Source organism: Impatiens glandulifera, chromosome 2 (genome assembly GCF_907164915.1).
Source record: "Impatiens glandulifera chromosome 2, dImpGla2.1, whole genome shotgun sequence".
NCBI classification, from domain to species: domain Eukaryota; kingdom Viridiplantae; phylum Streptophyta; class Magnoliopsida; order Ericales; family Balsaminaceae; genus Impatiens; species Impatiens glandulifera.
Window position 1 is genome coordinate 61,009,585 of NC_061863.1, and position 278,485 is coordinate 61,288,069.

Sequence of the window (278,485 nt, forward strand, 5' to 3'; positions counted from 1 at the left end):
CAAAATGATAAGTCATCGCATATTTATATAGCGTCAGTTGAAGTTCTTTTTTAGTATCAAATAACGTACCGACTTCCAATACGGTTTCACTAGTTAACGCCAATGCAAATGAAGGGTCTGTCGGTGATACGTCTGTAGGGTCTGTCGATGGTGTACCCATTGACGCTCTTGCACTAGATGGTGTACCCATTGACGCTCTTGCACTAGATGGTGTACCCATTGACGCTCTTGCACTAGATGGTGTACCCATTGCTCTTGCACTAGATGGTGTACCCATTGGTGTAGGTATTGACCGGTGCGGCGTGCGTGCAACTGCTGATGCAGGACTAGTAGTAGCTTGGAAATCACTAACCCGTTCATAATTAAAGTCAATAACGCGTTCATGATTAATCAGTTCATGATGAGCCCGTTCATCTTCTTCTCCTCCTCCTTCATTATCACTTTCAAATAAAATCTGTTGAGAAACAACTCGAGAAACAACGCCGGGTATACTTTTTTGAGTAATGATTGGTAGTGTAGTATCTTGACTTGGGTACTTCTCTACTAATGAGACACAAAGTGGTGACGAAGACGACGAACTTCGACCCGATATCAACCATGATAAATACATGCCCACATCTTTATCTCCCTCAATAACAACAGGGGGAAGTTTTGCAGAAGGATCATACATGACTTTAATCACTAAATCATATGCAGACTTTTGCACGTTAATCGTCTCATAGATTGTATCAACTAATTGAGCAAATGTAGTACATTGAGGTATATCCATGGTTTTGCATGATTGTGCAGAGAAAGACCTGGTACCATTGGCTGCAATTTGTCACTCTCCATTGTACACAACAAATACGTCAGCAAATACTTCAGCTGCAATTGAAAAAATTATAGTATCAATCGAGAGACACCGTAACAATGAAATGCAAGTAATAGTTATAAATGGTCTGGGGTGCGTTACGCATCTGCGTTACGCAATTACGTGACGCAACTGCGTTACGCAACTACGTGACGCAACTGCGTTACGCACCCGGTTTCCGTCGCGACGGTGGCATTCCACCTACTCATTCCCTAATCACTACACCCTAACAAACAAAGCAATCCAAGAGATAAATGAAGAAGGAGAAGAATACCTGTAGCAGCAGAAAGAGACATGGTGAAGGAAGAGAGGATTCCGCCGTCGTCTTCGTCGGTCGGTGGTTGGGTTTTTTAGAGAGAAGGAGGAGAAGGGAAGTGAAGAAAGAGAAGAAGAAAGAAAGAATGAAAAGAACTGATATTTTTTTTCTTATATAGTAAGGGCATTGTGGACTTTTCACAATGCCCTCAGGTGCGTCACGCAACGGGAGGGTGCGTGACGCAACGGGGGTATTTTCGGCAGAAAAATGTTTGGGGGTCACCAGCGCTATAAAAATCATGGGCCCGCACCATCGGCTATTAGGCCTTATTTTGGGGTCATTTCCTCAAATTTCCCCTTTTAGAGAGATGCATTATAATATAAAATTAAAATAAGAATATTTTAATAAATAAAATGAGCAATTTGATGATGTAATTGAGATAGAATTTTTAAATAACTGTGTAAAATCCCCAAAAATTCATATCAAAATAGCTATAGTTGAATGCGATCTTCTTAAAGAAAGATACATGCAATAGACAGACAGCTTATGTTTTTGCCAAATATCATGGAGTTTTATCCCAAATAGATGATAATGTACTATTTACATTTTAAGTTGCATATAAAAGGAAGAAGACAATTTTCGACAAGTTGCTAAACGTTTTCTGATTGAAGGGAATCAACATCAGAAGGTTTCACGAGCGGCTCAACCTTGCTTTCAGGGGTAAAGTGAGGGGACGAGGAATCAGTTTTTTTTGCCGGATAAAGCACATAATGTTGAAAGATGAAGACCAGATCAAAGAAAATTGAGACCTGCAACATTTACATAAAATTTCATCACAACCACAATCATCTCATTTTACTATTACCAATTCAACTATGCTCATCAAATGACTTATGACCCGACCTCATTTTATGGGTCTAGATCCAAGTCTAGATGAAAACTGTCGATACATTTTTTGTGTGTGTGTGTGTCTAGTATCACATCTGAATGTGGATTGAATGAAATAAAGTTTGAAACAAAGCTAATTCTGTGAGACATGTATTCAGACTTTATTAATGGTTCTAGATCCGGGCCAAAATCCAGAAAGTGTTTCTAAATGGACCTCTAGGTATTAGATTTTTGTCACATTCTAAAAATCCAAAAAATATTCATTGGCTGAAAATGTGTGATCTAAAAGAACGAATAGCTCTTATCTTAAGCCAGCCGGATAGAAGTTTAAAGATGAATAAAGAGAGGCTGGGTGACATCTATAGCAAAATCTAAAATTTCTTCAGCTTTTCACACATTTTACATTAAAAAAGTTCAATTACACTTTCTATACCAAATGCAAACAAAATCACTTTCACTTTTAACAGTTTTCAAAAATAATTTGACAAAATACCATTATCAAAAAAGGCCCAAAGAAACATACCAGAGACAGCAACGTCTTTCCTATATTTCCATAGAAGTTCACCCAAGAATCTGAGGACAATGAGTTCACATACACCAACCATGTCAGTTAGGTTAGGAGGCATTAACGCTCTCAGAATCAAATAGAGTTTGTATAAAGAAGAGGAATAAGAAGAACAGAATATACTCTGATCAATAGATTGCACACTCATTTGTCCATAGTTTGTTAATCCTCCCACTAAATCAAGCAAGATGTTGCCAATACTGAATCCAATTGTACTCTTACGTCGGAAATTCATAACAGCCTACATACAACAGTTGTTACAAGTGAAAAACACCATCTTAGGGTAAGTATTGCTAGCAATAGATACAAATAAGAAGAATCAATAACTGTATATTCTTGCAATCCACAACCATACAGATGAGAAAATCAAAGTAGGTTTAGATTTCTTGCTAAATTTGCTAGAATTCAAACAAAGAAGAATAAGAAGACACAGTCAATTCAAACCTGAGGGATGTACTTGATGACTGTCATAGTAACCTGCAATGTGCTGAAAAAAGGCAATTGTAACCAAACATCAGCTCCATTCACAAGTACAATCATTTCACATCCAGATGAAAATAAAAGTAAAAGTTAAAATAAAAATAGTACTTGAAGCAGGACACTAGCCAAAGCCATGAATGACTTGGCAAAGCTACTAAGCAGCAAACAGCAGCTGCAAACCATGCAACGAAAACAATGGCATAACTAATCTTTGACACCTTCTGGTTTCCACGCTGTTAAAATACAAAACATAAGTTGAAGTTTGCACATAAGGAGGACTGGAAAAGTGTTTAATTACGAAGTCAAACTACAAAACCTCATAAATTGCAATCTGGAACAGGGTAAAGGCAGTAATTAGAACAGCATGTATTGAAAAAGCCACATCATTTGCCGCCACAGGTATCATCTACATTCATGATGCATGAAACCGTAAAAATTCAATTCAAATCAAGGTATGTTTAATTTAGACTAATATTGTTATGTTTAATTTAAAGACTAATAGTGTTATGTTTACCTCTTTGAAGCCATATTTCTCATGGTATTGTCTCTGAACAGCGGAGCTAAAGAAGACGGATGCGTTGTAAATGAGATAAGATGAGTGCTTTGTCAAATTGAGCACCACGAAATCGAAGTTCAGTCCGACCACACTGAGTTTTTGATAAGATCAAAGAAACGATTGGTTTTAAAAGGGAAAACATACAGAGAATACATATGAATAGAGAAAGAGAGGAGGATATATTGACCTTTTCCTTCGGAAATTCAATATGACCTGAGGATAGAAACTGATCGACCAAGCAAAGAAAGCAGTCCATCCTAATACGTTGGACAGAACTTCAAGATGAAAAGAGTTCCAAGCAGATGTCATCTCACTACCGATGGATGGATGGATGGATCGTACTTCTGGAATTCTTCAGTTGTCACTAGATTCAGGGGAAAAAAATCGAATCTTTTGTATGGGCGAAACTGAGAACAAAAATTGGTTGTTTATTTATCAAACGATTATAACAGCGTCTGGCCAAGTTCCTGTAAAATGAACCTAGACCCAACTTAAGGCGACGTTCAACGATGGGAAGGAGGAAGGTTCGGATATGGATTCATACATTTTACAAGTGGAAAAAAATGTAAAACCAATCAAATTGGAAATATTCAAATTGGTAGTTTATGTATTAAAATTTTAGGGTTAATGGAACTAAATATTATAAAATTAAAATTATTATATTTTATATGGATATATTAAAACTATTAATTATGGTTATATGGAATATATATATATATATATATATATATGCAATTAAGAAATTGTGAGGATATTTTTGGATGGATATTTTTCGATGACTAATGAATTGGTTCTTAAATAATTTAAAACTGAATTTTTCTACTGAGATGAAGAACATGGCTAGTTTCTAGAACTTACCAATTGTTTTGCGGGCGACATGAACGAAGTGAGATTTTCGTCTGAAAAAAGGGGTCAATAGGCCTAATAGTCTAATACGCGAGTTCTCAAATACAGTTGAAAAAACTTGAACTTATCGATTTTTCATTAGAGGGTCACATTCATTCTCGTATCGACAAATTTCTAATTAACGAATCAATCTTTCAAAGATTTTCTAATATATTTCAAAAGGTCCTTCCATTCATTGAAATTGTTCAAATCACTGATCGATCTTGATGCCGAAAGATGAGAAGAATATGTTGACCATTTAGATTCGAAATAAATAGTTGATTAAAGAAGACTTTATACCGCGTGTTCAATCATGGTGGGTGAATCAGTCATCGGTTGATTATCTGTTGAGTAATCTCTTTGTGAATTTAAGAACCATGCGTAAACTTCTCAAAAGTTGATTTGTGGGAGATCGTGTTTTATTTTGTGTTAAAATCAATGACTTGTGTAATTAAATTAATGGCATTGACGAGAATCGGGAGATTTGTGAACTCTCCGCTGGGGAGGTTAGTTCTCGGATTTACATTGTTAGCAAGTTACTCGATATGTGTAAGGAAGAAAAAACTAGGGCACGCCAGCGAAGTAAAACTACATGATTAAGAGTCAAAGATAGAAACACCAAGTTTTTTCATGAAATTTCTAACGCGCAAACAAAACATAATGTGATAAAATTTTATCTCGATCGAGGGAAAAGTTTATGATAGTGAACCTGAAATCTCTATGAGTATTTGTCAAATTCTATAAGGGTTTGTTAAAAGAGCCATTTAAGGTTAGGCTTAAATTGAATAGTAATTTTTTATTCAATTAGTAATCCCCTCTTTTATTCTATCGACAATAAAAGTGGATACTAACCCTAAGTTCTTAGGTTTGAGCTCGTCAGGCGGCAAGTTCTGTCTGGTTAAGTGTGTTTGCGGGTTACATATTTAATTCGTTGTCTCATTTATTTTCCCCCCAAAAATTGAATAGTAATTTTTTATTCAATTAATACAACGCAAAAAGATATGTTGGAGACTCTTTTTACGTTGGAGGAGGTTAAAGAGGCCATTAAGGGGTGTGGAAGTGATAAAACGCTAAGATGCGATGAATTTACTTCTTTTTTTAACAAGGCGTGGCCTTTCCTTAGAACTGGAATTATGGAATCAATTAATCATTTTTTTTATCGATTTTCTTAATTTGATAAAAATTGAAACTCTAAATTCACAGTTTCAATTATATAAATTCACCGTCTCAATATTCTAAATTGTGGAAGCAATTTTTTCTTGAGTATTGCAATCCTCTAAATTCATAATTTCATCCATTGTAAGTTTACGGAGAAAATGAAACCTAACATTTATGTGTTTGCTTCGTCAATGCATCACATAATTTTTGATAGTTTGATTGTTGAATTATTGTCACATAATACAATGGTAACACCAACATGAACATGTTTTACTTTCTCAAAAAATATTCTTAGTCTTATAGCTTGACAAACACATGATGCAACTGCAATGAATTTACCTTTAGTGGAGGACAATGATACTACTGACTGTTTCTCTAAAGACCAAGATACTACTCAAGAACAAAACATAAACGCATATCTAGAAGTACTTTTCCTATCACTTAGGTCCCCTGCATAATCACTATTAGTATATACAATTAAATTTTGATGTCCTCTTGACTTGTAAAAAATACCAAAGTCTACTGTTCTTTTTAAATACTGAGTACTCACTTTGCTGTAGTAAAATGTGATTTAGTAGGACAATCCATGAATTTAGTAAGAAGACTTATCACAAACATAATATTTGGTCTAATAGCTGTTAAATACATCATACTTCCCGGTTCCCACTATCTGTCTATAAGTAATATTATCTACCTTATTTTATTCTTCTGTTTTTCCAAGTTTACAACCTGGAACAATAGGATTTAGAACTATTGGATTACTTTGATCCATATTGAATCTCTCCAAACTCTCGTGTGTATTTCTTCTACCCAATAAAAATGTAATATTGCCTCTGTAATACCTCAATTCTAAGAAAGAATCTCATGTTTCATTGATTTTTTAAAATCAATAAACATACATTCATTGTTTCCAATAAATATAAGATTATTCACATAAACACATACAATTAACAACATACATTTGTCTCGAGTCTTGATGAAAATAGTGTGTTCATATTGACATCTCTTAAAACCTTTGTTTGTTGAAATAAGTTATTAATGAGGCAGGCTAAAATATTTAAAGGTAAAAAATTATTTATTTCACGCTATTAATAGCACGCTATTAGAAACCATTCTAAATACCGTTCTGCATCTATTGGTTCAAATCATCTAGCAATTGTCGAAATTCTTTCTTTTATTAACCCCTAATACTTTTTGGATCGAAGGAAGTTCTCCATTAACATACATCAATGCTCATAGTGATCATTCAACTTCGATATTGAAGCTTGAACAAAATTATTTTCGGTTGACATGGATGACTTCACTTTTTTTCTTCGTTGCATCGTAGAAGTCCTTGCTCTAATACCAATTGTCAAATTAAATAAAAAAAATTATAGAAGATAAATGACCAAATTTATTGAAGGAATAAAAGATTATATATAGCCATCATTTTACATTAAAAAAAATAAAATAAACAGCCATAAACTAACTAATAACTACGATAAGAACAACTACTCACCGCTAACTAACTAGATAAGAACAAGGATTTATGCATCTTTCTTTTTCAACATATTTTTTTTTTTTCAGATGACAAAACTTAACAAAGCACAAACAATTGTAGAATAAAAAGTTGAATCACCAATATATGAATTATTATTCCCAAAACCTATCAACTAGTCATTAAAAGTTATAAACAATATCAAGTGAAAGTAAAAGTAAAAGATGAACCGATGTGGATGGCACAAAAAAAGATAATTTATTTTACCCTATAAATGATGTTCCAAAAGCAAATGGGGACATTAAATAATGTCATGAAAGTTGACCATATCAAGAGTCTGGTAATAACAATTAGATGCCTTGTTGAAATAATCCTTGGCTTGGTTTTGATCGGGGATTAAAAAAGCATGGGCAGTGTAAGCATTCCCCAGGCACCATAACGCATTGTGCTTGTTCGGGTCAACCACCAACGCCTCTTTCAGCTTAGAAACAGCTTCTGCATTAATTCATTATTAATTATACCCATTATTATTATTAATGGAATAAAAAGAATCTTTGAGATTGATTGATTTGTGTACCCTCAATAATTTTAATTGCTTCGAAAGTATTATCATTATGAAATTGGGATAGCTCAAGCAGGGCGTTTCCCCACTTGGTTAGATTCTGAAATAAGATGCATGCATGGTTGTTCATATCATAATCAGAAACAATTAATAATATATAGCTAAATCATGCTCTAGATCGATGATAAAACAAACATACATCTGCATCGAGAGGATTCTCTGCGTAAGCAACTTCGGAGGTCTTACGAGCGTCTTCTAAAAAGAGGAGACGATCAAAGGTGTTACGAGGTTCTTCCAAGAAGAGGAGACGATCAAAATCACTTTGTTTATCCATGAAAAGGTTCTTAGGGTTTCAAGAGGTAGTAGGAGAAAAGTGGGTTTTGTTGCCCAACCCAATTACCAAATAATATTCAAAAAGATTTTGGACTTTATTTCAAAATATTTCTCTTCTAGAATCACTATAAAAATGGTGTAATATTTTATTTTTCTAACATTTACCATAAATATATATATTAAGTATCTCAGTTACAATTAAATTTGTCAAATTAAAAAAATTCATTTAATAAATTTAATACATAATTTAAAAAATTGAATTATTAGTTCTCGATTAAACTCGATTTTAGTTGTGGTGTGCTGGTTTTTATAAATATATTAAGGAAAACCATATTTTGAATTCATTTTACAAAAAACTATATTTATCCTCTAATGCATCTAATAATTTTAGTATTAGGTATTTGTCTGGTTTAAGAACAAATGAGACTTAAGTGACCATGAACATTTTTAATTTTAATATCAATTTATTCGTAAAAATAAAATAAAATTACAAATTAAATAATTTTATAATAAGTAATATTATTTTCAAATTATTCTAGTTTATAAAATAAATTATATGTAATTAATAAAACTTATAATAATTATAAAAATAATACAAATTCAACAACAAAAAAAAAATTAAGTATAAAATTAATATTAATTTGAAAAAAAAAGTATAAATAAAAATATATTCATTTTAAACAAAAACAAAATATAATAACAATGTAGAAAAGTGTGAAAAACCTATTTCTAAAATTTAAAATCCACATGAAAAAAGAGAAATCATTATTTTGAAGGTTATATTTCAATGTTCTTAATCTTTACCCATCAAAGTCTCAATTTTTCACCAACTAAATGAGTCATATTTTTTCTACACCTTAACTGAGTTCACTCCACAAATTTATTCTCCCTTTTATCCCTCTTTCGTTGAATATAATATTTGCATATATGATTTTTTATTCAGAAATAAGAAAGAAAATAAATATTCACTCTTTCAAATACACGTAAGGATTTAAAAAAAAAAAAAAAAAAAAAAAACTACAATGAATCTATATTAATTGATGCAACAACTTATTGATAAACTTAAAAAAGTTTTTCTCTGTCCAAAATAAATATAGAAAAATGTATCTATGTTTATTGGTTTGATCAAGAATTAAAATTTATTACACCAAGTGCCCTATTAAACTATTATTTTGAAAGTTTATATATGTTTATAAATAAAAAGCAACATTTAAGGGTGATCAGGTATATCTCATTATTTATATATTTTTATTTAACTTAATTTAAATTTATAATATAATTAGTTTTATATATAATAATTTGCACTTTCTCAATCTACTATTTCAAATAGACAATAGATAAGGATTTACAAATAATGAATTTATATTAATGGATGCAACAACTTATTGATAAACTTAATTATGGTTTTATTCTCCTAACTAAATAAACATAGAAAAAAGTGGATCTATATTTATTGGTTTGACAAGGAATTAAAATTTATTCAGTAAGTGTTAGATTATAATCAACATTTAAGTTGATATTTTGATAAAATAAATGAAGAATTATGATTCATGTGCATATCAACAAAAGTTTAATTCGGGAATGAGGATGTGCTAAAGTTTACTATATATACAATATAAAGACTTTTGTGTATCAATGACATAAGACTTTTGTGTATCAAAGACATTTGTGTAATATTAATTTAATTTTCTAAGATTAAACTATTTTATTATATTCTAACAAAAAGTTATGATAATTTGTGATTTAGGTTATCAAGTACAATAAATACTAAATAGAAAGACACGGAAGAAACATATTTCGGTTAAAGCATTTGTCTCTACTGGTTCATAAAAGTTGGCTAAACAAGTGATGTGACTAAATTATAGCTAGACTAAATTATAGCTATTGAAATTTATAAGTTTGCAAAATGAATTGCACATATAAAATTCTTTGTATTTCCTATAAAACCCTCTTTTCAAGAAATCAAAAATAAAATATTTTTAAATAATTAGATAAATTAATATTTTTAATAAAATAATTTATTATTTTTAATAATTAATTAAAATATTTAAATTTATAAAATTAATAATTTAAAATATTATTATTAGATTATTTGGTTGTAGCGTTATTTATAGTAAATGATATGTTATATTATGTCTAGTCGTATGAATCACGAATAGATTGAATGAAATTATTTGCTCGAGTCTTCGAGTAGTTGTAAAGAAGTTTAGATTGATGTGCCTAATATGTCAGACCTACATATTTGAGTTACATCCCAATTATTTTTTGGTTGATTATCTGATTGAGAAATAAATCTTTGAATATTTAATGATTCTCGTGTTCAATATGTATCATTTGTAATACTATTATTATTAAGTACTTTTTCTTCTTATTTTCGTCATTTAATGTCTAAACGGTTTTTTTTCTATTTTTAATATAAATAACTTTAAAAAAATAAAATTTATTATTATTTATAATATATTAATTATAACCATTTTAATAAATATATATATTGATTTGAATTAATATATATCATTTTTATATTTTTAATATTATAATATATAATAGTTTAATTTTATAATTATAAGTAATTAGTATATTAATAAGTTTTTATTATTTTATTTTTTAATTAAGATCTAATTTTTGTTTAAATGGTGAAAAATGTTTTTTAAGTAAAATATTAATTTCAAAAAATTATTTAAAAAGTTTTACTTTTAATAATTTAATTTGAAAATTTAACTTTATTTTATTAAATTATCAAAATATAACATGAAAATAAATTGAAATTTTATAATCACACAAGTTAAATAAAAAAATAAAAAATAAAAAATTTCCTAAATCATTAGATAAATTAATATATTTTTATCATAAAATGTTTTAATAAAATAATTTATTATTTTAACTAATTAATTAAATATTTAAATATATAAAATGAATAATTTAAAATCTTATTATTTATAATATATTATTACCAACCATTTTAATAAATTTATATTTTATTTGAATTTATATATATATACTAATTTTTTATATTTTATTCTTATAATATATAATAATTTAATTTTATAATTATAAGTTATTAATATATTAATAAGTTATTATTATTTTTATATTTATTTAAAAAATCTAAAAAAAAAATAATTGTAGAAAAATGTTTTAAGTAAAATATTAATTTAGAAATTTTATTTAAAAAGTTTTAATTTAATTTGAAATTTTAACATTTTTTTAATTATTCAAATATATGTAAATATAACATAATTTTTAAAAATATTATTATTTTCTATATTAAGAATTTATAAATTAAAATTTTATTTATAATATATTATTAAAATTATTGATGATTATTTTTTAATATTATGAAAATTATTTTATTTACAATATATTATTAAAATTATTGATGATTATTTTTTAATATTATGAAAATTATAATTTTTAAATTAATTATAATAAGTTAATAATATTAAACAAGACTATATCTTTTAATAATATATTATAAATAATATATATTTTAGAATTATTAATAATATATTTTAAAATAAATTTATTTTTATTAGATATTTATTTAATTAATATTTTATATATTTTTATTTTTAATGATTGATTTATCATGATAAAATTTATATACTTAAAAATTAATTTTAATTTATAATAATTAGTAATAATATTATTTACACTATATAATTCATCGGATCTATGCAAGTATCAACAATAATATATATTTTAATAATATTATTATTTTATAATAATATAATTATATTTAAATCTTATTTATAATTACATAATTAATAATATATTTTTCAAATATATAATATAAGGTTTAATATTTACACATATAACATTTTTTGTTTTTAAATATATGATAATAATAAAATTTATAAATATAAATATCATAAATAATTTGTATCTAATAATAAATTTATAAATATATATATTTATTATAAAAATTGTGAATAATATATCATAAATATTAGTATTTTTAATTATTTATTTTATAAATTTAAATATATTATTTAAGAAAGATTATATTTTAAATAATTATTTAAAAAATATTTATTTTTTTTAAAACTATATTATTTTGTTATTATTATTATATTAAGTCTATTATATATATATATATATATATATATATATATTTAATATATATTGGTTAAGTTATTACTTTTATTTATAAATAAAATAAATTAAAAATTTATTATTTATTTTTCTGTATTAATATTTTATTATTATTATTTGAATGATATTTTTTAATAATATTGTGGATAATGTTTTAAAAACCAATTATTAATTAAATATATATATATATATATATATATATATATATATATATATATATATATATATATATATATGAAAAAATAAATGATTTAGTAATAAAATATTATATATTTTTAGAGGAGTGATAGAGGGAGGGAATTCGGTGAGGGAATTTGGTGAGGGAATGACTTGGCATCACCTTCATTGGTTGAAAAATGTAAAAGTGGGAGGAAAGAGAAAAATAGAGAAATTATTTGATTTTTTCAGCGAATAAAATTATGCCACGTCATTCCCTTACCAAATTCCCTCACAAAATTCCCTCACCTAATCATTTCTCATATTTTTATTATATAAAAAATAAAGTAAAAATATATTTGATATTAAATATAAATTGTAAAGTTATAAATAATAAAATAATATTAATTTAATATTCTGATTTTTTTTATACTTATAACAACTATTTATTATTAGTTTTTTTTAATAAAATCAAATTTATAATATATTTATTTTTTAAAATATAATTTTAAAATTTCAAAATAATAATTTTTTTTATATTTTGAAAATAAATATAATATTTAGAATTTATACTTTTGTTATATAATTTAAAATTATTGGAATTTGAATTGGAGAGAACGGATAAAAAGAAAAATATAGAATATACTATTATATATGTATAAAATTGAGACAATATAATTATTATTTTTTTTTTATCGCAAATACAACTTTATAATTTTTAATATAAAATCAGATTTTCTTAAGGTTAGGGTTTTATTCTAATAAATATATATAGGGAGCCATTTATATATTTGTTCTGTATAAAAAAAAATTTGAAGTTCACGAAATAAATTTATGTACTTCTTTTTCCTTTATATATAAATTCACCGACTGAGAAATAGCCGATATGGAGCCGGAGGGATCTGATCGACTCATCGTAGAGAGTCAAGTTTCTACTAGGAACAGCAAACTCGACGAGATTCAGTCTCTTCTCCGTTGAGCCGGACGATTATGGCGAGACCACTGAAGGGTTTTTCTTCTACATCATCATCAACTTCTTCCTTAACCAAGAGACCTGTCCTCTTCCCTCTTCTCTGTGCTGCTGCCATTTTCTCGCTCCTCGTTTTGGCCATCCAATACTCTCTCTTCACCGGTCTGTTTCCATTTCTTCTTCGTCATCTTTCTACCCTTAACACATTCATTTCAGTTCTGACATTTAAAATTTTCAGGCTCCAAGAAGCTCGATCCAAACGCAGATGAAATCCGCGTCTTGTTAGATTTTCAGTCCGGCGTTCAGCAGTGCGTGGTTAGCTTCAATTTTTCTTTACAAACTCTGCAAAGATCATATTTATTTATGGAGATAATGCTATGTTTCATGATAAATCGAATTGAATGATACTTTTTACATCGTCTATGTTTGAGAAATCTAGTTGGTTTGATTTGATTTGACAAACTCTGTCATACAGAAAGAAAGAATAAAACAGTTCAGTGCAAGATCTGCTATTGTAGAGAGGGTATTTCCTTAACAGAAAGACTTTTTATGCAGGCAAACAGGGGCTTTGGACTAACTGCTACTGTGATTGATCACTGCAATTTAATTCTCAAGTTTCCTAAAGATACTAATAGTTCTTGGGTACACTCTCTTTCACACATTCCGACCTACAAAAAGAGTTGGACCTGATTTAGTACCAGTTTGCTTACAAAGTGACAATGGTTTTTCTTTGCAGTATAATGAGCAGTTTAAAACCTATGAACCTCTGGAGTACAAGTATGATGTTTGCGAGGCTATTCTCTTATGGGAACAGGTTAATTAGTTACTATGTTATTAGCTTCGCTGTGGTCGTTGTGTTGCAACTTATGCTAAATCACTGTCTGACTGTAATCCAGTATCGGAACATGACGACTGTCTTGACTAGAGAATACCTAGATGCTCGACCTGATGGTTGGATAGATTATGCAGCAAAGAGGATAGCCCAATTGTATGTTCATTTCTTCACCCATCTTGACATTTTATGTAACACTTTTCTTTTTGCTGTTTGGCTATGTCATTTTATGGCTAACAGTTTCTTTTTCTTTTTTTACACTTTAGAGGTTCTGACAAATGCTACAATCGTTCTCTTTGTGAGGAGCATCTTAATTTAATTTTACCTGCCAAACCACCCTTCCATCCGAGACAGTTTAGGACATGTGCGGTTGTTGGAAATTCAGGGGATCTTCTAAAAACCGAGTTTGGAAAAGAAATTGATAGCCATGATGCAGTTATAAGAGACAATGAAGCCCCAGTGATAGAGGTGAAGAAGTTGATATTAGTCTTCTTCTGTTCTCAAGCATTTGAATGAATTTTAACCAATGATGGACCACCCTTAGCAATTTTAGTGTACTTTCTCGGTTCCATTGAAAAAATAACTGGAGCTTCTTGTGAAAAAATTACTGGAATACTCATTACAATTTCTGCATTCCTTAAACAGAAATATGCCAAACATGTTGGCTTGAAGAGGGATTTTCGTTTAGTAGTTAGAGGTGCTGCTCGGAACATGGTTGCTATTCTTAATGGTTCAGGCAAGTACTTATTTTTGCACAATGTTTCCATTTGGAAAACACTTATTGTTTATGTTTCTGTATCTAGACACGTTTCCACATACAGAAATGTTTGGAAACTATTTTTTGTCGGTGCCAGATTAAAAAGAAATACACTGTTTCTGTATTTGGAGATGGAGCCAGAGACAAATTCAGTAAGTCTGGAAACGGTTCCATATACAAAAACATAAACAATAAGTGGTTCCAAATGGTGCATCAAAATGTACCTCTTCTATCGCTCACACTGTAATGAACTAGACATTTCCTTGTGCTTAATTTTCTTTGTTGCAGATGATGAGGTGCTAATTATTAAGAGCTTGACCCACAAAGATTTCAATGCTATGATTAAGGTATATTTAGTATATTCGATTCATCATATATTTAAGATTGGTTTTCTAACATCTTGTTTGCCTGTTACCAGACTCTTCCAAATCCTATCTATCTCTTTCAAGGTATTGTCCTACGAAGAGGGGCCAAGGGAACTGGGATGAAATCTATAGAGTTGGCTCTTTCTATGTGTGATATTGTTGATATATATGGATTCACGGTTGACCCTGGCTACACTGAATGGTTATTTCTGTTCTCAACACTCTTAGAGCTTATTTGATGAAGTTTTATTTTAAATAATCCTTTCTTATAAAAATGATAACCCTTGTTTGATGCAGAAGTGAACAATTTAGGTACTAAAATATCCTTTGTATTATATTTTAAAATGATAAAATTCTAGGCTATTTAGTATTTTAGTTTATGATTTGATTCTGATTGATGATGGGATAAGAGATTATCTATATATTATTTGATGTGGGTTATTTGAGATTAATTTCAAGTAACCTACTATCCAATCAACAATTACTCATCAGCCATTAGAGAACTTATATTTTCATTACATATTTATATAGCTAATGTCTTTTTACCTTAAATAACCTGTTTTTCAGTAACCTACCAAACAAGGTTATTCAAAAATAACCACTTGGTCATATTCAAATAACCCTAGATCAAGCAATGCCTTAGTGCACAAGTGAAGCTGTTTCACTTAGATTATATGATATTTTAATTAATTCTTTCAAGTCTTGATGTTTCCATTTGGTTTCATGTTCTGCATAGGACCCGATACTTCTCTGCCCCAAGAAAAGGGCACAACCCACTTCAAGGAAGAGCATACTACCAGCTTCTCGAGTGCCTTGGTGTATGTAGAATTTCATTCACATTTGTATACAATAGTAAATAATCACTTTTTTTTAACAGTGCCAACTTTTCATTAAAAAGAACGTAAGTCGCGTATAATAGCTCAAGTTATATTTTGATGATGAATAAATCATCGCAATATACCAAACTTGGCTAGCTCAAGTTGTACATAGTGCTTAACTAAGAGGCTGAGACCATAGATCAATTCTCATTAAGAACGATCTGAATGAAATGGGGTCACGACAGTTGGGATGTTGTGTGAGCTCCCTTCCATAGAAAAATCATGATCTAAAAAGTTGTAGTATCAGTTTTAAGTTAACATGCTTAATGGCAACATCCAGGTAATCAGGATCCACTCACCAATGCGAGCAGAGCGAAAGGAAGACTGGTCAGATGTGCCGACTAGAGAAATGATAAGCAGAGCTCAAGCAGCAGCCTTGCAATTGAAGCGGAGTCGAACTGGTCAAGGCGGAGGTATTGGGCAATTTGGTAACTGTAAGGTATGGGGTAAAGTGGGTCCCGATGATGTTGGGCCGATTTCTGGGTCTCCCGACATGACTGGTGCAAGAAAGTACTCGAATTATAGCAAATGGGAAACCATGCCTTTCGAGAGTCTAAGGAAGGAAACTCGGGATCATTATAACCAGATGGAAGATGTGTCGCTTTACAAAATGGATGGAAACAAGTTGGATGATTTGGTTTGTGTCAAACACACCCTTAGATCGGAAGAAAAGTAAAATTTTATTGTTGCATTGATTCAAGATTTCTAGACATTTTGAGGGTATATGAGAATGAAACTACACATTTTGTATGAGCAAGCCCGTTGTATTAAAACAGTTGTAAAGAAAGAAATGGTCAATTATGTAATTTCATTGTAATATTTTATGCCATATGTTATTCAAGTATACAAGTGTAGAAACAGGAGATGAAATAATTTGTATACTAAATAAAATATAATAAAATTAATAATAAAAAATCAGAAATAAATTTGAGTTTGTCAATTTTCAAATGATTGAAATAAGAAAATATCAGTTTAAAACAGGCTCATAGATTGATTCCAAATAAGGAAAGTAGAGGCACCAATGTCCTCCAATTACCATCCAATCAAACATGATCTAATAAAGAGTAGAAATCAATCTAAGTTTCAAAAAGGAAACAATCTATTGTTACACAAAAAAGGTGGCAGTCTTAGAGGGGGCAAAACAAATCAACGGCCATTTGATGACACTAGGGTGGAGCCATTCTCGAGAGATTCACATTGTAAAACCAGCTCCGGCTGGTCATTCTCGAAGAAGGCCAAGTGAAGAGCTCTTACACATTGTTCTGCTTCACTGTCATTTACTATCATCGAAATGTTTACCTGCAATGGAATCCGGTAATAGTGTCCCAATAAGCTTTTAAGTATTTTTTCGACAATAGTGTTAAATTTTGTCAAACCAAAGTACTTAAAATTTGTATATTTTCAATATTTATTTTGGAGAGTCGTGAACACTATTAATATACTGCCTAACTCAAAGACGTATGCATGTTTCATTACCTTAGATGCTCCTTGAGAGATCATCTGAACATTGACTCCATTGGTTCGGAGAACACGGAAAGCCTGTAAAAAATTGCAGTCATAGGAAAATTACATCATCACTCCTTCATTCAAATCATCAATTGAAATACTAAAATATCTTCACTTTTACATTAAACAATAACTTTTTGGAAAAATAATTGCAAGAAATTTTACATCAAGCAAGCTCCAATAGAAAATGTTACCTTCTCCAGTATCAATGAAGATCTTTGGACATTGCCTATAAGAGATATGATTGATCGGTGTTGAAGAAGATTTACAACTGCAATTTTTTCAAGTTCCTCCACAACATGATCAAGTTCCTGTTAAGAGAATAATCTTATTATTAGCCACTCCCGATGTGTTTGGGATCGTGTAGCCTACTAAATTAAACAGATACCGTACTCTTGCCTGTTGTATCAATTCTCTGCTCCAGAGTTTTGATGGATCCAAGGTCAACGAAATACTGACTTCGCTAGTCGCTACAACATCAACAGATATACCCAAATCCTCAAAGATGGAGAACACCTGCACATATTGAGATATAATCATCGATAAAAAACTGAACCGAGAAGAAAATGAGTCAATTAGTTACTCCATCAGCCTTTCTTTACCTTGGCAAGAAAACCATACTGGCCGAGCATGCGAGTACTTGCAATATCCAACATGGTAACATTCCGTTTCAACACAATGCTGGTTAGTACTGCCTGTAATTATTTTTGAAGGATGAAAAAAGAATATGAGAGCTCTGAAATCATTTTTATTTTACTGCCCACTATAGAACAAGGATAATAAGGGTTAAGAAACCTTGCTCATATCTCTTTTCTTGGTGATAAGTGTTCCTGGAGCCTTTGGGTTATAAGAATTTTTAACTCTCACAGGGATATCACCTTCTCTTGCCGGTCTCATGGATTGTGGATGCAGGACCTGCAAAAAGTACATTAAGAATCACTAAAAGAAAATTTGTGATAAACCCAAGAGAATGGAAATATGAGCTAAAAGAAAAAAAACAAGAGAGGACATTTATTTATTTTATTAAAAAAGATAAAAGTATTATTTACGTAAAAAGATTCAAGAGCACAAAATACATGTCCAGATAGGATGAACTTAGTCTAACTCAATGAGAAATTTAACCGCGGTTTCTTATCTTGATCTAAAAGTGTTACCAAATAGGGTCATTTCACCCACCCAAGGTAGCTCAAATGGTAAGAACCTTAAGAGATTGAGGTATCGGGTTCGATTCCACTGACGACATCTTGATTGAAGTGGGAGGTCAAAACAAAATTTTGCTCTATAAAAAATAATAATATTAATAGGGTCATCCCTTTCTTATCCAATCGAAATACTCATTCAAAATTCACTCCATTTTCACACACCCTACCACACTCTAGATTTCTACTACTATCAAAATGCTACCATCATCCTAACCAACAACTATATGTCAAAGAATTTCACAAAGAAATGAGGAATTTGGCAAAAGATATCAATTTAAGCATAAGCTAATGAATAATAGTGGCTAAACAATAATGTAGAACAAGATACATATAAGATTTAGATACCTGTGCACCAAAATAGGCAAGTTCTGCTGCCTCGTCAAATGTAAGGTATGGGACAGGTTGCGAGGATGAGTATATGTTAGGATCACATGTTAAGACGCCGTCAACATCCTTCCACACCTGCAAATGAATAGAAGTGAGATTTATCTACAAACATTTCACTGATAAATATTAATATAGAGTTATGCACTAACCTGAATCTCACGCAAACCCAAGGCTTTACCAATGGTTGTGGCAGTCAGATCACTACCACCCCTTCCCAATGTAGTAACGGCACCAGATTTCCATCCCTAATATTATTATAGTTTTGCATAGTAAAAAACTATTGTTAATAACTAAAACAGTTATTTCTAAGAGGTAACTTCACTGAAAGACAGACCTTTCCAAGAAAACCAGTTACGATAGGTAATGCAGGATTAGCAGTCCAATCACCATGTAACCTCTTTGCAACAGCAGGATAAGTTGCCTCCAAAATGTCAGCATTGGCGAAGTCATCAGTTGTTATGAAACCAATTTCAAAAGCATCATACTGTTACATGGAATGACCGTTTGTTATTAGCAAAAAGAATCATCAGGCATATATACACTTGGGCGAAGATTGTAACAACATACTTGGCGAGCTTTGATGCCAATTTTGTTTAAATATGCAGAAAAGATTCTTGTTGACATGCATTCGCCAAACGAGACTAGATAGTCTTTGGTACGAAGAGTCAACTCTTTCACTTGAGCAATTCCCTTCAATAACTGCTCCAGTTCCTCAAGGAGTGCTGTGAAATTTACATAACAAAACTTGACAATAAAAACATGCCCAAGAATTTTAAAAAAAAAGAATAGTTCTATTGAGCACAAGTCTCTATTACTTGAAACTGTAGAAATGTCAATTCCGAGCTCATCCATTGTTCTAAATGTCACAACACAGTAAAAGAAGACTTATTAGTGTTATTTAAGAGACATAGAATAGAAAGAAAAGTAGTAAAGGCCTTCACCACCCACCTAAAATGCAGATCTTTAACAAACGCCAATTCATCAAGATAGGAAACATTGGAAATGCCACAAGTGACTGATTTCTCCCCAGCCTGATCGATATACATTACATATTCAAGTCATTTCATTCTAGAAATGAAAACAAAAGTACTACTGTAAGTTTATATGTTTACCAGTAAGAGCTTGTTGGTGGTCTTGCCCATTGCAGACAGAACAACAACAGGTCTTTCTTGAGGGAAGCTGAGAATAAGATCGGCAATTTCTCTCATCCTTTCGGCCGAAGCAACTGAGGAACCACCGAATTTCATTACGCATGTCAACTCATTTGGAACCCCATCAAGATTCTGAATTGCAGGTTTACTCATTTCATGGCCATCAAGATTACTCTTTTGATAACAAGTGACTCCGGAAACTCTCTTCTTATTGGAACGCTCGTAGGTTGTGCAGAGAGAGGGCGCCGACTTAGGATTACAGAGCCGCTCACGCGCCGCCGCCTTGAGAAGTTTCTGATAGTTCACAGATTTCCTCTCAGGAGAAAGGTGAAAAGGTTTAACTCCAAAAACTTGCAGTTCAGCCGCCATTCTTGTTAAAAAAATGTTCAGCAGGAGAGATTTGCAGCAGAAATTTCAAGAGCAAAAAGAGAAAGAGGTGGTATCAGAAACTAATGAATCCAGAATCCCGTTGCTGCTGCTGCTGCTAATAAGTGTTATTGATTGTGCTCTCAGAGGCCGAATCAAAGAAGAATCAATGGAATGCAGCTCTTGTTCCGATTCTGATGTGGGTTTTGAAGCTGAGAAAGTTGATTCTTCCTTGGCGGCGGCGCGCGAGCTTATAGAAATGGAGCTGCTGCTGCTGGTGTCTATTGCAAAAGAACAAGGATACTGGAGTAATATAGTCTCGTTTGGACATCGTGGCTGTCTACTACTGGTTAGGTCGATTTTTCTTATTAAAATTATATTATCTATAAACTAAACCGGTCCAGTCCATTTGTTTGAATGTTATTTTGGATTTTTTTTATAATTATTCAAAATTCAATAAAATTGTAAAAAATATTAATTTCTATGCAACATCTAAAATTGGAATTCCTCCATAATTATATTAAACTAGCATTTAGCCCGTGCATTTGCACGATTAATAATATAAATCTAGCGTTTTTAATTTTATTTTTAACCGTTTTAAATTTAAAGGCGGGTCAACCCACAATCCGACCCAAGTATCCAAATTAACCACAGCTCTCGACCAGGCAATCCGGACACTTTAAAAATTAAGCATCATTATATATATATAGATTAGTTAGTTAAAAAGTTGAACTTATATTAATATTAAAATGTCCCGCGTTTATAAAATTTGGTATTGAATTTAAAATATAAAGTCTTTGTAGCTTAGTTGGTTAAAGAGTTGTACTTGTTTTGTTAGGTTGCAAGTTCGAAACATACCTCTAACATTTTTAATTTTATTTTTAACCGTTTTAAATTTAAAGGCGGGTCAACCCACAATCCGACCCAAGTATCCAAATTAACCACAGCTCTCGACCAGGCAATCCGGACACTTTAAAAATTAAGCATCATTATATATATAGAGATTAGTTAGTTAAAAAGTTGAACTTATATTAATATTAAAATGTCCCGCGTTTATAAAATTTGGTATTGAATTTAAAATATAAAGTCTTTGTAGCTTAGTTGGTTAAAGAGTTGTACTTGTTTTGTTAGGTTGCAAGTTCAAAACATACCTCTAACATTTTTAATTTTATTTTTAACCGTTTTAAATTTAAAGGCGGGTCAACTCACAATCCGACCCAAGTATCCAAATTAACCACAGCTCTCGACCCGGCAATCCGGACACTTTAAAAATTAAGCATCATTATATATATATAGATTAGTTAGTTAAAAAGTTGAACTTATATTAATATTAAAACGTCCCACGTTTATCAAATTTGGTGTTGAATTTAAAATATAAAGTCTTTGTAGCCTAGTTTGTTAAAGAGTTGTACTTGTTTTGTTAGGTTGCAAGTTCGAAACACACCTCTAGCATTTTTAATTTTATTTTTAACCGTTTTAAATTTAAAGGCGGGTCAACCCACAATCCGACCCAAGTATCCAAATTAACCACAGCTCTCGACCCGGCAATCCGGACACTTTAAAAATTAAGCATCATTATATATATATAGATTACAATTTCATTTTTATATTTATATTTAAAAATATTATAAAAATTTAATTTAATTATAATTTTTATATTTAAAAAAATAAATAATAAAAATTATTTAAATATATATTATTTATATTATTAAGATATTAATTTGACCCAACATATTAAAATAATTAATGTGTTCAAAACTTTGTCTAAAAGTCGATTCTTATTAATTAATTTACAAAAAAAAATATATTAATTCGGTAAGTTTAATTTTTAAAATTCAAAAAATATATATCTTAATTTTAAAAAAATTATATTAATTCAAAATATTAAATTACTAAATTTTTAAATAATGTATATATTATATTTAAATTTTATAAATTCAAAAAAATATGTTTTATAAATAATAAATAATAAAAAAATAATTATTTAGAAACACAGAAAAATAAACTCTCATATTTCAATTCCATAGTTCAAATATACCACTAAGTGAATTATGAAAATAAATTCAATAAAAAGTTCAAACGAAAAAAAATTATAATATTAAAAAAATGTTAATAAATATTAAAAATAAATTAGAGTAAAATATTATAAAAATAAATAATTATAATTTTAAAAAATAAGTATACAAATAAAATGAGTAAATAATTAACATTAAAATAAAATATAATGATTTTAAAACATTTTCACCAATTAAATATGTTTTTATATTGTATATTAATTAAAAATAAGTATACCACATGCAAATTGGTTTGTTTTGCTTATATGTTTAAATTATGCTCTTCAATATCATCATCATCATCATATTTGAGCATCTTATATGTTTCCTGTGACTAAAGATATACATATCTTTTAACATCATCCATCATATTAAAAATGCTGTAAAGAAAACTACAAAGTCCATAACTTTGCACCCAGTGACCATGTTTCAGTTAAATAGAGGTTGTATCTGTTTACACTTGAACCATATATGCCTGGTGAAACATGCTCAGCAGATTGATCGCCGCTCTCTTCATTGTGCAAATCATTCTCGAGGAAGCTTTTGCCAGCAATCACAATTTTTGACCCATCATGCTAATCCTTCCTGTGGATGAAATGGGAACTACGTCAATTATGTATATGAATCCAGATCGGGATGAGAAACCTCCAAATTTCAGTTTTCAAACGTAATCTATATCTATATACAAGAAATATGACCCAAAAACGAATGATATCATCTGGATCCATACAGAAAAAATAAAAAAAAAAGTATTTCCAAATCTAAATGGTTCACAAAAAGATGATAAAAGGGTTAGGCATGTATGTACCTACTAAAAGATGAAGACAATTCAAGTATTTGCAACATCTTCACCACTCCATAGTTTCTTTCTTGCTATTAGAACTCTCTCCTCATTAAGAGATAGGGAATCAATCCTTGGTTCAACCTCCAATGACCATCCATCCCATTTCAGGATAGGCAAGTATTTTCTTATTACACTCACAATGGAGGGCCTATCCCTTATTATGACAAACCCATTAGGCCTGAGCAAGCGGTCCATCTCAATCAACAAATCCTCCAAACTACATCCGCGTGCCTCAATTTCTGAGAAAACTGTCCATGCATGAAGAAGATCATATGTGCGTGGATATGTAGAGAACGATTCACACCTGCATGATTTCAACAACTCAATATAAAAAAAAAAAAACAATAAGTTTTTGAATCTAGGTCAGTTCAGGCATACCAGTCATGAACAGTGCCAATCAACCCACGGTCATAAACAATCTTTAATCTGGATGAAGAATTGACTGGAGCAACATTCATCACCCAAACATCTTCGTCTTTGAGGGCAGCAGCAAACCCACCTAGATTCGAATTCATATCCATAACATTTCTAAAGGAAGCATTAATCATAACAGGTCTAATCTGCTTCCAGTAGTCAGTTATTCTATAATGCCATATATTCTGCAAAAATTAAGACTGCTTCAGAAACTTGGACAATTTACCCCAAGGTTACATGAAATAAATAAGAACTTACAGTGTCCTCTTCAAATTCATTAGGACTAACATGAATCTCTTCAAGCCGTGGAGGTGGCACTGTAAGCCTCCTAGGCCATGGTGCAAGTCCACTCCCTTTTTCTCTGTGCATTTCTGGTTATTACAGAGAATGACCAGAATCAAGACATAAATAAATTAAGCCTTGTTTGATGAAGGGTCACATCAATCCCACATCATGTCATTATCAACTAAAATATTAAATAATTAAAATAATCTTACTTTATTTTTTACAATATTTTAAAATATTATATACAAAAGGATATTTTAGTCACTTAACCCTAAATAATCTACTTTTTCAACAAACAAGATTTGTTTTCTTTTATATAACCCTACATCAAACCAACTCTTAAGAGTGGTGAAATAATTAACCATTTGTTATCACATTTTATAATCCTATCATATCTAAAACAAATCTTGACAACAATCACAATAATCTAGAAAATTATATGGATAATGATACAAAAAAAATCACACTAGAATCTAACAACAAACGGAAAAAATGATATATCAGTCCCCAAATAGGTTCAATGTTTCTGAAAGAAGGCGACTTACTTGTTGAGTAGGCAGTGATACATGGCTTCATAAGCATATTCCAGCTAGCATCCGGATCATCACTAGAACTACACAATAGAGGGTGGATTCCTGAATTTCTTTTCAAGTAACAGCTATTGCTGAGTGGCTTAGCCCATATAACAGTCTGCTCTTTCCTAGAGACAACTCTCCAGCACATTCTTCTCAAAAGATCATACATAGCATTCCAAATCCTTCTGTTCTCGGGATCATGTGCATATGCTTCAGGAGAGGAGTACACGAAATATCCTCCTGGTCTCAAAAGCCTATCTAGTTCCAACAAGAGAATTCCATCCCTTTGAAGCCAGTCAATCCGACACCGAGAACAATGAGCAAGTTCAAATGATCTGCTTGGAAACGGGAGCCTTTTTGTACTCAAGACACCAAGGGTGGATGGAATCCCCCTCTCTAATGCAAACTGTATTTGGTTTTGGTGAACATCGTTAGGAGCAAGAGACATGGATATAATGTCTAGAGAAAGAAGATAAGCCCCGAAACTTGCAACTCCACAACCCACATCAAGCACATTCCGAATATTTCCTCTGTTATTGAGATTGTCAGCTGGGAACTTTAGCATCTGTTCAGGGCAGGCATAATAATAATGATGATTTAAGTGAAATGAACAAGCAAAATTGTTGATTAGAGCATCTAGGGTTTGGGAGAAATGAGAAAAGTACCCCAGCAATAGAACTTATGTACTTGTCCGCTCCGTAATGAAAATGTGTTCCTCCGCCGGGGAATTTGATTTTATCTCCGTTTACAACCATCCAATTCTGATCAGATTTCTCTTGAGCTAGATGCGTGTGTGGTATATTTGATTTCCATACCTCATCTCTGCTAGCCGGCCATCTAATAGGGATCTGGAATTCTAAAATTCATACTATTGTGACTAGGAATCAACCGAAACTCTTTACATGTGAAAATGGAAAGCAATGAACATACTCCACTGACCTTGTAACCGGTTGGAGGAGGAATAAGACAATTGTAACGCCTTTCAGATGGGGGACAATGCCTTTCGTAGTGCTCCATTAGCGTCAGATTGAGCTTCAATTTTAGCTGATATATCAGATTTCTATCCAAGCAAGGGATTAATTCTGAGTGCTTCATATCGCATATCTGTGAATGAACAAGAAGAAGAAAGAAGCACATTCTCAAACAATTGAAAATCATTAGTAAAACACAGTTCATCACATACGGGAATACTCTTGGAGATTTGGAAGTTATGAATCTTGTCTGGCAACGCTTCGTAGGCGAGGTCTTCTTGTCCCGAAGCAAATCTCCTGATAACGGGATCGGTCCCCTCGTTGGCAGCGGCGGCGTAGTCGTCCACCAGTGAGCCAGGAGTGAAAAAGGAATTGTAGTGTAGACAAATGAGTCCCAAGAACACGATCAATCCGAAAAGAGTGTATTTGAGCTTCTTGGGATTGACAATAATCTCACTAGTCTGCTTCATCTTTGTGTGGGCGCCCCCTAGTCAAAACACTAGTCTCAATATTTTCTTGCGAATGAAAGAGAGAAAGAGAGATTGAACGGGTTTCCTAACTCCAATCAATCTAGTCGTAGGATCTGGATTAGGTTCCTGTAAAAGCTCTATCTGGATTACAATTCAAAACTCAAATGTACTCTAGAGAGAGACGACGACGGCGTTGGGGCATGGTTCTTGTGCTGGAGTGTGGAGAGAGACAGAGTTCTTTCTTTCTTCTGCCATTACTGTAATCCAAAATACAGTGTTTTTCTCCTTGCGTAACGCTAGCTGTTAAGTCTCTAATTTATTTAATTAATATTTAATTAATTCATTAAATCTCGAAATCTATGTCCCTGATTATAGTAATTATTCACCGCTCAAAATTGAATTGATGTTATGTTTCTTCAACACTTCATTCTATTTATTCAGATTAAATTTGTCTTCTCGAATTTTTATAATTCGAATAATACTATCAATATTATCAATATTTGGTGGATTGTACGATACTTATATTCTCCAATCGTGTTTATGAGTTTATTGTTATTTTGACTATATTCCAAAAATAATCAATTATTATTTGGTAAAAAATTTTTTAGAGTTACTTATCCACCCTCTAACACAGACAAATTTCACTTTTCAAAATTTTATTGTAGAAATTCGTCCAACGTCAGGTTAGTGTCTTCGGAATCACCTTAAAAAAATTGTATTATTGTTGAATAATTAGAATTTTAGTTTTGAACCTCCATTATATTTTAATATTTGCAAATTAATGTTCTATTTTTTCTGCAGAAAAAAAAGCTATAATGTTGAAAATGCACGGATGCGATTCTTAATAGTTCACTATTGGCGGAAGCCAACATCCCGGGTTCCGGGGACTCATTCGGACTGAAACAAGGGACGGGTCTTTACTAACTTTTTAATATTCTATTTTTGGGAGCAAAAAAAGACAAACGCCTCTATAGATAGAGCTTTATTTCAAACTCTTTTTAAGACTATATATATATATATTTGCGCTCAAGCAAGCGAAAAAAAAAAAAAAAAAAGCAAGAAAGACCTTTTACTAATCTTATTATAATAGAAGGTAAGGCTGGCTTGAGAGTTATAGCTTTAAGACTCTCAAAACTCTCAAAGCCAACCTTTAGATAGTTCATTATTTGTATAAGTTTTTATAGGTGGGCGCATTTTCCCTTCTTATGAGTATGGTTTTCAAAAAGTGTCGATTAAGGCAAAACTAGAGTGTAATGGTGGGCAGTGACTTTACTAATAAGATATCCTTTTCTCACTTGTTAGAAAAGTTTGTTATAACTCTTATTTGATTTAATTATAATTAATTTTTATCAAAAAAAAAAAAAATCATTAAAACTGACCTTGTTTGGAATAAAAATACACATAAATACTCACTTTTAAGTTTTAACGTTTCAATCTCTACTTCTATGAATTTGATAATCTTGCAAATTTATTAACTCTTGACTCTAATGTCTCAAAGGTTCAATTTAAAGGTATCACATTTGATCAAAATCAGATGATAATTTCAACAATTAATATGTCTACTACTACTACTCTATCTTATAAAAAGTTGCATTAATTTTTCTTTCAAAACAACAAAACTCCAACAATTTATGATTTTATGTATTGTTTTATCATTCATCTATCACGATTCATTCTAAGCAAGAATCCCCCGATGGAAAAGTATTTATTGTCTTAAATCTGAAATAGAAATATAGAATGAATGATGATAATGGTCATTTCAGCAATCTGAAAGAGCAATAAGTTGATCAACCACACTAGGATCTGAAAGTGTGCTTATATCTCCCAGCTCATCCAATTCCCTTGAAGCAATTTTTCTCAAAATTCTCCTCATTATCTTTCCACTCCTTGTCTTCGGAAGACCAGGCGCCCAATGAATTTTATCAGGGGCCGCAAATGCTCCAATCTGAAGAAAAATAATAACATTTGTTTATAAAAAAAGAACACAGAGAACAAACAGGATGAAGATTATCTAAGAAAAATGCACCTGGTTTCTCACAGTAAGTATGAGGCTCTTTCGAAGTTCTTCACTAAAGGCAATCCCATCAACCAAGGTAACAAAGGCATAAATGCCCTGCCCTTTCACCTTAAGGACAAACAAAAATAGTTTAAATTGAAATGCAACTATTTTACCAAAATGAGCATTAATTATTAAGTTCTAAATCTACCTCATGCTCATAACCAACAACTGCAGCTTCAGCACACTGAGGATGCGAAACTAACGCAGATTCCACTTCAGCAGTACCAATTCTATGTCCACTTCATGTATTTGAAACAAAAACTAAACAATTGGAAAAACCCTTCAAAAACTTTGACAAAACATCTGATAGATTTGAGATTTACCTGACATTAATGACGTCGTCAACTCTTCCTGTAAGCCAGTAATACCCATCCTTGTCCCTTTGTTGAAAATTTCAAAAACCCATGTTAAAAAGAAGATGTTAACCTTTTTTGTATGAAAGAGATAAAATAAAAAATACCTGCTGCAACCATCACCGCTAAAATAATATCCAGGAAATGGCTTGAAATAAGTAGTTTCATATCTCTCATGATCACCATAAAGGGACCTGAATGCCCCAGGCCATGATCCTTTCACACACAAGTACCCGTTGCATTCACCTTTAATCTCAACACCTTTATCGTCTACTATAACAGTCTGAATCCATATAACAAAGAAGTTCTTAACCAGAAAAAGAGTAAAGGAAAAACAAATTTATACTGCATAAGTTTGCAACAAATATGACCTGAACTCCAAAGAAAGGGAAAGTAGCAGAACCAGGCTTCAATGGCCATGCACCTGGTAAAGGAGTAATCTGTTTGCAACAAAAATCATTATATATCATTCATACCGAACATAACGGAATGAAGTCATATTTACCAAAAAGCCACCAGTCTCTGTTTGCCACCAAGTGTCAGATATAGGACATCTCGTATCTCCTACTACATTGTAAAACCACCTAATGACACAATTAGCAATAAATTTAAGAAATCAACGTCTGAAATTTCTAGTAAAAGTAATCTGTACTAGAGATAAACCTCCATGATTTTGGATTTATAGGCTCGCCAACACTTCCAAGTACTCTCAACGATTTCCTTGAATATCGTCTAACATACTGCACAATTAACAAAATTAAATGGAAAACTAAATTCTACAAATCTAAGGAATGACTGAAATTCTTACCTCATCTCCAGCACGCATGAGAGACCGCACCAGAGTGGGAGCAGTGTAGAATATTGTTACCTTGTACTTATCAACAATGTCCCAACATCTTCCAGAATCTGGATAATTTGGAGCCTGTCATGAAAACAAAATTAGACATGTCATCAAGTTGCCTGGTTATAATGTTAGTTATAAGTGGTTAAAAATAGTTATGTTAGCAGTTACTAGTTAACTAGGTAGTTATTTTCAGTTACAATTAAGTAGTATAAATAAGTAATTGTAATGTGTAATGGTAATATCAAATTGTTATTCAATGAACTTAAAATAGTTCGGTTTCTCTACCCCTTCATATATAACAACTGTTGCTCCATTAAGAAGAGGACCATAAGTAACATAACTGTGACCAGTAATCCACCCACAATCTGCTGTACACCTAAAATAACAGAAAAAATAAGTTAATAAATAATCCTAGATGATCCAAAATATGCATTCGATAATTAATCAGATGTTTTCTTTACCAGTATATATCCGATTCCCTATAGTCAAACGCATATTTGAAGGTTGTCGCAGTATAGACCATATAGCCCCCGGTTGTATGAAGAACACCTTTAGGATTCCCAGTGCTTCCACTAGTATAAAGCAAAAACAATGGATCCTCGGCTTCCACCCATTCAACATTACACGATGTAGGGAACGTGTCTACGACATCCTGTAAGGAAAAAAGAACATCCATCAAGAAAATAGCAACCTTATTAGTTCGCTTATTATAGTAATAGAGAACCTGCCACCAGATATCTTTTCCCATATTCCACTTTGTATCTTCCCTTTTCATAGCTGATTGATTTTCAAATACCAAACAAGTATCAACTGTAATTCCATTTTGAGCCAATTCAATAACCGCAGTATCAACTATGTCTTTTAAATGGATAACTTTGGATCCTCTCATAACAGCATTGCAGGTTATTAAAACTCGAGGTTTGCAATCCATTATTCTTTGGGAGAGAGATTCCGAAGAAAATCCAGCAAACACGACCTTTAAGTGACAGAAATATGATTTTACAAACAGAAACAAGAAGACTGGTCGATAAATCAATAATGGGGTTTTATAGTACCGAGTGGACAGCGCCAATTCGAGAGCAAGCAAGCATTGCAATTGGAAGTTCCATGAGCATCGGTAAATAGATGACAACAGCATCTCCTTTTTTAACACCAATATGTTTTAAGTAATTTGCAAGCTGAACAAAAGACGAGACAATAAAAAATAATCAAACCTAACAAAGTCTTCCATCCTGACAATCTTTAAGAAAGAATCAAACCTGACAAACTCTCTCAAGGAGCTGTTTATATGTTAAGTTGCTATCTTTCCCAATCTCATTTCCTTCCCAATAAAGAGCGATTTTGTCGCCATTGCCTGATTCGATGTTTCTGTCCAAACAGTTGAAGCAAATATTGGTCACCCCACCCTTAAACCACTGATCAAATAAGACAAAAAGGACAATGATAATGTTATATGATCATATACAGATTCAAAAACATTGGAGAAAACAAGGTTTAGGTAATGACCTCAATCTTAACATCCCCTTTTCTGATATCCAGATTCTCGGAGTATACGTCTTGCCCCCATTTCCTTTTCCAAAAGAACTCCGACGCAATATCAGACCAGAATCCGGCAGGATCCTCTATTGATCTTCTGTACATCTCTAGATACTGATAGTGTAACTAACTCTCAGTGATAAAACGATACTCAAAATCTAAAGAAGGAAGTGTTACTTAATAAAACAGACCTTCTGGATAGAAGAAACAGTCGCCTGTTGAGAAAATCCATTGCTTGGCAAGATGAGATCATCTTCCTCAGAAGCAAGCGACTCTCCTAGAACAATGGCATTGTTCAACAAGTGATTCGTTGTTGCCTGAGTACCCTCCATTTCCAACACCAGCTCATTTCGGCCAGCACCGGCACCAATCCGTGATGATGGAGACTTTACCTTTCCGGTGACATGAATAGAAGAAGAAAATGGACGGGAATTTCTATGATCCAATGTGGTGGATAGCCTATTGTTTGAAACAGGGGATGATGATGTAGGGGATGAAGGGTGATCAGATCTTACAAGCAATGAAGAAGAAGGAGCAATAGCAGTTCCATGAAGAAGAAGACAATCCTTCTTCGTAGTAGTAAACCAGAAGGAAGGAAGGGCCACCATCTTCATCCAGTTTGACCATTTCTTAATCATTATTACTCACTCCATATATAATAATAATAATAATGGGATCATGATTACATGATTGAGAAGCATTCGCATTCCATAGTCAACACACCTATGCATGAGACCAGATATATATATCCATTGGGAACCGGAAGAATACAATATTTTTTTTAAGGCTTTATTTATTTTTTTATTTATTGCACGTGCTAATATATAATTCTTTTAATCCTAAAAATTATTTTTTAATAAACTTACTTCATTTTTAAATAGATTAATTAATAAAAAAAAATTAATAAAGACATCTTGAATCTCTTGCTACATTGTAAAACCAACTAGAGCTGTACTAGTTTTTTTTTTTTTTTTTTACAAAAATCCACTTTATCACATATTATTTCCTTTTCATTTAATCACTTAATATCAACCAAAATACTAAATACCCCTATATTATCCTTCAATATTAAATACAAAATGACATTATAGTAACTCAATTCATTAATAACCCAAATAACCTACTTTTTCATCAAAACAATATTTTTCTAAAAAAACCCAATTAAAACCCCCAATAACCCAACAACAAACAAGCTCTTATTGACACAATAAGCACAAAATTTAAGAAATCAATGTCTGAAATTTCTAGTAAATGTAATCTGTACAGAACCTCCAAGATTTTAGATTTATAAGCTCGCCAACACTTCCAAGTACTTTGACTAACATACTGCACAATTAACAGATTTAAACGAAAAGTAAATTCTACGAATCTAAAGGTAAACAGGAAGACTGAAACTCTGCCCATGAAAACAAGATTAGATCTGTCATCAAGTTGTCTGGGATAATAAGCTGTTTAAAGTAATTAGAGGTAGTTATGTTAATAATTACTTGTTAATTAGTTAGTTATTTTCAGTTATTATTAGCACGCTAGTAGTATAAATAAGTAACTGTACTATGTGTAATGTAAATGTTGAATTATTATTGAATGAACTATTTACCCCTTCATATATAACAACTGTTGCTCCATTAAGCAGAGCCTGTAAGTCGCATAACTGTGACCAGTAATCCACCCACAATCTGCAGTACACCTAAAATAACAGAAAAAAAAAGTTAATAATCCTAGACGGTCCAAATATGCATTCGAGAAACAATCAGATGTTTTCTTTACCACTATATATTATTCAAGCGCATATTTGAAAGTTGTCACAAACTATAGACCATAAAGCCCTCAGTTGTATGAAGAACACACTTAGGCTTACCAGTGCTTCCACTAGTATAAAGCAAGAATAGTGAATCCTCGTAATCAACCCATTCGACATTACACAATGTAGGGAAAGAACATATATCAAGCAAATAACCAAACACAACCTTAATAGTTCGCTATTATTGTAATGGAGAACCTGCCACCAAATACCTTTTCATAGCTGAATGGTTTTTCAAGTGCCAAACAAGTATCAACTGTAATTCCATTTTGAGTCGATTCATTAATCGCAGTATCAACTATGTCTTTGAGATTAATAACTTTGGATTCATTCTTCATAACAGCATTGCACCTGACCAGAACTTGAGGTTTGCAGTCCATTATTCTTTGAGAAATCCAGCAAACACAACCTGAAGTAACAGAAAAGAAAAACCAGAATCATATTATATGATATACAAACAGAAACAAGAAGATTGATCGCACCAATTCGAGCACAAGCAAGCATTGCAATTGGAAGTTCCATCAACAATGGTATTGAATTATTATTTATTTTTCTCTTTGGTTGAGATTTAAACTTCTAATAACACAGTCCTGAAATTGAATGAATTAAGCACTTCTGTTATAGCAAAACTTACAAAAGTAGGTGTGAATGTATTATCTTATAATTATTCTTATAACAATCAATAGCACTGGTTATTTGGTTTGTGTACAAAACGCAATAAACAAGCCCTATTTCCTGAATTGATCATAAAATAATAATCTAATGGGAAGATTTAGCGAGCCAAAATTGCACCCAACCACCATTAACTCAAACCCGGTTAACTCATCAGAAGAAGAATAGACCGCTAACAAATATGACTTTCAATGCATTTCCATCATTATGTGCCGTCGCAGGAGCAGGACCAAACGTGTATTTTGGGTCCCTCTAAGGCTTTCAATGTCAGTCAATTCCTTGTGAAAGAATCAAATTACAACTTGGTTAACCTATCTATCTCTCCAAGCAGGGGCGGTTTCAGTAGTAGCATTAGGAAGAAGCCCATCTCTTGCCATTTGAGTTAGAGTATCCAACACAGCAGACATGTTCCCTTCTTTATGATTTACTCTAACCAACTCTTTCGCCACCTCAGCATCATGAACCTTACAGTTACACAGTGTATTCTCTACAACCCGACTCGTCTCCTCCGCTCTCCCCTGTTTGTACAGTTCTTTAATCAAAGCAATGACAGTAACCGCATGTGGCATGAATCCTAAACCAATCATTTCATAGTATAAACCACAAGCCCTGTCTAAATTGCCCTTCACTGAATGCCCGTGTATCATAATATTGTAAACCGCTTCGCTTGGTTTGCAGCTTCTTTCGATCATGGCTTCCAACACCTTGTCCGCTTCATTCATCAATCCTTTCATACAAAATCCTTTTATTAGAGCTGCAGCGTTCTTAAAGTCCGAGCTGCTGCAACCATCCATCAGCCTCTTGTAAGACATCAAATCTTCAAATGGAATAGATAACTTGAAAAGGGCTTGTTTGGCCTCCTTTTCTCGTGCTTCCTTGTTTAGACCGTTTATTAGCACGCTGTAGGTCACGACATCTGGAAGCAAGCCTTCCCGGATCATCTGATCATGCAAATGAAGGGCGCCCTCGATTTCACCTTCTGTACAGTAACCATTTATGAGCGTTGTGTATGTACATTCATCGGGTTGCAATCCCATTCTCCACATCTCCTGCAGAAAGTGGAAAGCGTCTGGCAATCTTCCCTCCAGACATAAGCCACGAATCAGTGTTGAATATGTAACAGCATCGGGTATGATTCCTCGGTTCATCATCTCTTGTTTCATCTGAAAAGCTAAGCCTATCTCCATTTTCCTACAATACCCGGATATAATCGTGCTGTAACTTACCACATCTGGAGATAATCCCTTTCCCATCATGTCCTTCATGATACCCAAAGCGTCTTCCATCTTTCCCACAAGGCAATATCCATTTATTAGAGTATTGTGCGTTATAATTGAAGGGTGGAATCCAGATTCAACCATTTTGCTCAGGATTTCTTGAGCTTTATCCAACAATCCCCGTTGTGAGAAGCCGTCGATCAGTGTTGTGTATGTTCTCTCATTTGGAAAGAGACCTCTAACATGCATTTCATCAAACAGCTGGAGTGCGCGATTCAAGTTGCCTGCTTTACACATGCTATTGATCAGAGATGTGTATGTGACAACATTGGGAGAGAGACCATTACCAACCATTTCCTTGTGCAAGACAAGTGCTTGGTGGAAATCACCGGTTTTGCAGTACCCATTGACGAGGGTATTGTATGTCACCTCATCTGGGAGGTAACTCATCCATTTCATCTTCTCAAGAACTTCACATGTTTCCTTCATCCTACCCTCCCTACACAAACCATTGATTATCACATTAAACGTGATCAAGTTCGGGTCCAAGCCTTTCTCTTGCATTGAATTCATTAAACCAAAGGCATCGTCAATCCTCCTTAACTTACAGTAACCATCTATTAAGGTGTTACAGGTGACAACATTGGGCAAACACCCATTCTTTTGCATCTCATTGAAAAGCCATAAGCCCCTATCCAATTCCTTAATACGACAGAGACCCCAAATCAGTATATTATAAGTGAAAACATTTGGGGAAACGCGATTTCGTAGCATATTATCGTACATTTCTTCAGCCAATTCAACAGACCCGTGAGTTCTGACAATCGCATCGATGACTGCATTGTAAGACAGAACAGTGGGCATGAGACCACTTTTTTTAGCCAAACTAATGATGTTAATAGCTTTTTGAATCATTCTAACGCGAGAGAAACCCTTTACCACAAGATCAACAACTGCTGAACTCGAATTGCAAAGATGGTAAGACTCCTCGAGGCAACGGAATACCATCTCCCCGGACTCATCCTCCGCGGCAGCAGCGTCATTGACTGCAAAATCCTCCACGAGGGATTGTGCGACCTTGTACTGCCTAAACCTGGTTAGAATGTGAACGGCCTGACATTTACATTGGAGGTCCAAGAAAGGGCGATTCTTGGCCCAGTTGACAAAATGAAGGATGAGATTCTGGTTGTTCTGGGAATGGAGGAGTAAATAGGAAGCGGACAAGGGAGTGAACTGGGAAGAAAGAGAATCGAGAAGGGATATAGAATTGCTCTTGAGGAAGGAGATAGCCCTATCGACGAGAATAGTATCGGGGACGGAAGAGGAGGAGAGTGTCCGAAGAGTGAGGTTGTGGAGAGCGGCGGTCGGTCGTCGGGGTTTAACGATGAACATATCGTCGAGATTGATAATTGGTGGGTACTAACTATCGAACGACGCAGAGAATTGGTGGGATATTGCAGACTCCGGCGCCGGCAACATTGAACTGAACTGAGACCGCTCTTGCATACTACTGATGGATGGCGGCGTCATTTCAAATTCTTCTCTAAATATATTATAAAATAAGTTAAACCTGTTTGTTTAAATACGCGTTTTATTTATATAATAACTATTTTAATTTTTTATTGGTATAATAAACTAATTAAAATTTAAATAAATAAATAAGGGGATGAATATATAGGTTTAAATACAATTATATTAAAAAAAATAGAAAGGAATGAAAAAAAAAAGTAAAAAAAATTATAAAGAGTAAAAAAATGAATAAAGAAAAAAAAAATAAAAATGATAAGAGATAAGCAAATGTTAGGACTCACGCATAATTTTGTCACCACAATATCTGGAAGATTAGAAAGAAAGTTTTAAATGATTTATGACAAATAAACTTTAATATTCACGCATAATTAAGTGAAAATTTGAAATTCCTTGGATTCAACTTTTCAGCCTTTCTTACAAGTCCTAAGAAAGTCCAAAGATATGTGACCGTTAGCTGCATTGTGGACATTTAAAGGAATTCATGTTTTCTATGATAATGAACAGCAGTAAAAGCAAGTTTTCAGAAAAACTCTCAAATTGCTTCTACCTTCCAGGCAAAGACTTGGTTCCTTTTGGGATGAAAGTATGCACAAAAGGCAGGAATACTTGGTCAAATAGTTTCAAACTTTCTCAACCAAAGTTAGGTTTAGTTCATTACAATTGCAGTCTCTGTCAAATAGAGATATCACCAGTTTCAGGGTGCATATCTACTACATTAGGCTTTCATCTCCCTTTCCTTCTCCATTCCATGTATGATTTGAGAGTAAGAAAAGTCATTTAAAGAGTTGAGATACTGCAAACACAAATTTACAAGTCAAACAAATTCATAAACCATACAATTGCATCATATTTTCACTCATTCAGAAATCCCATGAACATTGTAAGGTAGAGTTATTTGAACTATTGGATTCTATAGAATGAACTACCCTAGTGGACATATGCATTGTTATCATGGGTTGAACCTCCTAAAATCTGATATTCATTGTTTTATTGTATTCTCAATTGTTTCATGGAAATGATGCACAAAACATTAAGCCTCACTTTGAATCACTTCAGATTTTCCTCAAAGTTTCATCATTGTGGGGGAGGGGAATCAATTGTCCATAAGATTTGGCATCAAACAATCCTACAATCAGTTTATTATCCAACAGCAGTATAAAATCTGCAAATTCAAAGATCTTTTACAATAGAACTACTCTGAATTTCATTCCAGGTGAAAACGAAAAAACTGAACTCAAAATCAGTATCACTGAAGTTCCTTTGTAACACAAACACCGATTACTTCTTAAGAGGAGACAAATGAAAGAACCCTTTACCTTGTTATCTTCTCAAAGAAAAAGAAAACTTTTTCCGGAAGTGATGACAATAATCTCTGTCTACATTACTCCCTCCTCGAAAGCTTTTCACCTTGAACCACCCAAATGAAGAACCCGCAGCAATGACATACTTAATATTATTACAATTACTTATTCCCACATCGGAAGATACAAGAATTGGTTTGTAATGCACCACAATATAAAATGATGGGCCTGGGTACTGAATAACATACTTACCTGGACGGGGTCTTTGGGCGATCAAGAAGGCCCATGGCCTAGGTCAGTGACTTTCATTGCACATAGAAAGGGTGCTTACTTAAGATCAGCCCATTGTGGTTGAATCTACGTCATAATTTGTTGCTGAGGGGGCCTGCGTTCGCGCGGCCCCTACCTATTCTTTAAGTCAAAAGATTACTTTATTTTGTTTGTGTTAATCTTATGTTTATTACTATAAATTTATATATTTTATGAATCAAAAATAATTTTAATATTTTAAATTTGTCCCTTCTAATAAGACCTATTAATATGTAGGATTTTCTTTTTAAAATAATTAATAAGTAGGATTTAGAACTATGGTCTATAATTTGGTAAAAAAAACATTTCAATTACACCAATTGGCTCTTCATTTTTTTTATATAAGAAACAAATGATATTTACAATGTGATCAATTGAATTGTTTAAAAATTAATTGATTTGTTTTTGTTAATTTTATGCTTATTTTCATCATCCAGAGCTATTTAAATTCGTATTGCAATTAAAACGAAATTGTTAGATTTTATGACAGAAAGAAAAGGTAGAGATAGGAGAATAAAAAAATAAACAAGAATATAAATAGAGTTAACAGAAAATTTATTCTCTTAGACAACTATAGCAGCTATTTGTCTAATAATAATAATCACAAATAAAGGTCTTGTAATAAAATGTCTTCCTTTCTGTCTTGTGACTAAAGAAAGATACACAACTCAAGCTTTTGTCATATTGTCTAAAGCTTGTGACTTTAACTTTCTCCTCCTCTTCTTGCTCACTAAACATCTTTGAGCAACCAATTCATTTTTATTCTTTTCGCAAGTCATCATTGTTACAAAATATTTTCAGTACTATCTTTGAAACAAAAATAAACAGATTCTTTTAGGGTTTGCGGCTGTTTCTCAGTGGAATAAGGGCAGTACACCCCACTGATGAAGAAAACCCTCCCCGGTGGTGACTTCCAAGACCAAAAGGACAACAACTGCCAACATTGCCGCTCTACCATTCCATGTCTCTGCACTTTTAGTCCATCCCCATTCCCAAAACGTCACTGGTGTTGGAAGCTCTCTCCGTTGGGAGTCGTATGCTGCCAATAGCTCCTCTATACTTCCAAGTGGCACCAGAGACTGCATATAAAAACTTTTCGCTGTCACCAAAGCATACCATAAAAGCTAAATTGAAAACTTTTATCAACATTTAATCCCCTGTTCTTGTTCCAAAAAGAAATCATAATTCCTGCAGAGTTAGTTAGAATCAGACCTGTCGAGCTTCCAGATTTGAAACCGCCATTGCTCCAACATATGGGAGACTTTCAATCACAGCATCAGCTAGATCAGATATGAAGGTGGGTTCACAACCTAGAGCAGGAACACGACCCCAGTTCTCAATACCAGATTCTAAAGCCAATTCTTTGTACTCAACATCAATTTCCTCTAGTGTTTCAATATGCTCGCTCACAAAACTGACAGCAAAAAATAAATGCCTCAAATTTTACCCCAGGTAATCGATTGTGAAATATTAATTTTATGCTAGAATAATATGATCAACAGCGAAGAATCAATCTCAAACACATTATTATTTTGATGAAACAGACACAGTAATACCTAATGGGGACTGCTAAAAGACTTTTTACACCTTTCTTCCCAAGCTCAACGATAGTGTCATCAGTGTACGGCTTCAACCATTCCACTGGTCCAACTCTACTCTGTACCATGGTCAATAGGAATGTCAAAACTAAACCTTTTTTAACAATAACAACTATCCAAGGAATAAAACACAACCAAAAGCAAATAATTAGACAAGTGGGGGAAAGAACATCCAATTATTTTAGAATATAAATTCTCTTCAGAATAAAATAATTATGGGATTAATTGATAGACAAGCTATACACATAATCCCTCTAGTTCGGTAGAAAACTCTCCTAGAATTTTACAGGTATTTACACATTATATTATGCTCTATACAAGGAAATAAATCAATGATACCGGATGTTACTATTGATTACTGAGATGTTACCAGATGTTGATATTCCAAATATATAATTAGTTCACTTTCCATGAATGATTACAAAAACAACCACTGTTACCTAAAAAATATTGACAAAACAACTCAACCTTCTTCCAATTACATTCAAACAGCTATGTGAGCCCTAACTCCATCGTCGCAAAAGAAACAACAGGTCTTTAACAACTAAGGACAAAAAATTTCATGCATAAAACAGGCCCTTTGTCAAGATTGTTACCTTGTAAAATAAAAGGCATTAAGAGCATAAAAGCAAACATCACACAGAAGAAAAGAAAGAGATCAGAGATAGTTGTATAATCTATTTCCAGAAACTCTAAAAAATAAACAACATTGAAACATAAATCTAGAAATTTGATAACAACATTACGAATATACAAAATAATTGTCGGGGATGTAGCTCAAATGGTAGAGCGCTCGCTTTGCATGCGAGAGGCACGGGGTTCGATCCCCCGCATCTCCACTTAATCTATTTAATTTTTTTGCTAATAAAGGATTAGGCAATCTGGGTCGAGATGATTTAAAGAATATCATTAGGACATTATGGAGAAACATAGAAGTGTGGAACACTTTAGGAGAATAGGAACATAATGCTCAATGAAAAGATACTTAACAACAAAAAAGATGCCCAATGGATGGCAACAGAGGTGATGGGAAGTGGTATTTAGCGACAGTGAAGTGAGAAGCGAATGAAAAATTACAATGGAAAGTTGGTGAAATATTTCCATAGAAACAGAAAGGAAAATTAGAGATGGTTGGCAACTCTAATCAATGGAGATAGTGGTGGTTTGCAACAGTAGACTATAGAGACTTAGCAGCTTTCATTAATTACCCCCTAAACAGAACCAAGATTATTCTACTTCTGCTGGGCAAATGATTCAACAATCAAACAACATACGTAACCAGCCAGCCAGTCAACTCCATAGCACACTGTTAAACTAACTTGATTAGGTTAACACTAGAGTGACTACCACAAGATAGTGACTACTTTAACATGGGCAAAGGCTTGATATTGCTGAAGTCATCATTGCATATTACATCAGTTATTGGTGATTTTATCCAATTCTAAACCACATCAACATAAGGACTTCATATATTGCACTCCATTTGAGAGATACGTAATATAGGGAGTATATAGTCATACAGAAATGTAGAAAGAGAAACCTGATAAGCAAGCGTGTATGCATTATTTAATTTTCTCTTTTCAAGCTCTTCCATGATCAAATCAACACATTCCTCCATCTCAGCCTTATACGGATCACCAGCTTCCTCCACATATGCAAGAGGCACCCCATGAGCACTATAAAAAATCATCACCTACAATAAAACCAAAGAGTAAGATTAAATGCGTGCATTTAAGTTGAATAATATATTAAATAAATGAGTAAGATGTACTTATTTCATGACTAAAACTGTAACACATGCATTTAAAGATGAATAATATTACAAGGTCAGTCAATACCTTATCTGGAATGTCAAACTTTAGCAACTCCTTTTCAATAAGGTCTGCCATCGCCTTTATATATCCTTCGCGTTGGTACCATGAAGGTATGACAGTGTGTTGCATGTTCACAAGGTATTCATCCTCCCTGAGAACTCAGTCTGTTTTACCATCACTAATGCTGGATGCAACTTGACATTCATAAGAAGAAGACAAGAGATTTCTCACCGGAATATACTTTCTAACAATCTAAGGCTTGAACCACTTGTGGATATGGAAAACTGTGGATATAGAGGAAGCACAACCAGCTTTGTAATTCCGTCTTTTTTTATCTACACAAGAAATCGATCAAACAAAAAACTTATATATAAGTGTTCATATCCTTGTATGCATCTTCTTCACGCATGTCTCTTTTTCCCCGTGAAAACAGGTGATTATTAGTATACTATGCAAACAAAGAAATAAATCTACTAGACAGGTTTCTTCACTATAAATCAATCAATAACAACATGAAAGTTTAACTGGGGAGATTCTTCTACCTGTTCAATAGCTTCCTCAGTAAAAGGATGCCAATAACGCATGCCAACATAAACCTCAGCGGGCACATTTTTAGAACAAAGGGACTTCCTCAACTCTTCTGCCTACACAAAGCAGAGTCAACAAAGAGATCACAACGTAGGCTCCCAATAAAAGGAGGGTGCTTATAATGCTGGCTAGCTCTTTTATAACACGCAAAACAAAAACTTTAGATAAAAACTCCACTACAGCTTGAGAAAGACTAATCATATTGCAAGAAAGATTCTTATCAAGTTCACTATAGTATTATTGACAAAACTAACTTAGATATTGCTAACTTTTTCCATCTGCACTTAAGCCAGGATCTTTTTGATAATCCCCCAGAATGGACAGCAGAGAAAAGAAGCATATTATCTGCCTGCCTACTTCAAAAAGCCTTCTGTAGGAATAATATAAGTAAACAGGCTTCCATAAACTATAGCTTCACCTAGTGCTATGACCAGTGAGGTATGTTGTGCAGAAGACATAAATGAGAAAAGGACCTTGAAGATAGGTTATCATGTTAAAGACCACTTCAACAAGTCAGCTACCAGGAAATATAAAAACAAAAGTGATTGTGATGCGACTTCTTTTTGTCAATCAAAGCTTTTATTTTTAAACAAAAAAACTATTATATCAAAGCTGAAGTACAGTCTCTTATTTGTGTGCTCATGTTATACAAACAAAACAATAGAATAATATATATTCAGTTCCTAAGCACAATATAAGGCTAGTCTCTGACAAAAGCTCGGCCCAAGGGACCAAACATTAGGATTTTGGAGATAATTAACATGTTCATAATAATAGACAGAACTAGCCTGACATCAGAAGCTTACTTTATCTTTATCCTTCATAATTCGCCTAATTTGGGAACACCTACAGGCTTACTTTAGCCTCTGCTACACACTGCCCTCATGACATATGATGATTTCCATATATAGTCTAGTTCTAGATTTTGGATATAAATCCCTCCACTTTTCCTTGAAATCTACTCCATATTCATTGTCAAGGTTATTAAAAGTATAATATCCATCACATCTATGCATTCAAAGTTTTAGCAAACTTCTGTTTAACCAAGCATTATCCTACCAAAGGAGTCTTAATGAGTTTTTGAGTACACCACAGGGACTGCAGGAATTAATGAACTCTTTTTCAATAAGCAAAGAAGAAACTTCAAACAGAACAAAACTGCAGAACATATCATTCTTCGTCCTCAAGATGCAAGTCATATAACACAGCTTACAACCACAATAACAGATTTATTACACAGATAATCAAAATGGTAAATAAGGAATTTATAAAGCAACATTTTAATGAACATTCAAAACATCACACGGAAAACAAACTTCAATTGATATTCAGAATCATGCCTGTGAATCAGTTATCTGCCGAAGGGGTGAGCCACCACCAATTGAAGCATAACCCTCTTTGCTCTTCGGTGCCCTTAGAACAGATATGAATTGTGCTAATGGCTTTTGAAGAAATCGAAACAATTTTGGCAGTCGAATGATATCCTGTTTAATTGTTAAAGTGAGAAAGATCATAAGGTAAAGACATGAAGAATTAATATTCATAAACCATGCCGCCTCACTACTTTACTAGGTCTTAAATTAAATAAGCATTCCTCAACTACACCAGGAAAATCAAAATCTTGTATATCAACTGGATGATGTCCATACATGCAATCTTTGCTTGCTGCTTTTAATACACACACTTCAGGTTTAAGGAATCGTATTAGTTCCAGAATAAACTACATACTTTCAAATGATGTCATGACGGCAATGATACTTGAATAAAAGATAATGTGAGTGAATGAAAATTACCGGGTCAGCAAAAAGATTAAACAAGAAAGGTTGCACATCATCCAGAGTTTCTGGACCACCCAGGTTCAGCAACAAGACTCCTATCTTATCATCACCGGTAAGAGATGAAGTGGATTTATCCTGAGTGGTAGATGTCAGCAATGCTCCCATAGACATTGAATGTCTGCTGAGTGAACCCTTTGGTAGTGACGGCACAGTTTCCGACCACCATCCTGAAGAACCAGCAAAAAGTTTTGGAAGGTATGAATAACTGTTGTTACTACTACTCCAAGCCTCCTTTTGCAATCCAGAGCAACAGTATGACCTTCGACGAGTATATATTACATTTTGCAACCTGTAGAAACACCAAAATTGTATAATTGATTCAATCCAAGATGAAGAATGCAAGCAAAGAGAGTGAAGAAATAAGACCGACCCAGCAAGGTTAACTGGAGACGATAATAGGGACTCCATCCTTGGTACAACAGACAGACAGACAGACAGTAATCTAGTACGTGCAGTCGAGTCTCTTATTGAATCCCAAAGTGACGATGCTCCTTCAATGGTGGTCTTCCGACCCTTACCATTAAAGCTCTACTTGTTTATCTCCGTCCGTCCAGTTTACTCTCCACAAAAACTCGCCACCACTCGTGCGAAAACAACCCTTGTTGTGTGGATCATTTCTTGCACACCTTACACCATAAACCCAAAATGAGTGAAAGTGTAAATTTTAGGGTCAACATCTTCTACTATATTCATCTGCACCGTTGAATTCATAGATCATATCTAAATGTAAATTTTCAGTCAATAAACCTATCTTCTAGGGTTACAGTTGAAAAGTTCATTCCAACTAGTTTTCCAAAAACTTCAACAGTTAGTTGGCGAAGAATGGTCAACTGTGATTTAGATTCATTCAAATATGGATTATGAGTAAGTTTTAATCATCTCATAACTTAATTAGTTTAAATATTCAATTTTCTAAGTTAATTAAAATAATTGACAATTTATCTTTTTATTTTAAATAAAAACTATATCCTATAAGATCTTGATTATTTGAGTATTTATTTATTTTTAATTGGGTGTGTTTTTGGCTAGAAAAAATTTATTTATTAAAGAAAATAAATTATTTGAGTTTTTAATTAATTAATTATTAAAATAATTTTTTATTTAAAATTTAAATTTATTAAAAATAAAATATTAATATTTTAATTGATGACATAAATTATTTAATAGCTGGAATAATATTAATATAATATAGAGATATTTTTTTAAAAATTGAATAAAATATATTCAAATTATAAATTATTTATCATTTTTATATAAAAAGATAATTGAACTATATTTTTCTTTGTTTGTGAGAAATATAAAAGATATATCTTAAAAGACAATTGAACTAGTTGTTTTCCTTAAGTTTATACAATATGTTAAAAAAAATACTATAAAATTTTAATTTTAATATAATATAAAGAGGATAATATATTATAAATTTATATTAACTCTTATAAAATATATAAAAATAAATAAATCATATATTTAATTGTGTTTATTTTTTAATTTTGATCCAACAAATATAATTGACTAACTATATCTTTACCAACAACATTGCGGAAACCAATTTTCTTCTTAATGTAAATAAATAAAGAAATATAAGAGTTCAAAAAGAAAAATTAGGATACAATCTAACCAAAGAAGTCTCAAAGAAAATTGGTACGAGATGTAAGTTTTTCGAATTTATTGACATTTAACATTCTCCGGTTGTAGTTTATTATTTTTTTATTTTTTTCCTTTGTTAAAACATTAACATTTAAAAAAAATATTTATTTAATTGTATTTATTAGTATTCAGAGCTAAGTAATTGGAGACACAAATATCATCTCTACTTCATTTCGATCAACTATCAATCAAACAAGAAGAAGAAAAAAAAGGTCATAAACGGAATAATTCAAATTAAATTGGAATGAATTATAAATTGTCATTTTATCCTAAATTTAAACATAGAAGTTAATTTAATTAACTTCTTTCTCTCCTTTAATAGAAGCATAATATTTCACTTCTTTCTCTCCTTCTCTAATCAAAACATGAAATTCCATATTAGTTTATTTGACACTTTAAATCACATTTGTAAATAAATATAGTATATCATTTCAATTTTAATGACTCATAGTTCATAATTTTATAGGACAATACGGTTAAGTACACCATTCAAATTAATATATACATATATAAATATCAATCCAAAGTATTTCACAGTTAAATTGACATTTTTCTGATTGTTTAATTCATAATAAGAGGTTATGCATTTTATCAATCTTTTATTTACACTATTTATATACCAGTGTAACGTTTGAGAAAGAAAATTAATATGACTATTATTAATCTATTGATTTCGTATACACAATGAACTATTTTTTATACTTTTTTCCTTTTGAATTATAATTCACAAATATATTTATTATATTTACTAAAATTCACAATAATTAAAAAAAAATTAAGAATAATTTAGACAAATGTTTTTTTTTATTAAATAGAACAAAAGTGTAACAAAATTATTCAAAAAATATTATTTGCATCAATATGAAAAATTCATTCTATAATCTGGATCATTATTCATAACAAATCTTATTCTAAACTAAAAGAATACTTATAAATTTTAACTTTAAAGATTTTAAATGAGATCAACCATAATATAATATTTTTTAAATTACAAATATAAATTTTATAATTTTTTAAGTTGAAAAGTTACTAACTTTAATACTTAATTAAGTCTTAAGTTAATATTAGTATAAGCATAAGGGGGAAAATGTATAAGCATAAAGACTATTTAGAACTCAATTTTTTTCCAAGGTAATTCTTTTGATTTCGTATACCCAATCTGTTGTTTTTTTTATACATTTTGTTTCTTTTGAATTAATTCCCAAAAAATATATTTGTTAAAATTTACAATAGTTTAAAATTAAATTTTAATAGTGATTTAGAAAGAAAGAAATTTATTAAATAAAATAATAAATTTACACAATAATACATATAATTATTATTTGTATCAAATAAAATAGATTTTTCAACGAGATCTTATTAATAATTACTAGCATATATCCTATGCATTTGTACAAGTACTAATATAAAAAATTGTGAAAAAAATATTATGGTAAAAATGTGGTAACATCTTTAATTTTATTTTTAACCATTTTAAGTTTATGGGCGAGGCAACCCACAATCCGACTCAAGTATCCATTTATTATCACATTGCAGAACGATCTCTAAAACAATTGATACAGTTTGATTCTTCAACTCATTTAGTTTGACCTCTAAAGTCCACTTCTTCCCTATATTACGAGTTTAAGGAAAAATGTAAAGACTACCATTAAAGTAGCATAGACGAGACTTACTATATACATATTAATTATGTTCCCTATCTCTATAAATATGACGGAATTCTTTTATTATTGCTCACTAATAATAGTGAAATCTATAGTACGGAGTCAAAAAAGAATTATCATCGATTAAAAACTATTGATGAACCACCGCGTTCATCAAATTTGGTGTTGAATTTAAAATATAAAGTGTTATTAGCCTGGTTAAAGGGTTGACTTATTTTGTTATGTTGTAACTTTAAACCATACCTATAGCATTTTTAATTTTATTTTTAACCGTTTTAAATTTATGGGCGGTGTGAACCCAAAATCCAACCCAAGTATTTAATTACTCTCACATATATATCCAAATTAACCACAGCTCTCGACCCGGCAATCCGGACACTTTAAAAATAAACATCATTATATATATAGAGATTAGTTAGTTAAAAAGTTGAACTTTTATTGTTAAAATGTCCCCGCATTCATCAAATTTGATGTTAAATTTAAAATATAATGTGTTATTAGCCTAGTTGGTTAAAAATTTGTACTTGTTTTTGTTAAGTTGCAAGTTTGAACCATACAAATAATATTTTTAATTTTATTTTTAACCGTTTTAAGTTTATGGGACAGTCAAACCACAATCCAACCCAAATATTTATTTACTCTCACATATATATCAAAATTAACCACGGCTCTCGACCCGACAATCCGGACACTTTAAAGTTTAAGCATCATTTTATATATATATATATATATATATATATATATATATATATATAAATAAATTTTTTTGATAAAATAATAGTTTTTAATTAAAAGTATAAGTTTGAAAAAAAAATATAAAGTTAAAAATTAACTTTAATACTTAATTAGGTCTTAAATTAATATAATTAGTATACTTTAAAATCTCAATCTTTCCAAGGTAAATCTTCTATGAGATTCATGAGTTATTTTTTCACATGATGGTGAAGAGTCAAGACCTCTTCAACAATTGTGGATAGTTTGTTTTCAAATTCCTTAAATTTTTGTTGATTGCTGGTTAAATAACTTTTATATTCAATCATAATAGTCTATTATAATATATTAATATCTAATATTAAATGAAGTGCTATCAAATATTTGGTAAGTTTTATATATATTTTTTCAAATATAATATTTTATATAAATATGTTTAAAATATAAAAAGTAATTATTTTGGGTAATAAATGAAAAATTAACTAAAAGTGGTTGTTAATATTGAATTTGACTTTTTTAGGACTAAAATGAGTGGGACCAGGCAAAACGCCAGTTAGGCGTGTACACATCAAATTTCCATTTTTTCCCTCCCTTCTCTCTCTATAATCGTAACCGTAATAAATAAAGAAACTCACAATAATCCTCACTTATACACGCTTTCGTATACCTTCGTCTTCATCGCTCTCTCTCTCTCTCTCTGCAAATGCAGCAATTCCATGTCGAAATCCTCATTATTCTTTCACCGATCTATTAGCAACGAAGCTGACAGGAAGAAGAATTCATGAAACTCCTTTCTTTGCGAATCATTTCATCTTTTCTTCCCCTTGTAAGCCGATCGATTTCCTTATCAAGAATGCTGAGGCGCCACCCTGCTTCTAGGGTTTACTTCTTCTTGTTTCTAACGCTACAGATTTTACTATTATTATCATCATGCATTCGAGTTACTTGTCAGTCCAGTGCGAGTGATGCCGATGTAATGCAGGACCTGAAAACCAGCCTCGGCTTGTCAGGATCGCTTACATGGACCGACTCAGACCCATGCAAATGGGCTCTAGTCAGTTGTTCCAATGATAAACGAGTTATCAGCATCCAAATTGGTAAACGAGAACTCAAAGGCTCTCTCCCTTCCAGTCTTTCTAAACTCACCGCATTGCAGCGATTCGAAGTCAGGGACAACGAGCTCACCGGTCCTCTACCGAGTCTCGCCGGACTTTCATCGCTTCAGAATCTTTTACTCAACAACAACAATTTCTCCTCCATTCCGTCAGACTTCTTCTCTGGAATGTCTTCGCTACAATTTGTATACCTCGACTATAATCCCTTCTCTGCGTGGCAAATTCCAGAAAGCCTCAGCGTTGCTTCATCTTTAAAGCTTTTCTCTGCAATCTCTGCAAACATTGTAGGAAATATTCCCGATTTTTTTGGCGGAGTCACATTCCCGGTCCTCACGGACCTTCGGTTGTCCTTCAACAGTCTATCCGGCGAACTACCAAGAAATTTCTCCCATTCTTACATTCAGAACCTGTGGTTGAATAGTCAACGAGGAAGTTCTCCACTAAATGGCTCCCTCTCTGTGCTGCAGAACATGACTCAACTGACTCAGGTTTGGTTGCATGGTAATTCATTCTCAGGTCCATTGCCAGATTTTTCTCAGTTAAATAGTTTGCAGGATCTCAGTCTTAGGGACAATAGATTAACAGGTCTGGTTCCTGATTCTCTGGTAAATCTTCAATCGCTCAAGGTTGTGAACTTGACCAATAATATGTTACAAGGTCCAAGGCCAATGTTCAATCCCAAAGTTGCTCTTGATTTGGTAAAGAACACCAATAGTTTCTGTTTGGATGATCTTGAATCTTCTTGCGATCCAATTGTAGATACATTGCTTTCAATTGCAAAATCTGTAGGCTATCCAGTTGTATTTGCGTCGAGCTGGAAGGGAAATGATCCTTGTAAGTCCTGGGCAGGACTTACATGCTTAAATGTTAATATCACCGTCGTCAATTTTCAGAAAATGGGTCTTATTGGTACCATATCTTCAAATTTCTCATTGATTCATTCCTTGCAGAGATTGATTCTTTCCAATAATAATCTCAGCGGTACCATTCCAGTTGAGCTCGCTACTTTGCCTAACCTAAAATACTTGGATCTTTCCAACAATAACTTGCATGGCCTTGTTCCACCTTTTAGAAGCAACGTTGTTGTTAAACGGGATGGTAATCCTGATATAGGGAATGATGCAAGTCCTACCCCAAGTGGGAAACCACCCTCCAGTAGTGATGCAACAAGCAAGACTTCTTTGGTCTGGTTAGTTGTCGGATTAGTAATTGCTGTTTTATTATTGATTGTTGCTGGAGTGTTCTGTGTATACAAGTCTAAACAGAAACGGTCCAATAGAGTTCAGAGTCCAAATGATAATGGTATGGAGATTACTCTCGCGAACAGTGGACCGAGTAAGATTCACATTGACATTGGAACCATGTCAATTGGCGAATTAAGAAGAATGACAAACAATTTCAGCCAGGAAAATATACTAGGGAGAGGTGGGTTTGGAACTGTTTACAAAGGGGTACTTAATGATGGGACAAATATTGCAGTCAAAAGGATGGAATCTGGAGTTATGGGGGAGAAGGGGTTCGACGAGTTCAAATCTGAGATTGCTGTTCTTACCAAGGTCAGGCACAGACACTTGGTTAGTCTTCTAGGATATTGTTTGGAAGGAAATGAGAGGCTGCTTGTTTACGAATACATGGATAAGGGGCCCCTTAGCAAGTACCTTTTCAACTGGAAAGAGGAAGGGGTGGAACCTCTTGGGTGGTCAAGACGACTGATCATTGCTCTCGATGTGGCCAGAGGCGTTGAATATCTGCACGGCCTAGCTCGACAGAGCTTCATTCATAGAGATCTTAAACCGTCAAACATTCTCTTAGGGGTTGATATGAGAGCCAAAGTTTCTGATTTTGGCCTTGTTCGAAATGCTCCAGATAAAATGGCTTCTCTTGCTACTAAACTCGCTGGAACTTTTGGATACCTTGCACCAGAATATGCAGGTAGAGCTTATTTGATCTTGTTTTTTCTCTTTAATAATCTCTGTTGAATATTTAAAATGTTTGATCTTGGGTTATTTCAAGATAATCTGTTATTTGGTTAAAAAGACATTAGTTTTGATGTTGCGTTTTTGTTCACTTGTGATTACACAACAGCAACTGGAAGAATAACAACGAAAGTAGATGTATACAGCTTTGGAGTGATTCTGATGGAACTTATAATGGGGCAGATGGCATTGGACAATACAAGGCATGAGGCACAACTAGTCCACTGGTTTGATAAACTGTTAGCAAACAAGGACACCTTCGTGAAGGCTATAGACCCAACAATTGATCTTAACCAGGATGATGAGACACTTTCCAACATCAGCATTGTGGCCGAGCTAGCAGGGCACTGCTCTTCAAGGGATCCCTACCGAAGGCCAGAAATGAGTCACGTAGTCAATGTGCTTTCGTCTCTTGCAGAGCAGTGGAAACCAACAATAAATAATGATCAAAACGACAATTTTGGTATCAATTTTGGTGGCAGGTCATTGTCTGAGGAATTATTGAATTGGCAAGCGTATGAAGGAATGCCGAGCGCTGAGCTTTCGCGACTCCTTCATGGTTATGATAATACCCAAACCAACATAATACATACTAGAGCAGCATCATCATCATCTGGGCTTTGAGATTTTGACATTATTAAGAGCTATTGTTGCACCAGATTAGTAGTTTGGAGACCTTATTATGGTCATTTGATTGATTTGGTTTGTTGAAATTCATTTTATTTCCTATCCTAATTAGGAGTTACTTACTGCTAATACTTGATGGCCTTTATGATGATTTTCATAGTAAAAAAGGAATTAAGAGATTGCTTGTCCTGCCATTAATCATCACTTCCTACTAAATTTCTCTTTAATTTCAACATTTTAAAATATAAAAATTATTTGGGTCATTTTATCTAATTAGTATGTCAATTTTGTAATTTATCTTTTTATTCCATAGATAATAAATTTATTAGAATTATTTTTTTCTTTTATAAAATTAATTACTCAATCCCATTTAACTATTCTTATATTTTTTCAATCCAAAAAAATAAATCAAAACTATTATTTTTAAGAATTTTGACTGCCCTTTGTGAAATTATGCTGGGATGGTCTAGCTAAAAACATCTGATGTAAATGTCTAAATGATTGAAATTACAATTTGATCTTGCCACTAAATTTGTGACTAAGATATTCATATTTTTGTAAACATAAATTTTACTTTTATTAATTTATTTTGAAGATTATATAATTGATATTTTTATTAAGATTATTTTTTGCAAATAAAAATATTATTTATGACGTTGATATAACAAATATCTAATATTTGGTTTTCTATCTATTATAATTTATTTTTGAAGAAAATAAATTAGTATTGTTCAAAATTCATTATTTCTACTTCAATTTAAATTGTTTTAACACAATATTACCTCTGATATTTAATTGTTTAGATATAAACCATTCACTTGAGTTCGATTTTTTTATAATATTATTTGATAAAATAAAATGTTTAAACAAACCAATATTATATAAGTCTATTTGAAATTTTAATAATTATTATGTTTGTATAGGGAATTAATAAAATCAAGTGAATAATAATTTAAAAATAAAAAATAATGATTGAGAAATGAATATAAAAATCAAATAATTATGAAATGAATCTAAAAATTACATATAAATTATGATTAAAAAATAACATTTATATCAAATAAATCTAAAAATTACACATTTTAAATTATAATTAAAAAACTAAATACCCAATTAATTTAAAACCATTTTCAACAAGATCATGATGATTATTGTGAAAAAACCCCTCCATATTGAAATTAGAAACTCAAATTGATTTAAAATGGCAATGTTTAAAAGACAACCTTTGTTTCATTTCTGAAAGACGCTAACTCTGAAGCTCCACAAGCAGCGGGGTTTGAAGCTCGCCGGAGACCAAGCAAGCCCCTCCGCTCCCGCTAAAATTCCAACGTGGACTTCAGTCCTTGTAAGAAACCCTAATAAACACTTGCAACTGATTTCATCAAAATTACTTGCAAATCAGTCCTATTTCTTCACCAAAATTCAGTAATGGCTCCCGGTATCCGAGGGCGGAAGCTATCATTCGAAATTCTCAGCACCAATACCTCCGGTCTCGATGAAGAAACCATTTTCCACAGATCCAATTCCGATCCTTCCATTCAGGTAAATGTCGACTCACTGGCGTCTGAATCCAAGCCCACTCAACGAAAACGCAAGAACAAATATTCGAGGAACAAGAAGAAGAAGAATTTCTTTGATTCTGCGATTTCAGAGGATTCAATAGACCAAACTAGCTTAGATTTGAGTCACTCTGTTCAACAGAAACTCGCTGCCTTGGAGAACGGCAACTGTACAGGACTGGAAGAGAGTTGGAGAAATTGCAGGGTCTCCACAGTTGTCTGCGATCAAATTTGTATACCAGAGGAGAACGGTTCTTCTTCATCACTGCATTCACTTGGAGAAGTATCAGGGCATCAGAATTTGCAAAATTCTGATGGCTACATGGTTGCGGAGCTGAGGCAGAGGAATGTGTCTGCAATTTGGAACGGCGAGGTTTTAGGAACACAGGATGATGATCAGAATGTGCCTCTGTCACAAGAGAGCGGCACTGGTGCTGAGGAAGACCAAGACAATCTTTTATCAAGTAAACTTCAATCTGAACACAATGGTCCAACTAGGAAGTTAGATACTTCAGAATCACTTGATTGGAAGAAACTGCTGGAACAAGATGCAAACTGTGAGTCAATCAAATTATTATTGCTTTTAAATTTTATCACCTGTTTTTATTGGTTTACTCTATCTATCTATCTATCTATCTATTGTGTACCTCAAGATGTCTAAAATATTTCCTGGAGAAAAAAAAAGTGTTATTATTAGGTAAGATTGAAATGAGGACAAACAAAAACAAGACAAATTGGACAAAAGAAGAAAAAAATTATCAAAACATCTAGTGTGGCTGTTTCTTTGATGTGTATTGTTCTTATTACAGTTAATTTTGCTTTCAGATTCACCATTAGTGGAGAAATCACCACTGAAGTACTTCATGGAAGAAATGTCTGGTGGAAATTCATTAAGGAGCACAACAACTTCTGGCAATGATAAAGAACGAGAAAGAGTATATGATACAATGTTTCGGTTGCCATGGCGATGTGAACTGGTAATATTTGTGGAGAGTTTAAAGTGTTCTTACCAAGAGAAAATCATAGTAATATAAGTCAGTCAACCATTTGTTAGCTTATGTGCTTATGGCATGTTTTTTTTGGGGAATAGTAGTGGTAGTGGGCGAATTATTCCGCGGAAAATATGATTTGAGCTACAATTGTGGCAGCTCAGCAACTACTAGTGCTAGGTCTGTTTGGTGAGTGCATAGCAGATTGGTCTAATAGAAAATTGATTTGAAGTGATTGATGTGAAATTGATATGATACAAAATCATTTGAAATTATTGAAATATAATATATTTGTTACAAAGAAGAATCATAATTTCCCTTTGTTTAGCCCATTAACTGGGTGTCAAATCTATCATTAAATTCAAAATCTTGCTCTCCTCTACCTAGGTAGGCGCATTAAAATGTGTTCTTCAAAGAAAATTATGGTGGCAACTAAACAAAGCGAAAACCTTAGCATGGGCTATTTTAATTATTTGATTCTATATCATGATCCATCTTATTTGTACCAGCCTTAGTTTGGGGGGAGCTACATTTGACTTTCATGATGATAAATGTGCATGACCCGACACATGTTTTGTGAAAACGTGGTATTGCAGTATTGCAGTATTAGGGTTTAGGGGATTGAGTATTTACCTATTGCACCATTACTAATCCATTGTTACATTCTTAACTTGGTAATGTTTTGCAGCTTATAGATTTTGGCTTCCTTGTCTGCTTGGATTCTTTTTTGTCTTTGTTGACAATCATGCCTATAAGGATGCTTGTGAGCTTCTGGAGATTTTTTAAATTAAGGTTTGATCTGTTGTTTCTCTGGCGAACTTTTTTTAAAAATATGACACAGTTTTACATTACATGAAGCTTGTGAACCTTGTTGTCTTTGCTTGTTAACATTGTAGTGTCCTACATCAGTGGAGAAGTTATTTAAGTAGTTTATAAGTGTATGATTTTAGAGTTTTCTCTCTTAGGTATGGGTGTTGAATTATATTATTCAAATTAAGGTTTGATCTGTTGTTTTTCTGGCACTTTTTTTTCAAGTATGACACAGTTTTACCTTACATGTAGCTTGTCAACCTTGTTGGCTTTGCTTGTTAACATTGCAGTGTCCTACATCAGTGGGAGAAGTGATTTATGAAGTATTAAGTGCTTTTTTTATATGTGATTATGGGCTTTGAATACCTTGATGGATTTCACTTTGGGGATTGGTTTTTAATGGCTCAGTTGGTTACAGGAAGTTCGAGAGGCCTTCTGTGGCAGAGCTATCAGATTTTGGTTGTTTTATTGCACTTGTTTGTGGAGTTGGTCTTTTACAGCAGACAGGTATGGAAATGCTAGCATCATTATCCCTGATTTTTTATACTTTCCTTATCAAACTAGCTTTTTTTTTGTTGATATTCTTTCCTCAGATATCAGCCTGATATATCACATGATCCGTGGTCAAGGAACAGTCAAACTTTATGTTGTTTACAATATTTTAGAGGTGAGATAATATAGTCAGACTGAAATAGTTGGAAAGTCTTATGACAAATATTCAGCCTGCAAATCTCCCAAAATTTATCACAGTAAGATGGGTTACATCACATGGCGTGAAAATGATTTGTGTTTGGTTAATAATGAGGACGAACCTCCCTTTTATTTGATCAGTCAACTGACTCAGTTGACTCACATGCCCGAGATTCGCGCTGTAATGCTTTAATTAGTGTCCATGGTGCTCCATTGGTTAATGCTTCTATACTGAAATAAGGTATATCTCTTTCTTCTTTTTCTGACAGATTTTTGATAAATTATGTCAAAGTTTTGGGGGAGAGGTTCTGCAAACATTGTTTAATTCTGCGGAAGGACTGGCAAACTGCCCTTCAGAAAACATGGGCTACTGGACATGGAGATTCATCCTCGATGAGACACTAACTTTGCTCTCTTCTAATATCCTTATCCATTGCTAAATTATTCTTCCTTAATGCACTCTTAGCTCTTATTGCATTTTGGTTCCTTAACTATTTGTACTTGTTCATTCTTTTATTTTATTAGCTCAGGCCATTACATTGTCAACCTGTATTGTAGCTCACAATAATGCCTTGCTAGCTTTGCTGGTGTCCAACAATTTTGCTGAGATAAAAAGTAATGTGTTTAAACGTTTTAGCAAGGATAATATTCAGAGCATGGTCTATTATGGTGAGTGATTTTATTATCAAGTGGGTTGTAGTTGTCAATCTTATCCAACTGTTCAATTTTGAAGTTTATATCACTAGCAATTGTCAAAGTAATTAGATATGAATTTGGACTACTCTAGTTTATGATAGTTTTGATGTTACCACAGTTGTATGCTTTATTTTCTGGAAAAACAACTGCATCTGTTGGACCATGCCTTAGTTTTGGTTTTGTTTTATCTTGTCTCCTTTCCTTTGATATATTTTCAGTTGTTTGCTTTATTCTACTTGTCGTACAATGTATTTATGTCAATTTAACTACTTGTGATTGCTTTGAATGGCCAAAATTGCCCCTGAAAGTTTGATTGTTCTTTATTTCAGATTCAGTGGAGAGGTTCCACATTTTGGCATTTTTGTTATTTGTGTTGGCTCAGAATATCCTGGAAGCTGAGGGCCCCTGGTTTGAAACTTTCGTTTCTGTAAGTGTCATCAAAATATCCTGAAACTGGAATGTTAAACATAATACCTGGAATAGAAGAAGGAAACTGATTGGCTTTATATGTGTCCCAAGTCCCATTTTGTTTTTTCTCTATAACTTCAAACTTATATTTGCTGCTAATTAGACAGCACAAAATCAGAAACTACCCATGAGTTGAATCATGATAGTTTTATCTTACGATGCTTCATTTGCTTAAATAATTCTAAACACTTATAGATTATCACTTTTTTCCCCTGCCAAAGGCAATTACATTTTCTTATTCCAATAATCAAACCACACATGATAGGACACATTAAATGGAATGGAAGGAGTAAGTAACTGTTAATTGTCCTCTCTTTAATTGTAAGTTTGAATTTTGCAGAATGCTCTAACGGTTTATTTCTGTGAGGTGATTATTGATATAATAAAACATTCTTTTATTGCTAAATTCAATGATATCAAGCCCATTACATATTCGGAGTTTCTTGAAGATCTATGTAAACAGGTACATCCTGACACCTTTTGTCCTTGTAGTCAACAGACAAGTATAACTTCTTAGCACCAGCTACTTACATTTCATTAAGAAATGTTAATTTATGTGTTTCCCTTCCAAACATGGCATTAGTAAAAGTGAAATTGTTTATGAGAAATTAAGAAGTGGAATAACTTATTTGTGTAGGAATAATTTGTAACAGTGTAGGGTTAGGGTGAAATAAAAGCCATTGACACTAAGCTCACGAGCATTGCAACATTTGGAAAATCTGAAGCAGATGAGTGAAGGAGAGGAGAATTTACAATATCAGTGATTTTACAGATTCTAGCCAACACAATCATTAAGTAGTGATTCTTCAGTGGTAAACCGAATACTTTTTCTTTTGAATGTTGGAAGTTAGCTTGACCCCCCACAGTCATGACTTCCACTTCAACTTAAGGCGTTGCAAGTAGGAATTGAACCCGTGACATTTGGTCTCTTAGGCACCGACTCTTGCCACTTGAGCTTCCCTTGTGGGTTTGTGGTAAGCCGAATATTGTAGGAAGGTTTCTCCTTTTGTGTGTGTGTGTGAAAACGGCAGGTTTCTCCTAATTGGAACATGGTTTTATGGAAGCAAATTATGGTTTATAGCAATCCTATTGCTTCCTTTTACCATTTTTTCTAATGCAGCCTTTCATTTAACAATAATATTCATAATCAAATCCATGAACATGTTATATTAACTCATTAGTCCGGGAATGTAGTTCTGTCTATCCATGCTTTACATGCAAAATGGGCTTAGTCGTTAGTATTCACAAAAATTGAGGACCTATTTCAATTTTCTTTTAGGAGTTAAGTGAATCACAATTTATCATTCTTGGTAGCATATCTTCCTTGGAAGTTTAGTTCCCAACTATATTATTTGAAATGAATTTCTATTTTTGTCTTTATCTTTGACAGACTCTAAACATTCCAGCGGAAAATGAGAAGAGAAGTCTCACCTTTATACCACTGGCACCCGCTTGCGTGGTAAGAAAAAGTGCTACTCATTTCCTGGCATATTATTGGTTTTATTTACATATCCTAATTATGTTGGAAAATCTTGTACAATTCTTAAGATGCAAATATCACAGCTGAATTACGATAAGTTGCTGGTTTTCCTGAGATTTCATGTTGTTTTGAACATCGACATCTCTTACCCAAAAATAAAATTATATCATTAGTACCATATTAATTCTGTCACCCTGCGGTATCTAATACATACATGTGAATAATACTTTGTTTTCTTCAAAAAATGCACTAAGAAAATTTAGTGTCTTGGAGCAAAATTTATTTATATTTTGAACATGTGAGACTAATCTTAATCCTATTGAATATGTGAGAACTTAATATTGCACATCATTGTTCTTATTTTTCCAATGAGTACTTGTTGGGTTAGCTATTGGTCTCGTCTTCTTCTTTTTTGTAAAGGAGGTAAATTTTAATTGATAAGATTTTTGAATGCTAAGTGCCTTTGTTTTACAGTCAAAGGAAAGACAAAAAAAAGTAGAAAGACATAAACAATAAAAGGAAAAGTTAGATTCCCATCAACTAAAAAATTCACATCCTGTGCAAATTCCTCCTTTCTGGATTGAAGCGAACTTGTGTAGGAAGAAGCCCTTGATCCTCTCTATTCATAGTAAAACTAGATAAGTAATCTGGCTAAAAAACTCACAGATTAAATAGATAATTTCAGTGATTGATGGTGTGCAATTTGGAAATAAGGTAAAATTGTCTAAGATCATAATAAAAGATGGACATGGATCTAATATTTTTTTTGTTGCTGAATATGTAATTTATGGATCAAATTCCAAACTTCAGTACATCTCTACAAATTTGTAGAGAAGACAGGATTATTATTTATTTTTAAAATGATCATAAAGTCTTGAACCCTTGACCTTGTGGCCATTTTAGTCACGAGTTCTACCACTGATCTAAACAAGCCCTGATCTAAACAAGTCTTCAGAAGACAAGATTATTCTATATGCACCTATATACTTGTAGATGTTCTTTTATGATTTCCAATATGATGCAATCTCTTTTCTTTGTATATCTAGATGCTCATTTGTTTGTGCTACTAGAAATAATGGAAACTGCTTCTTGACTGTTGTTACGTTTATCAGTCCCAATAGTTTTTTCATCTGTTGCGGGAATTTCTCAATGATTTTTTATGTTATTTTTTGTGGATAGGTGATCAGAGTGGTAAGTCCTGTATATGCTGCTCACCTTCCTTATGGTCCGTTTGCATGGAGGGTATTTTGGATGTTGATTTTATCTGGCATGACTTTTGTGATGCTTGTGACACTTAAAATAATGATTGGCATGGGCCTTGAGAGACATGCCAGATGGTACATAAAGAGGTGCCAGAAGAGAAAACTTCACTCAGACTGACTGACGACTAAGCGCTGCCCCGCCCCCAAATCACATTTTTAATTTTATCTGCACAAGATCGGTTGGCTTGAACTGGAGAAGCTAAAGTCGGTTGTGCTCATGAAAATGTCACACCCAAAGTAAATAGGAAAAACCTTGATTCATTACTTACTTGGTGAAAACTCATTTTTGACTCTTCCCATATATATTTTTTTCGATTATCAGAACAACCAACAATCATGTGTCCTGTGTCATTTCTCTTATTAGTGTACCTTCTTTTTCATACTAGTACAATTGGAAGAATCTTATTGGAGAAACTTAGGATTAAAAAGTTAGGGTTTTCTTACAAGGTTCATTTTGTTGACACTGGAGTGGAACTTGCTTCAAGAGGAGAACAAAGAGAACCAAATGGGAGGATCTCCTTTCAATTTTTGGCTCAAATGGAAAATGGAAAGATACCACCTAAGGCTCCAGCTCAATGTTTAATTCTCAAAACAGATATTAAATTTAATTGAATTCTTTTAGTTATTTTACTGTTGTTTTTATTAATAACAGGGTATTATTTTCCAACAATAATTATTGTTTTGCAAAAGTTGTGTTCAAAAGATAAATATCACTAATTCGATTCTCACTAAAAAGGGCACATCTTTTATGAATAAGTATAACTAAAAACAAAATTCTCTAAAATCTTGTATATCATCTCTATCTCATCTTCAATGATCCATGAGTGTAGCATTCAATTTTTTGTTTTTTCATACATTGATTTTACTGTTTCTGATTTATTCTTGTCCTCACCCTGATTCTACATAGACTGTTTTAATTATTAGAACGGTTTACAAGTCAGTCTTTGTCATAAAATGTTTCTCACCGGAATAAGTTTATTGTTTTTCTCTATGCTACGTTATTCAAGCTCGATAAACACATAATTCATCAACTACTTAAAGATGAGTTTTAGGTATGTCTTGATTATGCCTGATGAGTTTCCACATTATTTGTTACCATTAAAAATGTTGATCTCAATTTAATTATCCTAATCAAAGTTTATATATTTGTTTCTGACTTTTTTTAGTTTTGCTTTAAATAAACTAAAATGAATCATCTTAAACAAGTTTAAATTCAATATAAGTTTTTAGGACTTAAATTTCTCAATCAATATAATATATAATATGTTCAAAGCTTGGAAAGACATTTTTTCTTGGCCTCTCTAATGGTTTTTTAGCATTGGAAAGTGTCCTGTTTTTCTTTCCAGCACTTACATTTGAGTTAATGTTGTATTTTGTTCGATGCGGCATCTTATTTTTAACCAGATCAAATTTTTATTCGGGATTTTTGTGATCCGACTATTTCTTCCAATTTTCAGTGAATCGATTGCTGCTTATATATTCCGATTGTGTTTGTGATATTTTATGTCCTTGTCCGTCCTCTTTTTAGCAGTAAAAGAGATGATAAAATCGGATTTGGAGTTCTTTTTCTTTTTTCTAATAAAGAGTCAATGAATAAGATCTTTCACTCGGACTCTCATTATTTTTACGGGTTTCTCACTTTTTTGACCATATATATAGATGGTCAGTTATCACTTGGCATGACATTTTTCGGCGTTGTTTACCAACACTCGGTTAAGGACGAAATTCATTGTCAATCGAATATTTTGTAGAGATTCTTCCGACACCGTTTAATTAATTTGTTCGACTTGCTTTATTTCATCACTCATCATTATAGATCTTTGGAGTCACCATTAAGAAATTATAAGATTGTTCGATTTTCATCATTAAAATTTTAATTATTGTAAATATGTCATATTAATTAACACATAAATTTTTATTTAATTGTTTTGATTTTATTGACATTATTCTGTAATTTAATTTTTAATATTTAACTCTTTATTTGAATTAATAAAAATAATTTTTTTTAAAAGACTAAAAAAAGCGATGAAGTTCATTTCTTTTTATAAATGTATGTATGAATATATAATTTATATAACTAAATTATATATATATATATATATATTATTAGAAATGGACAAACGTTTATCAATTTTAAGTTGATTTTAAAATATAAGGTGGTATTTTGCCTAGTTGGCTAAAATGTTAAATTTATATTTTAAAATTGCAGGTTCAAAACTTGTGTATATCACACTTTTTATTTATCTTTTCAAGTCTATAGGTGGGCGGGTCAACCTACAACCCAATCCAATTATCCATTACTCTCACATATAGGGATGACAATGGGCGGTTCAGGACGGGGAATGCAATTACCATTCCCGCCCCATTTTAATTTCGGCGATTTTTTTAATACCATCCCCGCCTCGTTCGGTTTTTTTCGGTTTCAGGGAATCCCGCGGGTCACCGTTAATAATTTTAAAAAAAGTAAATAAAAATTATACAATAAAATTATATAAACGAATTTCTTAATATAATATATATTGTAATATATTAAAATTTTATATAAAGAAATAATTTTAATACTCTTATAAAATATAGTAAATAAATAAACATATTGGTGATTTAATATATTTAATTATATTTATGGTATTCGGGGCAGAATCGGGGTGAAATCGGGGCGGGGGACACAAATACCATCTCCGTCCCATCCTTGTTCGGTTTCGGGGAAAAACCGTCTCAAACGGGGCAATTCGGTTCGGTTTTCGCGGGGCGGTTTCAAATTGTCATCCTTACTCACATACATATCCAAATTAACCAAAATATTTCGATCGATAATTTGGATACTTTAAAAATTAAGCATTATTATATATATATATATATATATATATATATATTAAATTAATTTTGTTGTGATTAAATAACTTTTATTTCTCATTATATGAATCGTTTCAGGAAAAAATAATTTTGGCTTAAAAATATATATTCATATTATATTAAAAATTAATTAGTGTAAAAAAAAATAATGTTAGAAATTAGCATTATCCTTACATTCATTATTTTTATTTTTTTAATTAAAATAAAACTAGGATAACACCCCACAGTAATGATCCCTGCTTAAACTTAAAGCGCTTATATATAGAATTGAAGTCGTAAATTTTTGGTCTCTTAACCTGACTTTTACTACTGTGCTATCTTGGTGGAGTTCACATTTTTACCTTAATTTCAATTTAAAGCGTTATACTTGTTCTCAAATGTATTATTTATTGTAAAAATGAAAAATAACAATGATGTTTTATTTGTACATTCCATCTCATTTAGAAACACTTTGGACTCTTGTTTGGTAATGAGTTATTTAAATAATTTAAAATTATTTGAAAATGTATAATTGGTGATAATTTTGAAAAAAAATATTTTGATAAAAGAAAATTAAAGAGTATTAATATATAATAATAAATAAAATTAAAATAAAATGTATTTTAATATTATGGTGAATGAATTGAATAATATCATGAACACATGTTTAATTAAGTTAGAATTATTTAAAACATAGTTTTAAAGCACGGTCATCAATCCAGTGAAGAGACTGGGTCATATAATAATAAAATAATATAAAATAGAAAAATATTATCAATTTGTTTATACAATATTGGTCAAAGTAGTGATGAAAATTCAAAATATTGTTTCGCAATTACAATATATTCATTATTTCTATTAGAGACAACACAATTAAAATAAACACAAATTCTTAAATAATGAATTAACATGATTAAAATAAATATCAACTACTAATTAACACAACTATTAGCTTGTCATTCTCAGTATTAAAATAAATATCAACTACTAATTTGTCATTCTCCATATCTAGAACTATAAATCGGTAATTAACCCATATGGAACTAGAAATAAGTAAACACAATAGGAAAAAAAAAAAAGAGGAACTAAGAGAGTGATAAATGAGAAAGAAAGTGACTTTTTTTTTATAAATATGATAAACCTGTTAGTTTAATCCGGACTGATGGATTTCCGGTCCAACCGGCGGGTTAACCGAGTTTAATTGAGTTGATTGTATTTCCAATTTTTTTATCAATCAAATTCACCGGGTTTGCCGATTCAACCGACAAGCCAAGCCGAGTTTCATAACTATGATTTAAATAGCCATGTCTGTCCTATCTGAAATACTAAATCATTTTTAATATGTTTTTAAAGATCTTTAATATAAAAAATTACAATTAAATCAAATAAGTTTGAAATAATTGTTGGAATTTAAAAACAATTTTGTAAGGTATATACAATCATTTACAAGAATAAATTAAGTCGAACAATTCTCGAAGGTGAGATGGTGAGTCTAAGTTTGGATTATATATATATATATATATATATATATATATATATATATATATATATATTTAGAAGGTTAGGGAGGACAATGAAGAAGACTTGTCAAACTCACGGACATATAGCCTATAAACTCACTCAACCAAAACCAATGTAAGAAGACTTGTCAAACTAGGGAGGACAATTGATATATACATGTATATCCGATATATGTGAGTACCCGATGATCGGGTTCGAATTTAAGGATGAAGAGGATACAAAACCCAAACCTCATACCAACTATATTATTTTTTGTTAAGACTTAGGGTGACTTTTTACATGTCACGTCATTACCATAAATGTATATTATTTATTTTTATTTGTATCCACACTTCACGTCAATATCATTTTTCTAATTACTCAATTGTTATTTAAGCTCACACTTGTATTTTTTTCATCATATAAGGCTCGGGCTTTAAATTGTGCCTAAGGAGCTTGAACTTTTTAAAGTAAAATATTTACGCATTTTAATTTGTTAAACTTGGTTTGGGTGACTAAAAATTTGTATAATTTATGAAAAAAATTAATTTTTTTGAATAAAGATAGATTTTTATTTATTTTTTAAAAATTTATAAAGACATAACTTTGTGTATAGTTTATCAATCTGAATGTATTTGTGTTTTAAATTAAATTTATTTTTTGAAATATACACATTTAAAAATGGTGAATAAGGTTTGAATGTCTTACAAAAATGTGTAACATGTAAGAATAATTAAAAAAAAAATACTCTTATTTTTATCGATGTAATAAATTAATTTAAAAAATAAAAATACTTTGTTAAAATAAGAGTAGGGTGTTTGAAAAGTGGTAAATAATTAAAATTGGTTTAATCAAGAGGTGGGCACTTTATTAATAAAAATAATATTATTTCTCTACTCTTCGTCTTCTCTTATTTTAATATTTATGTCTTCTCACTCATCTTCATCTTCAAAACGTTACTTCTTAATTTCTTTGTTCAAGCTTTATTCTCACTAACTTTTTATTCAACAAGAATTAAATATAATAGACAAAGTATATTACAGCTTAAATACCATAATATAAGAGAGCTTAAGGTATTTATTTTTTGCTTTAGTATTAAAAAATTTATTTTATACTTGAGATATCCGTACATTGATATGTAAAATAAAAATTAGGTTTGGGATAAGTATTTTACTGGTCACTAGGGCTATGTAAAAAAAATCGAAAAACTAAAATCGAACAGATAGCCTACCGATTTTATTTTACCGATTTATCGGTTAACTGGTTTTAAAGCTTCCGTTTACTAGCTGATAATAATTTAATTATATATTTTATAATTTATATTATTTTTTTAAATATTAAATATATTATAAATAATATTTAATAATCTATATATATATATATATTAATTTTTGTAAAATTTTAAATTATAATTAGTATAGAATTATTTTTTAAAAATAATTATAATTTATATATATATATATATATATATTAATAGAGACTCTTAACATATATTATATTATTATAATAATAATATAATATATTATATAATAATAATATATATATATATTATTAATAATAATATAAAAAAGAAAAATATAGAATAGCTAGCATAATATATGGGAGAAATAATAATTTTGAAATATAGTAATTTAATAAATTTAATATTTAATTTAAGAAATTAAATTATTAATTTTTAGTTAACTGCACGAAACGGGTAAAACCGATAAAAAAAAAAATAGTCATTAACTGATTTGTAAAATAGAAGTTTACCGATACCAAAAACAGTCAATATTAAACAGTCTATTAACTAATTTGTATAATAGAAGGTAAAACTGAACCAATTGACCGGTGGGTTGAACACCCTAGGCCTTAGGATATCCAACTAACTGAATAGTATGATATAGCTAGCAGACGTCAAACTTGACTATTCAACATGTGACATGTGTGATGTGTATAGTAATTAATAACGAATTGTTTCATATAAAGTATAATTGATTAAATAATTATACATATTGATTAATTAGTGTTTGCATCATCGTGGGATGGAATATGGATGGTGTGAAAAGAAGTAGGCTAGCTAGCTAGCTAGCGGGTCATCTCAGATTCAACTTGAGGAGGAGGAGGAAGAGGAAGAGGGGGTTTGGAATTGGAATTGGATCCAGTACTAGTGTTGTTGGCGGTCATGGCCAGTCCCTCGTCTCTGTCGACATTGTCCTGCCATCCTAGGGGCAGGTCGAATCCCCTGTTTTGAAGCTCGCGATACTCCTGGCAGAGGGCGCAATGTTCACAGAAGCAGTGGACGCAGCAATCGCAGCAGGGGCTTTCCTTTAGCATGTACTGCTGTCTCATCTTCGCCCTGTAGAAGCACGAGTACAAGCACCAACAACCTGTTACGCATCCTATCACCGTATATACCGCTCCACTCGTACCACAAGCTGTACCCAATTTCAGATTCAGATTCAGATTCATTCATTCATCAATCAATTAATCAACATCAAATAATTAAGTACTCTTACGTACAAGTAGATCCTTTGTCAATTATCTCAGCCACCTGTCCGAATGTTATACAGGGACACCAGCACGTTATGCAACCTGCAGCAGCAAACAAATCAATACTATCAAACTAAACAACACCCAGCAGCTAGCTTTATTATTATTTATTTACAATTGGAGACGTCATCGAAACAATCAAACAGCCCAGTTGACCAAGGGTCACGAGTCTTTATCAGCCTCCGAATCGGCGGCTCTGCCGAACCTTCCCCGCTACCGCTCGGCCACAGTTCTGAAGTCACGTCCACGGACTTATTATCTTGCTCCGGATCTTCCGCGTTACCGTTTGGCGATGCCTCTGCAGTGAAGCTAACGGACTTACCTTGCGGTTGCGGCGGCTCAGAAGGAAGCGGCGATGGCGGAGCCGGCGAGCCTGAGAATCTCTGGTATTCGGTTGAGTTATTAGATGTGGAGGAATACATTATTACTATTATTATGATTGATGCGAAAGAGTTGAAGACCATAAAACACTAATAAATAATAATAATAATAATAATGAACCACGAGCCAGTTGACTCGTTGATGGCTTGACTTTTGAGAATTATTATTATTTGCTAATATTTTATGGGTAAAGCCATCAGAAATGTTAAAGTTGGATTTTTTTTTTTTAAATTAGAAATGTTTTGGTTATGATTACAAACAAATATATTTTTGTTTAAACAGGATTAATATATATAAATAAAATATTTGTTTTTAAAGAAATATAAGATATTTGCTAAAGAATTGATTAATGTAATCGAGAATAAAGAATAAATGAAATTATGTTTGATTTGTATATTTTTAAAAACTCAACTAATATTAATTTATAATGATAATTTTTTTTAAATATAGAATATTTTAATTAATGAATAATATGATTAAATAAAATAAATATTTAATTATTGAAAAAAAATAACTGATCAAGACTTAAAAAGTTTTCTAAGTCAATTTGCCCCTCAAATCACGGATTCATTAGTCATTACTATATATCCTATCAAGAAATAGGTAGATAAATTTAAATTTAAAAAAAAAAATTATTGACGAGGATGGTAAACAAAATCTGATAAAATGATTTAAAATAATAATATATAATGATAAATAACATTTATTTAAAAATAATAATTAATCAATTGAGTAATATAATTAATAATATAAAGAGTAAAATAATATTTTATTATAATAAAATTATTTTAAAATTTTAGTATTAATAAAAAAAATTGAGTTGTATTACAATTACATATTAAAAAAAAAATCCAAACAGCCTACTATGATGGCATGAGTTATTTACTTTTAACTAAATACCTTCAAAACATATAATCAAATTCTAAATAATTCCAATCATATATAACCCAAAATATTATAATAAATAACCAAAAAATATCTCAACTACCCAAAACCAACACACCATCAATGCTTTAACACCAGTCCTATTGATATTATTTGAAATATCTAAAATGCATAAAGGAATTGTGACAAATAACATAAAATCCGAGTACAACAAAATATCAATAATCTCTGCCAAAAAGAAACATCTCCAAAATTGCATGATGCATATCATGCAATTGTGTCTTGTCCTGTCCTGTTCACTAGCATTCATTAGCCATCAAGATAACATCAATAATACCAAATACAACATAGATAGAAACCCGAAAGCTCTGTAGATGCAAATCATATATGTCCTCCAAAGTTAGGTTTCTTAGAGCCTGCCTTAATGTTGCTGCTGCTCGTATATCTGCATGTAAGTTTCTGACAAAGCAACCATCTGAGGAAGAGTTTCAGATACATGCAAATCTTGTATCTCATACCTGAGACAAACAAAATCAACATCAACAAAGTACACAAACCCATTTTAAGTTTGACCAATATGTCTTTCATAGTTAGCTTAAAGGGGTAATAACAACAAATTACCATAGTTCTTCAGACTTCCGCTGAACAAAAACTCTGTAAGAACCTTCGCCTGGTTTACCATCATGAACAATATTCGCAATCAAATCATACTTTGTGCATATCTTTTCCTTCTCTTTAGGGGTAGGTAATGGAATATAATCCTTCAGCTCCAAATTCTTCACAGGAAAGTTGACTACACATGGAATTATTAATAATAAGAACCGTAACACTCCATACATCTCATCTTTTAATAGAACTGGATTCAGCCAAGGCAATTTTTATAACATAACTTGTTTAAATAATTAAATGCTTATTTGAATTAAGTTCATTTGATAACACTATTATCTAAAATTACTTAATTATTTTTATATGCAACTAAAATTAAGCTAAATAACTTAAAAGCAAAAATATTTAGTTTAATTGGGTAAGATAACTCAACTGAGCAGTCTAGTAAAAGCATACAAAAGACAACTTTAACCCATGTAAATGAATCAAATTGTTTTTTTAAGGGTAAAACAGTCTTTCAAAACTTTCTCGACGTTAGTTCAAAATTTTATCAAATTAACTTGCATATCAAAAACTTAAAATTCAGATATTTTTATTTGTTTTGTCCAACTTTTTTTTTTCAAACACTTAATTTTTTTCAGTTTTATCCAACACACCTAATTACCCTAAAGCTTATATCAATGTTGATATGTCTCAAATTGTAGATGAAATCAATGGTAATTAATACTCACCAAGGGTTGGGTTTTTTTCTACAAAGAAATTGTTCTTTGTGAATCTTCGCATGTGGATAATCATATAACGAGGCAGTTTAGTGACCCTGTATCTCATCCTTGCAATATGAGGACGCACGACCTCAGTCACATATTCACCGTCAAACTTCTTCAATATGTTGAACAAGGGAACCTATTTGCCAAGCAAGAGAAACAAAACATGGTCAAAGAGCAATTACATGTCTCATTGTACACCTGAAATTACATTCTTTTTAGACCTACCAGAGTTCTTTTATGTCTAGGTTTCCTGGGCTAAAATTATTAAAAAGACTAGTACAAACTGACACTCAATCTGAATAGGAGTATTAAACTGGCCAAAATATGTGTAAATCAATACTCACTCAACTTGAGTATAAATCTTCCCAACACTCACATTTGGATAATGCAGTATTGTTCCATGACACGCAAATAATGGAAAAAGTAAATGCAAACAGTGTTCAGATGATTTTCCTTTTTAGATTCTAGTGATGCTTACAAACATGCAACTAGTATAATACCTCTTAGGCTCTTACAGATGAATTATTAATCAAACAAACTTCAGATAACTTTAACAGACCTGTGGGATAATATTTTTCTCCATAACATCTTTAAACAAAGGCGGTGGAGGTAAATCAAGTCCAAGCATCAAGAATGGCATCCTGCTTGTTTCTGTGACAACACCATCGATTTCTTTTCGATCTACATTGCCATTGTTCAGTTCTTCCCCGCCTTCTTTCTTTTCTGAGAATCGTTTTCCATGTATCTCTTTCACAACCTCCAGTTCTCCCTGTAGAACAAAACAAATATGCCATGAAACTAAACTTCCAAACTATTCAAGCTAATATGAGAAGGAAACAATATTGCTGGGTGGATGAGTGAAGAAATATGTGCGCAGAAAAGATGGAGAGCTGTTACCCAAACCCACAGGACCATAGCCCATCTCAGAGATACCCAAGAAAGTGACCATAAGTTCATAAACCATAATAACACTTATAAGCCGTTAATCATTCTCAATGTGAGATAATACAAGCCCATTCACACAAAAACAAGTCACCAACCTGAAAACATTGGTGAATAATACTGCGACCTTTCTTTGAGTGTTTAAGATCTTCGTGAAGGGTATTAAGAAGCCAAGAGATAAATTCAACTGGATCTGACTGCACACCTATTCGAAATCGCTTCTTACTTGACTTCATAACAGCCTGAAGAAACTCATGAGGGCTAACCTGCATGGCAATAAGAAACTTAGAAATACAACAAATATTTGACACTAGGGCAACATAAAAAGTCGCAAGAAGCAACCTGCCCTTTGAAGTTCCTAGCATGCCAAATCTTTCTTGTCAGCTCTCCATAGCGAAGAACAAGGGGAGATTTGCAGTTTTCATAGTTCTCAGGGATGAGAAAGAAATTTCTAAGTGGGGTTACTCTCATCAGAGATTGAATTGTGACATTGACAAAATCTGTCTCCTTAATGTTATTCAAGCCAACCTACAAAATTACCAGACCAGTGATAAAAATGAACACTATAACGACTGCACATGAAAGAGAGATGAACTATGGAAAGAGAAGGTCACCATTCCAGGAAGGTAATCAGAGCCATCAAGGGCCCTAGACCATTGCTTATTCCTATCAATCTCTGCAACTTGTTCTCTCGCGAACCTGTTAAGATACAACAAGAATAACAATTACTAATAAACAATAAATGTTGCTGGCAGTAAATACTAATAATTAAGGATACACAGGTCAAACACAAGATATGTAAATAAAGGCATAAAATGTTAAGCCAAATAAATGAAAATTAAAAAACTCAGCTACCTTGGATTTAAAACATGCCGAATGTCCTCCAGTGATGGATCGTTAATTTCATATCCATCAGGAAGGCAATAAACTTTCTCTGTCCGAAGATTGATGTAAACATGGTGATCTTCTTCAAGGCTGTGTGTGTAGGCATGAGACTTTTGCCCTCTTCCTTGATAATATTTCCCACAGACCAAACATGCATACACATTCAAGTTTGACAAAGAGACTGAACAAAATCTCTCAAAATCAAAGTCAAGTACCTGAAAATGTAGATAATCAACTAATCATTTAGCCATCAACAAAACAACTAAAGAAAATTATTCTAAATTCCAGGACTATGTCCACATAATTCATGGCTGCCTAGATACTCCTTCAAGTAACTAAATTCAACACTTTCATCTCTTCAAACAAGTATTGAGAACTGTAGATTCAACTCAATGACCATCCAAACAACATTATATCCGGAAGAAGCATCAAAATGGTTGGTTTTACTGATGTTATAATCAATAAAAATCGGAAACCAGCATATAGACAAAAATAATATAGAGAAACAGTTAATGGAAATGTGTAGATGAAAGAAATGGGTAAACCAATATGTCTCACCAAAATTCACAACATAGAGGTGCATAAGATAAAACAAAATTAGCAATGAAACAACACATTTTGTCTCTATTTTCAACCACCACACTTATTGAGAATGGTAATAATTTTCCTGGAAACCTAACTATCAGACTAGTTTATGCAGGCACAAATCAAAATCCTAGCAATGAAATATTCAACCATATAAAATAGAACAATTAAAAAAGAAGACTAAGAGAGATTAATACCTGCCGATTCACTGTATCAAGGTAAGGACAGTCCTTCCTTAGTTCAATTACCCTATTGCTCTTCCTCTGACCTTGTGCCTCACTCAAGGTATCTTCTTCATCATAATCATCATAAGAAGTTGTGTTATTTTTCCCATTTTGGTCTATGTTCCTGTCACTGTCTTTGCCTATACCATCAATTCCTCTGTCATCCTCATCTTCTTCGTCATCATAAGATGCAAGTGGAAGAAGTGAATTTCCAGATTCAAGTTGCGGCGGCAAAGAAGACAACGTAGAAGATTGTTCAAAGACTCTCTGCCTCTTTACTCGTTCCTCATGCTCTGTATCCTCGTCTTCTCTTGTCATCTTCACCCTTTTATCGTACAATTATTATTTGACTGCTCAACATGAAAATCCGTTAAAAGTAATCATGGAAGCAGCATAAACATATATCCAGCTACAGTAACTTGAATTAGAAAATCTAACAGTCAATCCTATAAGGCCAATCATGGATATGGAACTCAAAATACTCATCAACATTCATTCAGAAATACTTCAACAAATGTTGCTACAAAGTTAAACATAAAACAACTCATAATCTCCTGTATTTGCAGCAAAACTAATCAAAGATAACATCCTCCACCCACACCCCAAACAAACAAATAAGCAAAAGTTCTCCCAATGGAAGACAATATGACAGACAACAAAGTATCATACACACGCTTGACTTAGATTCAGATAGGGGAAAATACACTCCACTATAAGAAGTTAGAGTTACTACACAGAACTTATCCGTCTTGTATACGCGCAGAAGCTCAGGTAGATTTCTAGACCTAAATATGAACATTTAGTGATATATATATATAGAGAGAGAGAGAGACCTGCTGAAATGAGATCGATGAATTGACCACGACCGGCGAGGTGGAAGTGGCAGAGTTCTCACCGGCGGCGAGTGAACGGGGATGCAATGCAATTCTTCCTGTCACCGACTTCCTAGCCCTGATTTGGGACAGATGTTTTCACTATATTTTTTCTGTTTAAACTTTAAAGTGATGGAAGAGAAAAAAAAAAATTAAGATTATAAATGATTTTTTTAATCATAATTTATTTTATTTGTTTAAAGAAGCGTACAATACTAACATTTTCTTTAATTATTATGATCTCTTATTTAAATTAAAATTAGAGGGTGTTTGATAGCCCTGGAATTGGCATTGGAATTGGAATTGGAAGGTCCAATTCCAATTCTTATGTTTGTTAGACACTTTAATATTAAGAATTGGAATTGGAATTAGAATTCCAATGGAATTCAATACAGTGTAATTTGATAGTTCTCAATTCCTATCTTTTTAGGTCGGAATTGTAATTCCAAATTAACACGTTTTTTATGTTTTTGAAATGTTTAACACGTTTTTCACACATTAAACACGTTTTACACGTTTTTAACACGTTTAACATATTTTCATAATTTGACACGTTTAACACGTTTTTGGCACGTTTAATACGTTTTTGGCACGTTTAACACGTTTTTGACACATTTAACACGTTTTTCACGTTCTTGACACGTCTAACACGTTTAACATGATTTTCACGTTTTTAACACGTTTAACACGTTTTTGGCACGTTTAACACGTTTTTGTCACGTTTAACACGTTTTGACACATTTAACACGTTTTTCACGTCCTTGACATGTTTAACACGTTTTTGACACATTTAACACGTTTTTCACGTCTTTGACACGTTTAACACGTTTTTGACACGTTTAACATGATTTTCACGTTTTTAACACGTTTTTGACACGTTTGACACGTTTTTTGTGTTTTGGCACATTTTGCACGTTTTGGCACGTTTAACAAGTTTTTCACATATTTAACACGTTTTTGACGCGTTTAACACGTTTTTACGTTTTTGACACATGTAACACGTTTTTTTACGTTTTTGACATGTTTAACGCATTTTCACATTTTTGACACATTTAACACGTTTTTTTACGTTTTTGACACGTTTACTACATTTTTGACACGTTTTACACGTTTTTTACGTTTTGGCACGTTTAACAAGTTTTTCACATATTTAACACGTTTAACACGTTTTCACGTTTTTGACACATTTAACACATTTTTTTACGTTTTTGACACGTTTACCACATTTTTGACACGTTTAACACGTTTTGGCACATTTAACAAGTTTTTCACATGTTTAACACGTTTTGACGCGTTTAACACGTTTTCACGTTTTTGACACATTTAACACATTTTTTACGTTTTTGACACATTTAACATGTTTTCACGTTTTTAACACATTTAACATTTTTTTACGTTTTTGACACGCTTACCACATTTTTGACACGTTTAACACGTTTTTCACGTTTTGGCATGTTTAACACGTTTTTCACATGTTTGGAACGTTTAACACGTTTTTGACACGTTTTCATGTTTTTAACACGTTTAAAATATTTTTAACACGTTGTTGACACGTTTCACATGTTTTTTACGTTTTTGACACGTTTGACACATTTTTAACACATTTAACACGTTTAACATGTTTTAACACGTTTAACACGTGAAAAACGTGTTAAAACGTGTGAAAAACGTGAAAACGTGAAAAACGTGTGAATATGTGTGAAAAACGTGAAAAACGTGTGAAGAACGTGAAAAACGTGTTAAAACGTGTAAAAAACGTGAAAATGTTTGAAAACGTGAAAACGTGTTAAAACGTGTGAAAAACATGAAAAACGTGAAAAACATGAAAAACGTGAAAAAAGTGAAAAACGTGTAAAACGTGAAAAACGTGTAAAACGTGAAAAAAGTGTTAAAACGTGTGAAAAACGTGAAAATGTGAAAAACGTGTGAATAATGTGTGAAAAACGTGAAAAACGTGTTGTAATATGTGAAAAACGTGAAAACGTATTAAAACGTGTAAAAAACGTGAAAACGTGTGAAAACGTGTAAAAAACGTGTGAAAACGTGAAAAATGTGTTAAAACGTGTGAAAAACGTGAAAACGTGAAAAACGTGTGAAAAACGTGAAAAACATGTGAAAAACGTGAAAAACGTTTAAAAAAACGTAAAAATCGTGTGAAAAACGTGAAAATGTGTGGAAAATGTGAAAAACGTGTGAAAAACGTGAAAAACGTGTGAAAATGTGAAAAAATGTCAAAAACGTATTAAACGTGCCAAAACGTCAAAACATATTTTAAAAGTTAACATTTTGAACCGATATTTTATTTTTTACAAACATTGGAATTATAATTGAATTACAATTTTATCATTTTCCCAAACATAGGAATTGGAATTAAATTACAATTCTATCATTTTTCCAAACATAGGAATTGAATTGTAATTCAATGCCAATTCTCATAATTCTCATGGAATTGGAATTAGAATTCCAATGCCAATTCCAATTCCAATTCCCCATCATCAAACACACCCTTAAAGAATTTGCTTAAGTTAATTCGATAGGTTAAAAATGTATTACAAACGAATTTAAAGGGATATAAAATTTGAAACATTTATTAGTAGATTTATGGTTCCCATTTAAAAACTCTTCATTTTTTATTATTATATAAAAATATAAATAAATTTTGAGGATAATACTGTTTTGATCCACCTTGGGGTAAAGTAAATATATACATATTATTTGAGGATAATACTGTTTTGATGTGGAGTAATTTGCTTCATTTGAAAAGTATCAATGTTTGTAAACGTTTCCAAATGAACCAGCCACAATTAACAAAATATAGATAATATAGATACAGTGGTGAAATATTGGGTATATAAATGTTGCTTGATCTTTCACATTAACTATTTGATAAAAAAAAAATCAACATTTGAAAAGGGGATAATTAAATTATTTTATCAATAAACAGTTTAATTGGTTTAATATAAACAAAATAAAAAATATTGATATATTAAAAATATATGTATATCGTATTTATTATTATAATAGAAAAATAATATTCACACTTATAATAATATATATATACGAGGAGTGATAGAGAGAGAATTTAGTGAGGGAATGACTTGACATCACCTTTCATTTGTTGATTGAAAAATGTAAAAATGAGAGAAAAAAGAGAAATTATTTGATTTTTTCAACGAATAAGATCATTCCCTCACCAAATTTACTCCCCTAATCATTTATATATATATATATATATATATATATAAATATTATAAATTTTAGAATTCTTCATAACAATGACATCAATTTTAATTTAAAACCTATAAATCAAATCTTTCTTTTTTTTATATACCCTGTGGGTTTTATAATATATTAATTAATATAATATATATATATAATAAATTTAAGAAATAGTATTTTGAAATATTAAAGATTGTAAATTTTATTTTTGCTTAATAGTTGAATATTAATTGGTTATTATTATTATAATAATTTATTATTTTAAATTTGAAAAGAAATATGTATATGAATAAAAAAAATTGTTATCGAGTTGTTGAATGTTTTATTATTACATGGATCATATAATTTTAATTAATTATTTTGTGTACTTTTGTTTTTTAACTATTTTTTTCTTTTTTATTTATTGATAAATATATTTTTTAAATAATTATTATTTATTACTGTTAATTATACTTGTTTTTTATGTTTTTATTACAAATTTGTTTGAAATTGTATTATATTACATTTTTTTATTGTTTTGATATAATTCATTATCATAAAATTTAAAAAAATAGTAAATATAATTATTAGATGAATATGATAGATATTTAAAAAAATATCCAAACTGACTATATATTCAATTTGCAAGATATATGTTCAGTTTATAGGATAACTATTTATAAGAGCTGATAAAATTATAAAAAATGAAAAATAAACTCAAAAGAATATATAAGGAATTTGATAAAATATTTAATTATTTGTATAACATCAAACAAATCAAACATGATTAGCCCCGAAAACTATCGAGATTTTGGGTTCTATCCAAATTTAAATTTTTGGGCCTCTAAAATAATATTTTTTTTAATTTTAATTAATAAAATAAAATATAAATAATTAATATATTATAATACGAGACTTTTAAAAAAATTATTTTTATAATATATATTTAATATTAAAAGAGAAAAAAAGAAGAAAAAATAATATTAATAATATAATATTATTAAATATAAAAAAATAAAAACCTATTGCCTTATCCTAGGATTGGCCTGAACATGGAACAGAATTCCTGTTCTATCCTTCTTTTAAACAACTTTTCCCAAACTACCCACCTTTTCATTCACTTTCCCAAACTACCCACATTTCTCTCTCTAAATCATTAATTATCTTTTTAATTACATATCTTCCACATTAATCCATTAATTACTATATTTTATAAATATATATAATTAAAATTAATAATACATATATTAAATAAATTATATTACATTAATATTAAAATAATATATATATATATATATATTATTTTTACTTATTTATAAATATAATATATAATTAAAAATAATACATAGTATTTGATTTTATAAATATAATATATATAATTAAAATTAAATATATTAAATTAAATAATTAAAATAAATATTATAAACTAAAATAGAATATATAACATAAACCTAAAATAAAAGAAATTAAATTAACTAAACTTTAAAATATTTATAAAAGTAATCAATTTAAAAAATCTTAAAATAAAATAAATTATATAAATTTTAAAATATTTACAATATTTTACACATTTGTAAAATATAAGTCTTATTTTAATATTTATGTAATATATGTATTATTTTAATATTTATATAATATAATATATTTATTTTAATATATAATATTAAAATTTTATATAATGTATTTTATTTAGTATATAATATTTTATTTTAGTTTATAATATTTATTTGAATTATTTAATTTATAATGTTTAATATTAATTATATATATTATATTTATAAAATTAAGTAAAAATAAAATAGGTGTGTTATTTTAATATTTATGTAATATATGTGTTATTTTAATATATAATATTAGAAGTTTATGTAATATATTTTATTTTAGTGTATAATATTTATTTAAATTATTTAATTTATAATTTATAATTTTAATTATATGTTATATTTATATATATATATATATATATGTGTTATTTTAATATTAATGTAATATATTTTATTTAATAAATGTATTATTAATTTAATTATATATATTTATATTTATAAAATAGAGTAATGAGTGGATTAGTGTGGAAGATGTGTAACTAAAAGAATAATTAATGATTTAGAGAGAGAAAGGTAGGTAGTTTGGGAAAGTGAATGAAAATGTAGGTAATTTGGAAAAAATTGTTTAAAAAGTGGGTAAGACAGGAATTGGTTACCTGAACATAAACTTAAATAATCATCCATTCTCCGCCATCTACGGCGACAATTGGTGATATTGGATCAGGCACGGGTCCAATACATTCTTAAAATGATTGAGGCTTTTTGACTAAATTAAACATAAAGTTGCAGCTTGTTTGGTTTGAGATTTTATTTTTCTTTACAAATAATTAGAATTTGTATAAAATAACCTATGTCACACTCTAGAATATGGAATTAATAAACTGGCTCTGCCTGAATATCACAAAAAAAAAAGAACTTTGCATAAAATGAATTATAATAAACAAAACAAATAAATAAATCTTACAAAATAATTTAACAAGGCCTATTTTTTATTTATTTATTTATTTATTTCTAATTTTATTGTGGAAAAAATGAGAAGAGAAAAAAGAGAAAGAAAAAAAAGAAAAAGGAATTTGGGATAAAAATGATAGAAAAAGGACTTAACATTAGCTCATTGGTTAAAAAAATAAAAAGTATGAAAAAATAAGTGACACTTATACACAAAAGTTAAGCATCATTTCTATCATTGGTTGATTTTGTTTTCTTTGTACATGTGGCGTTTTCTTAGTGGATACATGCACTATATGTACGGTTAGCATGGAACGAGATAAGATAGATAAATTATTTGATTTTTTCAGCTAATCAGATTATGCCATTTTATTCCCTCTATTATTCTTTGCCCAAATTCCCATCTCAGATTTGCTGTTCCAAGTTTGATGTTCTACCCTGCACCATCTTCACAAAATATGTTACTTTTTATTCTCTCTCCTCATTAGTTTTGATTTATTCTATAAACTAACCAATTTTTGTGAAGGTTAGGTAGGGTAAAACACCAAATCTATAACAGCATTTGATTTACCTATTATTTCTAAAAAAATAAAATAAAAAAAATCTCAGTTTCAAATATTTTTATTATTTATTCCTTTTGAATTTTATAACCCCACATTAATGTCCCACTTAAATATTTTTCCTAAATAATCAAATTTCATATTGGTCATTTTATCATCTCAATTTTCAAAAATATTTAGGATATGTATGTTCTTAGAGTTCCTAATACCAGTCTATAGTTAGGTTATGTATTTTTCTCAATTTAATTTTTTTTTTTTAATAAAAAGCTCATAAAGTGAATGCCAAATGTCTTTGACTAGTCTGGTGGCTGGTGGTGGGCACGCGTTACATTTAAAATCTTATATCTTATGTTGATTGATTATTTAAATAATTTAGTGGAATGAAAATGATTGTATAATATAACAAATAAAAAAGAAATGACATATAAGGCAATCCAAACAAGGATTGAGTAATTTACAATGGCGAGTCTCAAAAGACGAGACACTCCAATTATTCATATGCTTCGGATTCGAAATTGGAAATGATATCGACGTGCTTTCCTTCTTCATGATGAATGATCATGGCCTCCTTTTCTTCTTCTTCTCCTTCCTGTCTCGATCAGTATTTGTATTTGTGCCAGTCTTCTTCCCTCTCCGTCAAGCAAAACGAATCGGCGTATTTAAGTCGAATTCCGAGTGGTCCAGCAGCAATCTATCTTGCTTCAGAGTTACCACTGCCACTGCGCACCTTTATCATCTCAACAGAACGAAAGAAGAATAAAAACAGGTTCGAAGATGGAAGGTTTTCAAATGATATGCTTTTGGTGCTTTTAAGGAATGAAAATTAATGCAACATTGATTTTCGTGATATTTCTTCCAGTCGTATTGTTGAAGATTGAGACATAATGACTCTTTCTTGATAAACGAGCCTGCATTCTTATCGCTTTAAACTGTTGAAGTACCAATGCTCATTGGACGTTTAGGATTTCTATGATTCTCCTTTCAGTTCCGATATTCTTGCCAAAAAGGCGTTTGAAGAAGATCTAATTGTCTGTCTTAAATCTTAATTTCCAATCTGAACTTTGGATGAACAGATAGCTTTGATTATGATGATGATGATGATGGAACCAGCAAATTATGATGAAATCTCTATGCGGCAGAGCATTCGTTTTTCTGACAGTTTGAAGGTAGGTTATAGGTTGTAGAAATCAAATAATTAAGTGTCATTTTGATTTTCATGAGTTTCTTTTCATATCATCCCTATTGTTGTATACTGGTTCAATTGTTACAGGACTTGAAGAATTTGAGAGCACAACTGTACTCAGCTGCAGACTACTTTGAAACATCATACAAAAATGATAACCAAAAACAGATGTAAGTTTTTTTCTTCCTTAGTTAACATTAATTGTTGGTTTAATAGGAGATCTTTGTTTTTGCTAAATTTGTCTCTGAAAAATTTCAGAGTATTAAACGCAGTAAAAGATTATGCAACCAAAGCTGTGGTGAGCACGGTTGATCATTTAGGTTCCATGACATTCAGAGTTAACGATATCTTAAACAACAAGATTGATGAATTATCAGGAACAGATCTCCGAATATCTTGTATTCAACAGGTATGCCGATAATTAGTTCTGTTTAAAGACTTTATAGAAAGACAAGTGTGATCCTCCTTCAACTGTGTTTGTGTTATAGAGAGTTGAGAATTGCCAGAAGTTCATTGATGATGAGGGACTTTTTCAGCAATCGTTTCAAATGTCTGCCCCGAAATACCATAAACGCTACATTCTTCCAGGTAAAACTCGAATAAACCTACTGTTTTTGTTTGTTTTGATTATGATTTATGTCTGATATGGAGTGATTGCAGTTGGGGAGAGGATTGATGTTGGTATAAGGTTCAAATCAAAGTATGAAGGATGTAGCTTGGATGATGAAGACGATTGGCATCAACTAAGGAATGGTAATTGCTATTAAAAACTTACTATTCTGAATTCTGATTGGTTCGATGTTTGTTCAAATCGTTTCCTTTTTCGTGTCCTCAAAGCTGTTCGAGCTTCAATTGCTGAAACTCAGCAGCCTTCTTCTGTCAGGTACAAATACAATTCAAAAAAACAAAAACTCATGCTGCAGCATTTTGAAAAAGATCTGAACTCAATATTTTTTGTTGTATGATAGAATGGTGCCATCATCATTACCATTACCATCACCTTCGAGGTCTATTCGCCAACCTGGAATGTTTACTTTCATGGGGAGTGTTTCAAGTAGAGAGCTCGGTCTGTAAACATTTCAAACTCTCTATATATATGTTTGAATAAATAATATTCATGTTTTGGTTTAAAATTCAGAAAAAAGGGCTGTTTCACCACAATACCGGTTTCCACTACTTCGTCATGGATCTCTCTCGAGCCGCTCAACAACTCCGAATTCAAGTAGGCCGACGACTCCAAATCCAAGTAGACCTATAACTCCAAATTCAAGAAAGCCACGGGTTAGTTAGTTACTTAAGGTGTTAGTTGAAATGAATTGTGATTGTCATTGATTGATCTGTTGTGGTCCATGCATGCAGGGTCCATCTGAGCCGTTAAAATCTGTGTCGATGAGGCTCAATCCTGAAATGGATGGTTCGTATGAACAAATACCAAGCAAGAGCAAGCGTTTACTCAAAGCTCTGCTTAGCCGTCGCAAATCAAAGAAGGATGACACGTTGTATGCTTATCTGGACGAGTACTCATAGGAATTTTGGAGAGGAATTTAATTATTATTATTATTACTAGTTTAATTTTTGGAGAGTCTAATAAAACTTATGATTGTTAGTAACCTCTAATCAAATTAAAGTGTTATGTGTGATTATTGAATGTGAGAACTCGGTCTTTTATATCATATTATAATTATGTTTCATATTAGTGAAATTATAATTATGTTTCAATTATTCAAAATCTAAATTATAAAGAAATTTCTGTAATTTATATTGTAATAAATTTGAACTTGAATATGTTCTTGAAGATTAATCCTAAACATACAGATATTTTAAAAAGAATGCAATAACAAGATATGAATATGAGACAATGATATATATCAACATAATATTTATTTTTTTAATTATATTATTTGTTAATTTTAATATAAGAATATTAATTATATATTTTTAAACCTAAAAAAAAATAAAAACAAATTTTTTACATCCCTAAACCATGTCATGACCATGGACTCGTAGTTTATGATATTTTTTACATCCATAAACTTAATTATAATCTGATTTATTTGTTATAAAATCTAATAATTCCTTTTTTTTACTTTTTTTTTTAGTTCATATTTTGTGTTATATTATTATTATATTAGTGTGCCTTTGATTTTATTTATTTTTATTAATTTTTATTTATTTATTTTTATTTTTTTAAGAGATGAGATATGCGAATCTGAATTTTTTTTTTCTTATCATTTTTTTTCATCTGAAATCTTTTACGTGTATCTTCTAATGACTTTTTTTTACGAGTTTTTGGTTATTTTGACTATATTTATAGATAGTTAGTTATCATTTGACATATTTTTTATCAACATTGTTTATCAACCCTCAGACAAATATAAATTTCATTGCTTCGCATCGTTTTGGATAAAAAAAATTCCGTTTGTTCGGTTTTTATTTCTTTTAAATGTTCATGTATATTAAAAATGAAAAAATTTCGTTTAAACGCAACGACAAAACATGAAATAAAATTTAAAAAATAAGAAAAAACGATACTTAATAAGTTATCGAGCTCGTAAATTCTCGAGAAAAACGATTAATTATCCGACAGACTCTACTGACTTTCCTAAACGAATCTCAGAAATCATCATAATAATAGTATTGTGAATGATACGCATCGGACGACTACGATCATTGAAAGTTCGACGATTTCTCTCTGACCAGATAGTCCATCAAAAAATAATTGGGATGGTAACCCAAATATGTAGGTCTGACATAACAGCCGCATCAATACAAACTTCCCAACAACTACCTACAGACTCGGGCATCACTCAATGAATCTCAGTAAATACTCCACAAAAGGTTTCAAGTACTAGTCACCCCTCGATAATGTAAAAGTAAGTGAGTTGGTGATTCAACATTTTTTTGGCACACACGACAATGATTAACTATAATACAATATTTTTTGATGCACATCTGAATCGTTTGTTCAGTTTACTTTTCTTCTATCGCTCATTGTTATTGAATCTATGAAGTTATCTTAAAAAAAAAAAAATGTAATTGATAAATTAGTTCAATTATAATTTCAATCTTTTATTAGTAATCAAAAACTTTATTTAGTTCATTTGATTTTTTTAATTTTTAATAAAAAAAATATTTTTTTTCCTCGGACATATAGCCATTAAGTGAATGAATCCAGCAGTTTCTTAGGTGGCATAATCATGGCGATATATATGAAGTGAAAGTGATACCTCGTTTCGATTGGTGGGTTTTACACTTAATTCTTTCAAAACCCACCCTAGCTAGCTTGAAGTTGGGACCGCCACGAGACTCATAAAAGTTGCGTCGATCACTCTCCCTTTCCCTTTCTAGTATTACTACTAATTGCTTTTAGTTGCAAGTTCACTTGACGAATCCAAGATGGGTTTGAGATCAAATTGGATCCATGAAATTGAATCAGCACCCGTTTTTCATTTCTCTCATGCATCGTTTGTGTACTTCTCTTCTCTTCTAGCTACGATTGATTACGGAATTCGTAAGACCTAGTTCTGGATTCGGTGAATTTGTAAGACCTTCTTGATCGGGCGGAGCGGAACTGTATTTCTCATCTATAATTTGGTGACCCCATAAGAGTCACCCTCTTGTGTTTAATTAGTGAAAATGACAGTGATCATCGTGGTCCTCGTGAGTAAGTAGCAAGCAGTAAAGGGTTAATTGCTTAAATCATGTAAATGAAGAAAAGTAGCGCTTGATTTTTTTTCTTTAGGTGGGTTTCCACCATATGCATTTGTAGCCACTCAAGACAGGCTTTCTTGCTCGATTTAGAATAAAACTCTTCATTTTTGTTTAGAATTCATTTCATCTCTCTTCTCTTATATGGTTAGCTTTTGCTTATATATATACATAACAGCGGTATAGACTTTGCTAAAAGCATCAAGTGGGTCATCCTTTCTCTGAAAACCAGGGAATGAATTTATCTTTCCTTAAGTTACTGTTATGAGCCTTTTTAGCTCTTCTTTTATTTTCATTTTTCTGATGGGTTATGTCAGCTAATGTACACAAAACTCTCATCTACTGCATGTTTTCTGTACTTTTTGTTGGAAATTCCTCTGAAATTCCAGATCTCTGACTCTCTCCCTCCTTTAAACCTTTCATTCTTGTAAGTTCTGTCATCGTATTTGATAGGTTTTGAGTTGGATAATGAATTAGGATTAGCAGTGAATCCATAATTGGAATGATGATGGATGATGAAAAGAGTGGTTTGGGATCATCTGTGATTGCTTTTGAAGAGAAAAATGATAGCTTATCTGCAATGTTATTTGGAGCTTCTTGTGCTTTTTTCGCTTTAAGGATCATAATGAATCCTGAAATTGATGATGACAAATGGTCGATAGTAAAGGACAGGCTACATCAAGGATGTACTTATCTATTGGGTTTACTTGTTTGGAGAGTTCAAAAAGAAAGGTTGAATCTTGAAGATGCAGAAATAGAGATTGAAGAGTTGAAGAGGAGAAGAAGAGAAGACGGGAAGGCTAACGAGAAGGTAATGGGCATAATATCTACTCGAGAACAGAGGTGGTTGTCTGAGAAGAAGAAGTTTCGTAGGAAAATTGGAGATCTCTTGCACGAATTGAGGGTTGTTCATAAGAAAAGTGGTGAAGCTATATCTGAACTGCAGTTGTTGAAGGATGAAGAGCAGAAGAGGATTGAATTGGAAGCTAAATTGAAGGCAGCTGAAGCCATGGTTGAGGAATTAAGAGAGGCATCCAACCGTAAAGATCAAGATCATTGTACAGAGATTTGGAAACACAAAACGGCTTTCTTTGAGGTTGTTTCCAATCAGAGACAGCTTGAGGCAGAGATGGGCCGGGCTTTAAGACAAGCCAAAGCTTCAAAGCAAGAGCTTGACTCTGTTTCAATGCAAAAAGAGGAATCCATCTTAATGGTTCAGAAGCTTTCAATGGAATTGATGAAAATACGCAAGGATTTAGAACAAAAGGACAACATTTTGTCAGTTATGCTAAGGAAATCAAAACTGGACACAACTGAAAAACAACTTCTCTTGAATGAAGTGAAGCTGTCAAAGTCCAAACCGAAGCAAGCCGAGCTAGAGACTGAACTGTTTTCCCCAGTGTGTTTTCCCGAAGGAAAAGAGGAACTGTGTAAGTTTATCCAATGTCCATTCTCCTTAATGTGTATTATTAAGAATTTAAAATCCTATTAACTAGACTAATCCATCACTCTCGAATCTGGATTGCGAAGTTTTTGCAGCTGACATTAAGCAACTTGAAGGATGGGTTTGCTCTCAGGCTAAGAAATACATCGATGTGGTTGAACGACAGCATCAGTTAGAAATAGATGCTTTTGCAGAACAAATGAGACTTAAAGACGAGAAACTCGAAGCCTGTCGATGGCGTTTAATGAGCATGGATCTAGAATCAAAGAGATTACATGCCCATATCGAAGGACTTGACTACGATCTATCCCAGCTTCGTCAAGACAATATGAAACTAGAAGCTTCCTTGTTAGATCGAGAATCATTACTAAGATCCTTTAAGAAACAGATGGGATTGGGTTTGTGTTTGGAATTCCCAAATACAAAAGAAGTTGCTATTACAACCGTTCAATCTCCAGAGAGCTTTTATCCTGTCCACGAGGTGAAACCCGACAATTCCAATTCCAATTCTTCATCATCTTCTTCGCCCAGCACTTATAATGCAAAGGGTGTTACTGGTTCATGGAAGATGGATCTTCATGCTCTTGGAGTTTCTTACAAGATCAAGAGACTAAAGCATCAAATGAACATGCTAGAAATGTTAACCCGGAAGCAATTAGAATGTCCCGGGATGCTTGAACTTCACACCCTTATGTCATTATTGAACAAACAAGTGAATCGTTACGAGTCTCTTCAGGCAAAGGTTGATGATCTTTGCAAGCGTATGGTAAGTAATTCCAACATCTTTTAATGAGATTACGTTTGAACACAACTTAATAAGTTTATTGACGGTATCTGATTTGGAAATGCAGAATGAGAAAAATATGTGCATGATGAGAAAAGGAGAATGGAACATAACAAAGACAAAAGAGGAAACAAAGAGTTTGGAGCAGTTGTTGGAGGAAACGTTTCAGCTGCAGAGATACATTGTTTCGACAGGACAAAGGTTGATTGAAATACAATCGAAGATTGGGTCTGAATTTGTTGTTAAGAATACATGGGAGGTCGGTGCTAGTGGCTTCGACGCCAAGAGGTTTGCTGAAAACTTAAGAAGCCTTTTTCTCGAAGTTCAAAGGGGTATTGAAGTTAGGATTTCTCAAGTTATCGGTGATTTAGAAGGCACCCTTGCTCGAGATGGGATGATGCGGCTCACTTTAAAATAAAATAAAAAATATTCCTATCTAGCTAGAGATATTAAACCATGATCTATATGTATATTTTGATCCTCCTCAAGTTGAGGAGAAACCTTAGAAATATTTTAATGTTTGACTATGATGATAAGACAATTGTATTAGTTACTATATATATATATATAGTAAGTTTCTAAGTCAGAATGAACACTCTGTTCAGAATTAGTTAGTCAAAAAATATTTAGTTGGTTGAAATTTAATAATTAAATTAATGATATTAATATTTATTTATTTATAAATGACTTATAAATAATAAATTAACTGCATTTAAAATTATCTCAACCTAATTTTATATAATTTTAATAAGAAAAACTTAAATTATGATTTTTGAAAAAAAAAATCTAAATCTCATTTTATTCCTAATAATGAACCTTCAATTTATCCATTAATATAAATATATAAAAAAATTGCAAACTAAAACAACCCATTCTCACTCTTTTTCTAACTTTTAAAACTCTATAATATCAATCAATTAATTTCTACCAAACGAATAGACCTAAAGTGAAAATAATTATAGTTAATATATTAGTAAATTTGACAAATAAAATCAAATTTTATATGAAAGTGTGTTCTTTATTAAATATTATTTTCAAGCAACCAAAGTGTTTGTTCTTTAGCGACGGTTGGCAGAAAAGTCGGTTTCGATTGGTAGGAAGGTTTAGAAGATAGGTCCCACAAGTTCAACTATTACTTGTACCAGCAATTTCCAGAGAGGAAGATTCGTGGTTCACATATTGGGCATATTCTCTCTCTCAAAAAAAAAAAGTATCATCTTGCTTCTCTCTGTTTCATTCCAAATCTTCTTCTTCATCACTTCATTGTAGTAACTAAAGTAATACACTTCAAAGGATTAAACCCCTTTTCTACTTCAAATTTACACACACGTTCATGCCTGTTTGTGTCCATCCGGCAGCTTCTCTTCTTAGCTAAGCATATGCATCGATGATACTCCTCCAGGTTATCTTTCCATGGGCGATCATTCATATTAATTACTAGATAATCTGGATTTTATTGCTGACCCTTTACAGTATGTTATAATATGTCAGATTAGATGTTAATTTTTGTAAATCAATTGCAAACTTACTTTTTATATTGATTGGTACATGGATGTTATGAAGCTTAAATGGTTTCTAATTGTGAAATTTTATACATATTCAGTATTAGGGTTTCATCCTACTTTGGATTCACAAAAAGTTCTTACAGACAGGCAGTCATTAAGTCAATGACTGCCAAAGAACTTATGAGTCTCAAAAGGTCATCAAACTCAGCTAGAACCCTAGAGGGTGTGAATGGGGTGCATCTAGCAGCTCATTCACCTTTTCAATTGGAGGAGATCAACTTACATGGTGATTCTAATCAGTCGACTATTCAAAGTTTATCCGTTAGAGCTACCCAACATCTTATGGTCAAGTGAGTAGAAACAAATTAAGGATAGTTTTAATTATCATAAACTTCTCTGGTAATTATATATATATCTGTAAATTACCTTACAGGAGGGTATGGGAGCAAAGACCAGCATTCCTGAGGCCAATTCACTGTAACTGTAATGGTACTGAATATTTTTTCACTAATTTGAAGATGGTTTTATCTGTACAAACGTGTCTTTGACTCAATTCTGTTTTATTTTAGGTGATAAGAACCTTGCTGAAACAGTTGCAAATGTGGTCACTTCAATTCCTTTTGTTGCTCTCGGAATCCAAGCACCAAAGTATGGCATCTCGGTTCATTTTCTCTTAATGTGTGTAGTTATTGTTCACTTCGAGTCTGATTCTTTCTTCCCCGTGATGAATCAGGAAAAATCTGAACTGCCGACTCTATGCGAGCTCATTGATTGGCGTAGGAATAGCATCAAGTTTGTACCATTCATCGAGAGGAAAATGGAGGAAATATCTGAGATGGGCAGACTATATTATGATTGCCACCTCAACAGTGGTATCTATCATATGAGCAATATTAATAAACATAAGGTAATGAAATATTGTTAGGCTTTTAATGGTGAATTGTGATCATGCAGTGTTTGTCAATGGCACTAAGGTCTGAGAATCCAAAGTTGTTAATGGCGGCGTCTGCTGTGTTTCTTCCGGTTCAGCCACTAATGGTTTCAGCTGTTCATACTGGAATGATGGAGGTACATACATATATATATTGACTATGGATCGTATGATCATGTTTAATGATTCTATAGAAAATATCCTAAAAAAAATTAAAGAGAATTGATACAAGTTGGTAACTTGGTGCAGGTAGCATTTGCGAAACGAGCAGTTGAAGATCCAAATCTAAGAGTGGCTCATAATGTGCACAAGATGTCATCGCTACTTGGAGGTGCACTTTTCATTGCAGATGAAGTATATCCACAAGCCCCGTTTGTTCACGCTGCTTGGCATCTCGCTGCTGCTGTTGGAGTAGGAACATGTAACAAGCTTCTTGAGCCCTAATAGTGTGTCAAGGTTAGTGGCTAGCTCTCATTCTGTTGTAACCTATTCTTTGTAGGCAAATCTCATGACATTGCCATAGCTAGATGCACCAATTGATCAAAAGAAAAGACCTAATGTTTCATGAATATTGATCATATTATTGTTAAACAAGTGATTCGGTAACTAGTGAATCATTTGGCCATTTGAATCTTACTTATTGAATATACATATATTTGTGTATAAAAAGACATCCAGAGAGAAACTTGTATGTTATTAGCACAATTAGTAACAATGTGTCAAGATTCTAACTCATAAATATATCAAAGAATGAAATTTGTTGTTAATTAAGGACATATGATATAATCATCATTAGGGGGAGGAGGAGGAGGAAGAAGATCAGGATAATTAGCTTGATCATCATTAATATGAAAAGGTCTGAGCTTGTTATGGCAAAGGGATGGCCCTGAAGGAGGAACAGGTCCTCTCATGAACTTGTTACCAAACAACTGAGCCCAATTCTTCTTCCTCACCACTATTTCTTCTTCTTCTTCTAGTTCTCTTTTGCTGCAACAAGCCAATATGCAAGCCATTAGAATCACCAAAACAATAACAGCTGATGAAGACGAACCCATCCACACACCAAAGAAGAAGATGAAGAAGATTCCCCTTAATTTGTTTTGGCTTGCAGCTAGGTATATATTTGTTTGTTTGTTTGTATATATATATATATATTGGATGAGATGGGTATGAAGAAGACATCATAGATCACTAGTAGTTGAATGAAGAATGCAACAGCAGCCATTTTAGAAATTCGGTCTCCATTATAGATGTGGCGGTGAATGTGGGACCGGAAAACCCACAAATCAACTCACTTTGATTATTTGCCGGTCAGCCTTTAGACTTTCATTAACAGCACTGTTCCAAATGAAGAATCACTCAAATGTCTTACATGACTGACTGACACTTGTATTCAAAATCATTATATTTTATTAAGATATTATGGGATATTAAATATCTATAACATGATGTCCACACTTGGATAGTTTGAACTAGTTTTGTTAACAAAATCGAAAAATTAGAAGAACTAAATCATTATAAACGTTTAGATAATAAAAAACTGATAGTTTAATTGACCACATATATACTTATTTTAATTTATTTATGGGTATGATTAAGGGTAGGAATTTTTCTTTTTTAATCTTATTTTTAATTTAGTTAATATAACTTATCTTCTTTTAAGTTAAATAATTATTTTATTACATAATTTATTAGAATTTTATTTATAAGAATGTTTCTCAATTAAAATTTTCTTTCTTTAATTTAATTTATTATATTATATATATTTATTAATTCTTCAACGGTTAAGCTGATAAATCGACAAAATCAAACTTTTAACCATCGACAAGATTTTGAAAAATCAACGCCTACAATTTTTCGATCGAAAAAACAATATTTTTTGGGGAGAAATAAAAGAAAACTAGCATTACACCCCACACAATGACACTTAAGCTCAAAGTACTCCTAGATTGAATCGAACTCGTGACTTTTTGGTATTTTAAATCGACTCTTACCACTAGAGTAACAAAGGTATTTAAAAAAAATGTTAGAATTTAAAAACTTGTGTTCACATGCTAAGGGTTTGATTTTTTCCAAAAGAAAAGTTGTAACTTAATTAAGAATGTTTTTGCTGGTCTACAAATGAAATATGAATATCAATTTATATAAAAATCTATAAGTTAGTTGGAGTGGTTTTAACCAAATATCACAAGTTTAATTCTTCCTTAAATTATAAACTAACTAATTAGATCAATGAATTAATGTTGTAAGCAAAAAGAGATTAAAGTAATTATTTACAAAAAGCTGAAATGAAGTCTTTAAAAAAGTTAGCATTATTGTTATAACCTCATTTTAATTTTAATTTTAATTTTATATATATATATATATATATATATATATATATATATATATATATATATATATATATATATATATATATATATATATATATATATATATATATATATATATATATATATATATTAGTGAGAAAAAAAGTATACTTTTAGAAAACAATTTTTTTAGTTATTTTTTAATTTATAAGGCCTAAAAGTCACAACCATGCCTTCAATTTGATGTATTTCAATTTTATTTTATAACTTTTAATTTTTGATTTTCTTAAGCAACAAAAGTTGTATAGCACCTAACAATAATATTTAAAAGTAAAGCAGCAGGTTTCTTTTTCAATCAACAAAAGTTGAATATTGAAAAATATTTTCTTGTTATGGATTAAATAAATTATTTCTTTATAATGGTATGAACACTTAACATAGAAAAGATGCTGATTATTTTTTATTATTTTTATCAATTTTACACACACGTAGTCTTATTAGAGATACCCATGAAATATTTTCAAGCATTCACAAGGCTAATATTGAGAATCTTAATAAATAAATAAATGAAAAATATTGTATTTATCAACAAATAAGAATTAATATATAGTTAACACTTATTTTTTTTTAGAGTATCACTATATTTCATAAAAGATTTAGAATTAATTGTATTTCATACACTATTTTGGTTGGAGTGTATTTCACAATGTAATTTGTTTGGTTTTAATAAACATTTGTATTCACTCTCTTGATATTTCTATCTTAATATATCTATATTTTCATTCTCATTTCCAAACAATTCAATAATAAAATAATTTAAAATTTTCGCTTAGAATTCGAATTGAAATAAATAGTTAAAAAAGTGATAATTTGAAAAAGATTGTATTTTGTAATGTTTGAAGACGATCGTTATTAATATTTTTTTGGGGGGAAATAGGACAATGGATTAAATATGTAATCCGCAAACACATTTAATCATTTAATTATGCACAAACTTGTCGCATTACGGACTCAAACTCAAGAACTTATGGTTAATATTCACCTCTTATTGTCATTAGGCTAAAAGAGGAAATCGTTATTAATATTGAATGTATAGTAATATATTTTATTTTTATAATTATTTAGGTGGTGTAGTCGGTTATCACGCTAGTCTCACACAATGAGTTCAAACATTTTAATATACACGTACCATTTAAAAGAAAAAATTATTCAAGCCAAGTGTTGGACCTCATATTTTATATAGCTTGCAAAGTTAAAAACAAATTGTCATAACACTACCACATTAATAATTATAACAAAAAAATCAATCACATTTAGTCAAGGTATTGCATTTGTCAAAACTCATTCCAAAAATCTTTTGCAACCATCTTTGTCTATAACTATTTTTTAAAATCATACTCCATTTGTTCATCTTTTCGATCATCATACTTACCCTGTTTTCATCGTCGCCTTCCACGGTCTCCATTCCTTTCTTTTAATCAGAAAAGAGCTCCTAGCTCACGCTTAATTTGACTTGAGTTCGAACTTAAGTTTGAAAATTTAATTTTAATTCAAACTTTTCGAGGAAGCTTAAATTTATAAATTCATTGGAACTCGAGTTTAAATAAGTCAATAAAAATTTAAAAATTGAATTGAGCCGAACTTGAAATCGACTTGGATCATTTGATGCCTAAATATAACACAAAATGGATCACTAAAAGACCACCCTTTACTTAATTACTAATTCATAATGAAATTAAGATTTGAAAGATTATATATATATATATATATATATATGAACTCTTCTTATTGTTGAGTTGAGTGGGCCGTGCACATTAATCATTTTATACACGTGGGCGCTTATAAGTGCTTTAACAGAACTTTTTTTTAAAATTTTAATTATAATTTTTAATTTAATAATAACCTTGTTAGATTTTGTTTTGAAACTATTGAGGTTAGAAATCATAGTCTCGGATTTGATTTCCATTACTAACCACTTAAATTGAACATAGAACAAATCATAGTTAAGTAGGACCAGAGTCGGCCCTGAGGTTTGGGTTGTCTTAGCCTCGGTAAAAAAAATTGAATATATTTTTTTTGTTGCCCTAAATCTAGTTTACAAAATTGATAAAAAAAATTTGTTTTTTTTTTAGATTTGAACCCATGACCACATTAAAACTTAAACCACTGAGCTACTAACATGTATGTTTAAAATTTCAATAAATATATCTAAATATTTTGATATTTTTAACAAATGGGCTGCTTGGGGAGTGGGCTGCCCTAGTCCGAGGGTTTGCCGGGCTTACCCCAGGGTCGACACCGGGTAGGACCAGGCCAAATACGGTCATGAATGTTTATAATGGTTTAGCTTGGTACCATCATATGATTTAAAAATGTATTAGTCCTATTTTTTTATAAAATTCTTAGAATGACAAATACTGGTGCTGTGATATAGTTTGTAACATATATATAAATCTTCAGGATGAAAAATTAAAAAATAAACATGATATATGTATATATATAGTGTAGGGAAAAGAAGAATTTTCAAAAACACGTTGTTAAGAAAATTCTTTATTTACATGAATTAATTAATCCTTCCATCGGACATGCCTAGAATTCCCGCCGTCCACCACCACCTTTTCCGGCGATCCCCTAATAACTCTCTTATTTTCCATGTACAATCCAGCAATCTTCTCCGCCGCCTCCGCCTCATTTTCACTTTCCCTCATCAATTTCTCCACCTCAGCCTTCGGTAGCCACACCTTCACCCTCATCCCCGCTGCCGCCGGCCCACCTTCCGTCGTCTCCGGCACCACCACTTCTCTATGATGGCGCGTCACCATAAGATCCGAAGAAGATCTTCTCGAAAGCATTAATGTCTCTAACCGATCCTTAGCACTCATATGAATTACCGATCGAACCCTCCTCGTTTCCGGCCGAACCGAGTTCTCTGCCGCCACCGTCGCCGGCGGCAACTCGACTAGGAAATAAAGCTTCTTGGGTTTTAACTCTTGCCACGGGTCCAACGGTCTGGCACGAATCCCCAAATTCTTAACGGATTCAGCATCCAAAACAACGTAACTGTCTGGATAGTCTTTAAGTACTTTTCCGGCTTGTACCGGAGTTCTGTATTTGGTTATCTCGCCGTTAAGTTTCATAACCTTGGCACTTCTCTTACGAATTATTAAGCTGTTGCCCATTTCGATATTAATAAACTAATTAATATTTGTGAAGGAGGAAGAAGATGAATTGGATTTGGTCGTATATATATGGAGAAGAGATCGGGTGTGATCGGAGTTTGATACCGTTGGTAGGGTCAAGTAAGAGAGAGTTGTTGAATGGATGAAAGTTTCAAATAAAGAGGATAAGTACTGTTTGTTTGACAAATTAAATTATGAAACAATTATATATGGGGCCAACTTTCAAGAAACTACCAGATCTATCGACCCCATGCAATTTGTTTGAATATTAATTTATTGTCGTGAAAAAAATGATTGAGAGGTTAATATTAATATATTATCCATGCAAGTTTTAATTTCGTGATTGAATGAAAAGATAATGATGATATTATATAAGTGGGGTTCAATTGTTTAATTGTAGTAAGGAAAGTGATGGGATGAAGGTGTAAATCCAAGAATTTTTGAAATGATTCTGTCGACAGGATAACCTTTGACTTGGCATCCATTGTCCAAATATATCAACATTTTTTTTTTGTCAATTCAATTTATTTGACAATTAATCTCAGCTGCATATGCTAAAATTGAACATATTTTAAAGTTATGTATCAATTGGGTAAGGAGATGTTTGATTGCTATATTTGTCTTGCCAATATATATATGTAAATTTTTTTTTTGAGTTGCCCATATTAGGGGTGACCCTATCCAAGGGCCAACCTTTGTGTGGGGGAAGGGCTGCTACGGAACCTAAAGGCATACCATGTTGATGTTGGTGGGTTCAAAAGAGGAAGTTAAAGAATGTGTGACATAAAATCTTCAAAGTTATGAGATTGAGTTTTCACCCTCATTTAAAATTAAAAAAAAATGTGACATGTATGTACAAGAAAGGTCCCCCGCATACATTTAGAGGCTTGTTACCAAAATAGAAATCCCAATGGAAAATTGGAAACATGTGGTCAATTCCGACATACAATGAAATTTATAGTTTCGGTGGTGTAATTAAATATGTTAACATTTTGCCCGTAAAAGACGCTTATGTCTTAGTAGTTAGGTAGCCGACCCTCACTCCTATGGATCAGGAATGGGTAGTGGAGAAGTACCTATTGAGTTTGGGGTTGGATATGGAGTATACAAAACCCAAATCAAACCAGATACCTAATATATATATATATATATTTATTTTTTTGTTTCCTCATTATATAATCATAATAATTTCATCATTTGAATTTATTCATTCAGACTTCATTTTTATCTACAATTTACACAATTTCTTTTTCTAATACAAAAATATTATTTATTTTTCATAATATTCTAGTTGAAGATGATATATATTTTATCACTCTTCTTCCATATCTATACAAGTAATGTTTTTATTTTAACTAGTATGAAACCCTACGTTGTACGGTAAAAATATAAACGAAATTTTTATAAAATATTTAATTTAATAAAAGAGAATATATTTATACGAAGAGAAAATATATAATATATATATATATATATAATTAGAGAAAAAAATAGAAAAAATAATTATTATTAATTGTTTCATAATATAAGTAAATTGTATAAAAATAAATAATAAACAAATAATATATAAATAATTGTGGAAAAATTATGTAAGGAAAAATATATTTATATAAAATTAATTATGAAATATATACCTGATGTGAGAAAAAAAAATGATTGATTAAAACTGAAAATAATAATAATACAATACAAACCAAAAGGCTTGATTTAATTTAAACTATTGAAAGCAAAATAAAAATTTAAGTTAACACAATATTAAACAACCATTCATAAAAAAAAATGTATAACTCTAGTATAATTTAAGATATCCTATATTATAATAATAGTTAATAATGTATACTAATAAAAAAACAACTTCCATAAAATGAAATTAAAAAATTGTAAAATAAAAAATAAAAACTAAATTTTTTGTCTTTTTTGTCTTATCTCTTCAACAACTTTGTTTGTTGCTCCTCCCTAATATATATATATATTAGTTAGTTAAAAAGTTGAACTTATATTAATATTAAAACGTCCCGCGTTTATCAAATTTGGTGTTGAATTTAAAATATAAAGTCTTTGTAGCATAGTTGGTTAAAGAGTTGTACTTGTTTTGTTAGGTTGCAAGTTCGAAACATACCTCTAGCATTTTTAATTTTATTTTTAACCGTTTTAAATTTAAAAACGGGTAAACCTACAATCCGACCCAAGTATCCAAATTAACCACAGCTCTCGACCCGACAATCCGGACACTTTAAAAATTAAGCATCATTATATATATATAGATTAGTTAGTTAAAAAGTTGAACTTATATTAATGTTAAAACGTCCCGCGTTTATCAAATTTGGTGTTGAATTTAAAATATAAAGTCTTTGTAGCCTAGTTGGTTAAAGAGTTGTACTTGTTTTGTTATGTTACAAGTTCGAAACATACCTCTAGCATTTTTTATTTTATTTTTAACCGTTTTAAATTTAAAAACGGGTAAACCCACAATCCGACCCAAGTATCCAAATTAACCACAACTCTCGACCCGGCAATCCGGACACTTTAAAAATTAAGCATCATTATATATATATATATATATATATATATATATATATATATATATATATATATATATATATATATATATATATATATATATATATATATATATATTAGTTAGTTAAAAAATTGAACTTATATTAATGTTAAAACGTCCCGCGTTTATCAAATTTGGTGCTGAATTTAAAATATAAAGTCTTTGTAGCTTAGTTGGTTAAAGAGTTGTATTTGTTTTGTTAGGTTGCAAGTTCGAAACATACCTCTAGCATTTTTAATTTTATTTTTAACCGTTTTAAATTTAAAAACGGGTAAACCCACAATCTGACCCAAGTATCCAAATTAACCACAGCTCTCGACCCGGCAATCCGGACACTTTAAAAATTAAGCATCATTATATATATATAGATTCAAGTTAAAAAGTTGAACTTATATTAATGTTAAAACGTCCCGCGTTTATCAAATTTGGTGTTGAATTTAAAATATAAAGTCTTTGTAGCATAGTTGGTTAAAGAGTTGTACTTGTTTTGTTAGGTTGCAAGTTCGAAACATACCTCTAGCATTTTTAATTTTATTTTTAACCGTTTTAAATTTAAAAACGGGTAAACCGACAATCCGACCCAAGTATCCAAATTAACCACAGCTCTCGACCCGGCAATCCGGACACTTTAAAAATTAAGCATCATTATATATATATAGATTAGTTAGTTAAAAAGTTGAACTTATATTAATGTTAAAACGTCCCGCGTTTATCAAATTTGGTGTTGAATTTAAAATATAAAGTCTTTGTAGCCTAGTTGGTTAAAGAGTTGTACTTGTTTTATTAGGTTGCAAGTTCGAAACATACCTCTAGCATTTTTAATTTTATTTTTAACCGTTTTAAATTTAAAAACGGGTAAACCCACAATCCGACCCAAGTATCCAAATTAACCACAGCTCTCGACCCGGCAATCCGGACACTTTAAAAATTAAGCATCATTATATATATATCTATAGATTAGTTAGTTAAAAAGTTGAACTTATATTAATGTTAAAACGTCCCGCGTTTATCAAATTTGGTGCTGAATTTAAAAAATAAAGTCTTTGTAGCCTAGTTGGTTAAAAAGTTGTACTTGTTTTGTTAGGTTGCAAGTTCGAAACATACCTCTAGCATTTTTAATTTTATTTTTAACCGTTTTAAATTTAAAAACGGGTAAACCCACAATCCGACCCAAGTATCCAAATTAACCACAGCTCTCGACCCGGCAATCCGGACACTTTAAAAATTAAGCATCATTATATATATATAGATTAGTTAGTTAAAAAGTTGAACTTATATTAATGTTAAAACGTCCCGCGTTTATCAAATTTGGTGTTGAATTAAAAATATTAAGTCTTTGTAGCCTAGTTGGTTAAAGAGTTGTACTTGTTTTGTTAGGTTGCAAGTTCGAAACATACCTCTAGCATTTTTAATTTTATTTTTAACCGTTTTAAATTTAAAAACGGGTAAACCCACAATCCGACCCAAGTATCCAAATTAACCACAGCTCTGGACCCGACAATCCGGACACTTTAAAAATTAAGCATCATTATATATATATAGATTATGAAGGACTAACATTATATTTATAGTCATGATCCTTCACTTTTATTGAAAACGAAATTTCATTATATTTGTTTTATTTTTTTATTTTTAATATTTCTAGTTATAAAGTATTTATTATTTAGTTATTCTTAGATCTTTACTTTTTAACTGTTTTTTAATAAATATATAAATTCACATTTTAATTTTGTAATAGGTGACGACAGTGATAAACATAGATATCCATAAATTTGAATAGTAAAATAAAAATTGAGTTCAATGATTATTATTTTACTACCTGACAAATAAAAATAAAAGTCGGATTCAATGATGGGTATTTTATTAACCGTTGTTATGCTGCTTTGTATCCCGTTGCAGTATAAACTAATCATAAATTAAATATTGTTCTTTATCATGCAAACAATAGTGCAAAATATAATGCCATCTTAATTGATGAGCAATTATTATAAGGAAGCAACGTCATAATAAAAAGGAAAATCAAGGTAGGCTTGACTTTTAACTAATTTTGCACCGAAAAAACATGTTATAGTGTCAACTTGTCATAGACAACATTGAAAAAAAATTGGCAAAAATATAAGGTGATTGTTAATTGTAATTGTCAAAAATCAATCCACCTACTGTATTTATTTCTTAAAAAATTACCACATTTAAAGCATTAAACACAAGAAAGAAAGAAAATATTCAAAGATAAAAATCTTATTTAACTCCACCTTCTTCGATCTTCTTCCTCATCTACTGGAGTATACCAAGAAGGTCGTAGTTTCGAGTTACTGAGTCTGTAATTGAGAAGCACTTCCTCTCCACAAAGTTTCCTCGTTGCCACAAGTACAATACTCTTAAGACTCGGAGGAGGAGGAGCATCCGAACCACCACCACCCCAAGACTTAAACCAGAAAGTACCATACTTCTTCATTTTTACTTCTTCTCTGCCGCCACCAAACGCTACATTTGGTATATAAGGCCTCATCTTCACCTCACTTAACGGGAAATCATAAGAACAAACCATTACATTTGGGCTCATATCTTTTCCAGGGTGGTTCGCAAAGTGAGCAAATGCAAGAGGATTTCGAAGCTCCAGAATATCACCAGCACCTGTTGTTCGTGTCGGGTCCAGAGGCTTACTGAGCATCTTCCATATTCGGTCAGACCCTTTCATATCATTGTTGTCTTTTGATACTGGAAACGAGCTGGTTGACCAATCCCATAGCTCACGAGATTCACCACCAACCCCCCATGGCTGGGCATTAATCACATTTCCATCGTAGCGTGTGATAAGGTAAGAATTGTTTGCATTAACTCTTGGATATCCAGGAATATAACGGTAATAAGCTGGAGAGTAAACTAGACCAGGGTAAAATGCTATTACATCTCCCACGTCAGCTTCACCATCTACAAATAAACCTAGGCCGGCTTCCTTATGTGGAATTTCAGATGGCTTTATCACAACATTGTAGCCTACCAAATCCTTTAATCTCTTTGACAGTTCCTCACGTTTCAGAGGCTTTGTATCAGCTACAGCTGTGCTGGAAATTCACTATAATTAGACTAGGAAATGTTAGTGAGTTTCACCAAAAAAAACAAAACTACGCATTTCTCACAAATTCTGCAAATCGAGAGATTATTTCTACTGATCAAAAGTTATTCTGCATGTAAATAAGGCACATACTTACTAGGTCTATGACCTGGCGCAATGCTTGGATGTCTGCCAACAGCAAGACTAAGACCACTACGAATCGGAGCAGTATTTGTCTGTGAATCAAGAGGAGCGTTCTTGCCCTTGTGATCAGGAAGAAGAATGTCATCCATTCGCGTACAAAACGCGTTAACCTGAGAATGAATATTTTCCTGAACTTGCTTCTGTTGATCAGTGAAAGGTGCCTTCTTAGTCATATCTATGATCTCATCTATGTCTGCTTCACTAGCATCTCTTCCTAGCCGATTGTAACTGGAAAATGGAGCATTTTTACAATTTAATAGTTCGACATGTTAACCAATATGTTGTTAAACTCGCAAACCTCTCTTAGTTTATGAGTTGATTTATATATAAAACGAGTCATCGAGCAAACTCAGAAATAATTAGAACGGAAATGTAAATAGGAAGACATTCTATAGTATAAAGGAAGAAGATACTCAGCAATAGTATAAACATATTATTAAATTTCATCATTTAATAAATAAGACACATTTCTAGGTCTTTAATTTTTATATTGGTATAATTCTATCCATTTTACCTTACCTTATTTAGTTGATTAGATTGATATACATCTATATGTAGCTCTTATAATCATGAGTAACTCACATACATCTATAGAGAATCCTTTAACCTTTTCTATCATTTAGTTGCATAACTAAAGAGCATGCCGTTTCTTTCTTTTATGCATATCATATATTTCAAGAACTTGAGATGAAGAGATTATTGGTAAGGGTCTTGAATCAAATGGCCTATAAGTATTGGATACAACCCTAATGTCCAATTGAGTGTGGAAATGCCATGTCTTCAATCGAACTCCATTATCTTTGGCATTTTTAGGGATGTTGAAATTATCATATCCAGGTTTATGAGGTAGGGATTCTTCTGCGAAAGGAGCAATGCAAGTTTCATGTGATAACCAAGTCACCATCCATATCACATTCAATCTTGTATTCCATGAGCACAGAAAACATATTGAAGTAGACTGTCATTTCATTCAAGACAACTTAAGAAGACATCACTTCTATAAAATATGCAATCTTGAGTGATCAACTTGCTAGTATTATCAGAAACCAAAAAAAAAAGACATTTATAGCAAGTTGGAAATGATTGAATATTTTATCCAACTTAAGGGCCGGGGAGGAGGATAAAGGAATTAGAATATCAACTTAAGGAACTGAAAATCAAGATAGAAGGAATCAAAGATTGTAGATATTCTTCCCATTTCACGTTACTTTATTTAGCTCTACATACATGTACATCTATATATAACTGTTAGCAATTGATATACAAACTCTTACGAAAGGATTTATCTCTTATGTTCTGCGTCTGTTATACACCCTAAGGTGCTTCTAAATGGATTTCGTTCTGTAATGTCATTTATGTTTTCTCTAGTTACTCATCTACAACAGATGCATGTACTTAAAAACTAACCACCTTGACTGTATATGAAAAGGGATTCTGACCTGGTATACAGAAAAAGCCTATTTATATCTGCTTCAAATTGAAGGTGCCTTGGATCCCTAGAAATTGAACGATTCTTTGCAAGAGCTTTTACTGCCTGAAACATTGATCAAAAGTAAAACACAAATTAGAACCTAACCATAACACATAAATAAAGACAGATTCGTATCAGTTTTATAACCTGAAGTCTATCCAATTCTGTCCGAATGATAGGACACTAGAGTTGGATGTACTCTACAGGGAATAAGATTAAGCATAGAAAAATGAGTTACAGGTAGTTGGTGGTCTTTTCTTTTGCTTCATAAACAGAAACTCTCTTCTTAAGCGAATAAGTGGAATAACTGTCTCATTTTCTCCCAAGTTTCAGCAATAAAAATTGAATCAGGCCACAATGGTTGAAGCACTTAGAAGCTTCAATATAGGATGAATCAACCAAATATTTCATATCTAAGATGACAAGATGTTCCATTAATTTTCTATAACTTTTCTAAGTCTTTCTCATTTTATTGTGTTGGGGGAATTCTTTCGATTATGGGAATTTGTTGCGTGAACCCTAATGTTGAGCCTTAATGATTGTTAAATTCTTTAGAGAATGGAAGTTCAGACTACAAAAGCGTAAAAAAAAAGTAGTGTATTGGAAATGGAACATGGTTGAATGATAGTCAGATGCTGTGACTTATCAACTCACCCAGGAAGATCCACCCACAGTGATGCAGATTATCTCCCTTGACAAATTGTGAATGAAGACGAAGACGGTCTTGTTGTGTGAAATTGGCATAAGAACTCATTTGTTTTCCTTTATTAGGCTCTAATAAACCAACTGAGAGCCAACGAAGACCGAAACCCACCCAAGAGCAACCTTATATTAAACCTTTCTATCTGGTAATAATAGTCCAAAGATGATTCTTGGGTAGTAGAGAACTACTAATACTACATCCTTTTAGTAAAAATACAACCTTTTTTGGTTGCAACTCTCTACCTAAAGTCATTTAAGAACACCACACTCTCAGTAGTTCTAGAGAAACTAGGTGTAGTTCAAATAAGAAAGATCGGGAAAACCTGCAATAAAGAATACTAATGTGGTCGGAAGAATGGGAGAATCAGAGAAAGTACCTCCTGAAATTTCCGAAAAAGGAAAGCCATGGTGAAGCAGCCTAAATCAGCTTCTCCCTGCTCGAGATATGTCTCTCTCGTCCGGTGAAGCAACCCCCGACACAACACAAGGGTTTAGAACTCTGACCTAGGTGGGTGCCGGATCTTTTTGACCCGATCCGTGACAGTCAGATCATGCAAACCGCAAACCGGTGTTAATTTGTGTTTAAACTCCAAACTAGCAACTCTCAATTCACCATATCTCCTTTCAAGCAGACTTTTTATTTTTCAATGCATTGGATAATAGTAGATAGTTAATTAAATAATTTTTTATTATATTTAAAATTTCAATTTAATTATTTTATTATATACAAAAAATATATATATAAATAAATTGTAAAATCATATAAATTATTAAAAAAATTAATTAATTAAATCTAAATAAATAATGAAAAAACATATTCAAACTCGTCATGTGATATGCATAGTTTAGAATTTACAAATGTCTAAAGTCATTCTTTCTAGCAATTTTCATCAACTAACTCCAAATCATTCTTCAAAAATGATTTTTCATTGTTTTCCATTGATAACAACTATTAGAGAATAAATTCTTAATTTTTGTTTTGATGGCAGAAACAAATTGATTTTTCAGAGTCACGTCAATAATAGACTTTGTAATATTTGTAGCACTTTCATATTTAACTTTATATTCAGTGAATTTCATGTAAAAGGTTTGAAAAAATTACTATTTTGTTTTTGTTTTTTTAAATGGATAAATATAACATATTTTATGAATAAATGTAATATTTTTGGTAAATAAGCATATTGGACAGTTTTAATCAAATTCATGAGTAAATATGATATTCTTCTGATTTTGTAACTAGTCCAACAAATAAAAATAAAAATTAAGCACCTAATCCGTGTTAGACAAGAATTTGAAAAAAAAAATAATAATTTATTTGTAGACATAATTTTTTATATGCATTTTAGTCGAATATTGATTTAGATAAGATAATATTATTTTAATATATATAATAATAAATATTTTTGTCACGAAACGCAACGTCTGAGACATTGGTTTAAAACTCTGACCCAAATTGGTGTTGACCTTTTTTACCCTACCAAATCCGTGACAGTCGATAATGCAAACAATAAAACTAGATGTGGTTTCTTAAAGTAAAAACAAAAATATTGAACCTAAACATGGATTCTGTAACTAAGCCAACGAATTTAAAAAAAAACTTTGTTTATAAAGACTAGTACCATTTGAAAAAAATTATATAAATTTATTTGAAAACATTAATTATTGATAAGTATCCTATTTCAATATTAGTTTAAATGAGATAATATTATACAATATTATATAATATATCATAATTAAATATATTAAAATTTTTAATATATATATATAGAGAGAGAGAGATTGTTTAATCTAATTCATTTTGAAGATATTGAGAATACTAATGTAGGCCATTAGAACTCTGACCTAGGTGGGTGTAGACCTTTTTTAATTCTTTAAGTACAACGCAAGAAATTAAAATTAAAAAAAAATATATTTGTAAACAACCAATCTAAATTTCATTTTTTTTTTTTATAAATTTATTTGAATTTTACTTTTTTAAATATAGTATAATATATTATAATTATATATATTAACAATTAATAAAACTTGTTAACAAAAATAAACTTATAATTTTTAATATATTTTTAAACAAGACTCTTTACACTTAAAATACAAGTCAGATAAATTACTTTTGTTATAATTTTCATTTATGCAAATCATAAAAAATAAAAATAAAAATAAAAACTTGAAATGTAACTAGGGTGGGGAGAAGCTATTAGTGAAAATATAATAAGAGCACTATGAAGGAAGAATACTTGTTCAATTGTTGGATTTAGTTTGAATTCAAATCAAAGAATGACTTCCTCGTCCAATGACATTTGGACCATTCAATAGTCTTCTTCTAAAGTGTAAACAAAAGGTACAAGTTCTGGGATTTCTCCCATCCAACTGCTAGCAGCCCAGTCCAGGCCAGGCCACACCTTGACGACTGTAACATACAGATTGAGCTCAATCAGGCGAACTCTCCCAAATCCGTGCATAACCCAAAAACAATATCGTGAAGAAGGCTAACATGTTACATCACTTGCATTGATTCGACTGCGAACTCCAGTCATCAAGAAGTCCTGTTATGGAATCCTGAAACTTCTTAGACTGAGGACCCGGTTTCAATACATTCACATCACCCCACTGTGAGCAAGGATCTACCCACCAGCTATTTCTCCCGCCGCACCAAGCACCCCGGGCAACCCTGTTTCGGCCACGTTTCAGGATCTTCTCATCAACCATGTCCAAAACTGGATCGTCTTTTTGGAATTGTCTGGCAAACGCTGCTCCACTCTGAACCATTTGATTATAATCGGACGCTACTAGAAAATGAGGCTCCATCTTTGGCGGATTGTCCCACATCATGTATCGTAGATCACTGTTGACTGTCGTGTTCTTAAACTCTGGGGAATTGCAAATGACTGTATGAAAATATACTTCTTGAGGCAAAATTGCGTTGTTGAAGTACATTAAGAGAGTTCGAGGGAGATTATCCCAACCCACAACACAGTATTCCAAGAATGACCGACTTAAAACCACCCATGGAGAACCTGAAATTTCAAAGGGGATTACCATTTTACAGTAATAATTCTTGAAAAGCCCATAACAGCTGGAGCTTGTTTGATGTAGGATTTATTTGAAATAATCAGATTAATTGTTTTTTATTTTAATAAAAGGTAAAGCAAGGATATTTTAATTGATTATTTAAATACTGATGGGATAAGGCCCATAAAGGGTTATTGGATTAAATCCAAATAACCCTTTTCATCAAACAAGGCCAAAGAGATTGAAGGATTTTACCCGTGAAAACTTTGAAAGCGTCTGGAGTTGGCCTCTTTTCTGTCGCACGAAAGATCTGGGTTCTCCTGGCTAAGTAAATCCCAGGATCAACCACAATTGGCTGGATCCTTTGGTCCCTGCAGCAACAACACATTGACAGGTCAATGCAACTCAAAAAATAATATTCAATTCATTGGCCAGCTAGAGATATGCTTACTCTTTCCATCCAAGATCACTGGTGTGATCAATGAAGTTGACACCTCTCTGGACAGAGGAGAACACATGGGCCAAGTCTGCCATTATAAATAATTAACAAAAAAATTATCAGAAGTGAAACAATGATCAACGTGAAAAAACCCAACTCTAAATACAAAAGAAAGAGAAGACGCAAAACATTATTGTATAAAAAACACTTTATATTCTCAATGAACAGTCATTTCTTACTGCATTTCATGTGATCAGTAACCAGATTCAGCCTTTCAGAGCTCTTAGAACTAAGTGTAGATCATAATAATACACAGAGTAGCAAAAAATCACTTAGTTGCAGCATGAGTGAGGATAGAACACAGATCTAATGATAGCCAGCAAGAGGGGAAATTCATCATAGTGCACTGATGCCACAAATATCATAATAAGCCTATTTGAAAACTGTTATTTTGTTACAATGTCTCATGATTCCACTGGCCAATTGTCGAAGTTAAAATTGAAAGCTTTTTTTTTTTCATTTCCGGCTTCATTTGGTAAAGAAAATCTTCTAGATCATGATTCAGATAATTTGCGACGCTTGGCTTCATTTCATATGGAAATTTTTATGTTCTAGATCATGATCCATACTATTTCTACATCACAATCCATATAATAATCTCATTAATTGTGACATAACAAATGCTTGGTAGTTTTAACAAAGTTATCTTTTTAAAAAGGGAAAAAGATTTGTGTAAGAAATATCATACTATTTCACATCAAGGATCTTGATCCAACTAGATAACAATTGACAGCTATCACTATCACCATAGAGGCACATGTACCATTATCTTAAACTGTGGAAAGCACATGTTCCACTATCTTGAACTATCAAAAAAAATATTCCATTCAGCACATTGTTCAGGTATACACCCTCCATTCTCTATAGGATGCTTGGTTTCCCCTTTTTATGTAGCAAGAGAAAAATGGAATATCAAAGCATTTCAAATCTTAACTAAAAAGGGAAATCATTAACAAAGTGAATTGTATAGAATTTTTACATTTCTCAACAAAAAAAATCAATGGGCTTATATGTTATCACATTTTATGACCATGATCAGGAAACTACATTTATTAAATTTAAAAAAAAAAATAACAGTGATCAAGAAAATAGTAACCAATAAACCTCATAATTAAGATGTTTGCAAGGCATCTACACATTATAGGTTCAACCTCAAGCCCATATTACTACAATTAGTAGCATATAGTCCATGACAAGTTAATAGAAAAGAGTATTATTTCAGAACATATCCATGATTGGTCTCAACCTGAGAAGCTATCAATTAGGTAAATATTCAAAATAAAATCTCTTCCAAGCTCTTTATTTCTGGTTTCTAATTATCATACAGTCCAACAATTATATCCCTAAGTTGCAGGAATTTCTCTAAAGATCAATTTTCTTAACTTAATTAAAGCAGAAACTGAAAGAAAAATCAGTAAATCCAAAATTAACAGAAAGCAGAGATACCAAAGAGGCAAGACAAGGAGTTACATACCATCTTGAGTAAGCAAAGGATAATCGGCTGCATTCAAAGTAATGAACCAATCCCAACCAGTATCAACCTTCAACAGTATAGCTGCAGCGTGCAATGGAGCAACAATATTAGTTGCACCCATGTAAGTAACCGGATCAGGGTTCCCCACAATATCCACATTCCCAAAAGACTGAATTGCAGGCACAGACTTAACCAAAATTGCCAACCTTCGTCTCTCATTATCCGATCCATCTTTCCCTATGTGAAGCAGATAACGGTTACGCGGGTGATACACTGCAAGCAACAAGCGGAATAAGCGGTCAACATCGCCGCTTCCGCCGGAAATATAGTAGGCAAAGGCAGGAGGGTAGGCACGGCCGCGGCTGATAGTAGAGGCAAAGGGGCGATTGGGACTATAAGAATAGTAGGAGGCGCTAAACCCAGAGATCGATGAGAGAAAGAGCATGACAGAAACGAATGCGGCGGAGAAGAGAGCAAAGATCCATTTTTTATCAGCTCCCATGGCGACACACAGTGTAGTGATGAAGCATGGAGTAAGCGGAAATTTAGAGAGTGAGATTCGGGTAAGAATTGAGAATAGAGGATCGGATCTAGTAAGGAAGATGGAAGTTGGGATTTCAATAGAGATTTAGCAGGTCGACCGGTAATATCATTTGAAGAGAAGAGAGTAGTGGCTGACTTTGTTATTTGAACGGAGAGGAGAAGAGAGGGGAACTTACTTAGGGTTGTGTTTTGCAAAAATGATCAGAGAAGGAGAATCTCAAACATGATGATGATGATGATGAGAAGAGGGCGGTTAGCGGTGGCGATGACGGTGGCGGTGGACGTATATGTGTGTGGGACTTCTCGGTCTCATTTCGATACCCCACCTAACACACTATGGCTGCCTGCTTATTCATTTTCACTATTGTACTTGTAAACTTCAACAAAGTGTGTTTGATCCAAATTCAAATAATAAATGGTTGGATTTAAATATTTCATCCAAAATCTTGTTTTTATAGAACGATATTCATGTTAAAAATATTATGGATAATACGTAGGTTAAAAAATGTTGTATTATAGTTAGCGAGGGATGACTAGTATATTATTAAATTTTTTGTTAGAGTATTATTGTGATTAATTAATTGATGCTCGAGTCTTTGGTTAGTTGCTAAGAAGTTTGGATTGATATACCTCATATGACATACTACATATTTGAGTTAGCATCCCAATTAATTTTTGGTGAACTATCTGATTTGAGAGGAATCGTCGAACTTTTAATTATCGTAGTCGTCCGATGCGTATTATTTATAATGTTATTATTATAACACTTTCTGAGTTTCTGAAAAATCGGAACTTAGGAGTTCGATAACTTATTGAATAACGTTTTTTTTTTTTCATGTCATATTTTATCGTTGTGATTAAACGATTTTTATCATTTTAATATACATAGATAGTTTTCAGTTTTCGTAAAAATCTCATATCAAACCAGCCCTTAACATTCTACTACATACAAAAGACTCGAGATTGACTATTATGTGTAAACAGATTTAGAAATTTTATTTTTTATATTTTTGATTGTTTTTGTTATCAAAATCAGGTTACTTTTTAACGTTTATATATTTAAAGGGTTATTTTTGAATTTATTTGTATGAGAAATAAATAAGTTTTACTATTACAGTTGGCTTATTCTCTAAATTGGAAGTGTACGTTACTTTAAATACTTTTATTTTTTTACTTCTTTAGGGTTTGTCTCTGGTCCAAATAAATCATTATATATTTATTTCTATTGAATAACTCAAATCTAGTCAATTCAAATCTTGAGAATTAAAATGGAGACTCTTAATTTAGTAAACATAAAATTGAAAAATAAATTAAGGAAGAGTAAGGATGAAAACTCAAATTTGTGGTTTTATGCTGTATTGATTCCTTCTTCATTTCATTCATAGGATTCTCAGGTCATTTATAAGCTTCCTAAAGTAATAATAATTGGGCTTAGTTCAAACATTTAATTCCAATTAATTTAATATTGTACAATAATAATAATTCAAATTCTTCAACTGCAAGGGTCAATCAAAGTCGTGGAGATTTGAGAACCACATAATATTTAATATATATAATTAGGATGTAAATAAATAGTTGAATAAATTTGACAATTTCCTTAATAACAAAGTTTCTAAAAGCCAACCCTAAAATGGATGTGAATATGGGATATTGGAATTAATTTAATTTTTTTATATATTTATATATAGTTAGAATTTATGTAAGTAGTTGAATAAATTTGACAAATTCCTTAAAAACAAAGTTTCTACGAACCAACCTTGAAATAGATGTGAATATGGGATAATTAATTTAATATATTGTTTCTTTATCATAATAAAATTTAAACCTTTTTCAAAGGTAAAGTTAAAAGCTTAATTAGACATTTATATTTTGTGCGGGTATAATTAGATATATTTACTATTTCATTAATGGAATAAATAGTAAATAATAAATAAGTATATTAGTATTAATTTTATATAGATAGCTTATGTATTAAGTAAATCTCATCTTACGAAATATATAAGAACAGTAAAGAAGTTATCAATAGAAATTTGAAATATTTAATTTTCACGTTAACGATATCAATCGATTCATTAGAGATTTAGAAATAGAATATTCTATACCAATTTGAGATTCAACTAACATTTTCATTAGTCTTCTTTATTATGCTTGTATGATTCAACAATTTAAAATGATTTCATATATTTATGCAATTTTTTTCTAACAGTTAAATTATTGTAGAAAATATAACATTAATACATATTATTGGTAAGTGTACAATCGATAAATTAGACTCCTCCCTGTATAGTAAACCAGATGAACTCAGGATTCGGTGGTGGGTGGACTTAAATAAATAATGAGAAAATTTTAGATAAAACGAATAATTAAATGTAAGTTTTACTATTTTTTTAATGATTAAATAAATAAAATAATAAATTATATTAAAAAAAATTAAAAATTAGAGGATACCATCACATCTTAATCTTAACGGTAAAAAAAATTAGAATGGACGAAGTACTTATATAGATTTTTCTCTGATAATAAGAGTACATATTATGATATTAATTAGTTACTAATAATAACAATTTAATGGTTATAAGTGTCAATATTTTATTTTTAATAGTTGTTTACTATAACTTTTAACATCAAACAAACAAATCCTAAGCTTTAGGTCATGTTTTGTTTTGGTGGTCTTTTTTTTCTCCAAAAGTTAAAGATAATACTCATGACTCATCATATTATTTAACAAATAATCTTTTTCAATTATTTGTGGGTACCAGTAATAAAAATTAGTTAATAATATAAATCATATAACTAACACATGACATATGATAAACTTAATTATTAAAAATGTGAGTTATTCCTAAATCTAATTTTGTAATATATGATGGGAGGAATGGCCTAGAAAATGGTTATGTAGTTTAAATATATGTTTTTATAAGAGAATATAATGTTATGGTAGATTTCAGTCTTAATTTAAGAAACGTATACGTTACTTATAAAAGTGATTAAGATTTCCTGTATTAGATTAAATCATTATTCTAAACTTGGGGCAATTTGAGGATCCTTTGTTTTTTCCATGAAAAGGCTTGCAAATAAATAAATATTTAAAAACAAAATTTAGTAAAAAACAAAAGCATCAATTTATTTATGTTATAATTTTTGTTAATAAAACATCAAACTTCATTCATAACATATTATTTAAACCTGCCAGAAAAATAAAATAATTTAAACTATTACATAAAAGAAACAAAAACTAGAAAGTATAAAACATATTGTTACAAATATGTTAATTAAACAATAAATATACAACCACACAAGTATCGGGGTCATGTAATAGATGTGAAACCGCAGTCATCAGATCTGACCGATAAACAAACAAACAAGACAGTCTCACTCCACTTTGATCTGGATAAAACATTCTACTGGAAAAATCTTTAATCTGTTAGTAGATAGATCTGATCCTCTTGAGAAGAATGAAAAAACCTAAATAAAGAAAAACAAATAGATCTCAAAATAAAGAGAATCGAAGAAAAAAGAAATAAGCCTAATACAGTTCTTTAATGTTAACGGAATTAGATAAACATTATATAGATTTCGTCACATGATAAAATTTTATTTTTAATAGGACGCAAACAAATGTCACAGTCTGAAGTCTGAACAAGATGTTATATGTTGACATTATATTGATAGTTTTCATATGAGACATTGATACAAGTTGTTCATTAAGATGATTCAATATAATTTTTGTTAAAATAATTTTGAGAGTCAAAAATTTCATTCAAGATCTCGTTATTTGAATATAACGTGTTATTCATGGTGAAATTATAACTAGTTATATGCGCATGAAAAATGCATTTACTTTTGAATTGTCGAGAGATGACTAGTATTTGGAGTCTTTTGTGGAGTATTATTGTTATTCATTGGGTAATAATGCCCAAGTCTTTAGGCAGTTACTGATAAGTTTGAATTGATACAGCTGATATGATATGACATACCTACATAGTTGAGTTATCATCTTATTTATTTTTTGATTTTTGATGGACTATCTAGCTGAAGAAAAATCGTCAAATTTTCAATGATCGTAGTCCTCTAATGCGTATCATTCATAATACTATTATTATGACGTTTTTTGAGATTTGTTCAGGAAAATTAGTAGAGTCTATCTAGGAGTTAATCGTCTTTCTCGAGTAATTTTTTTTTTTTTAAATTATGTCATACTTTGTCGTAAAACTTAAATGATTTTTTTTTTAATTTTAATATATGAATTTAAAAAAAAAACAATTTACTTAATGATTAAGTTGTAATAAATAAATTATTATTTTGTTTCATAAATAAAAGTAAAAAAGTAGCGGAAATTTTGGAGACAGTAAAATGCATAAGTTTAGGCTTTTGGTTCTTCTTCGGAGAGACACTATAATTATATACAATTCATTCATTCACATTTCACTCACTAAGGTCGGTCCAGTCGAGTCCAGTCAGTCAAGTCGTTCACACAACTTTTATTCGCTCATCGTCATCTTCCTCCTCCATGTGAATTCTGATCTCTCTCGCGGTGTTGATTTACATGTGAAGATACATACATACATACGCTCCTTAATTAAACAGAGGATCCCGAGATGGTTACAGACTTCAGGATATCATCCCCTGCTGCTGCTTCACTGTCTCAAAGTCAATAAATGCGACCCCCCCTTCCACACTAGAACGGATCAGAATCTGGGTTTCATTCCATCCCCCCCTCCTTCCTTCCTAACTTCATTATTACTCCTTCTTCTTCTTCTTCGCACTTGACATGTTTACAAACTCAGGCCGGAGATGAAAATTCTTATCCTCGAGTCTCGCTTTCTTCTCCTCCTCCTTTTCTTTACTCTCTTTTCTTCCTCCTATGTCCAATCAAAAGACCCCATCAAGTCCATTTTAGGTCTCTTCTTTATATTTCATTTTCTTCTTCTTCTTGTCTCCTTTCTTGGTGCATTTTTTTGATTTCTTGATTGTTTCTTTCTTTCAACTGTTATTTCAGGTGATGAGAATTTTGGTACTGGGAGAAATGACATCTTCAATGGAGTTGCAGAGGCGCCAGGTCCTGCAAGCAATGGGTGGAATACCCTTGTTCTAGCAGCAAACAGAACTAAGAGACCCGATATTCTTCGTCATCTTAAGCCATATAGAGCTGGATGGGACATTGCCAATAAACACTACTGGGCTGTAAGCATTACTTTTACTCCTCCTCCTCCTTTTACTAAATTAGGATGCAAGATCTTGACTCAACAGCTGGCTAAGATCTGCTGTTTTCTGTACTTTAAATAAATTATAATTCATAAGATTTCGAAACTGGGAAATGCTTTAACAGCTGTTGCATATGAATCTAATTCAATGGGAAAAAAAATATAGTAAATTTCTCTTCTTTTTTTTATCTGTAGTCTGTAGGATTTACAGGTTCTTTCGGTTTCATTCTTGCTGCTCTGTGGTTTGTCTCCTTCGGTTTGGCTCTCGTTCTACATCACTGCTGTGAATGGAGAATAAAGTTCAAAGGAAAAGGGTCAAGTTTCTTGCGAAGGATCTCCCTACTTTTGCTCATCATCTTCACGTGTTCTGCAGCGTAATAGATTTAATTTTGCACTTCTTTTCAGTTTTCAGTTGTCCTCTTTGGCTGACATGTTGTATATTCCTTTTATCGTTCCTCAGAATTGGGAGTCTTCTTCTTTCGATTGGACAGAATAAGTTTCACGGTGAAGCAATGCATACCCTTGATTATGTTGTGAACCAATCGAGCTACACTGTTGAGACTTTGAGAAATGTAACTGAGTACCTATCACTTGCAAAGACTATTAACATCGCCCAGGTGTTCCTTCCTTCCGATGTAAAAGATAACATAGACAAGTTGAATGTTGATTTAAAAACTGCAGCAGACACTCTCGGCCAAAAAACCAGTGAAAATTCAACAAAGATTCAGAGAGTTTTCAGTTTGGTGTATGTGCTCTTAACCTTGGTGTTGTGTGTGATCAGTTTTTCTTTCGTTTATTCAGAAGTTTGAACACTAATTGCAGGAGGTTGTCGTTGATTCTTATCGCTGCACTGATGCTTGTTCTGTCACTTCTTGGTCTTTGTGAGTTCTTCTGCTTCATAATGCTTTTTCCATCTTTGTTTCCGGTCTGTTCTTTAATTCTTGTATCGTTTTGCAGTCCTATCGCTTCTGGGACACAAGCATGCCATTCACTTGTGAGATTTTGCTCCCATTTCTTTTGAATTTACCAATTTTCAAGGTCTCGATTTAATATTTGATTCAACTCATAATGCTTCTGCAGATTCATTGTTAGTGGATGGTTTCTCGTGGCGATCACTTTCACTCTTTGGGGAGTTTTTGTTATACTCAACAAGTAAGACCTTGTTTGATACTCTTTTTCGGGTTATTTTGGTTAAATGGTTGAATTGATAGTAGTGGGTTATTCAAAATTAATTCCATACAACCCACATCAAACAAGGCATATGGCATTTTGCAGCATTCTAATTGAAGAAGAAATGTCACAAATATCATTTGCAGTACAATTTCAGATACCTGCATGGCTATGGGTGAATGGGTCGATAATCCCCATGCAGCAACTGCCCTTAGCGACATTCTTCCCTGTGTCGATCAGAGAACCACAAACCAGACATTGGTTCAGAGTAAGCAGGTCGTAACCGACATTGTAAATATCGTCAACCAATTTGTATACACTGTTGCGAACTCGAATCTTTCTTCCAATAATCCCAGTTTCTACAACCAATCTGGGCCACCAATGCCCCCTCTTTGTTACCCATTTGACGATAGGTTGCAAGATCGACAGTGTACCATGCAAGAAGTTTCTATGCAGAATGCTTCTCTGGTTCGGTTTAAATCCTTTTCCTTTTTTTTTTGGAAAAAATCTTGTTCCATGAAAAAGTGGATTCTAGAATTCTGAGTTTGTTTGTTATACAGGTTTGGGGGGAGTTGATTTGTAGGGTATCAGAATCGGGATTATGCATAAGCTCGGGAAGGATAAAACCGGAAATGTACATACAGTTGGTGGATGCAGTCAACATAAGCCTGGCTCTACAACTTTACGCCCCTCCATTACTTAGCTTCCAAGATTGCAACTTTGTTCGTGCAACATTCTGGAATATAACAGTAGCTCATTGCCCGCCTTTGAGGCATCATCTGCGGTTGGTCAATGCAGGTCTTGCTCTCATTTCTGTCGGAGTCATGCTTTGCCTTGTTGTCTGGTTACTCTATGCAAACCGCCCCCAAAGGGAGGAAGTGTTTGCAAAACTTTCATCAATAATAAGAAGTAGCTACAAAAAAGGTTGCCTCAAGAAGGATGTTTCTTCTGGAAGAGTTCCTTCAGTTTAATGTCTAGATAGAACATATTATATTGAATAAATAACCAAGATGGAGCAAAGCACCATCTTTTTTTTTACCAATTTTCCTGCTTATGGTATATGATTCAAAGAAAATTACTATTTCTTAACAACAATAGAAGTCTGAACAATTTAATCCATAAGCCAGGAAGAGTTCAAAGATGAGGATGCTACACAACAGAATTCAGATGCAATTACATGTTACTAGTAGATTTATACACATCCTAAACAACAATTCACAGCCTACTACTTCACGAGTTTGCTTGCAGGTTACAAATATACCAACGGAAAACAGTGATCTACAAACTGAAGCTTGGAGTCGAACGGGGGCTTTGTTTGTATTGAGCTACACTGTACAAAAAAACCCATCTCTCCCAAAAGTTCATATGTCCATATCATTGAAAATCTCTTCATCGTCATCCTCATCATCGTTAGAATATCCATCTGTGATGAAACCCAAATTGCTGCAAAAAGGATAGCTGGTTGTAAGAAGTCAAAGCCATGCAGGGTTTAACAGGAAGAGAATACAAGAAAAATGATATAGAACCAATTCCTCATCATGAGCTGTTTAAATATCATAATACTACTAAAAGGGTACCAAGGCTAATTTTCTAAAGACTAGTTATTGTTAACCAGTTATAGAAAGATCACCTCAAACAGCTGAAACGGAAGGTAACAATTCGTTTGAGCTTCCTGTTGTAGAAGAAAAAAGTGAAAGACCATCTGAAAAAGGATAGATCACTTGTCATCATCACAAAGATCTGGCCCCATGTAACAGTCATGAGGCTATTTGGAAACTTGTATTTTGTTGTGTAGAAATATTTATTTTTACACCTTGTCATCATCACAAAGACTAATTATTGTTAGTGTTTTCATAATAACTTACATAGCTCCTCTTTCCAGAAAAGGGCCAGTATCTGAGTCTGGATTGTAGCTGTAAATTTCACATTCAGATAGATTGACAACCTGCATTTGTTGTCATCAATTAGTTGCCAAGATATATATGCTGCTAAACCGAAGGAAATGCCAAAAGGTACTTTCTTGGCACACATACCTCATCTAAAGCCTTGTACAATGTAGCAAGTAAAGGATTGCCTTCATTTGTCCCCATCCATTCCTGAAATTTGGAGAAAATATTGAAAGTAGACAGAAATATATCAGACAGAAAACCAAAATAAGCACATCATTACAATCTTTAAAGAATCACTCAATACAGCCATATGAACTGCAAAGTGCTATTAACGATTCACAGAATCCCCGGTTAGGTTAGCAAACAAAATAGAGAAGATAGAAAATACCTTTGAGGCTTCAAACATGTAGGTATCAAAAATCTGCTTAAAACTGTCCCAGCTTTCATCTGTGAAAAACTCATGGGCTCTCACTGCACTGGTAAATTGAGAAAGGATGGGTAATATGCACCGTTTGGGGAAATTGGATCCATGACAAGAAGAGACCATCAACATACCAGATATTGGGATATTTGGATCATAAAATGAAAACCAAAATATGGATGAAATAATTATGAGAAAACTGTTTTGACTTTGGGATGGAGAGACTTGAACTCTCAGCTCCATTAGGAGCGACAGTCCGAAACTGTCTGTCAAACCTTCTGACAACACCCCCAAATTTGTTTGAAGAGGATTATACATTGGGTTGTCACGTCGCCCAAAAAGCTGACAGTGCCATTACCCATAACCCTCTTTTTCAGCTCAGTTTAACCCATGCATTTTAAAACACAAAAGACACTGTTTACCTGAAGTCATAATCGGGATACATGTGATAGAGAGTGAGGACCAAGTAAATCAATGTTTTCCGGCTGAAAAAAAAAGAATGGTTAAAAAATAATGAAAGCCTGTTCTCAGATGAACAAATGGGAGCACGCCAATGCTTTATAACCTGGACCGGCTACACAAACTATCAACTGGTGAAGAAGAGTCTGTATCAGATGACTTTCCAATGTAATCAAGGATCTGTTGAATGGAAAAATAGATGCATCGAGAAAACACATATTCAGATATAATATACTTCAATGACGAGCTGTGTATAAATAGCATCAAGAAGCTATTAGAAGTGACTTTTAGCTAGAATCCTGTTATAAATCTCAGATTTCCAAATTCACAAGGTCATTGTAAATATGGAAAATCCAAAAAAATAAGCACTTCTAACCTTGATCCTGCTAGTTAGATTGAAAGTGCAAACAAATAACTCAATCAAAACTACAACAATATTCAATTTCAAGAACAAAAACAAAAACTCATCCTAGATAACAACTTTAAGCCATTCTTCACAAATTTCCACTCTTTTTCACAACATTTTCCAAATTCTCCATTTTCTTACTTTTGCTCTGTGACTATTGAGAAACTCATGCGACAAAGAAGAGATATATCTTGCCTGGTAAGATAACCGATAGCAAAAGGCTAGACTATAGACAAAACTGAATATGCACAGGTATAAAACAAGAGTTCTGCCTACCTCATGCTCCAAACTGAAAGACAACCTCTTATCAGGTCCAGTATGTTTACCTAGAAAGAAGAAAAAAGTGAACAAGGTACAAGTCAACATGAAATCATGGGAAACACTTGCTGAATCATGTGTTGTCATACATGAGTAAGCTTCTAGGCATCCCTTGATCATACGCTCTCCAAGATTGACATGGCATAAGAAATTGTTTAACCTGAGAAACATGTATCATAAGTGATCCAAAAGCAAGAAAACTCAAAACTAAAATGCAAAAGATTTTAAAGCTTCAATATTTCTGAGAGGAAAATATTTCTGTTAACTGATCAAGATCAATATGTACCTATCAAGAGGAGTGTACTCCAAATATTTCATGGTAGAAGACCAAAAGGGTAATCACAACAATGTTGATGCTTTACAGAAGAAACTACTTCCTTAAATCCTGCATTAAAGCAAAACATATCGACCATAAGAGATAATCTACCAGATCCATCTCGAATAATAAGATTAAACACATCACCAAACACCTTATCACCAATAAAAAAACACCCATATCGCAACCAGACAACAACGACTAATGTTAAGTTACTAGATCTGTTGATATATACTTAGTAGAATTGTTATATAAACATTTTTTTGTGCTGAACAAACCACCGTATGCTCCATATAGGATTTAAACATCAAGAAGATAGATAGTATAAGGGGGAACTCAGACAAACCACTGACCTGTGAATTCTGACCAGTGAAATTGAAAGAGGAGGAGACAGACGTCGATGCGTAGGCACCGTATATTATTATTATCCAAGGAATGAAATGAATCGAGGCGATCTGCAACTATTTGTTGTATTTTGGAATGCCTGAACGGGAGAACATTTGGAACCCTAAATTCGCATATTCGGCTGTCTATCTACTATACCCACAAATCGGTATTTATTTATTTATTTATTTATTTATTTGAGGCGTGTCAAAACTACACTACTACATTAATAATAAAATAAAACTAATTAATACACAATAAACGCACGCTAAACTTATTATAAAACTCGCATAAACATTAATAAATTAATTTATTTTTTTATTAATCGTATTTATTTTTTTAATCATTGTAATTAAAATATATATATATATTATTTGGAAAAAAAAATGATGTTTATTAATAAAATGTTTTCAAACTTTTGTTAGATGAACAGATCCTACGTATAATGTGTACAGGAGTAGTTTCTGATATAAAAAAATAAGGAATAATTGTCTATGGGGGTAAGTTTTGTTTAACTAGTCAATTCAAAACATATCGCGGATTTTATGTTAGGAAACTATACTTCATATTTGTAATCTACATTTTTTAACTATATTTGACCACCACTTATCTCACTCTTTATTTATATATTAAAGATAATAAAAAGGTTACAATATAAACGCACAATATTTAAATATGGAGTACACGAATGAACAACCACCTCGTGGTCGTTATAATCTCTCTGAAAATGGAACAACACAAATTCATTATTTTAGTTTGAAAATTAAATTAAAAAAGTTATTAGAATAAAAAGTTAAATGTTTACATAAATATGATTTTAAAAAATGATATATGATATAATTAGAGAAATGAAGGTTTATATAAGTTAAACACAAATTAACAATTTTATAACCTTTTAAATGATTTAAATATTTAAAAATGTAAATTTAAACAAAAATAAATAAATTTATAAGATTCAATTTTAAATAAGAATAAATGTATAAAGAATAATTTAGAATTAATTAAATATTCTCAATCCCAATAATTTACCTAACTCGATACTATTATTCTACACTACATTTACACACGCAATGAAAGATAGGATTTAGACTATTCAATAATTGTATCCAACGTAGGCTTTTTTGATCTACAGATGAATATTCCCGCACCATGATGAGATCTCTCAATCCCGTCTAAACTCAATCTTGGTTCTTGGACCGCGCATTCGATTTCTGGCGACACTTTGGTCGTATTATTCTTAAGCCTAGACGAAGAGGACATAAAACGGATTGCAACATCGGCGGCAGTAACTAGGGAGTGAACCCTCTTCATAGGGAAAAAGACATAAATGTTTGGGGGTTCCAAGTATTGGTCGGCGGTTAGAGGTTGGAATCTCTTGCCAATGTTAATGGAACGAAGGTTGACCAAGAAGAAATTGGGAAAGTCAAGCATGAGCTCGGCGGCATTTATGGGTTCCCTGTATTGCTCGATTTCGCCGCCGGGGAAGATCACTCTAGCAGCAGCAGCTGACTTTGATGATTTGGTCATCTTCATGGTTAAGTTGTAAGTGCAAGAGGATGCATAGTTGCCCATTCTTCTTATTTCTTAGAGTTAATTGAGATGCGATTCTTATTTGAAAATGAATGAAATAGGGATTTTGCTTTTTATACACATTTTCTTAGAATCAAAACACGCAAAAATTGGTCAATTAAGATAAGAGTTAAGGGACTGACTGACTGCCAGTGTACGCGTGTGTGCGTGTGTTTCCACTACCACTACCACTGACTTTCATTTATTTAATATCTATTTATTTTTAATACTATTATTTATTACTCAAAAATTAAAATCAAAACCAAAATCAAAATACGCGCTTCACAAAGTTGACTACCCTTCCACAGTTCCACTCTTGCCGCCCCACTTTATTTATTTATTTATTTTCATCAGAATCGTCATCATCGTTGTCATCATATTTGGAAGTTAGGATCTGCTTTATGCTCGTTATACAAATACCTAATTTCCATTTCAGCCAATGAATAACGACCATTTATATATATATATATATATATATATATAGTATATATTTAAATATTAAATTAAAATAATTAATAATATTATAATTTTTATATTTATAATATTATATAGTATATATATAAAATGTTATATATATATATATATATTAATTAATTTTAAATATAATAAATAATTTAAATTAAAAATAATATATTTGAAAATAAAATATATTAATATATTCATTTTATAAATTTTAGTTAATATATAATTTTAAATATTAATAAATGGATAAATTAAAAAATAATATATTTTAAAATAAATGATATGAATAAATTATTTTTAATTTAAATAAGTTGATCATAGTTAATAAATAAAATTAATTTATTATTATATGTTTGATTCATCTCAGTTCTAATAAATATTTTAAATAATTATTAAGTTTAGTTTAATTTTTAAAATTATAATTATAAATTAAAAAAATAACAATACTTTAGATTTTTGCTTAATTATTTTATATATTAAGATACATATTTTTATATATTAAGATACATAATACTATATATTATAATATAAATAAACAAAAATATTAAATGTATATTTTATTATTATAATAATAGGAAATTTTCATAAGATATAAGCAGATAAAAATAAAAACAAAATAAATTAAAAAAATTATAATAATATTTATTCAATGTTTAAAATTATTAAAATAAACAATATAACGCTCTCATTTCACATTTTATTCACTTCGATAAAACAACTTATTTTTTCACATGTTTCACCACATATTTCTTATGAATGAATCTCTTATCTCGTGACTTTACACTTTCACTTTGTCAACCAAATATTTGATTCACATATTTTAATAATTAACATCGTGATCTTACACTTTGGTTAATCAAATATTTGATTCATATTTGTTTAACCACTTTCAAATGATACTAGTCTATTATCCATCGGCAAACCACATCTCAATCACACTTGGTTAAATGTAGTACTTGTTTTGTTATGTTATAAGTTCGAAACACACAAATAACATTTTTAATTTTATTTTTAACCGTTTTAAATTTATGGGCGGGTCAACCCACAATCCGACCCAAGTATCAATTTACTCTCAAATAAACAACCAAATTAACCATAACTCTCGACCTGAAAATCCGGACACTTTAAAAATTAAGCATCATTATATATATATATATATAAATTAGTTAGTTAAAAATTTAAACTTTTATTGTTAAAATGTCTCGCGTTTTCAAAATTAGTATTAAATTTTAAATACAAATTGTTGTTAGCCTAATTGGTTAAATAGTTGTATTTGTTTTTGTTAGGTTGTAAGTTCGAAACATATAAATAACATTTTTTATTTTATTTTTAACCGTTTTAAGTTTATGAGCGGATCAACGCACAATCCGACCCAAATATCCATTTACTCTCACATAAATATCCAAATTAATCATATCTCTCGACCCGACAATTCGGACACTTTAAAAATTAAGCATCATTATATATATATATTTTATATAAATATATAAAAGTATTAAAAATAGATAGAATAAATGAGAGAAAATGAATAAAAATGATTAAAAATAGATTAAATAAATGAAAAAATAAATAAAATAATTAAATATGAATGAAATATGAAAGTGATATTATAAGTTTAAAAAGTTGAATAGGGAAATAGAGAGAAAAAATAAATTTAATCTCAAGGTGTTTCACTATAATTTTTTTTTTCTTCAAATGAGTGTATTAAGCAAACCGCAAACACTTTATATATAATTTTTTAAACAAACCGTTGACACTCAATTCATGATTTTGAAATTTGGAAACGAGATAAAAAAAATATATTTCTATTTAAGCTATTTTAACAAACATTTTTTATAAAATATTTAAAATAATGAATTAAAGTGATATGATCGATAAAATAATGTTTAATTAGGTTGAAATTATTTAACTTTTTCTTATTTATCTTTTTAAAAAATTTAAAATAATTAAACATTATCTCACTTGTCTTATCTTCATATCATTACTCAATTCATTAACTAAAATATTGTATATTATTTTTAAAATTGATTTATCATTATATATTAATATCCTTTAATTATTTTTATTAAAAAAATACATTCTTCAAAATTACAATACTTCAACATATTTTAAATAATTCATAATTGTTTAATTAAATTAGGCCTAGTTTGAATTTTAAATTAAATTATTAACATAATTATTGAAGAAATTGAATTAATATTATTGATATCGCATTCATAAATTATTACTATTACTTTTCTGTATTAGTTCCGAAAACGTAAAATTAATCGAAAAAATAGTTTTTCTCGAAGACCTAAAACTCGATAAATTATTGAATATTTATTTTTTTATGTCATGATTTCTTAATATACATTGTTTTTTAAAAATAATGTGATTATTTATCAAACAAAATAATTCTAAATATACATAGATCAAATATGATTAATTATCAAACAAAATAATTCTACATATACATGGGCCAAATATGATAATTTATCAAACAAAATAATTATAGAGAGACAATTTAATTTGAATTAATCGAAATACCAAATCAAACCGCTAAATTAAACGACCTTCTAAGAAAAAAATCAAAAAAATAAACGACCTTTAATGTCCCCAAGAAGGTGACGTAATTGGACTCTCTATTACCGGCAGTTACTTTTTCCGGTCAACGCATAATAGCGTTGATAAGGAGCAGACTTTGCTGTAGAAGAAACTACAAACCCTACCTTCTCGCATTCTGGTTTCTAGCAAAGAGTAGACACACTCTCCATTCTCCACCAAGCTACAATGGCTTCTCGGAGGCTGTTGTCGTCTCTGCTCCGGTCATCCAATCTCCGCCCGCCGGCGAGATCCGCTCTTAGATCTCCTTCTCCATGTCCTTCACACAGGTCTTCTCCCAAGGGCTTCATCCTCAATCGCGTAATGGATTATGCTACCTCCGCCGCCGCTCCGTCGCAGCCGACGCCTCCTCCACCTAACTCCACCGTTCCATCTGGAAAGATTACCGACGATTTCACAGGCGCTGGATCGATCGGAAAGGTCTGTCAGGTAATTGGAGCTGTCGTCGACGTCAGGTTTGACGAGGGATTACCTCCGATTCTAACGGCATTGGAGGTGATGAACCACTCGATCAGACTGGTGCTTGAGGTTGCTCAGCATTTGGGAGAGAATATGGTCAGGACTATCGCTATGGACGGAACTGAAGGGCTCGTCAGAGGACAAGGAGTGCTCAACACTGGCTCTCCCATCACTGTAAGTCCTTAAATTTATACTTGAATTAGATCTATGTATCTATCTGTTTGATATCGTTCAATTGTAGGTACCTGTTGGAAGGTCCACCCTTGGTCGTATCATCAATGTTATTGGAGAACCTATTGATGAAAGAGGGGATATCAGTAAGCAATACTATTGATTGATTTTACATTCTCATATCACCATTCTGTATCGACACTGATTGACATGTTTCACTTGAATTTTGCTTCAGGTACTGATCATTATTTGCCCATTCATCGAGAAGCTCCATCATTTGTTGATCAAGCTACTGAACAAGAGATTCTGGTTACTGGAATAAAAGTAATCGAGTTGTCAAACATTTTCATTTAGATGCTCCCTTTCTCATATTGTTATTGATAGAGAACTTTGATTGCCCCGTCTATCCCTTTCTTAAGGTTGTTGATCTTCTTGCACCATATCAAAGAGGTGGAAAAATTGGTCTTTTTGGTGGTGCTGGTGTTGGAAAAACTGTGCTCATTATGGAACTCATTAACAATGTTGCTAAGGCCCATGGTTTGTCTTGATCATACGATCTTTACCATATACCTAAGAACTGCCATTCTTACTGCTTACCATTATTTTTCCTTGAACAGGTGGTTTCTCTGTGTTTGCTGGTGTTGGCGAGCGTACTCGTGAGGGAAATGACTTGTACAGGGAAATGATTGAAAGTGGTGTTATTAAGCTTGGTGATAAACAGGTTAATGCAAAATTTGTTTGCTTTGTTGTTTCGTAACTTTATTTTCAAGTCTGTTAGTTATATGAAAAGTCCTATTAATCAGGCTGAGAGCAAGTGTGCTTTGGTTTATGGACAAATGAATGAGCCCCCTGGTGCTCGTGCCCGTGTTGGACTCACTGGATTAACTGTGGCAGAGCACTTCCGAGATGCAGAAGGGCAAGACGTGTTGCTCTTCATTGACAACATCTTCCGTTTCACCCAGGTTAGTATGCAACTAGTATGTCTGTTGGTTAATACTTGATATTGTTGTCTGTTTCCATTCATATAAATATATATACACACAAACATTACATTTCAAATTATGTCATTGTGTTCTGTTGATGCCAACAGGCCAACTCAGAGGTGTCTGCTTTGCTTGGCCGTATTCCATCTGCTGTGGGTTACCAACCAACTTTAGCTACCGATCTTGGAGGTCTTCAAGAGCGTATCACTACCACCAAGAAGGGTTCAATTACCTCTGTCCAAGCCATTTATGTGCCTGCTGATGACTTGACGGATCCTGCCCCTGCAACCACCTTTGCTCACTTGGATGCAACAACTGTGCTATCACGGCAGGTATGTTTTTTTCTTTTCTTTTCTTATCTCTGCTTTTAGATGAGCTTATTGTTTGGGCTTTGCTTGATCTAGGGTTAACTAAGTGGTTATTTCCTAATAACTCTGTTTGATGTGAGTTATTGAAAATAAAGTTATTTGGGTAGAAAGACATTATTAAGAATACAAATATACAAATATATATATATATATATATATATATTAATTATTTAAATATGGGTGTTTTAGTTGATGATTTGAACGATGTGATTAATGATGGGGCAGTGTTATTTGAAATTAAGGCCAGTATATCTCAAGTTGATGAGTCTTTAAGGCCAGTGCATCTCAAGTTGACGAGTCTTGGTAACCTTGATTAAAGTTTGGAGTCATGGAGGGATATTGTTGTGCTAGCCTCGTCCAATAATGAATAACAAAAGAGAGTTCTTGAATGAATGATGCAGTTACTTGTCACTTCAATCTTTTTTTTTCTTTTTATTATGATAACAGATATCAGAACTTGGTATCTATCCGGCTGTTGATCCTCTTGACTCAACATCTCGTATGCTTTCACCTCACATACTGGGAGAGGAACACTACACTACTGCTCGTGATGTGCAGAAGGTTCTACAAAACTACAAGAATCTTCAAGATATTATTGCTATTCTAGGAATGGATGAGCTAAGTGAAGATGACAAGTTGACAGTTGCCCGGGCTCGTAAAATTCAAAGGTTCCTTAGCCAGCCGTTCCACGTAGCAGAAGTTTTCACAGGTGCTCCTGGTAAATACGTGGAGCTCAAAGAGAGCATTGCCAGTTTCCAGGTAATTATGCTTCGGAATTCTATCAACTTTTAAATTATTCCATTGTGAAAAGCCTGATTGAATTGCTTATGTTTGATATCATCATCAGGGAGTGTTGGATGGAAAATACGACGACCTTTCTGAGCAGGCGTTTTACATGGTTGGAGGGATCGAGGAAGTGATTGCAAAGGCAGAGAAGATTGCTAAGGAATCTGCATAGTAATAATAATAATAATCACAAGTTCTTTCGTCGGTTCATTCATTCAATCCAACCATCCTGAAAATAATCTTGAGTCATTTCTGAGACAAGTATATTTTGAATCAGAGAGTTTTGTATTGAATAATAATATTTTCATGTAAGTTTGCAGAGGGCAATATCTCAAACCCCTGCATGTTTTATGTTGAAAATAATGGGGAAGTGTATTATACACATCTATCTCATCCTTAGTTATTACTCTTTCTTTTAGACTTAATCATTTTATTTCGCTTAAACCCTAATCCCAAATCTGACCTAGAAATAGAAACAAACAAATGATCAGCAACATGAAGAAGAAGAAGCAACCATTACCCAACAAATTGCATAATACTATTGGAGGAAAGTTAAAATTTAAATCAATTCAACATGTTTAGTTAGGCATAGTATACCCTTTCAAATAAATGTATCATGTTTATAAATTAGCAAATTTAAAACCATAACTTTATATATATAATCAGCACAATTAGCACAAATATGATCATAATAAAAGCTACACTATCTATTTATGATGAAGAAGAGTTGGATTGATTCGGTATCTTTTTCAAAATTATTATTTGATGAAAAATAATTAATTATATTAATAATTAATATATATATATATATATATTTAAAACATTATAAATAAAAATACATAAAAGTGGCATATTAATGGAGAACAATTTATAATTGAAACTGGTCTATAATTTGAGTCATAAACACATGGGCATTTGGTCTAGTGGTATGATTCTTGCTTAGGGTGCAAGAGGTCCCGAGTTCAATTCTCGGAATGCCCCCAATTTTTGTTTATATGGTATCTTGTAACATTTGTTTTATTGAATGATTTTTTGGCTTTAAAATGAAGAATACAATTATATATTTGAATGTCATTGAAAAAGCCTGCAAAATTGATCACTAGCAATTGTTTTTACAAACAATATAGCATTCTATTAATGACTTGAAGATATTGAATGTAATATTTGTAATTCATTTCCCATAAGATTAAAATGATTGAAGAAGAGTAATAAATACATTGTTTCTAGTACATATCTTGATTATATACATATTTGAATTATGTTTGTAAGTATTATTCTGATTTTAAAGATAAATGAAAAAGAAGTATTTGAAAGGTATAAGAGTCTCTAAGATATATTAAATCTCACTAAAATAAATGTTTTAAAATTTTAATATAAAATATGATTGTGTGATATTTGTAAGCCATGCCATGTCCATGTTCATTATTGTTTGTTAAGGTGGTTACTAGTTATGCGACATCAGGTGAATGATGTGACTGTGAGGTAATGTTAGGTTTTACGAATTATTTATATCTTACTTTTCCTCTTTTTGTCTTCCTTTTAATCGCTTTATTTTATAACTTTTTAAAAGTGAGATGATTATAATATTATTATTAGGAAATATTGAAGATATTTTTTAGTTTAAATTATTTAAATAATTTTAACTTAACTTAAATATTATTTTATTTTTATTTTATTTAAATGACTTAATTTTTTTAACTAAAATAATATATATTTAAAAAAAATAGTTTAGCATTATAAAACCAAACTTAAACGTAGGATATCAAACACTAATTCATTTCTAATCCAAAAATTTATTTCCAAATTCGAATATTTATTTTTTACACTAATTTTTTAACTTTATTAATATTATCTATATATTTATCAACTTTATATATTTAATCCCAATATTTTTTCATTTATATAATAAAATTAAGATAAAATTAATTATATATCAATAATTCATACACAACAAAATAAACATTACTAACAATAAATTATATAAACAAGATTAAAATATAAATAAATTATATAAAAAAAAAACAAATTAAACCTATAACTTTAAACTCAATTTATAAATATTAAAAAAAAGTAAAGACTGAAATATATATAAAATTATCTTTTGCAATAAAAATAGATATATATATATATATAATAAAATTAAGATAAAATTAATTATATAACAATAATTCATACACAACAAAATAAACATTACTAACAATAAATTATATAAACAAGATTAAAATATAAATAAATTATATAAAAAAAAACAAATTAAACCTATAACTTTAAACTCAATTTATAAATATTAAAAAAAATTAAAGACTGAAATATATATAAAATTATCTTTTGCAATAAAAATAGATATATACGTTTTCGGAGAGAAAAATAAATCAAATATCGTTATGCAGATGAATTTGATTTGATGTTGAGTTGGAGACCGTCCAAGTTTTTAAATAAAAAATCTTGCATCCTCAAAAATCAACATCAACCCTAACTTTTTAAATATCCCATAACTATTTAAATAACACACTACCCAACAAAGCCTTATCTTGTTTCTTTCAACTTTCATCATATAGCTTTGAAGATGTGTTTGTTCTATTTTATTTAATACATTTTTATAAATATCTCAAAATTAACTACTATTGTAATATTTTCGATTAACTTCTTGCATTTCAAGGAGAAAAAGATTGTGTATAATAATTCAAAAACTTATAATAACTAACCAAAGATTGATATTAAAAAATAATTTGGAGAAATTTTAAATGGAATTAAATTTAAAAAGCTAACCCAACTAGGAATGATCGTAGCAATAAATGCATCTATCATTTTAGTTTCAGTAATTGTTGTGGAACACTTTATATCATATTAAAACAAAGTTATTATTATTTTTTTTTATAAAATTATATAAATATATTTTTGTAATATTATTATATATTACAAATTTATATTATTATAACATATTTAATTGTATTTATTAAGCTAATATCAGAAAGAGTCGAGATGAAACACAAATACATCCTCGTTCTTCATCAAACCGGAGTATAAACGACCTAACATAACTATTTCAGATTAAAAACTGCGGGTTTGTAATTTTATTATTCTATTGTTATTTGTATGTATAAAATGGGATTAGTTTAACCTTGGGATGGGGTCAAACAATCCTTTTGGTCTTATAATAATCGGCGGTCCGGCAGGGATTGGAAAAGCACTCTGCGACTCACGTAGTTGTATTTTTCATTCATTCTTTCTCTCTCAAGAAACCATAACAGAGAATCATCATTCAAGAAACGAAAATGGAAGAGTTGTTGTTAAAACAGAGAAAGGAGGAAGAGACAGACAAAGTACGTGGAGTCTTAACATGGGGTGTTTTCGGTCAGGAAATGAACCGACTTGGCCGATTGGCTGCACCATTGGTAGCCGTGACTCTATCACAGTTCCTCTTGCAAGTGATATCCCTAATGATGGTTGGACATCTAGGTTCTCTATCTCTTTCTAGCACCGCCATAGCCACCTCCCTCGCCAGCGTCACTGGTTTCAGCCTCCTCGTAAGTGTATCTGTTTCAAAAACTCATCTTCATGCACTTCTGTTCTTTTACTATATACTCTATTGGTGTTTGTTAATCAGATCAATATCAAGCTGAACTAGAATTCAGCTAGCACATTTTTTTTTGGAATTTAAGTTCCTTTTGATTATTCTTGTTGTAGTATGAATCGACCTTACAAGCTGCTTAATACAATTTTGAACATATCTTATTCTTTCTGCTGTTTTCTTCTGAACCCTACAGCTTAAATTAGTTGTAAGTACATTGTGATGTTGTTTCTTCCCATTCAAAGCATATAGATAAGTAGTGATTCTCATTTTATTTTCTCAATTGTGTGAGAAACAAAGATATCCCAGTTGACAAGTTTCATAAATGCTCAAACTGTTTGAAAACCTCGATTCTCGAGGATTGATTGCGCGAATATCCTTGGTTTATGATGTGTGATGTGAGCTATTGATATTGAGTTGGTGATTTCATTGAATTCGTGATTTTAGTTGATTCCTATTATTGTATTTCTCGACTACGAGAGATTATGATTTTATTTACACAAGTTCTTAATATCTCAAACTAAAAATGCCCAAACTGGTCTGAGGCTAATGATGACCTAAAGCAGAGTTCAATACAAATATCTTGGTGAACAAGTTAAATCATGGAAGCATTATAGATCATAGTCTTGATGAAGAATATTAAAATAGTTCCAAGTGGTTGTTCATTTTGTCTTTTGATTGGAATTTTCTATGGGAAGTCACCTTTCTCGTGGAAAGATCTCAAAATTTATTTATTACTATTGTCACAGTGATTGTGACTACAGGATTACTTAATTATTTTGATCAATAAAGCTAGCTGCCATTGTGGACTAAAATTCATTTGTGATGGATGTAGTAAGTGACATGAAATGTATCATTTGAGAAGATGCTGTTCTCTATTCATCCTTGTCTTTTTCTTTCTAAACTTTTCAGATGACTAATTAAAAAAATCAATTTTGTTTTGACGATTTGAATCCAAATAAACCTTTAATAATAAACTTTTTCATCTAACAAGGATTTTTACCTAAAAAAAAATAACACATCTAACAAGCTCTTAGTTTCCCAATATTGTTGCGGTCGACACATATCATATTTTTTCAAGATAATAATGTAGAAACTAGATTTTGAAAGTTGTTTACTGTCTACAATACTTTGTTAGAAGGGAAACAATCCATCTTTATTAGTCTGATTTTTATTTGTATGCATCCAATCAGTTAGGTCTGGCTAGTGCACTGGAAACACTTTGTGGGCAGGCTTATGGAGCAAAGCAATACTACAAACTCGGAACTCAAACCTACACAGCCATATTCTGCCTCATCATTGCTTGTATCCCTCTTTCTTTATTGTGGCTATATATGGGAGATTTACTCATTTTTATTGGCCAAGACAGATTGATTTCTCAGGAGGCTGGCAAATTTATAACATGGCTTATTCCATCCCTCTTTGCTAGTTCTATACTTCAACCACTTTTCCGATATTTTCAAATGCAAAGCTTGACAATACCCATGTTCTTAAGCACATGTTTTACTCTTCTTCTCCACATTCCCCTCTGCTGGTTGTTAGTATTTAAATCTGGACTGCATAATCTGGGAGCTGCACTAGCAATGGACATTTCCTATTGGTTGAATGCCATCTTCCTTTTAGTGTACATGAGGTTTTCTTCTGCTTGTGCCAAAACGCGTGTCCCCTTATCCATGGATGTTTTACGTGGAGTTGGAGAATTCTTTCGCTTTGCGATTCCTTCCTCCATTATGATCTGGTATGATTGTTCATTTTATTTTAAATTTGGACGGAAAAAAAACTTTGTCCTTGTCATGACGTTGCTTGATGTTGATGGACTCTGCAGTTTGGAGTGGTGGTCATTTGAACTAGTTATACTGCTGTCTGGGCTTTTGCCAAATCCCCAGCTCGAAACTTCAGTTCTTTCTGTTTGGTATGATCATCCCTTTACCTCAAATTTCATTGTTTTAAGCTGGACATCTCTTGATTTTTATGCCTGTCTGTCAACAGTCTCAATACCATTTCAACGCTCTATTCTATACCCTATGGGCTTGGTTCTGCTGCCAGGTATGTGTTTCTATCTAAAACAAGAACTTGTGAGGCTAAGGTTTCATGTTTGATTCCCACTGAGAACACCATGATTGAATTGGGGGTCACGGTGGTTTGATGTTGTGTTAGCCTCCTTTAAGGGAAAAAATGGTCTCAAAAAGAAAAGGAAAACTCTTCATTATTACTGATTTTTATTATTTCAGCACTAGGGTTTCAAATGAATTAGGAGCGGGGAACCCGCAAGGAGCTCGAACAGCTGTATTTGCAGTGGTTCTCTTCGCAATAGGGGAGGCTAGCATAGCATCTGCAGTGCTCTTCAGCACTCGATACGTTTTTGGCTACATGTTTAGCAATGAGAAAGAAGTGGTGTCTTATGTTACATCTATGGCTCCTCTGATTTGCTTATCTGTTGTAATAGACAGCATACAAGGAGTTCTTTCAGGTCAAGAATCTATGAAGACAGTACTTTTGTCTCTGTTAAATTGCATTATGGCTAAGGATAACTGAATTAACCGAATTAACTGAATCAGGTGTCGCTAGAGGATGCGGATGGCAGCACATTGGGGCTTATGTAAACTTGGGAGCATTTTACCTTTTGGGGATTCCTTTAGCTGCTACATTGGGTTTCTGGGGGCAAATGAGAGGAAGGGGGCTATGGATTGGCATACAAGCTGGAGCTTTTGCACAGTCGGTTATGTTTTTTACAATAACTAGTTGCACAAACTGGGAAAGACAGGTTAATCATTTTCAATCAAAATCTTAGATTTTTTATTTTTTTATCTTTAGTGATAAATAAATTCAGGTTTAGAGAAATGAATGCGTATCTTGTTTGTTGTTCTTTTGGATGATGTTTGCAGGCAACAAAAGCGAGAGAGAGGGTACTTGGTGGAATATCACCAGAAGAAGAGAATGGAATTGTTGTATAAATGCCATATGTCCAAGCCAACGTGAAATCTTCATTTGATGGAGTATTCTTGTTTTCGCGCTTCTTCGATATTGAGCAATTTTGGGATATTATTTAGATTTTCTCTTCTAAGGTTCCAATCAAGTTTCTATCTGATAAATAGAGGAAATGTATTTGTAACTGTGTTTGTACTCTATGTTCAAATATCTAATGACTAATTTTTGGTTTATCAAGATAATTTGTTGAAAATTTTGAACTATTGCAGAGATCTCTTCTAAACTATATAATAAAACGCTCTATTACCAGTAATAATATTTTTATTGTTATCTTCATCTCATTTTTACTGTTCTCATCAGGTTATCCTGGGATTTTAGAACACTTCATTTCAGCCATCATAGTTTCTTTAAAGTACATGAATTCAAATAAGTAACTTTCTCCTGAATTTTCAAACTTCCACAGACCACCTGAAATTGCAATCGGAATTCCCTAGCATCTCAACCACAGGCCTCGCGTAGTTTTTATTCCGAAAATGTGTTAATGTTTTCCTTTCAATCTAGATTTCTAAGACTCTTTATGTAACACTATCTGTCAACAAAAACCATGTTTTTCTAGCAATAGGAAAAAAACTTAAAGATTGTTCTGGTTAGAATCTAACCTATTTTATTTCATGTATCAGTTATGTTCTTTTCTTCATTTCCCTCCTTAGGAAGGTTTGTCAGTTAACAAAAAAAGAAAAGAAAAAATAGTGATTTAGATTGGGTAATAATTTGCGAGCTGTTAAGAAAATATTAGTACATTCTTATTTTACAAGATAAGAAAAAAAATGATTTTCCTACACAAAGGCTACTCACAAACAACTTTTTGATCAAATTCAAGATTGGACATTCGAGTATCTATATCTTTTCTCTTCATTTCCCTCTAACTGAAGAGTCTGCTTACTGATGGCAGTCTTGATGAACTAACTATACTTCTTGGAAGAAGGTACAATACTTACTAAAGCAAAAGATTCAAGAGCGAATGGAATCACCTGCCTGTAAACTTGACCACCCAAGCGCCCCCAAAGTAAAGACCAAGAAGGGGTGCCGCTAGAAGCACCTGAGTTAAGGGATCTGTCGATGGAGTAACCACCGCAGCTGCAACCACCGCACCAACCACCACATATCTCCAAATCGACAACATTTGATCGCCCGTTACTAAACCTACTTGACCAAGCAGAATCTGTATAACTGGAACCTACATACACACACAAACACAGACAAGTAAAAAACACAAAATTCATTTGAAATCTATCTGATTCTGATTATTACCTGGAAAGACAGCCCAGTGCTGAACATGAGCACAAGAACAAACTCAAAGTATTGATCAATAGACCACAGAGATTCTACAACCCCTTCTGCATATGTTACAAAGAAATTCAAGGCTGCCGGAGTCAGAACCATGTACGAGAATATTATTCCAGCATAGAAAAGGACCGATGAACCTAAAACTATCGGACCCAGAAATCTTCTTTCTGCCTTGGTTAAACCTGGAAGAACAAACGCTATGATCTCATAAAGAATAATAGGGCTACCCACCAGAAGCCCACAATAACCTGACACCTGCATCATCCAAATTTCAATTCTCAAATTTCTTACAGATTGAACACTAATGTATAATGTTTAGAGAGAAAAAAAACTAACTAACCTTCAAAGTTGTAAAGAAAAATTCACCAGGAGCAAGTTGCAGAAAGCGAACGCCCTGTGTTTTGACAGGAGCTTCAAGGACCCTTATTAAGTCCTTTGAGAATACAAAGCATCCAAGGATAGCAGCTCCAACTGCCAAAACTGACACGAAAATCCTCTGCCGTAGCTCTTCTAGATGGTCAAATAAACTCATTTCTGTATCATCTGGAAGCAGTTCTTTACTAGGGTATAGGAAATTGTAGAGAGGGCCTTGTCCATCAGATGTATTCTCCAGTGAAGTATCATCATATTCACCTATTTGTATCCCACAAATAAAAATATACTATCAGTTGATTCTCTACTACATATATTGTTTAGTTTAGAGATCCAACAAGAAAAAGCAAAAGAGGAGATGATTTAGAGCTTAAGGGTTAATCCATTCAATTGACCTTGATTATCTACGAAAGAATCTATCAATTTAGAAAGTGTTAATCAGAAAAGAGATGTACTTGCTGCAGGCCTATCTTCAAGAGCTGAACCAACGGAACTGCCACCGCTCAATTCCAGCTTCTCCGTAACATCATCTCCTTCAAGAGCAAAACGGGTAAATCTGTCCCTTCTCCTTATGGATAGTTGAACATGGGATTTCCTTGGGCCGAACTGAAGAGAAGTTGGTTCATTTCTGATAGAACTGAAGCATCTGAAGAAGTTGGTGTTACGAAGCTGTAGATGAGATGCGAGAGCGTTGGCGCTTACCATCTCCTCTTGAATCCTGTGACCCAAAAGCCTTCTTCGCTCCTCGAAAAATCTTCCTCAAATCATATCAATGAACGAGCGAGAATCATAAGTGGGTCCGTTTGATAAGAAAAGATCATTTCTTTCGTTTGGAGTGAAATTAAATCTCTTAAAATTCTTATCATCTTCAATTTATTTTAAATATAAATACATTCTATTCAATAACTATGAAAATTCAATCAAATTGATTTATAATTAAAAATCTTACTCTACCGTTAAAACTTTTTTAGATCAAAATTTATTCTTTAAATAAACACACATTCACTCACTCTAACAAAAATTTTGGTTTATCTTGTCACCGTATATAACAAAATTAACCATTAAGAACAAAATTAAAACAAAAATCAAAATGACGACTAACTAACAAAAAAAAAATAATAAAAAAAAAAAATAACATAAAATCAATCTATAATGAGTTAAGAGATTCTAGAAAAAAATTAATCCGCCTACATCAATTTTTTTCAAAAGAACATCAGCATTATAGAGTAAATGCATCGGTCGACCGCAATCAATGAACGTCCACCAGAAAATAATCGTGATGAAACACATAGACTCAATCCGATCGAACTCGCGATTCCTGTCTAGACATCCCAACAATCGATGATTGATTCAGACACCGCTCATTCAATGTCAATCATATTTCAAAATAAACTCTAAATTACCGTCACTCTTTTGCAATGTACAAGTGAAGTTTCGTCTCCACATTTTCACAACACATTTTATAACGACTCACCATAATCATTATTTTTTATTCATTTATCGTCCGTCAAGATCCTTTAATGCATGACATCCCATAAAAAAACGAATTTAAAAAAAATAAAAAAAATCACAAACTTCTCTTAGGGTGAATTTTTATTCAAATAGAAGATCATAGATCCGTAAAAATACTAAATCAAAAAGCAATCATTTATATTAAATATTGATCATTTGTAAACTATAATTTACTTACAATTATAAGAGTTTATTTTGAGAAAAAGATTAATTATATATTAATATTATTATTTAGATTAATTTTAGATATAAATAATAATAATAAACCAATTTTAATTAAAAAAAATGATAGTTACCCAATCAATTAATAATCACTTATTTATTGATCAATTAATTATATTATTTTAATTTCTAAAAATAAAATTATTTTATTTTTATAAAATCATATGATCTAAATAATCTATAAAATTGTAAAATATTAAGATGTAGATTTAAAATAGTAAAAGACAACTAGTTTATTTATTTTTAAACAAAAATCATTGTGAAAACTTACCATTTATTTAAAAATAAATTTGTATTGGCTTGTACTCTACCATTTATTATTAATAAAAATATGTAATTTTATTTTTATTTTATCACATCCTCTATAAAAATAAAAATAAAAATAGATTGACACAAACCACTTACCTAATAAAAAATAGACTGTTTCCCAATAAACATTAATAGCAACACTAATCATGTTTTCCTTTAAAAAATTAAAATGATCAAATTAAAATACAACAAAACATAAACATTGATATAAAGAATGAAAAGAAGTTGAAGGACTTAATTATATATTTTGTCCTGAATGAAAAAGCAAACTGGGTCGGACCGGGTTGTAGTAATCCGACGCTCCTTCCTCTTCCTTCCTTGTTGTTCAGCACCGGTTCTACCTTAATAGAGAGAGCTGCGGCTCTGCGCATCCTTCCTTCGTCGATCCTACAACCCGGTCCCTCTTCAGCCGCGCCGGAATCTCACTTCGACGGGAACCACCTCTTCACTCCTCTGTCGATCGGCCGGCGGCTACACCTTTACCGTCGGGAAGTTTTGCTTTCAGCACCTTGCTGCTGCTGCTATGTTCTCTCTAAGGTTTGCTTATTGCCAATTATAGTTTCTTATCGAAATATACTTGATTCATAATGATGTAGCGCACTTGACCGCTGTCACGAATCACCATTAAGGTAGACATAAAAAAATCCCTTAACTAGTCTAGCTGAATCATTGTTCGTCTCGCACATGAGTTTTGCTCCTCCATTTCTTGCATCAATCAATGATCCTCTATGCTGCGAGAGCTTCCAAATCCATAGCCTTCTATTGTAGTCGCAGAAGCAAAACAAGTTTCAATTCGCTTAAGATACGCCTCATATTCTTTTCAGCCTACTTTCACTGTGACTGTCCATCCAAAGGCATCAGCCACGAAGAAAACAATATTACTATTGGAACAGATCCGATTTCCCTTTCGGAAGCTCAGCTTGGTAACCTTATATTGACAACTATTGAAGAAAAGCCTCTGGCATTTTCATATAAAACTTGGATATGTTCTGATCAATTAAGAGCTGTAGTTCATGATCCAGTATTGTTTGTCCGTGTCCTTCATTCAATTCGTAGGCGTCCAAGAGTAGCCCTTCGATTTTTCAGATGGGCCAAGGATCAGCCAGGGTTTTACCATTCAGAATTTGCATTTTGCACAATACTTGATATTCTTATCCAAGGTAATTTGATACACTCAGCTTATTCAGTGATGGAATGTGTTGTAAGTCTGAATATGCACGGGATTGTTGACGTTCTGATTAACGAGCATTCGGATTTGGATGTTTCAATTAAGCTACTAAACATTTTGCTGTGGCTCTACACTAAAAAATCAATGGTAGATCAATGTTTGCTGGTATTTGACAAAATGGTTAGAGGTGGTTTCTTGCCCGATGTCAAGAACTGCAATCGAATTCTAAGAATGCTTCGAGATAGGGATTTAGTTAGCAAAGCAAAGGAAATGTACAGAACGATGGGTGAAAATGGAATTATCCCGAGCACTGTGACTTACAACACGTTGTTGGATGCATATTGTAAAGGAGATGAAGTTCATCAAGCACTGCATCTTTTTCTTGAGATGCAGAAAAGAGCTTGTTCGCCCAATGATGTTACCTACAATGTGTTGATAAATGGTTTTGCAAAAAAAGGTGAGTTTGATCAGGCAAGGGGATTTCTTAAAGAAATGTTGAGTTTAGGTCTTGAAGTTACTGCCTATACATTCAATCCTTTAATATCTGGTTATTGTAAAAAGGGAATGATCGTCGAGGCACAGAAAGTTGGCGAAGAGATGTCTACTAGAGGGGTAACTCCTACTGTATCTACGTATAATATATTCATGTCAGCCTTTTGCAAGATGAGGAAAATGGACGAGGCTAGGAAAAGATTCACCGAAATGTTAGGAAATAATTTAATTCCCGATATAGTCTCCTATAATACATTGATACACGGCTATTGCCAATTGGGCGATCTAAAACAAGCCTCTATGTTGTTTCACGAGCTGACGAATAGGGAGCAATCCCCTACAGTGGTCACCTACAATATCATGATGGACGGGCATTGCAAACATGGCGATTTGGAAGACGCATTACGACTTAAAGAAGAAATGATCAATCGCGGAATTCTTCCCGACGTCTATACGTTCACAATTCTAGTTACAGGCTGCTTCAGAGTGGGAAACTTGCGACTGGCTAAACAGTTGTTCGACGAAATGTCAGTTAGAGGTTTGGAGCTCGATCGTTTCGCTTACACGGCGCTGATAGTCGGAGAATTGAGGCTTGGCGATATAAATAAAGCAATGAATCTTCAGGAAGAAATGATAACGAAAGGTTTCCCGCCCGACTTAATTACTTACAATATTTTCGTGGACGGGCTATCCAAACTGGGGAATTTGAAAGATGCTTGCGAATTATTACGCATGATGGAGGATTTAGGTTTCATGCCAGACCACATAACGTATACAAGCATCATTCACGCTCATTTGGTGATCGGGCAGTTGAAGGGAGCGAGAGAAGTGTTGTTTGAAATGCGAAGCAAAGGGCTATCTCCCTCTGTGGTGACATACACGGTATTGATTCACGCACATGCGGAGAAAGGTAAGCTTGAAATGGCGTTGATGTATTTTTCAGAGATGCAAGAGAAGGGCATCATGCCGAATGTAATAACATATAATGCTCTGATAAATGGTCTTTGCAAAATGAGAAGAATGAATCAGGCTTGCAGATATTTCTCTGATATGGAAATTGAAGGAATAGCTCCTAATAAGTATACATATACAATACTAATCAACGAGCATGGTAACTCGGGTAATTGGTGCGAAGCTTTGAGATTGTATAAGGAGATGCTCGATAAAGATATTCGGCCTGATCATTGTACACACAGTGCTTTGCTAAAGCATCTAGATAAAGACCATCGGTTGCATGCCATCGAGTGCCTTGATCACATATTAGAAGACGACGAAAGATGAGATGCGATGCCTCACACAATTTTTTATTTTTATTTTTCGAGAATGAGTTGTTGGGTAGTACACGACTACTACGTCTGAGGGGTAAGAAAGCCCTCTTCTTATTTTTTAAAGTTATTATTATTTGTTCCTTTCCTTTGTAAGCCTAATTCTTTGTTTTTCATAGGAATTCAAGTTAAGGTTGACTTAGGGATATTGTAGTCTGTGGCAGCTGCTCATATAACAGGTATTATACATTAGAATAGTATGGGGGTAGGAATGATGAAATTTGAAAAAAAAAATCTAACCTGACCTGCTAATTATGTTGTATTTGTTTCATAATTCAATTTTCTATCTTCTTTATTGAGGAGGTTGGACTGGTAATTTGTTTCATTATTCTTCCTTAATAATAATAATAAACAACCCTTTTGAACATCATATCTATATATAATTGGCAATTGAGACCATATGAGATATATAAAGCATCAAATGGAAAAGGGCAATTTTCTTTTGCCCTAAAATCATTTATTGGGGTTTATGGTGTAAAGTACGATGATGATTGATGTATATGCTGTAAAGAGAACATACAATACATGTGTTGTTGTAAACTCCATTTATCTTTGTCTTCTTGCATGTAGAGACATGTACTATTTATTTTTAATGTTCCTTGATATTGTTGTAATAAGCCTTTTGTTGTAATTTGATATTATTATCTTTGCTTCTCCTTCAAAATGGTATAGACCTGGTATTTGACAATGTCAATAACTATTTGGAAACAGGAATCTGGAATTGGATGTTATTGAGAAACCACCAATTAATTTCGGAATCTAAGCCAGACTAAATTTAGATACACCCCCCTTATATAAATGGGATTACATCTAGATTCACACCTGGTTGCTTTACTCGAAGAGCCCGAGTGTTTTCAAATGAAGTCATAACTGCTGATTGAACCAATATGTAGATACTGGTAATTTGAACCCTTTATCATCTCTTCTATTGGAAATGTGATAAGTTGAGACTCCTACATTTTCATTGTGTAATTTAATGAAAGTTACAAAAGAGTTAATTAAATCAAATTTATCCAAAACTGACTGGGAAATGAGGTAAATCATGGAACATCATCATGGTCCAAAATGCAATATAATCAATAATAAAAGAAAGTAACTTTGGGGCTAAAAAATAGTTTATCAAAACTGAATAAACCATTGTAATGAATCTTTTTTATTATTATTTTAGTCTAGTTCTCCGATGATGAGGGAATGGTTTTTTTTAACCAATGAAAAACAGAAAACTAGGGAGGAGTACTAAAACAATGATATAATTTCCTAGTTAGAACCATACATGAAGAATTCCACCGAAGCAATTTAGCTAATGGACAAATCCTAAGACAACATCAAGACAATCACCACAAAACTAGGCCTAGGTTCTTTTGTTTTTCTTTACAAAATTATTGTTAATTTCTTTCATCATCGTATATTTTCTTTATACAAAATTTTAGGATTAGAGACAAATTCTAAAATACATAAATCAAAATATAATTTAACTTGTTAGATCATATTGCGGTATGGAAAGCTTAGAGAGCACATTGCAAGACCTATTCAATTTAAAAGAAATGAGAATTTATGTTTTTTTTTTTAATTATTTTACTTAAAAGAGACTATAGTTGTGTTACAAAACTAGTATTTCTAAATGGGAGGTGTTTTTCCCATCCCCTCCCATATTCCCACCTCATACTCCCACTCTTCAATTAATTCCAAAATTACTTATTTATCCCTATCATTTTTATATATTTATCTTTTTTATTTTATTTATTTTATTTTATTATTAAGTTTTTTTTATTAAATATAATTAATTAATTAATTTTTAATATGTTTTTTTAACTTTATTTATTTAATTAAAAATACAAAATATTATTATTTTTATATTATAATTATTTAAAATATATTAAATATTGAAATGTGTACTAATTTAATAAAATATAATATTATTAATTAAAATAATAATGATTAGACTAATTATTAATTATTATTTAATAAATAATTTTATTTATAAAAAAAAATTGAATCATTAAACTATTATTTTTATAAATATTTTAATATATATATATATATATAATTAATATAATAAAATATTTAAAATCAAGATACACTTTAATATTTTATATATTTTAAACCATTATAATATAAAATAAATAATATTTTGTATTTTTAATTAAATAAATAAAATATTAAAAATATTAAAAAATAAATAATTAACTATATTTAATAATAAAAAATTTAATAATTAAATAAAATAAGTAAAATAAATAAGATAAAAAAGATAAATATTTAAAAAATAAAAAGAGATAAATAAGTAATTTTTGAATTAATTAAAGAGTGGGGCGGGATAGAATATAGGAGGGGGTGTGAAAAACAATTTGCTTTCTAAATTAGTTATAAATTCCATTTTCATAACTTCTTGATTTTTTTTATCAGTTTCATAGGAAATCTCCTTAATAACTTGATAACATAGGGATCATACTAACTTTATAAAAATCACATAATTCATTAATGGAGTTTACCAAAAAAAAAAATTGACAACAAAACTAATTTAATTCATTTATTAAAGTTCAAAAAGCATAACAAACTTTTAATGCAAATTTAAGATTAACATACTTTGGCTATTTAAATCCTTAACCGAGAATAAGCATTTGAGTGTTTTTCTCTTCTCTAAATTGTGTTTGGTCTTCACAGTTCAGATTCATTAAACTAACCTTTTCTTGATTCATCGTTCACTCCTAGGATATCAATTAGCAGCACAGAAACTTCTAAAACACTAATACTGCCCATTCTAATAATCCAAAAATTATGCTTTCTTTTTGTCATCCAAAATCCAATTTCTTTCCATTGATCTCTCCGTCCAATGATTCCCATAAAAGGCAACCCAATGCCCAAACCATTATTTCAGACTTTTAATTAGACAGAACAAGGGTCTCACTCTCATCACAAGAAGAAGAAGAAACAAAGAGATGGTTTCTTCTCTATTCTATCCACATTGCAACATCCGAAAAACAATGCCAATGAGTTGTTTGGGCAGAGACAGGGATTCTAACAAACAAAATATTCCCATCATAAAAGTGAATGGCCATCATTCAACCATGTCCAAGAAGCTAGAAGTAGCCACCCAACAGATTGAACCAGTACCAGCAGCAGCAGCAGAGGCAGCAGTTCATGGCTACTTCTCTGAAGAGCAGATTCGTCAGAACATACCGAAAAAGAAGCAATCAGTTGATCCATATCGCCAAGGGCTTATCACAGAGGGTGGCGTTGGTTACAGACAGACTGTTGTAATCCGTTCTTACGAAGTTGGACCTGACAAAACAGCAACTATTGAAAGCATACTTAATCTTCTTCAGGTAATAAGAGGACATGCCAGGCTGCCCAATTTTTTTTTTTAAATATCTTTGAATTAATAATAAAGTGATCGCGAGTGCGTGCAGGAAACTGCGTTGAATCATGTGTGGATGTCGGGATTACTTGGCGATGGATTTGGTGCTACACATGGAATGATGAGGAACAATCTCATATGGGTTGTATCAAGAATGCAGCTTGAAGTGGATCATTATCCCATTTGGTAACAAACAAAATTCTACAATTTGATGAATCAATTTTGCAATTAAAGTAAATTGTGTTTGAATCGCTGTTCGCATTCGTTAGGGGGGAAGTAATGGAAATTGATACTTGGGTTGGAGCATCAGGTAAAAATGGGATGAGAAGAGATTGGCTTCTAAAAAGTCATACATCTGGCCTAGTTTTCGCTCGTGCAACCAGGTACTAATCTCGGAAATTCTCCTAAATTTTTATAAGTTCTCTATTTTTTTTTACGAAATGCTGAAAAGGAAAACACAATGCAGCACCTGGGTTATGATGAACCAAAAAACAAGGCGTCTTTCAAAGATGCCAGATGAAGTTAGGTCTGAGATTTCACCATGGTTTGTTGAAAAGCAAGCAATTGAAGATGATGCAAACGAGAAAATATACAAGTTGGATGAGAAAGCTAAATACATCAATTCTGATCTAAAGGTAAAAACAACCAACCAATTCAAAATCCTAACTAATAATTCTAACAAATTAATGATTCCAGACTAAAAGAAGTGACCTGGACATGAACCACCATGTGAACAATGTGAAGTATTTAAGATGGATGCTTGAGGTAAATTTTAAAAAAAGCCACCATATTTTACAAATAACTTCCTCATCTTCAACTAAACTTTATTTGGAAATTATTTATCAGACGTTACCTGATGAGTTCATGGAGGATAATCAACTCTCGAGCATCGTACTGGAGTACAGAAGAGAATGTGGCAGTTCAGATGTAGTACAATCCCTCTGTCAACCTGAAGAAGAAGAAATGCATCACAATATAAATGGTATTCAAAAAAATGGATTTTCAGTGGGATCACCAGCAGCAGGTATCACTACTGATGGAATTCTTCCAATCTCTCTTTATATGGAGGAAAAGAAACCACTAAAGTACACACATCTACTCCAAGTTGAAGGAGCAACTAAAAATGAAGAAATACTTAGAGGAAGAACTTCCTGGAGAAGAAAGAGCTCCCCCATTCCATTTTAAATGTAGAAAACCACTTCACAACATCATTCAACAAGCATAAGGAGGTGAGCGATTTGGTTTACCCGTCCAACGATCAAGAAAATTGAAAGCAAAATAAGGATTGCATGAAACAGAGGCGGAAAAAAAACTAAATTGCAACAGGAAGATCCATGCATGGAAGCCATTTACTAGAAAGTAATGTTATAAAACTATAAAGTTTGTAAACCAAAAAAAATAATAAATAGAAGAGAAATACATATACCTTGAAAACTTTGTAATCTATTGACCTAATAAATTAGCATTTACAACTTCAGAAGGAGAAAATCAAAATCAATTTACATTGGGATGAGAATTATAAGAACTAAAAACAGGGAACCTATTGTCTCTTTCTCCTCAGAGCTTGATGCAGCTGCCACCTCCATATTGACAAAAATGCCACAAGAGCTACCCAAATTGACGACCAGAAAATAACTAACCATTCAGGCATTGGTTTAGGAAAGAGCCCTGGAGAGAACCACAGAAGTTGTCAGATAACTGTGAAGAGTTAAAAGAAATAAAACTGACTAACTCACCATGACCAAACTTGATACAAATCAAGAGTTCAACAATGCAGATGGCAAGAGAGAGCCAACAAAAGGCACCGACTTTCTTCACTGGTTTTCTAGATATCAATCATGAAATAAGAGTTCAAGTTCAAATGCATAAAGAATAAGTTGATTTCAGGTAGCTTACCGGTTCTGCAAATATGAATTGTACTCGCGGATAGTTGGTATAGCGATCAACCACCATAAGATCAATCTATACACTATGAGTGGATTTTGGGGAGGAATCCAAAGGCAAAACTTAAGGAAGAATGTATTGAGCTCCACAGTCAAGAACACAATGCATAGACACAAAACTTGGAGGAAACGCCAAGGACCGAGTAGGGGTTGCCACTCATCTTTATCCCACATTGCTGGTGTAAATTGGCCTAGAGTTCGTTTTACCTGAAGCAGAAACAATCATTTTAGCTCTCACAAATTAATTTAAAGGTTTAAATGTTAACATACCAACCTAGAAATCTAATTTCCAAAATTGAAAGATAAGCAGTATTAGAAAATCCATACTTTCCCCATAATGTTTGGCTGCCTGCTTATACCAACCCACTCATATGTCCTTCCATCAAAGTGTCGGACAGTACGCATTCCAGCCCAGATACCTGAATAAATTACATTAGACAAGATAACATATTACCAAGTCAGCCATAAGAAGATGGGACCTAGATTAATACATTAGTTCCAGAAACCATAACCCTCTAATGAAATTTTTAATGGGCTGCTTGATCTGACTTTGTTTTAAAGAACTTTTTAAATAATACCCTTATTATTAAATATTATATAAAGAATAAAGTAAGGGTATTTTAGTTAATGATTTGAATGAAAAAGAAATTGATGATGAAATGTTGGTTTATTTGGACTTAATACAAATAATTCACATTAAACAAGACCTAAGACATGCATAAGCTATACAATATGCCTATTTGAAACCACTTTCTTTTTATGGAACTTAAAGCATGATCATGCATATGAAATCCATGAAAGGCATAAGAATCCTCACCAAACCAGTTGCACACAAAAATATCGAGGATAATGCTATCCCACCAGCACTCATTGAAGTTTGGCAACATGTGACGGAAGGTGAACTGAAAATGTTGTTTTAAGCATACGGTTCAGGTCAGGTCAGGTCAGTCAGCATTTGAAACACCAAATCATTGCAAAGAAAAGAACAGGCTTGTGTCACACTAACCTCCATCATCTCAAACCCAATTGAAAGAACCCAAAGAAGGGGCTGATTACGAATCATTATTGCTTTACCCCACCAACCAAGAATATGAGCCAGAACAAATTCATCAAATAGAGTATCCTATTGTTATAAGAGCCATCAATGACAGAAATCGGAAGAAATATAAGAAAAGGAAGGAAACGGGCTATATACAATTTCTCCAACAGAATAATAGTGGAAGAAGAAATCATACATAAGCATTCTTAAACCTGTTTGTGGAATTTTCAGGCAAGTATATTCTGCAATCAACACCGTATGATCTTTCAGGAAGTTCTGTACCAAAAAAAAGGAAAACAGTAGAAACATAATCAACATTATACAGATATTGAAGATGACAAATATTGAAGAATTCTTACAAAATATTTGTTGCAATGGATTTATGTTTCAGTGTCATTGTAAATCAAACAGAAGTTTTTACAATAACAGGTAAATTACCAATACCAAGCTTAGGATGGAGAAATTTCATAAACTCGCGAGCATCATCAAGATTCTGAGAAAATAAGAGTCAGAATATAAATTCCAGTAACCAAGCTTGGATTCAGAAGGGGTATATAAAAAAAATGCAACTTTACTGAAAAAAAAAGACCTGAAACAGCAAGAATGTGAGAGCCACCAGGTAAATAACAGCCATGCCATGAACTAGTCGCCAAATTGCTGGATGTGGTCTAATAAGAACTCTTCAAGGCCATTAGAGACATGTCCCCATTATTGAAGTGAATCGAAAAAAGACAGAAATTGAAAACGAGAACAGTTAATGTGTTGTAACATACGTCGATGGGGCTTGTAGCAACGAGTAAGCAAGATAGACTGCAATCATCGCCCAAATTCCCCTGTGAATAAACAAAAATCACATATGGAGAGTTCAACATGCACCAATTAGCTATTAAGAGAGAAAGACCTTTTCACAGAAGTAACAACATCTAAGGATGAACTGTTCCCTGGATTAAGAACTCCACTTGCCCAACTGGTAAAGAAGTAGAAAAATTATTATTATTATTATTATTACTACTCAGGACAGGATATAGAAGAGACTCTGGTTAATGGAAAAGGGATGCAGGAAGAAGAAGAAGAGATACTTAACACAAGAAAACATGCACCAATTAGCAACAATGTTACTGTGCGTGGTTTGTAAGCCCACGCTGTCCATGGATCAAATTCATCATCATCATCTTCCACACTCAATGATCTACTACCATAACCATTTTCCCAAACACACTGTTTCTTTTTCCTATCAGATTCCATTCTTCTGAAAGAAGCTTTGATCATCATATAAGAAAGATAGCGACTTTAATTACAAGGATTGAATTCGTTAGCATCATGCAATTGTAGAAATGAAAAGGCGGAGAAAGTTTTAACGCCCTAAATCGCTACATGCAAGAATGACAACAAAAAGACAAAAGAAGGCAGCTTGGATTCTCTTTACCAATAGACAAGCATTGAAAGAAGCAAGCAACCAAAGTTTAATAAAATGTCAGGCGAAGAAGATGGTGGTCGGGCGGAAAGAGTAGTAAACGGTGGCACGAAAGAGAGGGTTAGTCTGTTCTTCTTCCGTCCGTGGCTGGCTGAAGGATGAGTGAATGAAAGATTTGGAGAAGATGGTGATGAGGACTCTCAGCTCAATCTATGGTTGGTTTTCTAATTCTTATACATCAATCACTTGGTAAACTGCTTGTTTAATTAGATTATTCAAAAATACTAAATTTTTATGACTCCCTCTGCCTGAATTGTGGTGGCCGTTTAAAGTATCTGCAAAAGCAGCAGAGAAATGGCGTTAATCTGATGTGTGTGTGTGTGTGTGAGAGAGAGAGAATAACACATGAAGAAGGAGGAATGGAGACAGAGATAGGAAAATAGTACGATGGTCAAAGGATGTTTATTGTTTTTCAATTTATTTATATTTTCTAATCAAAACTCTATGGATATGAGTATTTTTTTTTTATTTTATATCCCTTCAACAGAACATAGAACATAGGTGAGTGAGGTGATTGAAAGAATTCCGACACCATTAAAGGCAGAATATTTCAGAAAATTGATTCGGATTTAGTAACCCGTTAATTAGAAACATGATTCTTGAATTATTATTTTTTTGGTGGTATAGAGAAAGAATTAGAATGTAATAATATAGTTTCATAAAGAAAAAAAAGGGTTCTTAGCATTACATCCACATTATTAAATTTATTATCATCTTAGAGTTATAACTATACTTTAATTTAAAATATTTTTAGTAAACTGAATTTGTAATTTTTAAATTTTTAGACAACTATTTTTGGCATTTTAATTATCTTAATGAATTGTTTTTATTATTATGGTATGAACTTATTGAATAAAAAAAAGTATTTTAGATTTGAAATATTTTAACAATTTAATAAAAAAAAATTACAGGATAACCAAACTAACAAATATTGAGAACTTTCCCATCTCTCTATATATTAATTATGATCAAATTTTGATCATAATTTACTATTTATTAGATCAAACTTCAATAGAAGAAAAAAAAGTTATTAAATTTATTAATATATACATAATTAAATTATATTTTATTTAAATTAAATTGATATTTAAATAAAATATTGAAAAATAAAATTTTTTAAATTAATTTTTTCACCAAACTCAAATCCAATTCTGCTTTTCAAATTGGGCCAAAATGTGTTGATTTTTTTTTTCATAGCACAATATTTTGTTACTATAAGTACAAGATTTCTTAAGCTAGTTGATCTTTTTCTGGTTTTTAAAGTTTTGTTTGAGACAAACACTTTTGGTATCACATCAATATCATTTAATTCCTAATTTAGATTATCAATTAAAATATTATTATTTTATTTATTAAATTTTAAATAATTCATTTTTTTATTAAACCTCCAAAAAAAATTTAAGAAATAAATATATAAAATTTAAGGGTTTGTTTGAGGAAATAATTTTTTGAGTTTTATCTCAGTTTAGTTTTCAGAAGAAAACTTTTGTTTGATAAAAAATAGGAAAAGTTAGTTTTTAAAATTTAAAAACTAATTTATCCTTTGATTCTAAAGGATATGATTTAGATGAGAGAATGATAATTTAGAAAAAAGATAAAATTAAAGAGAAATTTTAATATTTAAATGAATAAAAATATTAATTAAATTATTGATATAATTTTTGAATTTTGAGGTAAAAACTTAATTTTATCCCAAATAATCAAACAATAAACAAATCCAACTAAACTAAGTTTGGACCGAGCTCATCAAAATTGTTTTTCCTTTAAAGTTTCTAATCAAAGGAAAAGTCCAAGTAAACTAATTAATTGAGAGTCTGAGATCATCAAAATTGTTTTTTCTTTAAATGTTCCTAATCAAAGTAGAAGTCTCCCAAAGATAAAATGTTGATATTAGTCCTTTTCAAATATAGGATTTTTGATAAATAAGTTATGGTTATTTTCTATCTCCCATTCTACCATTCAAGTGGGACTAGTTGAAAAGCAATTAAACCTAACTTACAAGTACAGTTAGGCGTTGTTATCTTAGGATGACATTTTTTTTTCTTTCATTTGTAGATATATCAATTAATTCAATAATTAAAATTAAAATAATTTTATTATTATATATTAATTCATTTTAAGTTTTTTATAATACAAAATATACTTCTCAAAATCACCCCTAATTAACAATTTTTTTTAAATAATCCAAAATTTATTTACAAAAATCTCTATCCAAACAAACCCTGTGGAAAATTCAGTACCTGTCTATTTTTGTTGATTAATTAAAAGAGTCTTAGTAGGACTAGGATGAGTTGAACCCATTTTAATACTTGTTTTTGCACCATGTACATAACATGAAAATGACCCTTTTCGAATGTAACTTATTTATGAAAATTTGGTTTATACTTTTATATTCCATCTCAAGCTAACCAAACTGTTACCTTTCTTGGTTTTCGATTTTAGAATTTATGTAACAAAAATAAATTTGATATATAATTATGTAGCTTTATATTGCATGTGCATTAAACTTCCTATATCTATGTTGAATAATTATTAATTTGACTTTTGGCCTTTTGAAGAAACAAGTAGCCCAAACCAAACCATGATTCCCTATTTTCCGGGTAATATATTTATTATAATAATAAAATAAATCCATTAAACAATTCGAAACTTGATGGTCACAAGTAGACACGTGGCTGTTGTTGAGGGTGCCAACAATACAAATTGCTTTCCTCCAGACCCTTCTTGTAGTTTCTATTTTTTTAATATTTTAATTCCATTGTCCCAAGATAAAAAACAAATAAACATTACCCAATTAAAAATCACCACGCTTCCAAACAGATCCCACAAATCTAGAAAATATTATTATCCAACTTAAACATATTTTAATTAATTAATTAATTATTGCCGTTATAAACCTGGGCAGCATTTTCATTTTGTGTAGTACAACAAACAAAAGAAAAAAAAAATGGGATTACAAAGCCAACTGAGCGATTGTTCTACGGAATCGATACCGATCTTGGCGGTGGCGATAATCGCGAGTTTCGTTGGTTATCTTCGGTCGCTGGCATTGAAGATGTTTGACTCGATGGGACTGTCGGCCAACTGCTTTGAACCGGAAGAGGAGGGTTTGACTGAACTGGCCGAGCAGCTTCAAGTGAACCGGATCTATTCGCGGCGATACGGTGGTGAACCGGGTCAGGGTGGGGATTGCGTTTTCTGCTTGTCGAGTATAAGAAGAGGGGAAGTGGTGCGCACGTTAGCCTGCCGGCACGTGTTCCACAAGCGGTGCTTGGATGGGTGGCTGGAAAGTTTTAAGTTCAGCTGTCCGCTTTGTCGGTCGGCGGTTAACACACAAGGGGGGCGCGTGGAATGAGATTTCGCCGTGTTTTTTTACATGCGGTCGTCTTTCTCGTCAACAGCTACCAACTCTTTTTCTTTTCTTTTTTCTTTTTCTTTTTTTTTTTTTTTTTATTTATTTAGCTGTTGATCCAGTTTATTATATAAATATATGACTCACACTCCTTTGTTTTTGGAGTATAGGGAACATATATAACTCTTTCTTAACTTTTTATTTTTATTTTTTTTTAAATGAACCCTTAAAAGAAAATTAAAAATTGATTATTAAACAATCTTTCAGAAGAAATTTCGTTGCAAGGTTAAACGTATAGTTCGACCAATTCAGAAAATAATCGGGATAAGGATAAAAAAACATCTTAAAAGTAATTTATAGTAAAAAAAATGAATTTGGTAGAAAGAATGACGTAAATTTAGGAGAAAGAACGACGTGTAAATACATCATCAACGAGAATCACCTTAAAATGTATTTTATTATTGGGAGCAATGCAACAAATATGTGTTTTGGATCCAATTATGGAAACAGCACAGGGATGAGAATCGAGAAAGTTTGTATTTTGTACAAAGCATAAATGGTTACAATGCCTTATGAAGCTTTTAAATACAACACCACTTACCATATGGCTTGGCTCCAGCACAACTCGAGGCAGATGCTATACAGATTCAACAGATTTGGTTAAATTCAAATTCGCATCCAGAATGCTTTTGGCAGTGGAATAAGGAAGAAGAAGAGACGATAATGAAGCCTTCAATAACTTTGTGTTGTTACTTCAACACCTTCACCGTTGAATTCTTCTCCTTTTACAAACCTCCTTTTGACTTTACGCATAACTGCTGCCCCAGCTTCATGGGGGTCGTTGTACCTGAAAAGTTTGAGGGTCAAATCCAATGTCCAATTGTTATCAAGATAAAGATTCGAAAAGGCAATTTCCGTAGGATCAAAACTGACCTGCGATCTATTTTCTTCTGTTTGTTCTTCATTAACACATGATCAATGTCTTTGGTTTCAGTTTGGTGCATCCCTTGAACAGCAGCAGCAATGGCAGGTGATGACAAGGAGCTATCAGAGCAATCAGCAGTAGCATTACTTTTAGTGGTACAGAACCTTGAAATCGAAAATGACATCTTCCCATGAGATGTTGGCCTGATCGCACGAGAATGCCCCTTTGACAATATTAAAATGAAACAGGTTTCACCATGTCAACTCATATATAAGAACAAAAAGTCATAAAATCAATTAAGTAATGTTGAATAAACCAATTGAAAATATTATAATTTTAAAGATTAACATCTAAGTTGATTTGATAGTATGTTAAAGTTGTGTTTTTTGTGTGAAAAAAGTTATCTTGTTAGGATTTAAATTGAGGGTTAGATTCCTATCCAATCAAATCAACTTAATTCAAATAAGCACTTTTGAAGGAAGGGCTGTAAAAAATAGACTCGCAAACCATTGTTTCATGATCTTTAGCGGTTGCAGAGCGTGTGATATCCTTGTTATCAACCAATGAATCGTCGGTTAAATCATGGCTTCCTCCTCCTCCTCCAAAGAGTTCCTCAAAGTTTCGGAATGTTAAATCAACATCAGGCATATTAAGATCATCTATGCATCCTACTTCTTCACATATTCCTAGATCTTGCATATTTTGAGACCAAAGCTGCAACAAGAATGAATAATGATGAGGCATGTTAAAATATTTTGTGAAAATGTTTTGGATTGAACCTGGAATTTCTGAGTTGGACTTTTGCATTGCCAAAATGAAGAATCCGGGTTGCCAGAATTTGATGTCAACTGGTCTAATTGAGGAAAAGATGAAAGAAGAAAAGGATCTGGATTCAACTCCTGTTGAGAACTGTCCGGTTGTTGATCAAGATCAAAGGAGGATGACGTTTCATGTGAATGTTTACTATCAATATTGTTGTTCTCCAGTTCCCAAGACGCGTCATAGTTCCCGAAAGATAAGTCCTTTCCACGTATAACTGATGAATTTTGGCACCCATCATCACTCAGCTGAAGCTTCTCCAAATCCAGAATCTGCTGAATGATATTGTTTTTCTTTAACTTATTACGATCAGATGAAGCTTCTCCAAAAAAAGTCCTTGATTGCACATTGTTCCCAGAGAGACAAGATGTTGAAATGAACTTATCTTGAAGAGAATCTAAACCAAATTCATCCAAATTGAAACCCCATAGCTTAGCCAAATCCTTAGCAGAAGGACAACCCAAGTAACAACAACTAATCACATGTTTCTGATGATGAGACGACAAATCCTTGTGCATACTATGATCACAGCTGTGGCAGAGAAGCAAACAGTGATTTGGACAACGAATATTAACCAATCCAGAACCACAAAACTCACAGACAAGAGCCCGTGGATGTCTCCCTGAAAGTGCATTAGCCGAATGAACTTTGGCATCGCATGAAAGACATAGATAAGCTGCATCCGCCTTGCAGTACACAACCGGTCTCAATGCCTTGCAGAAATCGCATACTCTCTCCATCTATGTATGTATCTATCTATATACTTGTTTAATTATTAGCCAAATCCTGAACATCATGATTACTAGTTTAAATAAATAGTCAATTTCATGATTGTATAGTATATGCATGTAAGATGACTTACGAGATTTCGCCAAGGATTTGATGATCTCTGTTGTTTATTATATGAATCTGATCCACAGTAGTGTATTCTTACTTCTTCTTCTTCTTCGATGAGCAAACATATACCTTTACTCTCTTCTTCTTTGGGGGTGGGGAATGACCGACGTGTGATCTTCTTTTTGCGTCAGCGGATCACGTGCCCACGTGTAGGACCCACAAACGTTATCCATGTTCCTCCCTGTGAAGTAGTTCCATTTCATCCAAAAAGTTTGGTTGCCTCCTCCAATAGTATTTTGACACGCCTCTCTAACAACCTCCATATTCATTATACCCTTACCCTTTTTTCTTGTCCTCATTCTGGAATTAGATTTCCACCCACTATTAACATATCAATAGAATCTTTCTTTATTTCTTTTATTTAAATAAATAATATGGTAACACATAAATCAATAAACTGAAGTTAATGTAAGTTTTATTAAACAATCTTAGATAGAATAGAATGAACAAATACATGATTCTATATATTTGTTATGGGCCCTTTAAACCAGTGGCGGGCACTAATGATCCAATATGAAACTACTATTATAAGTAAACCTCCAACTGCAACCGGAGTATAGTTTAACGTCTCCTCTGTAATTGGGTACGCCACTGGCAAAGAGAAAAGAATCGAAATTGTCGCCACCCAAACAACCGCTACCCATCCGATAAAGACACCGTATCTTCCCAAGTTGAAAGGCCCCGGAACAAAAGACTTTCGAGCTAGAGTTACCCGAAAGAAAATTGGCATTGCGTATGCGATGTAGAGTCCGATTGTCGCTATTGATACCATTGCTTGGAATGCCACCAAGCTTCCAAGGGACTGCCAAACCAAAATGTAACCTTTTACTTATCTAGAGAATGGGATAATAATAATAATCATAATACTTTGTTACATATATACTTACCGTCAAGGCCATGCAAAATGCGATTAAAGCAGAGAGCCATACTGCATTTATAGGAACCTCTTGGCCGTTCACCTTATGCCAAACAGGTGACAAAGGCATGGCTCCGTCTCTTGAGAAAGCGTAAGCCATCCTCGAGTTGCTTGTCATAGAGCTCATACCGCAAAAGAATATAGCAACTGCAACTATCCCCAAGCAAATGATGCCTCCCACACCAGTACCGTATCTGTCTTTAAAACTAAGATAAAATACCTCGGCAATTGCATAACCGCCGGCATCGTTTTCCGAGCTCAACAAGTAAGGGATGTCGGTAACTGCAAACGTGATACCGAGTAGGTAACCCCATCCAACAATGATAGATACTCCGATGGAAGTAATAATCCCTTTTGGTCCATTCTCATCTGCATTTTTCGTTTCCTCAGACTGAAGCACAGCAAGAGGTTTGTAATTGTCAAAACATCAGCAAGATATATATAAAACAAGTCATTTTTTAGCTTACCATATGAGCAGAGGCATCATAACCAGTTAGAGTATACTGGCTCATCAGAAGTCCAAGAAGAAATATGTAGGGTTTGCTAGTGATCCCATCGCCATTGTCAGCATTAAAGTGAGTGAAAACAAATTTCGCACTTGCCTTCTCTTTCGCAACAGCTGGGACGAGAATCATAAGAACGAATACACCTAAAATAACAACTCTCATGTAAGAAAACAAACAAATTAGGCACGTATGGATCGCAGACTGGCAGTGTTTGTTCATTACCGAGGAGATTCCATGCAGCCGCGAGCTGTCCGAACATGGATAACAGAGTGATTGGAAGACTGTTTATTATGGCATGAAGAAGCAAAATTACACCATGGATGCCAATAACAACATATTTTGAACCCACATAACCGCCTCCATTTCTTCCTCCTGTACTCAAGAGGATAATGACTTGAATCAGCTGTGCAAGTGAGAAATCTACACTGGTAGTCACAGCCCATTGACCAACAATATTGAACCTGTGAATATGAAGAAAACTGAGCATTACTAATCAGATTTGATTTCACACATGATATCCCGTGTAATGTTTTAGATAAATTCCTTTAGCACAGAATTGATTGAAACCGAATATAGTAAACAGAAGAATTTCAGAAAAAGGAAAGCAACTATTTAAACTGGGAATCAGACATTTAAGGATAATCAATCGAAATAAAGGAACTAATGTACAAGATCAATCAGTAAACAGTAATCAGTAAGAAGTGAAGTTTAATAGACTAATAGTACCAGCCAGTGATCCACGAGGCGAAAGGTGCCCAATAGTGGCCAGCAAGTTTGGCACTCCAGTAATAGAGCCCACCAGAAGTTGGGTAGGAAGAACAGATTTCAGCCATGGATAATCCAACAAACATGGTGAAGGTACCGGCAATAAGCCAGCCATAAACCAAAACAACCGGGCCTCCATAATTAAGACCCGTATTGTACAAAGTGGTTATACCAGTCAATACAGATATGATTGAGAATGAAAATGCGAAATTAGACAAAACCCTGAAGAAAAAAGGCAGATTAGAAAAGTGGGTATTGATTTGATTGATAAATCATGAGAAAGGAAAGGAATGGAAATGAAGGACGATGTGTTTACGAGAGATCTCGCTTGAGTTCTTGCTTGTAACCGAGCTCGTTTAGACGGGCATGGCCGGAATCGAGAGAGCCGTTGTTCTGATTCTGAATATGAGATGGGAGCGTCATGGTTTCATCTTCTCCCCGATCCCAGCCCATCTCCAAATACTCCGCAGAGAGTTGAGTAGTTGACTTTACAGTTGATTCTCTTTGTATAAATAAAATGTGGAACGAATCTCTTTCGATTCCTTTTTATTATAATATAGATTCTTTGACTCCTCACCGCAAACGTGTTCTACTTCTCCGCCCACGTATAAACTGCGAGTCGTCGTCTTCGTCGGCTGTCCAAAGCTTACTTAGGGCAGCGTTCAGACTTCAGACTCTTGTCATTCTCTACTATACTCTTTTCCAACAGGCCATTTATTTCAAAATGATTTTAGAAATCAAATTATTTATTTGTTTAAATTTTACAAAATAAAATTATTAATTAAATTTAAGTGAAAAAAAAATAGATAAAGAGCTTGGTAAACAGTTCTGATTTGTTTATTATTTTTTTATTTAGAGAGAAAAAAAATAATGATTATAATATGTGATGTGAGAAAAAAAAAAAAAAAAAAAAGTAAAATAATGTTTAATTATTTAGAATTATTTAAATAACTATAAACTGATTTTAATTAATTAATATTTTTTTTTGGAATTTGTGACTATAAAAAAAACAAAAAGATTGTGCAACTTTTCAAATTTGTTAGTTGGCTTTCTAAAAGTAGAAATTTTGTATACTAGACGTCACAATTATATAAACTTTTAATTTTTTTATTAGTATATATTATTTTATTCTTATTGAATAGTCTTAATAATTAAATTTAAATAATTAATTATATTAATTTAATATATTATCATTTCATATATATATATATATATATATATAATGTATGAATAATTTAATATAAGTTTTATTTTTAATGTATCTTCATTAATATAAGTGTACTTTCCCTAAGCCACACATAAGAAAATAAATAAAACATAAAGAAATAAGACTTATTATTCCAAACATATTATGGAGGCTATTTGAATTGTTATTTTTTTTTAATTCAATCATTATTTCATATACCCTTTTATAATTAGTTAATTACTTTATATTAGATTAATCAATTTATTAATTAAAATATTAAAATATCTTTTAAATTTTAAAATATTTATAATACTTTTATATATTTTTAACAAAATAAATAAATCCTCAAAATAATCCCTACTAACACTTTTTAAGTAAATCAATATTTATTTAAATAATATTCTGAGTTTAATTATATAATGTACCATATTTCTTGGGATAATTCCGTAGATAACGGATCCCACATGTAAGGAATATTATGACAACAAGTTTTTCCAATCACTCACCTAACTATTTTTTAATGTTAAAATTTATTTTAATAAAGTTGTTATCAAGTAAATTTAAGAATATAAATATTTGTATAAAAACTATATTATTTCATTTATTTTTATAATATTTTAAAATTTTATATATCATGGGTAATTTGGTAAATAATTCAAACATTTAAAAAAAAATACATTAAACTAATTTATTTTAGCCATAAACTAGTTTTTTTTTGCTGGCCATGAGTATGGGAGGTACAATGAATCCTAAATTTTTTATATTAAAATAAAAAAATATATAAAAGAGAAATGATTTATGAAATAAATTTGGAATAAAAATAGAGCAAAAAATAATAAAATTTATCTTTCTACTCTCTATACTTATATATATTTTTTTTTAACCAATAACCTAATGATACATTTTCCCTCAATTACTCCCCAATTTTCAATTTTTTTTCCATAACTCTCCTCATATAAAAGTAGGTTTTAAGGGTTGCGAAAGAGTACATTTATGCCTTCTATGTGAGGGGGAACAAATCTGAGTATCTGGTAGCAGAAGACCTCAATCCACTAAGAGCCTAAGAGGGATATAATATACTAAGCAAGAGATGGATGATAAAATTAATATTATAATTAATAATATATATTAATTAATTAATCCATTAAAAATATTATATATAAACTACTATAGTAGGTTCTTTAATGAAAAATAAAAATATAAACAATATATTATTTTTTTGAACAAAAGTTTTGTCTTTTGAATAAAAATAAATATAAAAAAATAGGAAGAAATCAAATCAAATCAAATCGATTTATATATATATATATATTTGCAATTAGTCATGATAACATCAGTTTCTACTTTATATTATTGTCGAATCCGTGCAATGAACCTATATTTAAAAATGATTCAGTTTATTCTCACAAATAAGTTGAGTTTATAAAATTTGTTAACCAAAATGTGTTTAATTATAAGTGATTAGTTATGCAAAATTGCATAAACAGCGGCATTTTGAGAAAGGAAGGAAGAAGAAAAGTTACCAGCCAGTGAACCAAGAAGCAATTGGACCCCATCGATTACCACAGAGCTTGGCGCTCCAGAAATAGAGACCAGCAGCGGTTGGATAGGCGGAACATATTTCCGCCATTGATAAACCAACTATCATAGTGAACAAACCTACGATTGGCCATCCCCATATCATTGTCACAGGCCCGCCAAATGTAAGTCCGGTGCCGTACATCGTCGTTATTCCAGTCAGCACCGATATTATTGAAAATGTCACCGAGAAGTTCGAAATCGCCCTACATATATACAACACACATCTGATTATTATTCACTCATTACTACCTAAAAAATGCAGATCAATTCCATCCATGGATAAACGAAACTGAAGAAGAAGAAGAAGAAGCAGCTTCTAGATCAGATGCAGATGCAGATGCAGGTCGCGCAGGCGAGAGATATATAATAGAGATAGATCGTAGAACTTACGATAGACTACGACGGAGTTCCTGCTTGTAGCCAAGCTGATTTAACCTAGAATCATCTGCGGCCCTATCGGAATTGATTTCGCAAGCATCGGCGGGAAGACGGAGATAGTGCCCATCGGCTTCTCTATTCTCCAACTCCATTCCTTTTTCTCAACTCTCAATTGATTGGTTTAGACGTTTCACATATATATATATATATATATATATTATAATTATGTTGCTTTATGATTATTATGTTTTTTTTTATTTTATTTTTTTACTATTAATAATGCTTTATGAGCATTTCTTTGATTTTTTATTTTATTTATTATTTTTTTTAGAAGACTGATTTTTTCTTTAAAATGTGATTAACTCGAAAATATATTTAACTATTTAATCAGACACACTTGACACTTAACAGGCTGGAACTCAGGATCTCAAGACTAGAGATATTTACTACTAAACTAGAAAAGAGGATAGGTATATCTTTGATTTGCAATAAATAATATATTAATAACATACAAATTTATTTATTTTTAAATTAAAGAACTAACACAATATTTATTTAACAGGACTGTGTGGTTTATACAATTTTGACTTAATATATATTATAGTGAACTCAGAATATTGTGCAACACATTTGTATCAATTATTTTAAGGCAACTAGTTTCTCTACTAATAAAATAACATTAATCAAACGTATAATATCTTTAGCAAGTGAACATTAAACTGGCATGGTCGGTTAATAATGTTCATTGCATCCACTATCCTTGTATTATTCGATTAAAAACACAACCCTTTTTAAATAATTGATGACGACTTTCTAAATAAAATGTTTTTCTTTAAAGTTGTAACGTTTTCGTTATTTCATAATAGTGTTACAAATTGTATAATCATGTTAATAGAATTGAATAAAACAGATACACTATTATTATTATTATAAATTAGCATAAATTAATAAGAATCATCAACTAAACATAAAAGGAAACTCATCACTAAAATAGAAAACCTCAAAAGCTTGGTCTATTGGAGTTTGTAACCTAAGCTTTCATGTTATAACTTACAGTAATAATAATTACAGTAATAATAATAAAATGGTGATTTTTTATATTTTTTATTCAGTTCAATTTATTTATATAAATTATTAATTTTTATCTGTTTTATCATCAATCACATTATTAAATTTATTAATCAAAATTTTAAAAAATATATATAAAAAAAACTCAATATTTTAAATTTTGTATCAAACAATTATAAAAAAAAAATGCATTAAAATGGTATCAATCGTAGCCTTCCTCATTTTCAAAATAGCAACAAATTTACCATTATTATGGTAAGAAAAACTATTATAGTGAATCAGAAGTCACATGTCTAATAATAGAAGTTGATTCCAACCCTTCTCCCACCATTTTTTGTTTTTGTTATGTACGGTTAATTTATCTTACTTTTTATTTTTTGTTTTTGTCGCATTTTATCATATAGTCTTAATATATATAACATTTTATAATATATATATATATATATATATATATATATAATTTTAGATTGTTTAGATTAGCAGACTTTGGATTTTTATGTTACACAAAAAATGAATTAAATATAATAGTAAATTAATGAGTATGAAAATAAGTTATACAAAATGTTTTTTTTTATTATATATATTTAAAAAATTAATCAATACATATTATTTACGAATGTCAAAATTAAAATTAAGTCTTTCCTTTTAAATTTCCTTTTATATTTTTTTAATAAATAATTATATATATATATATATATATATATATATATATATATATATATATATATAACAAGCTACACACAAATTAATTTATAATAGCGTTACAATTTGTATAATCCTGTTAAAAGAATTGAATCAAACAGATACTTATTATTATTATTATCATTATTTATAAATTATCATAAATTAATAAAAATCATCAACCAAACATAAAAGGAAACTCATCACTAAATTAGAAAACCTTAAGCTAGACTGTCTATTGGAGAAGCTTGGTCTATTAGAGTTTGTAACCAATCTCTCATGTTATAACTTAATAATAATAAAGTGGTAATTTTTTTATTCAGTTCAATTTATTTATTTAATTAAATTATTTCTTGTTTATCTATTTTATCATCATTCACATTATTAAATTCATTTTAATTTACATTAATACATTTTTTAAGTATTTTTTTTTGTAAATCTTTGCCAAACAAAATTATTTAGATAAAAAAACATTTGAAAATAATACAAACTTACAACACTAAAGATGGCATCAATATTCAATTATAGCCTTCCTCATTTTCAAAGTATAAGCAAATTAACCTTCTTATTAAGTGAATCAAAAACTAAGTTAAAATGGATATAATATATTTGGGTCATGCCAGCGCATTCTTTGTTAAAATAAAATAAAAGCTACATCCTAATAATGGAGACTGATTTCAACCCATCACCCACTATTTTATTTATCTATTTATGTATGGTCAACTTATCTTTAGTGGTAACACTTTGTCATAATTTCACATTTTATAATTTCTATTAACAATTAAAGATTTTTTTTGTCCAATAACCACGGCATGAATAGTTTGATTGACATTCTTGTACATGCTCACAAAAAATCAAAGATTAAAACATGAACATTATCATTTAACCAAATTTATTGTAACAAATCTTGTAGACCAATGATTCAATAACTTAAGGTTCAAACCAAACGCCTTTCCCCAAGTTCCATTCCATCCAATATAGGACTCGTGGAGCTCGTATCGATCTCTAATGACGACGATTCAGGCCTCACTATAAATCCATTTGAGTTCGATGAATAAGAATAATGTGCCTTCCCGTTTATCGACTCCCCTACCATCTTCGCATACGGGATCCAACCTGAAACAAGAGAAGCTAACTCAAATAGCAGTTATTTGCTTTTAATCTGCTATATAATAACTTAACCAAATTCAATAATACAATTTTACAGATACATTTCAGTCCAATCTTTTTTCAGGTATTTTTTCACACAAGAATTAAGATCATACCTTCTTTGTTATATGGAGGTGGGAAAAATTGCAAATAACAAAATAATGCAACCGTTAATCCTGCAGAATTAAGTAACCAAACAAACTACATTAGACAATGACAACAAGAACATCATTAAAAAAAATGAAATGAGTTCATCAATCAATCAATCCATCGTTCACAACACACCCAATAGACCGCCAACCAATACATCTTGCCAATGATGCCAATAATCATCGACTCGAGAAACAGCAACCAGAGCAGCAACAAGTAAAGGCAGGAAAACTAAGCATAGCTTTGCAATATGACCCCTTTGATCGAAAGCTTGGATTTTTCCAGATAAGTACAAAGAAAGGAACCCCAACCCAGCAAAAGACCCTACATTTATTTATGTTACATCATTCAACCAAAACTGTCTACAATATATACAATAAGAACACCATTGCTTACTACTTACAAGAGGTATGGCCACTTGGGAAGCTTTTATGTCCTTCTTTGATCTCACTTTTCAATCCAGTACACATAACATCCTTTGTGACAGGATCAAACACCTTGACAAATATTTTCTTTTTATTGATTTGTAACAAAGAAGAAAAAACTCGAGGATTCAAAAAACTAACCGACCCCTATTCCATCAGGAAAACAACGCCAGAAGAAATCCGGGCGAGGCCTTCCAACAGCATCTTTGATTGCATCAGTTAATACTGCAGCTAAGATTACGGAGAACAGAAGTCCTGCAATACAAAAATACCATCAAAGACAAAGAACAGAAGTCTACTGCTGATGATGATTAGAATATAAATATAATTAGTGTTGTAACCCAATATTGCATGGTGGAGATCATAGACATTCTTTCTGATGAAATAGTAGGCCAGGATGACCATCAAAGGAAGCAGCACTGCAACAACCTAGTTAACAAAAGGCAAGAAATTAGCTGCATCCAGAAAAGAATTGAGAATCACATTATTTAATGGAAATTAAAACATACTGGAACACCCCAAATTGGAACAGTGTTTTTCTTTAGAGGATATTTAAGATCTGTCATCATATCCTCTCCAACAAAACGATAAAATGGTTGTATAACATTCAAAACGACGTCTACGAGAACAAGAAGTAACAGGATTAGCCAGTCATGCATGTGCACTCTTGCTACATGAGCTCCATGGGATCTTATGGTGTGGGAATCGAGCTGTTCATGAATCTCTGGCATCTTTGTTTAGATATTGTTACAAATTGACATGGGAGTGACTTACACACCTGGTTCAATTAACAAAAGTAATATGAGACAATCAGCAAGCAAAAGACCAATCAAGTTTACAGTCTTATAAGAGAGTATAAACAGTAGAGTAATTTCAGTAAGATGGGTATGATATTGAATGTTGAATGATCCTTTAATGGGATTAGGTAGGACTAATTAAGTTCCTCAGTCAGTTCAAACCAATGTAGCTTATAATTAAGTTAAAGGGATGAGCTTGAAGAATATCTGCATTGTGTTGTTGAACAAACATCACGAGTGCTAGCTAGTAATTACCCAATTCATCAAAAATCCAAATTCCCAAATCCCATTGGCAATGTATTGATACCCACAAACAATTAATAAAGAGAAAACGAAAGTTGAGAACTAGGAAGCAATTCATGAAGAAAGAACAACTAATTAATTAATCATCTCAAACTGGGAATGGTTTAGTATAGTCTATTGAGATTGAACAAATACATTGTAAAAGAAGCACAGAAGATAGAGAGATCTTACAACTTACAAGCAAAAGAGATAGACAACAGGGGTGATGGTTTCTTAATCGGAACTAGCTAGGGAAGATGAAGATGATGATCGAGTTTCAGGTGGAAACATATACTATGTATGAAAGAAAAGCTAACCTCTTTCTTACCTAAAGGAAACGACTCCTTTTAGCTCCCTTTGTCCGCAATAGTGCTTGCTTGCTTGCTTGCTTCCTATTTTTCCGGTAATCGGTTTATGTTTTTCAATATTTTCAAAAAAACTTGAAGTTTCTATCTATTACACGTTTTTCCATTAAAGAGAAATTTTGTTTAACCAAGCATCCATTTTCATTTAATCTCTTAATATATATATATATATAAATGTATAATAACTGTCAATTTCAGAGAATCTCTCCTGGATTTCTCAAACATATTACACCTTACTTTAAATAATTCTCTTGTAAGATTTTGTTTGATGTGGTATCGCGGATGAAATATATGATTTTTATCTTAAAAAAATCATAATCTCATTAGTAAATCACTACTTCTTTTACTAAATTATTCAATAAATAACACAATTCAAATAATTAAATAAAATACTAACTTTTGTGAAATTTTGTATATTATTTAAGAATTATTTATTAGTTGTTATTATAATAAAAAAAATAATTTCATTCAAAGTTATCTTATAATTTTTAAGTCTTATTTAGATATTTATAATAAATATAATATATATTTATAAAAATAAAAAATTATTATTTTATTGATAAATCGAATATTAAAAAAATAAATTAGAAATAAATCTTATGTCCATATACATAAGATATGTATTACATTAATCTCATTAAATTAAGGTTAACATTTTGTTCATTCACCATATAGAAGATCTAATCCCACATAAGAGAATATAAAGAGATCTACTTGGATCCAAATTCAGAAATGGAAGACACTTCATCAAGTATTTAGCGGATAGATTTTGCAATTCAAAATATTATTTCAATATATGAAATTATTGCTATAATCGGTAAAAATAAACAAAGAGTAATAAATCTAATAAATATTTTCTACTTAACTCTTTTTTATATATAAATATACTCACAATATTATATATACAGGGTCGGCCTTGGTAAATCCGGAAAGCCCATAGGCAGGGAAGTAATAAAAACAATTAAGTTTTTAAATAAATTTATTTAAATATTATAATATAAAAGTGTGTAGTTTGTTGGATTGTGATGAAAATTTCTAATTTTATTTGGTTATGGTTTTAATTTCACTAAAAATAATTTTTTTTCAAGTTTTACTTCCTGGATAGACAGCCCAATTATCAGGAGCCGACGCACTCCTCTATATATAAGATTGATGTTTGTATTTTGTGCATTATAATGTCAAGTTTCATATATATGGATCGAAGTCTCTTATGATTATTTTAATTAAGCATTCAATAAGTTTTTATAATGCAGAGATTAGGCTTAAAGCATTTCCATACATGACTTAATTTATACAACAATTTTAAATAACTTCAAAGGAAAAGAGAATGAAATACTACACAACTAGCTGTTACCTAATTCATAGTATTTCCCTTATTTCCCCTAGAAGTTCCATTGCTGCCCCGAGCTATCATAATTGTTGCATTCTTAACCTTAAACTTTGAGCATTTGGAAAAATAAATTTTATAAAATTTTAAAAATTAAAATTAATTTGACTATATTTTTATATAAAAAGTATTATTGAACTTTTTAAATATAAAATATATAAAAGGTTGTAAGATAATTAAAGTGTGCTATAGAAATTTGTTTGATTACATTTTTTTTCTAAATATATTTCAATTTAAAAAAGAAATAATAAAATAAAAAAGTAAGTTTGTCTAATTAGTTGATTGTTTGAAACGGTGAAATATATATATATATATAATGATGCTTAATTTTTAAAGTGTCCGGATTACCGGGTCGAAAACTGTGGTTAATTTGAATATATGTGATAGTAAATTGATACTTGGATCGAATTGTGGGTTGACCCGCCCATAAACTTAAAAGGGTTAAAAATAAAATTAAAAATGCTGCAGGTATGGTTTGAATTTGCAACCAAACAAAACAAATACAATCAACCATTTAACCAACTAAGCTAATAACACTTTATATTTTAAATTCAACACCAAATTTGATGAACGCGAGACATTTTAACAATATAAATTCAATTTTTTAACTAATTAATCTATATATATATATAATGATGCTTAATTTTTAAAGTGTTCGAATTGTGGGTCGAGAGAGATTGATAGTTCATTTGTCGAGGGATGAAAGACCGGTAATAAAGGATTGGTACTATTGAGATAATTAGGTGTAAAAATGAGATTACGAGATTAGTAATATGAGATGTCTATTATGTAAAAAATGATAATTTTGGTTGACCGAAAAATTAAGGTAAAATCAGTGAACTAATGAGAAAAAGTTAAATGAATGTCTACTTAATAAATTTTTTATTTTGTGTTATATATTTTAATAATTAAATAAAAAAAAATATTGAATTAAATTATAAAGTCACATTTTTTATGTATTTTTTTTTTGATTTTTTATAATTACTCGTGAAAATAGACAGATAAATGCTAGTTCATTTAATTAGCCCATCTAATTATTTAAAAAGAATGTGAAAAAAAAAGAACAATAATAAGTTACGAGATATATATCATAAAAATATTTAAAATAAACAAACTTAATTAACCTAATAAAAGAAACATTGAGATAACATCAAATTGAAAAAAAAGAATGAGACATCACTTTCAATGTTCATACCTCAAAAATCTAATGCAGTCTTGAAGATCTAAGAGTACAGAACCGTCTTTTATTTGTCTTGAATTATTGTTATAACACACTATACACGGTTATGTTCTGATGATTTATATAAGGGTGTGTTTGATAACATTGGAGTTGGCATTAACATTGGAATTGGAGGGTCCGATTCCGATTCTTATGTTTATGTTTGTTAGACACTTTAATATTAAGAATTGAAATTGGAATTAAAATTCCAATGGAATTCAATATAGTTTAATTTGATAGTTCTCAATTCCAATCTTTTTAGGTCGGAATTGTAATTTCAAATTAACACGTTTTTTATATTTTTGAAATTTTTAACACGTTTTTCACACATTAAACACGTTTAACACGTTTTTACATGTTTAATATATTTTCATATTTTGGCACGTTTAACACGTTTTTGATACATTTAATACATTTTTTTACGTCATTGACACGTTTAACACGTTTTTGACACGTTTAACATGATTTTCACATTTTTAACACGTTTAACACGTTTTTGACACGTTTAACACGTTTTTGGCACGTTTAACACGCTTAACACGTTTTGACACATTTAACACGTTTTTCACGTCCTTGACACGTTTAACACGTTTTTGACACATTTAACACGTTTTTCACATCATAAACACATTTAACATGATTTTCACGTTTAACACGTTTTTGGCACGTTTAACACATTTTTGACATGTTTAACACGTTTAACACGTTTTGACACATTTAACACATTTTTGACATGTTTGACACGTTTAACACGTTTTTGACACATTTAACACGTTTTTCACGTCCTTGACACGTTTAACACGTTTTTGACACGTTTAACATGATTTTTACGTTTTTGACACGTTTAACACGTTTTTGACACGTTTAACACGTTTTTGACACGTTTAACACGTTTTTGGCACGTTTAACACGTTTTTTGTACGATCTTGATACATTTACCTCATTTTGACACGTTTAACACGTTTTCATGTTTTTGACCATTAAACATGTTTTTTTTATGTTTTTAACACGTTTAACACGTTTAACACGTTTTCACGTTTTTGACACCTTTAACACATTTTTTTACGTTTTTGACATATTTACCTCATTTTTGACACGTTTAACACGTTTTTCACGTTTTGACACGTTTAACAAGTTTTCACATGTTTGGAAGGTTTAACACATTTTGACACATTTTCATGTTTTTAACACGTTTAAAATGTTTTTAACACGTTTAAAACGTTTTTAACACATTAAACACCTTTAACACGTTGTTGACATGTTTCACATATTTTTTACGTTTGTAAACGTTTGACATATTTTTAACACATTTTTAACACGTTTTTCACTTATTTGGTACGTTTAATACATTTTTGATAAGTTTAACACGTATAAACATTTTTGACATGTTTAAAATGTTTTAAACCTATCAAAACGTGTGAAAAATATGTTAAACGTATTTAAAATGTCAAAAACGTGTTACATGTGCCAAAAACGTGAAAAACGTGATAAATGTGTGAAAACGTGTTAAAACGTGTGAAAAACGTGAAAAACATGTGAAAAAGTGTGAAAACATGTGAAAAACGTGTTAAACTTGCCAAAACGTGAAAAACATGTTAAACGTGTCAAAAATGTGTAAAACGTGTTAGACATGCCAAAAATGTGTTTAACGTGCCAAAAACGTGAAAAACATGTTAAACGTGTGAAAAACGTGTTAAATGTGAAAAACGTGTGAAAACGTGTTTAACGTGTTAAACGTGTTACATGTGCCAAAACATGAAAAAACGTGTTAAACATGTCAAAATTGTGTAAAACATGTCAAAATTGTGTAAAACGTGTTAGACATGCCAAAAACGTATTGAATGTATGAAAAACGTGAAAAACATGTTAAACATGCGAAAAACGTATTAAACATGTTAAAAACGTATCAAAAACGTGTTAAACTTGTTAAAGTGTGAAAACCGTGAAAAACGTGAAAAACGTGTGAAAACGTGTTAAACTTGTTAAAACGTGTGAAAATGTGTGAAAAACGTGTTAAACTTATTAAAACGTGTGAAAACGTGAAAAACGTGTTAAAACGTGTGTAAAACGTGAAAAAAAACGTGTGAAAAACGTGAAAAATGTGTTATAATGTGTGAAAAACGTGAAAAACGTGTGAAAAACGTGAAAAACATGTTTATCGTGTAAAAAATGTGTTAAACGTGTAAAAATGTGTTAAATGTGCCAAAACGTGAAAAAACGTGTTAAACGTGTCAAAATTGTGTAAAATGTGTTAGACATGCCAAAAACGTGTTAAATATGTGAAAACGTGAAAAACATGTTAAACGTGTGAAAAACGTATTAAACACGTTAAAAACGTGTCAAAAACGTAAAAAGTGTGTTAAACTTATTAAAACGTGTAAAAAACATGTTAAACGTATTAAAATGTCAAAAACGTGTTAAGAATACCAAAAGCGTGAAAAACATGTTAAACATGTGAAAATGTGTTTTAAGTGTGAAAATGTGTTAAACATGTCAAAAACGTGTTTGAACGTGCCAAAAACGTGTTAAACATGTCAAAAACATGTTAAACATGTCAAAAACATGTTAAAATATCAAAAACATATTAAACGTGCCAAAAACGTGAAAACATATTTAAAAAGTTAATATTTTGAACCGATATTTTATTTTACAAACATAGGAATTAGAATTGAATTACAATTCTATCATTTTCCCAAACATAGGAATTAGAATTGAATTACAATTCTATCATTTTTTCAAACATAGGAATTGAATTGTAATTCAATGCCAATTCTCATGGAATTGGAATTAGAATTCCAATGTCAATTCCAATTCCAATTCTTCCTCATCAAACAGACCCTAAGTGATCAGAATTTCAATGTCAATTCCAATTCCTCCTCATCAAACAGACCCTAAGTGAATTTTGAATAGTTTATTAAAGAAGATGAGACATTGTACCTTGAAATGTTAAAAGACTGTATTTGTTATTTTTAGTTTTTACTCATTAATTATTTAAATGATTTGAACTTAAAATCTCAAATTTATGATTATTATAACATTTGTTATTGTCCTCTGTCACTTAATTATTATATAAAATTATTATATTAATTGGTAAAACTAATCAAATAATATATATTTTATATTCATAATATATTAAATCATTATTATTATTTTTTAAAATTAGTTTAGATGAGAATAATCGTTATATAAGAAATCAAATGTTAGTTTAATTTATAATTATAGATAAATGAGAGTTGATGAATTGAATAATTATAAAATGAAATCCAAAGAAAGATTAAACAATGTATTTAAGCTACATAAACAGAGAAAATGTTGCAATTTGGACAAGTTTAACATAAAACATATAAATCAAAGTTTAGTGTAAAGAACGCGCAATCTAATTGATGATAATTGAAGGTAATATAATATCTAAATATATATTATTCCCAATAAATAAAGGTGTCATGATTATGGGTATGGGTAATTGGATATGGCAGGACGCGTGAATATTATTTGATTTCTTGAAAAATATACTACTATATATTACGTACTTAATTATATTTCCCACTCATTATTAAATCCAATATTTGTTCCTAATATACCCTCTTTCATATATCCCATCTAAAATAATAATAATTAGCAGAAAAAAAAAATTGTAATATATAATTGAAGAAAAATTATTGGAAGAGAGAATTTGGAAGGAAAATGAAAAAAAATATGACACTGAAAACGAAAGAAAAAAATTAGCTTTCTTTAATCCTTCCTCATAATTTAAAAGTTCTTAATTTTTAAGGTTATCTTAAATTTAAATATTTAAAAATGAAAGTCATGACTGAAACACCTTAAACAAATTAAGATGTGACATCCTCATAATGTTGAAAGGAATGATTAGCCCACATTTTAAAACTCAATTTCTTAACTAAACGATGAATTACACTTTACTTAATTCATTAAAGATATAATTTTCTTTATAATAATTTGTTAACATATTGATAACAAATATTGATACATAATAGATGGATTTGATACGTCAACAAAAATTAGTAACGAATTCAATATTAACTAACAAAATTTTCGTGTCGATGTACACGGATAAAAATAAAAAAAAATAAATTAAAAAAATTATAATAATATTTATTCAATATTTAAAATTATTAATAAATCACGAATAATATATTAAAATAAAAAATAAAACGCTCTAATTTCACATTTTATTCATTTCGGTAAAATAACTTATTTTTTCACATATTTTTTTTTGAATGAATATTTCATCTCGTAACTTTACACTTTCATTTTGCCAATCAGACATTTGATTCATATTTTTTAATAATTAGCATCATGACCTCACACTTTGGTCAATCAAATATTTGATTCATATTTGTTTAACCACTTTCAAATGATACCAGTCTATTATCCCTCGACAAACCACATCTCAATCACACTTGGTAAAATATTGTAATTGTTTTGTTAGGTTGCAAGTTCGAAACATACAAATAACATTTTTAATTTTATGTTTAACCGTTTTAAGTTTATGAGTTGGTCAACCCACAATCCGACCCAAATATCCATTTACTCTCACATATATATCCAAACTAACCACAGTTCTCGACCCGGTAATCCGGACACTTTAAAAATTAAGCATCATTATATATATAGAGAGAGAGAGATTAGTTAGTTAAAAATTTGAACTTTTATTGTTAAAATGTCTCGCGTTCATTAAATTTGATGTTGAATCTTAAATATAAAGTGTTGTTAGCCTAGTTGATTAAAGGGTTGTACTTGTTTTGTTAGGTTACAAGTTCGAAACATACAAATAACATTTTTAATTTTATTTTTAACCGTTTTAAGTTTATGGGCGGGTCAACCCACAATTCGACCCAAATATCCATTTATTCTCACATATATATCCAAATTAACCACAGCTCTCGACGCGGCAATCCGGACAATTTAAAAATTAAGCATCATTATATATATATATATATTCAAAAAGTAGCTAATATGTCAATTGTCACAAAGTAAAAGAATTAATATTCTCTGAAATCTCAACCTTAGAATTAAAATGGTTCCAAAATTGATAAAACTAATTATATCATATTATAACATATTCATCGACTCAACGAGTACAAAATCGGAAAAATTCGAGCTAAAATGTCGGAATAGAAATATGGACACTATTGAGGTCATTAACGAGCAGTCGAAAAAAGATGACGGGGAAAAGTAAAAGAAGCCCGTGACCAACCCCGAACAAGAGAATGTCAAGGTGGTCAAGAAATCCTATATCGAAATCCTTAAAAAAATGAAAGCCATAATGAACACATTAACGAGAACCAAACCGATCCCGATCTCGATCCCACCAAACCTAAAACTGAGGCCCTTTTCCCACTAATTAGGTTCGAAAGCCCGACGTCGACGTAATGATAGCGAAAGCCAAAGCATCTCAAAAACATGAGCTCTGAAACCATAGAAAGCTGCAACGTTATCAAAAACCACCTTAAGGGAAACAACTCATACGTTCAACTCCAAACTCAAGCCCAAAAGGAAAAAAGTGACAAAAGAAGTTAGCGAAGACAAAGAAGCCAGAACTCTATCCGGAAATATATCCTAAAAAGACTTAAGGGTGGCAAGAAAGAATGAGAGAAAGAACAAGGGCAAAGACAAGAGAGACGAGTCCGAGGAAATCAACCCCTATGGTCTTGTTTTAGTTGATTGATTGTTAATTTCATTCTTTATTCACTTTTATATATTTGGTTTTATGTACGTGTGTGTTTCTTAGGCTAACTGTGGATTTCTAATGACCATCGTGGGTTAACTTTAACCAAATTATTATAAACTCAATTTCAGCTTTGGTAATCATTTTACCCTTTTCGAATTTTTTAATTAATGGCGTAAGTCATTTCTAAAAAAAAAACTATGAATAATAAGACCTTAATACAAAATTAGATCAAGATTACTGAAATTAAAAACATAAAGTATATATTCTTAAGTTATGGTTAGGGCTGGCTTCGGACTGACCCTAGTTATAGTGGTAAGTTTTTATATTGTCAAATATCTTTAGATTTAATTAATTGACTAAGATTATTAAGTATAAATATATATATATATATATATGAAATAGTTATAGTCAACTATATATATAATTAAAAAAATAAATGAATGGGTAAGTACATGGAATGGAACAGAAAAGATGTAGGTGATCCCACCACTACTACGAGAGCACTAATATTATTAGTTGTACAATTTGGAAATTTGGAAGTTTGAAGCATCCCCAACTTCAGGATAATGTTGTTCAATTTTTCAATCGATGACACCTCGACATAGACGTCCTCCCAACTTAATATATTATTTATTTGTTTGTTTATCTTAATTAATCTATTTTTCTTATCTTATCATTCATACCAAACCTATATGTACAATTCTATCATTATTGAGAAAATGATATATTTTACAAAGATTAACTAATTTTAATGTTTTTTCAGTTCTAGTTAATTAATAATTAAGCGGTATGTTACTTAAAATTATTAAGGTAGTTGAAATGGTAATTTCGAAGCGTCTTAAATACAATTAAGACCACATGAGGTTATGTTATTTATTTGATTATCTTGGATTAAAGTCCTCAACATAGGAGAGTTTATTTAAAATAATTAAATATTTATAAAATAAAAATTCTATTTAAAATTACTTAAAATAATAATAATATATTATTATTTTAGATATAATTAATTTAAAAATAATATTAAACAAGTGATAGTTTGATATCAATTACATATTATTTATTAGAATAATTAGTCATTTTTAATTATAAATAAAAATTCACTTTGTTTTTTTATTGTAAAATCGAAATAATCTATAAACCCATCCAACTATAGAATTTGATGAGAGAACAAATTTAAAATGTTAAGAGTTTAAATAAATCAAATTAGTACTTTAAAATCATAAATTTGAAGAATAAATTCAAATTTTATTTTATTTTTAAAATTAAATTATTAAGAGGCAAACACAAACATATACCGTCACAATAATATAAAATAAATAGTCACATCATCTGAAATATTTATAGTTGTTATATTCATTTTAATGTATTGTCCAACTTTGTAATAGATATTCAAATAGAGCATTCAAATTTTGATGACTGGAAAATCAACTAGTTAGAAAAAAATAAATAAATTAAGAAGTCAATCTAAATAAAGAGTAGTTGAGAAATGTTATTATTATGCAATACTTTTCTACTTATCGTGAGAAGTTAATTTGTATTTTCTATAACAAATTTCAAAACATCCAACACATGAAAACTGTCTAGTATAAGTTCATCCTCACAGGAGAACTGTCATAGGCCACACAAACAAACTGGTCGAAATGCAACACAAATAAATGTCCATAATCTTGCCAAAACTTTTAATGTATCCAACCGATAATAGAGTATTATTCCTACAAATCTCAACTAAAGTAGTACCTTAAGAATTGATAATTATTTAAACTTGTTACTACAAAATTAAATGTTAATTTGGGCTGAACAAAACACCAATTTCAATGTTTGTCTTTGCTAGACTGGGAAGCTCCATCTGTTAAGGAAGTAGCAGAAATTGGTATCATGAATACTAAAATCAGACAAACTCACAATAATTAGATGTCGAGGAATCGGGATGCATCGACTTCCTCGACAAATTGTGTTCACGAAAATGTTGATATTGTAAAAAAAAAAATTTTAAGAAAAACAAGGGTTTTACGCTTTTGTCTGATTAGGGCTTTGAAATAAATTGTGATGATTGTGTTAATTTATTTGAAACTATTTTTATCTAGATCGATGTTTATGGTCTGTTAGAAATTTATGTTTGTTTTTATGTCATAAAAAAATTTATTCATCACTTTTTTTTTGTATACATTTTATTTATGGATTGATGAAAAAAAATCTCATTTTTAAAAAACAAATAATTTACTTACTATATAAGATATTTAAGTACAATTATAAATATTATAATACTATTGTGAAATTATTTGACAATCCAAGAAGACCGTAGAAATATCAATAAACAGGTGCATTCAATTTTATCATTCTGTGTGTGTGGGGTGTGGGGTAGGGACATGTATGATTGATTATATAAGAGAATAGTTAAAGACACAATAAAAAAAGAAATATCTACCTGATTTGTCCCTTAAATGGGAAAACATCTTATTCTCTCTCACTTTCTAATCAATATTAATATTACTACTAATCTATTATCTACTGTCAAAGAATAAAAATAATCTACTTTTGAAATTTTTATTATTTTGTATACCAAATAATTACTAATTTAAAAAAAAATGATGAAATATAGTAAAAGAAGGGCACGGGCACCCAACCAATGGGATGCCTACCTCTCTGTCAAACCACGTGGAACAACTTACATTTTCAAATTGCCCAAGTTGTCCTACACAACGGCCTGGCTTAACCCTGTTTATTTGAAAATATTAAATAATAAATAAAATGATCAATTTAATTAAACAATTTGGTTTTACATGATAAACAAGATTGTCCCACTTTGAATAACTCAATAAGAAACAAGGCTTTAACATTCTTTTAGTAACATTTCATACTATTATAAATAATCAAATAGGGATTAAGGTGGTACTAGTAAATAAAGCAAACTTGTTCTAAATTGAAAACGAGATAGGATAGAGGCGGTTAAGAACGGACAGTGAAAGACAACGAATCCGATATGGCATGCTACGTTGGATGAAAGAGAAAAAAAATCAATGAAAGAGCGATGCGCTTCAAACGAATGTGACAATCGTTTTTTTAGAACGCTGGGTTCGGTTAGAGTGCGACTAATCTCCGCGAGTTAAACATATAACTCATAAACACACATAACTAATTAAACAGGCGAACGGAACTTGTCGTCTGACGGGTTCGAACCAGGTCTTTTAAAGAGGCAAAAAATATCATCTTTAGGTTAGAAGAGGGGATAAACAATCGTTTAAATGAAACATTGAATCACTTTGTATGGCCCAGTCAAACGATTTACATAAAAATTTGTTCTTTAAATTTAAATGTTCAAACATTAAAAATCGTATATGCAAAAAATTTAAATGTTTATAACTTTTGACCTAAAATAAATCATTCACAATTTGTGAAATATTTTACCTTAAATTGAAAATTGCTTTACGTGAAGCAGTAATTTGTTTTACTAGCCAAGTTAAGTGATTTATATTAAAATTTATTGTATTTTTTTTAATTTTCTCTTGCCTCAATCATTTTCCATTATAGGAATTTGATGCTTACAAATCAATTTGTTTTTTTTTTTTTTATAGCTTGAACGTTTCTTTACCACACCACAACGTTTATTATAACTATTAACACGAACGTTTCTTTACCACAATGTTTATTTTTTATTTTTAGTAATGATTGACAATAAATAGAAAGATAATCTCTAGGAAAATAGTTGACATAAGAGATCAAAATGTCACGGACTTAATTTTTACTTGAAGTGGAAGCGGGAAGCGGGGATTATGGTCGGGGTGTTTTTATAATTTAAAAAAATAAAAGTAAATTAATAAAAAAAATAAAAGTTAATTTTGTTAAGTGTATAAGTATTTTGAGGGTGGAAATGGACTTTATTGTTAATAATTAGACTAGTTCGTATATTGAATAAAATAATTAAAAAAAATAATGCCAATAAAGAGCCAGCTGTCTTTGCCAAGTATAAGAGCATCCAACTCCATACTTTCTGACCCCTTTTTCTCTCTCTTAAAACGACTTCGGACCCCCGAAGAGCACACAGACGAGGATCCACCTCCATGGAACCTCCACCGCCGCCTTCCGCCGCCGCCGTGCCCGTGCTCCCAGCGGCGGCGCATGCCAATTGTCATGAATCTATCGATTCCTCGCCGCGATCCCGACACACCGAATCCTCGGAGGAGAATCATGCGCCGCAGATCCCTAGCGGCGGCGGCAAGTTGCGACTCATGTGTAGCTATGGAGGTCATATAATGCCCCGTCCACACGATAAATCTCTCCGATACGTAGGCGGAGAGACGCGGATGGTCGTCGCTGATCGTAACTCATCTCTTTCCGAACTCACCAACCGCCTCTCCAAAACCCTCCTTTCTGGAAAATCCTTTACTCTCAAGTACCAACTCCCAAATGAAGACCTTGATTCACTCATATCTGTTACCACCGATGAAGATTTAGAGAATATGATCGAGGAGTATGAGCGAATTTCCGCCTCCTCTGCCGGTTCGCTCTCCCAAAAATCCTCTCGTCTCCGTCTTTTTCTCTTTCCATCCAAACCGGATTCTTCTTCCTCATTTGGCTCTCTCCTCGAGAATTCCGTCAAATCGGAGGGTTGGTTTCTCGATGCCCTTAACGGTACTACCAGACCCTTCTCGGAGTCTGCATCGGTTGACTGTCTGCTGGGTCTCGATGAAGATATCGCCGCAATCGCCGGCAATAATGACTGTTCCTCCGCTAAAGAAGCCGAGTCGCAGCTGAAGGGAGTCGGCGGGAATAGCAGCAAGCTCGGCGCTCAGGATATTCAATCGGTACCCGATTCGCCGATGCTTGAGACAACCTCGTCGTTTGGATCGGCTTCCTCGTCACCTTTGCTGGCTAATCTGCCCCCAATTCGTATTCGTCCGGAGGAACATAAACCGCAGGTGAGTGGAATTGAGGACCAGTTCTTGCAGATGAATGTTGCTGGGGCTCCTCCTATGCAGAAGCAAGAGGATGGGGGTAGTAGTAACTTTATGATTCCTTCTTCGACGACGCCTACTGTACTGACGACCCCTGCCGTGATAGCATTGGCTCCGTCGCCTTCTGCCCCGTTGGCAACTTTTGGGGCTTCGGGTGATTACTTAAATAGGGTTTTCTCCGATGATGAGAGATCTGATCAGGGAGCCCGTAAGCCATCGCAATTGCAGTCTCAGCCGCCTCCGCCATCATTTGTACAGCCAAAACCTACTTCCTCTGGTGTTGATTTGGCTTCTCCAGATTCAGTTTCAAGGTACTTGTTGCTAACTATATTCAATTGACTACACTTAAAGTTGTTAGATCGGATTTTAATTTGTTGATTTTGACAGTGAGAATAGTTCAACCAATCCATTGTCTCGCCAAAGAACCATGCTCTACCAAGATCCTGGTGTTCAATTTCAAAACTCTTCTTTGAACAACAGGGTTCCTGTTAATCATGTTGATCAAACACTGTCCGATCTGAATTCTACATATTTACTGCCTACACAATTCGATCATCAGCAGCAGCAGCAACATCAGCAAATAAATCTACAGCAGCAACAACAACAACCTTCACAGCAGTTCATTCAGGCTGGGACACATTACATTCACCAGCAACCAATATCTCCTTATTATTCATTATACCCTACCCAGCACCAAGCACTCCATCATCCTCACCAAGTTATTTACGTTCAAGCTAGACCACCACCAGCCTACAACATGCCAGTTCACCCATCAAACTACAGTGATGGTTCTGCTTCTGCTGCTGCTGCGACTGGTACTGTCCCTTCAAGTCAAGCCATGATTGCCGGTAAACAGGAAATGGCTTCGGCCATGTATAGGACTGGTGCAGCAGGAGCAGGAGGAGGATCAGGACCTCAGCAGTTGGTTCAAGTGGGTTCTAGTCAACATCAACCACAATACATTGGATACTCTCAGATTCATCATCCTTCTCATTCCATGACTGCTGCAGCACCTACTTCTGGTGCAAATAATAATGGGAATTATGGATATGAATATGTTGAACACCACCCGACACACGGGCAGATATTTTACACCACCCAGCAGTTGCCCCCGCAACAAATGATGACTGGTCAGTATCAAAACATCATCTCATCAGCTCCTCCTCCCATGGCTACTGCTATGTCAGAAGCTGCTGGTGGTTCCTCTCAGCTCCCAGGAGAAAGCATGAAGCAGCAGATGAGGACTTCACAACCATTGTAGGTGAGAAGAAACAATTTTGCAGGTTGGTTGTGGCTATACAGAGGAGGAGGGTACTTACTCTAGTGTCTTTATTGATATTATTATTTGATATTCATATTATTATTAATATTGGTTTGTGGTTGTGTTTATGATAAGGATTCTTCAAAACAAAATTCTTGATACATTTTATGATGATGTTGATATATTATGTTTGATTCACTCGCAATATCATATATATGGGTGTGTAAAGATATGAGTCTTCTTATAGTGGTATTTTTTTATCTGTTGTGTTTTGGGATTATACATGCCAAGGAAATCCAAGTTTCAAGCCATCTTTGTTGTTGGTTACCTCTTATCTGTAATTTGTTCAGTTGGTTGTTGTTGAATCTGATACAGATTGGATATGAGTTTCGGTTTCTTCTTCTTCTTGCGGGTTGAAGAGGCTATTTAGGGTTTTGCTTGTTTTCTCATGTCGAATTGGTTTTAGGACTCAGGAATGAATCACAGTGAAGATCTCTTCTTCTTAGCTATAGATATGTTGGGAGTTGGAATCTTTGTGTTTTTATTTTATTCATACAAAGTCTTAACTTCTTAAAATCAAAATTACACAAGATTACTAACAGGACTAATTTCCTTAATCTCACAGCAACCCTAGATGATCCCTGTCAAGATGATCCACTTCGTACCTAAGGAGGAACCATGGTGAGTAACCTAGATTTTTATAAAATAACCCACCCTACATCAAACAAGCTCTTGTATAAATGAAATCAATCAAGTCAATCTTAAAAAGTCACCTGATTGATATCAACATAAACAACAACAATCAAATAACAAATCTTACTACTATTAATAATATACAAGAATGAAGCATCCTATTACTACTAAAAATCCTGTCTGTTCATCGTTCCAGTGCTTCCAACACATGCCTCATCGAAGGTCTCCTCTCCGGGCAGCCCTCTTCTATGCACGACATCGCAATCTTTACAACTCCCATAACTTCCTCCTCTTTCTCATTCTCCGCTATATCCTCAACCAACCGCGAATCCAATACATCACACAGTGGCTTCTTCTCTTCTATCCACAACTTCATCAACTCAATAGCATCCATTCTTCCCATTATCATCTCAATCAGTATTACTCCAAACGAATAAACATCCCACTTTTGCGATGCTTTCAGACTTTTCCCTGCCTCCGGGGCTTGATAATACCACCCCGACTTCAATCCTCCACTTTCGGTTTTCTTCATCCCACTAGTTCCAACCGCCCTTGGGGACCCTCCAGCTATATTAGCCAGCCTCCCAAGTCCAAAGTCACAAATTTTCGGATCCATATTTTCATCCAACAGTATATTGCTCGGTTTCAAATCACCATGTACATATCTTTTTGGGCTGTATTCGTGTAGATAAACAAGACCTTTTGCAATTCCCTTCATAATCTTCAGTCTAATATCCCATGAAAATGCGTCCTTCCCTGTCAAATCCACAAGAACAAGAAAATTATTTCAGGTTTATCACTACTAAACTAAAAACTATACAAAAGAGATTAATTTACCATGAATAGCAGTTGAAAGGTTTCCGTTTGGGATGTAATCATAGATTAGAAGCTTCTCATCAACAGACCAGTAATAGGCTCTGAGTGTTACAACGTTTGGATGTCTAAGTTTTCCAATAGCTTCAACTTCAGTCTGAAATTCTTTCAATCTCTGTGAACCGCCTTCTCCCAATCTTCTAACTGCCAAAGTAACCCCATCTTCAAGAACAACTTTGTAAACAATCCCTATCCCGCTCTTCCCCAACACAAAAGCCGAAGCCTTCAGCAACTCGTCTAGATCAATTTCGAGCTGACCGTCCAAAGGAACCAGATCAAGATGTTCCACATTTTCAGACAAGGTTTCAGATTCATCCTTTTTTCTAAAGCACAACAAACACTCTTTCTTCCACATTCGTCTCCCTTTTGTATAGCAGTACGAGAACAGCAGCCCGATAAGGCATATGCCAATAACATCGCTGACAAGAATCGCAACAAGAACGGTTTTACTGAGCTCCCCGGTTCGGTTTCTAGAACCATCCGGAGCTTTTTGAGGCGGGTAATCAATAGGTATGAATGGGTACGATGAATTCAAACTAGGTTTATCCCATGAACAAGGATTTCTCAAAGGAGGGCCACAAAGACCGGGATTTCCAATGAAAGCTGTCGGTCCTCTGTTCACAAGAGCGCCATTCTGCGGTATCGACCCGCTTAAATTGTTGTAAGTTAGATCAATATAAACCTTTTCAGGTAGATCACCAAGACTGGTCGGGATTGAACCATTGAAAAGATTATGAGACAAATCAACAGTTCCTTGTAAATTGGTCAAATTACCCAAATCGGAAGGAACTGGACCAGCAAATCTGTTGAACGAGAGGTCGAGTTTCTCCAGCAATACCAAATTAGATCCGAATCCAGTTGGGAGATAACCGGTAAAATTGTTCTGGCTTAAATCAAGGATTCTCAATCTCTTGCAATCGATTAAGGACAAAGGCAATGACCCATTGAAGAAATTTTGTGACAGAACTAAAGCCTGAACATATTTGAGCTCCCCAATACCAGGATGAATAGACCCAGAAAGAGAGTTTCCGTAAAGAACCAAACTTTGAAGCCCTACGACTTTGAAGAGGTCAGTCGGTAACGTCCCAGAGAAGTTATTGTTTCTTAAGTTAAGATGCCTGAGCTGAGACAGAGATCCTAGAGAAGGGGAGATAAATCCGGAGAGGTTCTTCTTTGGCAGGGTAATGGATATAACATTGTATTGTTTGCAGGTAATACCATTCCAAGAACAAGGGTTTTCATGGGAATAGTTCCAGTTGTTGAGTGTTCCTTGTGGGTCGTTAGTAATAGAATGTTTAAAGGACAGGAGAGCATAACCTTCAGTGTTTAAACCGTTCACCTGAAGTATTATTACTAAATGGAAGCTGGAAAGTAGATACAGAAATGGAAAGAAAGCGAACATCTCCAGAAAAGTGGCGGTTGGAAACGGAAATATCAAAGACCTTAATTACTTACCTTTCTTGGACAGTGGACGAGCAAGTCAAGTGAAGTGAAGCGAAGCAGAGAGCAATGCGGATAGAAAGAACTGTTGAGAGAAAAGAGAGAGGGAGGAGGAGAAATGGCTAAGACTGACATCTGACAACTGTTAATGAAGAAAGGTAAAGTAAGATTCTTTATTTTATTTTAGTTTTGTAAGTAAAGGTAAAGTTGGATTCTTTATTTGCAAGTTCTTCTATAGACAATTTAGAAAGCATATTCAAATGGAGCTTGGCTCGGCATGCCTTGATCTGGTTCGTGGGGACCTATGCTCTGTAAAATAATGTGATATTATTATTATTATCTATGTTTCTTTTAGTGTGTTTTGGATGAGATCTATATATGTTGTCGGGAATCATTCGGGTTTGATTTTATGTCTTTCCCTTTTACCTAAGCTAGGCTGGAGGAGACCTGGGGTCATCTTCTTTAATTGACTGGTTTTGATCTTCAAATTAGCTGTCTTTCCCTTTTTATTACTATTTTGAATTAGCAAATTCTGTACCAATCACCTTTCATACAATTTTTTCTAAACTACCTACTTTTTCATATATATTTCTAAATTATCTATTTTTTTCTCTCTAAATCATTAATTAACCTTTTAATTACCTATTTATCACAATAAATCCAATAATTACTTTATTTTATAATTATATATAATTAAAATTAATAATACATATATTAAATAAAATATATTATATAAATATTAAAATAACACATATATTTTATTTTTACTTAATTTTATAAATATAATTGTTAGATAAAATTAGACCGGTTAATAGAACTTAACATAAATAAACCTCCTATGCAGGAACAGACAAAGAACCGGACCGGACAAACCAATGAACCGGTTAAGAAGCTCAACCGGTCAAACACTTAAACTGACCAGAAAATGACCGCACAAAAAAGGCAAGATCGGTCAAAACTAAACTCCTGATTAAACACCAGACAACCGGTCAGTTAGAAGCCAAAGGAATAACCGGAAGCCATCTGGTTAAACCGACCAGACCGGAAGCCATCCGGTGAAGATAAATAACCGACCAGCATAAGAAGATACTTCGGGTATCTGTTGAGAATGATACCAAAGGAACAGACTGAACATTTCCATATTCATACAAGTCTGAGGACAGTCTGCAGGCGGCAGAAAACTGTCCTACAAGATCTTTCCACTTCAGGATAAATCAGAAAGGCAATCTTCCAAGTATAGACAATTGTCCAACCGACCGTTACCACATTGAGTAAAAGACAAACCGAGCCGGTTTGTCCTACATACTGGAAGAACAGATAGCCAGGCCTGAAATGTTGACCGCCAGGTCTGAATCACTGAACCTCTACTCAACCAATCAAATTCAAAAAATTAAATATGACCGTTGACATATTTCACCTATAAAAGGAGCAGCTGAAGAGGAGTAAATGTGGGACAAAGTGGACAATTAATTTACAAGTGATAAGATTGTGTTCTATCTCTAGAAAAGCTTAAGTGCTAAATTGAAGTGTGTATTTATAATTTCGGTGTAAATTGTACGGGTGTTATCGAGCAGGAAATAAGTCTCGATCGGATTGTATTTGTATTCCTTAGTGAATATCCTTCTCGCGGTTTCGAGAGGAAGGGGTGACGTAAGAGTTTTATCTCCGAACATCCATAAAAACTTGTCTTGTTATTTACTTTCTGCCGGTTCTACATTCTAACCGATCTGTACTAACCTACCTACACCGCCTTGACCGACTCTACACTACCTAAACCGAATCACCGAGTTACAAAACCGACCTAGCAAACTTCCAAACTTGTCTCACTAAAAATCGGTTCTGTCTATCCTGTAAGTGTGCTGCTTCAACCTGAAACAAACCTCTTCCGCGCTTGAACCTGGTTCAAGGGTTTGTGACAGTTTGTGTAGTATTGAAACCCCGGTGTTAATTTCTAACCGGATTAATCACCACATTTTGAGTGAGACGCGCTAACCGGCCCAACCCCGGTCCCCCAGTCGCGACCTAGATCCTAACAATAATATATATAATTAATTATTACACATTTTAAATTAAATAATTTAAATAAATATTACAAACTAAAATAAAATATTATACACTAAAATAAAATAAAATACATAAAATTTTAATAACATTATTAAAATAAAATATATAATTATATTATATAAATATTAAAATAATATATATATATATTACATAAATATTAACATATATTTTATGTAAATGCGTAAAATATTATAAATATTTTAAAATTTATGTAATATATTTTATTTTAAGGTTTTTTAAATTGATACTTTTATAAATATTTGAAGGTTTATGTAATTTATTTTAAGGTTTAGTTTAATTTAGTTTATTTAAGGTTTATGTTATATATTTTATTTTAGTTTATAATATTTATTTTAATTATTTAATTTGTTGTTGCTTAGTTTTAATTATATATATTATATTTATAAAATTAAGTAGAAACAAAATATATGTGTTAATTTAATATTTATGTAATATATGTTATTTTAATATTAATATAATATAATATATTTTATTTTAATTTATAATATTTAAATGAATTATTTAATTTATAATGTTTAATTTTAATTATATATATTATATTTATAAAAATAAATAAAAATAATATATATATATATATATATTAATTTTTATTATATAAAATTATAAAATAAAGTAATTATTATATTTAATGTGGAAAATGAGGAATTAAAATGTTAATTAATGATTTAGAGAGAGAATGGTGGGTAGTTTGAGAATGTGAATAAAAATGTGGGTAGTTTGAGAATGTGAATAAAAATGTGGGTAGTATGAGAATGTGAATAAAAAAGTGGATAGTTTGAAAAAATTGTTTGAAATGTGGGTGAGACAATAATTAATTGTTAATAAGGGTAGAACATAGAATCAATTTCTGTCTTACCCACCTCTCAAACAATTTTTCTAAAATACCCACATTTTTTTCCACATTTCCAAACTATCCACATTTCTCTCTAAATTATTAATTAACATGTTAATTACACCTATTCCACATTAAATCCACTAATTACCTTATTTTATAAATATATATAATTAAAATTAATTATATATAATTAAAATTAATAATACATATATATTTTATTTTTACTTAATTTTATAAATATAATATATATAATTAAAATTAAATATTATATTAAATATTATAAATTAAACTAAAATATATTATATTATATAAATATTAAAATAACACATATATTAAATAAATATTAAATTAACACATATATTTTTTACTTAATTTTATAAATATAATATATATAATTAAAACTAAATAATAATAAATTAAATAATTAAAATAAAATATATAACATAAATCTTAAATAGAATAAATTAAATTAAATCTTAAATTAAATTACATAACCTTAAAATATTTATAAAAATATAATTTAAAAAACCTTAAAATAAAATAAATTACATAAACTTTAACATATTTATAATATTTTACGCATAAAATATACTTGTTAGGTTAATATTTATGTAATATATATTTTATTCTAGTATATAATATATTTTACGTATAAAGTATACATGTATGTTAGGTTAATATTTCTGTAATATATATATTATTTTAATATTTATGTAATATATATATTATTTTAATATTTATATAATATAATATATTTTATTTTAGTATATAATATTTAATTTAGTTTTTAATATTTATTTAAATTATTTAATTTAGAATGTTTAATTTTAATTATATATATATTTTCTTTATCAAATTAACTAAAAATAAAATATATGTGTTATTTTAATATTTATGTAATATATTTTTGTTTAACATATGTATTATTAGTTTTGATTATATATATTTAAAAAAGGATAATTAAAAGGATTATTAATAATTTAGAAAGAGAATTGTGAGTAGTTTAGAAATATGAATGAAAATGTGGATATTTGAGAAAAATTATTTAAAATGTGGGTAAGACAAGGATTGGTCAGTAAAACATATTCATAATTATAGAATTCAGCATATTTTTTTAGACAGACAGACACTTTTGAAACATCCCGGGTCTAATGAAGAAGGACCCTATTTATCCAACTCATGTAACTAACTAGCTAGCTAGCTAGCTATATTGAATCATATATTAAAGTGTTTGGTTTTCAACATTAATATCAAAAGTTAAAAGCACATCGAGACCAAATCTGACACTCACAAAAGTCATAACTTTCAGACGGTTTGCAGCCCTAGGATCAGTTGGCCGGCTGCTGGTATGTATACTGCATATTTTGCTTCAACGTAAATATTATTTACAACTTTTGGTTCAATAGTTGCTATTCAATCTCCAATCCTATTACTTTTACCAAAGAAAGAACAAATAGGTTAATTATGGAATGGAGACAGACAACTTGTGTCAGTTTTTCTGTATTATTTCGAAAAATAAAACGAGTTATGTAACTCAAAAATATAGGTCCCTAAGAAATTAAAATCGTTAATGGGTCACGCTACTCTCCTAAATATAAAGAAAACTATAAATGTATAAATTTACCTCATCATTTATTTTTTATTATTATTATTTTAGAAAGTTACCACAGTTTTTTTAATAATAATCTCACTTTAGTTTATAACCTTTTTAGTGTGAATGTTATTTGAGACCCTTAATCCTAAAATATGTTATAATTAAAAATTGATCATATCATAACGTGGTTTACAGTAAAATAAGATAGACCTGAATTTAAATAGGCTAATTATTATTTTTAATTAAATGAAAACTAGCATGATACCACGGCCATATTCCCGCTTAAATTCAAAGCGCAAACGCTTTCCGTGACCCTTTAGTCTCTAAAAATGTGGTCATACTTAAGTAAGTTAAACATATAGCCCGTAAATACACTTAAGCATTTAACCAGACACAAAACTTGTCGACCCGTCGGGATTCAAACTTAGGAGATCAATCATTTCACTTATTTCAATATTCTTATTAGGTTGTAAATAAGTAAATATTATATATAGAGTTTTGATTGTATAAATTTATTTGATTCTACTCTACAATGCATTATATATTTCTTGTACAGGCTAAGCTAGTTTAATTCAAAAGGTTAAATAGTAACCCAAAAAAAAAACTGAAATATGACACACTGAACTATTATTTATGCCAAACTGATTAACAACAAATTAGAATAAATAATAAACAAGAATCTACCCCCTTTCCCCCCTTGGGAGTAAGGAAAGAATAAACAAAAAAACTCACAAAAACAAATAGCTTAATTGTCCACAAATTTCTAAAAAAAATATTATGGAGATATTCAAATTAATCTGCAAAACTGAATGGCCGTTGGATAATTCATTCAGTAATCTGCAAAAATGCTTCCTTCCTCTGTCTCCTCATTTCATCATAGAAGCTCTGGATAAACTTCTCAGCCCTTTCATCAACAGACAACCAGTCATCTTCTTCTTCTTCCTCTTCTTCTTCTTCGTCTTCTCCCCCATCACTTTCTGTAAACTCCACCATTTTTGTTTCTTCCATTGAATTACCAAAGCTTTCAATTCTCATCAGCTCACTACTCTGTATTTTCTTCTCATCCTCCAACATGCACACACAATTAAGGAAATACAACAGGGAATGATGAAGTTTATTGAATAATTTTCTATTCTTGAATGTGGGTCTCCTCCCGTATTGAATGAGAGGAGATCGGGTGCTTGAAGGGGGTGAGTATTGATATTCTTGATCTTGGATGTATCCATAGCCATAGGAGCTGTAATGCCGAACAAGTTCCAATTTCCTCCATTTCTTCAGAATAACGAGCTTCCTGATTATGGGTTTTCTCACTTTGGCTATCAAGATTGAAACTTTCTTCAAATTGAACACCTTTTGGAAAATGGGTAATCTCTTTCTCTGCATTATGTTAGCAAACAAGATGAATATTCAAAGGATTCGTTTGGGAATTCTCTTGGGTCTGGACGGTTTTAAATGGTGTTGGAAAGAGAAAAAAGAGGAACGTGAAACTGTGGGGCCGCCGAGCTGTAAAATGGTGGTGCCTGGTCGGTGTTCCACATTGGATTATTTTTATTTGTTGGTATCCGCGGATATAGCCGTTTGAACTTTGAACATCTTAAGTAAGTAGGGTTCATCTTCAATTCTCATATATTTTAACCAAATTAATGAATGTATTAAATTTAAAAACTGTTTTTATGAAAGAAAAAAAAATATAACTAAAGGGTTTAATTAAGGTTAACTTCTATTAATCTACTTAATCATCATTAAAGTTTATTTTAAAATTGTTTTTGACAAATGTGTAAAATGATATTAGTTATTAAAAAGATTTAAGTTATTTTTTAATTAAACAATATATTAATAGTTTTTAATGAATGAAAAATAAAGAGAGTCGAGAATGCGTTATTTAAAGAATTGTTTGAAAACTTAGAAAAGATATTTGATTTTGTTTGTCTTGAGTTATTATTATTATTATTATTATTATATTTATATATATATATATATTAATTAGCTATTTTTATAAATACATACTAAATCTTACTCATATAATTCAAAAATATATCTGTAAAAAAGTTAAATAATAATCCTTAAAATAACCCTACCTTACTTTTATTGCAATATGACTTTTACTAAGGCCTAATTCGTTCTTGTAAAATTTTTTTATTTAATTTAATATCAAATCAGTTTTTCAATTAATCATTTTTCACCAATCACATTGCTCATTTTATTAACCAAAATATTAAAATACCTTCTATTTTAAATTATTATTTTTTTTATTTTATTTATATATATCAATAATCTTTAAGTTTTTTATCAAAAATAATCATTATCATTTCAAAATCATCAACCATTATTATTTTTCTCTCTCTTTATTCAAATTTAAACTTGAAAACAATAGACTCTTTTGGTATATATATAATACACTACACATACATAGCTTTCTTAGCAAAGAAAAATTAAATTAGTTTTTCTTCCAAAAGTTATTTTTGGGAAATTTGGATGTAGGTAAACAAACCAACATTATAATAATCTGAATTATTTCATCAAAATATTAACTAGTTGTACATTTGTTATGATGCAGTATGTTTTTCCGGGCTTAGGGTTAAACAAAATAACCGCCAACCATCCTCTTCTTTCTAACTAATTATATTATATTATTTTTCATCATCAATTTTAGATAAATACATTTTATATTTTTTATTATACATTTTTCTCTAATTTTTTGGTTAAAATTAATTAATTAATAATAAATATTAAATACAAAATATATACATACACAAAATAATAAAATTATTTCAATAATCTCAAATGGTATAGTGATTAAAAGATTCACATTTCATGTTTAAGACCAGAGTTCAAATATCAAAACATACAAATTTAAATTTTCAAGAATAATTTTTTGATTAGAATATATGGTGGCACAACTTTTAAATAAAGGAAACAAGGCATCTGAAAGCGGGATGTCGGAATTAGTGGTTGGTTTGACGATCATTTGAAAGTGTGAGGTCACGAGATAAAGGTTAAGTTGTGGGTGGTTTGTGGAGTGTGATGTCGAAATTAGTGTTGATTTGACAATCATTTTAAAGTATGAGGTCACGAGATAGAGGTATAATGGTAGGTGGTTTATCGAGTGTGAGGTCGAAATTAATGGTTAGTTTGACGAGCATTTGAAAATAAGAAGTCACGAGATGGAGGTCGGGTGGTGGGTGGTTTGTCGGCGGAGGGGATAAAGAGGCATATGAAAACGTGTGATTCACAAGATGATTGTCTATTGAGAGTTAATGGTTGGTTTGACGTTGGATAAGAAGTCTGTGATCAATTGGGATTTATAGTTGATTTGTTCAAGTGACAGTAAAATAGATGTCAACTAAGATTGGTGAGTCACAAAATTATGGTCAGTAGATGGTTTGTCGATGAGATAAAGAGGCATATGAAAAAATGTGAGTCACAAGATTATGGTCAGTGGATGGTTTATCGAATGAATAAAGAGACATATAAGGGGATAAAGAGACATGAAAAAGTGTGAGTCACAAGATGAGGGTTAGTTGGGGGTTAGTGATTGGGTTTTAACGATGGATAAGAGGTGTGTGATCAATTGAGATTGGTTGTTGATTTGTTGAATTGAAAGTAAAAGAGAAGTCGATTAAGATTGGTGAGTGATTTGTCAAGAGATAAAGAGACATATGAAAAAATGCGAGTCACAAAATTAGGGTTTGTGGGGTGGTTTGCCGAGTGGATAAAGAGTCATATGAAAAAGTGTGAGTCACAAGAGTATGATCAGTGGTGGTTTTCCGAGAAGATAAAAATACATATAAAAAGTGTGAGTCATAGGATGAGAGTGAATTGAGGGTTAAGCGAGTGACGATAAGTCAAAATATATGTTAACATTAAGTTTAATCTAAACTTAATTTTTATAAACTAAAATTTTAATTTAAAATTAATTAAATTTGAATAATATTAATTTTATCTAAAATATTTATAAATAAATTATATTTTTTTATCTGTGCAAAATTAATGCTAGTTGTGTAAAATGATATTAAAAAGATTTATGTTATTTTTTTAATTAAACAATATATTAATAGTGTTAATCATTAGTTTGAAAAGAATAAATAAAGAGAATTTAGAGCGCAGTATTATTTAAAGAATCGTTTGACAACGTAAATTTATTTGAGTTGGTTTACGTCTATATATTAAATGGCAATTTTTAATAAATACATACTAAAATTATCTCACCCATATAATTCAAAATAATCTTTAAATATGACCAACGGCCTACCTAATTTTAATGCCAGCCTGATGGGCCTAAAAACGGGCTTTAAAGTTTAGGCCCAGATTTATCGTTTTTTTGGTTCTGTGATATGGATTTGACGTTAAAACTGCCTCTCCGTCCCTATTGCGGTGTATATACTATATACATACATACATACATAGCTTTCTTTCTTCTTCCAAAAGTTCCCATTAATTTGAGCATTAAATAAGTTTGCTCTGATCGGCCGGCCGGAAAATGATGACAATTTATCAAAATCAACAGAAAGAACCAGAGGGAGAGGTGCGGATGGCTCCGGCGAGATCGAAGCTTCACAATATGATGCTTCCGCCGAGTTTGACTTGGGGTAATTCGAGGCCTGTTTGGTCGTTCAACCAGAGGGGGAAACCTATCGCTAAAATACAATCCATCGTCGTTGATCGGGGGAGAGAATCAGAATCGGCATCGACATCTACGACGAAATATTTTGAGAAGGCGCCGTCGCTGTTGCCGGCGGCGGTTGGATCAGGTGATTCCGGTTTGAGATCCAGCGGCGGAATTGATGGAGACGGAGGTATCGGTGCGGAGAGGGAGAAAATAATATCGGATTTGAAGTTTGCTACGAATGAGATGCATTTAGCGTTTATGAAGGAATGTTCGAAGCCGCCGCCGCCGGTGGTGGTGCAGTTAGATGCGAGTTCATCGCGGCTGCCGTGGAATTTGCGGTCGAAGAAAGTAGATGTGTGCAAGTCTCAAGTTGATGAAAAAAAGGTAATCAAAGATGAGAAGAAACAGAAAGGAAAGAAGAGATTCTCAATTTGTTTATCACATAGTGAGATTGAAGAAGATTTCATGGCGATCGTTGGTCATCGGCCTCCCAAAAGGCCGAAGAAACGAAGCAAGATTGTGCAGAAGGAATTGGATGTAAGTAGTAAAATCAATCAATTAAACTTGATCACTTGTTGTATGATCATTGATCTAAATCTAATTACTCCATTGTTCATTCGTTCATTGATTCATGCAGGATCTTTTTCCGGGACTAGGGTTAGCACAAGTAACAGCCGGCAAATACAAAGTTTCCGGTCCTCGTAACTTCTGATTATGATTAAAGCCCTAAGATGACTCAATGTAGTTTTTTTTTTTTCATTAATTCAGATTATATTCATTATACTATTGTGATTATATTAATAAAATAACTTGTAATTCATTGTCTAATTATATTTTATTTATTTTATTTTAATATAGGAATACCCCACAATTTTGAAAAAATCAAAAACATGTAATGTTGGATATTTTAGTCACTTCAATTACTTTATTAATTGAATACATATTTTAATTAGTGTCTCATACAACTTAATAAATTATATTTTCTTATCATCTCAAATTTTGTTTGTAAAATTCAACTACAATTTTATACTAATTAAAATTGGAAAATAATGAGAAGTCAGACAAACAAAATATTACTCATTTGTAATTCAAATTAAAATAAAATATATTAATAAATATAAATTTAATTGAAATATAACCATTTTTTTAAATCATATAAGAAACTATGGTAATATAATATTAATATAACATAAATTACATACAAATAATGAAAATATAAGATTATCACGAGTTTATATAGTATTTGGTCCTTGAAACCTTAATTGATATATATTTGAGATTAAAAACTATTCTTTCAAAATAAAGACTCCAACTTTATAAAATGCTCAAATAAACCTTTGATATGTCTCAACTAAATAACATAAATATACTGTCAATGTCAAAATATTTTTATAGTTGTATAACCTAACAAAATATTATATTTTATTTTATGTTAATTTTTTTTTTATCAATATTATATACTAAAATATATAAAAAAAATAATTCAATATTATTTTATTTTTACTAAACAATTCAAAGTTATATAACACAAACACTAAAAGAAGATTTTTTTGTGTAGTAAAATAATATGTGACTGGAATATTTTTGTTTGGCTTAAGATATTAAAAGTGAATTTGAATAAAAAATATATAAAGGTATAAATATATAATAAAATATACTTTTAGTTGATCATTTAAATGATATATTAAATGGTAAAATTAAGATTGAATAGTGAGTTTTTTAAATTTATTTGCAAATAAAATCCAACCCGACTAACCAGTTCTTAAATACTGCTCTATTTACAATATATCTTTTGTTATCTGCATATTGTCCTATGCTGTCATAGTCTTTCCAGATTTTTTTATGTAAAATTATTATGGAATGTGTAATTTGGGAATTATTCAACCAAATTTGTGCTGACGTGTTTGTCAATTTTTATGAGCTAACCAGACTTATAACTTTGATATTTAGCCGACTATTTTTTAGTCAAATTTGTATCAAGTCACCCAAAATTTGTTCATCAAATTTTAAAAATGGTTCGTGACTCATCCATAAAGTGATAGCTTAGACCACAGCTATCTTTAGAAAAATAAATAAAAAATTTAATTGATTTTTATTGTAATTGGGTTGGGAACAAAGAGATCTCTTGTATTGTTTTATGATTATGTTATTAATGAAATATAAATTGGTTGAGATTATTATTATTATTATTTTGCATATTGCCACTTAACTAAATTGAATTTAAAAATATTTTTATATTTAAAATAAGATTTGATATGAAATATGAATTCAAATAAGTTTTCAGTGACATTGTTATGTTATATATTGTTCACGCATATTTATACAAATATTAAAAATAATTGAGAATGAATTTGGAAAGGAATAGAATAATTTTTTTTTCAACCAATTATAATTTCACGTTATTTCTTCTCTCATCTATATATATATAATGATGCTTAATTTTTAAAGTGTCCGGATTGGCGGGTCGAGAGCTGTGGTTAATTTGGATACTTGGGTCGGATTGTGGGTTGACCGGTTTTTAAATTTAAAACGGTTAAAATTAAAAATGCTAGAGGTATGTTTCGAACTTGCAACCTAACAAAACAAGTACAACTCTTTAACCAACTAGGCTACAAAGACTTTATATGTTAAATTCAACACCAAATTTGATAAACGCGGGACGTTTTAATATTAATATAAGTTCAACTTTTTAACTAAGTAATCTATATATATATATATTGATGCCTAATTTTTAAAGTGTCCGGATTGGCGGGTCGAGAGCTGTGGTTAATTTAGATACTTGGGTCGGATTGTGGGTTGACCCGTTTTTAAATTTAAAACGGTTAAAAATAAAATTAAAAATGCTAGAGGTATGTTTCGAACTTGCAACCTAACAAAACAAGTACAACTCTTTAACCAACTAGGCTACAAAGACTTTATATTTTAAATTCAACACCAAATTTGATAAACGCGGGACGTTTTAATATTAATATAAGTTCAACTTTTTAACTAACTAATCTATATATATATAATGATGCTTAATTTTTAAAGTGTCCGGATTGGCGGGTCGAGAGCTGTGGTTAATTTGGATACTTGGGTCGGATTGTGGGTTGACCCGTTTTTAAATTTAAAACGATTAAAAATAAAATTAAAAATGCTAGAGGTATGTTTCGAACTTGCAACCTAACAAAACAAGTACAACTCTTTAACCAACTAGGCTACAAAGACTTTATATTTTAAATTCAACACCAAATTTGATAAACGCGGGACGTTTTAATATTAATATAAGTTCAACTTTTTAACTAACTAATCTATATATATATATATAATGATGCTTAATTTTTAAAGTGTCCGGATTGGCGGGTCGAGAGCTGTGGTTAATTTGGATACTTGGGTCGGATTGTGGGTTGACCCGTTTTTAAATTTAAAACGGTTAAAAATAAAATTAAAAATGCTAGAGGTATGTTTCGAACTTGCAACCTAACAAAACAAGTACAACTCTTTAACCAACTAAGCTACAAAGACTTTATATTTTAAATTCAACACCAAATTTGATAAACGCGGGACGTTTTAATATTAATATAAGTTCAACTTTTTAACTAACTAATCTATATATATATAATGATGCTTAATTTTTAAAGTGTCCGGATTGGCGGGTCGAGAGCTGTGGTTAATTTGGATACTTGGGTCGGATTGTGGGTTGACCCGTTTTTAAATTTAAAACGGTTAAAAATAAAATTAAAAATGCTAGAAGTATGTTTCGAACTTACAACCTAACAAAACATGTACAACTCTTTAACCAACTAGGCTACAAAGACTTTATATTTTAAATTCAACACCAAATTTGATAAACGCGGGGCGTTTTAATATTAATATAAGTTCAACTTTTTAACTAACTAATCTATATATATATAATGATGCTTAATTTTTAAAATGTCCGGATTGGCGGGTCGAGAGCTGTGGTTAATTTGGATACTTGGGTCGGATTGTGGGTTGACCCATTTTTAAATTTAAAACGGTTAAAAATAAAATTAAAAATGCTAGAGGTATGTTTCGAATTGCAACCTAACAAAACGGTTAAAACTCTTTAACCAACTAGGCTACAAAGACTTTATATTTTAAATTCAACACCAAATTTGATAAACGCGGGACGTTTTAATATTAATATAAATTCAACTTTTTAACTAACTAATCTATATAGGTGTTGAGTAAATGGATACTTGGGTCGGATTGTGGGTTGACCCACCCATAAACTTAAAACGGTTAAAAATAAAATAAAAAATGTTATCCGTAATTTTTTTTCACGATTTTTATATTAATACTCGTGCAAATGCACGGAAAAATGCTAGTTCTTTTTTATCCTCCTTCATTATTTGATAATAAAAATATATACTAACGTTTCAATACTTTATTTTTCTTAAAATGAATAAAACAGGGCTGTGGAGGGAGATAGAAATAACGGTAGAAGAACATCGGCAAAGAGGTTTGAACTTGTTCATAAGAATCGGCTAGGACGAGCGAATCAGCGCAATACCTTTTGTAGACGACGTCGTCACTCCATTGCGCACTGCCAAGTTCATCGAATCTTGATCTTGAGTTGCTGAGGGCCCTAGTATTGTGCATTTATCCATCCTTTCTCGTCTTCTTTCAAAAGATAAAGATACATTTTGCATGTATCGGCTGACAAATCATGTCCATAATGCTCGATTGAGTCTTCTTCCACTCTTGGCGGCTATCCAGCAAACACGTTGTCCTATTTTCCAGCGGATGACGTAAATTCTTAAAATGTTAGTGCTCTTTACTTGAAATGCTTTCTTCGTTCTCGAATTTTAATATTATTTATTTATTTATTATTTGCTAGTCTATTTAATCATTTCACTACACTTTCAATTCCATTTTACTTAATCTTAATCAAATTGAAGGAGAGGTCCTGATTGTTGCTTTTGACTTGTATTCTATAGAGATGCAAATAGTTGTAGACTGTAGCTGTAATCTTGATTTTAGGGTTCTGCAGTAATCTTATTCGTAAATGAAACTCTTCCTGAGAGTAGGATCTTAGTTAATGATGTGTCAATCAATTAAGTTACTAGTATGTGGTTATTTCTTCTATATGGTGAATTGGTGATTGATGTTGATTTTTCTAAAGTAATTAGCATTGTATTAATAATGATTCATCATATTATTTATATTTGTGAAATACAAGTCAATAGCTGCAGAAAAATATTGATTGAGTCATGGGTAAAGATCTTTGAAGATAAGAAGAAGACAGTACTAGAACATTGTTATGGTTTAAACAGGAATATTTATTTTTTCATGTTTTTCAACTGCTGTTGAAGATTTCTTGAACAAATGAAGTGCTAACTTATCTTTGAACTAAGGTGCAAATTAAAAGAAAAAATGCATTTTTTTTGCAAGAAAGGGCTATTGTTGGGTAATTGCATCCACATGTCTTAAGTTCTACTTACAATTTATTCGATTCTACAATCTCTACATTGGAAGTTGGTAACTTCTATATTGTTTCTTAAATGTTGCACACTTCAGACATGCCTTGCACACAATATGCAGTATGATGACGTGGATTGGCCTTCCTCATTTTTCTTTGCATGTTTATTAATGAAGATGAAGTATTAATCAGTTGCATCCAAATCCATAATTGAGAGATGTGATTTCTATGATGTTCGTGCCACAGGTTGTGGAATGAGGATAACCAGTTACCAAAAAAAATTGTATTATGAGACTCTGGACAGAACTTCCAAACGAATGTTGTATACTAACTATTTTCGTTGATTTTTTGCATGATTGTTATTTCAAATATGCTATTCCACCATTAGTGTATTTACTGAACTCATGCAACAGGAATGTGTACTGGAAGCGAAGGGCAACAACTAAAGTCCACCATCTTATTAAAAATGGAAGTCCTAGTTTTGTGCATGGAAAGTTGGAAGTTATATTGAAAACATGTCTTGGATCTGATTTATGCTTGATATCAAGTCCATAAGCATTTAAAATACAAATGTATTTTATTGCTTCTACTCCTTACATGTTACATCACATAGAAACTTAGAAAGTTCAACTATCTAGGATAAGCTAGCTGATGTGACTTTATGGCAGAATATGTTCTGGTCATTATAAATATATAGTTGAGTTCCACTTTATTTTTTTTAATGCATTCATTTGATTCTTCTGATTTTCTTGGGGGGGTTTTAGGGAGGCGACACTTGTCTACTGTCTCAATTATGATATTTGATGCTCGCAAAAGGATGAATAAAATGAAGATTGATTATTGCTAAAAACATGTTGCACTTATCTGCTTTAGTGCATGGAATCAATCATATGCTATACTCCTAGTCCCTATCTAGTCCTCTGATTATGGAGCAAACTTGGTAATCATATCAAAATGATTAATGTGGCTAGTGGACAACACATTATCAGATAGTCCTTTTCATCACATCAAATAAAGTAGAGATAATTATAGTTGTTATAGATGGCTAGGAAGTTGTGCCTTTCATCCTTCCTAATAGTGAAGCTTTTCCTCATGTGTGAAATGGTTCTCTTCACATTAACTTCAAGATCTATTAATAGCTTAAGTATTTTTTCCTTTTCTTTTTTTTATTGATCAGATTCTCTGATGTTTCTATCAGGAATTAAGACAACAGGGAAAGAAAATGAAGAAGAACTACTCACAGAAGAAATATTATTGTCGCTAATTGATAATATGCGACTTACAAAGATGGATCGACAAAGATACAAAATATTATGTCTCCCTACTCAAATCAACGACAAAGTTCCTTTTGGTTGATAGATAGGTTCAAAATCTTCCAACTAATTATCAGCAACTATAGTTGACAGAATCTGATGTTCACTGAGCCAACTTTCAGAAATCCCACTGATTAATTCCTGAATTGCCACAGTTCATCCACACCCCATGATGCACCAACCATGTCATCGCCCACCCAACTTGTGTCTGACACTTGGTGGTTGTTCAACAATGAAAACTCCCAAGGCCCTACAATTGATGTGGCACCTATGTCAAGTACCTCCATGTCATAGCTGCTTATGTCTACTTGTAAACATTCTTCTGGTAGTAAATTGCCGCAGTCAATTTTGCTGCCATATTCAAAAGCTGAACTTCCTGGTTGCTCACAGATTTCAGGCATAGTTTGAAAAGAGCACACAGTATGGCTTCTATCCATCGGGATTAAGTTGGTGTCTCCACATTCATGTGCAGGTAAGAATGCCAAAGGAGGAGTCTGCTTATTTGGCATCAAAGAGGCATGTAGGGAAATTTGCTGCATTCCCATGGCGTTCGGTGGTGTAGAGATGGTGGATGGAGGGGAAGTTGAAGATGTTTGTACCATTTTCTCAAGCAATCTGGGCATCCAAACACACTGAACAGTATCCATAAAAATCTTGCTGTTTGACTCCATCTTAAGTTGGCGTGCTTGTTTTTGCACCCTTGTTCTCCAATAATTCTTTATCTCATTATCCGTCCTCCCTGGCAATTGTTGTGCAATCTTCGACCATCTGAAATCCAGATAAGGCAAAAGAAGTGAAATTTTGAAGTCTCGCCCATCTCTTAATTAATAGTACAATATTGTGCTTACCTGTTGCCCAGCTTGGAGTGTTGGTCAAGAATCAAAAGTTGTTCCTTCGGAGTGAGATTTCCACGCTTAATGTCTGGCTTTAAATAATTCAACCATCTTAACCTACAACTCTTACCAGTTCTTTTCAACCCTAAAGAAGTTGAAGGGAAAAAGAGTTTATAAAAAGAAAAATAGAAACAGATTTAAACTCAAAGCTACTAAAGTATTTTGTTTTGTTTCGATGAGAACCTGCAGATTTTGCTAGCAGATTCCAACGGCCTTCACCATGGCAAGCTATGAAATGGGTGAGAAGAGTGTCTTCCTCAAGAGTCCATGGCCCCCTTCTCAGTTCGAACTCTTCCCATTTTGGATCAGAAACAATTGTCATAACGTTTTCTATTGTATTAGCACTGAAGTTATTATTCTTAAATGTTTTACAGGGGAGAAGAAGCAATGAAAATGAAACAAAAGCCAAGTGGAGATTTATAGGCAACCCTTCTTCCAAGTAAGACTAGTTTTTTGTTTTTTTATGTTAAGGGGGTCTTGAAGTAAAAAAGTATAATTCAAAGGTAGAAAAAGGAATAAAAGAAATTTCCGAGATGGAAGTTTATGATTTTTGTTCATAGTTATGAAGGATTGAATTTTCCTTTATATGTTTTTGTCACACTGTACAATGTATTTAGATCTTGGGTTATTGGAAATCTAGTAAAGTGCCTTTCTATAGGCATATTCTTTGGGGTTGCAAAATTTATGTGGGGAGGGCCCCTACTTCTTTTGGAGCACTATATAGATGCTTACCCACTAATTAACCCCTTGTTCCTGGAAAACAAACCAATTAGTTTACTAATTTATTTATTTCATAAGTCACTTAAGAAGACCCACATATAATTCAATAACATGTTAGAAATCACCACGTAATTTGGTTATATATAAAATTAAATCTCTCACAAATAAATAAAAGGGTAAAATTGACTTGTGGTTTATTTTTTATTATGCTTAAAGTTAGCATCTTATTGTTGAAGCTGAGATGTCATATTCACACAAGCTATTATGAGTGTTAGATAGCATTATGAAATGAAACGGGTTATTGCTGGTTGGTCCCATAAAAAGGTTTTTGGTCATCCTAGATTGGCAAATCATTAAAGCAATTAAGATGACAATCACAGAGTTGGGATGACATCATCATAGATTGAAAGGAAGGAAACAACTAAGAATGATCCAGGGAGGGGAAGAAAGGAGTTAAAAGTAATGCTAGTTGTTATTCCTTCCAGTATTACTTTTTTCATAGATTCCTCATTTTATATGCCACGTGTTCCATGACCGCTACTCTTATTCTTTTTTCCATTCACAAGCACCGGTCATCCCTTCTCACTTTGGAATCACATGCAATACATATAATTTATATTAATAATATTGGTGTTTGTACGTAGTTAATATTGTTGCAAATTGAATGCATTTAATTTATTTGAAAGCAAGTTTTAAAAGTTGTTTTTGTAGTAAAATTTTGAGCAAAAAATACTGAGTTGATTGAAGTAAAAAGCCTTATCATATATTTTATTTTCTCTCATAATGCTATATTATAGCTGAAATGTCTCAGCATTCACAAGGAGAGAGAAGAATTTCAAAGGTATTATTTCTAGAACTCTTGGTTTTGTATCGAGTTTTAGATCTTAATTGTTTTGGATAGATGTAGTTTCTTTTACTAATCTGGGGAAATGTATTTGATTGGAGAGAATATATTCTGGATTGAGTTATCTAAATTGTATTAGAATAAGTGTTGAATATTAACAGCCAAAACTGTCTCTATAAAAAAATAAGTATGCTAAAGCTTGAAGAAGTGAGAAACAGTGGGTGATGATATCCCCCCTATAGGCTATAGGGTTTGGGGAAAAGGGTACTTTGAGAAAGAGGCAAATGCAAAATGAGAGAGAATAAGAATCTTAGTTATTGGGAAGAGGAGTATAGTGGCTGTGCTTTGTAGATAAGGCCATTCCTTTCACTGTTACAAGATTCAGGGAGGGGGGCTGGCTTCCCTTATCGATCGATCGATCATCCAGGACAGGGACAGGACTGGCAACCCCTCCATTAGTGGTGCTTTGGTGCAACTCCATGCCGTTTTTGCATCTTCTTTTATCTATGAAATTAGGATATGTGGTGGAGATAAACATTAGATGTATGTTGATTTCATTGAAAAAAAGTGAAATGAATAGGCCTAGCTAGGCACAGGTAGTTCACTAGACTTGATTGATGAGAAATGCAGAAAGCAAAGGAATTCCTTTATTCCCTTTTGATAGTGCTTCTCCTGAGGATTATCCTCATTCATGTGGAGGTGGGGTCATTTTACACATCTCTTCAGAGACTATCCAAAGTGTAGATAATGATCCGGGCTTAGGAGAAGAAACATCAACTTCTTGTGATTGATGTGAAATGGCTTTAGTTTGTACTTTCATGAATTCCCTTTCACTGCCAATCAATAGGTTCACATCTACCCCTCTTATATGATGGCACACATTCCCACTGAGGTGAACATCACGCCATATGTGGGTAAATTAACTAGCTTATTTAGAAAGAAAAAAATGTACTTAATTGTTTTTTTTGTTGAAGTTAGATGTTGATATATGTGAGAGTTAGAATGACTGCAAATATAGTAAATGACATTGACGAAGAAAGAGCACTTGCCAATGATACTTGTTAAATTTTTTTCAGAACACAGGAGATTGGTGCTTGGGAACCTCCTTTTTCTATGAGGATGAGGTATAAGTAATAACTAGCTACTAATGCATGTGTTAATGAAGAAGATTCTATGGACAATTGTTGAGGATTTTTCATCCAATTAGCATGATATAAGATCATTGCTATACTTTCATGTGTTATTTCAGAGCATCTTTGTCAGATGGAGGCAAATATTTGATGCTGCTCCAATACTCAAAAATGAATTATTGAATTCCATGTTGAAAGAGGGAATGATATGTGTTTTTATAAAAGCTCACATTAAATTATGTGTAATTTACAATGGGGAGTGATGATTATCTAGATCATAGAGACCTGAGGTTAGGATATTCTAAGCAAAAAATAATTTTATTTTTTTGTTTCCCTTGTATATTTTAAGATGAATTGAAGAAATATAATAATTTTGTATCATAAGTTAATAAAAGTTATATAATTTAGTTGATTAAATATCATGTTAGTAATCCCTTATAATTGTGGTAGGGAATGAAAGAGGCTCACACAAATGAAATGAATGATTTATGGGCTTAAGAAACTAGGGATAAATGTCATCATCTCACACAATCTCATGCTATCTATTCATTGACAGTTGTATCAAAATGAGAACTCTCCCAATAAAATAATAATAAATCTTTGATGTGCTTGAATGAAGTCAGCCCAAAAAAGAAACCGCCCAACCAAGAAAGTGCTGAAGAAGGGTAGGTTTGTAACTAATTTTGGGCAATTGAAGAAGAAGAATGGAATGGGTACATTGAGAATTGAATAAGCAAGCCATAAATGGCAATGTATTGTCCAAGAAATTCAACACTATCAAATATATATTCATATTCCTCAAAACTCCAAAGCACCCATCAAAACAAAATTAGGTAGCCGCCCTCCCATACACAGTTGCCTCATGTTGGTCCAACTATTAATATAAGAAGAGGTGAGAAAATGGGGGAAGTTTGAATTATAAACTGATCATCAAACTTATATTAGGATAGATTGAGTGATAGAATTAATGATCATCGATCTAAAGAGGAAATGGAGACAAATAAGATACTAATGAAAGTAGAAATAAAAATTAGCTAGGGAGGGATCTCTGATTAATTCACAACTGACTTTTGTCCACCTAATTAAAGTTACCTCAAATATGTACCTACCCTCTTCAATTCAATTTTATGTGCAATGGGGGAAAAGGAAGCCTATCTATCTAGCTATCTAGCTATCTAGCCTGTTTCTCATTTATGAGATGAAATTAAATTAAACTCCAAGAATTTCAACTCAGCTATTAATGATGAAACAAACAACTGATCATTTCTCTACTTATATATCATCATGATCAACTTTGCTTTCATCTTCATATATGCATCTTTAACTTCTCTGATGGATGAAGTGATCATTACAAGAGATGATGAGATGATGATCAGCTGTCCTCCTCCAAACATGGAACTTTTAATTGGAAACCTCCAAGGTTTCAACTCAAATTATATTCATGATGATCATCACCAGCCTTTGGCGGCTAATTTCCATCTGGACTCTTATAATTTCCACATGATCAACGGATCTTTCTACGATCCAGTAGTACTCGCTCCTCATGATGATCATCCTTCCTTTCCTAATATTGGAACCGAAGCAATTCCCATAGTCAACAAGTCTAATTATAAGACACCAAAATATGTAATTTATTCATTAATGTAGATTAGGCAGGCATGCATGCATGCATTATGTACATACCCAATATTAATTAAGATGATGTATGTAACTGCAGGTGCAGACTGCGGGCATTGGTGGGAATAAGAGAAAGAGGGGTTGCGAGAATGATGAGAAACCTAAAGAAGTTGTTCATGTGAGGGCAAAGAGAGGTCAAGCTACAGACAGTCACAGTTTGGCCGAAAGGGTAAATTCATTATATATATATATATATATGTTATGGGACTAATATATATGTGATGATCAAATTAATTAACTAATTTGTTTTGATTAATTAATTATTGTTGAGATTAGCAAAGAAGGGAGAAGATAAACGAAAAGTTGAGGTCACTACAAGATCTTGTTCCAGGATGTTATAAGGTATATATATAATTAATTATAATTGGGAGGATATATATAATATTGATAATGAATCTATATATGTACAGACAATGGGGATGGCAGTGATGTTGGATGTGATTATCAATTATGTTCGTTCACTACAGAATCAAATTGAGGTAATTCCATTCATTATATATTCTTCATGCATGCATATGCATGCAGCAAATATATAATTAATGTTTCTCTGGATGGATCAGTTCCTTTCTATGAAGCTATCAGCGGCAAGTATGCTGTTGGACTTCAACTCACCAGAAATGGACACTTTAGCAAGCATGCAGCAGCAGCAGCAGCAGGTATATATGACATATATAACATTGCTTGCGGGACACTTTGTCTTAATAAGAAATTGTTATTAATTTGACATTATATTTATAATGTTGCAGGGAACAATTAACAACAGCATTATAGGAGGAGAATGGTCTTCATGTGGAGGGATACCGCCTCCTCCTCCTCCTCCTAATGATCTTATCTATCCATCTGCACCATGGCCTGGCTACCCTCTTTGAGTTGCAAGGAATGATCCACCTTTCATGTTTTCATGACCTAATTAATTGCATTCATCTCTTTAATTTGTGCTACTTTCTTTTTTGTATTCAGTGTGAGATCAACAGAGTTTGCATGTATGTAGTTAAGTAATCCATTAATCAACTACATATATGCTTTTACCCCACTTACTTAATTACTAATGAGAAATATAAATTTGTCAAACTAGTTTTTGGTTTTATCTTTTAAAACAGAAGGTACCATTTCATTCACTTCACTTCATTTAAGCCAACAATTAATATACATGTATTTTAATTAATTGAGGTTGATTTCTCAAAATCTTATTCAGCATGTAGAGAAACTTACATGTAAAAGAAAAGAAAAAAAAAAAGAGAGAGAGAGAGAAAAGGGAAGACTAGACATCCCGAATTAATACAGAGATGGGAAAATCGATCTAAATAATAGGATGCAATTAGGTACAAGAAGAAGAAGAAGACATCATCATGATTGATGATACAATCGGGGAGAGGGTTTTTGGTTAAGAAGCATTAATGGAGAAAGCAGTGACAGCAGCAGTAGGAGGTCCTGTGGCAGCAAAATTTGATCTCTTGACAAATCGGCCCTTCATCCGAGGCCTCTTCTCTGCGTTCAACTTCCTTACCTCGTACCTTATTTTCTTCGAAAACAACCGTGTCCGTCTCTTCTCTCTATACCTCGACACTCTTGCTTCTCTCCCTTCGTCAGCCGCAATACCATTCCTTCCTCCTCCTCCGCCCATCATTCCACTATGATGATGATATGGGTACTGATGCTGATGAACCATTCCACATCTTCCCTGTTATACAAGAACAACAAACAAACATGAATCATTTCTCAATTCCATTTCATTTGTCTTTAATTTTACTACTTACCATGCAATCCGGCCAACATTCGGTGCTGCTGTTCAATTCCGGCCGCCCACCAGAAGTCCACGGCGACTTTTTATCATCCCACGCCTTAATAACTTCTTCGTAATCAAGCCTCAAAAGTACCTTCTGCATACTATTCTTCTTCATCTTCTTCATCTCTTTACTCATTTCTTCTTCCTCTAATTTCACCTCCATCTTTGTATCGCCGCCGCCTTCGTGATCATCAAAAATCGCCGGTGGCGACGTATCATCGTAGTCAAAACTAATCTCCAAATCATCTAAATCTTGTTCTTCATCAAAAAGAACAATCTTTCCATTGTCCTCGTCGTCTTCATAATTATCATCTTCAACTTTCACTAATAGTGATGAATCTTTCTCTTTATAAGTCAAAATGCCTAAAGCCTCCATATCAAAGGGCTCATCTTCAAGCCCATTCCCAAGCAGGGTCTCAACATCCGCAGCAAATTCTGCCAATTCCATCTCCGATGGAAGAAACCCAACATGCTGCATAGTATTATCACCGAGGAATTCACTCTTCGACACCTCCTCCATTGACGTGCAAATCTCTGAATCGAATTCCGGGACCCGATAAAGCATCTGCTCCTCCTCCTCATTGTTACCTTCGTCGAACGAATTCGTCTCCTCTGTTTCCGGCACGAGAGGAAGTTGCTGCCAATACTTCTTTCCATTATAACGTCTTGGTGTACGAGGTTTCTTGGTCATCCCTCTTTGCCACGCGGGTATAAACAAGTTGTTATTCAGTGGAGGCGGCGGCCGTACTAGTAGCTGTTGATCAGTGGATTTGATTGAAGATGAAACTTGAAGACGAACCCTTTCGTGTCGACGTGCTAAGGGATTGGCAGAGTGAACAGAGGAATCGCATGATTGACATAGGAAAGCGTCGTCGGCAGCGCAATACCATCTGGCTCGTTTTCTTATGCAGCTGTCGCAGGCCCTGGCACTCTTCCCACCCATGGCGTTTGCCATGAGTTGCTGATTAGAAACCATATTAGATGAAGAAGATGAGGTACGGCTTAATTTACTACTACTGCTGCTGCTGCTTCTAACTGAGAGTTCCTTAATTATATTAAAGGTGGGGTGGGGGCAGGGGAAATGCGCTTTTACAGTTTTTGACAGTTTGCGATGCTTCTTTGGTTAGCACTTTATGGGCTGAATCCAAAACCGAGAAAAGATATTGCACTTTTTGTGTCCGGGGCCTTATCCTTGCTACCATTGGTTGAATCTTGAGAGACATCTTCATCTCTGTTTTCTGATTGGTTGGTTGTTCAAACTGTGGGATTCTATTGGGGTCCATTTTGATGAGGATGAGAATGGAGCTTTTTCATCCATTATCCGTTTTCTCTTTCTTGGAGTTTCTTTGTTCGGTCTGTTGTGTGTTGGGTCGGTGGGCCGTGGCTGAAATATAGAAAGAGACCTGGCGTTTGGTTGGATTTGTACGTGACAGAGAAAAAGATGGAGCTTTGAGGTCCCCTCATGTCCCATGTTTTAATGACCCATGCATTCATGACCAATACCGTCTCTACACGTCAAGTAAATGTCAAAAGGTGCCATAATTCTTAATGGCGATTGGCCATGGATGGGACGATCGATCGATGGAACTATCTTCACTATTCTTCTTGTTCATAAAATATCTTCACAAAAAGGAAACAGAATTGTATGTCTGTCATCTTCTTACTTAATATTGTCTTCAAATCTTTAATTAATAATTAATTACTCGAACAATGTTATTTTGATTTCAATAAGTTTGATCCAAAAAGGGTAGAGAATTGAATGGTCGGCATTAAATTTCTTGATAGATTATTAATTAAAAAGAAATGTGAAAAATTAAAGATAAAAAAAGTATTTTAGTAATAATAAATGGATAAACATGGAGACGTGGAAACCTGATCTGAGTCAGTCCGTCCGTCCGTCCTCTGGCAAGAAAGAAGAATATTAGGTTAGAAAGCAATGTGTATATATATATATATATTCGAATATGACACTAGTGCCCATAATTTATTTGACATTTACTTACTATACCATACAATCATTTTCAATTCTTACTACCCTTGTCGTCGTTTAATAACAAAATAGAATGATGCCTATTTTTTTTCACAATAAAAAGCAATGTGACTCAATTTGCACCATTTGGAATAATATGGATTTTTAGATCTTCAATTACTTTAAAGAGAAATGTTTTGGACTTTTTAAAAGAAAATACACTTCTCATATGTTCTTATTTCTTCTAAATGTTTTGTTTCAACCTTGTGTGATGTTTACTATCTCACCATTTATAAATATAAAATATATTAGCTTAAAAAATGTTATCATGTTTATGCACTCAAATTTTAAATTTATAAAAACTATTATTTTATAGAGGAGTGACAGGGGAGGGAATTTGAGTGAGAGAATGAGAGAGCTCTTTTATTCTCTCACCCAAATTCCTTCTCTCAATCATTTCTCTATTTTATAGAGGAGTGATAGAGGAGGGAATTTGAGGAATCATTTTTTTGTCCTACCCACCTTTCAAACAATTTTTCTCAAACTACCCACCTTTTCATTCAAATTCTCAAACTATCCACTTTTCTCTCTCTAAATCATTAATCAACCCATTAATTAACTTACTCTTTATCTTAACCCACTAATTAACTCCTCTCTCTAAACCCATTAATTAACTCCTCTCTCTCTCTTTCAACTATTAATTAATATCCTCACTTTTAAACTATTAATTAATTCAATTAAAATATATTATATAAATATTAAAATAAAATAACACATATGTTTTATTTTTATTTAAATCTATAAACATAATATATATAGTTCAAATTAAATACACTAAATTAAATACACTAAATTAAATAATTTAAATAGCTATTATAAATTAAAATAAAATAGAATACATTACATAAACGAGAACTTGAAATAAAATATATTACATAAACATTAAAATAAAATACATTACATCACAATAAAATACATAACATAAACATTACAATAAAATAAAATACATAATAAATATTAATCATGTTCAATATACAATAAAATGCATATTTTATCTTTATCTAAAATACATAACATAAACATTACAATAAAATAAACAATATACCTTTATTGTTTAAAAGGTGGATAGGACAGGAAATGGTTCGAATTTGAGGGAGGGAATAAAAGAGGGAATGACTTGAAATGACCTCATTGGTTGAAAAAATGGAAAAGGAGAGAAAAATGAGAAGAGAGACAAAAATATAGTAAACTTGAAATTATATATATTTATATATCTAAAATTTAAACCGAATTTATGAGAAAATATAATATAATATGTGTTTTGGGGGTCCTTTAATTTGTTACATTCAATATTCATGAATAATTTTTCGAATCCACCCATTTCATTTCTTATCAGTAAAATGTGAATAAGTTGTTGAGTCTAAATTATTTTTAATTTATATAATAAAGAGTTTTTGAAATTGATGTGATGTTCTTGAACGAATATGGTCAATTTGTATAAATTTTCCTAGTATTTTGGTCATATATATATAGAGCTCTTTATTCCATTTTTAGTTTGATTTACTCTATTTCATATTAAACTCAAAATTAAATTTAAATATTTAAATAATTTTGTTTTTAAAGTCACCGTAAATAATTATATCAGTGTTAAATGTTATTTTATTGAAATTTTAATTCTTATAAATTTATAATATTATTTAAAATCTAAATTTTCTCATTCATATTCTATAATATATATATATATAGTAACTTATTATTTAAATAAATGAAATTAATTCACAATAAAATAATAATAATAATAACTTACAAAATTTCTTTATTATTAGTTTGGCCTATACTATTAATTTATTAGAAAACGACAATGCCTCAAAAAAAAAAAACTAGGTCCACGGCTCCAATCTTAATCAATATTTTATCTATACTAAAATAATATTTAACTATAGCTATTTATAATAAAAATAAACTAAAAGGTTAAATATTCATGGCCATTATAATGCATCTATTCTAACATATAAATACAAAATATTATTAAAAAAATAAAGTAATATAAGGACAATTATTATATATTATTAGTAAGATGATATAATTTTTTAGTGTATCGAGCACATGCAATGTGGACCATATCAATACGAAATTAAACTAGAAAAAACCCAATGTCAAATCTAGATAATGATAATAATGTATGGTCAAATAGATAGAGATATTATATTTATAATTCTAATGTTTAGAATATTATAAATTATTGTGAAACATACTTCCTACATCATGAGTGTGTGACATAGTATTATAACAAAGTTTATGTTTTTTAAATCTTCTTCATTTCACCCTCCAGTTCAACACAGAATCAATGTAAAAGAAAACTTCAAAACAAAATAACAATAATTTCTGTTTAATTTTTGACTCAATCATAATTCATAACTTTATCGGGTCATAACCCTCTCATACTTAAGTATTGTTTTCTTGATTAATCAGCTCAAGTTTATCTTCTTCTCAAGATTCAACAACAACCCATCATCAATTCACAGATGTTTGCTACTCTCCATAAACTTTTCAAAAATAGTTCTAGATACTTTATAATATTGACAAAATTTTCTCTAACACAAGAGTCATACCGAAAGAGAGGACAGGAGGAGATTTAAGATGTAGGAGGAGGTTTCGGTTTTACAACATTAGAAATGGTTTGGATAGTGCAAGGCGTTGTTCGACAACAACCACCAATGAGTTTTGCTCCTGCATCACGCCATTTGGTGGCGAAAATCTCAAATTTGTCATCATCAAAACACTTTGAAGGCTGTTCAACAAAACAAAACACAGTAAATAATTCCCCCCTGATCTTCTTCTTACTTATGTAAAGTTGGAATGAAAAAAGGATGATACTTACAAGCCATTTCTTAGCCTTTCCATCCCAAACTTCTCCGCTGTTTGGGTACACGACTATGATCTTTTCAGTCAACTGGAACAAACAAAAAGCATAATTAAAAACCAACCAAACAAACAAACCTAGTCAAGCATGCATATGGATTTGAACAGAAATTTTCTAACCACTTTAAATTTCTTGACAAGATCCTGAATGAATTGAGGCGGTGCACAATTAATTCCTACAGCAGATATCTTTCCACTCTGATTTAATATATCAAGAATCTCCTTGAAGCTCTCTCCTGATGGTGCATTCTCACCATCCATGGAACTGAAACATATCCAACATGGAATCTGCACATTTTCTTCCTCCACCAACTCCATGCATGCCTGAAAATTAACTGGTATTTGATATCACAGCTTATCACTTAATCTATACAATTAAGTGTTCATTATTTGATACTGTTATTTAGATTCAACTCAAGTTGAGCTAAAAAAACTGACTTATTTGATAAGTTATGAATGACTTAAATCAACAATTTGAATCCTTGTTGTAAGTTCAGTTCAGCAAATTGCGTATAAGTAATTTCCCAATATTAGTTCACATTTTAACGAATCAAGTACTTAATCCACCCCCTATTATATCTTTACAGTAATACCTGAGCTTCCATCTTATTGGGGATTGTCTCAAAAGCCAGTATATCCGAACCTGCTTCAACAACAACTTGCAATCTCCGGCGATGAAAATCTTTCAGCTTTTCCAAATTAACATCAGGTCCATATGATCCACTGGATAGAAAAATAAAGCAAATTCAAAAGAAACCAATATCGCATTATAAAATGATCACAGGTGCACCAAAAGATTGTTTTCCAACCTGTATTCAGACCCATTCGCAAGATAAGCCCCATAGCTTCCAATTGAAGCTGCTACCAAAGCTCTGTTATAACCATGTCCTGCAACTCTTCCCTTAACATCATCCCAGAAATCATCTCGTGCTTCCGCAGCTATTCTGACGCTTTTCCTCAGCAACTCCTCCCCTTCTTCAACCGAAAGTCCTTTAGATACAAACCCAGGAATGGTTGCCTGTTTTCATTGAAAAGAGACAGTAATGTCACGTCTCTGATGGTAAATTACAGAGAACAGAGATGAACAAACCTGATAAGAAGAGGTCACGAGTATATCTGCACCAGCTTCAAGATACTCGAGATGGACCTGTAAAGGATACGATCAAAACTAATTTCTAGATACATAGATAGATATATTACCCAGCTCGGAAGATTAACCCTTTATTCATTCTAATTTGGACCAAATAGAAAAACCTAAGGAAATGTGTGTATATATATTAAATGTAAACATACCCGTTTAATGAGATCAGGGTCTTTGATTAAGCAAAGAGCGCTCCAGAGAGGGTCGTTAAAGACGGCACCGTGGTTCTCCAGTTGGGTCGCGAAACCTCCGTCGACGACGGCGCAGCCGCCAGCCTTATGTATCAGATCTTCAAGCGACGATGTCTCATTCTTAGTCCCCATTCTACTCCTCTCTACCAACTCTTCTTTTTCAATGAGGAATGAGAAGAACACGTCGTGGCGTGTTGGGACGGATGGGGGTTTATATATATTATTATTATTATTATATATGCTGTACAAATGTATTGGAGAAGATGAAAATGTGAACAGAGACTATTTAAATACACAGATTCATTTATTGGGTCACCTATACCCCCATCTTGGCTCGTTACTTTGCTTTAAATTCATTCTATTGAGGGGAAATTTGATGAAATCACACTAAATAGACAGCTAAAAGTGCAGGCGCATATAAAAATAAATAAATAAAGAACGTTGGTTGGTGACACTTTTATTTTATTTTATTTTTTTTTTGACGAAAATGCCCCTCTTGCGAGACGCAACCGACATTCGTGTGACGATTTTTTTTTTTTAAAAAAAAAAAACGTCTCAGCACCCGGCATTCGCGAGACGCACCCGATATTCGCGAGACGCACCCGACATTCGCGAGATGAAATTTAAAAAAAAATTAAAAAAAAAATATCGTTTCGCAAATGCTGGTAGCGTCTCGCGACTGTGGACGTCTCGCGACATGGGCAAAATCATCCGAAAAAAATTAAAATTGCCACCAACGCATTTTATTTATTTATTTATTTTGTTAATGCGGTGACACTTTTAACAATTAGGGCATCTCTAATGCCATTTCATCAAATTTCTCCTTTCAAGAAATCAACACCCTACCCAACTTCCTCTAACATATTTCTCACTGTTTGCCATGATCAAAATAAAAACTTTCAATAGATTTTTTTTCCATCTAGGGCCCTCTCTTTCCGATTTAGATTATCCTTTGTTTTCGATCTGAAATGTCTCGTTATGACTGGTAGTTAATTGGGGATGAGACAAAATGATATTTGTGTCTCCGCCTCGATTCCGTCTAATTCTAAACCAAACACTAATACATTTATTTATTCTTCGAATATTATATAAGAATATTATAAGAGTTTTAAGTTTATTTCTTTATAATAATATAAAATTTTAATATATTATAATATAATATTAAAATAATGTTTATATAATTTTATTTAAAAAAATTAATTATTATTATAGAATATAATATAAAGGTGCCCCGCAGGAATTTTTCGAAACCAAACAGGACGGAAATAATAGTAAAAAAAATATTTGAAGTAGAATGAGACAGGATGATAAATGTAATCTTCGGCTCGATCCGTCTCATTGTCATCCCTAGTCTCATCTCTATCAGTTGAGATCCTCTATTACGGGATACATCTATGTTCCCTTTCACAGGGAGGGGCAAAATTGTAATAATATTTTTTAAATATTACAATTTCGTCCCTCCTTGTGAGAGGAAACATGAGAACAATAGAATTTTTTGCAAAACCGAATAAGGCGGGAATGATAGTAAAAAAAATCTTCGAAGTATAATGAAACGAGATGATAAATGTAATCTTCGACTCGATCTGTCTCATTGTCATCCCTATCCGTTGAGGTCCTCTGTTACAGGATCCTCCATGTTTCCTCTCACATGAAGGGGCAAAATGATAATAATAATTTTTAAATATTACTATTTCATTTCTCCCCGTAAGAGGGAACATGAGAATAAGGATGATTCCTTAATAGAGAACCTTAACTCCATCTTTATCCATGTTTTTTTTAATAATTAAAAAATTACTTTTAGAATTGAATTTAAATTTTGTTCTGAGTATATACTGAAGAAGAAACATAACATAGTTAAAACTAATTATACTATTTTTTACATTAGAAAAACAAATTTATTTTCTAAAATATTGTCTTATCAAATCATTCTTAAGAGATTATAGTCTACACTCCTGAAGTTTAAAGAAATGACATTGAATCTAGGCATAGAAAGTCTGAAGTAATTGAAGAAATAAAAAAGATTATGGTCTCCAATTTAACCTAAGTTTGTTTTAAACGAGGAAGAAAGTGGTTAATCATTATAAAAATAAATAAAGATCCCTATTAAAATATTTATTGACTATACATAAATAATGTTTAGGTTAACTTCTGATTCTCCATATCATAAATTCATAATGAACCGGGATCCTCACGTCATTATACTATTATTTATTTATTTATTTATTTGTACAATCTAATGGACTGGTTGTCTTTGTTAATTATGAGCAGAAGTTTATATATAATTAATAATATTTCTGCTGCTTTCACCCAGCAAATTAATAATATTTATGCTGACTGGGACTTCTTGAAAGTGTGTATTTTGTATTAATTTACTTATTTGTTTCTCATTGTCTCTTACTTCATAATATAATTGTCACATTCATAAAATTAAATCATCAATTTGCTAGCTATTAAACAACATTACATTGATAGTACTAAATACTAATAAACTAATAATGATTTGAGATATGCATCTATGCATATTTTCATGAATATCTTTTATAAATAAATAAAAATTAAAAGGACACTATCACTGTTTTTCATCCTTTTTTATTAATCAAAGCACCGTTCTAAATAAATAAAATTATATATGTGATATAATGATATGTTTTTATATCAAATGAAACTAAAATAACACTATAATTTAAATCATAAAAAATAAAATAGTTAATTCTAACTGTCTGTCTAGCTACTTGACATAAAGTATGATAAAATAAAAAATTCAAATAAGCTAAAATTACGCATAAACTGAATTTACTTTGTAATATAACTTTAACCCCTAGCTACTAATGCAAATATAAAATAATGATTTTCATCGTTCCAAAAAGGCTTGAAAAACTAATATGATACCTAAAGTGTAATTGTTCCGGTTGGAGGCAGGAAGCATGAGAAATCGACTAGGTAAATAGGTGGTGAGGGTTTTGAGATTACATAGAATATCAATCAGTAGAATGGAGATGAAGATATCTTCGGTCTGTCCGGTTGGTGTTCAGTCTATGAGTTAGGAATGTTGATGCTTTCTTTCATTGAGTTTATTGCTTATGAGAAGTATTTTCGTAACGGGTTGGCTAAGGTTTCATTTCCTTTTACTCGAGTTGACTTGTCTTTTGAGTATTCCATTTTTTAATCGGTCGACTCAATTACATCGACCGGTCCACTCCGAAATTATAATTGTGACATTATCCTCTATTCTTTTGTTTTTTTTTATTTACCGTCAAAATGTAACATTAACTCCTATTTTTTTTTATAAAAAAGTTAATATAATTCATGATCTTATTTATAATAATTATTAAAAATGATAAAACTTATAATTATTTATTAAAAAATTTATTTAAGTTTACCTTAAATTTTTACTTCTAAATCTAAATCTTGAGTTTGTCCCATCTTTGGTGAAGATGAAGAATGGGTAGAATTGTTTGCCGACCGAAGAGGAAGATGAAGTCCGACATGATTATTAAAGTTATTGAAGAGATATAATCATTTAAAAAATATTGACATTATTAAATTGTTTTATCCATAATTTTTATTTATTTTATTATTATTTTTTTAAATCTGACATAATTTATTTATTTTTTTACCCAAACTCTTAATAGATTTGCCATCCTTATAATTTATTATATATATATATATTTCGAATTTTAGAAAGCACTACATAATGAGACAAAAACATTTCATAAATATGAACAAAACTGTCTAACACCGTTAATTGACAAAACCTAAAGAAGCTGCGAATATTTCAGTTTATGGAGCTCTAACTCTAACGCTAACGCTAACGCTAACGCTAACGCTAACGCTAACGCTAACGCTAACGCTAACGCTAACGCTAACGCTAACGCTCATTTTGCTTTCTTCTTTCCTGAACTCAAACTTGATTCTCTTCTTACACAAACAAACAAACAGTTATAAAGTTCGAAAGTGAAAGGGGTTACCAATGGCGGCAGCAATCGGATGGTACGGACCTTTAATCAATCTATCTGCCGCCGCTTCTCACTTGGGCGACTACGTCCAGTTACTCGTCTTCGTTCACCGCTCTACTCCCATTCAGGCAGGTCTCTTCATTGGATTCTTCGGTTTCCAATAAAATAAACTATTCATTATTCATTCTCAAATTTCTCAACACAGTATAAGTTGCCCAAAGGAGGTGAAGTTATTAGAACCGACATTCAGGTTGGAGATGATACCCGACCCATTTTCCCTGTCTCCATATGGAGAAAGCAAATGGCACATACTGTACAATCGGGCTCTATCATTTTGTTGGAAAGTAAGATTCAAGATTTGTTGTTTTAGCTAACCTACTGTGAGATTATATGATGTTTATTATTGAATTGTTCAGATCTTAGGATTACAAAATTTGGAGATACTATTGAAGCCAGGACAGTTCAATACTCATCTCTAAGATGTTTATTCTCCAATATCGAATCTTTTGGAAGTAAAGGTATATATATGTATTTATATCCCATATCCCCTCTTACCATTTAACATATACTAATTGAATGAAGCCATCCACTTTATAACTGTTTAGGTGTTGATGATATGGTAAAGGATTGTCGAGTAGGGCTATGCACAAAAGAAAAGCTTAAGAAAGTAGTCGAATGGGTTCAGCGAAAAGGCTATACACTAATTCGATCTGTAAAATCTTACACCCACAAAGTATGCATTAAATCCTGCTGCATACTTTATTTCATTTTGCTATTAAATGGCTGCATATAGAAGAATTAGATGGTTGATAAACAATGTCTTCATTTTGGGAAAACTCTTTCAGTCTAGTCTCGCAACCGGGTATGAATTCAAATAGGGTGTAATCTCAACTTAGTTCGGCCATATACAGATACATATCACAACTCTTATACCAAACATATCTGGATCTGTATCCATAAATTCATTAGCAGTTTCTCATCTAGATCTAATTTTACACTAGCAGTAGCAGTTCCAGTTCCATGTCTAGATCCAGATACAGAAGTGTTTCCAAATAAGTAATCATGATTATAATTAACAAAATATTACTACCAACTCTAAGATTTTTTATGCATACTTCTTCTGAAGGAGGGCATACAACAACCAGCAAACTGGAAAGTGCTTGAAGAAAGAGAATCCCAAGACTTCTTATCACTTCTTGAAGTGTCTCTTCTAACTAATTCCTGTGAAGCTAAATTTTATGCATCTGTTGGAGACATATTTTTGCCTCTTACCTCAAAAAATAGTTGTGAATTTGAGGATGACAGGATGTTCATCAGAAGGAGATTATTTACATGTAAAGTTGAAGAATTAGCCGAAGATCTCATTTGCACTGGTTGTAAACTTTGTGGGTTTCCTTTGAACTGTGAGATGGGGTATGGATCAAACTAAAATCTTATTGTGCACCATTGTACTTCCTTTCTGCTTCACATTTCTTTTTTGGTAATTCAACATCATTGTATTTGCAGGTCTATGCTTCTTGAACTAAACACCATCCCTCTTTATTGTCCCAAAAGCTCCAATCATGTTCACCAAATAAGTTCAATATATAGACCTTTTGTGGTATGCTATTCTCTTGGAATCAGTGTCTTGACTTCTTGGTTTGTGTTTGAAAAAAGTGTTGTTTATTCTGTGCTGCAGTTATATGTATGGGATGATTCGAGCTATATACCACTTCTTGTGAGAAACAAGGCTGCTCAATTTCTATTTGGAAATATCGAGGCTGAGGCAGTCAAGTCATCTTGTAGGAGTCAACAATGTATTCATACAGACAATCCGAAGTGTAAGCTCATTAACAATGATTCAGACAATTACACTAGAAACAGTACCCGGCTGGAAGTTGGTGAAAAAAGGCTAAAAGGAAAGGGACTGCTATCAATTTGGTTAATACTCCTGAAAGTGCTGTTGGAACAAGAGAAGGGGAAGAATAGTCCTATAAGGTTTAAAGTTGCTATTGATGTCGAAAAGGATCACACAAAGGGGAGATTTGAGCTGACCGACATTAGTTTGAGGTGTGGAAAACAGTGAACTTTGTTTTTACAATATTTGGCACATAATTTGTTCAAGTTCTCGCTATATGTTTCTTTTTTATTGAATATGTGACAATTCTAATCATATTTTACCATTTTTTTTAACATCAATCAAGCTTCTCGATATATTAGAAGGCATGCACAATGCTGCCTTTACAAAATAAAGCTGATGCCAAGTCAAGTTTACATTTTAGTTCTCCATATTAAAAAAATAATAATCTTGTGTTAATGTCTCTTAAATTATTTTGTTAATGAACTTGTACAAAATAGTTGTCATTATTTTATGAGTTTAAAATATAAGGTTAAATAAAAAGTAATTAATTATTTAAAAATGAAGAGTTATTCATAAAGGGCTCTAGCTGACGAGGAAAGAAACCTAATTGGAGTAAGCATCGATAGGTTTGGAAAGCGAAGGGAGCATCCTGAAACAAAAGCAGCATCGGGGGGTCTGAATTCTCATGTCCATGTTAATAGCAGGTCAATGTATCTGGACACCCGCCCAAGAAATGCTTATGCCATCATCGACTGCCATCCGTCTTTCCTTGTTCAGATCTTCCTCCTTAAATACCATCTTCTCTAATCATCATCTCTCCAAATTCCCACTTTGCAGAACAATCCCCACATACCCATCTGTTTTCGCTGCTATGTCGACCGTTCCCACTACCCATGAAGAACCCGTTAAGCTCGAATCGGCTCGCCCTGTTCAGGTAATAAACCCCTATCGTCACGCATCCGTACATTCTCTCGATTCCAGGTTTAGGGTTATTTTCTCCTTTAATTGTTCTGATTTATGAGCATACAAACTCTAGTTGTTCTTGTTTTACGGTTATCATCGATTGGATTTCTAGATGAGCACATTAAGAGCAATGTTAAGAATGCTCTCGCCCCAAATTTGAACAAACTGATCTGGGTTAGGGTTATTTTCTTTCCTTCAATCTGTTGGGAGTTTAGCTCGACGGGTTAATCATGTTTCATGTTTTATCTTGTTCTATGAAAGTTGCAGCAACCTGTATGAATTGAAGTTCGTCTTAGTTAGAGTTAACCTATGAATGATTGGGCAAACGAAAAAACCATGATGTGGCTTGAGAAATTGCTCAACTATAGTAGACCTGACATGTTTTTAAAGAGGTTTGTGTTTGTTTCCATTCCAATGAGAATCAAATGCAATCAAGAACATCTGCAACCCATTTATAATCTTTTGTTTTCCTCAGGTATTGTCCTTTGGTGGTTTTGTCTCTTTATTAAGATGTTGCGAATCTTTTCAATTCGATTGATTTCAATTTTAATCCTTCCCCATTTAATTTGTTGTTGACGAGTTTCAGGTTGCAAAGCGGTTGGAGAAATTCAAGACAACGATCTTCACTCAAATGAGTTCGCTCGCCATTAAACACGGCGCAATTAACCTAGGACAAGGATTTCCGAACTTTGACGGCCCGGATTTCATCAAAGAAGCCGCCATCGAAGCCATTAAAAGCGGCAAGAACCAATACGCCCGCGGATACGGAGTTCCCGACCTCAACTCCGCTATATCAGAGCGTTTTGAAAAGGATTCCGGTCTGAAAGTCGACCCCGAGAAGGAAGTAACCGTCACCTCGGGCTGCACGGAAGCGATCGCGGCCACAATTTTGGGTTTGATAAACCCGGGAGACGAGGTCATACTCTTCGCCCCATTCTACGACTCCTACGAAGCCACTCTGTCAATGGCGGGCGCTAATATCAAATGCATAACCCTTAAGCCTCCCGGTTTCGATCTCCCTATCGAAGAACTCAAATCCAAGATATCGAAGAACACAAAAGCCATTCTTCTCAACACTCCACATAACCCAACGGGTAAGATGTTCACAAAGGAAGAACTCGAAACGATCGCATCTCTTTCGATCGAAAATGACGTGTTGGTCTTCTCCGACGAAGTCTACGACAAGCTGTCTTTCGAGATGGACCACATTTCCATCGCTTCTCTTCCAGGAATGTACGAGCGAACTGTTACGCTTAATTCCTTGGGAAAGACCTTTTCACTTACCGGATGGAAGATAGGTTGGGCAATTGCGCCTCCCCATCTGACATGGGGAGTTCGTCAGGCTCACTCGTATCTCACGTTTGCGACTAGTACTCCTATGCAGCACGCCGCAGCCGTGGCTCTAAGAGCGCCGGAATCTTACTACGAGGAGCTAAAGAGGGATTACTTGGCTAAGAAGGAAATCTTGGTGGAAGGTTTGAATGCTGTTGGATTTAAAGTGTACCCGTCTAGTGGAACCTATTTCGTGGTTGTGGATCATACTCCTTTCGGGTTGGAAAACGACGTCGCGTTTTGCGAGTACCTGATAGAGGAAGTAGGTGTGGTTGCAATTCCGACAAGTGTGTTTTACCTGAATCCGGAAGAAGGGAAGAATTTGGTCAGGTTTACGTTTTGTAAGGACGAGGGGACTCTCAGAAGCGCGGTTGAAAGAATGAAAGAAAAATTATCGACGAAACCATAATCGCTATGATCGAATAAACAAGTCAAATTGAGAAGTAGTAGTGTTTTTCTTCGCAGACTAACTGCATAAAATTTCCATCTTTGAGTTTCATTGTTATTCAACTTGGTCTGTAGTTATTACTATTTTATTGGCACTGTTTCCATCCTTTAAAACAAGTACTATTTAAGCTAGATGAAGTTGATTAAGCTCTATTTATCCAAATAAATAAAAATTGCAAACTAACCTGTAATTATTTTGTGTGGTTAAGAAATATTTTCTTTTCTTTTTTACCATAACTTCATTTTTATTTTAATGCTTTGAGCAACCTATGGTCCTACACCTCTTTTAAGTATTTTAAATTTGTAAATTTAATTTATAAATTTAAAATATTTAAAATTTTAAAATGGTTAATTGTGTTTGAGTTATGTATTTAACCCGGTATTTTTTTTTTTTGCGGGCTATATGTTTAACCCGTTATCTCAATTTTACCATATCAAGATAGTCCAGTAGTAAGAGTCGGGATAAGAGATCAAAATGTTACGAGTTTAATTTTATCTAAAAACATTTTGAGTTTAAGTGGATGGTGATAACTGTATAGTGTCATTTTAATTCTCTTTTCTTTCTAAAAAAATATAATTATAAATATAATCTCAAAAATTAAACATTAACAAACAGTCCATCCCAGATTTGGACTCTATATTCAAGGGATTTTAGTTTTTAACTTTATAAGATTATTTTCTCTATTGCATTTCTATTAAGTTATCATAGTTTATTGCAACCATAACCCGTTAAGCAGTACTAATAAATGGCCCAATTCAAACAAAAGTTTTATGGCCAAAAGATTAAAATATATATACTAATTATAAACTAATAAAATATATAAGGAGGGATAAGTAGCGATAGAGAGAGGGAATTTGAGTGAGGGAATGAGATAATGACTTGGCATCACCTCATTTGTTGGAAAATGGTAAAATAGAGGAAAAAGAGAAGAGAGATAAATTATTTGATTTTTTTAGCCAATCATATTGCCGCCACGTCATTCCCTCTCTTATTTCCTCACCAAATTTTCTCATCCAATCATTTTCAAAATATATATATATATATATATATATATATATATATAATTTAAATATATAATTGTAGTATTTATAACTGAGAGAAAAATATAATAATTAATTTATAATATATATTAATTAATTAATAATAAAAATTTGGGTCCATCTATGCAAATGCATAGTATGTAGTGACTTACAAGGCCTAAAAATATATCTCCACTCAAACTGTTTTCAAATCATCTTAGATAAAATAATGTTCTAATTAATGATGACTACACTTGGATACACTAATGATTTTAAAATATTTGATTTTCAATTTCTTATTTTTAACACATCAACAAAACCTAGTTATGCATTATGGTTTGTTCATTATTGTTTACAAAAACAATTGTAATTTTATTTGTTTTGGGTCTTAATTAGATCAATTATAATGCTTCTTCCGGTTTTTAATCTTAATTGTCCTCAATGTTTTTTTTTTTCTAGTTACCAGATGTGGATATTACATCATCGTTATTATCATGATTCCACCTTTAACAGTAATAAATTTAATTAAATATATAAAATTAATAATATATTTATTTATCATTTAATTTTATAAAAAATGTAATTATTTTTTATTAATAATAAGAATTTTCCATATGTTAAAATATATATATTATACAAAACATCATTTTATATAATTTTATTTAGAATTTATTATAGATAATAATTAATAACCAGTATCTCACGAAAATTCTCCAAAAACATCTATAGATTCTAAAAAAAACGTCTATAGAATGTATGTTAAATGCACTTCTAACCTAAATCACTCTACACAAAGTAGAGTCACTCTAGAAAGTTAATAATATTAATAATATGCGGACTAAGAGGAGACATGTTTATTTGAAAATGAAGATAACTTAGACAAGTCTTGTGGTCCATATTTATTATTTATCAGATCCTTAAATATATTATTCTATGAATACTAACCATACAATATCTATATTTTTTTCTTGTATTAGTTAATCAAATTGATTTCTCTTCGTCAAAAGTACACACCATCCGTGATATATGTCCTAATTAAATGTCAATTTATTTATTTATTATTATTATTATTATTCAGCCACTTGATCAATACCAGTCACCTTCTTCATATGTTTTTATGCCGCCATTCACTGTTTATTTAGGTTATGCCTTGTTTGAACTTGTTTTATTTGAAAAAATAAATTTTATTTAAAATGATTTAAACATCTGTACAATTTCAGCTATACATATATACTGGCCAATTTATTTTTATTTTAAAAAAATGAAAATATTGTTATAGATTGTTTTTAATGATATTTGTTTTATAAAATATGTAATTTTTATTTAAAATATTTGCAATTTAAAAAAGTTGGATTAAGATGGATGGGATAATGCTTTATATGAAGAAAAAAAAATTCAAATATCATCACATCACACAAACTCCAAACAAGGTCTTAATAATTAGGAATTAATAATGAAAGACAAATATGGTTTTTGTCAATATCTAAATTTTCTTATTGATGGTTTGGTGTTATATGGTTTAAAATGTTTGAGTGTTTTGATTGAAGTGTTTTAATTATTAGTAATATTCATTATTATTAGTTGTATGTCATACTTGATTTTTTTCGAATTTTTTTATCATTTATGTCTTTCTTATTTTTCTTTTAATTTGTTTATATTATAAGAGTTGTCTAGGTATATATAGCAGCAGTTCACAACATTTTATTTATCAATGACGTTAAGTATTTGATTATGACGTTTTGGATTGTATAATGAAATCAAGAAAGAGGATAACTGTACATGTATATTATCTATATATATATATAATGATGCTTAATTTTTAAAATGTCCGGATTGCCGGGTCGAGAGCTGTGGTTAATTTGGATACTTGGGTCGGATTGTGGGTTGACCCGTTTTTAAATTTAAAACGGTTAAAAATAAAATTAAAAATGCTAGATGTATGTTTCGAACTTGCAACCTAACAAAATAAGTACAACTCTTTAACCAACTAAGCTACAAAGACTTTAAATTTTAAATTCAACACCAAATTTGATAAACGCGGGATGTTTTAATATTAATATAAGTTCAACTTTTTAACTAACTAATCTATATATATATAATGATGCTTAATTTTTAAAGTGTCCGGATTGCCGGGTCGAGAGCTGTGGTTAATTTGGATACTTGGGTCGGATTGTGGATTGACCCGTTTTTAAATTTAAAACGGTTAAAAATAAAATTAAAAATGCTAGAGGTATGTTTCGAACTTGCAACCTAACAAAACAAGTACAACTCTTTAACCAACTAGGCTACAAAGACTTTAAATTTTAAATTCAACACCAAATTTGATAAACGCGGGATGTTTTAATATTAATATAAGTTCAACTTTTTAACTAACTAATCTATATATATATAATGATGCTTAATTTTTAAAGTGTCCGGATTGCCGGGTCGAGAGCTGTGGTTAATTTGGATAATTGGGTCGGATTGTGGATTGACCCGTTTTTAAATTTAAAACGGTTAAAAATAAAATTAAAAATGCTAGAGGTATGTTTCGAACTTGCAACCTAACAAAACAAGTACAACTCTTTAACCAACTAGGCTACAAAGACTTTAAATTTTAAATTCAACACCAAATTTGATAAACGCGGGATGTTTTAATATTAATATAAGTTCAACTTTTTAACTAACTAATCTATATATATATAATGATGCTTAATTTTTAAAGTGTCCGGATTGCCGGGTCGAGAGCTGTGGTTAATTTGGATACTTGGGTCGGATTGTGGATTGACCCGTTTTTAAATTTAAAACGGTTAAAAATAAAATTAAAAATGCTAGAGGTATGTTTCGAACTTGCAACCTAACAAAACAAGTACAACTCTTTAACCAACTAGGCTACAAAGACTTTAAATTTTAAATTCAACACCAAATTTGATAAACGCGGGATGTTTTAATATTAATATAAGTTCAACTTTTTAACTAACTAATCTATATATATATATATAATGATGCTTAATTTTTAAAGTGTCCGGATTGCCGGGTCGAGAGCTGTGGTTAATTTGGATACTTGGGTCGGATTGTGGGTTGACCCGTTTTTAAATTTAAAACGGTTAAAAATAAAATTAAAAATGCTAGAGGTATGTTTCGAACTTGCAACCTAACAAAACAAGTACAACTCTTTAACCAACTAGGCTACAAAGACTTTATATTTTAAATTCAACACCAAATTTGATAAACGCGGGACGTTTTAATATTAATATAAGTTCAACTTTTTAACAAACTAATATATAATGATGTTGAGTAAATGGATACTTGGGTCGGATTATGGGTTGACTCACCCATAAACTTAAAACGGTTAAAAAATGTCAAAAAATGTTATCCGTAATTTTTTTTCACGATTTTTATATTATTACTCGTGCAAATGCACGGGCTAAATGCTAGTTTTTAAGTGTGTAGGGAGATAGTTTCAAGGTTATCGAGAATGTTAAATAATGTGACATCTGTTAGATTATACACATTAATTAAGTTTTAATTAAGTTTGTACTGTATTTCTTGAATTTGTAATCACATTTTAACCATAAGATTAAGCTATATATATTCGTTCGCTTTAAACATATATACCGCAAACACATTTAATTAATTAATCGGAAAAAAACTCAAACACATTTAATTAATTAATCGGGAAAAAACTCAGCACCTCATGAATGGATATTTCCATCTCTTTTTGCGGATAAACTAAACCGGATGAATTATTAATTAAGTGTTGCTGGTACATAAGATGGGCTATTTTAAAATAAAAATAAAAAATAGTTTTGAATACCTCTTATCTTCTATTGAAGGTTATCTTATAGATCTTATCCAACCAAGAAAGCTGAAACACAGTATGAAGAAAGCCCATCCATACAAGTTTTAAATACAATATAATAACATCAAAATTATAACCCACCAAATATCTCAATACTGTATTGAAACAACAACTTCATTGCAGATAATAAAAGAAACATAAACCCAAAAAAGCTCAGATCTCTCTTAAACAAGCAAACAATCAAAACACACTCAGCCTACAAAACTTAGTTTATAATTTATTATCACAAAACTTCATCTATATATAATATATATATATATATAGATTTTCTATTACTGCAAAACTTATAGCCATAATAATAATAATTAATACTATCTTTTTATAAAGATTCTTCAATCAAAGAAGAAGATGTTGGTGCTGCTGCTGCTGCAAAACTTTATTGGCATGCTATGTTTAAGGATTCTTCAATCCATGAAATTTCTTCTTTATCCAGCGCCATATCGTCAAAATCAGGAAGAAGATCAATGCCCGACTCATCAGCTCCAAACCCAACAAGATCAATATCATCAAGTCCACCAAACTCATCATCATCATCCTCAAACATCTCAAATTCATCCACAAACAGATTGTCCATGTCCAGATCAAACCCCAGATTCAATCCTGCATCGATTTCTGCCATCTCGTCAATGGCAGATGTTGCTGCTGCTGTTTCTGCTTCTGCTGTGTTGCATTTTCCATTCATGTCTTGCGGAGATGTTGTGGAGGAAACTAAACTCTCAGACACCTCGGAATTATTTGAAGAGCTCTTATCATCAGCAACAGCAGCAGTAGCCATGGCGGCAGCTTCAAACTCTAGCTTCTTCTGATTATAAGCTTGAGAAGCTTCTTCAGCAGTATTGTAAGTACCCAACCAGACTCTTCTGTTCTGGAAGGGGTTTCTAATCTCAGCAGCCCATTTCCCCCATTTTCTCTGTCGGACGCCTCTAAATTTTGAGATCCGGGTTTTAGTTTTACCTAAACCTACCACCACCGCATCCTTTTTTGGGGTTTTCTTTCTGTTGTTGCTTTCTTCTTGGCAGGAAGAGGAACTTTCCGTTTCTGGGTCTTTCGTAATTGGAAGATTAATCACACAAACCACACGTTTTGGACCGAATCTGTTATCGGTGGTTTCGTCATCGGAGGTGTCTGTCAAGTCTGGGTCGGAGCAAATGACTCGGATTTTTCTGATGCCTACTTCTTCTTCTACTTCAGCTGGAAATGATCGATTCTTCTTCATTCTTTTAGACTGATTAATTTGCGGCTGTAATCGAGGCCCTGGCATTATTTTAACTCTACAAAATCTCCAGAGCCTCGATGAATACACTCTCTCTCTCTGTTTTTGGACAACTTAAAATTAAAGAAAACTTAAAAGCCTCCAGGAATACGATTATTTATCAGGTAAGAGGCCCTCTCAAAAACAAGAACATGTTGATGAATCGACCGATATGAAATGCCCCAAAACAATTCCTGACCAAAACAACAAAACCCTTTACAGATCAATAGCTGTTTTCAACCATATGTAGTCAGTAATCCCCAAAGGGGGTTGTTTGAAGATTCTTACCTGTTAGGTTTCAAAACCATGGAAGCTGATGCTGATGAAGACAGTCTAAGGAAGCAGATTGAGAAGAACGTCAAAGAGAATAAGATACAGAGGTTCAACGGAGCCCCAGTCGCAGCCGATTCAGACTTTGCCGACATAAATCTACCTCTTAAAACCCGTTACAGATGGTTCTCGCTCTGTACAGAGAGGAAGAAGAGGGAGTGAGATACATAAGCTCGATAGATCGAGGATTATGAATCTATGGATATACTATTTCACTAATACCAAAGATCGGAGAAGGAGACAAAGGGAAAAGGGGGAACTGTAAACTTGAACATATTCAATGAATCTACACAGAAGAAGATTAAAAAAAAAAAAAACACGTACCAGTAGCAGCAGCAGAAGAAGCAGAAACCTAAAGCCTGTTGTCTCCCTCAAGAAGACTTTTCCCACTCTCTCTCTCTCTACCCACCAAACCCAGAAGAAGATTTGGAAAATATAATTCCTGTAATCCTCCTATCTCTCTTTTCTAGAATTTTATTATGATTTATGTCAGTCATTTCTCACCACTCCCAACTATGGTCAACATAATTTATTAATTTTATAAGACAAAGTGAACTTCATTACCTTTTATAATATATTATTTTAAATATGTTCATGTTATTTTATTTTATTTTATTTTAATATAAGATATTTTTTTATAAATTAAGATATCATAGAACCTAAACCTACATGCACATCCAAAAGATGGAACAAAGTAAGGTATTCCGTATATTTATATAATATGATACAAAAAGAGAGATTTGTATAATATTGGGTTATGGCTAAATAAAAATGGTATATTAATTGAAATACAACATAAACATGATAAGAAGATAAACAAAAATTCAAAATTAATGTATGTATCGTTGTCTCCTTTTAATCATGTGTTTGAAAAACTTTAAAGATCACTTCTATGTCATAGAATAAACTATATCATTACCATCTTCAATATATTTTGTAATATCTTAATGTCTTAATTTGTTGATGATCTAATTGACAAGTAAAAGAGTTGGCTTAAAGATAAAATCAATCAATTTTAATAGTATAGGCATAATTTTATTATGGAATTTATTTATATATATATATACTTGTAAAAATAGCTTAATTAGATCGTATTAACTAATAAAAGATCATTTAAACATAAATACTATCGAATATCTTATTTTAATAAGCAAAGTTAATTTTTATTTTTTAATTTATATATTTATTAATAAATTTTCACAATCCTTCTTTTTCATTAATTAATAACTATCTTCTCTACTTTTATATTTTTCATAATTTTTTATTATCAAAAATATTTATTATTAATTATTTTAATTTGATATTTTTTTCCTTTTATATATATATATAAACATTTATCGTTAATTATTTTAATGTTATATTTTTTTTCTTTTTTATGTCTTATTCCGATATCAATATTAATTATAATTTAAAATTATTGGGTTTCGATGGTTGAATAAAATAGTGACTCAAAATAAAAAAAATTAGATAATATTAGAAATTTATTCATCAAACAATAAAAGAGTAATAATCAAATATTAGACAAAAAAAAAATAATATTCATTATTACTAATATAAGCTATGAATAAAAAATTAAATAAAAGACTATAATTTCATTTTTATTCATATTAAATTAAATAAGAAAGAAACTCTTCACAAAAATATTATAATATAACAAAATTCATAAAAAAATTATTAAAATCTCTTCAAAAATGAGAATTTGAGTATTAAGAAAAATAAAAACGAATAAAAAATGAAGATAAAAAAAAAATAGAATGAGAAACTAATATATATATATATATATAATAAAAAAATTATGATTGAGATAAAATTAGATGGTATAATTAATGAAAACAAATGAAAATATATTAATATTTAATTAATAAATATATAAATTAAAAAATAAAAATTAACTCTTTTAAATTATAAAAATTTATATGTCTAATTGAAATGTCTAAATGAATTTTTGTCCGTTTATTATTATTATTATTATAACTGTTGATGCTAGTTTTTGTTATATTAAAATTTAATAAATAAACAAGTACTCAATCCTAAAAAAAAATCAAATATATATGGGCCAAATATTTAAAATTTAGTTTAAATAAATTGTTTTACATATCTTAAAAGTGAGATTATGAAAAGATGCACATCTCACAGAAGAATTGGAATTTGTTTTGTATTCCTCTTCAAAGTTACACAAACCTCAGAATTCATATATTTCTAAACAATAATTTCCAACACTTTTTTTTGGTTAGTCACGTTACTAGCAAAACGTTGTATTAATGAATCCTTTATTCTTTGTGAAACCTTACATTATAATATGTAGGATCTTCACTAAAACATTGCAATATTAATTGTTTAGCCTTTTTTGGCATTCCCTTAAGTAAGTTGTTCCTCTTTCTTCTTTATTTTTATAATAGGATTTACTTTGTTATTTTTTGTTGATGTGGTTGACTCTTGAAATAAAATAGTAGACAAATTAACAAAGTATAATAGTAAGATATTTTATTTTCTATATATGTAATGTTTTGCATATCTTTTCTAAAAAGTATTTGAGGACCATCAAACTGTCCCAATATTTAATTTAATTTTTTAATCTTGTAAGTTATAAACTGAGGTATTTTCATGAAATAAAGTTTTTTTTAGCTATCAATTGAATAATAATAATAAAAATGTTTGGGATTGAAATTAAGTAAATAAAAAAAGGTTTGTAGCCAAAATTGAACTGAATAAAAAGTATGAGGGGTTGAATTAGAAAAATCGTCTTTGACCGGCCTGAGAGTATTGACATTTTCCGGGCGGTGCTCCCACAGTTACCTCAATAATGTGATAAGAAAAAACATCACCTTGAACTCTAATGTGTGGCTACAATCTACTTTTGAAAATACCTTCTCAAAAACTCATTTATCAACTTTATATCTATAATTGAAATATTTTCGTAAAAAAATAAATTTAATTAAAGAAAACTAACATGACTCTATTGTCAGGATTACCGTTTAAACTCAAAGCGTTTTGTCCACCGTCATGATTACCGCTTAAACTCAAAGCGTTTTTAAAATGTGGTTAAACACATCGCCTGAATAAATATATAGCCCCGTAAACACACTTAAACATTTAATTAGGCGCATAATTTGTCATTTGACAGACTCGAACCCAGAATCTCATAAAGAAGTTAGCGGCAACAAAAGGGATTCATTTCGGTATTATTCACTATGTTATATAAGTTTATACTCACTTAATCTAAAAAAAATATATATTAACATTATTGATTATATTATATAAATTTATACTCACTTAATCTAAAAAAATATATATTAACATTGTATTAACTGTTTAGTGATTCTTAAGATAAATTGCATATATTTTATCTTAGATTCTATTCATATAAAAAAAATATATATTACAACTTTAAATTTTACATTAAGTTGAAGAACATCACTTTAATTCTTGTCCCTATAATGATGGCTTATGATTGTATTCATTGCAATCTATATCTTTTCCTTACAAAAAAAAAATAATAATTAAAAAAAATCCCTAACCCTTTTCATTGTTTGTTCTTTTCTGGGTGATTCTTTTACCTTAGTTTCTCATTTATATTTAAGCCTCTCTTTGTAATGCTGATTTTCAGATGAGAATTAGAAACCCAAAAAAGTTGCCGACATAATTTCTAACACCTTCAAAGGAAAATTGGAAGAATACTTCTTTATTTTCCAAAAGGATTAAAAGTCTCCAATTTATTCTATTAACTAAAAGAAAATAACACTATTGATGTCAAAATAAGTTACAAAGTATAGAGAATCAAATATGTTTTAATTTATAATTTAACAAATAAAATATAACTATAGTTTTGTATAATAATTACATTTGATATACATATATATATATATATATATATATTACATAAATAAATTAATATAAGAAAAGATAAAAATACAATGAGTGATTCAATTTGTTTTCTCCTTCAAATTTGTCTAAAGTTTCAATGTTTACCGTCTTGTTTATTTTATATGGATATATTCATGTAAAATTGTTTGTAATTTACTAATAAAATGGAAAGTTAATGGAACCTTCTTGTATACTTCAACGAAGATTACAGTGAAAAAGGAGGGGAGTTGGTGGTGATTGTTTCAATTAAACATACATTAAGAAAACTGATATTATTTTATTTTCTTGAGGAAATGTCAATTTTCATTTGGTTATGTTCATGTAATAAATCTATTCAAAACCGTACACTTCAAAGAAACGCAATAATAAGGGCGTATAGTTTATCAATCCAGATTATATACCAACTAATTAATATTGTATATGTGTATGGTGGTGAGCAAAGAATCCATACATCAATCTTATACCGCATTAAAAATAATTGACTGATTTTTCAGTGATAGTAATATTGCATTGAATATTCTAACTAAACATCTATTTAATTTTTAGAGTGAGTTTAAAACATTGAGTTGATATGGAATAACATTAACTCTCAACTAAACGCTTGAAATTTAAGCATTTATTTGTGTGGTTTTACACACCACCTTGGACATTTGGGTTATACTATTTTTTTTTTAAATTGAGACATTTTGGTATCTTAAATAGACTCTTTTCACCGAGAAGATCGACCCGAGATAATTCAGCAAGCCCATGGTCTAAAGCAAGTAAACAACTCACCCTAAGGACAAATTCATTTATTAAAAAAATAAAAAAATTAAAAAAATTTACTAAGTTTTAGTGAAAAAGTCATGTAAGCCAAAAATGATGGAAGTTGTACTGTACTGTTCATCGACTCTAATGAGATAGAATCGATCCTGTGATCTTTTAATCTCTTATACGGAGACTCTTACTATTAAGGTCTCTTACATCGATTATTTTCACCCCGTTATATCACTCTTATTGGTTGAGTTTTACACTATGTTTAAGTCTAACTAAAAAATATTATTACCTATGACCTAAATTTTTAAGTCTGGTCCTTTATTTTGATAAAAAGGAAGTAGGAACTAAATACTTAATCCTTTATATTTATTGTTATCTTCTTTAATAATATTAATTTATTTATGTATCTAAAATAAATAAATTATCATTATAACTAAAAAAAAAGATTTACAAATATATTAAAATCATTTTTACATTTTTGTTTAATAAAAGAAATACGTTCAAAATTTGTTTTTATAATACTATTTTGTACTTTATTTTATTTAAAACATAATTAATATTAATTATTAGATATAGGGTTTTGAGTAAGAAGGCCCGACTTAAATTTTCTTAAAACAGGCCCAACTCGAAAACGAATCACTCTTATTCGGCATAAGTATTTTTCCGAAATGGGCCTATATAGAATCTGCACATTCATAAAGGTTAAAAGTCGAAACAACTTCAATTTTCTATTAGAAAAAAACAAAAACAAAAATTAAAAAACTTCACAGTAGGCCTACAATTAAGAAGAAAACAAAAAAATAATAAATCTATCTATGGTCGGAACGGCGCCGGCGACTACAGAGACGGTAAGGTCTCTTGCCTCCATAAAAATTCCGGCTCATCAACAACCGTACAAAAGTCTGCGTCAGAATAATCAAACAGTCCCTCCAGCGCCACGTACTCGCCGGCGGTACTGTAACTACTTCCCTCGCCGTCGCCGACTATTCCGAACTCATCATAGCTTGAAATCTGCTCGTCAAATCTCCACATCTCGCTTCCCAAGGCTACTATATCATTCGTCGTCGTCGTCGTCGGCGGCGGCGGCGGCGGCGGAGGCAAACCGAGTTCGTCATCGGACGCTTCAAGAAGATATCCAAGATCCAGCCGAGATTCGTCAGGTTCTTCAGTCAGATCCACCACCACCACCGGAGATGCGGAAATCTCTTGCTGAAAGCTCCTCATAAACAAATCGAGATCTGGTGTGGCGGTTGAATGATCTGAGTCGTCTAGGAAACTCAGTAAATCGTCTCTGAGTCGCTTCACCTCTGGTGAGGCCAACTCAAACTCATCTGAGTCATCTCGGTCGCGTTTCTTCTGAGTCGTAGTAGTAGCAGTATCTCCCATTATTATTGTCATTTCAAAAAAAATATAGAAAAATAAAATATTTTCTTTTGTTTTCAAATTTGTCCTTTGGATGGGAGAGAGAGAAAATTGTGATGATAAAAGAAGAGGGAGAGTAGGGAGGTTTATATAATGGGGGCGGTTATAGAGAGAGAGAAAGAAGATTTTTGCTGTCGCGTGTGGACGAATACTTCGACCGATTCTGGATTTCTAAATATCAACGTGTCTCTCTCTCTCTGCTGTTTTTTTATTATTATTATAATAATAATAAAGTTTTGTTTATGGTATTAAAATAAAGAGAAAAAAAATACGATTCCCATACCTAGGTTCTCTTTTTATTAAAATGGTTTCAATTCCGAATTTGAAGTCCGATCGGGTCCCACCACTGGCACTACTGTAGCAACCAATTATCTTCCCTCTACACGTCATAAATGTCTCAATAAATTAACATTTTACAATTAATATTTTGAAACTGTTTTATTTGCTAGCAAGCCAATCATCTTCCCTCAACACGTCATTAATGTTTTAATAGACCTTCACAATTAATTTTGAAACCCGTTTTTATTTTATTTTATAAAACAATTTTCATTTAATAAAAAATAGTTTATAAACCTTCACACGAAAAAAAGAGTGAGATATGTACCAATTAAATTCATTACAATAATTAATTTACTCAAAATTTTTGTAAAAGATAATTGAGTAAAATATCTCTTAAACGAGCAATAAGATGTGGTGACATTGTTTTGACGTTAAAAGTTTTATGTTTATTTTAAACCAGATATTTAAAAATATATATATATTATATGATAAAGACTATTATTTTTAATAGCCAAATTCATGTCTCTCAATAGTCATTAATGGTTTCAACATCTCTCTTTGTATTCTAATTAAATTAAAAAAAAAACTCCATATACTTATATCAGATAACATTAAAAAAAAATATATTAGTAGATATCTTAAAATCCCGTAAATATTCTTAACAAAGATTAATTGGGTTAATTTTATTAACCAAATTGTAACAATGTCTCAAAATAAAAATAAAAGTAATTCAGATCATGCCAGTCACCGCATAGAATCCAAAAATACGAGTTTTTTCCGAACAAAAATTTATCGTTAGATATGCTTTCATCACGGTTCAGCTAGTACAGTTAACCAAATCACTAGACCGAATATCAAACATATTTTTGACTGATACATGAGTCTACAAATAGAAATAGAAACAAGCTCGAGAAAAAACTTTTGTCAAATATTTACCACACCTAATGTCGTTCTAAAAATTAATCGAATAATATTCATCATCCAAAATAAAAATCGAATACTCCCGATAAACCTTTTATATGTTATAAATACCACGTCCTAACCATATTTACATTTAAATCTATTACAACATTAAAAAATTTAAGTTATATGGAATAAAAAAGCATTTTGAATAAACTCTAAATGACCTCTTAATATAAATCATTTTATTTTTCTAAATGAGAAACTTTTTCTCTATCTTATTTATAATCGGGTTAAAAAACTTTGAAGTTAACTTTATCCCATAGGCGAGCCGAGATAAGTAACGAAAAAGTTCTAATTTTAAATTTCATAATACATGTTAATTTAATATTTCTTATAAATGAAACTGAATTCTAACTATTGATATATTTTTAAAACATTTATGTTTAAATTAACTTAATAAATTTTATTTATTATATTAAATATTATTTTTAATTAACAGATTCAATACTAATGTAATAATAAAAAAATATAGTATAATAAACTATAAATAATATTTATTTAAAAATAGTGATATTAGTAATATTCATAACAAAATACAATAATGGCTAAATTGTTTTTTCTTTGAGAAAGATTTTTTTTACTATTATTGTGAGAAATGGTTATAATTTGATTACTTTTATACACATTCAATACTAATTTAATATATTAACTATACAATTTAATTAAGTAAAGCTCTGATTTTTACCGTGAGATTTGGCTTTTGATTTGGATTTGTCTTAAAATTTACATATTGGTTCTCTCTATATATATTCCTTTACCAATGTTTGGAGCATTTTTCTTTCAACCTTGTTGGTCTGTTTTTACTTTTTCACTTTTGTTTTTTTTTTTTTTCTTTCTAAACAATTCGTGTGGTGAAATTATATTTAGTTCGAAAATAATAATAACTACAAAATTATAGGTTATTTGATTCAGTTTATTCAGTCTAATTGCTGCTATATATATATGTGATAATATCAAGATTATTCAAAAACTATTTAACAAATCATTGAAGTGAGATAGAGAAAAATAATAAACAAGATAAAGGGAAAAAAATTTAAAATACGAAAATATAAAAAATATGGACTTATTCCTTTTTATTATTATAAAAACTTATTTGTAATTACGATTTATTTATAAATGATTAGTCAAATCAAACTAGCGCCCTACTAAAATTATTTTTAAAAATAAAATGAGAATGGTTCAAATATTTTTTTAAACAATTAAAGTAATTCAAATTACAAAGTGATTCATTAAAAGTTTGACTAGCTTTCAACATTCAATAAGGTTATTTTTTATACTATTGAAACAAAATTATAAAAAAAAGGTTGTACTAGCTAGGTGACTTATTAAATATGTCAATAACTCAACTTTAGTTTATTGTGTTTGAAGTAATTAATAAGTGATTATTTATATTTTAGGATTATTATTGACACTTAATCTACTTTAGTGATAATATTGGTAGAAATAATATAATTTCTTATTCATCAAATGACAGGTCTTTTGAAAATAATTATAAGTTGTATTGAGTTGTTTTTCAATGAGGCTCTAGATGATACAAAAGTATGGAATAAACATAAGAATATAGGTAAAATGATATATTTGAACATGGAATATGTAAAGAGTAAAAACAAGTTCATGAAAATTCAAATTAAGTAATTAACCTTATACATATATAATTAAGAAGATACTATATTTATGAAATCATATTGCTTCAATTTGATTTGTATACAAAGAGAAGAGAGTATATATAATATAAATATTTTTTAATTAGGAAGGTTATAAACATGCATGAAATTATTCAAATAGATAATGAGAAAGGGAATGATGTTGAACATATTTGGTCGAATATATATAAATATTTCTCTATTTTCTTTTTTTATCAGCCATATTTATATAATGAACTTATTTACACTAAATAAAAATAAAATTTATTCCTAAATTAAACATGAGATAGTTTACGTATGAATTAAATAACTTATATTTTCGATCTCTTTAAAGACTATTTTTTTTTACGAGCCTTCCAAGATCTCCCCACTCTTAGAATCTTTCTTTTCATGTGGATAAATATCATACTTAATGTTATTTTGAATTCCACGAATGGATTTTCCCTATTATTTATCTCGGTTCTTCACAATGTTAAAAACTTAAAACTAGTAGCAAGATATCATGAAATCCTATTATCACAAAGACCAAAAAGAACTACGTATGAAAAAGTAAATTATTATTTAAATAATTAATAATCTTATTAAACAATGTCATTGTTTCTACGTGTACATTTATGAAACAAGTATTTTGTATTTATAAGTGTGGGGTTGTCAATACAGAGAGATTGATGTATACTTTGCTACGAGCTCTTTAAAAGAAAGTTTCATTGGTTTCATATATTTCAGTAAAACTAACAGTTTATATGTTTTTTTTTTAATTAGATGTAAACAAATTGGTAGTAGAAAGCAATTTCATATGTTCTCATAATTATGAGTTTGAGTTTTAATATCCCAACAATTTATACATGAAAAAAAATAACAAAATATGAAATTATCAAATTGAATATAACACATGATAACCATATTTGTAATATAAAATAATTTCATCCTTAGTTCAACTAACAATATTTCTTGCTATTCACACGGATAAAAATATAATTAAAATAAATTTAATAATAAAAAAGATATATATATTTAATGTTTAAAATTCTTAATAAATCACTAATAAAAATAAAACGCTCTCATTTCACATTTTATTTACTTCGATAAAATAATTCATCTTTTTACATATTTTATTACATATTTTTTGAATGAACTTCTAATCTCATAACCTTACACTTTCACTTTTATCAATCAAATATTTGATTCATATTATAGATTAGTTAGTTAAAAAGTTGAACTTATATTGTTAAAATGTTCCGCGTTCATCAAATTTGAAGTTGAATTTAAAATATAAAATGATATTAGCCTAGTTTGTTAGAAGATTATACTTATTTTTGTTAGGTTGCAAGTTCGAAACACATATAACATTTTAAATTTTATTTTTAACTGTTTTAAATATACATATGAGCAGTTCAATCCAGAATCCGACTCAAGGATTCATTACTCTCACATATATATTCAAATTAAATACCGCTCTCGACCCGGTAATCCGAATATTTTAAAAATTAAACAAAATTATATATATATATATATATATATTGTGGTTGTATAGAACTCCTTTATATTATTATATATTTGTTAAACCTGTAATACTAATTGCATATTGAATAAGTTATGAGACATAAAATCACATCCAGAATATTTTTATTTGATTGAAAAAATTCTGAAGTAAGATAGATAGATAGATGTACGATTTAGAATAGATGCATTACAATTTGTTCTTATCTATTCGAAATTCATATTATTAAATTATTTCTATTAAAAATTCGAAAATAAACTGCGATTCAACTCAACCACGAGGATAAGTGATGATAAGATTGTATGGTTTGTATGCCGCGTGGTTGGTTAATTTCACGGCAAATGTTCAGCTACCGCTTCCACGTTTTTTTGTCTTCTTTTTAGATAATATAATTTATTTTCAAGTACAATTTTTTCAATTGTTTTTTTAGATAAGATAATTGAATATTTTTCATTTTAGATTCAAATTTTATAATAACTACTAAAAACTTTATATATAACAATAAAATACCCATCTATATATTTTTTTGGTACAAACTACAAAGTAACCATCTTAAACTGTATACATTTACTTCTGATAAATCTATTTTCTTATTATGTATGCTTTCTTTTAAATTCCACCAAAAATCAAATACAATTATAATACTAGAAATCAAACATAATATATAATTTAATAAATAAAACTCTTTTTATTTTACCTGTTCTAATAAGTAAGTAAATATGTTCTCCTTGTTGCAATTTTTAGAATATTTTATTTTTGTAAACATTACATATTATTTAATATTCTATAATCTTGTTTATCTTAGTATTCATTCTCAGTTAAAACTTTAAAGTTTGTGTACATTGCACTGTCACAATACAATTTATAAGTAATTATAAGTTGGGTACATATATAAATTATAAAGAATACCCTAAGTTTCCTTTTGAATGAGGGTGTAAGAGAGTTATACCAATAATAACGATGTACAAACTATCACAACAATATTTTTTTTAGTTTTAAACACTAAAAATCTAAATATTTAATTTATAAATTTTTTAAATAATTATTATAATTACTTTTAAATAATAAAATCAAAATAATTCCGAATAAAAAAGTTAATTTAATTAATTATTGTTATAAATAAACCTAATTAATTAAGAAAAATACTCAAAAAAAAAATTGGGATAAATATTATAGTCATTATCTCAAAAAATATTTAGAAAAATCAAAGAATTAAAATAAATAATTTATGATGAAAGGTGATACCCAATACATCCCCGTAAATTATTTATTTGACCCAAAAATATACAAAAATAAAATAAATTGGCAAAATATTTTTCATATTTATTTTAAAGATTTTGTGTATTTTAATGATTTAAAAAATAAACCAAAAAGATAAAAGAAAAATCAATTTCAAACAAACTTTTAAGATGCAATCGAGTGTAGCCAAAATTCGAAAGAATTGTTATAACTGAAACCGCCTCCATCAGATAAGCGCTGAATTTTCATCCTAAGCCCAGGAGTCACCCGCTGCAGCGAAAGGAACGAGCGCCCGCGCCGAACCAGATCAACTAATGACTCATTATCTGAAATGCAATGGAGTGCCTAAAACGCGACAGAACGCAAACAGACCGCTTCGTGTACGCGTTTTCACTCGAAATGGTGTCGTTTCGTCTGCGGCCTTTGTCTTCGTCGCGATCGCTGAAGGGATAAGAACAACAACCATTTTTTATTTTTTAAAGATGGAACTATGTCGTTTCTGTATGGTTTGACTCCATTCAAAAGTTGAAATGATCACCCTACTTTTGTGATCGTTTCCTCTACATTTATAGGCATCAATGATGCCTATTCCGGCAATTGGCCTGAAGAACAACTGAAATACCATAAGTGGTTTTTGATTGATTAAAACCACCTGGCTTCCTCAACCTACTTGGAGAGGCTAAAAATAGCCACTTTTGACAAAACTAAAGTTAAAATATCTGATCTCAAGCCTTAAATTAGGATTTACAGATAATCCGTCATTCAAGTTAAAGTTTTTGGATTTTTCGAAATCTTTGCATAAAGCCTTAAAACTTGCATTTAGGCATCTAGAAAGCTTCCTTAAAGTCTAAAAAGTGTTCACCAATACTTGTTAAACTTCCAATCATCATTTAATTCATACTTCTAGTTCAAAATTGAAATTGAAATTTTTTATATTTTAGTTTTCATAAGTTTGTATGTTGTCTGGTTGTTGGATTTTATGATTGGAAAACGATCCAAAGATCATGTATGAGCTTTCTGTGAAAGTCATTATCGATCTATCGATCTTAAACAAAAAAACAAATTTTAATTTAGAAAAATTGTAAAACAAGATTTCTGTTTTTGAACTAATCCTCAAGAATAACAGCTTAAAAAGTTTCACAATATTTTCTAATGATGTTGGAAAATTATTTAGATCATGATCCATCTCAATCATGTTTGATCAAATTAAAATTTTCAAAATAATTAAAATTTTAAGTTCTTAAATTGGTCCAAATGAACGGCGAGTGTTCATATTTTGGTATTAATCAAGCATATAAAGTATAAGAAAAATATTGACAAACTCCTTACACTTCATTAAACTCTAAAACCAAAAACCCAATTTTTGGTCTTCAAAGTGTTTTGAACAAATTAATCATCATTTATGTTGAATGAAACATTGGGATGATATTTCTAATGTTTTTAGGAGTTTTGTGAAACATCCAACTAAGAAATCGAACATAGGACTGAGGAGTCTCGCACTTGAACGAGAACTCTCAAACCTAGGACCGAAGCGTTCGAACGAGAAGTCAAACCTAAGATAGAGGAGTCTCGCATCTGACCAAACACTCCCGAACCTAGGACCGATGACTTCCACCCATGATTGAAGCGTCCGACCAAGAATTCTAGCACCCAACCAATAATTCTAGCCAAGGACCGAGAGGCCTTAACACGCCGACTGAGGATCATGAAATTGTAACGTGGTGTCCCCGACCAGTACTGAGGGCTTTTTAGTCCCGACTGATAAAACGAACTTAAGAACTAGAACACTGGTCCTATGGCTTGTTTGTTCCAATTTTAAAATTATTTTTGTAATTTTGAAACCTCAAAACATTTTCTAAAAATCTCGTAAAAATAGAAAATAATATCAAAATATTTTTAGGATTTATGTATGAACTATAAAATCTCTAAATAATGATGTTTTTCAGGTATTTTTCTTCATAGTCATCATTAACAAGATGTATCATCATTTAAATAATTGTTGTTACAATTTTTAAATACGCAAAAATTTATGAATGTCTAGGACCGAAAGAATAATTGATTAATAAAACGTTATAAAACCAATTTTTAAAAGACAAGACTTGTAAAGTAGATATCGTTTTTAAAACAGACACGAAAGATTAAGCGCGAAAGCTCTTTCCCGAATATTACCAAATTTTGAACTAAAAATGAATTTGTGGTGAAAAATACGTTGTATACGTACACATTTTTATTGATTTTTTACAAATAAATTGGTAACTCTGTTTTCAATTAAATAATATTTTTAATTAATTTAAATACAAATTTTTAAATAAACTAATTTTATTATAACACATTTAAAGATTATTTAACTTTAAACCTTAATTAATTATTTTTATAATTAATTCTAAAAGCTATCAGAATTATTTAAAATATTTTAAAATAATATTTTATCTTAAAAAGATTTTTGACATTCAAATCAATGTTTAAATTCTCGTAATAGAGTTCATTGAGAAAAGGGTTTTTCGGAGATTAAAATACTATTTTGTACAAAAGAAAAATAAAATAAATATATATATTTAATATCTGATAAAATTGTAATTAGTTTCTAAAACATTTACTTACGAGGGAAATCCTCCACTCCCAAACTTACATATTCTTCCTTTACAAATAGGGGTAAAATAATATATATATATATATATATATATTAATACAATTACTATTTTGCTTTCTCTATGTTGAGATAGAACAAGGGTCCCTTCTACTTATATCTCTTCAATTTTTATGTTTTAATTAAATATTTAGTAATATTATTATTATATAGTAAATAAATATATATTTAAAATACATTAATGTAATATAATTAAGATTTATATTATATTTTTAATATGACAAAAATATATTAATAAAAATAATGATATTTTTACAAAAAATAATTAAATAATAAACATGTCATTTATATATACTATTATAATTATTTTTATATTTATTTATACACAAATAACTAATTATAATTAAATAAAATAACATAAAATTATATATTAATCAAATTTAATTAATAATTAGATATAATAATTTTAAAAAATTACAATAATACAGTAATTTTAATAAAGAAACATACAAAATAGTGATAATAAATTTATTAAATAATAATTAAAAAATCAAAACTTATATGATAAAGTTTAAAAATTTATGTCCACCGACAGTTCATATTTTAAATATTTGAACTTAGATTATTTATTTATTGAAAAAAAAATTATATCTATATTACTGGAATAAGTTAAAAAAAATTGAATATAAATATTATGGCAATTGACAACTAACCATTTTTTTAAGAAGGACAGGTCATCATAATAGGCCGGTTTACTTAATACAAAATAAATTAATTGTACATAGTTAATAATATGGGCACGGCAAATTCATTTAATTTTTTTAATCTACAATATAAAGGAAGATATTATTTTCAACTCGATCCATTTATAAGTCTTAGGATTCAACTTATTTATTTTAATTAAAAAAATTATTTTGAATTAGAACATTATGATTTTAAAAGAGGTTATGAGTCTTATGACCTGAAAACAAATTCTGATAAAAATAAAATAAAGTTTATTTTATAATAATTTTTGAAAATAAGTTTTTGAATAAAAATATTTAAAAATTATTAATCTTTTATAAAACTTATTTTAGAAAAAAATTAATAAATTTTATTTTAGTTTCCTTTAATGAATAGAGGAATTTAATAATAAAGGTAAAAATAGACTTAAGAGGTAAAAATAAAAAAATTTAATTAAAAAATGATTTTTGTACTAAATTATTTGAAAATTTATAATCAATAATGTCTAGGGTTTTTAAGAATTATTTAAATATTGCAAACTAATTAAACTAGTTCTCGTTCATTTAAAAATAAAATAATTTAATTTATTAATTTAAATATTATTTATTTTTAATTTTTATTATTATGTATTAAGATTTTATTTTGACATTTAAAATAAATTACAGTATATACTAATACTTGTTAGGTTTAAAATAAATAAATTAAAATCATCATAATTATTACCATAGTTCTTTCTCCAATTTTTTAAAATCACATTAGGCCTAAGAGTAAGGATGGTCATTCGAAACCGAATTGTCTTGTTTGGGACGGTTTTCCCCGAAACCGAATAGGGATGGAGCGGAGATGGTATTTGTGTCCCCCACCTCGATTTCACCCCGATTCTGCCCCGAACATCATAAACATAATAAAATATATTAAATCACTCATATATTTATTTATTAACTCTATTTTATAAGAGTAATAAAGGTATTATTTTATAATACTATAAAATTTTAATATATTACAATATATATTATATTAAAAAATTTGTTTATATAATTTTTATTTATTTTTATTTAAAAAAAATTATTAACGGTGCCCCACGAGATTCCCCGAAACCGAAAAAAATCGAACAGGACGAAGATGATATTAAAAAAATCCCCGAAATTAAAACGGGGCGGGGATGGTAAATATATTCTCCGCCCCGAACCGCCCCATTGCCATCCCTACTCAAAATTAGTTTGAATTTAGTTTTTATTTTTAGTCTTTTAAAATTTTTAAAAAAGTATATATATTATATCATTATACTTATTAAATCTCTTAATTTATATTATTAAAATCATAACAACATACTTTTCAAATTAAACTATAAATAAATAGACAAATAAATCCAAAATCAAATAAACCCATACTGTGAGAAATAAATTTCAAATATTTATCCTATAAATAAAATAAGTCAAATCTAATTTCACTTAACTAGTTATTTTTTGAATATTATTATTTAAAAAAATGAAGTAATAAAAATATGTATTAAAGTACTGGCCTGCCTAATATTGAGGCGAAAAGCAAACTAGACCCTTTTACTGTAGTGTGGGACCCGCGGGGTTGCTTTCGTTCACCCTCTTTTGGCGCCAAACATTGATTACGACGTGCTTCCTTATTGCGGGTCCACATGGACGACTGTTACTGGACCCGTTCACGTGATACAAGACTGCAATACTTATTTTTTTATTTATTTTACTATAATTTTATTTTTTTTTAACTCTTTTTAAATTTAATTTTTTACTAAGGTTTATTTATTATATGCAACTCATTTTGAAAAAATATGGGTCATTTGAAGCTAGTTTGATCTTCTTCTTTTCTTTTTTATATAAAAAACTCTTAAATTATAAATTTAATTATTAAAATATCTTTATTTTGTTTTTATCAAATGTCAATTTAAATATAAAATAACATGTTAATAATTCATTTTATAAAAAATTCAAAAATAAATATTTGTTTTTCATTTATATATATATTTATTTATTTAATGTTTAAAATTAACATGACATTATTGACTCCATTTTAATTTAAGAACTTTTAGGTTAAAATCAAATTTATTTTATTTATAAAACCTAAAATTAAACAGGCTACTTAGTTATTTTCATGAACTATGAATATTGTCGGCTGCATTTATTTATTTTTAAATAATATTTTTTTATTTATTTTAATTTTAATTTAATTTTTTACTCAGGTTTATTTATATATGCAACTCATTTTGAAAAAATATGGGTCATTTGAAGCTAGTTTGATCTTCTTCTTTTTATATAAAAAACTCTTAAATTATTAAAATATTTTTATTTTATTTTTATTAAATGTCAATTTAAATATAAAATAACATGTTAATAATTCATTTTATAAAAAGTTCAAAAAAAAATATTTGTTTAATATATATATTTATATATTTAATGTTTAAAATTAACATGACATTATTTTCTTAATTTTAATTTAAAAAATTTTAGGTGAGAATCAAATTTATTTTATAAATAAAACCCAAAATTAAACAAGTTACTTAATCATTTTCCCAAACTATGAATATTGTCGACAGCATTTATTTATTTTTAAATATTTTTTTATTTTAATTTAAAATAAACAACAATTTCATCTAAAATTTTATTATTTAAATGATTAAATATATAAACCTTGGGTTTGTTTTGTCATTTTGTGCTGATGGTTATTATTATCATTTTTTGTTTTTTATTTGTTCTTTTATCCAACTTAATTTGTATAAATAAAATTGTCATGTTTAACTGAAAAAAAAAACTCATCCATGAAAAAATATAATGGTATGTCACTATGTATACTTATTATTTGTAAAAAATGAAAATGTAAAATAAAAACTTGAAAATTTATATATTATTTTTATATCAGTATTTAAAGTATTTAAGAGTTCGATAATTTATAAAATATATTTTTTTTGTGTTTTTATATATTATATTTTAGGGTTGTGTTTAAACTATTTTTATTATTTTTAATATAAATAAATTTTTAAAAAAATATATCATAATTTTTGTTTTCTTAAACCCTGGTTTGATTTTAATTTTTAGATTTTTTTTACCCAAAACTCATACATTATATAATATTTATTTTACTATATAATTATAAAATTTATCATTTTCAACCTACATGGTCAAACAAAAATAATTATAGATTTATAAAATTTAAAATTTTAATATAAATAATTCTTTTAATAATTTAACTAATTAATAACTCAAATAATAAAACAACATTTCTTTTTAAGATTTAATAAAATCCTCTTAACAACCCAACATCAAACAAGCTATGAAAAATTAAAACTTGTCTACTATTTATTTGTTAGGATCTACATACACAGAATTTTCACCTCTAACAATATAGCTTAAGTGAAAAATAAAATAATTAATTAAAAAATTAATTTGTTTAATTAAAAAATGTTATATTATATTTAAAATTCAATGATATAATTGATATTTTTTAAAAACTAGATACAAATAAAAAATTCCAAAAAATCATATCAATCAAACTCTACTTGTCTCCAAAGATATTTTAGGAATGATGGCTGGTGTGTTCTTTGGGTTATTGAAAAGTTCAAATAAAATTTATTTTTTAATGAATTAATTTTAAATTATTACATCATTTATTTTATTAACTAAAACATTAAAATACTCTTTATTTAAAATTATTATTTTTTATTTTATTTATATATATTAATGTATTTAAATCCTTTTTTACTAATAATAATCATCCCCATCTCAAAATAATCAACAAATCATTATTTTTTTTTCTCCTTCTACATATTTTAAAAAACTTCAAATCCGAACAATCCCTATAAAACACTTTGTTTTAAAAACACTGATATTTAATCTATTAATAAAAAATATTCCTAATAGTTTAATTAAAAATTTCCTACTTGTTATAATTCTTTATATAAACCAAACAAACCCAACACTCTGGCCGGCAACTCTTGTCTGTAGTACTCTGTACTCTACTACAGCTCCTTCCCGCTTTTTCTTTTCTTTTTCTTTACTTTTTTTTTTTGGTTCGATGCTGTGGTTCAAAGTTAGGCAAAATAAAATAAAAATGACTAGTTAAATCGTTATCTTATATGAATATAATTAATTCACAACTAATTCACACTTCATAATATTCTGAAAAATACATTTTTTTAAAAATGACGAGTGATATGGAATACGACGAGAGTTCATTACCTTACTTAACTAAAAATTAATAAAATGTGAGAAAAAGAATAATAGAAAAAAAAATTGTTACTTTTTTAACTAATTACTAAATAATTTTCTCTCAATTTTTTTTCCAAATCAATTTTATTTTAAAATTTTTTTTTATTTTATAAAAAAGGTTTGAATGTATTCATAATCGTCACCACCTACCTCACTAATGGTTATAGAAAGCTTAAAATTATTTAAAATCACTACCCAACTTCACATATTTTAACAAATAGAAAAATGTCATTTGACTTTGAAATTTGTTTTCTAAAGTATAGGATTTTAATTATTATTATATATTAATATTTTTTAAATATATAAAAACGTCTATTTAAAAATAATATTTTATAAAACATTTTTTAAATAAAATATATAATTAATTTTCATCTTTGAATTTTCGTAAGTAAAATATTCGTTTGTCTCGAACTTAACGAACACGAGGCAGGCTGCAGGTTGCAGGCATTGACAGCTTTCATGATTTCCTATCTCATAAATGTCTGTAATTTCAAACTAATAATTAAATGGCATTTATTTAAATCACAATTTTTAACTTCTTTCAATTTTTTTTAGAAAAAATATTTATTTCACGATATTTCTTCAACTTGGTCGATATCGAATTTACGATTAAAAATTATAGTAATTGTAAAAATAATTATATATATATATATATATATATATATTCTGATAGAGTTTGATGGAGGAGTTTTTAGAAAAAAAAAATTAATAGTTTACTCTAAGACCAGATCTGGATTTAAAAAAAATTCAAATAAAATAAAATTTTAAATTAATTATTTCTCAATAATCATATCACCCATTTCATTAACCAATATACTAAAATATCTTTTATTTTAAATTATTATTATTTATTTTATTTATATATATCAAAACATTTAAGTCTTTTTATCAAAAATAATCATCACCTTCTTAAAATTATCACCAATTATTATTTATTTTCTTCCTCTAAATTTTAAAAAAACCTAAATCCAAACAAAGCCTAATATTATTCTAATATTATTTAAATAACTCTTGATAGTCATATTTGACATACTTTTATTTGTTCTCGGATAATTTCACATTATCTAAGTTATTTAATTGTTAAGTTTGATTCAGCTTATAAAATAACTTATTTATTTTTAATGTTTTTAATATTATTTAGTATTTAATATTATAACTCAATTAACGTGTTTAATATATATATATATATATATATATATATATATATATATGATGAGGGATAGAAAGTAAATTTGAAAAGGGAAACATAAAAAAATGATGTATCATATCACTGGTTTAAAAAAAAAATAAAGCACTATGAGAGAAACTATGAGAGAAGAAAGAAAAATTTTGTTATTTTTACGACCAATAAAATTATGCTATTCCATTTAAAATATAATAATATATTATATAAAATATAATATTATTTATATTTATTATCAAACTTCTTATTATTTTAATTTTGTAATTTTCATTTTAATTATATATAATAAATTTATTAGGTGACTTTATATTTGTATATAAAAAAATGAAAAAAGTTGAGATATATATTTAAAGTTATGTATTATTATTAAAATATTAATAAAAAAATAGAAGATAATAAATAAAATGATTAAAAAAATATGGAATAGCGAGAGAATGAATAAAATGATCAAAATAGATTGCATAAATGAGAAAGAATTAATAAGATAATTAAATAGATTACAGCAAATGAAAATAATATATATTTAAAAGTGATAAGTTTAAACGATTAAGAAGGAGGTAGAGAGAAAATAAAGTTTAAATGCAAAATATGTTTAATTATATTTTTGCGTGAATTTATTAAGCAAAATCACTCTAACCTCTTATTACACCATCACTTAATCGCAACTTATTAACGCTAAATCAAACCAAACCATAGTCTATCAATATTTTATAAATAAATTAAATTTTATTTTAAGAGACAAAACAACCTAACAAGCTCTTATATAGTCGTTATACATTGAGATTTGAACAAATTTAGCCATATATTATTATTATTATTATTATTATTATTATGCATTATTTGGTTGGAAAAAAATCGTTGCAGTTTCAATGATGGTAATCTTTCGATAAATATTATTCATAATTTTAATATAATAATGTTTTATAAGATTCGTTTCGAAAAGCCATTAGAGTCTGTTGGAGATTTAATAATTCTTATAAAGAATTTATGAGATCGATAACTTATTAACTACCGTTTTTTTTTTCAAGTCATGATTTATTATTGTATTCTTAGACGATTTTTTTTATCTTTAATATACATGGATATTTTTTTAAAAAAAATTTAACATGATGGATAATTAGATTTATTGATCTTATTTGTCTATTCATTATTATAATAAATTAAGTAATGTGAATCAAAATGATTTTTTAAATTTTGATAATTAAAATAATCCAAATGGAAAAATGTCAAAATTCAATAAATACATAAAATCAAATAATGATAGATTGCTTAGTTGGACAGATTATTGGTCGACTTATGAGGTTAACAATTACTTTAATTTGTCTCAAAGGTATTAATAATCTGTACGTAGTTTTAATCGATAACATTTCTATTTTATACCTCATTTTAACATCCCTTTATATAATTACATATTTTAACACACATTTTCAAGTCCACGCCACCATCAATCTGAATAGGTTAAAATTATTATACATAGATATATTACCCATCAATTTAATATGCTCCTAATATATGTATCTCATTATATTGTATGATATATCCAAGTTTCCAATCAATCCATCTCTATATATAATTTTAGAATAAATTGGATTACAAATTCAACCACTATTTTAATTATATGACAGATGGAACTTTAATTTCATTACCAAATTATATTGTAACATTGGAATTGACCTTCCACCACAAATTTACTAAAGAAAAAACCTTTTTAAATGATCTGTATTTTTCTTCATAAACCTTATTTCAATTTTAGTTATACTATTTCTAAATTGAACCTCCAATAGTTCATTACATGATTTTCCCAAGCTAATAATAGGGAGCATTTGACGTCGCCCAACGCTAATATGGGAAAATCGAAAGGATTATCAAATCTAAGAATGAGTTTAAACATAAATTCTTAAAAATTAAACGAGAAGATAAATTAAGATGACATACACAAATTACATCCCATTACTAAGTCAACCAATATCCTAAAAGCAGTCAACGTCAATGTTTTAAGCATAGAAAAATAAAAATTTGGTTGGAGATTTTCCACTCTCCATTCACATTTTCCACTAGCTTTTTTATTTCTCAAAGTTTTTTCCTTTGAAATTGCCTTACAATAATTATATTGGTTGTTTGGTATTGACTAACGCTTTGACCTACAACTAATTCATGTTAAAGGTGCTGTATACAATTAAAATTACTTTGAATTGATTTTTAAACATTTTAGCTTCTTAAACATGACACTATAATACAATTATGACACCCACCTCAACTTAAGACATTTTAAATATGAATAAATTCGTAATTTTTGACTCCTTAAACACTAACTTTTGTCATTTAAACTATGCTAACAGAAAGTTTGAAATTTCCGATATGAAAGTAAGTTAAGAACCAACGAAGTCACAAGTAAATAGCGTGTTAGCTTCCTTTGTCATACAAAATTATGGATGAAATTTTATTTTTCTCAATGACATGATATGTACCTTTAACTTTTTTTTTTCTTTTTTCTAGAAGTACTGATGTTTTATTGGTGGTGCGTAATAATCTGGTTTTCCGTAGTGGAACAATCCAGATATCTTCTAAACTCCGAAATTTAATTTATCACATCATAGTTTCACATCATTTAAAAATTTCTTCCACTACTGGCACTACTTCACATTTAATTTGACCAACTTTAACAATTAGTTGGATTTTGTAGGATTTTTTTTTCTTGGTTAAATTTATGGGTTATTTGAAATTTTATAAAATAAATTATATATTTGTTTTAAAATATAAATTTAATAAAAATATTTTATTATTTTATTTGATGAATTAAATGATTAATTACTAAAAAAAAGATAATAATACGATGAATAAAAAAATTTAAAAAATAAAACTCAAATAACTCATAATCTTATCAAATAATTATTCTTTAGCCTTGTCGTGGTTTTGTTTTTTTAACGACTAATTCTCGCGGATTGACCATATAACCGGCAAATTTACTCAACCAATTTAATCAGACGAACGGAACTTGCCGTTTAACAGGCTCGAATCTCGAATCCAGGACCTCAGAAAAGTTGAAGTATCCACCTCCTGTTGCTGTTAGGCTAGAAAAAAGAATTATATATATATAATTATTTATTTATTTTTTATGGAGTTTTTATTCTTATTAATTTTTTTAATTTTTGATGTCATGTTTTTAGTTGTGTTTAATCAATTTTTATCATTTTTAATATAAATGAATTTTTTTTAAAAAAATAAAAAAATAGATTTTTTGAATGATTAATTAGTTTAATTACTAAAATGTCTATTTGTATTTAACATTAAAAAATAAATAAAATAATTTTAGTATTTTAACTTATAAAATAAAATAAATGATTTAAAAGTATAATATACATGAATGCACCATTTAAATATAAAATATGATAAAAGAGAGAATTAAAAAGAAGTGCATAAAAAGCACAAATCAAACAAGCTCAAGTAAAAAGTATTGAATCTTCTTGTTAGTTTCACATAATAAGCAATATATAATTATGAAAAACAAAATGCACTTGTTATTTGTAGGAGTAATTATATTTCACATTTTTTAATTTTTTTTAGAGAGAAATTATTGAGAGAGGTTATGATTTACCTGATTAGTTGAAAAAATAATATTTTTTTTTTCTCTTCTTTCTTCCCTTTTATCCTTTTTGTCGTTCTCTCCAATTTCACCCTTCCACTCCTTTTTTTATAACACACTATTTTATCCGAATCTTCAAAGGAAAAACTTCATTTTAAGAATTAATTTCAAATCTAATTAAATATTATTTATTTTATAATTTTGAAATTAATCTCATACCAAGAATTAAAAAATATTTGAAATGAGTTTATAAAAATGACAAAAATTTTTTAGATAAAATTATATTTTGTCATTTTACTAATAATGAGATAAATAAATAGTAAATTAAATTAAAAAAAAAATAAGAATATAACATTTCCATAAAAAAACAAATAATATATATATATTAGGTTGGGCTTCAACCCACATCATGTACTAGATCCACTTCTTCTGCTTATATTCATATATATATATATATATATATATATATATATATATATATATATATATATATATATATATATATATATATATATATTAAAGGACAATAAATTAGTTAATATTGACGGTACAAATGGATATGCAGTTAAAATTGAATTTTAATTGATTTTTAGTAAAATTGTTTTTTTTTTACAATTAAGAATTCCTTGAAATCTTAATAGTTTAATTTAAAAAATATTAGTTATATTATTATTATTATTATTATTTATATATTAATAATTTAAAATATATATACATTTAAACATAAAATTATTAAATATTAAAAAATAAATAACACTATACAAAAATTATATTTGTAAAATTAATTATATTAATTTTTGTATTTGAATAAATAATATATATTTTTTAATTTATAAATGTAATTTTGTTTTTTTTAAAATATAAAATTATAAAATCAAAATTATTTAAAATTATAAAAATTTATTTAAAATCAGAATAGTTAATTTTTTTAAAAAAATTTAGAAATTTTAATAAACTGATTAGACTATCATTATAATTCTGGTTACCTATTTTATTTAATTATTAAAAAAACTTAAGATAAAAATATAACAGACTGCCGCCAGCCGGCTGGCCGGCCCTTGTTTCTTATTTGAGAGTGTCTTTCTTTATTAAGAAAGCCCATTCTTACAATACAAATATCCATTACAAACTTGAAGCATTTTATTTTTATAATAAGTTGATAAAATAATTTGAAATATCTGAACTCATATATCATGGAGTCTAATGGATATTTTGTAGCATGAGCATATATCTTTTAGTTTGGGCCGTAATTTCCAATATATGTTTTCGGGCCCAGTCGTGTCTTCCTTTTCGGACCAGGAAACCAGGATCAATATTGGTGAGGCTTACTCAAAGTCAGAAAAGACATATAGAAAGTGATTTGTTTTTTATTCTTTTCAATGAGCACCCTTATACGTTTTATGACCTGATGTTTTCTCTCTTTTCTAAATAATGAAATATCATACCCAATGCAAACTTTAAATTTGTTTGGAAAAATATTAGTCTCTTTTCAATAAGTTTGCTGTTGGGAGAAATTATTAGTTTATGGCTCAACTCACAAACATCTTCTTTTAAAGGGTAGGGTGCAATATATGGTTTAGGAGTAAACAAAATTGAAAAACCCGAAAAAATCGAACCGATGAAAAATCGACCAAATTAATAATAAATCGATCGAACCGAGTTTTGGCCGGTTCATAATTTCTTGTACCAACCTTGGCCGGATCGGTTGACGGTTTATATAATAAAAATTCGACGATTTAACAGACCGACCGTGTATATATATATGTTTAGATATATTTATAAATTTATGTAGTGGTAAATATTGAATTTAAGTCTATTTTGGTTTTAAAATTTAAATTTTGTCACACACATATTTATTATTTTGTATATTTGATGTCTTTTTTCTTTCTTAAACTCAAAATTATTTAATTAATATTATAATATATTTTCTTTTAAATTAAATAGTTGTTTTATTATATAATTTTATTGGAGAATTCAATTAATTTTCTATTCTTTTGGTTTAGTTTTTTTTATATATAAATGATTTTTTTTTTTATAAAACTCAACTCATTTTTTCGTTCTTTAATTTATTATATTATATTTATTATTTTTTCAACGATTAAACTGACAAACCAACCGAACTGATTTTATAACCGACCAAACCGAATTTTAACTGCCAACTGATGGAGGAAGATTTTGAAAAATCGACATCAATGGTTATGATGAATTTTACGGTAAAAAAATCCATCGAACCGAACCGCTTACACCCTTAATATGCATGGTTGAATTTTAACTAACAATAAATGAACGTGTAAGAGTCTTGTATTGGTCAGTTTAGGTCGTGTATGTTTCAACGGTGGAGACGACTCATCTAATGTGCATTTCAAGAGTATCACTGATATTTGAAATTTTTTAAGTCAGAACCATCGGTGAGTGTTGAAAAGTTTGAATTGAAGCGATTAAACTTGAGTCTAAGCCAAATTTAAGACTATCCTTGTTAGTTTCTCTAGATAGATAATTTGGTTGGAACGGAATTATACAAACTTAAAAAATTATATTCTCCAATCCATGGCTTATTTGCTATTATCATGGAATAAGATAGGTCTCGTTTGATGAAGGGGTTTTGGGGATAAAACCTAATTTTTATCCTAAAACTCAAAATCTTATCAACTATCAAATCAAATAATTTTATCATTTAAATACCAAAACTACCCTCTAATTTTATTTTCTCTCTCTAAACCATCATTCTCTCACTTACACCATATTTTCTAAAGTCAAAGGGTAAATTAGTCTTCAAATTTTAAAAACTAGTTTTTTCCTACTTTTTATCAAACAACGATTTTTTTGGATAAAATCCAGACATAATCCAAAAAAACCCTTCCTCAAACAAGGCCACAGTGAAAACCTACCGAATCGGGTATCTCTGCGGATTAACTTTTAATATTTTTGATTTGATTTCTTTCCATTGGGTAGTAAAGGCGCACATGATAATTATTTATTTTATATAACGATGCCGCTAGCTAGCTAACAGACATATCACTAAAATCAAATGAATCACATGTGAAACAAAACAAATTAAAGATTGACAATGATCACTTCAATTGGTAGGAACCATTTCTCTTTCGGTGATTTGTAGTTTATATATGTCACTTACCATAATATATATAATATTAATTATGAATACTAATTAGTTAACATCATCAAATAGTCTCCTAAATAAAATGCTGATTTTTTATAACAGGCCGAGGCCAACGCCAATAAAAACATTCAATCGACCGTATATAAAATAACTAAGGGCCGATCATCGATAACAATTATATGTAACTTTTTCATTAGGGATAAAAAATATTTAAGACAGAAGAGATTCATTCAATTATATACCGGCCCGCCATTCTCTAAATTAAAGTAAACTCATAAAATGGAAGTATATTTGGTCTGTCTTAAAAATGGAATATTTCTAATCAATTTTCTCCACAAACTTATATGATAAGGACCTGTATTTATTGACAAGCCAATGTAATGTTAGAAAACAAACATGAAATTAGAAATACAAGACTTTATGAGTGCGTTAAGTTGTTGCGTGTATGTCTTTACATATATATATATAATAAAAAACACAACAATATTATATAATTTAACAGTAACGGTTTTATTTCAATAATTCTTTCTAATAGATGTACACGTACCTTTATTATTAATGGAAATAGTTAGATACATTGCGTGTGAGAAAGAGAGATGCAATAATTATATATGATATTCTTGAATATATATAACAAGGTACGTATTAAAGTATGAAAAGAAAAATTGCAACTTGTTAAATATTATTTATAAACCAATTAATAAATTAATTAGTGAATTGAAAAGGGACTGAGACCTTTCAATTGCGCACCCACCAACACTCACTGTTTGTAGAAATGGTATGTAGATAGGACAATTGTGGTGAAGGATCGATATTGAATGTTATATATATTGTGGGTCATAGTTATTATTTTCATTGGACAAGATTGTTTTTCTATAAATAAATAAATAAATAAATAAATAAAATTTCAAGTGATTATCTTAATATTGTCATTTCATATCCAATTATTTTTGCTTATCTCAATATTCATTTATTTCGGGTATCAATCAATCAATCAATATAATAGCTGCCTCAAACCCATTTTTTCAACTATAAAAACAATTTAATTAAGTTCCAATATTTAAAACAGAATCATTGGCAAATTTTATTACAAAAGTGAAATAATTGAAAATGAAGAATTCACGGACGAATATATAAAGAGAGAGATGACGTGGATACAATTGTTGCAACATGTAATTAAGATGGAAAAAAAAAAGAATAAAGAGGGATGGTAGACTGGTAGTACAAAAAGAGAGAGATGTTGGGCTTAATTTTTTTTTTATCTTATCTTAAGATATCAACTTTTTCTTTTTTAACTTTGAAAAACTAGAGTGGTAATTATTGAATTTTTAAAAATAATTTCAGTCTAATCAAATTTAATTTTACTCATTCTTACTGTATAATAATTTCACTTAATTTATTAATTAAATATTAAATTAATCATTATTATTTTTTAAATAAAATATTATATTATTAATACCCTTTTAATATTTTAAGACAAAAATTATTCTTTCAAAATCACCACGAATCATTATTTCTTAAATAAATAAAAAACCTTTAACTGAACCCAGCCTAAGACTCATATTTTCCGTTTGAGCCTGAACGATGTGAGATTGATTTTTGTCGTCGTTAAATATCTTTCATTCTAATAACTTCTAATTAGGGGTGACAATTCTGGTCGAATTTTGATGATCATGTTTGCGGGTTTAACTATACTAACTTAAACATTAAACATGATATTTTAGTAATTTGTGACAAAATTTTTAACCTAAGCTTGAATTCTAATTGACATGGATCTAATATAACTCGAACTTAACATTATTTAATCCGATATATTTAATATCACATCTCTATTTTAGATTAAATAACATAAATACAAAAGACAATAAAACAAAATCACAAATTTGTTCATTTCAAATGAATAAAAAATGACAATACCAAAACCTTAAACAAAAAAAGAGTTTGACGAGTTTATTTTGGTCATTTCAAGTTAATCCAAATTTAAGGTATTTAACCTGATTTCGATACGAACCCTAAAATACTTTACTAATTTTTTTTTGGTTCAGCAATACTCGTATTGGGTTAGATACTACATACCATACTTTTAATAATTAGCTGTCTATTTTTTTTTCCCTCTTTTTAATTATTTCTTGTAATTATATATGTGGTGTAGAAACATTGAGACATTTATTCTAAAAAAGCTCAAGATTAGTACATACATGATGCATGATTGTAGGTATCCTTGTGTAGTTGTGTTTATGATTATATCAAATAATTAAACAAAACGATAAACTAAATTATTGCATCAATCCTCATGTCTACAAGACATGATCAACGTCTTCTTCAATGTCATCAACTTCATCACTTCCCGTTTTTCAGCACATGAACATCATCCACCAACAACCTTTAGGGTTCACATTAAATAAATGTTTAGAAAAATAAATTGAGAATCTTCGAGGTCCTTAATTAAGGGTTAGGTGTCCCAAGTGATCTGAATCGTTTGACTAAAGTCAAATATTGATTGTCCAACTGTCCAATGTCCTTTCTGTTCTAATTCTTCTTTTCAGACTTCAATTATCACCAAAATGGTCCAGGCTCCTCTGTATTATAATAATATTTAAATAATATCGAAGATTCAAACTTGTTTGAATAATTTTAAATATTTGTCAATCTTTTTGTTCATATTCTATAATTATTGTCAGTGGTAGTAACTAGTAGGAGGTGAGATCAAATTTATTATAATTTTACGGGAAGAAAGGGAGCATGGAGAAGATGAGAGCAGATAACTCTAAAATCTAAAGGTTGATTTCAAAAAAGTACAAAGGAGATATTTATAGTCTATTAATTTCATTATTTAAAAACTCATATTTATTATAATTTTTTGATTTGAGACCTCACACATTTATTATATAATCTATTAGTTATAATTTAAAAAAATATTTAAGTGTTATTTATTGTGAATAAACATTAATGACTAATTTGATGGAATACCATACCAATTCGCAACTAACATATTTCTACTTAACATTATAAATATAAATTTATAATTTAAAACTTATTTATTTCACAATAAAAACTAATAATTAAATGCGAGAAATGAAATGAAGACTTCAATTTGATGATAGAGTACATGAGTTACAAATTTCTATATTTTTCAAGAAAATATATATATTAATGTTTTTATTTTACTTAAACTATTTTATCAAAAGACATAATATATATTAATTATTTTGATTATCTTGTTTATATGTATTATTTATTTATTATTTGAGTTAAGCTGTAATTTATAATACATGTTAGACAATATTTATCAAATATGAATATCACATCATTTTTTTGAAAAATTTAATTAGTTTTGATGTTGTCTGTACAATATATTATTGACATTTTTTCCTTATTATAATTTTATTATTTTTCATATTTTAAATGATTCAAGTGTAATAATTTATAAATTAATTATATATTATTAAATATATATGAGGTATAAATTAAATTTGAAAGTCTCAAACATTATTTTAGTTTAATATTAAAATTAAAAATTTGATTATTTAAATAATGTAGTAATATGTGAATTAATCATTTTGAGAGCTATTATAATTATACTTAGATTTTGAATTTAATTTATACCTTTTAAATTTAAATTATTATTTGATATTAGTAGTTACAGTATATATATTTCACCGTACATTTTATAAGTACATGAATATAAATAATTGAATTTAACAATTTCTCTCCTTTAGTAAGTATAAATTTGCGTATCAATTAAATTTTACCTTATAAATTATCAATTAAAATATAAACATTTTCTTACATTATTTTTATATATAGTAAATATTCATATAATTTGATAAAAACATACCCAAATAAATGATTTTCTAAAAATTACAAACTAAGTATTTTAAAAAATAATTTTTTGAGGTTTTTTTAGTCTCTTTTCTCCTTCATCGACTTTAACTGAGGCGATTCTTGTACCCGATTCTCAGATGTAGCAACATAACATCAATGTATTTTTTGTGATTTTTCTCTTGGTTTGTTCGGATTTGAATTATTTAAATAACCTACAAAGAAAGAAAAATTATAATTAATGATATTTTAAGGAAGTTCTGACTTAAAAAAAAAAAAAGACTTAAATGATATGATATATATATATATATAAATAAAATATAAAATAATAAATTAAAATATAAATATTTTAATATTTTAATTAATGAATAAAAAATGTAATAAATATGAAAGAGAGTAAAATAATGTTAAGGTCATTTAAATTATTTAAATAACCCAGTAAAGACAATTTTTTAAATAACCTATATCACACGAGCCAATTACATCATAAAATATATAATTAAACTTATATAGTTTAAATACATGACGCAAGCATAATGCTTCTGATCTCATGATTTATGCTAATCATTAATATATTTATTTACTTACAAAGTTTTGATAATTTGAACAAAATAAATGAATAATTTGTTTAGATTGAAATGAGAAAATATTTATTTTAAAAATAATTTAATATCTTAATTGATAAATTAATGGACGAAAATATTACAACAAGAGAACATTAATTTACAGAATTAATGAGTTATTCTTTAAAAGATTACAAATGAGAGGGAAAAAAATAGTGGAGACTATTACTGATCTTATTGAAATATTATAACTATCATTTATTTCATGCAAGAGTAATAATATAAAAAACTGTGGAAAAAAATTACGGTAAAAATGTTATAACATTTTTAATTTTATTTTTAACCGTTTTAAGTTTATGGGCGGGTCAACCCACAATCCGACTCAAGTATCCATTTATTTTCACATTACAGAACGATCTCTAAAACAATTGATATAGTTTAATTCCTCAACTCAATTAGTTTAACCTCTAGAGTCCACTTTTTCACATACTACGAGTGAAAGAGAAAATGTAAAGACTACCATTAAAGTAGCTCATACAAGACTTATTATATCCGTATGAATTATTTCTCATATCTCTATAAATATGACAGAATTATTCCATTATTCCTCACTAATAATAGTGAAATATATAGCGCAAAGTCAAAAGAGAATTATGACTGATTAAAAATTATTGATAAATCACCGCGTTCATTAAATTTGGTGTTGAATTTAAAATATAAATTGTTATTAGCTTAGTTGGTTAAAATATTGTACTTGTTTTGTTATGTTGCAAGTTTAAACCATACCTATAGCATTTTAATCTTATTTTAAACCGTTTTAAGTTTATAGACGGGTCAACCCACAATCCGACCCAAGTATCCATTTACTCTCACATATATATCCAAATTAACCATAACTTTCGACATCATTATATATGTATATAGATTAATTAGTTAAAAAGTTGAAATTATATTGTTAAAATGTTCCACGTTCATCAAATTTGGCGTTGAATTTAAGATATAATGTTATTAGCCTAGTTGGTTAAAAGATTGTACTTATTTTGTTAAATTGCAAGTTCGAACCATACCTATAACATTTTTAATTTTATTTTTAACGGCTTTAAGTTTATGGGCGTGTCAACCACAATCTGACCCAAATATCCATTTATTCTCATATATATCCAAATTAACCACAACTCTCGACTCGGCAATCCGGACACTTTCAAAATTAAACATTATTATAAAACAATTGATACAGTTTGATTCTTCAACTCAATTAGTTTCACCTTTAGTGTCCACTTCTCCCCATACTACGACTGAAAAAGAAAATGTAAGGACTACCATTAAAGTAGTTTAGGTGAGACTTACTATATCCATATAAATTATGTCTCTATCTCTATAAATATGACAAAATTTCTTTCATTATTGCTCACTAATAATAGTGAAATTTATAGCGCAGAGTCAAAAGTGAATTATTACAGATTAAAAAATTATTGATGAACCACCGCGTTCATAAAATTTGGTGTTGAATTTAAAATATAAAATATTATTAGCCTAGTTGGTTAAATGATTGTACTTGTTTTGTTAGGTTGCAAGTTCGAACCATACCTATAACATTTTAATTTTATTTTTAACCGTTTTAAGTTTATGCGCGGGTCAACCTATAATCCGACCCAAATATCCATTTACTCTCACATATATATTCAAATTAACCACACTCTCGACCCTACAATCCGAACACTTTAAAAATTAAGCATCATTATATATATATTTATATATATATATATATATTTATATATATATTTATATATATATATATATATATATATATATATATATATATTTCTGAGCTCGTTAATGTTTGTTTGTTATGTTGTTCGTTGGTGACTATTTTGTTTTATCTATTGTTCGTTAAATGTTAGATGTATGTCGGGCCTATTCAATGTCATTTTTAGTTACTCAATTTTGTATTTTTTTTAGGATTTAAATCATTCTCATTTATATGATATTGTTATTATATTAATTTTTAATTATTTTTACATATTTTGGTGTGCGATACTTCTTATCTAATATGTATTAATATAGTGCCTGTATCCACTAAGAAAATGGCACTTGTAGAAAGAGAAAAAATTAACAAATGAAAAAAATAATGCTTAAATTTAATATATAGATATCACTTTATAAGTGAGATACAAATACTACCTATAATAATAACATCAAATTAACCGTCCAAAGGCTGGTTCGAACAAAAATAAATTAGGTGGTCAATTAAAACCAATAATGAAGACAATATAATAAAAGTCATTAAAAGTCTTGTTATACATTGTGGGTTTTTTATTTTCTTTTATAATTATGTAAAAGGAAACTATAAAGTTATCTTTATTGAGGTTTTTATTTTACAGTGAATGTAAAAAAATAAAACTGAGATTGTTTCTGACCGCACCAGACTAATTAAAAACATTAACCAGTAATTAATTACACAATTAAGTGATCTAAAAGGACCAGAGATATGTTCGGTCGGGGATCACATTAAACCTTAAATGGTTTTAATACTTATAACTAAGGTCATGCAATCTGCACAGGACCACCATTAAACAAACACATAAACATAAAAAATAGAGAAATGATTAAGGGAAGAATTTCAGATTGAATTACGTAAATCTGATTTGTCGTAAAATTAACAAATTTTCTCTTTATTCTCTCTCCTCACCGTTCATTATTTTTACAATCAGTGATGTAGTGACACGTCATTTCCTTCCCCTATTCCCTCTCTCAAATTCCCGGATTATTTCGCTGCTACCCATACATGCAGTGTCTGTATTTCAGACATATACACAAAAGTGAAGCAGCACCCTCCTCATTTGTTGATTTTTTTTTTTATCTTAGTACATGTGACAATTACTTAGTGAATACAGACACACACGGAGAATAAGAATAGGATGAATTAATCCAAATTCCTTCCGCCAATTAAAAATAAAATAAAAGCTACATTAGCTCAAAATCGTGTGTGGGCCATTATTGATTACATGTTAAAACTAAGTTATATTTGTTTTTCTTATAAAAAAATATTAAAAAAAATTGAAAGATGATAATTAAAATACACAGGATTGCAACCTGTATGTTTCGATCCTGGGTATGCTCTTTCTGGGGAAGAAATATTTAAATATATTTAAATAATTTTTTAACGGAAATTCAAAATATTACTGTAGAAGTGAAAATTCAGCAACCGAAATAATCTAGAAGATATTGAATTCCAGATCCATCCTATAAATATCCGTGCTTGCACTAGCTCACAAAAAGCTAAAAGACAATTAATTCAATGATTTTTCTTATATATATCGATTTTTTTTAAAAAGACTATTATATATTTTTTGCTTAATAATAGACAACAAATAAAGAATTTTTTTTTATAATTGTGATATTATGAGTGTGACCTCGTCCCTATATTAGCTTGTTGAACTTAATTATTTCTCTTTAAAATAGTAACTTTTAATTATCAAAATGAAAGAAAAAAAAAAGGAAAAACAAAGATTTTTCCAATTATATTTCATTAATAATGCGAAAATGAATTCCTTTCACACATTTTAATTCCAATCCAATTACTATTATCTTATACTATACTAGTTACTATTACTTATACATCATTCCCTTCTTCTCATCTAAATCTATATTAGTGACAAAATAATATATTATTCCAAAATAAATAGCCTCACACACAAATATGTGTATGTGTGTGTCTGCATATATATATATGTATGTGGATGGGGATGGATAGTAGTTAACTGAAAAGATTTGGCTGAGAGATACGATCAATAATGGAGAAAAAGGATGAATCAGTTCGAGTTCAAAGGACCAAAGGGGGGATGGTGACGATGCCCTTCATCTTTGGTAATAATTTTATAAACTTTAATTTATAATTTCAGTCATTAATTAACAAGGAATAGATAAATAAATAGATTCAATGAAATTTTGCAGCAAATGAAGCAACTGAAAAACTGGCGGTGGTGGGATTTGGAACTAATATGATTAGCTACCTAACGGGACAGCTTCACATGCCTATAACAAAAGCGGCCAACACTCTAACCAACTTTAGCGGCACCGCCAGCTTGACTCCCCTCGTCGGCGCCTTCATCGCCGACTCATACTTCGGCCGTTTTTGGACCATCACCGCCGCTTCTATCATCTACCAAATTGTACATCTTAATCTTATCTTCTGTGTTTCTTGTTTTTTTGTTTTTTTCTGTATTATATCTCGAAATAAACGTAGAGGGCTTTATTTTTGTTTATTAATTATAATATAGGGCATGACGACATTAACAGTGTCTGCTGTTATCCCCAAACTAAGGCCTCCCCCATGCAGTGGAGACCAAATCTGTCAGACAGCTAATGGCGGACAGCTGGCAATTCTCTACGTATCACTTCTGTTGGCTGCAATCGGGGCGGGTGGGATCCGGCCATGCGTTGTGGCATTCGGGGCGGATCAGTTTGATGAAACGGATCCGAAACAGAAGACTAAAACATGGAACTTCTTTAACTGGTATTATTTCTGCATGGGCGTTTCGATTCTGTTGGCGGTGACGGTTGTTGTTTATGTTCAAGATTATGTTGGATGGGGTTGGGGATTGGGAATACCCACTATCGCTATGTTCTTATCAATTGTAGCCTTCATTTTTGGGTACCCGCTTTATCGGAATATTGACCCGGCAGGAAGTCCGTTTACCCGATTGGTTCAGGTTGCTGTTTCTTCATTTAGGAAAAGGAATTTAACGTTGGTTTCGGATCCTAAGTTGTTGTACGAGAATGATGAGATTGATGCAGCTATTTCTGTGGCTGGTAAACTTGTTCATTCCAAGAATTTGAGGTAACAAAATTTTCTAACCTAGCTTTTTAACTATTTCAAATAACCCTAAAAGTTATATCTTCAAAATACAAAAGGGTCAGGGTCCATGTGAGAACGTGGCTGGTCAGATACACAAGAAAAAGTTGTCCTTTACAACTCCAATTATTTGTTTGATATGGGTTTATTTGAAAATAGAGTACCATTTTATTTACAAAATTAATAACTTTAATGTATAACAAATAATTAAAAAGAAATTGGAGACTACTTTTTATATTTTACTTTATAATTTGGAATTACTTCTCAATATATATTCTATGTTTCCATTTAATTTAGTAATAAGTGAGCTAAATTCAAACATATAGTTGATTTTTAATTTCTTTCAGTTGAATGATTATTTGATAAATAAAACTTGCATAAATTAAAATAGCATATATATATATATATATATTGATTAATTGAAAAAAAATCATTTAAAAAATTAGATAAAATTAAAAGGAAATAAGGCAAATAATAATTTGGGTCGATAGTCAAAGAGTCCAATAATAAAAGCAATAAAATAATTTATGAAGGACAAAATCAATTAAGGAAGGTGTTCCCTCCCTTGTCCTCTTATATTTATGTGATCGTTATCACAATCACTGTCAGTTTTTCAGTGTCCACCATTATTTCACTATTTTTACATGTGATGCTAAAATTGATAAATAATTTAATCCATTTGTTTTCAAATAATTTAATTCATTTAGAATGTTAATTTACATTGAATTACAGGTTCTTGGACAAGGCAGCAATTGTGAGCGAAGAAGACGACATAAGAAAACCAAATCTATGGAAGCTAAACACAATCCATCGCGTGGAAGAACTAAAAACCATAATCCGAATGGGTCCAATTTGGGCAGCCGGGATCCTTCTGATAACTGCATACGCCCAACAGAACACATTTTCAATCCAACAAGCAAAAACAATGGACAGACACATATTATCAGGATCATTCGAAATCCCCGCAGCCTCCATGGCCGTTTTCACAATGACATCCATGCTCGCCACCGTCGCCTTCTACGACCGTCTCTTCATCCCCTTCATCCGTCGCTTCACCGGCCTCGACCGAGGAATCGGTTTCCTCCAACGAATGACAATCGGTTTCGTCATCTCTATTTTCGCCACTTTCGTAGCCGGTTTCGTCGAATTGAAGAGAAAACACGTCGCATCTGAATATGACTTAATAAACAATCCCCATGCAGCAATACCCATCTCGGTTCTATGGCTGGTTCCGCAATACTCGCTCCACGGAATGGCGGAGGCGTTCATGTCAATCGGGCACCTGGAGTTTTTCTACGACCAGGCGCCCGAGAGCATGAGGAGCACCGCCATGGCTCTGTTTTGGACGGCCATTTCACTGGGGAATTATACCAGCACGATTTTGGTTACATTGGTTCATAAATTAACTCAAGGGCGTGACGGGTCAAACTGGCTGCCGGATGATAATTTGAATAAGGGTAAGCTTGAGAGGTTCTATTGGCTCATAACAGGTTTACAAGTGGTTAACCTTGTTTACTACTTGTTCTGTGTTAAGTTATACACTTTCAAACCAGTTCAAGTCATGGTCATCGATAACAAACAAGAAGACAAAGATGCACCTAATGTTAATAATGGATCACTCGAGCTTTCGTCTCAGCAGGTCTAGTTTAGTAGTCACTTTACAACAAATTAATGCAATATATATAATATTTAGTAGTACAAATTAATTACTTAATAATTTGTATATTTTTCTTGGGTTCTCCTTTCCTAAGTACTTAAATGTGAAGACTCGAAATGAACATGAGAATGTGAGTTATAACACTTTAGCAATGAACTATCATTATAAATGTAGCAGTACTTTTTTCTATTAAGAAAAAAAAAATCATAATTAAGACTGATTGAAAGATGATTAACAAGTAAATAAAGTAAGGAAGAATTAAAATATATTTTTTTCTTTTCATATGTATGAACAGCTAGCCAGCTAGAAACTCAAAAATATACTTAAATTGGAATTATATAAATAAATAAAATTCCAATTTGGTTTTGTCTACAAGATCTCCAGAATATTGTGTTTGATTTTATGCAAATCTTGATAGAAACAAGTCAGTCAGGCACTCAGGCCACGTATTATTTATGTGACATTAATTAGTTATAAGTATTGATTAATTTTAGGACCACATGAAATGGAATAATTAATTAACAAAAGAAATATTGCAGTACCAACAAAATAAGTATTAATCATCGATCCAGCAAAAACTTCTTTATAGGAGAGATATCGGTACGTTATTCCTAATTTATATTATTTATAGAGCATTAATATAATATTAATTATAATTACCTGATGATCCTGCAGTTAATTTGGTGGTGGAGGAAAAGTGAAAGAATTAATGTGTAACACTCATGCACGCCAAAGATCAATTTACGGCATTTCTAAAGTTGATGGATTAATGAAAGCAGTTAATTAATTGGAACTTTAATTATGAAAATATATTAAGAAAGATAGAAAATCAACCATATGCTGATCATAGGGAAACGTTTAAGTTATACTTATATATATAGTAACATTGTCAACTAATGTTAGAAACTTAGACATCATAACAAATCATCTAGAATTGATTCAAAAATTTGGTTAGAATGAGCTTGAAAAAATTGAATGAAAAATTATGAATGAAATAAGTTTATCTAACTCTTTTCTAAAATTGGAGAAAAATAATAAATAAAAAATTATATGGTCATGTGACCAGCCTTTGATTTTTTTTTTCTTTGTGGGCTGTGGGCTTAAGCCCAACTAGTCCTAACTAAATGCTAATAAATGCACACCCCCGGTACCACTTGTTATGATGGTTTTTTTATTGAGTGTTTTTGTATGTCTTTTTTTTTTTTTTCTTTCTATTTATTGATTTTATTTTTATTTGGATTTGTATTCTTAGTGGGAGAGACCTAGGCCCACATTAAGAATATTATTTTTAATTTAGGTTTCCAGGGTTTTACATAACAACAAGTTATAAAAGCAGAGTAAAAATAGATTTAGGGATTTGAGAGAGCAGTTAGAGTAAATTTTCGTTTGTCGTAGCAAACATCGTTTGATCGATTTTAAATGTCGACAGTTTGTTGGTTATTTATGGGCTACATTCTGAACAATAAATATCTATTTTTTTATGTTTCTCACTAAGTAAATTCAAGAGAAATCAAAATTGCATAATTGGTAAGGTTGATTGATCTTATTCTTTCTTATCTTTCTTGTTATTTGTCTAGATTGTTGTAGGATCTTGATCAAGGCTGTCAAAATCGAGAATTTACGTAAAATCGTTAGCTAGTTGTAAACTCGTAAAATCTAGAGTTTACATGAAATTTTAAGAGTTTAATTTAAAAAAATAATAGTTATTTATTATTATTATTTATATATATAATTAAGTGTTTATATTTAATAATAAGTAAATAACACTATAAAAAATTATAGTTACAAAATTAATTATATTAATTAATTTATTTAAATAAATAATAACTTTATTTTTTAATTTTTAAATACAAATTTGTTTTTTAAATAGTAAAATCGTATAGAATCGTAAAATCGAAATTATTTATAAACTCGTAAAATCATAAAATCTTATTATCGTAAATTTAATATCGTAAGAGTTACTTAAAATTAGACTCGTTAACCTAATTTGAAACGTAAAATCGTAAAATTTTAAAACTCAACTCGGGATTTTAACCGCCTTGATCTTGATGCAATTGATTAGACTTTAGTTTTGTTATATCTAGATTGAACACTCACTTTTTATTCTCGAAGTGAAGAGAGGTTTTTCCACGTTAAAATTTGTCTTAAATTATCGTTTTGATTTCATTATGTTTAGTCCATCTTATATACTCAATTAATTAGAAAAATGTTTTGTTTTGAAGAATATATTTTCCCATAATTTTTCACGGTATAAGATATTTTTATGATAACATGAAATAATAATAGTAATAAAATATTTTAACAAATAAAAATAAATTCATAATGCATTGAAATGTAGAAAAACAATAAACAGATACCAGACTATATATGGCACAAAACTCATTTCTTCAATGATGTCATTGATTTGAACTATAAATAAACTAAATGAAATGATTCAAATGTTGGCAAAGTTAATGTCATGAATTCTAGCATTCGTAATTATTTTAAAAATAAAAGTTCATAAGATAAAAGAATGCTAAAAAAAGGAATACTTGTAGCTTAAGGGATACGTAGAATTAATTTTATAATGATTAACGAATTAAACGTCTGATCATGATCCGTCTTTCTTTCTTTCTTTAGAGGGAAGCTAACCAGCAAGAAGATTTAAATATTTCTTGTGAGTGATGTATACACTATTATAATTAATTAATTAGACTTTTGAGAAAAAAAAAAAAAACATATTAGTTTGTGCCTCGAGTTTAGCTTCAATGGTAAATTATGTGTAATGTATGATAGACGCTTGTTGAAAATTAATACAAAAACTAGATTCTTATTTTTGTACCCTTACAATAACTATGATCGATGTCCTCTTATTCAACGCCATGGGCATCTTGCATGTTAAATTATTTTAATTTAAGATGTGATGTGTCTCTGTCATATATATAATTATGACAAAGAAGAGAATATAATTCAAATAGATAAATTAAAATGATGACATAAAATACATGCAAACTAATTAATTATATTCCTTATAAGAAGAACATATAATGAAGGATCTAGGAGTAGGACTTATAATCTCATCGGAGAAAACCATGTCTGAGAATGGATCCCTGACAGTTAAGGAGGCAGCAGCCGCGGAAGACAGCACTGTGGCAGCGGTTGAGTCCACGAAGCTAATGATCCCCTTTCAGCCTTACCCGAATCCCACTGGCTTACCCGAAGGCCAGTGGACCACGGGCCTCTATGATTGTCTCGATGATCGACATAACTGTATGTAACAAATAATTTTGATAGTCTCTTCTCTAAGCGTTTGATCTTGATCTTCTATTCTTTTATATAAGGTCTTATGACTGCATTCTGCCCGTGGGTGACGCTGGGACAGAACGCACATGTAATCGACAGGGGAACTATATGTAAGAATTTAAATATGTAACAAATGAATTATAGTAAAGTTTAATAATTGGTTTGGTTTGGTTTGGTTTTGAAGCTTGTTTTGCTGCTGGAGCTATTTATGCGGCTCTTATATATGCGGGGTGTAATTCGATGTATGGTTGTACATACCGCGCCAAATTGCGAGGGTATTTTTCATTGCCAGAAGCTCCTCTTCCAGACGGGATAGTTCATTGCATATGTTTCTTTTGTGCGCTTTGCCAAGATTATAGAGAGCTCAAGAATCGCGGCATTGATCCTTCAGTCAGTTGGGAAGCCAATGTCGAAAATTGGATGGATCAGAAAACGACTCTCATCGTGCCCCCGACCACTGAACCTGGAATGGAACGTTAAATTTGACACATGTATATTATCATCCATCATAATATTATAATTGCTATCCTTTGCTGCTTCTTTTTTACCTATATATGTTTTTAATTTCCTAATATCCTCCTCCTGTTTTACCATCAAAATTCAAAATGTTATATTGAATCTTTAATATTTGAGAACAATTATACATGTCACATTATTAATGATTTTTAATATATGTTGGACACTAGTAAATTCGATTAGAGAATTAATTACCCTTACAAACTATTTATGGGTTTGATAATATTTGAACGAAGTGTCTATATTTTATTCTTATTTTTATGTTCGGTTGTTTTTTATTTATTTATTTCATATTTGTGTATTGGAACTTACTCGTATCATTTTTTTTTTATTACATATTGATCTATAAAACAAAACAAAACAAAAGAAAATCCTTAGTGGACTCATAACTCATAAGCTCAAAATAGAACAGGTTAGTCTCTTGAGGCCCAAAAATAGGCTACATATATCAGTCCATTCTCAAGAAATTATTTATTTATTTCTTAAAATATAGCATCATGGGAAGACATTTTAAATAGACAATTATGATTTTTTTTAAACTAAATAGTGTGATATATAATGAAAATTTAATTTTTAAAAATAAATAATATATATAAATAGGTTAGTTTAATGATAAAATTTTCAAATAAATTGAAACAAACAAGATCTTCACTATCCAAATCATTCAAATTTGGTCTAAAATGTTATTAGCAACGCAATCATAAGTCAATTAGGACTTCACTCATTATTAGAGCGGATTCTGAGATTGGGCAAGTCTAAAAAATCTGAATTTTGACAGCTAAAAAAATGATAAAAGAATAAGTTTTGGTGAGATTAGAACTCATGACCAAATAATAATATTATGTTTTTATTCTAAACTATTATGCTAGATTTTTTTATGTTTAAAAAATATTATAAATATCTTTTTTTTATTTTTTATTAAATAGGCTGAGGAGTGAACTGTTCTAGCTCTAGATCTGGAGCCGGTTGTTTTTACTTAGAGCCGGCCCTGCTATTTTGTATTTTCAACAATATTAGAAAAAGAAAGACAAAAAATTTGAACAAATAGATTAGCAAACGTCCATTGTATAAGAACGAAATAAAAACATCATCTACAGTATTACATTAATTGCTATACAACAATAATTCACTAAACAGACTATTTAATTAATTACAAACATTGGTTCATTTAAAAAAAAATGGAATTACAAACATTGGTTTATTAGACAACGTCAATTACTCGTTGTTTCTTGGTACTGTCCCATGTCATGATTATGTTCTCCATCATCTCTAATTTCTTCCTCTTTGATCCAATATTATTATTATTATTATCCACACAATTAGTACTAATTATATTGGTTGTTGACGGAACTTTGAATATGTTAACCCCAAAAAGCCTCACAACTCGCGCCTTCTCCTCCTCCTCGATAACTCCGGCTGCTGCCTGAATGATCTTCAAATGATCAACATACAATTGTTTGTCGGCCGAATTAACGGATCGATGAAAGCTCACGATATCGCCTGCGTTCAAACCTTTCTCTTTAACGAATCGACTCCACCCCTTTGTCAAAACGTAGCTTTGGCTACTATTCCAATACGAATATCGAAATCTCCACACTTTACCTGGCCCTGCCCTATCCTTCAAATTCATAAGCACAACGTTCTTATTCGACCGCCCAGAGATAGGGAAATACTTCTCCGCATGCTGTTTAGGAATCACTAACCGGTTCAACTTTCCCACGTCGCTAGGTGTCACGGTTTTCTCGAAAAGCACTTCCGTTTGTAATTTGTTGTCGTCATGATCACTACTATTAATAATCCGATGATGATGATGATTAATTATTATTAATTGGCGCCGACGGCTAATTTGTTGTTCGAGTTCATCCTTGTAAGTATGTTTCCTTAACATGTCCACGATTTCCGCCTTCGAATGGGACCCGAGGAATTCAGCCTCCTCCGATGAACTAACTGTCTTGAAATTGGTGATGGCGTCGAGGCCACGGTAGCGTCTTGCGGCCACGTCGTAAGCGCGTGCGGCCTCGTCTTCGCAATTGAAAGTGCCGAGCCAAACTCTTTGGTGTTTTTCGTAAATTTGTGAACCCCATCTTCCATTAGGCTGGGGAACAACACCTTTGAATCTCGAAGGTGTAAGCTTTGTCCGGCGCTGGGATTGGACCTCCGTCGTGGTGGTGGTGGTGTTGCCGCCGCCGGCGCTCATGATCATGATCATCTTCTCCGGGGAGTCGGTGATGGTTGCGCTCTCATCATCTCTTGAACTAACAGCGTTCATGTTTAATTAACTAATAATTGCTAGCTCTCTTTGTTTATCTAAGGGTTTTATTTGTCAAATCTATATATATATATAGTATATAGACAGAAATTGAACTTATATATATAATGAATAGGAAATTTATAAGGGGGTGAATGCGGACATGCAACCTAACTATATATATAAAATGAAATTAGGCTTCCAGGAAAACATATATTATTACACTAATTGATATGTGCATGATTAATTGTCACATGTGTAAATATATTAATTTATAATATATATGTATGTATGTATAGACATGTGAATGTTTGGTTGGTCAATTCTAGTTAGTTACTAGCTAGTTAGGATTTAGGAATATTCTTTTACTAATTCTACTTTTGCATCAATTAATAAATGATAGATAACATTCTAGACTTAGATTAAGTTGAAGTAATTAATTAATTACCTATTGTAAAGTTTATTAACGATTTCTTATATATAAACCAAAGATGTAAAGTTTATTAGCGATTTCTTATATATAAACCAAAGATGGTCGCATATATAGGGATATATTTCAGCATTATCCATAAGCAACTCGATCAAATTTTGTTCTAATAAATTAGCAAGTTATATAATCTGATTATCCACTATAATTAATTAACACATGTTCAAACATTTATGTATGACAAATTAAGTTAGCCGGGAAACAGGTTTGTGATAATTCAATATATACATATCCATGTTTGTTTGAATGGATTTTTATTTATTTTTAGGTTCTTATGTTGCTTCAAAACTGGATCCAAAACCAAACAGGTCATGATCTGGTTGTAAAAGGAGTTTTATATGTGTGAAAGGAATTTCGATGGCTGCTGGCCGTAAGAGAAGAAAAAAAGGGGGGCTTAATTAATCAATGTTTAGGCCATCTTAATTACTTACTTATTAGCTATAATTATATATTAAAAAAAAATGTCATCTTAATTAAATAATAAAAGGCGGCTGTATGGTGGCAATGGATTAATGTGGATATATATACTCGTGAATGGTAATAAATAATAATTGAGACATAAATCACATGATCCACGCTCCCTTTTAGTAAGTATGATGCATGGACTGATTAATTATTAATTATTAATTAATATATATCCATATAAATAAAAAATGGGAATAATGTCAATTTTATTCACCAAGTTGTAAGAAAATGTCAAATTAACTTATTAAGTATCAAAATTAAATGAACTTGTCAAATATATTTAAAATTACAGAAATATTAAATGGCATTAAAATTGTTGTCATATATAATATCCACGTATTTTTTATTTTTTTAAATTAACATTACTTAAATTATTTTTTATTCAAACAAAACATTAAAAATCTTTTCTTATTTATTTTTTCTCTCTCTTTATCCTCACAACTTACCATTTTCTTTAAATATTCTGTCTTCATTTCTCCATCTATGAGTAATTTTATTATTAATAATAATATTTAATTGATTAATTATAAAAATTGTTCTAAAAAGTAACGAGTTATTAAGACTTCGCCACAACACTGACAATTTAGAATTCGACCAACAAAGACTTCATCATAACAATGACAATTTAGGATTCGATCAATGAATGTTTCAAACAATGACGATGATAGTGTAAGGTTTAACTGAGAAAGACTTGGATTTGGGGGTTATGTCTGGGAGCTGATAAAGTTTAACAGGGTGGGTATTATGAAAACTAAAATTAAAAAAGTCGGTTAAGGGAGATTTTACCTTGATTCAGCATTGTCCACTAATGGCGACAATGATTTAGGGTTTGACTAACGAAGATTTTGGCCACAACGTCTATGATTTAGGAATCGCCAACAAAAACTTCCACTAATGACGATGACTGTTTAAAGTTCAGTTAGGGAGCACTTGGAGGTTAGAAGAAGGTAAAAATTCTAAAGAATTTGGGTTAATCAAAGAGAGAAAAGTTAGAAAAAATGGAGAGTTGTGGAGGGATTAGAGAGAAAGTAAAAATAAGTTTTGTTTGAATGGAAAAATAATTAAAAGTATTGTCAATTTAAAAAATAAAATAAGTGGATATTAAATGTGGTCAAATTTTTGACGCCGTTTAATATTTCTGTTATTTTAAACATATTTGACATTTTTTGACAAGTTCATATATATAAATAGAATTTTGATACTTAATAGTAAATTTGATACCTTCCTACAACTTTGTGTGTAAAATTGACATTATTCCCAATAAAAAAATGCTGACATGTCATCATCATGCTCTCTAGAAACTCCCCAACTTTAATAGTTGTTTATTAAACCACGCAACCTAATTTGCAATGTGTGACATATTATAGTTATAAATGATCCATACATTAATTCAACCGTTATTTTAAACATAACGGTCAAAAATATATATATAAAAGTAAAACAGAAAATTAAAGATCAAAAGGAACAAATTTATATGTATTAATTATATATGTATTTGATCAATTAATTTGCAATAAACCCTAATTAAGTAGTAGAGAGATTGGAATGAATACAAAATAATAAAAATAAAATGAATTGAGTGGAATGTAATATATAGTTGTAATGGGGGTCATCTTCACATAAAATATATAATAATTGAAAATGGGAATAAACTCTCTTTGAATAAGATTGTTTAATTTTGTCGCGTAGTTCTTTCTTTCTACATGAGTAGATGATGAGTCTAGAGTGACTCATTTCATTCATTGAGCCCTCCCCCCTCTCCTTCCTTTATATATATAGAATAATTAATTAATACGATTCTCATAACAAAACACACCTTATCTAGCTAGGCTTATCAGTTTCCTGTTTTAGCTAAGAAATGAACATTAGATCTTTCTTTTAAGATATCTTTTTTTTATATATATTTTTTCAGTACAGCAATATTGCACTGCTTTTATTATTGGATAAATGCTTTTATTATTACATATAGGGCTGTCACCGGGAAAAATCGACAAGTTTTTGAGTAACCAATTTAATAAAAGAATATAAATTTTAGTTAAATTTATTATTTTTTGTAAACTGAAATTAGGGTTAAAAAAAGCACAACTTTTTATATGTGATAGGGCAGTCCAATTTTTTCGAAAATTGGTAAAAAAAAAAATATTGTAAACTTATAATTGTGACATATCGTCCATAAATCATGCATCAAAGCCACACCCATTAAACGACAAAACATTATAGTACGTGGGGTAGATATTTTGAAGGGCATACGATACGTGGCTTTATTTGATTCTCATAATTAATTACTATAAAAAATTGAAAAGAAAAAACTTAACAAGTTTCCTTAAATCCATGGTCGGTCTCCCGCTATTTATAGTAATGATAGTATTGTCCTCCCACACTTTTGTAATTCTAACGTCTTGTCTCAATTTTTTAAATATCTATTAAATCAAACATGGATTAAATATATATATTCTAGTTACATGCAATCAATTTAAATATTTTAAAAATTAAGAAAATTTAAATATTTAAAATCTTTTTTTTTTTTAATAATCTTGTTCTATCAATATGGTGTAGTAATTTGCAATGACATCGAATAATTTTTAAGCATCAATAATGAGATCAATAATGAGATGTAAATAATAATGAGATGTAAATATGGTAATGATTGACTTGGTTGATTCACCAGAATATCTAATTATAGAATGAGGTGTAACATTTGGAAGAGAATTTTTTCTACGCAAAAAAGTTTTCTGAATAGTCTAGATTCATTGTGGAGATGTTTTTTCGATTAAATTTTGGGACGATATTTAATGTCAAAAGTCTAGCTACGACGTATCTTGAGCTTATTTTCATTTATATATATGTAGAAATGCTACAGTTAAAAACATATGTAATCATCGGTCTAGTGGTTTCGCTAGCGGCTAGCCGAATTAGTTATAAGAGGATATTAAACATTATGGAGATATCATTCCACAATAGAGTTTACTTTTGGTAAGACGCAAACAAGTGTCACCATCTAAAGAAGACATTATGCGTTGACAAGATAGGTATAATTTTCATGTGGGCATTGCTACAAGTTATTCGATAAAATAATTCCATATAATTTTTGTTTGGAAAAAATTTTATGAGTCAAAGATTCCATATAAGATCTAGTTTTTTGGATAAAGCTAATTTTGTGGAATTTTAACAAATGAAATGTATGTGCATGAAAAAATATTATATTATGGTTAGTTATATATGTCACGAAAATGTTATATCAATAACTCAAATTTTTATTTTATTTTATTTTTAGTGTGTGAAAGAGTCCCGCCTAGTTGGCCTTAATTTGTAAATGAGGATGTTATCACATGATAACCACTTTCGTATTAATTTATAAATAGTAAGTGGCAATATTAATTAGCTATTGTTTGTTTGGATTGACAATATTGTCGTGGTCTATAGTCTAGTCAAGAATGTACAGTACATCGCATCAATTAGCAGCCACCACGCATGAATATTGAAATGGTCCATCCCTATATTCTTTCTCTAAAGCATGGACCAAATTAAACTTCATTCATTCATAATTATTTAATTATTTAACAAATATATATATCATTTGGATAAGCTTCAACGGTCAACAAATATTCTATCCATATCATAATTATTAATTTCATATATACACACACATGCATCTATGTTTCTTTTAATCATCTCTGGATTGAAAATGAATATAAAATAAACTTTCAAAGGAGATGCTCTCATTATGCAATGAAAGTTACCTATTTAAACTTTCAAATTAGTAACAAGAATTTAATTTAAATATTAAGAAAGCACTTTCAAGAGTAGTAATTAATTAATGAATGAAAAATACCATTATTGCATCCTGCCTGCTATATGGACATTTTGGACAAATAAAATACAACACAAATTGACATTCTCTGAACCACTGTTACCTTTGATGATGAGTGCTCCCATTAGCTTCATATATTAATGTATGCAATTTTGTATCAACATCTTTTAAGTAATTTCTCTCTTTCAACTACCCTGAATTTGCTAACTTCTTCATTATGCACAATCCAAACATTACCCACTGTTCTTTCAATTTGGAGCCGGTATGTACCCTTTGGCGTGTTGGCTCTCCATTTCAAGTGTCATCAATGATTTCTGTCGTTGGTATCTGTTTCTCTTTGCAGAAAGAGCTAAAACAAAGCAAAACAAAACAAAGTTTCAATCTCCAATACTAAACAAACATACTTAAGTGATTACTTTCGTACTTACACATTAGCTCATGGGGTAAAGCAAAGTCATATTCATGGCGACGTCTACGGATGCATATGTATAGCACCAGTAAGAGGACGCAAAATATAAAGATTGACGATATAATTATTGCTATTTTTCCTGCTTTAGACAAACCACGGGTTCCCCAAAAGAGAGGACAATCCGGAAGAGGTGGTACACCACATAGGCCTTTGTTGTCTGATAGACTGTGAAAAAGAGTTCCTTAATTAACCGCATTAGATGAAAATACAAAACTTAGATTTATCAACAGTTCTTACTCTATGGTTCCACCATGGACTCCAATGGAATAGAGATCCTCTGGTACTCGACCTTCCAATAAGTTATCATTCAACAGCCTAGAATAAATATAAGAGTGTATGTTAATAAAAACTTTCAGAATGGAGAATAAAGCTTTTTATCATCCAAAATGGTAATTTATTCAGTTGAAGACATGATAAACTCACACAAGCTGCAAATGTGAAGAAGATAGACTCTCTGGTATGACCCCTGTAAACTTGTTGTTTGATAAATCTCTACACGCAATGATGGACAACATCAATAAAAGAAGTAAGCTATTTGTTCGGCAATGAACAAGGGCACAAGCATCGAATGATCATATCCTTCTTAGGTAGATTATGAAAACAGTAGGTTCAGTGTTCCTAACTTTGTTTGAATGTGAAAATACATAGCACTAATAAAGAATCAATAAGTTGCGGACAAAGTAAAATGCATTAATAAGGCATAACATAGAGGAATACAACATTTTTTAGTTGAGGCACATGGCAGGGTAAAATAAAAGAATTTCTTGAAGAATGTCAGTCTCTTTTTAATGTATTTTCTGATTTTTTGTACAATGAATAGTGAAGATATATACAAGTAAAAGAAAGATTGGAAACCAAAAGTCTTCTTGCAAGGCTTATGTGGTTTGTAAAGGGAAAATGAGAAATGAAAAGGTCAAAGTCGGAAAGATCAAGAGTCTAATGTCCATTGGGATGTTTGATTGTGTTCGTTCTTGGTGATGCTTTTCGACATCTTTTGATTATCTTTTATGTTGTTCTTTTGTGTTTGGTGATTGGTTTCTTCATGGAGGGTAAAAATTTAGTGGAGTATATTTAATTTTTCATCATTTTTAGTTTCTTATGTTAAATCATCATTTTGTGATATGTACTGTTTTAATTTCAATCTATTTTAAAAAAATAAGATTCAACTGAATCTTGTTTTTAAACCCTAAACTTGCATACAGATTCAAATATATCATTATTCTTTATAGAAGGTAAGCTTACAGCTTTGTAAGAAACATCTGAGCAAGGCCTGTAGGTAGATTCCCTTCCAATGAATTAGAACTTAAGTTCCTGCAGTAAACAAGAATGTAATAATAAGAACATAGTTTGATCCAAGTAAAGTAGGCATTGAGAGGAGACTCAAAAGCTAAGTGGTAGAGCACAACTCTTGGCATCAGGGTCATGGGTTTGAGTCTTCGCTTCGGACCATTTTAAAAAAACGTAGGCATTTGAAAGTGACATATTATTTCTTACTTTTCCCATTTTCCTTTTTTTTCCTTCTTAAACTGGCCTTATCATATAGAGACACATTTAGCAAGTTCAAGATTATACATGTAGCTTTGTGTGCTCATTCATGAATTAAAATATTTAAACTCCTCAAACCCCTCCCTCTTTCATTGTCATTGTAACAATTCATCCACAAGAACAATTTCGAAATTTTATGTTGTATGAAGCAGATTGGTTGTACTTACAGGCTTACCAGGTTAGTCAAAAGACCAATCTTGTCACTAATATAACCTTTCAATCCTTGACTCCCAAGATCTCTGCAATAATACAATCATACACCAATGTTGACAAATTGAAATTAAAATTATATACTTTTAGGAAATCCAGTACATCTAAACAATCGAGAGGAGAATAAAGCTTACATTTTCGAGACCACAAGAGCAGAATCATTCGTAATAGTGTGGCATGTAACTCCTTCCCAGGCATCCCAGTTAGTAGGAGCACAAGGATCACCATTCCATCCCATTCTATCCGGAACACGAAGCGTTTCTTTCAGTGCTTTCATGGCAATTGCTGCAAACAGAAGCAAATTCTTTCTGATGGATTTGTAATAGTTTATTTCACCATCAAGTTCAGAATATATATTATTTCAAATAAAAGCTGTCAGTATTCCAGTTTGAACTCTATTCCAGCATGTTTCTACTCTTCTATTATGATCAATTAGTACTAGTTCAAAACAGGAATAAATAACCAGAAATTTCAGTTTGAGATCAATTAAGAATTCAATTTCAATAAAAGGTTGATGATTCAATGTCCCTAAATGTATTAGACAAAGGAAGAGATAGAAACCTTGATCAGGAATAGTGGAAAGCTCAGCCGGAACGATTGCATAAGTCTCAATCCCGCAAATTATGGGTGCACCAACAACGGGGAGAAGCTTCACACTCAAAACCGTACTACTGAGGTTCTTGAGGATGTAATGCCAACTGAATGCAGCAAAACTCCCAACTTGCTTAAAAATATCAATGCTAGCAACATTTTTGTCATTAATCACCACATCAAATAGCCTCTGCCCTGATTTCGTTATACTCACGTCAATCTCCGCAAAGTGCAGCCAAATCAAGTAGTTCGACTTCGCATCCACCTGCAATTCATATTCAATCGTTCCTTTTCCAGTCACCGTCAATGCTGTCTGGTACAATTTCTTCGGGAAATAGTTAGGACTCTGTTCTGTATTGACCACATCTCTTAACGCAGAGACGGCTTTAATTCCGGCTTTGTTAGAGGACAGGAATTCAGCATCGGACTGCCATGACCGGCCGAAAACGTCGGTGTCGTTGCTGAACCCCGCACCCCACTGGTTCGAACCGCTTGACAGCCGTCCATAGTTGACAAGTACCGAAGTGTTGCCAATTGATTCGGAATCATAAGAAGCTGGATCTATCTGAATAATCTCTATGGAAGCAATTAATGGCGGATCTGTAGCAATGCTGTAGAAGCAAATATCGGCCTCACCGTCGGATACGAAAGCGAGGAGATCAGAATAGGCACCGGATCTAGCGATATCATCCGGCCACGGTGACCTCCAGCTGAAAACAAGAGTTCCTTCAACGGAGAGATCGAAGCTCGGAGGATGAGATTTTCCGTCATAGTTATCGTAGACGGTGAATGTCCTGATGAAGTATCTTCCAACGGGAACAGGAACTATGTAGCAGTTCTTCTTTCCGGCTGAGATCGGGAAGTAACGGATTGTCTTCTCCTGTATGCGATTGAATCGGAGCGGTTCGGATACCAGTCCAGTCGAACCGGCAGTGTAGAACCTGTCGGACATCCATTCCGTCTTGAAATTGTCGGTAGAATTGGTGGAACCTCCACAATCTATGTGATAAGCAATATCTGCAATGATGAACAAGAATCAATCAATCAAATAACAATCAGGATTAGGTTTGAAAAATCAGTAACATGCAATCTTATAAATAACATTACCAAAAGAATAGGAGATAGTGGTGGAGATGAAGAAGAACATGAAGAAGATGAAGATTGGATACATGATGGATTTGTGAGTCGTTTCGTTTGGGCATGCAAAGTAAAAGGAGTTGACTGAACTAGTGTGGAAAACACTACAGTGAGAAAGAATCATATTTTAACACCTCAACTTCTTAACTTATTCAAATTGGACCTTCAATTTCATGTTTTTTTTATTTGATTTCTTTATTATAACCAATATTCCCAATTCTCTAATAAAATAAGATAAAACTTTGTTCTATTGTAAAATTAAATGGTATTTTATTAATTTTGTATAAGGATTCTGGGTTCTGATTAGATGTTTGGCCAAAATAACTGAAAGACATAAGATTTTGGACATTTGTTAAAGTCTTTTGCGGGGTCCATAATAATAATAATTATCTTTAACACTCTATTTTAAAAAAAACCTATTAGAATTATATTATTGAACATAGGGTTTTACAGCCATTTTCTCTATAAATACACTGGTTTGTTGTGGGTTATATTGAATTTTCAGATTCATCAATTTAAGTGATGATAAGATGTAGACGCCCTGCTATATATATTTAATATTAAATTGAAATGTCAGAAGAAAAAGATTTAAGTCACACTTCCAACCCACCCACTTCAATTTATCATCACGGGTTCTCTTAAATTGTATTAGCTCTATCTAGCCTATATTATTAATGACAATCATAAAAGTCCAAACCAAACGAATAGGGTTTAAATTGAATAAATTCAGCTATATATATATATATATATATATATATATATATATATATATATATATATATATATATATATATATATATATATATATATATATATATATATATATATATATATATATATATATATATATATATATATATATATATATATATATATATATATATATATATATATATATATATTATGTTGTTGTGCTAATATGGATAATATGTAAATGAGTTTTATTGAGAAAATGTTTGTTAAATAGGGTAATTGTATTTGTGATTGGTGGTGGAGTTGGTCGGTCCCAGTAAAAGATTGGCTTGTGACATGATATTAAGGTTGTCCTTTTCAGAATTTTCTTGTTTGGCACTTACTTTCATGTGGTCCAGACAAATAACATATCTTTTAATTATCATCTTTTTTTAGGTAAAAGTTTTGTAAAATGATTATCAACTTTTAAGCAATTATAGTTATGGTCAATGAAAATGTCTATGAATCTCATCTCATTAACCATGTTATGTATTAGTTATAGTTTCCTGTCTTTATTCTTCCAATTAAAAGAATAAATAAACTTATAACATAAACAACTTATTTCTAATTAGAACACTTTAAATAAAATCGAGTCACTACGGTTTAAGTATCTTGTCAATTTCCTACATTATAAATAAAAAACTGAATTGTAAATTAGATGATGTGATTTAAATGTTTTGAATTGTTTTCAAATATTTTTTTATAAATAAATTATTTATTATATCAAAAATAAAAATAATTTAAAGCACAACAAGATTAAGAATTACATAATTTTTTTTTTTTTAAATCATGAAAAATAAATGTCAACGAAGTTACTTAAAGAAAAAAAAAAGAAAGAA

At 30.7% G+C, this 278,485-nt stretch overlaps 48 protein-coding genes and 3 non-coding genes across 59 annotated transcripts; 22 read left to right on the forward strand and 29 right to left on the reverse strand.

Moving 5' to 3' along the window:
• Window positions 1-1,619: 1,619 nt before the first annotated feature.
• On the reverse strand, window positions 1,620-4,114 carry LOC124926039 (cystinosin homolog). The gene is made up of 8 exons (XM_047466199.1): window positions 3,783-4,114; window positions 3,554-3,686; window positions 3,356-3,445; window positions 3,148-3,272; window positions 3,004-3,046; window positions 2,683-2,800; window positions 2,518-2,567; window positions 1,620-1,915 (listed from the first exon to the last, which is right to left on the reverse strand). Exons 1-8 carry the CDS (start codon window positions 3,902-3,904, stop codon window positions 1,757-1,759), a joined length of 840 nt encoding a protein of 279 aa, XP_047322155.1. The 5' UTR covers window positions 3,905-4,114; the 3' UTR covers window positions 1,620-1,756.
• A 3,302-nt stretch (window positions 4,115-7,416) lies between these two features.
• LOC124925133 (mitochondrial import receptor subunit TOM20-like) lies at window positions 7,417-8,011 on the reverse strand. Its single transcript, XM_047465101.1, has 3 exons — window positions 7,877-8,011; window positions 7,693-7,777; window positions 7,417-7,610 (listed from the first exon to the last, which is right to left on the reverse strand). Exons 1-3 carry the CDS (start codon window positions 8,009-8,011, stop codon window positions 7,417-7,419), a joined length of 414 nt encoding a protein of 137 aa, XP_047321057.1.
• Window positions 8,012-13,119: 5,108 nt separating this feature from the next.
• LOC124927544 (sialyltransferase-like protein 1) lies at window positions 13,120-16,901 on the forward strand. The gene is made up of 11 exons (XM_047467981.1): window positions 13,120-13,390; window positions 13,467-13,543; window positions 13,784-13,870; window positions 13,965-14,042; window positions 14,125-14,216; window positions 14,327-14,528; window positions 14,706-14,796; window positions 15,106-15,164; window positions 15,236-15,384; window positions 15,919-16,000; window positions 16,341-16,901. Exons 1-11 carry the CDS (start codon window positions 13,249-13,251, stop codon window positions 16,734-16,736), a joined length of 1,455 nt encoding a protein of 484 aa, XP_047323937.1. The 5' UTR covers window positions 13,120-13,248; the 3' UTR covers window positions 16,737-16,901.
• A 126-nt stretch (window positions 16,902-17,027) lies between these two features.
• Window positions 17,028-20,968, reverse strand: LOC124927543 (aspartokinase 2, chloroplastic-like). Of its 2 annotated transcripts, none has more exons than XM_047467979.1 (13): window positions 20,268-20,968; window positions 20,104-20,186; window positions 19,971-20,011; window positions 19,723-19,877; window positions 19,490-19,639; window positions 19,305-19,400; window positions 19,114-19,230; window positions 18,362-18,481; window positions 18,169-18,261; window positions 17,966-18,082; window positions 17,761-17,877; window positions 17,537-17,599; window positions 17,028-17,359 (listed from the first exon to the last, which is right to left on the reverse strand). In XM_047467979.1, exons 1-13 carry the CDS (start codon window positions 20,673-20,675, stop codon window positions 17,207-17,209), a joined length of 1,713 nt encoding a protein of 570 aa, XP_047323935.1. In that variant the 5' UTR covers window positions 20,676-20,968; the 3' UTR covers window positions 17,028-17,206. The 2 variants fall into 2 exon arrangements, with proteins under 2 accessions (XP_047323935.1, XP_047323934.1); XM_047467978.1 differs by having other exon boundaries at window positions 17,960-18,082.
• Window positions 20,969-23,032: 2,064 nt separating this feature from the next.
• On the reverse strand, window positions 23,033-26,551 carry LOC124925915 (probable methyltransferase PMT9). The gene is made up of 8 exons (XM_047466050.1): window positions 26,028-26,551; window positions 25,784-25,948; window positions 25,510-25,692; window positions 24,815-25,409; window positions 24,243-24,355; window positions 23,949-24,169; window positions 23,535-23,874; window positions 23,033-23,311 (listed from the first exon to the last, which is right to left on the reverse strand). The coding sequence occupies exons 1-7, from the start codon at window positions 26,283-26,285 to the stop codon at window positions 23,556-23,558; spliced, it is 1,854 nt and encodes a 617-aa protein (XP_047322006.1). The 5' UTR covers window positions 26,286-26,551; the 3' UTR covers window positions 23,033-23,311; window positions 23,535-23,555.
• Window positions 26,552-27,867: 1,316 nt separating this feature from the next.
• Window positions 27,868-31,945, reverse strand: LOC124925358 (acetyl-coenzyme A synthetase, chloroplastic/glyoxysomal-like). The gene is made up of 16 exons (XM_047465340.1): window positions 31,269-31,945; window positions 31,048-31,191; window positions 30,801-30,956; window positions 30,597-30,719; window positions 30,266-30,517; window positions 30,003-30,193; window positions 29,827-29,917; window positions 29,506-29,619; window positions 29,361-29,437; window positions 29,203-29,281; window positions 29,069-29,137; window positions 28,805-28,980; window positions 28,668-28,724; window positions 28,493-28,583; window positions 28,312-28,410; window positions 27,868-28,230 (listed from the first exon to the last, which is right to left on the reverse strand). The coding sequence occupies exons 1-16, from the start codon at window positions 31,713-31,715 to the stop codon at window positions 28,045-28,047; spliced, it is 2,352 nt and encodes a 783-aa protein (XP_047321296.1). The 5' UTR covers window positions 31,716-31,945; the 3' UTR covers window positions 27,868-28,044.
• A 493-nt stretch (window positions 31,946-32,438) lies between these two features.
• On the reverse strand, window positions 32,439-33,396 carry LOC124925134. The gene is made up of 3 exons (XM_047465103.1): window positions 33,091-33,396; window positions 32,675-32,764; window positions 32,439-32,525 (listed from the first exon to the last, which is right to left on the reverse strand). The coding sequence occupies exons 1-3, from the start codon at window positions 33,256-33,258 to the stop codon at window positions 32,439-32,441; spliced, it is 345 nt and encodes a 114-aa protein (XP_047321059.1). The 5' UTR covers window positions 33,259-33,396.
• A 114-nt stretch (window positions 33,397-33,510) lies between these two features.
• On the reverse strand, window positions 33,511-36,277 carry LOC124925359 (pentatricopeptide repeat-containing protein At5g39710). The gene has a single exon (XM_047465341.1). It carries the CDS (start codon window positions 36,157-36,159, stop codon window positions 33,862-33,864), a length of 2,298 nt encoding a protein of 765 aa, XP_047321297.1. The 5' UTR covers window positions 36,160-36,277; the 3' UTR covers window positions 33,511-33,861.
• Window positions 36,278-37,842: 1,565 nt separating this feature from the next.
• Window positions 37,843-38,004, forward strand: LOC124928344. Its single transcript, XR_007098544.1, has one exon. It is a non-coding gene; the product is annotated as a U1 spliceosomal RNA (small nuclear RNA).
• Window positions 38,005-38,477: 473 nt separating this feature from the next.
• LOC124925516 (ferrochelatase-2, chloroplastic) lies at window positions 38,478-44,362 on the reverse strand. Its single transcript, XM_047465539.1, has 10 exons — window positions 44,116-44,362; window positions 43,701-44,034; window positions 43,248-43,391; window positions 41,862-41,963; window positions 41,551-41,654; window positions 41,344-41,470; window positions 41,046-41,198; window positions 39,464-39,564; window positions 39,120-39,321; window positions 38,478-38,986 (listed from the first exon to the last, which is right to left on the reverse strand). Exons 1-10 carry the CDS (start codon window positions 44,151-44,153, stop codon window positions 38,762-38,764), a joined length of 1,530 nt encoding a protein of 509 aa, XP_047321495.1. The 5' UTR covers window positions 44,154-44,362; the 3' UTR covers window positions 38,478-38,761.
• On the forward strand, window positions 40,272-40,344 carry TRNAA-UGC. The gene has a single exon. It is a non-coding gene; the product is annotated as a tRNA-Ala (tRNA).
• A 4,233-nt stretch (window positions 44,363-48,595) lies between the features above and the next one.
• Window positions 48,596-51,527, forward strand: LOC124926202 (receptor protein kinase TMK1-like). The gene is made up of 2 exons (XM_047466387.1): window positions 48,596-50,814; window positions 50,968-51,527. The coding sequence occupies exons 1-2, from the start codon at window positions 48,621-48,623 to the stop codon at window positions 51,480-51,482; spliced, it is 2,709 nt and encodes a 902-aa protein (XP_047322343.1). The 5' UTR covers window positions 48,596-48,620; the 3' UTR covers window positions 51,483-51,527.
• Window positions 51,528-52,708: 1,181 nt separating this feature from the next.
• LOC124925960 (protein POLLEN DEFECTIVE IN GUIDANCE 1) lies at window positions 52,709-59,830 on the forward strand. The gene is made up of 11 exons (XM_047466109.1): window positions 52,709-53,601; window positions 53,870-54,021; window positions 54,722-54,825; window positions 55,262-55,350; window positions 55,437-55,510; window positions 55,803-55,953; window positions 56,035-56,202; window positions 56,559-56,656; window positions 57,038-57,160; window positions 58,088-58,156; window positions 59,357-59,830. The coding sequence occupies exons 1-11, from the start codon at window positions 52,914-52,916 to the stop codon at window positions 59,555-59,557; spliced, it is 1,917 nt and encodes a 638-aa protein (XP_047322065.1). The 5' UTR covers window positions 52,709-52,913; the 3' UTR covers window positions 59,558-59,830.
• Window positions 59,831-65,628: 5,798 nt separating this feature from the next.
• On the reverse strand, window positions 65,629-66,757 carry LOC124926604 (protein PLANT CADMIUM RESISTANCE 2-like). Its single transcript, XM_047466856.1, has 3 exons — window positions 66,419-66,757; window positions 66,274-66,345; window positions 65,629-66,188 (listed from the first exon to the last, which is right to left on the reverse strand). The coding sequence occupies exons 1-3, from the start codon at window positions 66,723-66,725 to the stop codon at window positions 65,839-65,841; spliced, it is 729 nt and encodes a 242-aa protein (XP_047322812.1). The 5' UTR covers window positions 66,726-66,757; the 3' UTR covers window positions 65,629-65,838.
• A 1,018-nt stretch (window positions 66,758-67,775) lies between these two features.
• Window positions 67,776-72,567, reverse strand: LOC124926321 (U4/U6.U5 tri-snRNP-associated protein 2-like). Its single transcript, XM_047466520.1, has 10 exons — window positions 72,412-72,567; window positions 71,552-71,928; window positions 70,740-70,984; window positions 70,499-70,583; window positions 70,227-70,412; window positions 69,983-70,150; window positions 69,502-69,711; window positions 68,907-69,078; window positions 68,191-68,362; window positions 67,776-68,087 (listed from the first exon to the last, which is right to left on the reverse strand). The coding sequence occupies exons 2-10, from the start codon at window positions 71,894-71,896 to the stop codon at window positions 67,991-67,993; spliced, it is 1,680 nt and encodes a 559-aa protein (XP_047322476.1). The 5' UTR covers window positions 71,897-71,928; window positions 72,412-72,567; the 3' UTR covers window positions 67,776-67,990.
• Window positions 72,568-79,175: 6,608 nt separating this feature from the next.
• On the forward strand, window positions 79,176-81,574 carry LOC124926745 (protein ABIL2-like). Of its 2 annotated transcripts, XM_047467031.1 has the most exons (10): window positions 79,176-79,466; window positions 79,774-79,866; window positions 79,971-80,053; window positions 80,142-80,292; window positions 80,372-80,471; window positions 80,544-80,636; window positions 80,721-80,766; window positions 80,852-80,949; window positions 81,022-81,164; window positions 81,243-81,574. In XM_047467031.1, the coding sequence occupies exons 2-10, from the start codon at window positions 79,786-79,788 to the stop codon at window positions 81,408-81,410; spliced, it is 963 nt and encodes a 320-aa protein (XP_047322987.1). In that variant the 5' UTR covers window positions 79,176-79,466; window positions 79,774-79,785; the 3' UTR covers window positions 81,411-81,574. The 2 variants fall into 2 exon arrangements, with proteins under 2 accessions (XP_047322987.1, XP_047322988.1); XM_047467032.1 differs by lacking the exon at window positions 79,176-79,466 and having other exon boundaries at window positions 79,473-79,866.
• A 1,554-nt stretch (window positions 81,575-83,128) lies between these two features.
• LOC124925802 lies at window positions 83,129-86,416 on the forward strand. 2 transcript variants are annotated; one of them, XM_047465908.1, is made up of 4 exons: window positions 83,129-83,547; window positions 84,045-85,021; window positions 85,122-85,801; window positions 85,887-86,416. In XM_047465908.1, the coding sequence occupies exons 2-4, from the start codon at window positions 84,094-84,096 to the stop codon at window positions 86,235-86,237; spliced, it is 1,959 nt and encodes a 652-aa protein (XP_047321864.1). In that variant the 5' UTR covers window positions 83,129-83,547; window positions 84,045-84,093; the 3' UTR covers window positions 86,238-86,416. The 2 variants fall into 2 exon arrangements, with proteins under 2 accessions (XP_047321864.1, XP_047321863.1); XM_047465907.1 differs by lacking the exon at window positions 83,129-83,547 and having other exon boundaries at window positions 83,566-85,021.
• Window positions 86,417-86,988: 572 nt separating this feature from the next.
• LOC124927717 lies at window positions 86,989-88,880 on the forward strand. The gene is made up of 7 exons (XM_047468173.1): window positions 86,989-87,221; window positions 87,423-87,674; window positions 87,758-87,813; window positions 87,894-87,972; window positions 88,058-88,196; window positions 88,279-88,392; window positions 88,505-88,880. The coding sequence occupies exons 2-7, from the start codon at window positions 87,487-87,489 to the stop codon at window positions 88,697-88,699; spliced, it is 771 nt and encodes a 256-aa protein (XP_047324129.1). The 5' UTR covers window positions 86,989-87,221; window positions 87,423-87,486; the 3' UTR covers window positions 88,700-88,880.
• Window positions 88,881-93,057: 4,177 nt separating this feature from the next.
• LOC124928033 (uncharacterized protein At1g66480-like) lies at window positions 93,058-93,753 on the reverse strand. The gene has a single exon (XM_047468558.1). It carries the CDS (start codon window positions 93,744-93,746, stop codon window positions 93,135-93,137), a length of 612 nt encoding a protein of 203 aa, XP_047324514.1. The 5' UTR covers window positions 93,747-93,753; the 3' UTR covers window positions 93,058-93,134.
• Window positions 93,754-98,254: 4,501 nt separating this feature from the next.
• LOC124927153 lies at window positions 98,255-102,328 on the reverse strand. 2 transcript variants are annotated; one of them, XM_047467513.1, is made up of 4 exons: window positions 102,116-102,328; window positions 101,005-101,099; window positions 99,515-99,793; window positions 98,255-99,371 (listed from the first exon to the last, which is right to left on the reverse strand). In XM_047467513.1, the coding sequence occupies exons 1-4, from the start codon at window positions 102,143-102,145 to the stop codon at window positions 98,549-98,551; spliced, it is 1,227 nt and encodes a 408-aa protein (XP_047323469.1). In that variant the 5' UTR covers window positions 102,146-102,328; the 3' UTR covers window positions 98,255-98,548. The 2 variants fall into 2 exon arrangements, with proteins under 2 accessions (XP_047323469.1, XP_047323470.1); XM_047467514.1 differs by having other exon boundaries at window positions 98,255-99,366; window positions 99,519-99,793; window positions 102,116-102,327.
• A 1,610-nt stretch (window positions 102,329-103,938) lies between these two features.
• Window positions 103,939-107,607, reverse strand: LOC124926361 (beta-glucuronosyltransferase GlcAT14A). The gene is made up of 4 exons (XM_047466570.1): window positions 106,721-107,607; window positions 105,199-105,274; window positions 105,003-105,118; window positions 103,939-104,752 (listed from the first exon to the last, which is right to left on the reverse strand). The coding sequence occupies exons 1-4, from the start codon at window positions 107,220-107,222 to the stop codon at window positions 104,238-104,240; spliced, it is 1,209 nt and encodes a 402-aa protein (XP_047322526.1). The 5' UTR covers window positions 107,223-107,607; the 3' UTR covers window positions 103,939-104,237.
• A 4,111-nt stretch (window positions 107,608-111,718) lies between these two features.
• LOC124925469 lies at window positions 111,719-114,674 on the forward strand. The gene is made up of 9 exons (XM_047465476.1): window positions 111,719-112,163; window positions 112,263-112,447; window positions 112,663-112,841; window positions 112,928-113,212; window positions 113,290-113,348; window positions 113,425-113,461; window positions 113,548-113,619; window positions 113,784-114,105; window positions 114,198-114,674. The coding sequence occupies exons 1-9, from the start codon at window positions 112,058-112,060 to the stop codon at window positions 114,606-114,608; spliced, it is 1,656 nt and encodes a 551-aa protein (XP_047321432.1). The 5' UTR covers window positions 111,719-112,057; the 3' UTR covers window positions 114,609-114,674.
• A 24-nt stretch (window positions 114,675-114,698) lies between these two features.
• Window positions 114,699-117,978, reverse strand: LOC124925470 (repressor of RNA polymerase III transcription MAF1 homolog). Its single transcript, XM_047465477.1, has 11 exons — window positions 117,800-117,978; window positions 117,417-117,515; window positions 117,220-117,290; window positions 117,089-117,138; window positions 116,513-116,586; window positions 116,370-116,432; window positions 115,915-116,002; window positions 115,671-115,733; window positions 115,503-115,582; window positions 115,268-115,339; window positions 114,699-115,080 (listed from the first exon to the last, which is right to left on the reverse strand). Exons 2-11 carry the CDS (start codon window positions 117,446-117,448, stop codon window positions 114,999-115,001), a joined length of 675 nt encoding a protein of 224 aa, XP_047321433.1. The 5' UTR covers window positions 117,449-117,515; window positions 117,800-117,978; the 3' UTR covers window positions 114,699-114,998.
• Window positions 117,979-118,919: 941 nt separating this feature from the next.
• On the reverse strand, window positions 118,920-119,402 carry LOC124925135. Its single transcript, XM_047465104.1, has one exon. The coding sequence runs from the start codon at window positions 119,400-119,402 to the stop codon at window positions 118,920-118,922; it is 483 nt and encodes a 160-aa protein (XP_047321060.1).
• A 3,124-nt stretch (window positions 119,403-122,526) lies between these two features.
• Window positions 122,527-125,611, forward strand: LOC124923806 (ATP synthase subunit beta, mitochondrial-like). The gene is made up of 9 exons (XM_047463782.1): window positions 122,527-123,095; window positions 123,163-123,238; window positions 123,328-123,416; window positions 123,512-123,629; window positions 123,710-123,813; window positions 123,896-124,054; window positions 124,183-124,407; window positions 124,891-125,202; window positions 125,291-125,611. The coding sequence occupies exons 1-9, from the start codon at window positions 122,631-122,633 to the stop codon at window positions 125,399-125,401; spliced, it is 1,659 nt and encodes a 552-aa protein (XP_047319738.1). The 5' UTR covers window positions 122,527-122,630; the 3' UTR covers window positions 125,402-125,611.
• A 527-nt stretch (window positions 125,612-126,138) lies between these two features.
• TRNAP-AGG lies at window positions 126,139-126,210 on the forward strand. The gene has a single exon. It is a non-coding gene; the product is annotated as a tRNA-Pro (tRNA).
• Window positions 126,211-128,407: 2,197 nt separating this feature from the next.
• Window positions 128,408-131,996, forward strand: LOC124926887 (protein DETOXIFICATION 12-like). The gene is made up of 7 exons (XM_047467204.1): window positions 128,408-128,756; window positions 129,994-130,538; window positions 130,626-130,712; window positions 130,790-130,846; window positions 131,032-131,270; window positions 131,359-131,564; window positions 131,686-131,996. Exons 1-7 carry the CDS (start codon window positions 128,505-128,507, stop codon window positions 131,752-131,754), a joined length of 1,455 nt encoding a protein of 484 aa, XP_047323160.1. The 5' UTR covers window positions 128,408-128,504; the 3' UTR covers window positions 131,755-131,996.
• A 513-nt stretch (window positions 131,997-132,509) lies between these two features.
• LOC124926825 (sec-independent protein translocase protein TATC, chloroplastic) lies at window positions 132,510-134,235 on the reverse strand. The gene is made up of 4 exons (XM_047467134.1): window positions 133,903-134,235; window positions 133,416-133,708; window positions 133,040-133,330; window positions 132,510-132,965 (listed from the first exon to the last, which is right to left on the reverse strand). Exons 1-4 carry the CDS (start codon window positions 134,150-134,152, stop codon window positions 132,756-132,758), a joined length of 1,044 nt encoding a protein of 347 aa, XP_047323090.1. The 5' UTR covers window positions 134,153-134,235; the 3' UTR covers window positions 132,510-132,755.
• Window positions 134,236-135,775: 1,540 nt separating this feature from the next.
• Window positions 135,776-138,790, forward strand: LOC124926072 (pentatricopeptide repeat-containing protein At1g22960, mitochondrial-like). The gene has a single exon (XM_047466237.1). The coding sequence runs from the start codon at window positions 136,209-136,211 to the stop codon at window positions 138,429-138,431; it is 2,223 nt and encodes a 740-aa protein (XP_047322193.1). The 5' UTR covers window positions 135,776-136,208; the 3' UTR covers window positions 138,432-138,790.
• Window positions 138,791-141,414: 2,624 nt separating this feature from the next.
• LOC124927806 (palmitoyl-acyl carrier protein thioesterase, chloroplastic-like) lies at window positions 141,415-143,307 on the forward strand. Its single transcript, XM_047468286.1, has 6 exons — window positions 141,415-141,801; window positions 141,886-142,019; window positions 142,103-142,216; window positions 142,300-142,468; window positions 142,530-142,598; window positions 142,680-143,307. The coding sequence occupies exons 1-6, from the start codon at window positions 141,415-141,417 to the stop codon at window positions 143,016-143,018; spliced, it is 1,212 nt and encodes a 403-aa protein (XP_047324242.1). The 3' UTR covers window positions 143,019-143,307.
• Window positions 142,699-146,474, reverse strand: LOC124927805 (CDP-diacylglycerol--serine O-phosphatidyltransferase 1-like). 3 transcript variants are annotated; one of them, XM_047468284.1, is made up of 13 exons: window positions 145,900-146,474; window positions 145,717-145,782; window positions 145,589-145,648; window positions 145,405-145,495; window positions 145,254-145,308; window positions 145,012-145,091; window positions 144,783-144,899; window positions 144,594-144,678; window positions 144,104-144,195; window positions 143,730-143,983; window positions 143,570-143,658; window positions 143,374-143,501; window positions 142,699-142,782 (listed from the first exon to the last, which is right to left on the reverse strand). In XM_047468284.1, the coding sequence occupies exons 1-12, from the start codon at window positions 146,085-146,087 to the stop codon at window positions 143,374-143,376; spliced, it is 1,305 nt and encodes a 434-aa protein (XP_047324240.1). In that variant the 5' UTR covers window positions 146,088-146,474; the 3' UTR covers window positions 142,699-142,782. The 3 variants fall into 3 exon arrangements, with proteins under 3 accessions (XP_047324240.1, XP_047324241.1, XP_047324239.1); XM_047468285.1 differs by lacking the exon at window positions 142,699-142,782 and having other exon boundaries at window positions 143,160-143,501; window positions 145,405-145,483; XM_047468283.1 differs by lacking the exon at window positions 142,699-142,782 and having other exon boundaries at window positions 143,160-143,501.
• Window positions 146,475-149,214: 2,740 nt separating this feature from the next.
• On the forward strand, window positions 149,215-149,840 carry LOC124927975 (E3 ubiquitin-protein ligase RHA2A-like). The gene has a single exon (XM_047468488.1). It carries the CDS (start codon window positions 149,237-149,239, stop codon window positions 149,642-149,644), a length of 408 nt encoding a protein of 135 aa, XP_047324444.1. The 5' UTR covers window positions 149,215-149,236; the 3' UTR covers window positions 149,645-149,840.
• A 319-nt stretch (window positions 149,841-150,159) lies between these two features.
• LOC124925436 (putative zinc finger protein At1g68190) lies at window positions 150,160-152,268 on the reverse strand. Its single transcript, XM_047465434.1, has 4 exons — window positions 151,346-152,268; window positions 151,074-151,280; window positions 150,575-150,789; window positions 150,160-150,488 (listed from the first exon to the last, which is right to left on the reverse strand). Exons 1-4 carry the CDS (start codon window positions 152,123-152,125, stop codon window positions 150,374-150,376), a joined length of 1,317 nt encoding a protein of 438 aa, XP_047321390.1. The 5' UTR covers window positions 152,126-152,268; the 3' UTR covers window positions 150,160-150,373.
• Window positions 152,269-152,675: 407 nt separating this feature from the next.
• Window positions 152,676-157,774, reverse strand: LOC124925435 (amino-acid permease BAT1 homolog). 2 transcript variants are annotated; one of them, XM_047465432.1, is made up of 6 exons: window positions 157,627-157,774; window positions 157,179-157,439; window positions 153,927-154,165; window positions 153,666-153,847; window positions 153,170-153,589; window positions 152,676-153,084 (listed from the first exon to the last, which is right to left on the reverse strand). In XM_047465432.1, the coding sequence occupies exons 1-6, from the start codon at window positions 157,764-157,766 to the stop codon at window positions 152,743-152,745; spliced, it is 1,584 nt and encodes a 527-aa protein (XP_047321388.1). In that variant the 5' UTR covers window positions 157,767-157,774; the 3' UTR covers window positions 152,676-152,742. The 2 variants fall into 2 exon arrangements, with proteins under 2 accessions (XP_047321388.1, XP_047321389.1); XM_047465433.1 differs by lacking the exons at window positions 157,179-157,439; window positions 157,627-157,774 and adding exons at window positions 154,431-154,691; window positions 154,786-155,139.
• Window positions 157,775-160,136: 2,362 nt separating this feature from the next.
• LOC124925440 (lipid phosphate phosphatase 2-like) lies at window positions 160,137-162,476 on the reverse strand. Its single transcript, XM_047465440.1, has 8 exons — window positions 162,366-162,476; window positions 161,597-161,865; window positions 161,429-161,516; window positions 161,233-161,342; window positions 161,066-161,159; window positions 160,798-160,986; window positions 160,629-160,688; window positions 160,137-160,479 (listed from the first exon to the last, which is right to left on the reverse strand). Exons 2-8 carry the CDS (start codon window positions 161,816-161,818, stop codon window positions 160,301-160,303), a joined length of 942 nt encoding a protein of 313 aa, XP_047321396.1. The 5' UTR covers window positions 161,819-161,865; window positions 162,366-162,476; the 3' UTR covers window positions 160,137-160,300.
• A 12,339-nt stretch (window positions 162,477-174,815) lies between these two features.
• On the forward strand, window positions 174,816-177,240 carry LOC124925432. The gene is made up of 2 exons (XM_047465430.1): window positions 174,816-176,092; window positions 176,169-177,240. Exons 1-2 carry the CDS (start codon window positions 174,888-174,890, stop codon window positions 177,040-177,042), a joined length of 2,079 nt encoding a protein of 692 aa, XP_047321386.1. The 5' UTR covers window positions 174,816-174,887; the 3' UTR covers window positions 177,043-177,240.
• Window positions 177,241-177,491: 251 nt separating this feature from the next.
• LOC124925433 (receptor protein kinase-like protein ZAR1) lies at window positions 177,492-180,239 on the reverse strand. The gene is made up of 2 exons (XM_047465431.1): window positions 178,573-180,239; window positions 177,492-178,491 (listed from the first exon to the last, which is right to left on the reverse strand). The coding sequence occupies exons 1-2, from the start codon at window positions 180,008-180,010 to the stop codon at window positions 177,920-177,922; spliced, it is 2,010 nt and encodes a 669-aa protein (XP_047321387.1). The 5' UTR covers window positions 180,011-180,239; the 3' UTR covers window positions 177,492-177,919.
• Window positions 180,240-185,167: 4,928 nt separating this feature from the next.
• On the reverse strand, window positions 185,168-185,966 carry LOC124925439 (leiomodin-2). The gene has a single exon (XM_047465439.1). It carries the CDS (start codon window positions 185,943-185,945, stop codon window positions 185,388-185,390), a length of 558 nt encoding a protein of 185 aa, XP_047321395.1. The 5' UTR covers window positions 185,946-185,966; the 3' UTR covers window positions 185,168-185,387.
• Window positions 185,967-189,000: 3,034 nt separating this feature from the next.
• LOC124925437 lies at window positions 189,001-189,915 on the forward strand. Its single transcript, XM_047465436.1, has 2 exons — window positions 189,001-189,708; window positions 189,809-189,915. The coding sequence occupies exons 1-2, from the start codon at window positions 189,043-189,045 to the stop codon at window positions 189,881-189,883; spliced, it is 741 nt and encodes a 246-aa protein (XP_047321392.1). The 5' UTR covers window positions 189,001-189,042; the 3' UTR covers window positions 189,884-189,915.
• A 6,125-nt stretch (window positions 189,916-196,040) lies between these two features.
• Window positions 196,041-197,121, reverse strand: LOC124925441 (transcription factor MYB62). Its single transcript, XM_047465441.1, has 3 exons — window positions 196,983-197,121; window positions 196,755-196,884; window positions 196,041-196,674 (listed from the first exon to the last, which is right to left on the reverse strand). Exons 1-3 carry the CDS (start codon window positions 197,119-197,121, stop codon window positions 196,041-196,043), a joined length of 903 nt encoding a protein of 300 aa, XP_047321397.1.
• Window positions 196,661-202,072, forward strand: LOC124925438 (transcription factor BEE 1-like). Of its 2 annotated transcripts, none has more exons than XM_047465437.1 (10): window positions 196,661-196,805; window positions 196,989-197,081; window positions 197,174-197,238; window positions 198,317-198,360; window positions 199,440-199,487; window positions 201,211-201,339; window positions 201,447-201,512; window positions 201,581-201,649; window positions 201,731-201,826; window positions 201,917-202,072. In XM_047465437.1, exons 4-10 carry the CDS (start codon window positions 198,322-198,324, stop codon window positions 202,037-202,039), a joined length of 570 nt encoding a protein of 189 aa, XP_047321393.1. In that variant the 5' UTR covers window positions 196,661-196,805; window positions 196,989-197,081; window positions 197,174-197,238; window positions 198,317-198,321; the 3' UTR covers window positions 202,040-202,072. The 2 variants fall into 2 exon arrangements, with proteins under 2 accessions (XP_047321393.1, XP_047321394.1); XM_047465438.1 differs by having other exon boundaries at window positions 196,989-197,038.
• A 263-nt stretch (window positions 202,073-202,335) lies between these two features.
• LOC124925136 (zinc finger protein CONSTANS-LIKE 16) lies at window positions 202,336-204,074 on the reverse strand. The gene is made up of 2 exons (XM_047465105.1): window positions 202,904-204,074; window positions 202,336-202,851 (listed from the first exon to the last, which is right to left on the reverse strand). The coding sequence occupies exons 1-2, from the start codon at window positions 203,930-203,932 to the stop codon at window positions 202,555-202,557; spliced, it is 1,326 nt and encodes a 441-aa protein (XP_047321061.1). The 5' UTR covers window positions 203,933-204,074; the 3' UTR covers window positions 202,336-202,554.
• A 3,356-nt stretch (window positions 204,075-207,430) lies between these two features.
• LOC124926744 (homocysteine S-methyltransferase 1) lies at window positions 207,431-209,428 on the reverse strand. Its single transcript, XM_047467030.1, has 7 exons — window positions 209,141-209,428; window positions 208,938-208,994; window positions 208,657-208,865; window positions 208,441-208,570; window positions 207,968-208,171; window positions 207,807-207,878; window positions 207,431-207,716 (listed from the first exon to the last, which is right to left on the reverse strand). Exons 1-7 carry the CDS (start codon window positions 209,309-209,311, stop codon window positions 207,561-207,563), a joined length of 999 nt encoding a protein of 332 aa, XP_047322986.1. The 5' UTR covers window positions 209,312-209,428; the 3' UTR covers window positions 207,431-207,560.
• Window positions 209,429-213,048: 3,620 nt separating this feature from the next.
• On the forward strand, window positions 213,049-215,200 carry LOC124925137. Its single transcript, XM_047465106.1, has 7 exons — window positions 213,049-213,263; window positions 213,341-213,479; window positions 213,552-213,653; window positions 213,741-213,868; window positions 214,262-214,548; window positions 214,642-214,735; window positions 214,814-215,200. The coding sequence occupies exons 1-7, from the start codon at window positions 213,150-213,152 to the stop codon at window positions 215,198-215,200; spliced, it is 1,251 nt and encodes a 416-aa protein (XP_047321062.1). The 5' UTR covers window positions 213,049-213,149.
• Window positions 215,201-215,624: 424 nt separating this feature from the next.
• On the forward strand, window positions 215,625-217,849 carry LOC124925872 (probable N-succinyldiaminopimelate aminotransferase DapC). Its single transcript, XM_047465991.1, has 2 exons — window positions 215,625-215,909; window positions 216,525-217,849. The coding sequence occupies exons 1-2, from the start codon at window positions 215,661-215,663 to the stop codon at window positions 217,677-217,679; spliced, it is 1,404 nt and encodes a 467-aa protein (XP_047321947.1). The 5' UTR covers window positions 215,625-215,660; the 3' UTR covers window positions 217,680-217,849.
• A 4,777-nt stretch (window positions 217,850-222,626) lies between these two features.
• Window positions 222,627-224,647, reverse strand: LOC124927866 (ethylene-responsive transcription factor ERF119-like). Its single transcript, XM_047468355.1, has 3 exons — window positions 224,485-224,647; window positions 224,119-224,294; window positions 222,627-224,024 (listed from the first exon to the last, which is right to left on the reverse strand). Exon 3 carries the CDS (start codon window positions 223,837-223,839, stop codon window positions 222,955-222,957), a length of 885 nt encoding a protein of 294 aa, XP_047324311.1. The 5' UTR covers window positions 223,840-224,024; window positions 224,119-224,294; window positions 224,485-224,647; the 3' UTR covers window positions 222,627-222,954.
• A 4,970-nt stretch (window positions 224,648-229,617) lies between these two features.
• LOC124925138 lies at window positions 229,618-230,166 on the reverse strand. Its single transcript, XM_047465107.1, has one exon. It carries the CDS (start codon window positions 230,164-230,166, stop codon window positions 229,618-229,620), a length of 549 nt encoding a protein of 182 aa, XP_047321063.1.
• Window positions 230,167-259,377: 29,211 nt separating this feature from the next.
• Window positions 259,378-262,373, forward strand: LOC124925772 (protein NRT1/ PTR FAMILY 3.1). Its single transcript, XM_047465859.1, has 4 exons — window positions 259,378-259,508; window positions 259,596-259,813; window positions 259,922-260,481; window positions 261,229-262,373. The coding sequence occupies exons 1-4, from the start codon at window positions 259,436-259,438 to the stop codon at window positions 262,139-262,141; spliced, it is 1,764 nt and encodes a 587-aa protein (XP_047321815.1). The 5' UTR covers window positions 259,378-259,435; the 3' UTR covers window positions 262,142-262,373.
• Window positions 262,374-265,120: 2,747 nt separating this feature from the next.
• On the forward strand, window positions 265,121-266,073 carry LOC124927447 (protein PLANT CADMIUM RESISTANCE 12-like). Its single transcript, XM_047467853.1, has 3 exons — window positions 265,121-265,402; window positions 265,474-265,545; window positions 265,620-266,073. The coding sequence occupies exons 1-3, from the start codon at window positions 265,180-265,182 to the stop codon at window positions 265,913-265,915; spliced, it is 591 nt and encodes a 196-aa protein (XP_047323809.1). The 5' UTR covers window positions 265,121-265,179; the 3' UTR covers window positions 265,916-266,073.
• A 1,079-nt stretch (window positions 266,074-267,152) lies between these two features.
• Window positions 267,153-268,250, reverse strand: LOC124927396 (AP2/ERF and B3 domain-containing transcription factor ARF14-like). The gene has a single exon (XM_047467801.1). The coding sequence runs from the start codon at window positions 268,218-268,220 to the stop codon at window positions 267,153-267,155; it is 1,068 nt and encodes a 355-aa protein (XP_047323757.1). The 5' UTR covers window positions 268,221-268,250.
• Window positions 268,251-272,927: 4,677 nt separating this feature from the next.
• Window positions 272,928-276,826, reverse strand: LOC124926249 (receptor-like protein 4). The gene is made up of 8 exons (XM_047466443.1): window positions 275,748-276,826; window positions 275,321-275,471; window positions 275,144-275,215; window positions 274,674-274,742; window positions 273,855-273,923; window positions 273,669-273,746; window positions 273,391-273,596; window positions 272,928-273,311 (listed from the first exon to the last, which is right to left on the reverse strand). The coding sequence occupies exons 1-8, from the start codon at window positions 276,727-276,729 to the stop codon at window positions 273,211-273,213; spliced, it is 1,728 nt and encodes a 575-aa protein (XP_047322399.1). The 5' UTR covers window positions 276,730-276,826; the 3' UTR covers window positions 272,928-273,210.
• Window positions 276,827-278,485: the final 1,659 nt, after the last annotated feature.

Bases quoted from the DNA above. Each gene is read 5' to 3' on its own strand.
- LOC124927717 (XM_047468173.1), top strand. From the start codon at position 87,487: ATGACTGCCAAAGAACTTATGAGTCTCAAAAGGTCATCAAACTCAGCT. The intron at 88,197-88,278 runs GTATCTATCATA...GTGATCATGCAG, and splicing joins TGATTGCCACCTCAACAGTG to TGTTTGTCAATGGCACTAAG. The intron at 88,393-88,504 runs GTACATACATAT...AACTTGGTGCAG, and splicing joins TTCATACTGGAATGATGGAG to GTAGCATTTGCGAAACGAGC.
- LOC124927153 (XM_047467513.1), bottom strand. From the start codon at position 102,145: ATGGCTTTCCTTTTTCGGAAATTTCAGGAG. The intron at 101,100-102,115 runs GTACTTTCTCTG...TCAATGTTTCAG, and splicing joins TTTTTCGGAAATTTCAGGAG to GCAGTAAAAGCTCTTGCAAA. The intron at 99,372-99,514 runs GTATGTGCCTTA...GTGAATTTCCAG, and splicing joins CCAGGTCATAGACCTAGTAA to CACAGCTGTAGCTGATACAA.
- LOC124927866 (XM_047468355.1), bottom strand. From the start codon at position 223,839: ATGCCAGGGCCTCGATTACAGCCGCAAATTAATCAGTCTAAAAGAATG.
- LOC124925134 (XM_047465103.1), bottom strand. From the start codon at position 33,258: ATGGACTGCAAACCTCAAGTTCTGGTCAGGTGCAATGCTGTTATGAAG. The intron at 32,765-33,090 runs GTATTTGGTGGC...CTGTTATTTTAG, and splicing joins AACCATTCAGCTATGAAAAG to GTGTACTGCAGATTGTGGGT. The intron at 32,526-32,674 runs GTAAATAGTTCA...TACTTTAAACAG, and splicing joins CAGTTGTTATATATGAAGGG to CTTATTATCCCAGACAACTT.
- LOC124925470 (XM_047465477.1), bottom strand. From the start codon at position 117,448: ATGAAATATTTGGAGTACACTCCTCTTGATAG. The intron at 117,291-117,416 runs GTACATATTGAT...CATGTTTCTCAG, and splicing joins GAGTACACTCCTCTTGATAG to GTTAAACAATTTCTTATGCC. The intron at 115,583-115,670 runs GTATGTGTGCCA...CAACAAATGCAG, and splicing joins TGTACAAGGCTTTAGATGAG to GTTGTCAATCTATCTGAATG.
- LOC124926249 (XM_047466443.1), bottom strand. From the start codon at position 276,729: ATGTCCGACAGGTTCTACACTGCCGGTTCGACTGGACTGGTATCCGAA. The intron at 273,924-274,673 runs GTAAGCTTACCT...CATTGCGTGTAG, and splicing joins CAGATGTTTCTTACAAAGCT to AGATTTATCAAACAACAAGT. The intron at 273,312-273,390 runs GTAAGTACGAAA...GCTTTGTTTTAG, and splicing joins TTTACCCCATGAGCTAATGT to CTCTTTCTGCAAAGAGAAAC.
- LOC124925441 (XM_047465441.1), bottom strand. From the start codon at position 197,121: ATGACAATTGTTTCTGATCCAAAATGGGAAGAGTTCGAACTGAGAAGG. The intron at 196,885-196,982 runs GTTCTCATCGAA...CAACTTCTTTAG, and splicing joins TCTGCTAGCAAAATCTGCAG to GGTTGAAAAGAACTGGTAAG. The intron at 196,675-196,754 runs GTAAGCACAATA...TCTGGATTTCAG, and splicing joins CACTCCAAGCTGGGCAACAG to ATGGTCGAAGATTGCACAAC.
- LOC124926321 (XM_047466520.1), bottom strand. From the start codon at position 71,896: ATGACAAGAGAAGACGAGGATACAGAGCATGAGGAACGAGTAAAGAGG. The intron at 70,413-70,498 runs GTGACCTTCTCT...GTAATTTTGTAG, and splicing joins CTGATTACCTTCCTGGAATG to GTTGGCTTGAATAACATTAA. The intron at 68,363-68,906 runs GTGAGTATTAAT...TTCCATGTGTAG, and splicing joins AGAAAAAAACCCAACCCTTG to TCAACTTTCCTGTGAAGAAT.
- LOC124926744 (XM_047467030.1), bottom strand. From the start codon at position 209,311: ATGGGGACTAAGAATGAGACATCGTCGCTTGAAGATCTGATACATAAG. The intron at 208,866-208,937 runs GTTTGTTCATCT...CAATGAAAACAG, and splicing joins TCGTGACCTCTTCTTATCAG to GCAACCATTCCTGGGTTTGT. The intron at 207,717-207,806 runs GTAAGTATCATC...TTTGTTGAACAG, and splicing joins GAAAGGCTAAGAAATGGCTT to CCTTCAAAGTGTTTTGATGA.
- LOC124926825 (XM_047467134.1), bottom strand. From the start codon at position 134,152: ATGGTAAGCGCCAACGCTCTCGCATCTCATCTACAGCTTCGTAACACC. The intron at 133,331-133,415 runs GTTAGTTAGTTT...TGGATGATGCAG, and splicing joins TTTTCTTTACAACTTTGAAG to GTGTCAGGTTATTGTGGGCT. The intron at 132,966-133,039 runs GTAATAATCAGA...GTGTGTATGTAG, and splicing joins GCACTGGGCTGTCTTTCCAG to GTTCCAGTTATACAGATTCT.
- LOC124925439 (XM_047465439.1), bottom strand. From the start codon at position 185,945: ATGCAGAGAAAGAGATTACCCATTTTCCAAAAGGTGTTCAATTTGAAG.
- LOC124925440 (XM_047465440.1), bottom strand. From the start codon at position 161,818: ATGCCAGAGATTCATGAACAGCTCGATTCCCACACCATAAGATCCCAT. The intron at 160,689-160,797 runs GTGTGTTGTGAA...TTAATTCTGCAG, and splicing joins ATTGGTTGGCGGTCTATTGG to GATTAACGGTTGCATTATTT. The intron at 160,480-160,628 runs GTATGATCTTAA...CTCTTGTTTCAG, and splicing joins ACCTCCATATAACAAAGAAG to GTTGGATCCCGTATGCGAAG.
- LOC124925436 (XM_047465434.1), bottom strand. From the start codon at position 152,125: ATGGAGAGAGTATGCGATTTCTGCAAGGCATTGAGACCGGTTGTGTAC. The intron at 151,281-151,345 runs GTTCAATCCAAA...TTCTTGTTGCAG, and splicing joins GTCCAACTCAGAAATTCCAG to CTTTGGTCTCAAAATATGCA. The intron at 150,790-151,073 runs GTTTGCGAGTCT...ATATTGTCAAAG, and splicing joins CTAAAGATCATGAAACAATG to GGGCATTCTCGTGCGATCAG.
- LOC124925435 (XM_047465432.1), bottom strand. From the start codon at position 157,766: ATGGAGTTGGAGAATAGAGAAGCCGATGGGCACTATCTCCGTCTTCCC. The intron at 154,166-157,178 runs GTAACTTTTCTT...TCATATTCACAG, and splicing joins GCTTCTTGGTTCACTGGCTG to GTTCAATATTGTTGGTCAAT. The intron at 153,590-153,665 runs GTAAGCTAAAAA...GCTGTGCTTCAG, and splicing joins ATGATGCCTCTGCTCATATG to TCTGAGGAAACGAAAAATGC.
- LOC124925516 (XM_047465539.1), bottom strand. From the start codon at position 44,153: ATGGAGTCCCTATTATCGTCTCCAGTTAACCTTGCTGG. The intron at 41,655-41,861 runs GTAGAAGAATCT...TTTCTTGTGTAG, and splicing joins CTGAGGAAGCTATTGAACAG to ATAAAAAAAGACGGAATTAC. The intron at 41,199-41,343 runs GTATTGACTGAC...GTTTTATTGTAG, and splicing joins AGTTTGACATTCCAGATAAG to GTGATGATTTTTTATAGTGC.
- LOC124925138 (XM_047465107.1), bottom strand. From the start codon at position 230,166: ATGGGAGATACTGCTACTACTACGACTCAGAAGAAACGCGACCGAGAT.
- LOC124926887 (XM_047467204.1), top strand. From the start codon at position 128,505: ATGGAAGAGTTGTTGTTAAAACAGAGAAAGGAGGAAGAGACAGACAAA. The intron at 130,713-130,789 runs GTATGATCATCC...GTCTGTCAACAG, and splicing joins ACTTCAGTTCTTTCTGTTTG to TCTCAATACCATTTCAACGC. The intron at 131,271-131,358 runs GTCAAGAATCTA...TAACTGAATCAG, and splicing joins CATACAAGGAGTTCTTTCAG to GTGTCGCTAGAGGATGCGGA.
- LOC124926072 (XM_047466237.1), top strand. From the start codon at position 136,209: ATGATCCTCTATGCTGCGAGAGCTTCCAAATCCATAGCCTTCTATTGT.
- LOC124925358 (XM_047465340.1), bottom strand. From the start codon at position 31,715: ATGATTAAGAAATGGTCAAACTGGATGAAGATGGTGGCCCTTCCTTCC. The intron at 30,957-31,047 runs GTCATTACCTAA...TTATTTGATCAG, and splicing joins AAGGGGATGTTAAGATTGAG to TGGTTTAAGGGTGGGGTGAC. The intron at 30,720-30,800 runs GTTTGATTCTTT...TCTTTTGTTCAG, and splicing joins TCCTTGAGAGAGTTTGTCAG to CTTGCAAATTACTTAAAACA.
- LOC124923806 (XM_047463782.1), top strand. From the start codon at position 122,631: ATGGCTTCTCGGAGGCTGTTGTCGTCTCTGCTCCGGTCATCCAATCTC. The intron at 123,814-123,895 runs GTTAATGCAAAA...CCTATTAATCAG, and splicing joins TTAAGCTTGGTGATAAACAG to GCTGAGAGCAAGTGTGCTTT. The intron at 124,408-124,890 runs GTATGTTTTTTT...TTATGATAACAG, and splicing joins CAACTGTGCTATCACGGCAG to ATATCAGAACTTGGTATCTA.
- LOC124925915 (XM_047466050.1), bottom strand. From the start codon at position 26,285: ATGAAGCAGACTAGTGAGATTATTGTCAATCCCAAGAAGCTCAAATAC. The intron at 25,410-25,509 runs GTACTTTTCTCA...TGCCCTGAACAG, and splicing joins ACATAAGTTCTATTGCTGGG to ATGCTAAAGTTCCCAGCTGA. The intron at 23,875-23,948 runs GTATGCCTGAAC...GAAATCATGCAG, and splicing joins ATTGGCACTGTTCATGACTG to GTGTGAATCGTTCTCTACAT.
- LOC124925137 (XM_047465106.1), top strand. From the start codon at position 213,150: ATGGCGGCAGCAATCGGATGGTACGGACCTTTAATCAATCTATCTGCC. The intron at 213,264-213,340 runs GCAGGTCTCTTC...TTCTCAACACAG, and splicing joins ACCGCTCTACTCCCATTCAG to TATAAGTTGCCCAAAGGAGG. The intron at 214,549-214,641 runs GTATGGATCAAA...TTGTATTTGCAG, and splicing joins CCTTTGAACTGTGAGATGGG to GTCTATGCTTCTTGAACTAA.
- LOC124926039 (XM_047466199.1), bottom strand. From the start codon at position 3,904: ATGACATCTGCTTGGAACTCTTTTCATCTTGAAGTTCTGTCCAACGTA. The intron at 3,047-3,147 runs GTACTATTTTTA...GCCTTTTTTCAG, and splicing joins TGGCTAGTGTCCTGCTTCAA to CACATTGCAGGTTACTATGA. The intron at 1,916-2,517 runs GTATGTTTCTTT...TAAATGTTGCAG, and splicing joins GAAAGACGTTGCTGTCTCTG to GTCTCAATTTTCTTTGATCT.
- LOC124925437 (XM_047465436.1), top strand. From the start codon at position 189,043: ATGATGACAATTTATCAAAATCAACAGAAAGAACCAGAGGGAGAGGTG. The intron at 189,709-189,808 runs GTAAGTAGTAAA...TGATTCATGCAG, and splicing joins TTGTGCAGAAGGAATTGGAT to GATCTTTTTCCGGGACTAGG.
- LOC124925469 (XM_047465476.1), top strand. From the start codon at position 112,058: ATGAAAATTCTTATCCTCGAGTCTCGCTTTCTTCTCCTCCTCCTTTTC. The intron at 112,164-112,262 runs GTCTCTTCTTTA...CTGTTATTTCAG, and splicing joins CCCCATCAAGTCCATTTTAG to GTGATGAGAATTTTGGTACT. The intron at 113,349-113,424 runs GTGAGTTCTTCT...ATCGTTTTGCAG, and splicing joins TCTGTCACTTCTTGGTCTTT to TCCTATCGCTTCTGGGACAC.
- LOC124927544 (XM_047467981.1), top strand. From the start codon at position 13,249: ATGGCGAGACCACTGAAGGGTTTTTCTTCTACATCATCATCAACTTCT. The intron at 13,391-13,466 runs GTCTGTTTCCAT...TAAAATTTTCAG, and splicing joins CCAATACTCTCTCTTCACCG to GCTCCAAGAAGCTCGATCCA. The intron at 15,385-15,918 runs GTTATTTCTGTT...TGTTCTGCATAG, and splicing joins GACCCTGGCTACACTGAATG to GACCCGATACTTCTCTGCCC.
- LOC124926745 (XM_047467031.1), top strand. From the start codon at position 79,786: ATGATGATGATGATGATGGAACCAGCAAATTATGATGAAATCTCTATG. The intron at 80,293-80,371 runs GTATGCCGATAA...TTTGTGTTATAG, and splicing joins GAATATCTTGTATTCAACAG to AGAGTTGAGAATTGCCAGAA. The intron at 80,767-80,851 runs GTACAAATACAA...GTTGTATGATAG, and splicing joins CAGCAGCCTTCTTCTGTCAG to AATGGTGCCATCATCATTAC.
- LOC124925772 (XM_047465859.1), top strand. From the start codon at position 259,436: ATGGAGAAAAAGGATGAATCAGTTCGAGTTCAAAGGACCAAAGGGGGG. The intron at 259,814-259,921 runs GTACATCTTAAT...ATTATAATATAG, and splicing joins CTTCTATCATCTACCAAATT to GGCATGACGACATTAACAGT. The intron at 260,482-261,228 runs GTAACAAAATTT...ATTGAATTACAG, and splicing joins GTTCATTCCAAGAATTTGAG to GTTCTTGGACAAGGCAGCAA.
- LOC124926604 (XM_047466856.1), bottom strand. From the start codon at position 66,725: ATGTATTCCTCCACATCTAATAACTCAACCGAATACCAGAGATTCTCA. The intron at 66,346-66,418 runs GTAAATAAATAA...TTGCTGCTGCAG, and splicing joins TTTCGATGACGTCTCCAATT to GTTGCATAACGTGCTGGTGT. The intron at 66,189-66,273 runs GTACGTAAGAGT...AATTGGGTACAG, and splicing joins AATTGACAAAGGATCTACTT to CTTGTGGTACGAGTGGAGCG.
- LOC124925960 (XM_047466109.1), top strand. From the start codon at position 52,914: ATGGCTCCCGGTATCCGAGGGCGGAAGCTATCATTCGAAATTCTCAGC. The intron at 55,511-55,802 runs GTGAGATAATAT...TTTTTCTGACAG, and splicing joins TTGTTTACAATATTTTAGAG to ATTTTTGATAAATTATGTCA. The intron at 58,157-59,356 runs GTAAGAAAAAGT...TTTTGTGGATAG, and splicing joins CACTGGCACCCGCTTGCGTG to GTGATCAGAGTGGTAAGTCC.
- LOC124925433 (XM_047465431.1), bottom strand. From the start codon at position 180,010: ATGTTCGCTTTCTTTCCATTTCTGTATCTACTTTCCAGCTTCCATTTA. The intron at 178,492-178,572 runs GTAAATTAATCT...TGGATTTGACAG, and splicing joins CCTTTCAACTGCTATTCATG to GGAAGGACGCATTTTCATGG.
- LOC124925136 (XM_047465105.1), bottom strand. From the start codon at position 203,932: ATGGTTTCTAATCAGCAACTCATGGCAAACGCCATGGGTGGGAAGAGT. The intron at 202,852-202,903 runs TGAAATGGAATT...CTTGTATAACAG, and splicing joins GTAGTAAAATTAAAGACAAA to GGAAGATGTGGAATGGTTCA.
- LOC124925135 (XM_047465104.1), bottom strand. From the start codon at position 119,402: ATGGGCAACTATGCATCCTCTTGCACTTACAACTTAACCATGAAGATG.
- LOC124927447 (XM_047467853.1), top strand. From the start codon at position 265,180: ATGAAGGATCTAGGAGTAGGACTTATAATCTCATCGGAGAAAACCATG. The intron at 265,403-265,473 runs GTATGTAACAAA...CTTTTATATAAG, and splicing joins TCTCGATGATCGACATAACT to GTCTTATGACTGCATTCTGC. The intron at 265,546-265,619 runs GTAAGAATTTAA...TTGGTTTTGAAG, and splicing joins AATCGACAGGGGAACTATAT to CTTGTTTTGCTGCTGGAGCT.
- LOC124926361 (XM_047466570.1), bottom strand. From the start codon at position 107,222: ATGGGAGCTGATAAAAAATGGATCTTTGCTCTCTTCTCCGCCGCATTC. The intron at 105,275-106,720 runs GTATGTAACTCC...TTATAATGGCAG, and splicing joins TCCTTTGCTTACTCAAGATG to ACTTGGCCCATGTGTTCTCC. The intron at 105,119-105,198 runs GTAAGCATATCT...TTGTTGCTGCAG, and splicing joins AGTGATCTTGGATGGAAAGA to GGACCAAAGGATCCAGCCAA.
- LOC124927806 (XM_047468286.1), top strand. From the start codon at position 141,415: ATGGTTTCTTCTCTATTCTATCCACATTGCAACATCCGAAAAACAATG. The intron at 141,802-141,885 runs GTAATAAGAGGA...GAGTGCGTGCAG, and splicing joins GCATACTTAATCTTCTTCAG to GAAACTGCGTTGAATCATGT. The intron at 142,599-142,679 runs GTAAATTTTAAA...ATTATTTATCAG, and splicing joins ATTTAAGATGGATGCTTGAG to ACGTTACCTGATGAGTTCAT.
- LOC124925359 (XM_047465341.1), bottom strand. From the start codon at position 36,159: ATGTTCATCGTTAAACCCCGACGACCGACCGCCGCTCTCCACAACCTC.
- LOC124928033 (XM_047468558.1), bottom strand. From the start codon at position 93,746: ATGGGCAACAGCTTAATAATTCGTAAGAGAAGTGCCAAGGTTATGAAA.
- LOC124925872 (XM_047465991.1), top strand. From the start codon at position 215,661: ATGTCCATGTTAATAGCAGGTCAATGTATCTGGACACCCGCCCAAGAA. The intron at 215,910-216,524 runs GTAATAAACCCC...GACGAGTTTCAG, and splicing joins AATCGGCTCGCCCTGTTCAG to GTTGCAAAGCGGTTGGAGAA.
- LOC124927805 (XM_047468284.1), bottom strand. From the start codon at position 146,087: ATGATGATCAAAGCTTCTTTCAGAAGAATGGAATCTGATAGGAAAAAG. The intron at 144,900-145,011 runs GTATGATTTCTT...TTATAACAATAG, and splicing joins ACAGGTTTAAGAATGCTTAT to GATACTCTATTTGATGAATT. The intron at 144,679-144,782 runs GTTAGTGTGACA...CAACATTTTCAG, and splicing joins TTGGGTTTGAGATGATGGAG to TTCACCTTCCGTCACATGTT.
- LOC124925802 (XM_047465908.1), top strand. From the start codon at position 84,094: ATGATGATGGATGATGAAAAGAGTGGTTTGGGATCATCTGTGATTGCT. The intron at 85,022-85,121 runs GTAAGTTTATCC...TGGATTGCGAAG, and splicing joins CGAAGGAAAAGAGGAACTGT to TTTTTGCAGCTGACATTAAG. The intron at 85,802-85,886 runs GTAAGTAATTCC...TTGGAAATGCAG, and splicing joins ATGATCTTTGCAAGCGTATG to AATGAGAAAAATATGTGCAT.
- LOC124927975 (XM_047468488.1), top strand. From the start codon at position 149,237: ATGGGATTACAAAGCCAACTGAGCGATTGTTCTACGGAATCGATACCG.
- LOC124926202 (XM_047466387.1), top strand. From the start codon at position 48,621: ATGCTGAGGCGCCACCCTGCTTCTAGGGTTTACTTCTTCTTGTTTCTA. The intron at 50,815-50,967 runs GTAGAGCTTATT...ATTACACAACAG, and splicing joins CCTTGCACCAGAATATGCAG to CAACTGGAAGAATAACAACG.
- LOC124927396 (XM_047467801.1), bottom strand. From the start codon at position 268,220: ATGAACGCTGTTAGTTCAAGAGATGATGAGAGCGCAACCATCACCGAC.
- LOC124925432 (XM_047465430.1), top strand. From the start codon at position 174,888: ATGGAACCTCCACCGCCGCCTTCCGCCGCCGCCGTGCCCGTGCTCCCA. The intron at 176,093-176,168 runs GTACTTGTTGCT...TGATTTTGACAG, and splicing joins TCTCCAGATTCAGTTTCAAG to TGAGAATAGTTCAACCAATC.
- LOC124925133 (XM_047465101.1), bottom strand. From the start codon at position 8,011: ATGGATAAACAAAGTGATTTTGATCGTCTCCTCTTCTTGGAAGAACCT. The intron at 7,778-7,876 runs GTATGTTTGTTT...ATCTTATTTCAG, and splicing joins AGAATCCTCTCGATGCAGAT to AATCTAACCAAGTGGGGAAA. The intron at 7,611-7,692 runs GTACACAAATCA...GAATTAATGCAG, and splicing joins AGCAATTAAAATTATTGAGG to AAGCTGTTTCTAAGCTGAAA.
- LOC124927543 (XM_047467978.1), bottom strand. From the start codon at position 20,675: ATGGCGGCTGAACTGCAAGTTTTTGGAGTTAAACCTTTTCACCTTTCT. The intron at 19,401-19,489 runs GTCTGTCTTTCA...TAATAATATTAG, and splicing joins TAACTGGTTTTCTTGGAAAG to GGATGGAAATCTGGTGCCGT. The intron at 18,482-19,113 runs GTATCTAAATCT...TACTTTTTGCAG, and splicing joins TTGCCTATTTTGGTGCACAG to GTCCTGCATCCACAATCCAT.
- LOC124925438 (XM_047465437.1), top strand. From the start codon at position 198,322: ATGTCTCAGCATTCACAAGGAGAGAGAAGAATTTCAAAG. The intron at 198,361-199,439 runs GTATTATTTCTA...AATTTTTTTCAG, and splicing joins GAGAGAGAAGAATTTCAAAG to AACACAGGAGATTGGTGCTT. The intron at 201,650-201,730 runs GTAATTCCATTC...TGGATGGATCAG, and splicing joins CACTACAGAATCAAATTGAG to TTCCTTTCTATGAAGCTATC.